Source organism: Esox lucius, chromosome 20 (assembly GCF_011004845.1).
Source record: "Esox lucius isolate fEsoLuc1 chromosome 20, fEsoLuc1.pri, whole genome shotgun sequence".
NCBI lineage: Eukaryota > Metazoa > Chordata > Actinopteri > Esociformes > Esocidae > Esox > Esox lucius.
In genome coordinates this window covers 25,022,842-25,311,199 of record NC_047588.1, presented here as the reverse complement: position 1 = coordinate 25,311,199, position 288,358 = coordinate 25,022,842, and the positions used below count along the sequence as shown (strand labels likewise).

Below are 288,358 nucleotides of genomic sequence, written 5' to 3'. Positions count from 1 at the left end.
GCATTTCTAATGCACAACCATTTACTTCTAAGGCCAATGAATATAACATGGTAAAACATAAGGCAGGAGAAGAAAAAGATGGAAAGGTGGAAGATTCCCTCAATGTTGGTTAATCTATTCCCTCAATGTTGTATGATTTAATATGTGATGAAAACAAAGCAGGACATAGGCCGTAGATCAGCTGGGCCGGACAAAGAGGAGGTGGGGGAGTGTTGGTTAATCTGGGCAAGGCAGTGGGGGGTAGGCTGTGATTAGTGCACAGTTCATGGTGCGGGGTCATCATCGGCCAAAAGTGGTGACTGGTGATTACGTCAGCATGCTGGGCACTGGCTATAAAGAGGGACTGTTGCAGACTCTGAAACACATTGCATTTATTTTCTCTCTGAGACGGGAAAACAGGTAAGATTAAGCTACATTTCACAATTTCTGGAAGACAGTTTTCTTTCCATGTCTGTCTATCAATGTTTTTGCTTTTAACAAATTAAACAAATTGACCAGTTTATCTGCAATGTTTGTGAATCAGTTCAACCCATTAATTTACTAAAAATAAAAGACGATGCAGACAATGAAGTAATTCATTTTCTATCCTAACTTAAACTAGTCTGGCCTTTGAAATCTGTATTTGGTGTTATGGCGACATCTACAGTTGGTTTAGTCCTAAGCAAGAGACATTCAGTCTTTTTCGGTGCCCTACATAAAACCCATTATATATTTTGTAAGACCTGACTAACTTACTACAAAAATGAATTTGTTTGCTTGCAGGGCTCACCTGTAAAAGATAATTTTTCAGCATGACTTCCCTGTTGAAATAAATACTAATGTACAAAATCAGTTTTGTTTACTAACAGAATTTCACTATGTAGAAATTTTAACCAACAGTTTCAAAAACAGCTGTAAGTAGTACATAACAGCATCAGATTTACGATGGCTGGTTCAAATACCTGAGCTAAAAAAACTTTAAAAGTATGTTGTCCTTTGCTTCTCTATGTCAAATTACTTCTGTTGGTCAAATCTACAAAAATTTTGATAATTCATAGAAAGTAGAAAGTATAGTATGTTTGTTCTGCTCTCTCATAACTAGTCGCATAATCTTTTTTTTACTGTAATGATATGAAAGGCACATTGCTAATAATAATTGTAACATGTTCCTTCTGCAGTCAACATTCAAGATGAAACTGTCCATTGCCATTGCCGTGTTAATGCTTGTGTTTGCTGCTCACACAGGTAAGAAGGCACCTCAATGAGGCAGCACATAATATACTAAATCACATTGTGTTGTTCCATTTGCTTCTTCATTTTCCTCCCTGTTACTCCCAGGGATCAGCCGAACCATACACTCTCGTTCTTTGCCATTCTTTTTCTTCATAAAACGTAAACCCTCTTCTCCATTTTCCTGACCCTTTCTGAATAAATCTAACCCACACCTTTTCTCGACAGACGCTCAGGAAGCAGAGAAGTCCATTGAAGACCATTTCACTGAGTTTGGTGCTAAGCTGAAGGAGTTTACTGATGGCATATCCGTTAAAACCAAGGACGTGGTGGACAAGGTTGGGGACAGTGAGTTTGTCACCAAAACCAGGTAAACACACAAACTCACTCGAAAACATAACACAATGATTTACATTGTTTGGAGGTCTAAATGTATACACTGCAATAATCAAAGATTAATGGGATTTAACTGTGGAAACATCCTTTTCTCCAGGACCTGGTTCACTGAGCAGTTTGATAAGTTAAAGACCAAGATGGATGAGACTTTCCAAAAGCAGTAGTAAGCCTGTTCACCTCTGACTGAACCTGCCTTCCCGCCTGCCTGGCCTTGGATCTGACCCAGAGAACTCTCCTGTCACCCTTTTTGCTTCGTCTTGTCTGGTAACATGGTTGCCATTGTGCTGACGGGTGTGTTGTGTCAACAATCAACAGTTACATTCATCCTTTATGAAGAGACTAAAGTCTTATTAATGTGTTTTGCTATAAAAACAATGCCAACGGTCAAATGGAACACAAATGAACAATAAAGATACATTTGTGATAATACAATGATGTGTTTTGTTTATATATGGTGAGAAGTCAACTTATTCATATTTCAATTAATCTATGCACGGGAGAAGTTAAAAGTTCAACTAATATCTAGGATCAGATATGCGCACATAAAATCTGCACACATAATACTAACCGTATGAAAAATCTGTATTAAAAATGATTGCACAAAGACCATACAATTCCTTTTTATTGTTTACAATGCATTGTGGGATGATTGGAGGATTTTAGATGTATCAGCTGACCCTTACATTATATGGGTTAACAATGCAATAATGTGGTGACCATTGAAAGGATCTATGTATTTTAACTGAAATATATTATACATTCTGTCTGAAGACTGAAAAGTACATTCTGTCCAGATAATTCTTTGTCTGAGATTCAGCAGTAGGAGTCACTCCATTTCATTCAGCATTTTGGTTGTATACATTCCTGCGATGAGAGTTTCTTCCCCTAAAACAAGATAGCAACTATAGTGTCAATGTTTAAATTGTTTTTGAGCTCTCCTTAACAATGAACACTATGTTATGCAATACAGTAACTATTACCCGAGATATCATGTACAGTGGATATAAAAAGTCTACACACCCCTGTTAAAATGCCAGGTTTTTGTGATGTAAGAGAAAGATAAATAATGTCAGAACCTTTTCAACTTTTTATGTGACCTATAATGTGAATAATTCAATTCAAACAAACTGAAAACTTCAAGGGGGAAAAATTAAAAATAAAAACCTTACAATAACCTGGTTGCATAAGTGTGCACACCCTCAAATAACTGGGTATGTGGCTGTGTTCAGAAATAACCAATCTCATTCAAACTAATGTTAAATAGTCATTACACACCTGCCATCATATAAAGTGACTCTGATTAATCACAAATAAAGTTCAGCTGTTCTAATAGGATTTTCCTGACATTTTCTTACTTGCATCTCAGAGCAAAGGCCATGGTCTGCAGAGAGCTTCCAAAGCATCAGAGGGATCTCATTGTTGAAAGGTATCAGTCAGGAGAAGGGCACAAAATAATTCCCAAAGCATTAGATATACCATGGAACACAGTGAAGACAGTCATCTTCAAGTGGAGAAAATATGGCACAACAGAGACATAACCAAGAAGTAGACATTCCTCCAATATTGATTAACAGACGTGAAGAAAACTGGTCAGGGAGGCTTCCAAGAGGCGTACAGCAACATTAAAGGAACTGCAAGAATTTCTGGCAAGTACTGGCTGTGTGTTACATGTGACAATAATCTCCCGTATTCTTCCTATGAATGGGCTATGAGGTAGGGGGGCAAAACAGAAGCCTTTTCTTAAAAACCAACAACATCCAAATCCACCTGAAGTTTGCAAAATCAATGCTTTGTTTGGGGCAAAAACAATGCTGTACATCACCAAAAGAACACCATACCCACAGTGAAGCATGGTGGTGGCAGCATCATGCTTTGGGGATTTTTTTCTTCAGCTGGAACCAGGGCCTTAGTCAGGGTGGAGGGAATTATGAACAGTTCCAAATACCAGGCAATTGAGGCACAAAACCTTCAGGCGTCTGTTAGAAAGCTGAAGATGAAGTTTACCTTTCACACACATCCAAATCAACAAAAGCATGGCTTCACCAGAAGAAGATTAACGTTTTGGAATTGCCCAGCCAGAGCACAGACCTGAATCCAATTGAACATCTGTGGGGTGATCTGAACAGGGCTGTGCATAGGAGATGGCCTCGCAATCTGTCAGATTTGGTGCACTTTTTGCAAAGAAGAGTGGGCAAATATTGCCACGTCAAAATGTGCCATGCTAATAGACTCCTACCCAAAAAACTGAGTGCTGTAATAAAATGAAAAGGTGCTTCAACAAAGTAATATTTTAAGGGTGTACACACTTATGCAACCAGGTTATAACCAGAGTTTTTTATTTTGTTTTTTTCCCCCTCATAGATTTCTGTTTGTTTTTCAATTGAATTGTTCACGTTATAGGTCACATTAAAGGTGGAAAAGGTTCTGACATGATTTATCTTTGTCTCATTCTTTTACATCACAAGAACCTGGCATTTTAACAGGGGTGTGTAGACTTTTTATATCCACTGTATCAGTCTGCATACCCATAGCTTTGCTAATAGAAAGACAAATCCCAGTCTATGATCCATCCTGCTGGATTAACTAGTAGGTGTGTTTTATATGAGATTTTGATCTGTCTATCTATGTCAATAGTTGATACCAAAGGGCAACTTCCAGCATAGCATGGCTGCTTGTCCTCCATTTCACAAGGCCCTGGCTAAAGTCACTGTTTATCCTGAGTTAATCATTAACGTGATGTACCTGTTTACTAAAATATGTTGGTGTCTTTCACTAGAGGTCAAAGGTCAGGGGGTAAAGTGGTTTGATGGGGTCTAGGAGACAGAAAAGTGTGTCACAAAAGAGGGGCTTTTTTTACACGACCATTTAAGTAAATCAGCAGAGGGATGTTCATCCAACAGAGCTACATGGCACCTTGAAAGGATGGTGTTTCTCTCGTCTTTTGAAGAACAACCAAGTATTTGGCTGTCTCTTCACAGGAGAGGAGGTTGAGATGTAACACAGGTATCTGTAGAAGATAAACAGTCAGAAAACGTTTGTTTTATCAGCATGTATTACTACATCAGTATATTCCCTGAAACTAAAGAACTGCAGAGCACATCACCCCTAAGAACCAATTGCTCCAAATATATCCAATCACGTAGCCTTAACCATATCAACAAACAGTTTACAATTTGATTTCTGATGGTGTACCAGTTCTATTATTCAATATTCAAAGGAGATTTATTATTCATTTGTAATTCATTTGATGTGGTTAGGGATTCTATTCTGCTGTTCTGAAAACCTAACAGCCAATAGTATCATCTTCATCAAAGTGCCTTTGACAGCTATAGGCAATGCTGAAATTAAAGGTTTTAAGATGAAAATGAAACCTTTTGGCCCAAACAAGGACAAACCAAATCCTTATAAATATATTGCTTGATGTTAATGTTTCTTTTGGTCAAATGTGTGATACTCTAGCTGATAAATAATACGCTCAGGATAAAGAATACTCAGAAATATAGTTTTATTCAACTACTGAACTAGTTATGCCAACCCAGTCAGGCCACCATTTTGCATTCAAAGACAGAGGAGTGGTCAGAGGTCACCAAAAAAATAAATACTGAAACCATAAAACCCAATAACCCATGTAAGAGCTCCGTAATTCAAATATAGTCACTTGATTTCACCAAACGGATCGTCGATACTGTGAACAAACACAAAGGTAAAATTGTATTTTAAAACGGTATTTCAGTTCTTTTAAATGTAGTTTTCAATCTGAAGTCTGTTTTTAAACCAGCTGTTAGGAGTGATACAGTGGATTACAGAAATGCACTACCAAAACACAAGTGATATTATTTGACTGATATGTTTTGAATGTATTAGAATGTATGACATTGAGGGTGTGATGAAAAGTAAAATGTACTGGTCATTGAATAAAATGTAATTGCCTTATCTCTTAAACAGTCGATAAGTGTATTTTCTCATTCGGTTCCTGTGACAGATGCAGAGAAAACAGATTCTTGTTGCCCTTCTCTTGCTCATTCGAGGTTTGAATACGATCATCCTTTTTGCACTTTTGACATGGACTGGTAGTATATGTTACTGCTGTGTCTGAATGTGGGTTCCAACCTACTAATATTGACCCCACACTCCACTCTCCATAGCATGTGTGCCCATAGTGGCCCAGGAGTCAGAGGAGTCAGAGGAGTCAGAGGGCTGGCTGCAGCAGGCAGGTGATATATACAGGTATATACAGCCACAAACCATGTGTCTCAGATATGCTGCCAATAAGACACTTATTAATTCCTGCTTTCAACGGCTGCCTTTCTGTGTGTGTGTCTATTTACCCATCTCGGTTTGTCTAACAGGACTGCCAAAGCTGAAGCCCACAAAATTGAAGTGGTACTGGGCTTGGCAGGTGCATTCTACGAGGAACACGTGAAACTGTTAGCCGGTAACTACACGGATTGGGCCTCAGCCTCAACCAGTTCCTTCTGGAAACAAGTCAAAGCCCAGTTCACTTGAGTACAGACCCAACTAATGGCACATGAAAAAAGCAGACAAAAACAAAACTTAGTGCTAAATACATTATGGAAAGGCTAGAGTAGGATGCATTCTACAGTCATGTGCACTTGGGATTAAAAGGAGGAAATAAGATATAAAGATGATGCATTAGAAATATGTGGTTGTGAACTATTGTAAACTAGTGAAGCAAACCAAATAAATAAATAAAGAGAAACTCCCTTACTGCACTCTGGTGTTGTACCTTCTTATACATTCACATTTGACCATGTCTTTCCAGCTTCCATCCATCAATCAGTGAGTTGAATGAAGTAAAAAGCAGAGACAGAGAGCAGATTGTAGAATGGAGAAAAAGAAAACATGAAAGGTCAGACCGAGGGACAGACACAGACCATGACATCAGCAATGGGAGTAATATCTACAGAGTGTTCTGAAATCCTAGGCTTATCAAGTGGAGAATTGACAGATGAGATACAAGGTTCAGCAGGTCTGGCTGAAGGGGAGATGTGTGGGTTGTGTGACCTGAAGGCTATTTGTCTCTGCTCTCTGTGGACTGCAGACATCGATCCTGGAACACAGTCAAGACACATTCAGGGCAATGTTCTAGTCAAAATCTCTCCTTGAGTAAATGGGATTTAATAAAAATTGTAAATCATACTACATGGAATAAACAGGTTGTTGTGAAATTGTTTTGGTACATTGTGGTTAATTTATTTTTGTGAATTGAGTTTATCAATTATTGATGGGTGAAACATGCATTCAAGCCAAAATCTTTTTCATGCACAAACATTTGTGGGGAAAATCTTGGGTTTTCAAAGTAAAGAGTGCATTTCAGCATAAACATATTTCTGAATGAAAGTAATGTGAATGCATTGCATTATCTGGCATGTGGTATTAGCACACACTGTTTACATTTGCGGAACCACGTTCAGTGGACTTTGTGTAGGTGTACAAATGTGCAGTTGTTTGGTCCCATAGGTGCAGTGGGTTCTGGTGTGGGTGTGTGTGTATTTCTGTGTGTGTGAGTGTGCATATGCACATGTGTATGTACGTGCACGTGTGTGAGATAGATGACGTTTGTTTGCACTCCTCTCTATATCATGGTGTCCACTTGTCCAGACTGCGTTACAGACAACTTAGCCATCAGAGGAGATTCATTTCACTGGGATCTGTACACCCACTTCCACAGCAGGTAATCTTTTCTGCTCTATTTTCTCAATTCAGATACAATTCGTTTCCAATTGTCCATTTTTTTTTTTTAAGTTTTATTAATTTCTAAACTTATTATGGTATTGTTTCAAGTATTTTAAAATGCACCTACTATTGTGTATAATTTTAGAGCACAAATAGTTCATTGCTACTTGATCTTTCCAGCCAAACAAATAGTGGCATTGCCTATAATATATACTAAATAATGACTATAAAATCCTGTCGTTTTTTCTTTTAGAGATGAACGGAAAATTGGCATTAGCATTGGTGCTTGCACTCCAAGGTAAGACCTGCATCTGCGTCATAACCCTGCCAAACTCACATTAGGAGCTCCTCTACCAGAAATTACATCTGTACAATTCTGTAACATCATCAGATCAGAAACCATGCATACAAAATACTACTTGAGAGAACAAATAAATATGTACTTAAAACATGATCATGCTTCAACAATCAGGATTCAATCAGGGAGATGGATAGAGATGTGTTTATTCATGCCGTTATGGGGTCTGTGTCAGGATTGGTAGAACCACTGACATCCACATGTTGACTACATGAAGTGGTCATCAGAACAATTGGCTAATTGTTCTGATGACCTGCATGGGGTGTAGTGATTACATTACTGGGGGATTTGAAAAGCAATGTCCGTGCTGGAATGACTTCTGTACCAGTTACTGTATGTCCTCTATATCTTGCAAAACAAAACCCTCAGCAAAATCCTAGCCTTTCTGCTTTTTCACCATGTTTATTATCTGCACACAACTGAAAAAAACTGCTCCAGGAATTACTGCAACTCACTGCCACATAATTCTGTTTGCCAACTGGAAGCAAAATCTGTCCACAAGAGATTATTTCATCATAAGAACACCGAAACGTGTACACAGCCTGCCTTGAAGTGCTGTGATAATAACTCTCTACCAAAATATCTGTGAACATGTTAGTGACATAGAGTCAACATGACAGTAACATACATGTATGCCCTACCAAGCCAATTAACAATATGTTTTTGGCCAAAACATGTTGTAGACATATATGCTAAATTTAATTAATGCTTTGGCTGCCATGTATAAATAGATGTGTGAAAAAAGTCTGCGTGAAATTAAATTCTTATGGAAACATAGAGTTGGCTTGCAAAGCAAGAAGGCAATATCAACCATCCAAGGTCAAAGGTCATCTCAAATGTCAGTGTTCCTTTGAAGATAGATTGGGCATCCAAATCCACTGCGACAAACAAGTCAAGCAATTGCAATAGATTAACAAATGACATTTCCTTTCTCCCTTCCCCAGTCTCTGTGTGCCTGTGTCAGGTACCAGAGCCCGATAAGGAGCTGGTGGAAAAGTATGAGGGCATGAAGTCTGTGTTCTACAAAAGGCTTATAAACGCCTACAGCAAGATTCAGGCTGCCGTGGGGCCTTTGACTGAGAACCTACAACAGACTCAGGCTGCCAAGGACCACATGGAGAAGATTCAGGAAGACCCCAAATTCCAGAGCGCCGTCAAGATCGGAATGTGAGTCTGTCCCCCAATCTTGCAGACATTTCAGACCCTGATTTGAGTTGGTCGGTCAGTCAGACTTTCTGATCAAAGTCGACATTCGTTTTTATGTCAGTCTGTACGTAACTTTGAAATAGCCCTTCATATGCTTATTACATTTTGGTCCTTCAAACCTGTTAACGTATTACCTCTAAACATCAACCAGTGAAAAGAGTAATGTTTTACATCTCTGACATCCTCTTCTGTGCCTGTGCGTGTTGTCCAGGGGTCTGGTGCAGGAGGCAGGGCCCCTGGTGGACAAGGCCCGTTCGGCCGGCCTGGGTCTGTATGGTGAGTACCTGCGTCCCCACGTTGGCACCTACCTGGACGAGGCCATCAAAGGCATCAAGGTCTACCTTGACCAGATCCTGCCTGCCGAGAACTGATCCCTGGACAGCCTCCATTGCACTGGACCACCCCACATGGTTGTACCTTTCCACGCAGAGCCTGGCTCTCCTATCCCTGATGCATGTATTAAATGGTAAAAAAATTAAAAAAGGGGAAACACCTGATGGTGACTGAGTGGAGCAATGCCCAATGTGAAACATATCCCTTTAAGTTTTCTGATGTCAACACTTCCCTAGATGTTTCTAATCATGGGAAACAATGGTCAAAGCATGTTAGTTAGATAAGCAGACAAGATCTTACAAGAGCTTGCCACTGTGCATGTATTTAACTATATGTCTGATATTCTAACAGAAGTTAATGTGTGTATTTGTTCAATAAAGATCTCAAGTGGAAATTCTCCACTGATGGTTGGGTTTAATTGAAGTGTTTGTTAGACATTATCTAAGCAATCGTTTATATATTTTACATATTTGGACCCATGGGTATCTGAGCTAAAATCCAACCACAATCAAACTAGTGTTCTAGCAGTTTCACTCACGAATGAAGCAAATCAGTAGCAGAGAATACGGAGAACAAAGTGACTTTAAGGATCTCGTCTGGGGGTTGGCAGCACCCTAACACGCCTACATCCAGAGGCCTTGCATTCAGGTGTTCCAGTCCATCCTGCTCTGAGGAATGTCTACATGCTACAGGCTTGGTTTCATTACAGATCACTGGCCAGTACAATGACCCTTGCTCGTTACCCACACAATCTCAAAACACTTTTTTCCTACTGTACAGCATGGGGAGATAATGTCAGGTTCTTGATAAGGCTAACCCAATTGAAAACTTTGAAAACATTTATGAAACTAAAATAAACTGAAATGCTAGTTCCTTGTGCTGATAAAGTTATTACACCCCACCTTAATCACATACAATTGCTGAAATTAGAATCACCTTGACCAAAACAGGTGCAAATTATTCCAAAATCATTACAGAGTTACTTGGGAGGTTCCATAAAGATTAGAAAATTGGTCTGGTTTGAGTCTTAAGTATATGATGTGTGGTAACATATCATGACAAGGTCAAAAGACTTCTTTGAGGTCCTTCTTTCAGGAATCTATTGCCATTAATAATGTTGAAGTGCATGAGAGACTGAACAAACCTAGCTAGCCCATGCAGATAGTTATAAGAAACGGCTTCATGTTTTTTCAGCCAAAAGGGGCAAAAACAGCCATTGAATCAGTTACTGAAGCTAGGGGTGTGCTTTTTCTGCACTATGAAATTGCATTTCTGTAGATTTTTATGAAACAAGTGATTGCAAAGTATAATCTTTTAGTGTCATTTGATAAATTAGATTACATTTATCTGTCAGTAGTTTTGAAGTAAAGATAACAAATCCACTCAAACTTTAATGGGATGTAGGCCTACTTAGTTTTTCTAATAAATGTAGATAGACCATAGATAGAATAAAAATATAGATGCAACAATCAACTGAAAATAATTTAAATAGGAACTAATCTATGGCTTTCATATTAGAGTGGATACAGATATCCATCTGTTGGTCACAGTTTAACAACGGAAGTGGGCGGGTGAAGTCCTGGGCGGATGAAGTCCTGGGCGGGTGAAGTCCTGGGCGGGTGAAGTCCTGGGCGAGTGAAGTCCTGGGCGAGTGAAGTCCTGGGCGGGTGAAGTCCTGGGCGGGTGAAGAAGCCAGTTGCGGAGGTCCTGGGCAGGTACAGTTACATGTGTTCTTTGGTTATGATGAGGCCAGTAAAATGCAATGGCAAATTCTCTAAAACTACACTGAAGGAAGAGAAATTAACATGAAATCTAAAGGAACAGCTCTGGGGGACATTCCTGAAAGCAGTATGCCTATTGCTCAGTCACTTAAATCTGGAGACATCTGTGGCATTATATTATGTGACAAACCAGAAAAGGTCGTGCCACACCTGTCAGCTGGATCGGTGATCTCGGCAAAGAAGAAATTCTCACTAACAGGGATATAAATACAGTTGTGCTCAAAAGTTTGCATACCCTTGGAGAATTGGTAATATATGTACCATTTGTAAAGAAAACATGAGTGAGCAGGCAAAACACGTATTTTATTTATTTTGGGATAACCTTCAACTGTAGGTTATAACAGAATGGAACAAACAATACTCGGCCCTCCTTCAGGGTGGTTGCGGTTGGTGGGTGTCCCTTTGGTTGATGCTTGTCAATGTGGGTGGATTGATTTCCTGCCTGTTGGGCCCTGTCCAGGGCCTCCCCCAGATAGGGTCATAGTGTCGCCGGACCCCACTGTCTCAGTTCCAAGGTCTTATGCTGCTATATTATTATGCTGGGGGAGTAGGGTCAGTTCTCCTTCTTCACTAAGTTCTCCTTCTCCACTGTAAATCCTTGTTGATATGAGGAATGCATTTTCTGAATTTTCCCAGTCTCCTCACGTTTTGAACTTAGGAGGGCATGAGGTCCAGGTCCACATCTGCGGAGTACCTGGCTTGGGGAACCCGTTGCTGTCCCTGTCCAGAGTCATCCAGTTTGTGTAAATGCGCAACAAGAAATATGCAACAGGAAACTTGCTCCCTTGTACACAGACAATACTAGAGCACTTAAGCAAGCCTCCAGAAAATTGGAGCGAAAGTGGCGCTCCACCAAGTTGGAAGTACTCCACCAAGTTGGAAGTATTTAGACTAGCCTGGATAGACAGTACACTACAATACCGAAAATCACTCACGTCTGCTCGATCAGCTTATTTCTCCAACCTGATTGAGGTGAACAAAAACAATCAAAAATGTATCTTTGATACAGTTGCAAAGTTAACAAAAAAGCAAAGCTTAGCAAGTGAAGTGGGTCTTCACTTTAGTTCTAATGAATACATTAACTAATTGATTGAAAAGATCATCACCATTAGAAAACAAATAACTGACTAAAATAGTTATGGTCCTCAAAATCTCAGTTGTCCTAAAAATGTCCTGAACCTCCCTGACCAGGTGACAATGGGGACACTTGAATTTTTTGATACCGTATCGCTCGACACATTTACTAAATTTGTAATGAGTTCTAAACCCACAAACTGTCAGCTAGACCCGATTCCAACAAAATTACTTAAGGAGCTATTTCCTGTGCTAGGTCAGCCAATTCTGAACATAATAAATTGCTCCCTTTCCTCCGGATGTGTAGCCAAACTCACTAAAAATAACGGAAATGAAGCCTCTTCTAAAAAAATCTAATCTGGATCCCGACATATTAAACAATTATAGGCCAATATCGAACCTCCCGTTCCTCTCAAAAATCTTAGAAAAATGTGTTTCCCAACAACTGAATGCCTTCCTAAAGACAAATAACATTTATGAAATGCTCCAGTCCGGTTTCAGATCCCATCATAGTACTGAGACTGCACTTGTGAAGGTAACAAATGACCTTCTAATGGCCTCGGACAAAGGTTCCGCATCTGTCCTGTTGCTTCTTGATCTTAGTGCTGCTTTTGACACTATTGATCACTCCCTTCTCTTAGAGAGACTGGAAACCCATATTGGGCTACGTGCACATGTTCTAGCCTGGTTTAAATCTTATTCATCTGAAAGATATCAGTTTGTTAGTGTGGATGGCATATCCTCTAACAAGTCAAAGGTATGCTTTGGTGTTCCTCAAGGCTCGGTTCTGGGCCCATTATTGTTCTCACTATATATGCTCCCTCTGGTTGATGTAATCCGAAATCACAATGTAAACTTTCACTGTTACGCTGATGACACACAGTTATATATTTCAATGAAGCATGGAGAAGCCCCTAAATTAGCTACTTTGGAAGCATACGTTTCAGATATTAGGAAGTGGATGACAGAGAATTTCTTGCTCTTAAACTCAAGGAAAACAGAAATGCTCGTTTTAGGACCCAAGAAACAAATAGCGTTGTTAGCAGATCTCACTGTGAACCTCGACGGCTGCATGGTCGTATCCCAAAAAACTGTAAAAAACCTTGGCGTTACCCTTGACCCTGACCTCTTCTTTGAAGAACATATAAAATATGTCTCAAGAGTTGCTTATTTTCATCTTCGAAACATTGCAAAAATTAGAAACTTTCTAGCAAAAACTGATGCAGAAAAATTTATCCAAGCTTTCGTTACTTCTAGACTAGATTACTGCAATGCTCTTCTCTCTGGTTATCCAGACAAATTAATAAATAAACTTAAATTAGCGCTGCACACGGCTGCTAGAATCCTAACTAGAACAAAAAGATTTGAACACATTACTCCTGTCCTAGCGTCCTTACACTGGTTGACTGTTAGGGTTAGGGCTCAATACATGGACTTGCTCCTACTTACCTTGCTGAAATGATCCTGCCATACATACCTACATGTAACCTACGATCGCAAGATGCAGGCCTTTTAATTGTACCTAGAATTTCTAAACAAACAGCTGGCGGCAGGGCCTTTTCTCATAGAGCTCCACTACTGTGGAATGATCTGCCAATTAAGGTTAGAAATGCAACTCAGTGCAAACTTTCAAGTGTCTACTAAAAACTAATCTCTACAGCTAATTATAAACAGGTGTGGACCAGGACCTCATCTCCTCCTAAAATTTTAAACTGGAGGAGACTGAGAAAAGTTAGAAAGTGCATTCCTCATATCCCCCAGCACAATAATATAGCAGCGTAACAACTTGGAACTGAGACGGGGGGGTTCCAAGTTGCTGTTTTAAAAAGGGCTTTATAAATACACTTATAAATACACTTGATTGATTGATTGAATCACAAAACAAAATATGTCAACAAAGTAAAAATGTAAAAGTCTGCATACCCTTAGTTCTTAATACTGTGTATTGCCCCCTTTAGCATCAATGACAGCGTGCAGTCTTTTGTAATAGTTGTCTATGAGGCCCCAAATTCTTGCAGGTGGTATAGCTGCCCAATCATCTTGGCAAAATGCCTCCAGGTCATGCAAAGTCTTTGGTCGTCTTGCATGAACCGCACGTTTTGAGATCTCCCCAGAGTGGCTTGATGATATTAAGGTCAGGAGACTGTGATGGCCACTCCAGAACCTTCACCTTTTTCTGCTGTAACCACTGGAGGGTCAACTCGGCCTTGTGCTTAGGGTCATTGTCATGCTGGAAAGTCCCAGAGCGTCCCATGCGCAGCTTTCATGCAGAAGAATAAAAAATTGCCTCCCAGTATTTTCTGAAAACATGCTGCATTCATCTACCCATCAATTTTCACAAGATTTCCTGTGCCTTTAGAACTCACACCCCCCCAAACATCAGTGAGCTACCACCATGCTTCACAGTGGGGTTGGTATTTTGTTCATCCATCTCCAAACGTAAAGCTTATAGTAAAAACTCTATTTTAGTCTTGTCACTCCAGATTACTGTCTGCCAGAGGCTGAGAGGCATGTCAAGGTGTTGTCGGGCATATTGTAACCAGGCTTTTTTGTGGTATTGGCGCAGTAAAGGCTTCTTTCTGGCAACTCGACCATGCAACAGTATAGTTGTATTGTGCTCCTTGAAACAACCACACTGTCTTTTTCCAGAGCAGCCTGTATGTCTCCTCAAGTCACCTTTTCTTTGTCTCCCCAACAATTCTTCTGTCAGTTTTGACTGAAATCTTTCTTGGTCTACCTGACCTTGGCTTGGTATCAAGAGATGCCTGAATTTTCCATTTCTTAATAAGTGATTGAACCATGACTGGCATTTGCAAGGCTTTGGATATGTTTTTATATCTTTTCCATCTTTATAAAGTTCCATGACCTTGTTACACAGGTCTTTTGACAGTTCTTTTCTGCTCCCCATGGCTCAGTATCTAGCCTGCTCTGTCCATCCATGTGAGAGCTGACAAACTCATTGACTATTTATACACAGACACTAATTGCAATTTAAAAAGCCACAGGTGTGGGAAATTCACCTTTAATTGCCATTTTCACCTGTGTGTGTCACCTTGTGTGTCTGTGACAAGGCAAAACATTCAAGGGTATGTTCACTTTTGATCAGGGCCATTTGGGTGATTTATGTTATCATTAGGATTTAAAAAGGAGCCAAACAACTATGTGATAATAAATGGCTTCATATGATCACTATCCTTAAATAAAATACTTTTATTTCAGAAACATGGGACTAACACTTAAAATATTGCAATACAATTTCTGTTAAGTGTAGTTAACATGATGCTGTAGTACTTGAAAATAAAGAGGGATAAACCAAATAGAAGTGACTTCACTTGACTGAAATGAAGAAAGTGAATGAAAATCCTTCGTAGCCTCTCTGTGTCACTTGATAAGTTAGACCATCCAAGCTGTGGGTCACTACTCTGGCTTCCAGTAGTCTCTGATCAGCATCATCAAACTCAACATCTGGGATGTCCGCATACTCTATGTACTCTACACCCATCTAGTCACTATATTTGGACAGTCTTCCAAAGCATTCTACAACACAGACAGCCAGTGCTGAACTCAAAACAAGCAGAACTTTGGAACTTGGAATGCACACAGCACCATACCCAGCAACAAGAAATGCACTCAGTGCATTGGGAATTATAGTGCCACCTAATGGTGCTGGACTGAAATGACTCATACATCAAACTTCAGAAATGTGTAATATTATCAGACAACGTGGTGTAATGTCATGTATTATATGTTTAAATCTATACAGCTATCTTCTAAAGGTCTGGAACATTGTCAGGGTTGCATGTCTAACATATTTTAATGTAAATCACAGCCTCACACAATAACTACTACATCATTATACCACATAACATTTAATAAACTGACTGACCTTTGAATAAAAAGATACTATACAACTGTAGCCTAATACACTGCTTTATGAAAATCCACACACCCCTTTTCTGGTGGTTTTAAGCAGAATCAATACATTTAAAAAAAAATACAAATATTGTGGGGCCATTGCCTGATAGTCTACCAGCACCACTCGTTGAATCTTGTCCCAGTTTATCAGCTCCACTTGGCTGCAGTGATCCCTGCTGACGTGCAGAAGCCAGGCTGACGTGTCGATGCTGATCTAGACTTAGGACTTCTTATGAGGACATGCTGGCTTACGTAAGAAGGTGTGTGTTTTGGAATCCTGGTTGTCTTGACAGGATTGTAATGTGAACACAACGGAAACCAATGCTTTACTGAGGTAAATATAAGGTCAATAAATCAGACACCAGTCAAAACCGATCAGCAAGTTGGAGGACTTTTCCTGTTGCATTTAAACGCACCTTTGGGATTACGCCACACTGAACAAACATTGAACATCTCCATCTTTGACCCTGTTCAACCCCGCACTTTTCTGTCTGTCTCTTTCTCTCTCTTTCGCCGTCTGTCTCTCATTCTCTCTCTATCTCTGTCTTTCTCTTTGTCTCTCTGCTTTTATTTTCCTCTCTCATTCTCTGCCTCACTCTGTCACAGTTTCTTTTACCTCTCTCACTCTCTGTCACATTCCCACTCAATGTTTCTCTCTTTCTCTCTTTGCCTTTGTCTCTTTCTGTCTCTGTCTCTCTTTACCTTTCTCTCCCTCTCTCTCTCCCTCTCTCTCTCTCTCACACACACACACACACACACACACACACACACATACACACAAACACACACTTATACAAACACTTGAACAGTGAGTGTTTATCTCAGAGTGCACTTTGGCTCAGAGAATGACAAGTCAACACATCTCCACTCATATATATACAGGCTAGCACACTGGTGCCTTTCACCTGTTGCTTACTATTTATTCCTGCCACCCAGTAAGAAGAGGAGAAACAGTGAGTACAGATATTTTCATATGGTTCACAGACAGAGAAAAGGCAAACACCTCTTTCTAGAGCAACTACTTCCATTACAGCAAAGGCTCGCAGGAAAGGTTAAAGTAGAGGGAATTGAGAAGGGTTCAAATTGAAAAGAGACACTAGACAAAATATGATTTTGTTCCACAATGATGAGGTCATTATGGAATAGAAACCATGTCAACAAAAACACTGTTAACCTCAAAAAAGCCTTACCATAGTCATTAGAAGCATGTTTAAGACAGGATTAAAGAGATGAGTCAAAGATCTAGATATGACAAAGATTAACATAGAGGCACCTGAAAAATACTAATCTTTTCTTGCCTCCTAGTGGACAAATGTATGCATGGTTTGTCTGTACCTCACCCATTTCTTTGCTTTCCCAGATCTGAGTGACATCATGAATAAGCTTTTGGTCATCACTATGTTCGTAACATTGAGTCTCAGTGAGTATACAACCTGATAATGAGAAGCTGGCTAACTGGTGTAATTTTGAGCCAGCTAAATTATTTTGATGCACACTTTGACCGTCTTAACTTACTCCATTTCCTTGCAGGTGCTCACGGCTTCCGTCTACCCAGGGATGCTGAAGAAGGGGACTTGGAGGTTGCTGAGCAAGGAACATTGGGGAAGCTGAACAGCGTGGTCAAGCAATACTACGAAACCTCTATTAACAAAGCCGCAGGCTGGCTTGAAGTCATTAAGGACCTGAAGCTGGAGGAGAAAGCCAAGTAAGATACACACACACACACACACACACACACATTAACAGCTGGTCAACATAGCAGGCTGACAAGTATGCATTGTTGATGTGTCTGTGTGTCCCTCAGGAATGCCTACGCTGACACCACCACTGTAGTGGGCACCTACGCTGGCATCTTTCAGGACCAGGTCTACCACTTATTTTACCCACAGTAAAGATCCTTCCTAGCTTCTCTTTGGGTCCCCAACTTCCCCATAGTCCCTTGATGAGTTAGATCGTCGCGGATGTGGTCCCTTACTCTGCCATCCTGAAGCCCGGGGTCAGCTCTGACCTCCTACTCACAGTGAAGTCTCTTCCTGATCTGGTCAATCACATCCAGCTGTTCCACAGTTCTTGTATGCACTACTTCATCGTACTCAGTGCCCCTACCCACCCTTTCTGAGTCCTGCTGGGAATTCTAGAAATTTGTATAACAACATTAGTGGACTATAAACTCAACTCAAGTGGAACTTTGGAACTTGAAATGTGGATTTTTGAGTATCCTCAGACAGCTCACAGCACCTTGCCAATAAGAATGGAAGCACCCTGTTTCACCACAGGAAATCAGGACAGATGCACTGAATGCTAAATTATAGTGCCATCTAGTGGTGAAATTACTCAGATTTCATTCTTTAGAAACATAGGGTACTGTGTATTGTGTGTAATTACTATTATTTAATGTCAACACATAATTAAATAAAAACATTCATTTGTAGAAAACGAGCTAACCGTAAATGTTTCTTAACTTATTTATTTCTACATCACATTTACTGGTTAACTGGCAAGCAGCTAGTGAGGCAGGAAACATTTGATATTGGCGCTTGCTGCAAAACTAGTTACTAGCAATATAATGGCTAATGCCTTGTATGTAATTATTCCACCAGCCCATCCTTCCAGGTCATTTCTGTGTTACATAGTTATTTTGATGGCCAGCAGATGGCAATATAGACTACTAATAAAAACAAGTACAAAGTTATACCATTTGATGGTAATATGAACAGAATTTATAAGGGTATGGACCATTCAACTAAATGCGTACTTGCTGTTTCCTTGATTGTGCAACAACAATACAATTAATAAGTTATTAAAAATCACAACTAAAACACTAGTAATAAGAAGACAGTATTGATATAGGTTGTAGTGTGAATAAAGATAAGGATGCAAACAGTGTGAAATGGAGAGTGCAGTATTCATAGCATTAGCTTGCATCAATTTAAATTGTGCAGTAGTAGTAGCAGAGTTTGAGGATTAATGAATGGGCAAGGCGAAAAACGATGAAATTGTATAACATATCATACAAAAATGTTGTGGGGACTCCTATATAGAAGATGCATATTCATATATATAGAAGAACACATTCATAAGCATGCAACGATAAAAAAATTTGCTGCATGATAGACTGATGAACAAAAAAACGAAAATATACTGGTGAAAGTAACCTCAACCTCACATTAATTGAAAATGTAAAGTGCTTGGGTACACAACACACATGGTAGACTATTGGTTGGTAGACCTAAGCTGAACACTATTGAGTCAGTTGTCAGAGTGTTATTGTTACATCCTGTTACCCATAGTTCCCTGTGCGTTTGCGGAAAGCAAAGGCTAAAATATAATTATTAAAATGTATGTAGCGCTTTTCTGGGTACTCAAAGTACTTCACCAGGGGAACACACAGGATGAAATCACTACGGTGCAGACACAGGAACTGATTGAAAGTAAAATTAATGACAAGTACATTATCTGATTGATAATTTCAGTCACATTATCTGAAAGGGAAAATCCTGTGGAATGATCCTTCATCATTTTCTGATTTGGCTTTCAAAGCCAAAGGTACAATATGAATTCCTTCAGCGTCTTTGGTGGAGGGGAAATCGACACATTTCCTGCAAATCATTTCAATTCAATTCTATTATTTAACATAGTACAAATCATATATTATGCAACAAAAAAGGTAATACCAGAGAGAGAAAAAATACACTATGAAACTAAGATCTATTATTTGAGGCTTTGAGAACTGTGAATAAAATAATGGGTAGAAACATCAGTTTCTCGATCTTATGTTGAAGCAGATGGCTCATTCATCACAAAACCTCATGATGTGGCCAATTATTTTAATGACTACTTCACTAATGAAGTGGGCGGACTTAGGCATGACATGCCAACAAAATATAGTGAGCTTTCATATTTATGCAAACCTTACCTTACAAAGCAACAACTTTTCAAATATTGTATCATTAACATCAGAGGTGTTAAAAATTCCAAAAATTCCTATTTCATCAGCGAACATATAGCTCTGACAGACACATACAGCTCCGGAAAAAAATTAAGAGACCACTGCACCTTTTTCTTTCCTTTCCAAAAAAGTTGAAAAGGAATGTTTTGAGTGAGGAACAGAAGCGTTTAATTTGCAGTGGTCTCAAAAAATGTTACTTTTCTGTTGTTAGATACATTACATCTTAAAACTGAAACATAGACTGTGGTTAAAATAAAAAAAAAAGAACTACAGTGAACAGAGCATGATAAAAAATATGCTGTAGTAAACAGAAACAGAAAAAGTGGTTACCAAGCACATGTGATTAGTTTATAAGGATATTTGCATGTCCTCTGTTGTGGTGCGTTTCCCTATAACTGTAATTAACATGTTTGTTCAAGATTGAATCAAATACCAGACTTGAATGTAATGGATAGATCTAGTATCTTTATTTATTACTCTCATATCTGCACATTTATATTTGGTATTTTGTGATGTTCTACCTTTTGAATGGAGCCAAGGCAGAGATGCTGCTGCTTTCCACAGCAGCTAATAAGAATCCTAATAAAATCCCAATGCTTAATTTTGGATGTTAGGCGCCATGCAATCAAAAAAAGACCAGAGAGTATAGAGAGATATTACTATTTGCGATTAGTTATTCAACGAACCCTATACAGAGTACACAGTGGCAGACACCCTGACCAAGAAAAGCTGAACATTGTGATGGTTCAAGTATTTTATTTTTTTGCTTTTCCATTTCCTTTGGCAATGTAAACAGATGTTGCGTTTGCCAATAAAGCCCTACTGTATAGATGTTGTGTTTGCCAATAAAGCCCTACTGTATAGATGTTGTGTTTGCCAATAAAGCCCTACTGTATAGATGTTGTGTTTGCCAATAAAGCCCTAATGTATAGATGTTGTGTTTGCCAATAAAGCCCTACTATATAGATGTTGTATTTGCCAATAAAGCCCTACTATATAGATGTTGTATTTGCCAATAAAGCCCTACTGTATAGATGTTGTATTTGCCAATAAAGCCCTACTGTATAGATGTTGTATTTGCCAATAAAGCCCTACTGTATAGATGTTGTATTTGCCAATAAAGCCCCACTGTATAGATGTTGTGTTTGCCAATAAAGCCCTACTGTATAGATGTTGTGTTTGCCAATAAAGCCCCACTGTATAGATGTTGTGTTTGCCAATAAAGCCCTACTGTATAGATGTTGTGTTTGCCAATAAAGCCCTACTGTATAGATGTTGTGTTTGCCAATAAAGCCCTACTGTATAGATGTTGTGTTTGCCAATAAAGCCCTACTGTATAGATGTTGTGTTTGCCAATAAAACCCTACTGTATATATGTTGTGTTTGCCAATAAAGCCCTACTGTATAGACCTCCAGCAAGAGAGACCCTCACACAGTGTGACTGACAGCTGTGCCCACTGACACTCAGGCTAACACTGGAGTCACATCACCATCTGTTTTTTAACCCTCCTGTTTCCCTTCTCCCCCTGCTCATTTCCCCCTCATTCCCCTTTTCTGAGCCCCCCCTGCTTTGCCCCACCACGCCCTTCCCCTCCTGCCGTCTTTCCACTAGGTCTGCCTTTCACGACTCTCTGACTTTCTGTATTTCTGGTGTCTCTTGGTCCATTTTCTCCACTCTCATAACGCCATGCAGTTCATTATATGCTTAGATAAATCAACAGAAATATGTTCCATTACGTACTTTGCTAGCTGTGCATTGTACTTTGTCCATCTGTTTATGTCCATCTGCCCACTCTTCCTCTCATCCACCCCTCGTTTCCTTCCCTCCCTCCATCATAAATCGTATTTATTCATCTCTGTGCTTACTCATATCATTTACATACAACAACATGAATATGCCTACATTAACTAACCTGAGAGATTTACCGTGACGATAAGGTGGACAATTAATATGAGGAATACATATACATTATTATGTGTTATAATAATGACTTCATTCTTTATATACAGCTGTTTGAGGAAGACATGCGGAGCAAGAATTGTTACTGTTGCCATGATAAAAAGTGAATAAACAACATTGTAAACATAACCAGTGTTATGAACAGGGCCAAACCAGACTAAAAGCAGCTCGACACACTTTGCCAAGCTCCAGACAACCAAAGGGACATCAACCGCCTACAAACCACCCTGAGACAGGGCCGAGTCTCAGAGTGATAAGTAGGAGTAAGTCTGTGTATTATTTTAGAAGCAAAACCTTAAAATCAGCCATAGCCATAACAGGAAGCTAGGTTAGAGAGGCTAATACTGGAGTAATGTAATAATTTGTTGTTGCCAATATTCCAATAGCCATTTGGATTTGTGTTTTCTTTTTTTCAATTCAATGAAAATGAAGAAAAGCTCAGCAAAATATTTGTACAACATTTTCTGTTATCCATCCTTATGTCTAAAACATAAACTTCCAGAGGAAGCAATTGAGGGCCATGTTTCTTTGAAATGTACAGTTGTGTGCCATATTCTTAGCATAGAAAATGTACATTATGTTTCTGGATCACATCACCAAGAGGGAGCCATGAAGAACATAAAAGTGTACATAAGAGGACAGACCATATACAGTTACAAACTGATATATTTTTGTTAGATTAGATCTAAACTAGGCAAGAACTTGTCCACGTGAACCAATATGGGTTGCCAATCTCTTCAAAAGAATGTAGAGATCAATACATTTCAAAAGCAGCACTAGGGTGAAGAAGCATAAGGACAGACAGAGCCTTGGTCTGACAACATTAAAAGTGTATACCAGAGTACAGTCTCAGTACTATGACTGGTTCTAAGACCGCATTTCATAAATATTGCATTTAGATAGGCGGTGAGCTGCTGGGATACAAATTTTTCAAAAGATTTTGAGAGGAATGGAAGATCTGAGATTGGCCAGTAGATATTGCATTTTTCTGGAGAAAAGTTTGGGGTATTTAAGAGAGGCTAAATAACTGCCACTTTTAGCGAGTTTGGTACATGCACGTTGCTAAAAGCAAGCAGCACATTTCTGCACAAACAGGAAGCAAGTAATGTACTTTCCATTTGACCATCGCTTGTCACATGTAAAAAAATTATTCCCATGTCAAAAAGGCATATTGACATTGAATTTAATTGCAAGAGAAATGTAGTTGATTTGGGGGCACGTTAACAATATACAAAAACACTCAAACAGCAATTTGAAAAAACGAACAATATGTCATATTGACTCGGTACACCCAACTATTAACTGAAACCAGTGTGTCTGTGTAAGGCGTGGTAAATGGGTGATAAGGCATGGTAAATGGCAATAAGGGGTGGTAATTGGTGGTAAGGCGTGGTAAATAGGCAATAAGGCATGGTAAATGGCCGATAAGGCATGGTAATCGGCGATAAGGCGTGGTAAATGGGCGATAATGCGTTGTAAATGGGCAATAAGGCGTGGTAAATAGCCAATATACCATGGCTAAGGGCTTTTGTCATCCACCACGTGTCACAAAGTTTTGTTTTAGTTCTATTTAGTTCTCATATAACATGGACCAAATCAGCATTCAGAATTCAAACTACCCGGTATAATGTAATTGTAGAAAAGATAATGTCATTTTGAACGTACACGTCCACTTATTAACTGAATCCTTCTTTCTTTACTTACTGTCTTTGTCAAGCCTTAACTAATGCATGGGAAACAACAAAGATGAACAACTCAATCTGTCCACCTCACCTAGTATAGACATGGGGCTCATCAGGGGAGAAAATTACTATCAAGTGCTCTAATGACACCAGCCTAATAGCTAACAGCAAACAGAGGGGGAGTGTGTTGGAGGGATAATAGCTTACATCTAATGGGGGAATTAACAAAGCAAATGAACTCTGATTAAAAGCCTCTCTATTCTCTCACTCTCTTCATCATGCTTCCAGAGTGCTCCTGGCCCCTCCACCCACTTTTAATCAGAGTGAATGATGGAGAACACTAAGTGGGTGCATCTAGAGAAAAGTGTGTGCATGTGCATGTTTCTGTGTATGCGTGTGATGTAGCACGCGTGAGTGTGTTTGTGTGTGTGTGACAGAGATAGAGAAAGGGAGAGAAATAGACGGCACGTTACTGTTTGTGTTCAGTAATGCTTTTGTATTGATGTGTGTTTGTGTAGTTAGATTCGGGAATTCAGCAGTAATGCATTTGTGTCAACTGATTTGTAGTGTAACCTGTGTGTGTGACTGCGTATGTGTGAGCACAGGTGTCTACGTTCTATCTGCATGCTTGAACGTGTTTGTGTAGAAGAGAAACATCATGTTGCCTGTGATAATGCATTAGCATGGATGCCACCGGTTTGGTAGCCTCAGTAATTCAGGTTTTGTGCCAATTACAGGGAATACAAGCTGTGGAATGTTAGCTACAGACTAGTTGTGAGACAGACATATTTGTGATAATAGAGCTTTCAGGGAGAGAGAGACACAACCAGTACAAAGGCTAAACCCCATGTGGAGACTTTCCCTTCCTGCAGTCCTACAACCATCCCACACTGATATCAACACAAACCCCTCACTGTTGCCTAGGTTACACACTTTACAATATTCCTTTTTTGTTATGTTGTAAAAAGGCCTCCTCCCCTCAGGCTCCTGTTTGGCTATCCAGTCCCACCCGGTCTAGGGGCTACAGACTTCCCCCCATTATTTACTTGTTTGTTTTCCCACCCTCCCCTGAAAGAGTTGGAAGACATTTTAGGCATTCCAGAACATTCAGTACCAGGTTATTCATCATGGTATTTACCAGAACATACCAGGTTATTTATCCTGGTACATACCAAGTTATTCATCATGGTACATACCAGAACATACCAGGTTAGTTATAATGGAACATATCAGAACATACCAAGTTATTCATCATGGTACATACCAGAACATACCAGGTTAGTTATAATGGAACATATCAGAACATACCAGGTTATTTATCCTGGTACATACCAAGTTATTCATCATGGTACATTACAGAACATACCAAGTTAGTTATAATGGAACATATCAGAACATACCAGGTTATTTATCATGGTACATACCAAAACATACCAGGTCCCCAGAGAAGGTAGGGTCTTGAGTGTGTGTGTGTGTGTGTGTGTGTTTGCGTGCCCAAGTCTGCAAATATCACAGATACACCCAAAGGGGATGAGAGAGGGAGAGGTGTAGTGTGATTATGAGGGACAGAGGCGTGTTGTGTGTGTGTATGAGAGGGACAGATGTGTGTAGTGTGTGTATATGAGAGGGACAGATGTGTGTAGTGTTTGTATATGAGAGGGACAGAGGTGTGTAGTGTGTGTGTATGAGAGGGACAGAGGTGTGTAGTGTGTGTATGAGAGGGACAGAGGTGTGTAGTGTGTTCATGAGTTACGTGTGTTGACAGGTCATGAAGGTGCAGGCATGTCCACACACATTCTGCACAAGGTGACGTCTTAATGTGCTGTGGGTCTACAGTCAGTAGTGTCTACAGCTCATAGGAATGCAATGGGGAAGCAATAGGAGGCACACACAGATGGGCACCTATATAACGGAACACAACAACATGAGCTAAACCAACAGGTGCTGCTGCGAGCATCTGAACACAAGCACAACAATGAACCATGGCTCCATGGAGCGGTTGGTAAAACAGACCTGAGCAGACAGCAACTTTACTGCAACACAAACATCACTTCAGCCAACATAAACATCACCCTGACACTACCTCACACTGAAAGCTGCCCGTGTTTAGTATAGAGTGTGTGTGTGTGTATCTGCAGTGCGAACTGATGCATGGCAGGTCAGTACGGGGGGGCGACAGGCTGTGACAGGGGAGAAGACTTAAGAATGTACAGTAGATAAACACTGTGGTTGTGCCCAGACTAACTGCAGTTTTGGTGTGAGGCTCCGCAGAGCCAGAGAGATGAGGCCAGAGACCCTGCATCAGATAACACAGACAGGCCAGATAAGGCAAGTAGCAGGACAGCCACGGAGCCTCACTACTCATACCTGACAAGTAGCAGTACCTAAAATCCACTTGTGTGGGTGTCCGTCGATCTCCCTCGGATTGTTTTACATGGATAGTATAAGGTGAGAGCTAGCAGTTAGGCAACCAAGAGTGATTCCACATCAAACCAGAACAGAAAATGGTTTGGGGGATTTTGACATTATGGCATTGAACAGGCCTTCAACACTTTTTTGTAAATGCTACAAAGCAAACAGCAGTATGTTATAATCATTTTTAACATGATAGGTATTTTGATAATGTGTAATATGTGGTTAATATTAATTTATTGCTATTTAAATACAAACAGGAATGTGGAAAAAAAACTGTTTCAATTCAGCAAATGTTTAAGTGTACTGTTAAACATCATGCTTACACATCATGTAAAGCTATAGTCTTATAGAGGCCTGGATAGTGTAAAGACTTTGTTGACTTGTTTCTCAACTATGCTTTAAGACACGAATGTCAAAAACATCCAAATAATTATTTCTTCAAAGGACCATACTATGGATTCAATTTGAGCCCTTGGCTTCAGCAGAGTGAAGCCAAGGGCTCAGAACCCTCTCCTTACAGCTCAAAGGTGGAACAAGCCTCTCCTTACAGCTCAAAGCTGGAACAAGTCTCTCCTTACAGCTCAAAGCTGGAACAAGCCTCTCCTTACAGCTCAAAGCTGGAACAAGCCTCTCCTAACAGCTCAAAGCTGGAACAAGCCTCTGGGAATGGCAGACATTTGGTTTGCCTACGTACAATATCACTGTCCATGTCTGAACAAATGTATAGTCAACATCCCTCTGGTACCCTCTGGTGTGTGTATATGTGTGTTTGTGTGTGGAATAGCTCTCCAGACACCTGCCGTGTGCTACATTCAGGCAGAGGGGGAGGAGCCTGCAAGATGCCCTGGAGCTCACAGAGGTACACAGCACTGATGGTCCTGTTCCTCCTGGCCTCTACCCCCCCCCCCCACCTCCACTCCTCCTCCATGGTTTTCACAGAGGTACACAGCACTGATGGTCCTGTTCCTCCTGGCCTCTACCCCCCCCCCCCACCTCCACTCCTCCTCCATGGTTTTCACAGAGGTACACAGCACTGATGGTCCTGTTCCTCCTGGCCTCTACCCCCCCCCCCCCACCTCCACTCCTCCTCCATGGTTTTCACAGAGGTACACAGCACTGATGGTCCTGTTCCTCCTGGCCTCTACCCCCCCCCCCCACCTCCACTCCTCCTCCATGGTTTTCACAGAGGTACACAGCACTGATGGTCCTGTTCCTCCTGGCCTCTACCCCCCCCCCCACCTCCACTCCTCCTCCATGGTTTTCACAGAGGTACACAGCACTGATGGTCCTGTTCCTCCTGGCCTCTATCCCCCCCCACCTCCACTCCTCCTCCATGGTTTTCACAGAGGTACACAGCACCTTAGGGCCTCTACCCCCCCCCCCTCTCTCTCTCCTGCCTCCACTCCTCCTCCATGGTCTTGACAGAATAGCTGACACCGACACCCACAGGTCCTTCATCACTCTTTACCTCGTTTATGGAGTCTCCTGTGTGGGAGGAGCTTGGGCTTGGCCTGCGGTAAATATACGTGCTGTATGACTTAATGGTATGGAGCCAATTTTCTTTTCAAAGGGGAGTGCTTCTTGTTTGTCAATACTTGTCAGCGATGAAGTGTTTAGCAGCTCTCACAGCACCAACACACACAGGCTGCTTTCAAATCCGATTGATCTTCAAAGGACACAGCACCAGCTTGGCAGGACGTGAACATGCACAGATGCTCCATCAGCTCCACGTTCACAAACACACAACACTACTGACACACATTCATATGAAGAGAAACACACAAACACTCTGGTCACACAGGATATGAAACCTTTCATCTTCATAACGTGAAGATTTATTATTTTATTCTTTCACCTTTGCCATGTGTCCCTCCCCCTATTTTCAATCACAGCACTCTGATGATTGAAGCAGTTGGCAGCACTTAATGCAAATTTATGACATTATGGATAACTTCTGTATTCAATTGATGGCCAATTACTTGTCTCCTTCATTTCCTGCCCCCCAGACAGCGTCCCAAACTCATCTGTCGATTTATATCACCTTCCTCCATCTCTTTCCCCCGCTTCCATCAATCTCTCCATCCCTCTGGCAGTTCTTCCATCTAGAAGTTCTATCTGTGTCTCTCGTTTGCTCTGGGAGAGGTCACACAGCACTGTGTGTGTGTACCGGCTGTTAGCCAATTGTTACTGAGTGCCCATAATGGATGAGCTAGGTGGCTGTCTTTTCACAATACACTGACACTGACCGCAGATTAGCAGCGCTTGTACTAAACTACAACAGGATTAGAAGTCTTATGACTAGAGCCAGTAATACAGTCTTACGAGGAAAAACATTATTAAAGTCTTATGGCTGGAAACATTATCAAAGTCTTATGGCAAGGGAAGACAATGACGTAGAGGATACAAAATAGCATTGGGGACACGCCCTGCACTGTTAGACACAGGATTTTAGAAAAACATTGATGACACTTTGCCTGTTCTTGCGGGGACCAGAAACCCTAACCCTAAACCTAATGTAAACCAAAATAAACTAATCTCCATGCTTAAACTATCCCTGGCACCTATAATGAACTAATAAAGGCGAAACCTTACACTAAACCCAATTGCAGGTTTTATACAAAACCTTAACCCTAGGCCAGAAATAGCCTTGTTCCTAGTGGGGGCCGGACAAAGAAATGTTGTGGTGACCAATTTGTCAATTTTAACTATCTTTGTGGGAACTCAGACACACACACACACACACACACACACCTTACCATGTCATTTCAAGTCCATCTCTTTTAATTCTTTCTAAATTTTCAGACACCTGTTTGGTCATAAAGGTGTAGGATTGTAATGTCCTAATGAATGCTGGGCAGAAGAAGTAGAGACCGAATCACCAGTGATATAACCAGACAGACAGAAGCACACAGTACACTGGTAGCCTGCCACTTGTGGTTTCCACTTTCACACTAATGATAAACACACACACACACACATACATTGAAAAAGAGATCAGTGAGGTATGGTTGTTTTTTCTTGTTTTTTCAGTTGTTATGAATTCAAAACAGTTCAATAAAAAGATACAACACACCACAGAGCTCACAACAGAACAGCGTACCACAAAATATACAGTATACCACTAAGTGAAAATAGTACTCACATTGTTCCATATGTATAACAGGAATCCTAATTCAACCATTTCTCTGTTCTTTTTCACCACCAGTGGAAAAGCCAGAAAACAATACACGTTGCATGTCAGTAGTTCTGAAGTACAAGACTTAACTTTTAAAAATAAAACACTTTTTATCACAGAAATGTTAAAACAAATAAAACCAAGTGTTCCAAAGTCAAAGGTTTGCACCCGTCAGCCTAACCCGACCATCACAGGAGAGCAGTCATAGAAGAAGAAATATACGTAGTTTTTTTCATCAGTAGACATACCAACACTATTGGAGAAAGAAAATATTCTCCGAAGTAAAAGTGGTTATACAGTGACCTGTTGAGATCACAGCCATCGGTTCCAGTGTATAACACATTTAGAGGACGTAGCTGCTATGGTACATCTGAGTGCACCCCATAGTGGCAGTATCAAAAGGTGAGGAAGGGGAAGACAGATAGCAAATGCGTACTAAAACTTTAGAACACCCCAACTAGGACACGTAATAACTCCTCCACTTATTTTGGTAAAAAAAAAGAACATCATGCCCCCCCTCCCACCCCACCCCACCCACGCCACCTCCCCCCTCCCACCCCACCCCACCCACGCCACCTCCCCCCTCCCACCCCACCCACGCCACCTCCCCCCTCCCACCCCACCCCACCCACGCCACCTCCCCCCCGACCCACCCCACCCCATCAAATTCTGGCTTAACTGTGTCTGTCACGTTCAAAAGGTGAGTCTGTGTTGCCAACCCATTCTTTCGGTAAAGCCAATCTCTGCGGGGAGAAATGGTAGTGCAGCTGGCCGGGATTTCGGATTGTCAGCGTGGAGATGAAAATGATCCAATTTTGCCAGATTACTGCAATTTTCCACAGCAAGGGGATGATAATTGGTTGTGCTGGGCATAACATGGAGCATTAGATTACTGAACATGGCTTTGTTTAGGACAGTAGGCTATGGCTGCTAGGAGAGGAAACAATGGGAGCTATAGCAGGGTCTGGATTCCAACAACACGGTGAACAGATACTAGCCAGTAAGCCTTGATTTGATTGCCAAGCTATACAGTATTACATTTTCAGAGACAAAGCAAAAAAGAAACATTTCCTGATACATAATATACATCCTCATCAAAAACCTCATCTAATTTGTACACCCAATAGCTTTGCTTTCTTGTTGCTTTTTGGTTTTGGAACAAAGTAATGTACATAAAAAGGGATCAGAACGTTATAAATTGTCTTGACTGTCGCTAAGGTAACAGCTGATAGGGGTTTGAATAAATGAATCAACATAGATCTGAAAACATCTAAAAATTAAGTAACTGGGGAATAAATCTCTCTATTACATGTCATCTTGTAAATAGAGGAGTCTGGACAGAACCACAGTAGGCATAAGACAGAGGTAAACTCCATTACAGAGACAGTCCAGAGTGACTTATCAGAGGGCCAGAGTGGATTTAGGTTGGAATAACCTTTGACCTGTAGAAGTGGGCCTGGTTTGTCCTGACTGAACCAGGCACCTGTCATGCTGCTGGTCATGATATTGAGCATAGAACACAATAACAATGGTCTCTATGGATTCAGAGTGTCAGGGATGACTACAGTGGAATGACAGAGTGATATTCCCATTACAATGGGGTCCAGTAAGTGCGGACTCCACACAGAATAGGCAGTTTGACTGAACAACCCAAACGCACGCACGCACGTACACTCACTCACACACACGCATGATCACACGCGCACACGCACACACACGCACACACACGCACACACACAAAGAATTTTAGTAACACACAGTGACTTAATGGCATTTTTTGTTTGGCTTGGGGTAGAAAAGGGTCACTGTTGCTGGGGTCACATTTGCCACACATTTACTGCTCTATTCTGCCCTGGAGTCAACCAAGAGTTGTGACTGGTGGACAGGGTTTATGCTTTGATGATGGCATGATGAAGAAAACTAAAGTCTAGTAATGTATAAGCCCCCCCCCCCCCCCCACCCCCACATTCTCCCCCAGTCCGATTTGTGCCTCTATCAAAAATAAAAGAAGCCCATCTTTCGTTGACACCCATCCCTTGTCTTCTTTTTTCCCATGTTCCTTTGTCGATCACTGTGGAAGACAATACAAAGGAACAGTAAACCATCTGAGTCACGAAAAGATCACATGACATCCTATCAATCATTCCGCAGTTTGTTTTTACAACTGATTCTTATGAAGGATGGTTGACTATGATTTCAGCTGAATCCAAATGCTAGTCTGGGACAATGTTTTGGTGTCCTGATCTGCCCAGTAATCGTTCTTCTGCTGGAAATGAAAATATAAAGGAGCCCCTCCCCTCCCGCCGGACCTGTTGTGTCGCTGGCTTGTTCAGAAGGCCAGCTTCCTCATTGGCCTTCTCCGTCTTCATCTCCACCACAATGTCATTATTCACCTCACCACCCGCACTGCAAGAGAGACCCACGGAGGCAGGGTGAAAACAAGTAGAGGGCGATGGGGGAGATGTGATGGAGAGATGACACAGAAGAAGTTAGGAGATAGACGTACAGTAAAAACAACAAGGCTGGTCGTCCAATGATCACAGTGTCTTGAGTGAGGACCCATCTTCCCCTCGATCCAGGTACTCACACATCCTCCCCTTCATCCATGTACTCACACATCTTCCCCTTTAACCAGGTACTCACACATCCTCCCCTTCATCCAGGTTCTCACACATTTTCCCCTTCATCCAGGTACTCACACATCCTCCCCTCGATCCAGGTACTCACACATCCTCCCCTCGATCCAGGTACTCACACATCCTCCCCTCGATCCAGGTACTCACACATCCTCCCCTCGATCCAGGTACACACACATCCTCCCCTTCATCCAGGTACTCACACATTCTCCCCTCGATCCAGGTACTCACACATCCTCCCCTCGATCCAGGTACACACACATCCTCCCCTTCATCCAGGCACTCACACATCCTCCATTTCATCCAGGCACTCACACATCCTCCATTTCATCCGGGTACTCACACATCCTTCTGGTCCTTGTTCCCACAGGGCAGCTTGCCCTTCTTGTTGAGGAAGTAGATGAGTCCCACCACTAGCAGCAGCAGTAGGACACACACCACCACTGCTACTACCACACTACTGGAACCACCCTGCTGCTGGTCAGCTATTGACATGGATGGGATGGGATGGGGAGGAGGAGAAGAGACGGATGGATTGAGAGGAGTGATGAATGAGAGTGAAGTTAGAGGGATGGACGGAGAAAGGTGGACGGAGAAAATAAGTTCAGGGGAGAGTGGAGGGAGGTGGAAGGTGGAGAGACAGGGTGGGGCGGAGGAGGCGGTAGGAGGGAAAATGGGATCGGCAAGGTCGGGAGGAGAACAATGGACAGGCAAATGGGAGTGGGTTAGTTCAGCTTTGATTGAGATAATAATGGGGTGTGACCAAAAAGAGGCGCCTGCACACACACCCAAACACCACTACATCCTACAGATAAGCACGGTTGTTTTGATCACCCAGTTTCAGGAGAGCTTTATCTCCAACTCAGTAAATGTTTATTTGAACTTTAAAAATCTTGATCCAACCAAAAATATTTTTGTCTCTCTGTTTGACATTAACAAGGAAGTGGTATTAGTACAGACCTGTCTTAAGCATCGTGTTCCCTTTGAGCAGCATTTTGAAAGAAAGACAATTCCTCAGTCTCAGTGCATATTAAAGACAGTCCCTTAGTTCCAGTGCATAGTAAAGACAGTCCCTTAGTCCCAGTGCATAGTAAAGACAGTCCCTTAGTCTCAGTGCATATTAAAGACAGTCCCTTAGTTCCAGTGCATAGTAAAGACAGTCCCTTAGTTCCAGTGCATAGTAAAGACAGTCCCTTAGTTCCAGTGCATAGTAAAGACAGTCCCTTAGTCCCAGTGCATAGTAAAGACAGTCCCTTAGTTCCAGTGCATAGTAAAGACAGTCCCTTAGTCCCAGTGCATAGTAAAGACAGTCCCTTAGTCCCAGTGCATAGTAAAGACAGTCCCTTAGTTCCAGTGCATAGTAAAGACAGTCCCTTAGTCCCAGTGCATAGTAAAGACAGTCCCTTAGTCCCAGTGCATAGTAAAGACAGTCCCTTAGTTCCAGTGCATAGCAACACATAAACAATGTCCACCAACGACACACATTCTATTCTACAAACACACAATGTATGCACACACACGTGTACGCACACACACATGCAAACACACACACTCTACAGTTACTACCAACTCAACAGCACAGCCGATAGTGTATAAATGGGAAAGAGCAGAACATGGTGGGAAAAGAGACAGACACACCAAGAAAAGAAAAGAGCAGAAGAGGATAGATAGAAGATCCTTTATTATCCCCCGAAGGGTCAAAAAAGTTGCAGCATCCACAAAATATAGGACGGACATCATCGAAAGATGACAAACACAATATAATATACAATATCCACAGTGTTTGGCAGCAGTGGGGAAATATACAATGTGCAGCAGTGTGCCAAGAGGAAGGGTTAAGTACACTGTAAAAAAAAAACACATGAAATATCTGGATTCAACGTGCAGTTGTACGGCAACCAGCAGTGACATGATTGGAAGTTGGAGCAAATGCCGAGATACCACACAACCACATCAAAGCTGGTTGCTGTACAATTTTACATTGAGTCAACTTGCCCTGTTGAGCAAGGGCACAATCATATTGCATCTGGTGGCCATACATTGAATCAACTTCCAATGACAATTTTCTTTTGACACATTCACAGTACTATCCCAGGTGTTCGCTCTAGATGACCACGTTCATCAAACCCGAAGCTCGCTTGCAAAGTGATGTGTAATAACAGTCATTTCTCACTTTCCTGAACAAACTTGCTCAAGTGCAGCTTAGTTCAAGCAGAGGTTGCTAATTCACCGTGCAATTGTAAGGCCACCAGCTCCAAAAGGACTGAGAGTTTGCTCAACATTTGAACATATAGGTGACCCAACACAGTGTTGCCTTCCACAGGCAAACATCATTTTGTACTTTTACTCAACAAGCTTTTTTAAATCCAGCCCACTTCGAGCTAAATTTGATGAGTGAACAAACGTTCACACTTCAGCTTAATTTCTTCCACCCAACTAACAGAACATTCCTGATTACGCACCTGGTTAAGTTGCCTTTTTTACAGTGTACTACATGATACAGAAAACACAGAGTCCTGAAAGCAGGAGGGACAGGAGTAGGGAGGAGATGGATAAGTGTCTACCTCGGCCTGCGTTGTTGCCTGAGTCGGGATCCATGGCTGCAGGAAATGAGAACAGAGTTAAGTCAAAGTTTATGTTACTGTAACCACGCAAGATCAAAGGAGAGATCAAAAAACCAAGGGGTAAAAGATGAGGGCATCAAAAGAAAAAGTATGAAAGAGCAATGTGAAGACTGGGAGTTTCAGGGAGTATAGGGAGGGGATTTAAAAAGACCTGTGGCAGCCACGGTGGAAAACAGAGTTGAGATGAAAGAGCTGGAGGGGGTCAAGCTGACCTTTTTTGATGGTGACCTTGAAGGCCTGTAGTGCTTCTCCGTGGGGGTTGCTGGCCTTGCAGGTGACCCCGTTGGTCAGGACGGCTGCATTGGCCTCCAACATGACTTTACCAATCACCTTGTCCCCATCCAAATCCACCGACTGGGAGAAGGGTGAGACAGGACAGGGAACGGGGAGGGAATGGGGAGGAATTAGAGGGATTGCATTCGAGGAAATTGCTTCCTAAACATGAACAACGCACACACCCATACGCTCACCTCCTTCCCTGATGGTGTCCAGGTGAACTGTGGGGTGGGGTGTCCACGAACTGAGCAGGACAGAGTCACCATTTCCCCCTCCTTCCCCACGGTCCCATCAACAGCTGCATCAATCTCAGGTTTACCTGAAACACAGGGGGGGGGGGGGGCTTCAGAGATCTGTGTATTCATTCAGAAGAGCGGGAGGGGAAGATGGACTCTACTATATCTCCCCCAGTAACAGGGACACAGGCTGATACACTGGACAAGGTGGATTATTCAACACACCAGCAGCATGCAGTGTTTATACAGGATGTCAATACAAGCGTTAGAGCCAGGATTATTTTTTTATCAGGTGTATGTGTGTGTGTGTGTTTGTCGGTACATATACCTGAGACGATGATATTGACGCTGGCCATGGTAGTGAGCCCAGGCACAGAGGGGACAGCGCCCACGCAGGAGTATTCACCAGCCTGCAAGAATGTCACGGACCTCAGAGACAACACACCAGTCTGAGAGAGCACCTGGGAGCCCTGTGGAACACGTAGGAGAAACAGTTCAGACACACACAGACACACACACATTTTCTTTATCCCTTGTTTCTCTTAATCTCTCTGGCTTCTCATAGGAATTTAGTATATCACATCCAGCAAAATAACACAATAGCAAACAGAAAATTGCTATAACAATATAACCCTATATAACACGATAACTACCGACCAAACAATGGCCAGATCAGAGATGGACTGGTGCTAACCCGTGGAGGAACAAAGAGAGAGAGAGAGAGAGAAAGAGGTAGAGAGGAGAGGAGATTGGACTTGCCTTCTTCCACTGGACAGTGTGTTTATCTGAGGCCTTGGTCTTACACTGCAGCTCCACCATGTCTCCCAGCATGGCTGATACAGGACCAGCTGGGGTCACACTCAATGGGTCAATGTCTGAGAGAATAAGGAGGAAAGATGGATAGAAAGAACAAGGGGGAGAAGGGAGAGAGAACGTGGTTAGTGAAGAGAGAGGCGTGTTTGTCTGAGCCAAGCATAAACACATTAATAAATGGATGGATGAATCAAATGAGCAGGGGTATGAATTTATCCATGAATGGATAAATAAATGGACTGATCAATGGATGAATTGACAGATGGATGAATGAATGGCTGAATGAATAGATTAATTAATGAATGGATGGCTGGCTGGATGAATAGATGAATTAATGAATGGATGGCTAGATGAATTAATGAATGGATGGCTGGATGAATAGATTAATTAATGAATGGATGGATGAATGGATGGCTGGATGAATAGATGGATGAATGGATGGATGAATGGATAGATGAATTCATGAATGGATGGGTGGATGAATTAATAAATGGCTGGATAAAAGATGGATGGATACTTACAGTGGACAGATAAACTGACATTTCCACTAAGATCAGCATCCAGGTTGTCATAATCGGTGGCCTTACACTTATACAGCCCAGATTCTGAACGCTTAACAGACATCAGAGTCAAAACACCCCCTGAAACTCCTTCAGTAATGGTTTTCCCCTGTGCATCCGGAGGATCAAGAGGGAGAGACAATGAAACACAGAGAGAAGAATAGGGGGTGTTGAAAGAGAGACATCCTTTAATAACTATTCAAGTACTGTAGGGTTTGTGAATATCGTGTGAAATGCAATAAATGCACTAGTCCTTACATCCTTGAAGAACTCAAACTCGGGTTGAGGATTTCCATCAGTCTCACACATCATCTTTACTTCGTCACCCTCTTTGACTGGCTCAGTATTCATCAAGGCAAAAGTCGCTTTCTCTGAAGGATCTGGATAGCAAAAACTATGAATTATATTTCCAGAGTGCAGTTCCTGACATTTTGTAGGAGAAAAATAGCTAAATACAGAGAGAGATGTAGACAGAGAGAGAGAAATGGAGGTAGACAGGGACAGAGGTAGACAGAAAGGGACAGAGGTAGACATAAAGAAAGGGAGGAAGAAAAGGAGAAGAGGTAGACAGAGAGAGGCAGAGAGAGGCAGAGGCAAAACCCTGACATGCCATACTAGTGGCAAAATATATAATATCCTGCCACACCCAGCTGAAAAATGAATCAGGATTAAATGAATATCTGTACCTGGATTCTTCACACTATTAAATATGTTTGCTTTGGCAATGTATCTAGTAACACATTTCATGCCAATAAAGCCATTTGAATTTAATGGAATTAAATTGAGAGGCAGACAGAGAAAGGTAGACAGAGAGAGGGAGACCGACAAAGGGAAACAGACAGACAGAGAGAGGTAACAAGGAGTGGGGGGGGGGGGCAAGAGTGGGAGCAAGGCAAATAGTAAAGAGGACCAAGGCATAGCCACTTACAGTTGAGGGTGAGGGAGAATGTATCCGAGCTGATCTGTCTGATGAGGTCGTTAGGTACACTGTACTCCACAGTGCAGTGGAACCGAGAGTCCTTGTCAGCCTTCTGGGGCTGCATCATCAGGGTGCTTTTAATGGTGAACAGACCCGATGCCTCCTTCACCACAGACGACACCATGTACATTTCTGGTTGGGGAAACAGACCAACAACGATATGATATGTACGGTGGTTTGCAGAAATAGACTTGACCTGGTGCTTGATTCTTCAGACTGTACCATTATTTTATTAAGTTGCATCCGTAGTAGTATAAATAGTAGGACAGTAGTAGCAGAAGTAGAAGTAGTAGTACAGTAGAAGCAGAAGTAGTAGTACAGTGGTAGTTGCAGCAGTATTAGTAGAAGATGAACTAGTAGTAGTAATAGCAGTAATTGCAGCCATATTATTACTGGTGACTATAAAAGCAGCAGTAGTAGGGTTAGAGGTAGTATTATCTGTAGAGGGCAGCAGTAGTAGGGTTAGAGGTAGTATTATCTGTAGAGGGCAGCAGTAGTAGGGGTAGAGGTAGTATTATCTGTAGAGGGCAGCAGTAGTAGGGTTAGAGGTAGTATTATTTGTAGAGGGCAGTAGTAGTAGGGTTAGAGGTAATATTATCTGTAGAGGGCAGTAGTAGTAGGGTTAGAGGTAGTATTATCTGTAGAGGGCAGCAGTAGTAGGGGTAGAGGTAGTATTATCTGTAGAGGGCAGTAGTAGTAGGGGTAGAGGTAGTATTATTTGTAGAGGGCAGCAGTAGTAGGGTTAGAGGTAGTATTATTTGTAGAGGGCAGTAGTAGTAGGGTTAGAGGTAGTATTATCTGTAGAGGGCAGCAGTAGTAGGGGTAGAGGTAGTATTATCTGTAGAGGGCAGCAGTAGTAGGGTTAGAGGTAGTATTTTTTGTAGAGGGCAGCAGTAGTAGGGGTAGAGGTAATATTATCTGTAGAGGGCAGTAGTAGTAGGGTTAGAGGTAGTATTATCTGTAGAGGGCAGCAGTAGTAGGGTTAGAGGTAGTATTATCTGTAGAGGGCAGCAGTAGTAGGGGTAGAGGTAGTATTATCTGTAGAGGACAGCAGTAGTAGGGGTAGAGGTAGTATTATCTGTAGAGGACAGCAGTAGTAGGGGTAGAGGTAGTATTATCTGTAGAGGGCAGCAGTAGTAGGGGTAGAGGTAGTATTATCTGTAGAGGGCAGCAGTAGTAGGGGTAGAGGTAGTATTATCTGTAGAGGGCAGCAGTAGTAGGGGTAGAGGTAGTATTATCTGTAGAGGACAGTGGTAGTATTATCTGTAGAGGGCAGCAGTAGTAGGGGTAGAGGTAGTATTATCTGTAGAGGACAGTGGTAGTATTATCTGTAGAGGGCAGCAGTAGTAGGGTTAGAGGTAGTATTATCTGTAGAGGGCAGCAGTAGTAGGGGTAGAGGTAGTATTATCTGTAGAGGGCAGCAGTAGTAGGGGTAGAGGTAGTATTATCTGTAGAGGGCAGTAGTAGTAGAGGTAGAGGTAGTATTATCTGTAGAGGGCAGCAGTAGTAGGGTTAGAGGTAGTATTATCTGTAGAGGGCAGTAGTAGTAGGGTTAGAGGTAGTATTATCTGTAGAGGGCAGCAGTAGTAGGGTTAGAGGTAGTATTATCTGTAGAGGGCAGCAGTAGTAGCAGTTGTTTACTCTGGAAGGTTTACAGTAGTAAGTAGTGTCTGCTCACTCTCTTTGTCGTCCTTGACCTCAGGCAAAGGTTTGGAGTCCTTGAACCAGATGATCCTAGGCTTAGGGTGTCCGTTGGGGCTCACACACTGGCCAACCTGAAACACAAGCACACACACAGGTCAAGGGAAAGATACTTAGCAACTGGAGGACAAATTAAAGAACACTGGAGGAAAAAGTTGCCTAGACAAATAGTTTTAACCAACCTGTATTGCGGCATCTCCCACAGAAATGGCATTGTTGGACCCAGTAACCTCAGGCTTCTCTGGAGTGACTGAGGAAGACCGAGAAATCCTCTGCCTTACAAAACATCTCTCATACAGTATATTACTTGATGTCAAATAAGCTTGGATGTTTCCATGAATATATGCATAGCCTATACCATAGATTATTCATCCTTTCCAACACCCATTTTAGGTAAACACTATTATTTGGGTGACTGGGGTTACTTAACGGCAAACCACTTCCTGATGGAAAAAACTCAGAGAAAGAGAGGGACAGAAGAGCCAACAGTGTCAAGCTCACGTCAGCACACTGACAGACAAATTACATTAATTTACTGTAGCTCCAACAACAAACACACAAACAGGCACACACACACACACACAACCTCTCCAATCCGGGCAATGGTAAACCTGTGTGTGTGTGTGTTATTCCATGGTGACCTTGCTTGCGGTGTGCTGATAAGGGTCGCCGCCCAGGGAGAATACTCCATGATCTCTTTCTCAAACGCACTACTGTCTTCTCTGTTTTCCACTTTCTAGGGATCCATCTCTCTCTCACCCCATTCCTCATTCACATGCAAGGTCATGGTATCTCAGCGAGACCCCAGCTGCTGTCTGAAACAGGACATTTAATAACACGGGCGGCCTCTCTCCTTGTCTCCCTGTGTCATCCACACAAGCTTTCCGCGCTAACACAACACTCCCTAATTCCTTCCTGTTCACTCCCTGATTTCGTTTTACCCCCTTACGCTGGATGCACGACCACACACACACACTCACAACACACAAACACACACGCATTCATTTACATTTGAGTCATTTATCAGATGCTCTTATCTAGAGCGACTTACAGTAAGTGTATACATTTTTATGTGAAGCAACAACACAGTTTAATAGTAAATGCATTCCAATCAATGAATAAGTGCTCAGTGCTGGAAAGAAAACCGTATCAATAATAAACATAGTATGCACTGTACTGATACTACTGGTCATAGCGGATTTTGGGCCATTAAAACATATATTTAAATCTGATTATGTATTTAAACACTAGCAACAAGACTGATAAAGTGTTGGAGTTTTCAATGAAGACAAGGACGCAACGAGCTGGAATGGATTCAGAGCATATGGCTACAGAAATAAATCAGGAGGATTTTGAAAAGTCATTAAGTGACATCTATTAGATATGACAGATGGAATATAGCTATTAATCATATGAGTCAAGTGTAATTTTTAAAGGACTAATTGCCCTCTGAGCTTATTAAAAATATAGAATTATGACGAATTGACTTACAGCGAATACCATGGTGAAGTTCAATCTTAAAGGGTAATTTCACCCAAAATCTATTCATACATTTTCTTATTTTGTTTGTTAACATTTACTCAAAGTACACTCTAAACCACAGGTGTCGAACCGGTTCCACAAAGGGCCGAGTGTCTGCAGGTTTTTGGTTTTTCCTATAAATTGGTTCCTAGTTCATACCTACACAACCAGGTGAGGGTAGAAACTAACCAATCAGTGACCTAATTAACCAATCAAGTACAAGGAGAGAGCAAAAACCTGCAGACACTCGGCCCTCCGTGGAACCGGTTTGACACCTCTGCTCTAAACTATCAAATAAGTATCCTATTTTTTGCCATCTTCCATGACACCAAGATGTTGTTTCCTCCCTGCTGACAGACCCTTTCCTCATTGGCACCTGATTCACACAGATTTCAGCTGGAAATATGATTTTCACCAAGTTGAAACTGGAGCATTTTAAAATCCTGAATTGATAGTGCTGTTTAAGCAATTGCATAACTATATAACTGTATATAATTATGTACATTATTCAGCATTGCTGGTTTTGTTGTCCAATTAAGTCTCAACTGATATCTCCAATAAATGTTGCTTGCTAACTTATTACAACTATGAAATGCCGAAACATTTCACCACATATTTTTTCCCCATATTTTTCAATAATTGAATTATGTACAGTACCCAATCGGGAATGTTTTTCCCCATATATTTCAATAATTGAATTATGTACAGTACCCAATCGGGAATGTTTGGTTTTGGTTACACGTTCAAGTCTGTATTGACCATGCAACATTTTGTTTTGAAAGGTCAATGTAAAGGTCATTGTTCTTTAACTCACAGAAGACTTTGAGCTGTGTGACGGCCTCTCCCACGCCGTTAGGACCAGCAGTGACCTGGCAGTAGAAGGGCAGCTCGTCCTCCACCATGACTGGAGAGATGACCAGAGAGAAGTCCTTCCCCATGGTCACCCTACCAAACAAACGTGTGCCCTCGTCACTCGTACCCTCGCCATTGGATACGGACCGGAATGCCACACGCTTCCTGGTGCCACCCTCCTCCTAAGAATCAGTGAGGAAGGAGGGAGAGGTGGAGTAGAGGGTTATCGTTAGAGAGTAAAGGACAGTAATTAAGGTACAGAGAAAAAAAAGGGGTAGAAAAAAAGAGTAGCTTCCATGCATTTTAAAACTAGTTGTGTAGCTCATCTTGATGCATTTCACAACAGGTTAAAGTTATAATTTTGAGATTCTGTTTCCTAGTCCTGCCTGCTTGTTTTTTCTTCACCCCTAGTCACCTCTATGTTCCTGGTCCCACCTTCTGTTTCCCAGTCCTGCCTGTTTGTTTTTTCTTCACCCCTAGTCAACTCTATGTTCCTGGTCCCACCTTCTGTTTCCCAGTCCTGCCTGTTTGTTTTTTCTTCACCCCTAGTCAACTCTATGTTCCTGGTCCCACCTTCTGTTTCCCAGTCCTGCCTGCCTGTTTTTTCTTCACCCCTAGTCACCTCTATGTTCCTGGTCCCACCTTCTGTTTCCTATCTTTGTGTCTTGGATACAGCTTGTGTCCAGTTCCTAATTAGTCACACCTGTTTGTATTAGTCCTGAGTGTTTCCACCTGGTCCTTTTAACGTGTGTCTGCCTTAGTTAGATCCTGTCTGCTGTTTTGTTATTGTGCTCCTTGCTTGGTTTTCTGTGTAGTTATGGGAAGTAGTATTCAATTAAAGAAAATGAAACAAAGAAATGAAGCTATGCACATGAATCCTTCTACTACCATGAATGCTAATCGCTACCATAATATTGCTAAATTACCTATATTATGCAATTTCAATATGAATAGACAAACTTGGTTCTCAGTGCCCACTGTCATTGTAGGTATAATGAAACCTCATTTATTTTTTTGGCTCACTACTCCAAAGGATGGGTTTGGAAATCTAAAGGTTAAAACAGGCACATTATTGAGACATCCATAAACATACACTATAGTAAAAGCACTTCCATAGTAGCAAGCACGCAAGTTTATTTATATAGCACAATTCATACATCGAAGCAATTCAATGTGCTTTACAAAGAAAAATATATGAAAACAATTACATAAAAACAAACACTCAAATGAAAACATCAAAGCAAATTAATACATCAAAATAATAAAAAAATACAATAAGAAAACATATAAAGATTAAAAGTGGGAAGCTATAAGGCTAAACAGTGTGGTTAAGTTTAAGTGCTCAGTCATAGGCACGTGAGAAGAGAAGTGTTTTTAACCTGGATTTAAAAAAAACACGTGGGGCACATCTAACATCTTCTGGTAGTTTATTCCAGTTTTGTACAGCATAAGTGCTAAACGCAGCTTCTCCATGTTTAGTTCGGACTCTGGGCTCTACTAGCTGACCTGTGTTCATGGATCTAAGAGCCCTGCTCGGTTTATATTCTGCAAACCTATCAGAAATGTATTCAGGTCCTCTAACCATTTATAAACTTAAAGCACCACTTTGAAATCTATTCCGTAACTGACTGGAAGCCAATGCAAAGATTTAAGAACCGGAGTGATGTGCTCTGTTCTTTTGGTCCTGATTAACATTCTAGCAGCAGCATTCTGAATGAGCTGCAGTAGTTTTACAGTCTTTTTCGGGAGTCCAGTTAAGAGGCCATTACAGTAGTCAATCCTACTAGAGATAAAAGCATGGTACTGGCAGAAGTAACAACAGGGACTGAAGAACCATCTGATGACAACATTTGGTATCAAATTCAGTTTTCTGGTCTAGGCATTAGTCTAGCTAAAATTCCAGTCCTTGTCAAACCCCTGTCATTTCCATGTTGTAGCACCCTGCATCCCACATTTAATGTGAATGCTCCTAAAGTAGAACCCTTGGAAGAGCCCCAGAAGTGAACCAGAAGTGAACCAGAAGTGAACCGAATAGCATCCATCTTAAGAGGTGGTGTGTGTTCGGTTCACTTGTCCCTGGTTTGGATTCTGGTAAAGGTTTTGCTGACAAACTGGTAGCAGTTGTGGAAAGAAATTGTAGAAGGAAGAGATGAAGAGCTAAAAAATAATGATCATGATGAATCAGATTTATTCATTTATTTCCTCTTAACCCTTACAGTTTACCACTAGGAAAGTATAAAACATATGGTCACATATAATAAAAAATGCTTTTGTAATTTTACTGAAGTATAAATTACCAAAGTCACCACAGATTGCTACCGATAAGTTCAAAAAAATGACAGACAGTTCTGGTAAATTTGGTAAGTTAATAATGGTAGCTTTGCAACCCTAGTTCTGCCCACAACAGGGAGTCAAAGAAGTGAGTGTGAAGTGCGGTAGAAGAGTAGGGTAGTATGAGACTTACAATGAACCACTCAACAATGTTGTTAGGGGACGAAGTGGCCTTGAAGCTGCAGGGCAGAGTGGCTGACTCTCCCTTGACCACCTCCACCTTGGGAGTGACCGTCACTGTCACGGCGGCCCCGCACCCTGTGGGGACATGGAGGGAGGGGCTCATTAGTCATGTGCTTTAACATTCTGTGGAGATTATTGCCCTTTTTTTTATGCTGAACACTTTTTCAGTGGAAACAATACTGACACGGATGCGCCCACCTGAGGATGCTGAAAGACTGGCCATAACATAATAACAATAATCTTTATTTATAGAGCACTTTTCAAGTTACAAAGTGCTACACATTTGCATATCTGACCCCGTTTTACATAGCCTACATTTATGTAATCATCACTTCTAAACAAACACGTTCTGTTCTTATATGTTGCAATGTTGCTTGAAGCAATGATGGTTAATTATTGTAAACAGTTGCTTAATGTATATGGCAACAAGAGTAGAATGTTAACTGTCACTGACATGCATAGCCTGTAGTGAAAGCTAACCAAACCCACTTTTTCGTGGTTGGAGTTGTTTTTAAAGTATAATGCAGTTCATTTGTAACAATGACACAAATATTACCGTAAGCAGAAAATACATATGAGCCTCGTATTTCTATCCAAAAGTTGTGTAAAATGCATTTGAATATCAAACCTTCCAACATGGCACCCATTGCCCTTGTGAAGTAACCTATGCAAAGACAGAAAGGCGTCTGCATAAACTGGCGTCAAATAAAAGTCAGAAGTCAGCAAACAGCGCAAGATGGGGAAGCCAATGTTTGCCACTAGTCCCAGCGCCGATAGGCCAACAAACGGTGTACGCACGACACACACTGTTCCAAGGGCTGTGTGTCATATTACGCAATGAACACGCGCTTTGCATCTCAGTGCCGGGGGGAGCGTGACAAGAGACGTAGGAAAAAAAGATGAAGAGAAGAAAACAACAAGGTGCTTATTGTAGGCGGAGTCCAGATTGTCTATCTCAAGTGAACCCCCCCCCCCCCCGCCACACTGACACGTTTGAGTGCATGTGTGTGTGTGTTGGTCTGTTTACATGAAGCCCTGAGGGACAATTGTTTAAAAATAAAGTTGAAAAAAAAAGTTGACAGCCAAATGGCATCCAGGCAGGTCTTTATCAGTGATGGACCACGCATTTCCTGTGATGCCTCAGGCAGATAACACACACAGACACACAGATGAAGAGACAGGCAGACAACAGAAGGAAGAGGAAGCTATCTGTGACTTACCCCTCGTACACACAATCTAGTCCATAAGTGACGCACAGAAACACACACAGACATGAGTACCCTGACAGTCCCGACATTTCTAAGTGCTTGTAGTGTTGTGTCTGTAGGTGGAGTAATGTGTCTGTCTAATTCATTTTCATTGGTATTGTGCTCTTAAATGGCATATATTCTGGAAAATATAAAACCCTAGTAGTGGCAACATGATAAGATGACAACATGTTTGTGTTTCAGTGAGAAAGAGACAGGGGTTAAGAGTGAGCTTAGTTTTTCTGATCTTAAACCTAACCCTTTCCTTAACCCCAAAACATCTAACCTTTACCCTAAGTCCTAAAACTAAATCTAACCCCTAACCCATATGCACAAACACAACCTGTACTCTGTGTACAGTGTGGGCATGTGTGTGAGAGATTCCTCAAGGGTCAGACACCAAGGCCCACAGTGACCCACAGTGACCCAGTAGAGGTCAGGGGTCAATCCACTTTTGAACTTCTTGGAAAATACTCTCCCCCCCTCCCTCTCTTATCACATCACATTAAAACCTCTCAGCTTCTCCCTTTCCATCTGCCCCTTTCACTTCTCAATCTCTGTCTCCCTGAAGTGGTATGTTGTTGGCTGTGGAGTGTATAAGTGCATAAAAACGTATTTGGTAAGGGTTTAAAGGGGGAAGTAGCCATAGATAAAGCTAGGGTCTGAGCCAACATTAACAATCCTTCTGTGCTCCTGATAAAGCAAGAGACAAAGAAACACATGACTGCAGAAAGGTCAAGAGGTCAAGCTCGGGATATGCTCAACTATAGTTTTCATGTTTAGAGTGGCACTGGGGAAGTGTAACTGTGGGCTTGGGTCAGTCACACTAAGCACTGGGCCAGCTTTTCTTACTCATCTCTCTACCACCATTTCCCAACCCAACTCAAGGGCTTATTTACATTACGAGAGACAGAATAAAATGCTAGACAGACTGATCATAGTTTGCCTAATCATTTCTATAGTGTTTGAATTTACACAGGCATGTTTGAGAGGTACCCCACCGGATTGTGGGCATCAATTCAGGAAAATCCAGCAATATAAGGTAGTGGCTCAAGCTATCAATATCAGTATATTTACGAAACAATGTAGCGTCTTCAGTCTTATTAGATATGTTTTGGAAAATGTATCGTAATGATAATAAACTCTAAGTCTCGCCTTTTCTCTCTCTCTGGTCTGTGCAGTGCCTACTTACCCTTGTTATTTACCCAAAAGCCGGCTAAACACATACAGAAAGGCCAGTTATGGGGTAAAAAGGGATTCCTCCAACCAATTTACCCCACAAGGGCAGCTGTGGGATAACGTGAAGCTTTATCAGACTCGGGGTTAAGTTTAGGGTTAGAATCAGGGTTAAGCTTAAGTTCACAGTTAGATAAAATACTTATATTGTGTTTTTTATTGGTACTAAATTGCCGGTCCTCACTTTAACGCGTATGTGTGTGTATGCATGTGTGTGTGTGTGTGTGTTCGTGTGTGGTGGTGGTGGTGGTGGGGTATGTTAGTGGGAACAGGGGGGTAGCTGTATGGGGGTCCTGATAACTTACGTCAGCTTGAAAATCAGATTTCCACAAAGAAAGAGAATGTGTGTGTGTGGGTTGGGGGATGGGGGGGGAGTGGACATATGGAAAGCAGACGCTCCGACCGTGACCCTCGGACACTCTCACACGAGTGATTACCCCCCACAAACACCTACACGAAAACACCCACCACACAGAAGGCAATGCAAATGAATAACACTAACTACGCAGGTCATTAACGCACCACGACAAAGACTTCTGAAGGTGGAGTCCCCAACACACGGCACGGTTAATGGGAGGAAGACATCACAGACATCACAGACACACAGGCAGCGGGAGACCCTCATTATGAAGAGAACCAGCTGCACCTCCTCCTCAACCCTTTCATTCTTCTTTTTCATCTCTCTATATGGTCTGCTCTCTCCTTCTCTTTTGCTCTCTCTGTTTCTACCTCTCTTTCTCTCTCTCTGTCTCCATACCTACTGTGGTATTCTGGACCTTTAAAGAGGAGCTCTTCAGTGTCCCGTCTCTACCTTTAGACTCTCTGTCCTGCACTCTACAACAGAATGTGGACATCTTGTCTTTGTGTTACCTGATTGTTCCTGAATGTCCCAATAAGCTCTCCCTCTTGATCTCTCCAGATAGATATCTTGCATAATAGATGTTAACCCAGGTTGACAACATGTATTTCTATGTTCTACACAAAAGGCAGTGGGGTGCCCTATACTGGCTGTTTGGTAGGGTGTTGTGAACTGGGACGGTGGATGTGGGGTTTTGCCATCTTTTACCTTTCAGCTTTTACACCGTAAGTCAGGAGTTTGAAACAATAGAGATACTTTGGCTGCAACTACTTGAATGTGGTTCCAACTTAGCTACACATTTCAGTATTATTTCATGCCTTTCCCAAATCTTAACCCTTACCTTAAACATCCAATATTATTAACTCACATTCACCATTATCTTAAAACCTAACCCTAAACATGATACTTAACTCTAACCTTTTGAAGTTTTCACTTAACCAATTAGGGGCCTTTTACACAATAAGAGAACGAATAAAATGATCCATACATTTGTCTTATGTTGGATAATCATTTCCTAGTGTTTTAACCTTGAGCTCAACCATGGCAGGGTTAACTCTGTCTGACTCTGTTATTAGGTAGCCTTATAAATCTTTTTTTTTAAAGTTGAATAATGTAATTTTTTTGAATAATAACAGTAGTTGAATTGATATGTTCTTGTTCCACCTCATCCACCCTCCATAACTAAGCAAGGTAAAAAGCAACCCATTAGAAAGTCTATTTCCCCGTCCATCTTGGGAAGCCACCAAAACTTCAGAGCACCGCACCTGTCAGACTTTTTCTCTTCACGGTGGAAAACCCAAAGGGCTCCTTTGAACAAGTAAGCGTCACAGTACCTCTGAAAGTAACACCTCGGGAGCAGCTTGAGCGCCAGATTTACTCAAGTTTGCACAACAAAATAATCTAGTGTCTTGAGTGTTTTCAGATCATTTAAAGAAAATATATTGTAGTGTAAATAGGCCCTAGACGTTTATCTGCCCTTGGACAAATGTTGAATATGAATGTGAGCTGGGAGATCCCATTGCTCTCTAACAAATCTCTGTCTGTCTCTGTATTAGTCACTATTTAACATAAGGCCTTAACCTCATTGACTCCAATATGATCTCACCTCCCATTTCATGCCAACAGGGACTACATGTATATATAGGAGGATTAATGATGTGTAAAATATGGAGATACAGTGTGTAATATATACCGTGCACTGAAGGGGCAGTGAGACAGAATACTAAGAGTTCCTTCAAGCTGGCATTCCAAGCTGTCATATAGAACCCAGAGAATCACATTAATGGCAACATTCTGACTGTGTGTGTATGTAAAACCATGATTAAGCGGACACAGGTAGACAACCAAGGAGTAATGTGATGTGCATGAGAGAGGAAGGTCAATTATATATATATATATCTGTGTTGTGTGGGTGGGTGCATGTGTACACGTGCTTTGGTGTGTGTGTGTGTGTGTGTGTCAGACAGATACCCTTGGCTCTAACAGGATTAGTTGCCTTGTGCTCTCTTACTCTGTTGGCAAAACAAACCCAGTCAGGACAGGCTACACATCCTCAATGACACAGTCTCTGAGTCACCTCAGTAACACAAACGACCCAGTGGCACACTCATTCTGCCTTTGAACGGAGGAAGTGATTGACTGACATAAATCACAGTGAAATGACAGATTTCAGTCAAAGTGGCGGATTCTCCCTCAGTCAAGCTCATCAATGTCAACTTTATTGAATAACAGGGTGCAGCATTATCAGCTAATTCACCAGGCACCAAGACCATTACAGCAATGACCATCAGGCGTTGTTGTTGCCAGCGTAGCTATGGCCCGTGGGGGTGATCTGTAACTGACCCATGGGGGTGATCATTATGGGATGGCCATGACAGGGCTTGAGGCATTTACACTGACACAAAGACAAGAGGGTCTAGGACTGGGACTCTGAAAACCCACTCGGTCTACAAGGTTCTCTCCACGGATTCAGCAGTGACCGCTAGCAGAAAATGTACCACAGTGCTGGTGTATCAGTGGAAGGAGCCCTGCTGTCAGCTGACATTATGTATCCTGTATGTTATACATCAACCAGCCGGCTCTGTTCAGTGGTCACTCTGATATGTGAGATAGGGTGCCAACAATGCCTAGTGAGCTGTGGGTGTGTGTGGTGGAGTGGGTCAGGCTTCCAGAGTCGGGGTTGGTCCATGTAAGGCCTGGTGTCTGTCAACACAACCATGATGAGACAAGAACAGGTGCAACTCAGGAACCACAGCCGCTGGCACACACACATAAGCACACACATACACAAACACGCATGCACATGCACACGCACACAGACACACACATAAGCACACACATACACAAACACGCATGCACATGCACACGCACACAGACACACACATAAGCACACACATACACAAACACGCATGCACACGCACACAGACACACACATAAGCACACAAATACACAAACACGCATGCACATGCACACGCACACAGACACACAGACTAGCACACACATACACAAACACGCATGCACATGCACACGCACACAGACACACACATAAGCACACACATACACAAACACGCATGCACACGCACACAGACACACACATAAGCACACACATACATAAACACACGCACACAGACACACACATAAGCACACACATACACAAACACGCATGCACATGCACACGCACACAGACACACACATAAGCACACACATACACAAACACGCATGCACACGCACACAGACACACACATAAGCACACACATACATAAACACACGCACACACGCTCACATGCACGAACGAACAAACACACACACACACGCTCGCTTACAAAGGAGCCAAAGACAGAGAAAAACAGAAGGGTTTAGAATAGAGGGAGATGGGGAAAAAAGGTTAATTTGACAGAGACAGGAAACAAGCCCACTGATATGGGCTGAGAGGAGACTAAGTTGGAAAATCTGTTCTATGGGCCAAGTGCATTGTCATTAAAATCTCTTTAATATTAAGCAGATATCCGCTTCTCGGGCTTTAATGCTGTGATGACAAGCTAAGTGGTGCCCTTTGGGGGAACACATTGATATGTATCAGATGCTAATGATGAGCTCTGACATTTACCCCTGAAGTAGTTGGAAACAGAGGAGAGGCAGTGAGACAACGGGATGGAGTTGGAATTGCGATGGAAGAGTTTAGAGGAAAAGAAGGATGAGGGATAAAGGTCACTTTTTGGGTCCAATGGAGAACTTTTTGGGAGACAGGAGGAAGAAGGGGGTTGGCAGGTTATGGTGTCTAAACATACTCTTATTTCACCTGGTTAACTTGACTAAGAACATTCTCCTTTACAGCAAAGACCTCCAACCAGTCTGGTCTGCCTTGCTCAGGGACAGAAGAACATCTCCGGGATTCAATCTAGCAACCTTTAGGTAACTGGTAAGAAGCTTTAATCGCTAGGCAACGTGCTGCCCCATAGTTAAGTTGATGGAGCGTGTGGTACTGACAGTCACTATGAGGGACGTCGCCACAGTGGGCCCACTTCTGCTGAGTTATGGAGGGAAGGGGGGGGGCACCAGGACACCCAACACTCAACTGATGTTTTAAATCAATTGAGGTACCTATCCATTATTGCTGTAGGTTTTCACAAGACAGTACATGCAGAGAAACATCAATTGAAGCTTTAACTTAACAGATTGGGTTTCTCAAGAAAAGACAATACTGTTCTAAATGTATTATAGCGGGCTCTTTAATAGACATTAGTGACATCGTAACAGAAGATGATGCTCTAATAAATGCACTGATACTGGCAGGAACCAATTGACGTATGCTAAGAACCGCACAGCTCCCGTCTCTAGCCTCTCTACAGTCATAACTTGTGGTCCATTCTACTGATCCATTGTTGAAGGATATAATATCAAATATACAAATTGAGACCTGGCGTCCCGACCAGGGAAAATGTGCTTTCCAGTTTGTGTTTTGGTTAGGTTAGGGTTAGAATTAGGGATGTGTGTTTGATTAATAGAAAAACCTTCCCAGTCCCCATTTAAAAAAGGCTGTTTACATGAAGGTCCAACACACATGAAGAGAACATGGACGTCCTACACCCTGAAGAGAACATGAAGGTCCTACACTCTGAAGAGAACATGAAGATCTAGCACACCTGAAGAGAACATGGATGTCCTATACACTGAAAAGAACATGAAGGTCCTACATGGTGAAGAGAACATGAAGGTCCAACACACCTGAAGAGAACATGAAGGTCCTACACATTGAAGAGAACATGAAGGTCCTACACATTGAAGAGAACATGAAGGTCCTACACATGGGCAAACATCTGATATAAATTCTGGAGGGGACAATTACATAACATTTTCTCAAGAGCAATTAATGAAGGGGGCACCCAAGTTAGTGCTGTAATACTGTTTTAGTTTGCACCATTGGTTGTCTCACTACTGTAGCTCTGCAAAATCAGCTATTGAGTGTGAACCCTACCAGAATAAACTTAGTGGATCAGTGGATCAAATCATTGTGAGGCGAAGGGCAGGGGGTCTCAATCTTTTGAAACTATTAAGTGTTGATAATTAGCACAGGTGCTTCCATTGCGTCTTACTAATATTATTGAAATTACATAGTTATGCTTAAAGTGATATTTTGGGTGGGACAAATCATAGTTCTCCCCAGGATTGGGGGTTCATGTCCCCCGTCCCTCCCGGGATTTCCACCTATGGTCCTACACACTCCAGAGATCATGATGGTCCAACACACCTGAAATATACAACTAAACAACTATAAAGAGAACATGATGGTCCTACACACTAAAGAATGGCAGTGCCAGCTAAGACCTGGGCCACTTAACAGCACTCCCCCACAGACAAAAACAACCATTAGCTCAATGGCCCCTGGTATTAATATCATTGTGAAAGTTTGAATCTTTAAGCTACATGTTGACCACAGCTGCTCAAGGTCATTATAAACTTCTGTCCAAGAGGAACCAGACGCCAGTGTTTTTTTGGGGAGTAGATTAGCCATGAGTGAGCAGACATCTTCTATCTGTAAACCATCTATATTAGCAGACATTATCTATCCATAAAGAATCTATATTATCAGACATTATCTATCCGTAAACAATCTATATTAGCAGACATTATCTATCCATAAACAATCTATATTAGCAGACATTATCTATCCGTAAACAATCTATATTAGCATTATATCAAGTCTGTTTTTTCTTTTATACATGTACTCCTACATCCCCTCATACCCCCACCTCACACAGACACACACCCGCAATGAAACCCAAACCTATATAGACAGCAGCGAAACACATCACTCCAATTTGAAGTAGACACGGTGACCCGAACGCGGGACCAATATATTCAGCTGTGAATCAGTGGCATGCCAGACTCAAGGGGCACCATAAGTCTGCATACATAAGCCTGTCATAAGTCATTTGATGCCAGTTCCTCCCATGCATGACCTCCAGTGACCACCACGGGCCACAATGCTACGGCCAGCAACATCCATATTATTACACATACATTACCTAGGCTCACTTATACTTATGCTTACACACACATACATACAGTCCCACATCCAGACCTACATTCACCCACACACAAACACACACACCTCCCCAATACTTCAAACACCTCTATCCTTCCAAATTTCTTCATTTTCCCCTGCAATGTCTCTCAGTTTTGCTGTAATGCTTTCCAGCTGTACCATCTCTTCTGATGTAGCCTTAAAGATTTAAAAACCATGTCTTCCATTGATTGACTGTGATTATTTAAAATCGCCAATCAGTATTGTGTGATTGTTCATCTCAATAGGGATACTATTGATTCCAGAAGTCTGCTGCCACTGGACACTACCAGGGCAGATGGTCCACGCCAATGTTTAATTTTACCGCTCAAGTTATGTACCTTCAAGGGCTTGGTCACAGATCGTTCACACACACAGCTTCTGTTTGACCTGTCTGGACGGGCTGTGTGATGATTCAAAAGATGTAAGCTGATGCTCTCGGGCTGAATCAAACAGCATTGTCTCATATGCATACCGAAGCACTCCTAATCAGCAGGAACTACTTAACCTACTCCTTTAATATCAGTAACACAGCTAACGGTATGATCATCAATAAATCCTTATCTGAAATGCCGCAGAACACTGTTCCCAAAGTCCTGTTTCCCAGGTTGAATGAATCTGCAACAGTTCCGGTTTTGGTCTTTAAGTTGAAGGGTTTAATGTGCACAGCTGTGTTCCGGCTTCTAGATAAATCAGTCTCTGATGCTCTGTGTCTCTCTTTAGGGCTCTGAGACAGAGTTTAAAGGCCTTGGACAAACAGTGTGAAGTGGGATACAAGGTCAGAACAGCTCACACCGTATGTCTCACAAGATATTCTGACTCGCCACTCCAGTTGTCTTGGTGACGGGGTCAGGAGTCAAACCCATTCGAGGGAGGCTTGGTATGGCCTTTCTGGCTATACATTGGCAACAGGGGGTACCTCAACGGCTGCATGGTCGTTACCCTTGACCCTGACCTCTCCTTTGATGAACATATAAAATAAGAGTTGCTTATTTTCATCTTCGAAACATTGCAAAAATCTGAAACTTTCTATCAAAAACTGATGCAGAAAAACGAATCCATGCTTTCGTTACTTCTAGACTAGATTACTGCAATGCTCTTCTCTCTGGTTATCCAGACAAATCAATAAATAAAGCTCAATTAGTGCTAGAATCCTAACTAGAACAAAAAAATGTGAACACATTACTCCAGTACTAGTCTCTTTACTCTGGCTGCCTGTTAGGGTTAGGGCTGTTTTTAGGGTTTTATTGTTAACCATTAAATCAATACATGGACTTGCTCCTACTTACCTCGCTGAAATGATCCAGCCATACATACCTACATGTAACCTTAGATCACAAGATGCAGGCCTTTTAACTGTACCTAGAATTTCTAAAACAATCAGCCGGAGCTCTCATAGAGCTCCACTACTGTGGAATGATTTGCCAATTAAGGTTAGAAATGCAAACTCAGTGAAAACTTTCAAGTGTCTACTAAAGACTCATCTCTACAGCATGGTCTATGATTCAGTGTAGTCTGGCCCAGTGGCGTGAAGGTGACCAGAAAGGCTTGATACTGTCCACCCTTGCTGTCTTGCCAGGTGGGTTCTCGTCGCCACTGGGATGCCCTCCCTCCAATGCCTTTCGGGGGAAGAGTCACTGGCTTGTTGTTGTCTCTCTGTTGCGCACATGTGCAATTGGGCTGTACGCTGCTGGCAATACTCGGGCCTCTTTCAGGGGGGTTGCGGTTGGTGGGTGTCCCTTTGGTTGATGCCTGGCAATGTGGGTGGATTGATTTCCTGCCTGTTGGGCCCTGTCCGGGGCCTCCCCCGGGTAGGGCCACAGTGTCGCCGGACCCCCCCATCTCAGTTCCAAGGTCTTACGCTGCTATACTATTGTGCTGGGGGATTGGGTCAGTTCTCCTTCCCCACAATAAATCGTTGTTGATATGAGGAATGCATTTTCTGAATTTTCCCTTTAGGAGTTTTAAACTTTAGGAGGACATGAGGTCCTGGTCCACACCTGCAGAGTACCTGGTTTGGGGGGCCCGTTGCTGTCCCTGGTCATACTTCTGACCTAGTCTAAATTTAAATAGAATCTGGATTTAGCCCACATGCATTTATTAATTATTCCAATTGGACTCTTAATATCTCACCCGGCACAGCCAGAAGAGGACTGGTCACCCCTCTGAGCCTGGGTCCTCTCTAAGTTTCTTCCTAAAATTCGGCCTTCTTAGGGAGTTTTTCCTAGCCACTGAAATTCAACACTACTGTTGTTTGCTCCTTGGGGTTTAAGGCCGGGTGTCTCTGTAAAGCACTTTGTGACAACTGCTGTTGTAAAAAGCGCTTTATAAATACATTTGATTGATTGATTGATTAAAAGGGAGGGGCAGGGAGAGAATGGTGGAGATGTTGGGAGAGGGTAGAATAGTGGCAGCGGTCTGTTTAGCAGATATATTGAAAAATGTCCAAGGTTTCAAATAGTCTACAACTTTGTGGAACTGATACTTCCAGTTTTGTACAACTTTGTACAACTCAAACTGTAAAACTCTTGTGTACAACTCAAACTGTATAACTCATACGTGCACAACTCAAACTGTATCACCCACACTGTATAACTCATATGTGTACAACTCAAACTGTATAACTCTTGTGTACAACTCAAACTGTATAACTCATATGTGTACAACTCAAACTATATAACTCATATGTGCACAACTCAAACTGTATAACTCATATGTGTACAACTCAAACTGTATAACTTATATGTGTGGAACTCAAACTGTATAACTCATATGTGCATAACTCAAACTAAGAAAATCCTTTGGATAGATGCATATTGTCTGTGATTTATTATCAATATATTTAGATTAGGTAAAATTTAACAAGACAATATCAGCTAGGTTGTTAATAAAGCCACAGTCATTAAAATAATCTGTTTCCTGTTTTCTAAGCCCATTATGAGAGGATGACTGTGCCAATGTCCACCCAGCCGAGATATAAGACTGTCTGTGCTGCCGTGGACTATAACAAAGGAAAACTGTGAGTATGACAACCCAAACAGTAGATGACATTTGGAATTGGAAGAAAATATAAAGTTGAATTTCATTACTGTCCCCATCAAAGGAACACAAAGCAGAGGACAGATGACCAATTACTGGAAGCTCTCAGTCTCCTGATACCCAGAGCCCATTTTTAGAGGAACTCAATTTGAGCGGGTGTGTATGTTTATGTATGTATGTGTGTGTGCGTGTTTATGTATGTGTGTGTGCGTGTGTGTGTGTGTGTGTGTGTGTCTTTTGTGTGTATGTTCTTTAAAAATTGAGTAGAGAGAGTGAGTGAGAGGGGAACCCAATCAGTGGGTGTCACTACAGAGACATGGATGAGAAAAGGTGTTAATATTTAATGTTCAGGGCCCAAATCTGCCCCGCTCTCCCCCTTCCTTCGCCTGCCTCCTCCCACTCCTCCTCTCCTTCCATTACCCCAGGCACTCCAATTAAGAATCCTGTCTTCTTTCCATGCTTTTTTACCATTTCTTTCTTTCCCCATGAAAGGAAGCCAAGGGCAAAAATGAAATTTGGAAGAGGGACCCAGAGAGGAGGAATGGGGTGAGGGGGGTTCATCTGGGGTGCGGGTGTAGCAATAGTTGGTACAGTACAGAGAAAACGCAAACAGATGAGGGTTTAAATTGGGGAAGGAGCAAGGGGCATTAGAAGGAGGTGAGTATAGACAGATGAGGAGAAAGGAGGAGACAGGAAGACCCTGGCAGTGAGGGACCTTACATGGGAGAAGCTGAGAGAGGCAGAGAGGCTGCCTCAGTTCTCCTATTCCTACTCTGGAAAATGAGTTGCCATAATGTGGCGAAATGATATGCATTGCTTAGCAGAAGCAATCTACTTGCATATGCTCTTGCTAATGTCCAGTAATGGGGGCAGAAATAGGGACACAAAATGAATGTAGAGAGAGAAAGAGAGAAAGGCAGGTGGAGGGATTGGTAAAAGACAAAGAGGGGCGGTGGGTGGGATTCAGTAACAAGTCCTCTGCAGAAGTCAAGGCACCTCGCATGGCAAGTCGGGTTGTTTAGCAACAATATTGCAGGGGCAACTCAGGGAGTATGTAGATAGAAAGGGAGAGAGAGAGAGAAGGGCTGAGTCAGAAGATGAATAGTGGATCTGTGAGAGAGACATTAAGACTGAAGCTAATCTCACTAAAAGGGTTACAGCAAAGTGCTTGCTGCCATCTCTCCCTCTGTCATTCCATCTCAATCCCCTCTCACTGGTTCCCCTCCCTCTCCCTCCCTCCCTCCCTCCCACCCCCTCTCCCTCCCTCTCTCCCTCTCCCCCTCCCACCCGCTCTCCCTCCCTCCCCCTCTCCCTCTCTCCCTCCCTTCCTCCCTCCACCATCCCTCCCTCCCTCTCCCTCTCTCCCTCCCTCCCCCTCTCCCTCCCTTCCTCCCTCCACCATCCCTCCCTCTCCCTCTCTCCCTCCCTCCCCCCTCCCTCTCCTTCCCTACCTCCCTCCCCCCATCCCTCCCTCCCCCTCTCTCTCTCCCTCCCTCCCCCCTCTCTCCCTCTCCATCTCTCCCTCCCCATCCCGCTCCCCCCTCTCCCCCTCCCTCTCCCTCCCCCCTCCCACCCCTCACCCCCCTCTTCCTCTTCCTCTATCTCTATCTCTGTCCTTTCCTTTCTGTATGCCTGTTGACTGAATTCTCTTTGCCCTCTATTCATCTGTTTCCCCCCCCCAACATATTTAGCTTTAATAGAGGAGCCTATTTGGCTCACTTTTCAGTATTTTCTAGAATGAGTTGTTTGTCTGTAATGTACTACAGCCCAGTAGCCAGGGAAAGGGGATAACTAGACATAGACAAATGGCTGTGTTCTTGACTAGGGAGTCGACACAGGATGCTTGTGTATGATGTTTCAGAGAGTAAAACTTTAATACAGTGGATGACAGATGGAAAATGCTGCTATAACGCCGATAATGTTGTTATAAGCATGCGTGAGCCTTTAGGACGCACAATCAAGTATAATCCATAATGCATTACATTTGAATGTAATGCATTATGTGCACATTCTGTCTGCCTTGCACTCAGACTCCAGTCGCGCCAAAACCTCTTCCTATCTGTAGTCCTGCCAAGTCACGATCACATCCAACTGATGAGTCAGGGGTGAACTCCTCTATACTAATTAAAGTATGACGACTTGCACACATTCCTTTTCCAATCATACCCTTTCTATTGGATTGACACTTACGTGACCTGTAGACGTTTTTCACTGCTCCCATTCTCCCTTCTCCACTCTGTACCTCCTTTCTCCAGTTCCCTCAGGGTCACACTCAGGTGATTTGTTGGTGGGCCTCCCAAGCCGGTCCCCTTGGGAGGCTCTTTCTACATACTGCGAGTAGCCCAGGGTAAACAGAGAGCCAACTGATGTTGACTGGAGTAAACAACATGGTTGTTGGCCAACTTCCTTGATCTAACAAACCCATCCTGATGTACTCCTGTTAGCTCAGACATGGGTCAAATCTACTGAAATACATGAGTATTTTGATCATACTTTGTTCTGTACAATGGAATAAATGTAAAAGTCCAAATTTCACCCCAGTCTCATTTAGAAAGAATTCCTTCAGTTCTAATGAGGCTCTGGCACTGGATACAGAGAGAGAGAGAGAAAGAGAGAGAGATACTATTCTGGTTGTTGGTTCACTCTAGACTTCAGACCAGCTCTATAAGCCACCTGGGACATGGCTTGGTGAAAAGGCAGAGAAGAGAACACAATAGAAAATGAGAGACGGAGAGAAAATGTTTTATTCCCTGACATCAATTAATAATTGCTTGAACAAAACTGCAGCTGCATGACAGACGCACAAAGGTCCGAGTCTGCAGCCAGCCAATACGCTTGGATGTGACGAGGACAGATATTAATTAGGCTGAATTGTCCACGTTTGTATCGTAGGAGAGACATGAGTGGCCTCTGTACAGAGGTCTTAGAACGGTGGTAGCGAACTCTTTAGGGGGCAAAATCACAGTGCATGAAAAGTCAGCATGACCAACAGAGAACACGTTTATCCATCGCGCCTCTTTAACAGGCCACGCTCAGCCGGCTGGTGAGTCCCTGGTGTGAGAAGGAGATAAGAGGGAGAGAGAGAGAAGAAAAACGTGGAGACAGAGAGACTAACAATAAGGAGGACAGGACCAGGAGAAAAGTGTGTGGTGGCGAATTAGAGGGAAAACAACATGGGTTAGTAAATCACAGAGGAAGCAAGCCAAGACTGCTGTGGACTCAGAAAAGGCCATAGCAGAAATAGAGGGAGAGCACTTACGAGATGGAGGAGAGGATGAGAGGGGGAGAGGGGCCTTCGTCCTGGATGGTCAAGTCACCGTACTGCTACACCATCACAATCACAATCACAATTACTCCGGCACCTGCCTCCGCCCCTTACTCCCCGACCCCCTACTCCCCTACTCCCCCACTCCCCCACCTCCTGGTTCCCCCGCCCCCTCGTTCCCCCGCCCCCTCGTTCCCTAGACTCTGCCTCTTTTTCCTTCTCTTCTCTCTCTTCCCTCAGACGTAACTCCTTCCCTCTGTTAGACAAACCGGCATCAACAGTATTGCCAGTGTCACGCAGAGGAGGGAGGATGGGCCAGACAGATATGGGAACATGATCACCTTGAGATCACCTTGTGTGTGTACCAGGACATAATTCAGCCAATATCAAACGTTTCAATCTGTTGTTTGAAAGAGATTCATGTATTCATTTAAAGTGTCTTACACCTGACCATCAACACTCACATAAACTCTATGAAAAACACCCCTTATTTAGGAATTAAGGCTACTTTGTATCTCTCAGCCCTCTAAATCCATGATTGGTGTCTTATTTAGTGTAGATTTCTGATTGTGACTTAAGGTGGTCCAGGACAAAACTCCACCCAAACAACATGAACTATATGTTGGGGTTATCAGCACCCATGTTCCCAAAACACAGAATAATCCTCTCCCTCTCCTAAAACCCCTACACATTTACCCTCCCCACACACATGCTCTCATGTAAGCATACACTCTCTCTCTCGCACACACACACACACACTCACACACACACACGCACACACACAGAGCACCTTCTCGCTCCCTCATATTTTCCCTTCCTCTGCTCTCTCTCTTCCCTATTATGGCGGATTAACTTATAATGCTTGGATGAACTTTTGTAAGTGGGGGGTAAAAAGTCACACATCGATACACACACAGTCGCTGGCAGACATAAACCCGCACACGGACACAGAGAGACACACACACACACGGACACAGAGAGACACACACACACACACGGACACACAGAAACACACACACACACACGGACACAGAGACACACACACGGACACACAGAGACACACACACACACACGGACACACAGAGACACACACAGAGACACACACACACGGACACACACAGACACACACACGGATACACAGAGACACACACATGGACACACAGAGACACACAGGTCCACAGAGTAGTGTCTGGAGTAGCGTCTGTTGTGCTGTGAGACAGTGGTCCAGTGAGTCTAAACTGGTCAGATCCCAGGCTGGAAGGAAGTCATGTAGATCCCTGGAAAAGATCTACTCATCTAATTATTAACCTGATCCTAGGGAGAAGGGAGGCATAATTTGCCTGGCTCCTGAACTCCTCACACCATACTGCCAAACTCTACACCTAGTCCAGAGACTTAAGTCTTGTTAGCAGTGATAACTTAACCTAATTGAAGGCCCATCTCAGTTGTGAAAATGAATGAACCAACTGCCCGGTTGCACATTATGATAGGGTTTGTATGATTGGTCCCAGAATCCGACATATTGGGACGGATCCGGAACACACATGGGTAAAGCAACATCATTGGCCTTGATGCTATGATTGGTCCAATTGGCTTATTATTTTGGCTTGATATCACCTAATTGACTGGCATGGAAATTATCTTGTGTAGTGAGCAATAGTACTGTAGAAAACCTCAGTTTGAGTTGAAGAATACTTGTAAACATTCCCTGACATTCTACTTGGTCTCCTCTAGCACTCCACCTTTCTGTCTTCCTTTTTCTTGCAGATTCTCTTTTTCAATCAACATCTCAGTCAAGCCCTCAGTCACACAACAACTGAAAAGGACCAGTCTACCACTCAAATAACCTATTGTGTTCTCTCTCTAGCTTCCACTGCCAAGGCCTTCCACAATATGCTTTGACTGAGTTTGGCAGGATATGAAATGAAGGCTGGCAGAGATGTTTTTCTGCCTGGGTTGAGAAGGAACCACACAGACTAATTAGACAGTGCAGCACTGACCACATGGCAGTCTGACAGTAGCACACCCTCAGTAGCACACCCTCTGTAGCTACTCTCAGTAGTCATTCTCAGAAGTACACGCTCTGTAACTACCCTCTGTAGTTTCTCTGTAGTTTTTCAGTAGTTTCTCTCAGTAGCAGACCATCACGACTTGCTCTCTTACTAGTTACTCTCTCAGTAGTTACCGATGGAAACCCTCTGATAACCACACACACTACAGTGTTGAAAATGAGACACACACAAGTGCTGCGCAATGGCATCTAATTTGTCCCCCACGTCACATTCTGTTATCTCTGTGGCGTTGTAATGCTGCAAGGCTGGTATGTCCCAACATGCCTCAATATACAAACCAAGAGTGACATACTCCCAGAAGACATGTCCTCATGCTCTCCTGTGACACTTCAAGACAGGCAGTGTGACAGAGGGCATACATGGAGAGACCCAGCAGATAAAGGCTATGGTATGTGTGTGTGTGTGTGTGTGTGTGCGTCTAACACAAATGTCTGTCATATCTGTCTGCATATGGACAGGGTGGCATGCTGACAATGTATAGCACACATAGCTACATAAAGAAACACACACACTCCTCAGTCTCCTCTGTTACCCTCCCTGGCATTCCTGCCTAATCTGCCCCATGATGGCACACCTGTCCTCCTCTGTCTTTGTCTACCTCTGTCTGGAAGCCAGGGTCCAAGCTTGGGGGGGCGAGGGGTGTCCTGGCCACATATTCACGCATAACCAGTTGACCAAACCCAAGCCCTACCTCTGTCCCTCCGTCTGTTTCCATGGGAGTAGCGGGGAGGGGTTAGAGCGGGGGGGGGGGGGGGGGGTTAGAATGTTACCACGGTGACAGACTGTGGGGTAATTGTCATGGCTGGATAGAAGGATTATTGCAAAACAGAGGGGGAAGGGGGAAGAGGGGGTCCTGGGTGGGGTCAGGTCAGTCAGGGGCAGATTGGAATACCACAGAGGCCACAGATCACACATTATTATTGATTGCACGGCATTATGGGGATGGGGGTCCCACTGGAGACTGAGAACCTCATCAGAGTAGAAGTGGTAACAGTGACCCTGAAGGAAAAATACATTCAGGGTTAATATACACTACAACCAATATATCACAGGACAAACTAGAGATAACAAAGAAACAGCTAATCAAAAAATAAAGGAAAATAAGGACAAAACATTTAATTCTACAGTGAGGGGATTTCTTTTTTGATCCCCTGCTGATTTTGTACTTTTGCCCACTGATAAAGAAATGATCAGTCTATAATTTTAATAGTAGGTTTATTTGAACAGTGACAGACAGAATAAGAACAAAACAATCCAGAAAAACCCATGTCAAAAATGTTATAAAATTATTTGCATTTTAATAAGTGAAATAAGTATTCGACCCCTCTACAAAACATGACTTAGTACATGAGGGCAAAACCCTTGTTGGCAATCACAGAGGTCAGATGTTTCTAGTAGCTGACCATCAGGTTTGCACACATCTCAGGAGGGATTTTGTCCCACTCCTCTTTGCAGATCTTCTCCAAATCATTAAGGTTTCGAGGCTGACGTTTGCCAACTCTAACCTTTAGCTCCCTCCACAGATTTTCTATAGGATTAAGGTCTGGAGACTGGCTAGGCCACTCCAGGACCTTAATGAGCTTCTTCATGAGCCACACCTTTGTTGCCTTGGCTGTTTGGTTTGGGTCATTGTCATGCTGGAATATCCATCCACGACCCATTTTCAATGCCCTGGGTGAGGGAAGGAGGTTCTCACCCAAGATTTGAAGGTACATGGCCCTGTCCAACGTCCCTTTGATGCGGTGAAGTTGTCCTATCCCCTTAGCAGAAAAACACCCCAAAAGCATAATGTTTCCACCTCCATGTTTGACGGTGGGGATGGGGTTCTTGGGGTCATGGGCAGCATTCCTCCTCCTACAAACACGGCGAGTTGAGTTGATGCCAACAAGCTCATCTGACCACAACACTTTCACACGTTTCTCCTGTGAATCATTCAGATGTTCATTGGCAAACTTCAGACGGGCCTGAGCATGTGCTTTCTTGACCAGGGGGACATTGCGGGTGCTGCAGGATTTCAGTCCTTCACAGGGTAGTGTGTTACCAATTGTTTTCTTGGTGATTATTGTCCCAGCTGCCGTGAGATCACTGACAAGATCCTCCAGTGTAGTTCTGGGCTGATTCCTCACCATTCTCATGATCATTGCAACTCCATGAGGTGACATGGAGCCCCAGAGAGGAGATTGACAGTTATTTTGTGTTTCTTCCATTTGCGAATAATTGCACCAACTGTTGTCACCTTCTCACCAAGCTGCTTGGTGATTGTCTTGTAGCCCATTCCAGCCTTGTGTAGGTCTATTATCTTGTCCCTGACATCCTTGGACAGCTCTTTGGTCTTGGCCATGGTGTAGAGTTTGGAATCTGATTGATTGATTGCTTCTGTGGACAGGTGTCTTTTATACAGGTAACAAGCTGAGATTAGGAGCACACCCATTTCTTTGTCAGTGGGCAAACGTACAAAACCAGCAGGGGATCAAATATTTTTTTCCCTCACTGTATATACATTTTTATAATTCTTAACTGTAATCAATAAAGATTTAAAATGAAAGGAGGATAATATTTGGAAATGAATCATGAATTGAGGTAATTAATTCAAATTCATGTAAATTCTCTGAACTTTTCACAGGGACAAAATCTGATCTAAAACTGAAAAAAAAACGTACATTTGTAGGATTGAGAGACCATTTAGAGGAACGTGTAAATTACATGGAAGTGTGACTGTAACCCAGCCCTTCCTGGCTTATCTGTCACTGTCGACTTTCTGTCTGCCTGCCTATCTGTCTGCTGGGATAACCTCAGTCCTGATGTTATCTGGAATATGTAAAAATCCCTCAAAGACAAAACAGCACACGTCTCAACCCGTCCAGACCAGGTTTGCGAGAGATGATGACAGATAGCGGGAGAGGAGAGAGGAGAGGGGTGAGAGGGAAAGAGAGCTGAGGGTGGGGAGCATGTGTTGGATAGTGTGTGGTGGAAAAGTTCACTAATCAAATAAGCAGACAAAGCAGGAGGATAAAAAACCAACTGGGGGGCCAGTATGACAAATGTACAGTCCTCACTAGTGTAAAACATCAACCTACGGCTTGATTACATTACGAGAGAGAGAATAAAACACCAGATAGACAATCGTTTCCATGGCGTTTGAATTTCCACCGGTGTGGTTGAGTTGGACCGCGCAGGATTGTGCCCGTCAATCACAGACTATGAGGCGGCTCAAACTATCCACGTCTGCCAGTTTGCACGCCAAAATAGTCTAGCGTCTTCTTCGATGAAGCATACTGTAAACAAGTCCTTAAAGAGAGTGTTCTAATTGACGTTGTGTATATGTAATTATTACATTGAAATTAGGTGGCAGTGTGATTGTCAGAGAGTGAAAGAGAAATCGGGAACAAGTGAAGGTAAAGGGGACACAGAGGACACCCGCACAAATACGAATGAAAAAGGGTGAATATCTACAAGAGGTTTTTCACAGCAGCCCAGCCAGGCCTGCATTTTACACCTCCACTGACCTCCAGAGCCCATCCAACACATCTGCGTCCATATGACTGGGAGTCTCCCAGCCTGGACAAGAAAAACAATCAAAGTTTTGTCATATTCATCCCGTCTTCATCCACACCCTAAGGTACCACTACCCGTTAGTTGCAAACAGTAAATAACCCCCTAGATGACCGAAAAACTGAGTCCACTTCCTGTTTCTAAAAGAATGCAACAGAGAACCCTTCAAATGTGTTTACTCCCACGCTCCCACATTCTAATTAACACATTATATTTCCCCCCATTATGTTCTCTCTGTCTCAAGAAAAACACATCCCTTTTCTAACATAAATTCACTCAATTTACGACTAGAAGACCGGGACCTTAGAGACACATCATCAAAATGTGTGTGGCTTTATTAGCTGTCCAGATGTCCTCCTCCTCCACTGACCTATCACACACCAGGGCAGAGCCGGATAACAAGCTGAGTTATGAGCGTTTAACTGGACAGCCATAGTCCTCTACCGGCCAGTCGACAAGACGGGCTGTCAGCCAACTGCAGCGCGTGGATTCTTATTGGGTATTGTTACTGATCACACACGCACATTTGTACACACAGACAAACTGATACAGTACACAAGTATTTGAATGACCTTATTCCTACGCAAACACACGACACCTGCTACCTCCTAAAGTCCGAAGACGTGAGACGAGCAGGTCAAGGGTTACTATTCAAAAAACCTTTTTAATATTTTCGGGCCTTTCGTGCCTAGAGAGGGAAGAGTAGAAAGATAAAAGAGGGAGCTTTTGTTGATATAGAGTAGTGGTCCGGTTTGAATCCATGTTGAAGCACCGGAGGCGGCAGCTTAGACTGCTAGACTCCCCTAGGCCACACCCTCCCATGATTGGGGCAATTTCTTCTAGGGCAAAATTGCATTCTGCTGCTACCTCCAGTGCACCTGTATTACTGCAGCATGGGTTCAACCCTGGACCACTGCTCTTTCAGCTCTCTTTTATTTCTACAGTTTTCTGTCCTAGCATCTAGCCTGAGGATCTCTCAGCAAAAACCCTTCCCTCTCAACCTTGCCCTTCTGTCCTATGATATAAATCGAGTGTCGTACACGACTCGTGCTTTTGTTTTAAAGAAAAGAAGGTAAAGAGAGGGCAGACTGACAAAGATTTGTAGTCTGAAGTGAAATACAGAAGGGGAAATACAGATAATACAGATAATGCTACATATCATTATCTGTTGGATAATGGTTTGGAGCAACATACCATTATCCAACAGAAAGAAAGAACTGCTTGTGCTCAAGCACTTACCGGGAGGCAGCCTTTAAAGAGGCTGAGAGAGAAAAGAGGGGTGGAAGGAGGTGGTGTAACTTAAATACATTTCACTCTAGATCCAAAGGCTGCTGTGCATTGTTTGGTCCAAACACTCTGTGCACAGTTAGCACATTCTGAGTGGTCAAACACCAATAGAAATCTATATTTCCTTGTATTTTTTATTTGCCTAATATTTAAATGCCTACTGCTATTTGTCATAACGTTGCCTGAGTTAAACAGCAGGACTTTGAATGGCCTGCCTGTCTCCTTGGTCACAGGCTGTTTATTTTTAGAATGTTGGTCCAAATAGCTGCAGGCTTTTATTTCAGCTGTTTTATCTCAGATGCTCCTAAATATGAATAGTTCTGGATAAGCTACAACCAGCCAACAGTGTGTAGAGAGAGAATTTTTGAATAAGTCACAGAATGTGATCTGCATCTGATTCGTCACACAAAGAAATACTTTTCTGTAAAGTGCCTGAAACAGACGGATCCACTTCCACTTTAGTGAAAGGGGTGTTAAAATAATGGTGTCAGAATGGCTGGAGGCTGGACCTGAGGACTGTCAGCACTGGGAGCAGAGCAGCACAAGATGTGTCTATGGGTGTCAACAAGTTGTACTAAAATGTAGCGATAGGGACTAAAATCTCCCCAAAATGTGGTTGAACCAGGAAAATGTATTTGTGTGAGTGTGTGTGTGTGTGTGTGTGTGTGAAGGTTTGAAAGAGCAAGATGGTGTATGTCAAGGGTTAGGACAAGGTGCTGAGTCTTAACTATCAGCAACACTACCATCCTGGCACCAACACACTCCTCCTCCTTAAGCCTTCTTGCAATGTGAGGAGTTAAAGGAGGAAGGGAGGCCTGGATCATGATCTCAGACCATTTTTATAATACAATATTTTTATTCAAACAAAACTTGTTGCGAGATTTGTGTTGGATATAAAATATATTGTGTAAATGGGTGAAAATGTCAATAGTCGCCCATCACATTCCATGGTCCCTTTCTCCACTGACACTCGTCGCAATGACTAAGGATGTCCTCTCTAAACATGAATGTGTCACTCATGTACATTTTAGACAGGTGAGTGATGTTGAAGGTCAAAGGATGTTTCCCGTCGTTGGCAAGTAGTCAAGAATTTTAGTAAGGGGTGGTTGGTAAAAATAGGATGAATTGCATGGGGAGCTACAGATTAGCAACATACCATTATCCAAAAGAAAGAAAGAGCTTTTCATTTTAATCATGTGAGCACATACCAGGGAGGCAAACTTTGAAGAGGTTAAGAGAGGAGAGGGAGAGGAAAATGGTTTCACTTTAATGTTTGGTCCTTCTATTCTCGGACTTTAGAAAAAAAGACACATTTTGCTATAGTTTCATCTTCTGTGCATAATTCTGTCCACACACTCCGTGCACTGTTAACATAATCTGAGTGGTCAAACACAAACATTGCACCATTTCCTGCGCTTTTCAAAATGCATATGGGTTTTTTACTTACAATGGTTTTATTTCGATGAATTCTCTGTGACACAAATAGACTGCTTCATAAAGTTGTAATCATACTCCCCTAAAATTATAAAAAATCTGTCTGCCTGCCCCTGGCACGTTTTCTTAACAATAGCTCCTTTTGATCAGCTGCGTACATTGCAGCAGCTGGCAGTAGAAGAATTTGTGAATGTTAGGTAACTAAGCAACAGCTAGTTAGCTAGCTAGCTTTCATTTGGTTTAAATATATTCAATGTCATGTGCTGCACAGGAACATGCCACACTGGTTATCTCCAACACTATTCCCGTTCATTTAATTTGAAGATGGACTGGCTGGCTCTGCTATATTGTCAGCATGCTACTATCCGACAGTCAGATTTACGAAATGTAGCCCTTTAGTCCTCAAAACACTGTAGCTATGGAACATTATTTTGTTTCAGTCTTTGTCCAATAACACAATTTGACCTGTCAAATTAGCTTTTAATTTGATGTTTCTAATAACAATAATCGAGTTTAGAATACTGTGTGATGTTACAGATGGGATAGTGAACGTTAGCTTTTGCTTGGTAAAAATGAAATTGCAGTCTTTTTCAATATTCTTTGGATTGATCAGAATCCTTTTTACTTAAGTAATTTGTTCTATTGAGATTAAACTTCAGTTAGTGAAAATAACTAAATATATAATTAACTAAAAAGCAACTAGCCAACTATCTAGCCCTTTTCATCTAAATCCACAAATTATGCTTTGACTGGGCCAGGCACTGGGTGTGCATGTTTTCAACTTATTGCCAAGCCTTGTACGCAAGATGCGTTTTCACTGAAATATTACATCCAAAATGTTATTTACATATTTCTTACATATTTGTAGTCTGACTGGGCCCTAAGTGAAGTGGGAGGTGGTAAGGGAAAGAGCGAATTCCCTAGAAAAATGCAGAGGATAGCATGTCCCTCTCCCTCCTTCATTTCCTCCTGTAAAAGAGAAGTTAGAGAAAGGTACAGAAAGAAGAAGAGAACCCCCATCAAATAACTGCAACAGTTTAGATGCTAATGAAGTAAAGATGTGTACGGCTGCAAATGAAGAGAGACAGGGTTTCAAAGAGAACTCCTTGACACGTCAGATATCTGACTTCACGAGGGTTCAAGATCAGAAGGGCCAGTCATCTGATGATATTACTAGCAGAGTGTTAAAGGAGATAAAAGCAGACAGAACACCACTGGACTTGTTTCAATTAGGCCAGTCAAAGGCAGACAGCCATGCCTCCCGTTGAGTGAATACATTCATTATTCAGAGGCACAGGCCCCATTCATAAATGAACCTAGTACAGAAAGACCCAGCAGGCGTCAGACACTGGGGGAGGGAAGGGGTAGAGGGAGGGGCAAATGGGGTACACTTGTCCAGACAGGTACGAGGCATGAGAGGTCTGAGGTAAGAGGGGAGGAGGACCCTGAGGGGAGACCATCTGTTCAAATCTGTGAGGAAAAGAGAGAAAGATAGGGAGTATAGTGTAGGTGACCGAAGGGCAGAAGCTTTCAGTCCATCCCGGTGCCTGAATATCTTTCCATGACTAAACTTTGAGATTCCTGAAGAAGTAGTGTTTTCCCTCTGGCCCATGAAGATGTGAAGCACCTAGCAAGACACTCTGGCTTAGTTTACAGCAGTGATCACATTAAGGGGGCGAATAAAGAGGTCACATCTGAGGTTTATTGAAGGAATATTCTGGTTTAATTCATGGTTGCAGTTTTTCTTTTTCAATGTACACAGTATCTCTGTTTTTGCCAGTAAACGGTCCGAACTTGTGTCACAAACCCGAGGTGTGTACGGAGCTAGCTAGCTCTGGTGCCAAGGGAGAGAAGAGTCCGACAGGAGAGAGGAGACACAGACAATCATCAGGTTATTGTTTGAAGTCCTTTGCCTCGGTTGCCCACCACAAGTCAACTAACTGATGATCCACTGCTGCAACACGTTGAAATGTGAGAGAGGGTTGGGAGAAGGCAGAGAGAGAAGGGGGTGTCAGAGCCAGAGGGAAGAAAATAGAGAATACCAGAGAGGTGGAGTATGAGAAGAGTAGCTAGGAGCGGGGAGAGACAGAGACAGGGACAGAAACCGAGTGAAAGCAACGGGAGGGGGAGAGAAACAAAGTGGTGCAGGCGGCCTTGAATGTCACTGAATGTGTGAAACCTGATCTACAGCACTCGTCTGTCCAGCTGTCTCCCTCGTTCACTCTATTCCGGCCACCTACCCCAGGCCTCACTCCACCACTAGCGTTTTTGCCGTTATTTTACCAGGTAAGTATTCTAAGAAACATATTCTTATTTACAGCAACAACCTGGGACAAATTGTGGTACACTGTGTTGCTCAGGGACAGAACAACCTTGCCGGCTTGAGGATTACAGTCAGCGAACTCTCGTTTTCCTGGCTCTAAGCACTTGACTAGTAGGCTACTCTACAAACGCTGCCCGAACAAGAGAGGGAGCATGACAAAAAGAAAAAAGAGGGAGCAAGCAAAAGAGAAGAGAGGAAAGGAAAGGGGAGAAAGACAGTAGAATGGAGAGAATAGGGAAAGAAGGAGGGAGGGAGTAGGCCAGGAAAAGAGAGATGGATGGATGGGGGGGCGCTGGTAGATAGGCGTGTCATGTAGTTCTGGCTGCAGATATGAAGCCTCAAGGCCAGATCCTTTTCCCTGAGAACACACCGGCTCGTATGGCATATCTTCTGCTGCCTACAGAGTTAGTGATGGTGTTTTTGGTAGATGCCACTGGTAATCAGTTGGTACCGGTAGCAGTGGCACCCAGTATTTGGCTGGCTTGGTGGGTCGTGTTGTGTGGATGGAGTGCATGGGTCTCTCCTGAACCGTTGGGCCAACTGTCTGCATATTTACCCAGTGCCAAGCGGACTTGCACACCAGATGGAAGGAACCAGTTGGGGTGGGAGTGGGCGAGAGCAACCTCCTGTAGGAGGAGGTGGGGGGGGGGGGGGGGGGTGAGGCTCGTATTTGACTCTGCTTGCCAAAGACACCAGGGTTTGACTTTGACAGGGATCCCAGCTGAGTAAAGGAGAGGATAGATACAACATATATTTACTATATATGGTGAAGAATATGACATGATGGATTGATGGATGTAGCGAAATATAGCAACTGGAGACACAAAAAGAGACTAAATGCATGGTTGGATTGTTGTAATGACAGAATCACCATGGCTCTAGTCAACTGAATATCAAGTATATTTTGCATAACATCTTGAATTCCAAGTTGGGTTTAATATGTCCCAACTTAGATGAAGGGGGTTTGACAGAGAGAGGGCAGTTGTATCCATAGAGGCACTGCCTCATGTCATTATTGGTTCTCAGTGATTCCCCTGTTGGGCCCCAAACCCAGCTGGTACCGCTGTCGCAGTGGGACCCACCCGACCCCCCCCGGCACACACAGCCTCTTGTTTCTAACCCTGTTAAACCCGTATTCTAGGCCAGGTTGTACTGAATCAGTGTTCACATGCTCTTAAGACCACCGACTGAGTGATGAACACACACACTGGGGGCCCCTGGGGTCACCGCCACCCACACAATACCACTAACACAAACACACTCCCACTAAAACACACTCATATCCACATACAAACAGGCTCACAGCACCTTGAGCACTTCCTGGTTAAAAATCAACAACTCCTCTTGCCGCTTTCCCTCTTTCATTGCACTTCTACCGCTGTCTTCCTTCCTTCCCACTTTCCACTTTCTCTCTTCTCTCTGGCTGTGTGTGTAATCAGCCTGCATTAATACCTGCATTCCAACAGCCTGAGGAATGTCTTAACAATGTGGCCCTGTTCCCCTTCCATTAATCACACAGGTACTGAGACGGAGAGGAATGGAGGGAGGGAGGGTAGCTTTGCAGTATAGTGCCCTTTGGCAGAAAGCACTAGAACATCAGATACAGTGTATCATAGAACACTCCTCTACCAGAAACAGTCATGCTCCATTAGCCCCAAACAAAAGCACCAGTAAGTATTTCTCTTATAGTATCCCACACACCGCAATAACATGCAGCCCCGCAACTCAACTATGGCAGCTACACCAGGAGGCCAGATTTTTTTGGAAACCAGTGGTGCAAAAACAATAACCTAATCTCCCTCCAACACTCCATGGTCCTCCTTTGTGAAGCCTTATTAATGAGTATGGGTCCTCTGCAATTAATCAGACCCACCCTGGCCACTCTGTCCACCACACACACACACACACGCGCACGCACACACACACACACACTGCACACCCCACTGCCCCGTGCACATGCTCAGTGACGCTTAATTGAAGAGGCAGCGCTGCATAGTTTAGTCAACTTTGTTTAAAAGCGGGGTGGGCCTTGAAGGGGGGTGAAGGGGGTGATGGGATATCTGTTCAAAAGTTACCTGGCGTTCCCCCTCTTGTCCTCTATAAATCTCTCTGTCTGTCTTGTTCTCCTTTTATCTAACCAGACGCAGAACCAGATGACCACCTGACACAGAACCAGATGACCACCTGACACAGAACCAGATGACCACCTGAGACAGAACCAGATGACCACCTGACACAGAACCAGATGACCACCAGACACAGGGGCCTTTCCAGATGCTCACCAGATCTCAGCTTCATATCCAGGTTGTTATTCTCCTCCTCTGATTGAATCAACTTTAAGATGATCACTGTTATCCATCCGCCAAGGGAAGCAAGACAGACGCCCACAAGGTGCATTACAATTACTTTAATCCCCCATAACAACAGGCAGGAATCAATTTAGAGTCTGTAAGTACAACTTTGACGGTAGAATCACCATCAATCGCACACATCAGATGGAATAGTAATTGTGAATCATTCGGCATTAAGGAGTCATAACCAAGTGAATGCTATTGATTCAACATTAAATATTAATTGGGATGTAAGGCACTACTTCTACTGGTTTAGATTAATTCAAATCAACTATGAAATGTGATACTTTGTGTAGCATCAAGGTAATAGAAACAAATAAAAAAGAATGATAGGTATTACATGTAGGTCTGTACTTTGAAGGCCATTCGCAAATGAAAATAATAGCCAATCCATTGAAGAAGAGCCCTAAGGGCTGAAATAGATCTCTCCAAGAACAACAAAACAAGGCTTCTGTGGGAGACAGGACAGAGAGAGACAGAGAGACAGAGAGAGACAGAGAGACAGACAGAGAGACAGAGAGACAGACAGAGAGACAGAGAGACAGAGAGACAGACAGAGAGACAGAGAGACAGTGAGACAGAGAGACAGAGAGACAGTGAGACAGAGAGACAGAGAGACAGTGAGACAGAGAAACAGAGAGACAGTGAGACAGAGAGACAGAGAGACAGAGAGACAGAGAGAGAGAGAGACAGAGAAACAGAGAGACAGAGAGACAGAGAGACAGACAGAGAGACAGAGAGACAGAGATACAGTGAGACAGTGAGACAGAGAGACAGTGAGACAGAGAGACAGAGAGACAGAGAAACAGAGAGACAGTGAGACAGAGAGACAGAGAGACAGAGAGAGAGAGAGACAGAGAAACAGAGAGACAGAGAGACAGAGAGACAGAGAGAGAGAGACAGAGAGACAGTTAGACAGAGAGACAGAGAGACAGAGAGACAGAGAGACAGAGAGAGAGAGAGACAGACAGACAGAGAGACAGTGAGAGAGAGAGACAGTGAGACAGAGAGACAGAGAAACAGAGATGGATAGTGGATAGAGAGAAGGATGTGGTGCCGGAAGGATGATAGAAAGAGGTAGATATGGAAAAAGAGACGGACAGAGACAGAATTCCAAAGACTGAGAGTTCTCTCTGCCAACTTATATTAAAAAGTGACATGCCAGCTAACGGTGGTATCTGTGGGGATCGCCTCTGTTTCAAACCCTCCCGGCCTGATTAGAGTTATTAGTGGAAATGTCAATCAAAACAAGAATGAAATCAGGATCTGAGACCTCCCACTGTCATCCTGCTGCTGAGCCTATTGTGATGGTGATTAGAAACAGACGCTGCAGACACTCCTCTCACATCTATCTGTGGCATAGAGAGAGACTGAGAGGGACAGAGGACAGGATAAGTGGATGGAGGAGAACCTGAAGAGAACTGTAACACAAACAGACAGACAGGCAGACAGGTAGAACAGTGTGTTAGACAGGGATACAGGAGTATTAGACAGACAGGTAGAACAGTGTGTTAGACAGGGATGCAGGAGTGTAAGACAGACAGGTAGAACAGTGTGTTAGACAGGGATACAGGAGTATAAGACAGACAGGTAGAACAGTGTGTTAGACAGGGATGCAGGAGTATAAGACAGACAGGTAGAACAGTGTGTTAGACAGGGATACAGGAGTATAAGACAGACAGGTAGAACAGTGTGTTAGACAGGGATACAGGAGTATAAGACAGACAGGTAGAACAGTGTGTTAGACAGGGATGCAGGAGTATAAGACAGACAGGTAGAACAGTGTGTTAGACAGGGATGCAGGAGTATTAGACAGACAGGTAGAACAGTGTGTTAGACAGGGATACAGGAGTATTAGACAGACAGGTAGAACAGTGTGTTAGACGGATACAGGAGTATAAGACAGACAGGTAGAACAGTGTGTTAGACAGGGATACAGGAGTGTAAGACAGACAGGTAGAACAGTGTGTTAGACAGGGATGCAGGAGTGTAAGACAGATAGGTAGAACAGTGTGTTAGACAGGGATACAGGAGTGTAAGATGGTGAAAGAGAAAAAGAGGGAAATATGTGGCAATGATGTAAAGAAAATGAATGAACGTGAGTGAGTTGAGAGAGAGAGAGAAAGAAGAGTGATTGAAACAAATGTAAATGAAAAAGATGGCAAGACAATCGTGAGGGAGTAGTAAATGAATGTTATTAAGAGACAGGGTGGGGGTCAAGGATGTGAGAGAAACACAAACAGGTTGGAAGCCGGAGAATACACTTCGATTTGAGGACCATATTAACTGTCTTTCCTCTGTAACTTCTGTAACTCTAACCCACTACGCTGCCTCTGTAAAAGTAAAGTTCACACAGGCGTTATTGGCTAAGTTGGAGAGACAGAGTCCTTTGGGCCTGTTGTATTCCTAGAAGAGGATGTGAGCTACTCCTCTGACAAACAAAGAGACTTTCCTGAGGCAGTCACCTGACGAGTCTAGCCCTGCAGACGACATACGATCAGTTGCTTGATGTTACTCGGGCTTCCCTCTCACCTAACACACCAGGAAGCCCCTTTCCTCACAGATAGAGAGAGACATTAACCCAGCTTGATCAAATATCAACACAAAAACACACACCCTTTGGCTTCTTTCTCTCACACCCCCAATTCTACCTTACCTCTGCTCCTCTTTCATCTTTCTTCTCCTTCTTTTCTTCTCCTCTTCCTCCACCTCTCTGTGATTTTTTTTTTCTTCAAACACACCCCTCAAGGGTCAGGCCTCAGTTAAAGCAATAACACAGTTTGTCTAACAGTCAGCAGGCCTACTGAAGAGCTTTACCACTGCCAGTTAACCATTAACCAGATTAAAAACTAGGAGAAATGTGTTTAGTGAGGAATGTCAATGTTCCCCTTTGACAGAATGAGACACCATTGTGAAAGATAGATTGGACTGGAGATTGGAGATGAAAGGAGGGGCAAGAAAAAATAATCATCACTGCCTCAGTCTTTCCTGGACGGACACACAGACAGTGCATTTTAGCTTGGTGAACACAAGACGTGGACCAACACTTGGTAAGAGCTGCCTCCAAAACACTCAGAGCCCAGTGGTATCAGTCCCATCCGCTTGTACTGAGCTTCTTGGTGTGAAAAGAGACAACATGGTAATAGGAGCTGAGCAGGAGGGAGGGAGGAGGTGGGTTCTACAACTGTGGTCAAGGCAACTGTTGTCGTATGAGAAGCAACAGCTTGAGGAGCTCCCACAGGACCTGGATTCAGGCTCTGCCTGGCAGAACAGACGGACAGACAGACAGACAGGGCGGGGAGACATGGGAGATTCATGGGGTTTGGGTTTCTAGGCTGCTGGTAAAATTACTCAGCCTGCAAATCCTGGGGTATTCCTAAGAATGCTTAATTGGTATTCCAGAATTCTGACTCTCTGTGTGGGTGTGTGTGTGTATGTGGTGGGGGAGGGGTGTATATGGTTGTGTGTTCATACATGTGTCGGTGTATCTTTCATTCTGGACAAATGGAGAACAACTGTTGGCTAACAGGAGTGGTTTACATTTAGCATGCCATAGGTAGAACATGTGGGCCACAATTTTTCTTATCTCTCCTAGCTAGGCCTGACACTGATTAATACTTAAACTACAACACCCATGGATGTATACGTAGTCCTAACAGCAAAACTACAACACCCATGGATTTATATGTAGTCCTAACCGCAAAACTACAACACCCATGGATTTATACGTAGTCCTACAGCAAAACTACAACACCCATGGATTTATACGTAGTCCTAAAAGCAAAACTACAACACCCATGGATTAACATGTAGTCCTAATAGCCAAAGTACAACAGCCATGGGTTTATACATAGTCCTAATAGCCAAAGTACAACACCTATGGATTTATACTTAGTCTTAACAGCAAAACTACAACACCCATGGATTAACATGTAGTCCTAATAGCCAAAGTACAACACCCATGGATTTATACATAGTCCTAATAGCCAAAGTACAACACCCATGGATTTATACATAGTCCTAATAGCCAAAGTACAACACCCATGGTTTCATCTGTAGTTCTTGTAGGCAAAGCTTCCTCTGAGAGTTTTCTCAACCCTTCATCCCCATGGGCTCTGAATGGAGGCTCTCCAGCACAGCATAATTTCTGCTGCGTTGCTCTTAAATGCATTGAAAGCACTTAACCTCATCTTCCCATCAAGCATTGTAATTTTCAATTTCCCCTACAACAATAAAGGCCTCCAAGTCCCAACCCTCATCCCATCCCTTGTTCTTTGAAGGGTGCACATGACATGACCTACAACCTGTCTGTCGCTGCTCCTCGCTATTTACCATCATCATCATCTTCTTCTTCCTGTGAGGCAACAACACAATCAGAACTGCGCTGCCACATTATTTAGCTTTATAATCAGACCCCATCCCAATCCTTGACCTGTCCTTCTCATCACTCCACCCTCTCTGTTTCCTTACCTCCCTCACAAAGCCACTAATGACAGGGCAGCCTTGAAGCAGAAACCTTGGAGAAATCAAAGGCACCAGTAGCCAGCTTCCTCCCCTATATCGCTCACTATCTATCCACAATCTCTCTCTCCTCCCCTTTGAACCTTTCAGTGTATGTTCAACACTGGGGGGGGGAAAGGGAGAGAGAAGGAAGAGAGAAAGAGGTGAAGCGGGAGAGGTGAGGAAATACTGGGATGTTTGATCAGAGAGTTGAAGGGGACTCTGGGATGTTCACCCAAGCAAACCAACCATATTTTGAAAAAACAAAATTAAAAATCATTAACCGGGGTGACTAATCTGGAAGGGACATTCAGATCAGCCGTCCAAACAACCACCACTCAGCAGGAACTTCCTTCCGGTATGCCGTTCAGACCACAAACAAAAGCAGCAGCTCCAGACAGGGTAGAGACAATATTATACACAAACATCAATACACAGCAACAGTAAGTGGGGGGGGGGGGGGTGCAGCCAGAGGAACAGACACAGACAGCAGGGAGGATCACAGAGAGATGAGACGAGAGACAAAGTTAATCCAGAGTATTAAACCCCCTGTTTGTGTATGAGTACATATGTGTGTGTGTGTGTGTGTGTGTGTCCGTGTGTGTGTGTGGGTGTGAGAGAGAGAGACAGATAGATATAGTTAGTCTGCATCTCGGCATTCTAATCACGGCTTTGGCTGCTCTTCTGAAGACGTTTGAGGATATTAGGATGTTACGCTCCAGATGAGGGCTGTTTCTGTGAACCACATCATCTGTTAGCTGACTTCAAACTAGGATTAACCACGTGAAACCTGCCATTTCATACCCAGATGCCCAGCGATGCATGTCTGCCGTGGCTGCCAACCGCGGACAGGTGGAGTTCTTCTCACCACGGGGTTCCATAGAGAAGGAGCCACAAGGAGATAAGAAGCATTCATTTGGATATGAAAAGGTTAGGATTACTCCAACCAATCCACAGTGGTGTTCCCTAACTAGGACGGATATAACATGTGGAAAGCTTAACTGCCTTCACTGCTTTTTGGTCTAGAAGAACTGAGCGGAGTGTGGAATGTGTGACCACGACTACTTTGCACTCATACACACCAGATATCACATGAACGGAAGGTCGGCTAGCCACTGAAATGAGGTGGCTCGGTGGACCAGAACCCATGTGTTTCGGGCCCGTCGCTGCTGAATGGGACACTGCAAGTCGTGTTTGTTTTGGGATTCGCACCCCGCGTGTTGTGGTGAGGGGTGTCGGAAAGAGTGACGAGGACGAGCAGACGTTCAGGGCCGGGGCGGGCTCCAACCTGTCCAAAGGAATAGCACTCATTCCTCCCCCCTAACCTAAACCCGGTGGTGCAGGCAGGAGTCACCCAAAGCAATAGCTGGACCCGCGCCTCTGCGCCCCCAGCCTACGTGACAGAGAGGAAACCCCAAGTCACTCTCAGAAAACAGCTCTAATCAACCTGTCAGTCAGGATGGTGTCAGCACCGTTCAGGGGTTTACACAATGACAAAAATCTATAGGGAGTGTGTGTGTGTGTGTGTGTGTGTGTGTGTGTGAGAGAGATCAGAATACCAGCAGCATCCCTGTTTAAGAAACGTTAAGAACCCCACCACCCTCTCTTTTATCTCCTCTGGTTAAATGGCAGGCTTTTAATTTCTTTGCTCTCTAATACCATAATGATTACACATGACCACATGGGGTGGGCTGGGGGGTGCATCAAACAGTATAACTGGGCAAGGAAATGACTTGGGGTATTAAGCAGCTGGTAGACAAAGGCTGGAGGCTCAGTTTCCTACAGCACGCTGAACTCAGCTGTCGGGCCTGTCTTAACAATTCTCTCTGCCATCCCATTCTCTGTGCGGACCCCCCCCCCCCCTCGCGATTCCTCACCTGACCCCACACCGTCTCTCACCTCAAGAGAAAGACTGAGACTGAACAGACAGAAAAGAAGCATAGGCACCTCTATACTAACACAAACTGACCAATTTTCAAACAAATGACAGTAAAACAGACAGCTGCCGAACACATTGAATGTTTTTGTACTGTGGCTTCAAAGTATCCCTGAGCGACATACAGAGACACCCGCCATTAGACAAGTAAGGCCGGGAAGAGAAGGTCAGAAGAGAGAGGAAAGCTGGGGGTTGGCTACAGTCAAAGCACGGTACATGTATCTAGCATATTACGTGAGGTACCAGGCCTTCAATTAACTGGCATTGGCTTCTACCTGTTTAGTCTCAGCCACACACAGACAACACAGTGCCACCATGAAAGACTTGGCTCATATAAGAGACAGCCGGGAGATCTGAGGAAGGTGCAGTAATGCAGAGGTTGTCCGAAAGGAGGGGGTTGGAGAGAGGGAGGGCTAGAACTGGAGAGAGGGAGGGATAGAACTGGAGATAGAACTGGGCTTCCATCGCTCCGACCGGGTCTTTTTGAAGTAGACCGGGTTGTTTCGATCTCATTTAAAAAATATATTTGGTTTTTGTTCAAACTTCTTCTTCGGGTGAAGTTTGCGTGCGTGTTTTGGAGCTGATATTCAGGAGCTGGGATGGCCTTAAGAAACGCGCGCAACGACAGCCAACGAGTGCTTCTGGTTCACAGAGCGCACTTCGTTTTAATCGCGCAGGGTTGTAAGACAACACCCACACTCCCCGCCCCCCGAACGGCTCGTGATCATCTGCCCCAGCCTGGAGGCTTGTGCTAGCCGGCTGACGTCCCTGAATGAGTGAGAGGCAGTGCTGGGTTTGAAAGGAGGAGGCAAGCAGACTGTGATAAAGTAGCTTGGCCAAATGACCACACCACGCCCTACAAGGCCAAGTAGAATTCATAATTACACATTATGTATGCCCTCAACTTTCCAGCCTAGACTTTATTCAACGAAATCGTAACGCTCGTAAACATCGGACTTTGCAGAAATATGGATCGGAGAATGCCAAATATAAGGAAAATAAGTTTATGTAATCCAACGGGAAGCTTAAATCCATTTAATTCGTGAAGGTCCATACATCAGCCTAAAACACCGCACCCATCTGCGGCATTCTGAACTCCCAGCTCCTAGATAAAAGACAGTGACTATTCCGACCGCAGCAGACTGGGTCACTACCAGTAGCTACCGCAGCCCGCTGTGCTTCAAGAAGTGCACTCAAATGCAGAGCAGGGGGTTCCCGCACGATTAACAAGGGTACACTCTAGGTCAACCCCTAAAACATTCTACACTTTCAAAATTAAAAGTCTGATAATTTCTTCCAAAACGTTGCGATCCGCAAAGAGTACGCCTATATGTTAAGCATTTTTCAATTATTTTAAGAACAGCCTACTGGTGGATTCAGCATTTCCAGTATTTCATGGGGAAAAGCGGAGATTTTTTTCCACCTGTTATGGGGGTACCGACTGGCAATCAATAAACCGTTATTTTCACATAAGAACAATAAACAAAGCAACTATTAAAATGTGCACACAGTTAGCTAGATATATGTTCTCTAGCCTTACCCACGAATGCATTTTAAAACCCTTCGTAACATGATATGCAATTCCTATGATAGCATATAACGCACTGCGATAGTTGGACAACGGTTCAGGCAATGAAGAGATTCATAGCCTGCGGGCAAGTAAAAAGAGTAGAAAAGGTCTAAAATGAGTTACTTCACCATACAAACTGGACAGGGACGAAAGAAATCAGTGTCTTACCATGCAATGAAAGCCAAAGCAGCAAGGTGCACAAGATCGCAGTGCGTCCAAATGTTACCATCCCGTCCATTGGCTCGATCTCTAACTTTTTAAAGATTTATTTAACTGTTTTTCTTTTAGCGTTTCGTTATGTGTGTTTATGTGTGGGCTATTTGTGGCAGCATAAATTTTTCTTCAGTTGTCCAGGTCGAGTTGTTTCTCCTTTGCTTTCGTTCTCGTTCTCTCTTCTCTTCTCTCCGTCTCTAACGCGCTGTCCCCCTCTCTCACACACAGCGAGAAATCTGATGCTGGTGGCAGTCTTGGTTGATATATTTGCACAAAAGGTGACCCCCGCCCCCCTTGCCTCTCTCCCTGGCCCGATCCACCTCAGTTGCCGTGAAAAGACTTGCTTGACTAATCACATGCCTGCAGGGATGGCGGGTGTTTTTGAAACGAAAAAAAATTGTTAGATAGTTAACATTCAAACTCCATGCATTAGTTCTTGTTCAACAAGTCGACATCTTTGCCAAGTTAATGTTAATACACATGTCCTCTATATTACCTAATGATACTTAATCATATTACCACACTATAAAAAATATCAATACACATTTTATTGCTAATATTATTATTGCCTACCACATCATACACGTCAGCTGTGAATAAAATATAATTCAGAATGTAGTAAATCCATTTAAATCATACTTTTCTATTTTGCCTATTGCCTAACAACAACAGCCTCTATAATTGTCCTAACAGACAATAACAGTCCAGTGGACCAGCATATGTACGTAATACATCAATATTATGGGTTATACTGTATGGAACCCTCTGTGCAATTAACAGAACGGAATAAGTGTCTTTTAACAATATCATTCCAGCTTGAAATTACTGATTGGGGATTCTGTGACCTCGAAATGGTTTAGGTCAAATCCGCTGTAAGCCGGGAAGTTAGGAAGTATAAACACAATGGGTGAGCTATGAGGGAGGGTAATCTCTGTAGAGAATGGTAGCTGCTACACAACCTGGGGTTTCTACTGGTAATAATAGTTCCTCCTGAGCAGTTGTCTTTCTATGCACACATCACTTAAACCAACAGGGAGGGGTCTGCATTCTGCACATTAATGGTTCCACAAACACAGAGACACACACACACACACACACACACACACACACACACAGACACAGACACACACACACACACACACACACAGACAGACACACACAGACACATACACACACAGACACATACACACACAGACAGACACACACACACACACACAGACAGACACACACACAGACACACACAGACACACACAGACACATATACACACACAGTTACCAGTTACTCCACTGATCCACTGAGGCACTAGCAGAGGGTTAAACGTGTAGTATAGGGAGATAAGACCGCTCTGTCAATAATATAGTTACACAGACACTCAGGCTATTCTCAGCCATGATGCCAGAGGGAAAGCACCTTCCCAAACTCTCCACTCGGTTATATCAATAACACCAGTCATCTCAGATGTTGAATATTCTGAGCAAGCTGTGGTATGTTTAAGACGTACATGAGCTGAACTGCTCTTATGTCAGAGCTGAAGTTTAGCTAAGCTGCTCCGATGTCGGGGCTGGAGTACAGCTGAGCTGCTTTTATGTCAGAGCTGAAGTTTAGCTAAGTTGCTCTGATGTCGGGGCTATAGTTTAGCTGAGTTGCTCTTTCGTCAGAGCTGAATTTGAGCTGAGCTGCTCTGATGTCGGGGCTGGAGTATAGCTGAGCTGCTTTTATGTCAGAGCTGAAGTTTAGCTGAACTGCTCTGATGTCGGGGCTGTAGTTTAGCTGAGCTGCTTTCATGACAGAGATGTAGTTTAGCTGAACTGCTTTGATGTCAGGGCTGTAGTTTAGCTGAGCTGCTTTTATGTCAGAGCTGAAGTTTAGCTACGCTGCTCTGATGTCTGGGCTATAGTTTAGCTGAGTTGCTCTTACGTCAGAGCTGAATTTGAGCTGCTCTGATGTCGGGGCTGGAGTATAGCTGAGCTGCTTTTATGTCAGAGCTGAAGTTTAGCTGAACTGCTCTGATGTCGGGGCTGTAGTTTAGCTGAGCTGCTTTCATGACAGAGATGTAGTTTAGCTGAACTGCTCTGATGTCAGGGCTGTAGTTTAGCTGAGCTGCTCTGATGTCAGAGCTGTAGTTTAGCTAAGCTGTTCTGATTTCAGGGTGGGTGGAGGGGACAAGTATGCCATTATGTGATTAGTTTGGACAAGGCACCATATGTCATTAGTTAGGACAAGACAGGCCTGCATTCTGGCCTACATCCTCTCTCTGACCCCTCTCAAAGCGCAGCTCTATTTAGTTCAGCTTAGTCACTTGGTAACTCACTGACACACTGATGTGGTTTACCTTTGGTTGTAGCATGCTACCGATCTATCTAACATGGGGAACAGGGGAAAGTGAACTACAAGGATACAGAGAGAATATAAGGAGATGAAACTTGAGGTTAAAGCTTAGGGATGAAGACAAGAATACAGAGGGAGATCGTACAAGGGGAAGGAGAGATTAAATGAAAGAATGAACTGAGGAGATAAAAGGTGGGGAGTTTCTTTAATTCCAAAGTCATGTATATAGCCCCAGGAATGACAAGAATATATGGGCTGAGAAAAATGAGGAAATGAGAGAGTGGGTGAAAGAGAGCAGACTGTGATCAGAAGAATGAGTGTTCTATAACTTTCTTTCATCCATCTTTCTTATTCATATGAGAGCCCTCCACCACTCCTCTCTCTCCTCCTCTCTCTCTGTCTTCTTTGCCTTGCTAGACAAAATTATTTCTCTGGCCAGATGCTACCGCGCGCATACAGATGCTTGTTTAATTTGTGGCTAACGATATTGAACTAAATGGTTTTAGTTGGAGTGGTCAGGGAACTCTCTTTTCTCTGGCTTTGGCACAGAACAAATAGTGGATAACTCATCTCTGTTCCAGGTAGTGATACCATCAACTATGACTCACATTATTGACATGCCTTCTACAGTTAATGTGTTCCACATTTAAACAAGAGCCCTGACATGACCACCTGTACTTCCAATGAGGTACATTCATTCCTACAATTTAATCAGAAAGATATTTATTTTACATTCATATTTACACTTTTTGTCAGTTTTAGGGTTAAGATTTTCTTTAAGCATTCCACTAATATATGCTACAACCAAGTATAAAAAAGTATGACTTTTAAAGTATTACCACCTTTACTGTTACCATAGTATGTTGTGTTGAACACAATTATAATTCATGACATTTATTTTTTGCCATCAATCGACACATTTTTAGAAACATTTTCCAATATATGGAAAAAAGAAAAGGAAGTAAATATCTAAGTATTCAGATAAGTTATTACGTACTTTGTAACAGTGCCTTTGGCAACAATTACAGATTTGAGGCTTACAGAGTCCAGTTTTGCACAACTGGATTTGGGCAGTTATTCCTATTCTTTCTTGCAGATTATTTCAAACCCTATATGGAAAGCATTGGTGAACTGCAATCTTCAGGTCTCCCCCCACAATCAGGTTAAATCTGGATCACTGAAGGATGTTTACAGGCTTGGGTCAAAGCATTGTCTTGGCGGTGTAATTCAGGTTGTTGTTGTGCTGAAATATGAATTTTTGCCAGTGAGCTCTGGATCAAGTTTCCTTCAAAGACCTCTATGTATTTTCAGGCCTAATAGTTGAATGTTGTTCTCATGGCAGCAAGTCATATGCCTTTTACTCAACTGTGGCTTCCATCCAGTCATTCTACCATAAAGGCTTGATTGATGGCGTGCTGTTTGTTTGGATTGGAGGATCATTCTCCTTCCGGCAGGTTCTCCCATCTCTGCAGATTAACTCTAAAGCTCTGTTAGAGTAGCCAATGGGTTCTTGGTCACCTGCAAGACCAAGGCCCTTCTGTCCCAGTTATATAGTTTGAGAGGATGGTCAGCTCTAGGATGAGATTGGTGGTTACAAATTCTTCCAAATAAAAACAAACATAGAGCCCACTTTGGTAACATTGAATGTTTTTTATAACCTTCTCCAAATCTATGCCTTGACACAGGTTTTATTGTGAGGTCTACACAGAATTCTTGGCTTGGTTGTTGCTCTGACATGCACTGTGATGTTTGGGACCTCATACAGACAGTTTGTGCCTTTCTAAATCATGGCCAATCAATTTGAACCCTTGGACTCTACTGTCAGCAAATTACATCAGCCCTGCAATGACTCACTCTAGCCCCTCCACTAAACTTGCCATCTCTTTTTTGTAGCTTTTTAAAGATAAAATAACAACAATAAACTCCTCACTATCTAATAAATTGACCACACCCCCGTCCAACTGTTAACCTCCAAATCTGTCCACCTGCTGCCCAGGACTCTCACCTCTCCTCATTCAGTCCAGCTGGTTCTCCTTACATCACAAAACTCATAACGACATCCAAGAATATTACATGCTCCCTGGTTCCTCTTACCACAGTCCTGATTAAAGCCTCCATACCTGCTCTCTGTCCACACATAGTCAGCCTCTCCCTCTCCAACAGTATTGTCCCCTCCTGCTACAAAGCTGCTGCTGTCACCCCCATAGTAAAGAAACCTGGACTAGACAACATCACCCTTAACAATTTCCACCCCACCTCCATCTTCCCGTTCCTGGCCAAAACTCTTGAAAGAATTGTTGCCTCACAGTTCCAAACCTAACTCCTCAAAAATAATCTGTATGAGTCTTTTCAATATTGTTTCCTGGGCCAATCCATAGCACAGAAATGTAACTCTTCAAAGTTGTCAATGACGTTCTCTTCTTATGCCGGTTCCCTCAACATCTTGATTCTCTTCAATCTGAGTGCTGCCTTTGACTCCATTAACCAGCAGATTCTGCTCACTAGGCTCTAGGGATGGGCGTTGAGGGAAATGCACTCTCCCGGCGGAACTCTTAGCTCACTAACCGAGACAGGAGTTACATTTCACTCAAAGTCCTAAACTCAGACTCAGTCTCAGTTACTCAAGGTGTCCCCCAGGGCTCAGTACTTGGTCCCCTACTCTTCATCATCTACATCCTTCCCCTTGGTCAAATCCTCTGTCACTTCAACCTTAATTTCCACTGCTATGCTGATGATACACAAATATATCTAGCCACCAAGTCTCTCACCAACCCACCTCTGACCTTATTGAATCCTACCTGACTGCAATAAAAGCATGGATGAAGCAAAACTTACGCCAACTAAACAGCGACAAAACAGAACTCATACTCATTGGAACCAAATCCACTCTCAACAAAACTGGCACTTTCACTCTCAGCATCGATGACACCGCTGTTTCTCCATCCCCCCACGCACGGAACCTTGGCTTCATTCAGGACTCTACACTTTCCTTTGATCAACACATTAAACAGACTGTAAAATCTTAATTCTTCCACCTCTCCAACAATGCCAAACTCAGACCTTCCCCCTCCCGTCCTGCTGCTGAAACCCTAAAACATGCGTTCGTAACCTCCCGTCTTGACTACTGCAACTCCCTTAATCACTGGCATCAAATCTACATCCCTCCATAAGCTCCAAATGGTTCAAAACTCTACAGCCAGACTACTCACCTACACCAAGTCCCGGCAGCGTCACCCCTATCCTCTGAGTTACACTGGCTTCCTATCTCCCAATATATTGACTACAAATCCTGCTACTGACATTTAAAGCCCTAAACAATATAGCCCATGCCTACCTCTCAGACCTTCTTCCATATCAACCTCCAGTACTGCGGGTTACCTCATAATCCCCAGGTCCAAGCTCAAAGGCTTAGGTGACAGGGCATTCTCAAGAGTTGCTCCTAGGCTCTGTGACTCTCTCCATCTACCCCTAGCCATGTCTAATCTCATTCTCTCAATATACTTTGTTTTCTAATGGTATTTTTTTTGTTGTTGTATAGTTTTGTCTGCTTTGGTTCCATGTTCATTTTTGTATAGGTCCTTGAAAAGCGCCATATAAATACAATGCATTGTTATTTTAATTATTTATAATCAATTTAATTTCTCAAGGATGATCAAAGAGTACCGGACACTGGCGTAGCGTTTAGACGCCGGGCCGGGGTGCAAGCTGGTGTAAAGGCAACGGAATTCATGGTTCTATTTATCACAGCAAGTCTTCCAAGTCTTGAAGCAGCAAAACAGGCCCAGACCATCACACTACCACCACCATATTTTACTGTTGGTATGATGTTCTTTTTCTGAAATGCGGTGTAACTTTTATGCCAGATGTAATGGGACACACACCTTTCAAAAAGTTTGACTATTGTCTCGTCAGTCCACAGAGTATTTTCCCAAGAGTCTTGGGGATCATCAAGATGTTTTTTGGCAAAAATGAGACAAGCCTTAATGTTCTTTTTGCTCAGCAGTGGTTTTTGTCTTGGAACTCTGCCATGCAGGCCATTTTTGCCCAGTCTCTTTCTTATGGTGGAGTCATGAACATGAGGGCTGCAGCTCTTTGGATGTTGTTGTGGGGTCTTTTGTGACCTCTTGGATGTGTCGTTGCAGCGCTCTTAAGGTAACTCCTGCGAAGGTTCAACACTGTTCCATGTTTTCTCCATTTGTAGATAATGGCTCTCACTGTGGTTCGCTGGAGTCCCAAAGCTTTAGAAATAGCGTTATAACCTTTTCCAAACTGAAAGATCTCATTTGTTTTCTTTCTCATTTGTTCCTGAATTTTTTTGGATCTCGGCATGATGTCTAGCTTTTGAGGATCTTTTGGTCTACTTCACTTTGACAGGCAGGTCCTATTTCAGTGATTTCTTGATTGAGGACAGGTGTGGCAGTAATCAGGCCTGAGTGTGGCATGGGAAATTGAACTCAGGGGTGATAAACCACAGTTGATTTATGTTAGCGGGGGCAAACACTTTTTTCACACAAGGCCATGTAGGTTTGGATTTAGTTTTCCCTTAATAATAACAACCTTCATTTCAAAACTGAATTTTGTGTTAACTTGTGTTATCTTTGACAATTATTAAAATGTGTTTGATGATCTGACATTTAAGTGTGACAAACATGTAAAAAAACAAGGAGTCAGGAAGGGGGCAAACACTTTTTCACACCACTGTCAATTTTTTACAACGTTCTGGCGATCCTGCCATACATTAACAGCACAGCTGACGTCGCATTGCGATCGTCCCACTGAAACACATTATAAAAGTTAAAATATAAACAATTACTAATGACGGAGGCAGGGCCCACTCGTCACCAAACACGGGCCACCCTCTCACCGCGGGCCCTGGTGCAACCGCACCCCCTGCACACCTGCACACCCCATCTACCCCAGCTACGCCAGTGGCACAGGATGCATTTAAGCTAAACTTTTGTGTGTCCTGGGCAATGGTCTGAATACCTATTTTTTCATTTTTTGTAAATTGTTACAAATGTAAAAAGAAAAAGAAAGTATTTTCACTTGGTCATTATTGTGTGTAGATTGATGGCAAAAAATTATCAATAATAACTGAGTTCTGGAAAACCACTAAATATGTAGAAATTGAAGGACTGAATACAATTTCCATAGGCAATGTAGCATTTAAATGCTATTATTGCTCACATTTGTAGTGGAATAATCAAGTTCCAGTTCATACTATTAATGCAAATGGCAGGTTGGTATGAAGTGTGGGAGTCAATGATGGTAGTTAACAATTTTTTGTCCTTTGTCCCAGCTTCAGTCTGCCTTTCTCTGATATAAGAGTCATCAGAGGAGAGTGGTCAGATGCCTGCCATAATGCTGCCTACTCTGACAGTGGGTCAGTAGGAGGGAATTTGACATTTCTATAGCGGCCTACTGGGCTGCCAACAGGATGTGTAACCAGACAAGGGGGCTATTTACTAGTTCCAAGACGTAGATAGACAGTCAGATAATGGTCCAATGAGGTGTCATAGGTCATCCTGTGTGGTCATGTTGTGGTAAAGCCTGCAACAGTCAGGAAAAACCTGGCATCAGTAAAGTGTGTGGGCATGATTTTGCAGTAGTTCCCACAGAGATATAGAAACCTGGTGGTCATAAGCTCTGGATGTTTTTAAATACTGGGCTTTCGGTCACGATCACTAGATTCTGCCTCACACTAATCTGAGATTAGAAGTGTGAAGGCGAGCTGAGGTGCTGTCCATTTGATTCAGCATTCACAATTCACACTAACAATACACTCTGCTTTTGATGTACTATATTAATAGTAATCTGAATTATAAAAGTAATTTCCTACCACACTTTTCTCAGGGCGGTAAAAAAATACAGGGTGAAAAGTTTAAATGAGTGGAGTTCAAGATCTTAAAACATGCAGCATAAGATGGAAATTTTTCTCTTCTCATGGTGTTTCTGTTATACTGAGAGATCTGTTGTGCCCTTTCAACTAGCAGGATAAATAACTTGGCCTCAACCGAGATAGCCTACTATTCCTAAAATATTTTTCAAGGATTATTAATTGGAATATTTTCTTGCTCCCAAACCTTATCGTCTCTCGACATGTGTTTGCCTTTCTGCCTACATATAGAATCTTACAGGCCTGGAGGAGTGTTGGGACCTTTATCATAAGCGCACCAATCCAAACCCTACTTCCCGTCGCTACTCTATCCTCGAGCTAAATACTTGAAATACATAAATCATTTTGAAGAATAATAATAAAAAGCCAACTCTGCATGAAACACAGGAGTTAAATATGGACTTGCGTTTGTCGTTTATACACTGTCTCTCCAGGAGAAACATCAGTATGTGAAAATGAAATAGGACATGTATTGTAAAATGTTATTTAAACATATATTCATGTTTACCTGATGTAACCTTAAGCAAATGGTTCCCCTTCACAATCCATTGAACAACATTAAACATAAGGAACTGTATACAGTCAAGATAGTAGTTTGATAGTAATTTACAAGATAACAAGAACAATGTTTATAGATGCAATCCAAACCCCGCTTGTGTCATTCAGAATATTTCTTGGAATGGAGAACTGTCTGTAGTCCCTGGGTAATGTAGTCCAAGTCAGTTACACAATCCCTGGGGAATGTAGTCCTGGTCAGTTACACAGTCCCTGGGTAATGTAGTTACACAGGGTGGTAGTCTTGGTCTGTTATATCCCTTTACTGCTTATAGCAATTCAGTTCTATCAAATAAGTCCATCTTCAGTTTATTCCTTGCTTCCCTAATGACCAGTCATTCCAGTGTTTGTGCACCTGTGTGTGTGTGAGTGTATGTGTGTATTTGTGCATACTATATCTTGAGTGGGGTCCATCTGTGTGTGTGTAGTTAAGCCTGCTCTGTCACATCTCTATTGAAGTGACCCCCCATGAGAGGGACCAGACTGGCCCTCCCCTGGGACGGACTGGCACAGACACACACACAAACCCAGGGACATACACAAAGAACACACACACTCCCAGACGCAGGCTTTCGTCCAATTCTTTGCCTCTTATCGATCTTCTGATCAGCAGGCTAATCCTCAAACACCCTCTCCTTTTCTTCGTCCTTATTTTTACGCGCTCCATTTCACCCTCCTTTCTGTCCTCCCCAGAAAACAGAATGCCCCCATCTGTACATCCATCGCTGTCTCCCTGATCACCCTTCTCATGTCTGTCACGCCCCTTTCATCCACTCTTTCTTTAGGTCTTTTTAAAGCTTTCTTTATTTGTCGTCTCTCGAGCCACTACTCATAACGGGTGGTGATTGTGGTCTTATAGCTGCAGTGACTTCACAGTGATTGGGGCAGTGAGCGATCACGGGCCGTGACACGCAAACTCACGCACAACGACGTCAGTGTTGCCATAACACAGCTGTCCGCGGAAGGGGCTCATGGGTAGGCGGGAGGTGTCGGGGGGGGGGGGGGGGGGGGGGGGGTTGTGGTTGTCGGCTGTAAGTGAAAGCCCAGCTCAAAACATGGCAGGGCAGTGTTCAGGTGGAGAGGACACAGTGAATCGCTGTAATTGAGACCGCCTGGCTGGCTGATTTAATACAGCCAATGAGCCCGTTCATCACCCCTCTGGGTAAGACTGAGGACGTGAAGAGAAGCAGCTCATATTCAGACTAGCTGAATCAGACTAATCTGTTTAATACATGTATACATTGTCCTTTTTTAAATTTATATTCCTTGTCTTTAAAATAGAAATAAGAACTGCAGTAGGGAAGGGTTAGGCTAAACATACAGCTCCGGAAGAAATCTAGAGACCACTGCACCTTTTTCTTTCCTTTCCAAAAAAGTTGAAAAGGAAGGATTTGACGGGTTCAAATTAAGAGGTGCAGTGGCCTCATCATTTTTTCCGGAGCATGAGGTGTCAGTCAGACTTATTATCATAAATGACAGCTGCCAGTGAGGCACAGGCCTGGACACACACAGAGAAGAGTTCCTCCTCACAGTCAGATGCGCTACATGTTTGATAGCAGTTCTGTTAGGTCAAGTACAGTCAACTGTCAGTTCAAAACGAGGACAAATGCTGCTTGCCCCTTTGCTTTTCAATAAGTCATTGACCTATACATCGCAGAAAGAACCACAATAGCAATATTTAGTCTAAAAATCGCTATTGGCTACTCATGTGTCAGCAACCTCCACTTCCTTCTCCCGGCGCTAGCTCCCTGATGTCATCAACAGGGGCATGGAGGTGATGTCATGCTCCAAAACTGGGCATTTCCAGAAAGAGAATAATATAATGTGCTCTCAGCGAAGTCTCATAGTCATGAATCATCTCAGTATCGGTAACCACGGGGCGCCACTAACCGCAGCCTCATTGTATAGACCTTACAGAGGAGTGTGCCGGGAACCATGGGACCAAAGCCTCTGTGTAGCCCATGACACAGTGTATTTAGACCACTGAGTAAATGTACACCCTGATATCATCTTTGGCGTTTATTGGGCCCGTCTCTCAGCCTCACCTACTCTTTTTTTCTCCTCTTCTTCCTCAGCCCCCCCCCCCCCCCCACAACACACACACACACACGTCTGCTTCTGCTTTCTAAGAGAGTCAACTCCTCAGCTAATCTGCATGCAAACCGACTTGCTTCCAGCTGTGAACGAGTAATAGAAATGGAAATGGAGGAGAGAAAGAGCAGATTACACTCTTCTAACACACACTCTGCCTCCTGGCTGGCCCACCAGCTGAGTAGAGAGAAGGAGAGAAAGGAAGAGAGAGTGGGGCCGAGCAAGAAAAGAGAGAGAGTGGAAAGAGTTGAGGGACAAAGACATTAGAGTGGAGAGATTCTTCATATGAATGCCAGAATTGAAGTGGTACATCCTTCCTCAATCAATGTAAGGTGCTTAGTAGTCAAAACATGGAAACAAACATTGATAGATATCTAATATGGTCATGGGTAAAAGTCATATCAGGAATGGGAATATTTCAGGGAATCATTTTGGGATAAAATGGAAATATTGCCCTCACAGACAGGTACTGCTGGAATATACGATTTGGTATGGATATGCAGTGGGTTTAGAAAGTCACCACCCACTTTCAAAATGTGCACCTTTAGTTGCCTTAAAGCCTCAAATGAAAACACATAAAATCTGACTTTTTCCAGATTGATTTACAAACAGTAACCTAAAATATCCATGATTAAACTCTTAAAACAATGAAATACCCTATGTTCACAGCCCGCATTTTGGGAAGTGCCTTTCATGAGTTTTGATTTGATAAGGCTATCAACATTTTCCATTATGAACCAACACATTGACAGACAGGTTAGCATGCGATAGAGTGATATGAAGACATACCTAAAGATTAAAAGACATAGGAATTAGGCCACTATTATTTGTGTGAGACGTTTCCTATTTCCAGGAATCCTTAGTAGTTGGAGTAATAGGTGGACAAGTGTGTGAGATATGTATCAAAGTAATCGGAAGACCTATATTGACATATGCCATTATAATTCGTTTGAACCCTCCCCTACTACTGGGAGTTCTTACTAGTTCACAGGTGTGTGAAGGATACTTTGTTCAAGTAGAAGAGACAACAATGGCATCTTCAAGTGAAAAGACAACACTTGACAAAGGGAAACAGCAGCCCCTGATGCTACCACGGAAACAGTGGCATAATCATTGGCTGACGATAGAAAGAAGAATGTGAAACTGGACAAATGTGACCAAGAGATCATTTAAATGTATGACATTGCCTCAGGATAATAAGACATCGCCTGAGGAAAGGAGATTTTTGTACATCAGAGTGTATCAAATCTAGCAAGGGTCTGACTCGCTGGTCAAGACACGCTCGTCGTTTACTATATTATTAAAATTACAGAAGAGGGATGACAAGATTCTCAGAGAGAATTAGGAAAGTGTTGTAAAACAGGAGACATCTTTCTGGTACACACATCGGACAGCAACCCCAAGACGATTATTTGAATGCTCCAAGGGTCGGAAAATATCCTCACGATGTGGGGAATAAAACATGGGATCAAATAAAACAATACAAATACTCAACTATTTGCACCCCGAAGATGGAGTGCAACTACAAAGTTTTGTCCTGAATAATCAAGGACATTCCTTATTAGAATTATCCATAACTCTTACTCTTACCTATAATTAACCTAACACCACAATAATAATTTGGGTGAGATAACCAAATGCGCCAATCAAAGAGCCTTTCCTGGATTTTGAAGACAGATTTAGAGTGATAGTTTAGAGTCATAGCGGAATCCTTAAAGGCAATGAAGGACTAAATAACACTAACAATGGAAATATCTGTCATCAATTGATGAAGTCAATTTATGCAGCACTATGCAAAACTTCCATCTCTACTACTGCCAACAAGGAAAAAAACATATGGAGATACAGTACTCTCAGTCAGTGCTCTCTCAATAGTTGACAGATACTCAGTCAAAATGAATAAAAATAAGACCAGACAATCACAACCTGTTGTCAGACTGGTTCAATCAGAAGGCCCGTCTAGAACGTCCCAGAACTCGTCCGAGTGGTGCCAGGGCAGTGGATGAGGATAAAGAAACACCTCAAAGACACACTAGGAGAAAAGTGCAAGGATCCTTACCAAGGTCGACTTGTCACTATGACAGCAGTGAAAGTCAAGGATCCTTACCAAGGTCGACTTGTCATTATGACAGCAGTGAAAGTCAAGGATCCTTACCAAGGTTGACTTGTGACTATGTCAGCAGTGAAAGTCAAGGATCCTTACCAAGGTTGACTTGTCACTATGTCAGCAGTGAAAGTCAAGGATCCTTACCAAGGTCGACTTGTCACTATGTCAGCAGTGAAAGTCAAGGATCCTTACCAAGGTTGACTTGTCACTATGTCAGCAGTGAAAGTCAAGGATCCTTACCAAGGTCGACTTGTCACTATGTCAGCAGTGAAAGTCAAGGATCCTTACCAAGGTCGACTTGTCACTATGTCAGCAGTGAAAGTCAAGGATCCTTACCAAGGTCGACTTGTCACTATGTCAGCAGTGAAAGTCAAGGATCCTTACCAAGGTCGACTTGCAACATGACGAGGAGCAGAGACGTACATATACAACCACAAACAGCGGTCATTCAAATGAACAAGTCTTTTGATAAATGTAACAACTGCATAATGGAGCAACTGTTTGATAAAAAAAACCTGTAGATAAAGCATGGAGTACAGTTGTCCTAGAATGGAACCCTGTGGAATCTCTTTGTGCACCTTCAGTCACAATAGCCTGAGTTCCATCATGAAGATAGGCCTAAAACCACAAGCAGGCATTAGCACTTAGGTCTAATGAAATCAACTTGCTAATTAAAAGGGAATGATTGAGTGAAATATTCTGCAGCATGGACAACAAATCATGGACAACAGAGGGAAGCAATGTATTTTTTTTTTTTGTGGTATGGAAAACAGCAAGCCATTATCGCTGCACAATTTGCTTTTTGAGAGAACATGTTCCAGATCTAGCACAATCCCACAGGAACAGGGAGCAGAAACAGATATTCTTTAAAAAAGATAACCAGTCAAAATAAAGTAGCAATTAGATGCATTAATAATGGCAACTTTATCAGTAATGGAGCCAATGGTTTAATACATTTGATGTCACAGAGAGGAAGTACAATTCTTCAAGGATTTAACATTTTTCTAAAGGTTTGCAGGATTCCCTTTACAACATCACCTTTTTATCCTAGAAAGGGTGATATTGTAACTAGACAGTTTTATTTTTCTATTGTCATGTAGTGACTGTGTTAGTGCATTTAATCCCCATTGATATATCAACTTTGATAAACACAAGGCTGAAATCTTCTTTTTTTTCAATGTATGATTTCTAACTATATTCCAGTCTTCTGAGACATTGTTGAACAGGTCAGTGATAGTACCGTTCAGGAGAAAAAGTGATTTGAATGGGTAATTAATAGCTATAGGTATTTATATTGTCTGTTTCTATTTTTGAAATGATATGTAAATGAGCAGTTAGTTGACAGATGACCCACTTGTGAACTTTAGCCAAAGGTAATGAAAAGTATATTTTCAGGTGGGTTCATCTGGTCTTGTTTTACAACCCTTTTTCTAAAAATAAAGTTGTGATGCTGGGTAAAATACAAATAAATATACAATGCAATGATGTGCAAATAATGTATCCCTGTATTTAATTGAAATTAGCACAAAGATAACACATCAAATGTTGAAACTGAGAAATGTTATTGTTTTTGGAATAATACATACATGCCCATTTTGGATTTGATGCCAGCAACACATTTTAAATATGTTTTGACAGGGGCATGTTTACCATTGTGTTGCATCACCTCTTCGTTTAACAATACTCTGTAAGCGTTTGGGAACTGAAGAGATAAATTGCTGTAGTTTTGAATGTGAAATGTATCCCCATTCTTACTTTATATAGGATTTCAGCTGCCTGCAGTATATATTGACTGCAGGCAGGCCAGTTTAGTACCCAGACTCTTTTACTACTGAGCTATGCTGTTGTAATATGGGCAGAATGTAACCACACTGTCTTGCTGAAGTAAGCAAGGCCTTCCCTGAAAAATAAGTTATCTGGATGGTTTTCGGGAGTGAAAATTCAAAGTGGGCATATATTTTTCAAGAAACAATAAGATTTTTCATTTTCAACAATTGATATGTTGTCTTTGTACTGTTTTATATTGAATGTAGGGTTTGTACATTGCATTCTGTTTGTCTTTACTTGTTACACAGCGTCCCAACCTTTTTGGAAACAGGGTTGTACACCATTGTTACAATTAGACTTTAACTGTGGGATTCTAATGAGGATTAATGCTCCGGGACGGAACCTGGCTGTCTCCAGGACTGAAACTTGCTGCCTCCAGGGCTGAAGCTTGTTGTCTCTGGGGCTGAACTTTTCTGGCTCAGGGATTCGATCTAGCAACTTTTTGGTCAGTGATAGTAATGGTTTCCCTGGCTAACAGCTCTACAACACAATCAATGGATTGTTGTTTGTAGGGTACCCGAGTGCTAAAATGTACATTGTTGATATAACCTGTAACCTTAAAAGGGAAGGTGACGATGACCTCAACAATTCACCAATCATTCAGATTTGTCTGATACCACAGAGTGTTGTACTCAATGTAGGAAGAGATGATCCATCACGGGTGATAGAAGCAACCACAACCACAGAGTGGTCTGCCACAACTGCATCAGTTGCACTGGTCACTGAGGTCTGGCCACAGTCCCTCCCACACAAACACACACACACACACCTTCTGTCTCTTTCGCTACACACAAGTCACCGCTGACACATTCACACAGTGTACCCCTAATTGCCCCGACACGTCTCACGTGATTAAACCCTAGCCGCAGGCCTCTGACCAGGGGAAGAGAGATACAAGGCTGCAAGCAGACAATGACAGCTCCTAGAGTGTCATACACCAGAGAGTTAACGAGAGAGCAGGCGTCTAATTTTACATAATCATTTACACGATGATTCAGTTTACATTGACATCTACTGTCGGATAAGCTCACAAAAAAAAGGTGAATTCTGCAATTTCACACACAAATGAACCAATCGGTTACTGAGAATCTGTGTCTTAGTGTAAAAAGTCCCATAGTGGCTGACAGTCACTAGGCCTAAAAGGATGCTCTCACAAGAGGAAAATAATTACATTGATAAGCAGATCATTCTGCATCTAGTCAACCAGGTCTGTACAAAATACTTTTGTTAATTACAATTTTCTTGTTTAGTGATTGCCTTTTTATTTGTAATTTTTTTCAGTGATTGGCAATCAGTCAATCCAACTCCTTTTTTTAAGGCTACACCACTGGCCTAGTTGCAATGAGGCAAAACATGTATTGAGGGATTACAAAACCCCCTACATGTACAGTACAAACATACACAGAAAGACACACATGCTAGTAATATCTAGCAGGCTGCTCTTTAACCGCATTGATATTCATGAGATTCCACAGTCCTAGCGAGGCTAATGAGAACAGCAGAAGCAGGGAACCCTGGTCCCAGCTGTAATAGTCAGATTGAAGAGAAAGAGACGCTGGGCCCATGAACAATTCCTACATCAACCATGACCCACTCTGCATTTCTTCACTGGCCCTGGGAACACTAGCGTAATGTTGTTATACCAACCGCTGTGTCAGACGGACCAGGGACGTTCCACTGTAAGATCTAAGATGGATGCCTGCTGTTCGCCTGACTTGTGATCTGGGGAACAGTAAGGGGCTTGTGATTGGTGTCAAAGGTCAAACTTGGTGTTAAATGTTGAGCAAACTCAGAATCCTATTGCAGCTGGTTGCCTTGTGCTCGTATATTAAATCAACAAACTGTCCTCCAAGTCAGATGAATTTGTACAAACCTGTTGAGTAAACTGGCTCAAAAGCACAAAAAACCCTGCCCTCAATGTTTATATTTCCCAGCATGCTCTCGATATATTTTGAATTGCTTGGTCCAATAACTGTACGCGAATTGATTAATTCTATGCCAACAAACAGAGCACCGGTTCTGTGAGGAACTGATGGTTGAACCTCTCATTTGGCACAACGTCCCGGAGTCTCAAAGACAACAGAAGTGGGCTGTCGGCCGAGGTTGCGGTGTCACGGTACTTTGTTTAAGGGAGTAATCTGGCATCAAGCAGAAATGAGTCAATTGTGGTGTAAACATTAAGTACATGAAAGTGACAGGAACATCCTCTGCTTGTGGGGTAGACTCTCCACACATTACTCAGGAATTAAGATTTGACTTAGTTGTCCAGAGATATTCATGCATTTCTCAATTGACTGCCAATCCTACATACAATCAGCCAACCAAGCCAACTAAGGCTTAGCTGAATCTAAATGTATTTCCAATAATTTCTCTGGCGACTCATGCGTGTACCATGAGTTAGATCTGTCTCTAGTTGTTTATACAGAGCAGGCTTACCAAAACCGCATTGAAAAAGGAAGTAAAACAATTAAAGGCCTGATCCTCAACACAAAGAACTAAACACAAAGACATCTCACCAACGCAGACCATTCCAGTGTTATCAAATTGTTACACCCCTTCAGTCATACATACTAATTCTCTATGATAAGCCATTATCTTTCATTTCTAGTTGTTAGAGATTATGCTCATTAATTCAAGCCATTGTAATCATAATGACTTTTATAGTAATTTGGCAATGGTGTATCTGAAAGTCCTAAATATGTATATAAATCTGCATGTCAAGAAATGTGATTAAAAACGATTAATATAATAAATAATACATGTATTAAGGACATTAAATTTGTAGAGCAGCATGAAGCTGGAACATGGTAGCAGGAGGATTGAATGGCCATGGGTGAGGAATGGTTAGGGTAGAAGGGAGACAGTTCAGACAGGGAATGGAAGGGGGGCAGGGGCGTTAGTAATGGAGGGACAAAAGCGCGGAGAGAATGGGGAAGCTGCCAAGATGGTGAAGTGGAGAGAGACCTGAAGAGAAAGAAAATAGGATGTTTGCTTTAGGAGAGAAGTATATTCCTTTACTTTAATCCCAGCGCATCTCCCCAACTCACACTAACCCCTAATATTATTGAGAAAAGACAGTAAGGGTTTAGAACCAACTCAGTGCGTCTTTGAAACACTGACTGAAAGATAAAAAAGAGGGTAACTAAATGACCATGTGCCAAGTCACTCCCTCTGTCTGTCTGTCTGTCTGAGAAAAGCATCTGTTCTATGCCCCCTTTCGTGGTCACCCCCCCACCTCCCCCTAAACCCACCCTTGGTGACAGGTGGGCGGATTGAGGCAGCCCTCCACCAGTCCAGCAGAGAAAACACACACCTGCTGGGGGCTGTGCCACACACACACACACATGGTGCCGGTCTGGCTGGCCAACACACTGCGAGTTAACACCACCTGCCCCAAACGCAAACACCAGATGAAAGATCAGTAGTGACGGCACAAAGAAATGAGAGGTGTATACTACAATGTAAGACAGAAGTGGGTGGCTTTTGTCTACTCTGAGTTCAAACCCTAAATAAACGGTCATACAAATGTGACCCACCTTACTCCCAGATACAGTTCTATGAAAATACATCTTCTAGAACTGAGCTTCTCCGGGTTGGTTAAATCATGGTTAACTCCACTTGGCCAGAATTGGCTGACTGAGGGGTGAGTTGTGAACTGATGAAATGTGACGTCCTAACTCTTTCAAAGACTGCGTCATCATCCTACACAGACCCATTTTGGTTAAAGTGAAAAAGATGACAGAATTAATGTGGTCTTTTTATGGATTACTTTTTTTTTTTGGGGTAGGATCCAGTTCCTGCAGTCCAAAAAAGGTGGACATTTTAGTTCATCATCAAAGCTTTTGAACCAGTTGTGTAGTACAAGGAAAACATCTCAAATGTTCACTGCACTGGATCCCCCAAGACCAGGGTTGAGAAACTACATCACACAATGGATCAAAACTGTAGACACTCCTGTTGGCTCAGCTTGACATACTTACAGTTAAGACTTACAAATCACAGGACTGGAACGTTGAAACCCACATTTTTTAGAAACTCACTCCAGCTCAAAAGATTTAACGTCAGCTCTTTTCTAATAAACTACTAATACACACACACATCCAGAGATGCCTTACACCAGGTTCACAGCTCTGTAGCTAATGTGGTGTACCCCGTTATCCATTTAATAGCAAGCTTGAACCTTGCCAATCTGACTAAATTACTATATGCAGACTTAGTTACTATATGAAAGATATCCAAAGGACATGGTAGAAACTAACCCAATACATTTGTTTTTGGCAAAGGAACTGAATGTTTCTGTGCAAGGTTTATGTGAAGTTCTGTCTCAGGCTTTGTAGAACAATGTTGTTGTGGCATTTTTCTGTGCAGCAGTCCTGATCAAAAAACTACAATGACCTTATATGAAGAAGCAGAATTCAAATTATTCCTCATTCTTTGGTTTGGGTAATTTCATGGCCCCAACATCGGGGTAAACATTTGTGTGTAAAAAAGTGGACAATATAAACATAACATAAGAATCCCGCCATTTTAATCTGAAAAGGTATGGACTTCTGTTCCTGTTGACCTTACTTTTCTCATGAAATCAAGTAATGCTATAGTAACGTGTTGTTGAAAAATGAATAGATTTATTGTTTAGTGATAAACATTCAAGTTCCATTCTTTTTGTTGGGTCCCTAGAATGTTTGTGTGCATGGTATACACAACTTTTCAATCTGGTGAAAGTTCAAATAACATTCACTCAAATACAGTATTGTTAATGGAAAACCATTGTGATTTTGAAAAGCATATCTTATCTACAGCTGGATAAGCAATGCATTTTTGTAGAGAAGGATTCTGAGGAAATTCTCAGCCGTCTTGACATGACCACGTTAGGAATTCTTGATATTTACTCTTACCTCTGAAAAAGACTGCCCAAGGGTATAAGGTACAGTTGCATTTTTTGGTTCATTGTTGCTATTTTTTGGCATTCAGAGCCTCAGTTGGTGGCAGCCTAAGGATAAAATCCTAGACTACATCAATTTTATTGGCATATTCTTGCCAGGCCAAAAGTGGTTGTGGCCAGCACCTACCTAGAGCACTGACTGGGTTAACATTATCAGTTAATTTGATAATTGTTGTTGGGCCACAACGGTAATTACCACTCCCCCCCCCCACCACACACACACATAAATAAAAACACAGAATAAATGGCTACCATCAAAAGCAAGCTCTCACTCCATTCTGTGAACGACGGGAGTTGCGAATTAAAGCCCAGCAGGGTACCTCTCTAACAGTAGCAAGTGAACAAACAGCACTCTGGTGCATTCCACACATTTCTATCACCCAAGAACATGTTTATCCTTCTCTCTCTCTCACTCCTCCAAATTACAGGGCAGAGAAAGAGAGGGAGCCGGGGAAGGGAGGAGTTCAGGTGTTCCATAACAGCTGTTCTTTAAAAACAGGGAGCAAGATAAAGAGGGATGCAGGACGTAGGTGGGTATATATTCTACTGATTAAAATCTCCTGAGAGATGGGCAAGTAATTGATGGAATGGCATTATGATGATTGACACTGAAAAGGATGAGAAAGCCCATAGACATTTGACCAGGCAGGAAATACACTGACACTGAGCTGCATGAACACACAAATAGGCACTGTAGCCAGTAGATGAAAGATTGGCAAACACAGCAGGTTTAGCGTCTAGAAATCAACCCTACACACATGGTATCATGCAAACACTGGAAAAAACACACAGTCTAAACAAACACAAAAACAACACACACGGTCAATCTACACAAACACACAGGCCACCACAAACAGAACCAGATAATAGCAGGCTCAGAGCAAATATGGCATTGTGTTCATTTCAGCTGTATTACTGTTTTGGACCAAAGAAAGGATAAGCCAATTTGCTGAAAGATTTGACTTGACAATGATCCCAACTTTCAATCCTTAAAAGGTAATTAACAAAACAAAATAATCATCATATGGCTCTTTAAACTTCTACAGCAGAGGCAATCATTTATGTTTGAAATGAAACCCTAAAATACATTACCATTACAGACTATATTTTCAATCTGCGCTGGAATAGTCAACACGCTAAAATCCCTACAATACCTAGCAGCAATTCTTTCATATGAGATTTTGAGGTCAACTTCAAATAAGGTCAGTGTTTCGTTTAAGTTGATCCTATAGCCTCTTAAACCAGGCCTGGCATGTCGCTAGGCCTGTGGAATGCTTAACATTTTTGTTGCGAAGAGGTGGGGAAAAAGATATTTCCAGCAATGTTTCAAAACACATTAACCCAATCAAATTAATTGCTTGGGAAGTGCTTATTCAGGTGCTCGCGAGAATAATGCCTTAAGCGCAACAATACCTATATAATTGAAGATTGTAGCAAAATCGCAAAATAAAACCCCATCGAAAACTGTAGATGTATGTCACATTTGTGGTGAACCACATCAGTCTTGGAGAAACAATCTTTTCCCGGGTAAATTGTTTTAATTGCGATCGAACTACACCCTAGCTTTAGAAGATATTACCATTAACGCAGAATCGTGAGTTTACTAAAGTGGTACGTGGCTCCTGTCACAATCTTCTGATAAAATATAAACATGTGAATGAGGCAGAAAGAACTAGCGATTTTGTGAGGGAATATGCTAATTCTAAACTCTGATCGAAAAGAGGTGGCGCGGCAGTCTCAATTTCCAGATGTAGCCAACCAAAAGATTTTCGCCTAACAAACGATAGCCACAAGAAAACATCATTTTTTTCAGAACAGCGTTTAAGCAGAGATGTTGTAATGGCTTTATTGACTCAACGTTATGAATAGAGCACATTTCTTCCAAAACAGAATTCAAATTGTCCCTTCTTTTGTGATACGTTGCAACCTAGGTAGGAACTAAAAACTTTCAGGAAATGTGCTCTGTCAGGTTTGATAACGATATCTATTCAACACCAGGAGACGTTTGTCAATATTATTTGTATTAATTCACTCCCCAAAAAAATCGCTAAATATCAGTGTAGACAATTGTCCAATATATATTTACTTATTAAAACCCCGAGATGTTGTAAGCCTACACGAAACACATACTTTTTATTATTGTAATTGTGACTAGTCTGTACTTTTTCAGTATATGCCTATTTCCCAAATTAACGTGAATATCGTTCATGCTACACTATCTTTATAAATGCTTAGTTTTCCAAATAACCATCATCTAAAAGCGTGTATTTAGTTTTCCCAATGGGGCTACGGATTTTGAGGCCAATGTGTGTGGGCTTACTGGCAATGACTAATATTGGTGTGTAACATGATGGTGGAGTTTCTAAGATGATCAATTGAACAACAATTAACAACCGGTTAATTCGAAGACAGGGTACATCGTGGTTCCCCACCGGTATAGACAAAACGATCGCATCGTAGTTCCCTACCACCAATGCGACTGGTCTTTATCTGTATCGATGGAGGCACTTTTAATGGATGAACATGTGCCTTGTACAATGTTGCTTTCTGGTGGATGTCTGAGGTACTACAGGGTACTTTTTATGTTTACATATATTTGTTTTTATGTTTTGCCTACATCCCAGCAAACACGTTACGTAACCACAAACAACCGTAACGTAGTGGATTGGTCATGTAGTGACATTACCTTCTAATAACGTTGTGGCAACGTTGTCCGAAGGTAATTGCATGACCACATCTTCCTCACCTTCTCAGGACGTCACAGAAACGTCATTAAATGACGCACTGACAATGTAAAAATATTACGTAATTTCGTTACCAAACTGGTAAGTAACTACAACTGGAAAAGTTAAACTCCTATTTTCGTTGGAAACCATAGAAGTTTACCTCAGCAATTACATTATCGCGGTGGCTGTATACTTCTGATGTGTTGAAATATATATGTTTTTTACTAGTTTAAGATAATTGTGGTTTAGTCGTGTCTGTGTGTATTTATCAATTCCAAGTACGCTAACAACGTACTTGTGTCCTTGAGAAGAACGTTTTTGCCAAGCGTCCTTGCGAGAACAGTCTTGCAAGATTGCAAGGACAGAGAACGCGCCTATCTGGATTTATATGCATGTGTACTTGGCTATTGCGCATTACCCCTCCACATTATGAGGGCTGTAACCTTGTATTGTAGTCCCTGAATTGAATAAAATATGAATATGAACGGCAGAAGGTTGTATGAAGACTATAGCCATGATCTGAAATTTGTATGACATTTTTTTGAAAGTGAAAATCAACTACAATTCTAAAAAAGATACCCCTCTCTACCGGTACTGAAATTACTTAACTACAATGCCCATTTCTCAGCTCTTTTTTTTAAGATGCTGATTTACAGGTACCGTTTACCTGAAATAAGAAAAGTTTAAACTTATTACAGTTGTGGAGTTTTTACTGCTCTCCTGACATCTTGCAATGACTTCTGGGATTTCAGATGCGTTCTCGCTGAAGAACTCACAAACCCACGCATCCTCTTTAAAAGAGGCGGATCAAGTACACATCCAGGGATTTTAGGCGTTTTTAGTAATTTGCGTTCTTTGGATTAGAACCGTACTTGGGCCATGAAAGATGACGTCAAACGAGTTCACAAGAACGGACAAAATCGAGGATTGATAAACGGCCAGGAACGTCACTTTTCCAGTTGCTGTAACGTCAGATAGTTACCTAACCGGTACGAAAATGGACTGTCTCGCTACGTCGTGACAACATAATATTGTTTGCTGGGATATAGCCTAGCCCCGTCACTGCAATCTGTGTATAAATGTCAGGTGAAACGACGCCATCGGAACCAGTTACGGGACACCTAGAGATGTAACACTTTTAATGACGTGGAGGGGATTTTCGCCGTCTGATTTTGTGCATTGTTGCAAATTTTTTTTAAATACTTTGTTCGGATCTTTAATAATGTATAGATTGAGTCTGAAAGAAACCAATGGCACCAAAGTGAGCTTTCATGTGTTTGGTGTGCTTGATAATTAGACATGCAACACTCAGATGTGAAAACATTATTGCAGCCATAGTTAATTTAACCAAATGAAAGGGAAGATTAGACTCAGGTGTTTGAATATCTTGGTAATCAATCAAGCATGATTTAGGCCAGCCCTGCCCAATAAAATTTTAACTAATTGCCACGAGGTTCCAGTTGTGACTGACAACTATATAGGTTCCAAAGCTACATGTCTATGAGCAAAAGAAACTCAAGTTATATAATGTCTTGAAATGGTTTTTAAAAGTGCCTTTTAACAAATGTTAGGTTTTGATTGAAGATCTGATTAACATTGTGCCTGACAAAGGTGTTAAATACTTTACCAAACCTTCACAACATTTATACTTCCTTCATAAATCTGGTGAGCTGTGTTCACATTGCATTTTTAGGTCATCATTTAGTTAGATCTGAAATCCTTTACAGCAGTGGGATAGAACTCTGGCCCTCAGAGCCAGTTCCACTCAATGTTTTCTCACAAATCCCGTAGCAGAAAATGATTTAGACCTGGGACACCAGGTGGGTGCAATTAATGAGGAAGAGAAACCAGCAGGCTCCAGCCCTCTTGGGGTAAGAGTTGAGTACCTGTTTTAGAGCATTGCCAATATACCAAAACTTTAAGTGAAAAGCAGTTTCCAAAAGAAATGTTGAAAGGGACTTAAATACTCAAGCCCTCACTATATTGTATCACCACCTTTGACTATATATTGCAGAACTGGACCTGGCCTGATGAGTTGTGTCCAACATAAAAACCCAAGCCTGAAATCTGAAGCATTTAAATGTACAGGGGCTGGTCATAAAATTAGAATATCATCAGAAAGTTGATTTATTTCCGTAATTCCATTCAAAAGGTGAAAGTTTTATTATGTATAGATTCATTCCACACAGACTGATATATTTCAAGTGTTTATTTATTTTAATTTTGATGATTATAACTGACGACTATTGAAAAACCCAAATTCAGTATCTGAGAAAATAAGAATATTGTGAATAGGTTCAATATTGAAGACATCTGGTGCCACACTCTAATCAGATAATTAACCCAGAACACCTGCAAAGTCCTTTAAATGGTCTCTCAGTCTAGTTCTGTAGGCAACACAATCATGGGGAACACTGCTGACTTGACACCTTGCACAAGGAGGGCAAGACACAAAAGGTCATAGCTAAAGAGGCTGGCTGTTTACAGAGCTCTGTGTCCAAGCACATTAATAGAGAGGCGAAGGGAAGGAAAAGATGTGGTAGAAAGAAAGTGTACAAGCAATAGGGATAACCGCACCCTGGAGAGGATTGTGAAACAAAACACATTCAAAAATGTGGGGGAGATTCACAAAGAGTGGACTGCAGCTGGAGTCTTGCATACATCTGTGCGTGGTGCATCAAGAACCACCACGCACAGACGTATGCAAGACATGGGTTTCAGCTGTTGAATTCCTTGTGTCAAGCCACTCTTGAACAAGACACACAAGATAAGCGTCTTGCCTGGGCTAAAGACAAAAAGCACTGGACTGCTGCTGAGTTATGTTCTGATGAAAGTAAATTTAGCATTTCCTTTGGAAATCAAGGTCCCAGAGTCTGGAGGAAGAGAGGAGAGGCACAGAATCCACGTTGCTTTAAGTCCAGTGTAAAGTTTCCACAGTCAGTGATGGTTTGGGGTGCCATGTCATCTTCTGGTGTTGGTCCACTGTGTTTTCTGAGGTCCACGGTCAACGCATCCGTCTACCAAGAAGTTTTAGAGCACTTCATGCTTCCTGCTGCTGACCAACTTAATGGAGATGCAGATTTCATTTTCCAACAGGACTTGGCACCTGCACAGTGCCAAAGCTACCAGTACCTAGTTTAAGGACCATGGCATCCCTGTTCTTAACCCTATAGGAAATCTATGAGGTATTGTGAAGAGGAAGATGCAACAGACCCAACAATGCAGAAGAGCTGAAGGCCACTATCAGAGCAACCTGGGCTCTCATAACACCTGAGCAGTGCCACAGACTAATCAAATCCATGGCATGCCACATTACTGCAGTAATTCAGGCAAAAGGAGCCCCAACTAAGTATTGAGTGCTGTACATGCTCATACTTTTCAGTTGGCCAACATTTCTAAAAATACTTTTTTGTATTTGTCTTAATATTCTAATTTTCTGAGATACTGAATTTGGGATTTTCATTAGTTGTCAGTTATAATCACAATAAAAAGAAATATTTGAAGTAGTCTGTGTGTAATGAATGGCTATAATATGCAAGTTTCACTTTTTGAATGGAACTACTGAAATAAAAATCAACATTTTGATGATATTCTACTTTTATGACCAGCACCTGTAAGGTTCAACATAATGTAAGGGGGAAAGTATTGTAGGAACAGTAGCATTACATATGCAGTTTGTCCTGTTAAATTCCACTAAGTGTGTGTGGAAGATAGTCAGACATTACATGTCTATTGTTTTCTTCCTATGAAAAACAAGTTTTATTTACCTGAATGAATAGATTTACTTCACAACTGCTGACAAGTCACATTAAGAACTTTCTGAAACAGAAAAATATGGTCTGTAGAGCATGTGAATTGTCAGGCCAGTGTCAAGACAATCAGTAATCCATAGTTCAAAATACAATGTTTAATTTGTCATACCTTCAAAATGCCTACACTAAGCAGCAACCAGTAACAATTTGGTAGATTGAGATTTTACATTCTACATGGAATTACTCAATTGAAATTGACAGGCCACCCCCATTCCCAGCTGCAATTTCTTGGTACCACATTTTATTAACTTAAATTCCAGAAACTTTCTAAAAGTGACATTTCTATTCTTACGAAAACAGTCTTAATTTCAACTCTGATATTGTATTGCAAAAACTGATTGTTTCACAAATTCTGTTCAAAACCAACTGCAGAGGTCCCATATTTCCCTTCATCAAGATTCAAAGAGTCACTGACAACATTTCACTTGTTCCAAAAAATATTTATTAAACTGTTGCGGCCTTGGGGGGTAACTTTGCAGCTGCAACCTGGGAAAACAAACAGATGTTTAAACATTTTACCAATGTCAGTAAGTCCACATCACAGCTTGAAGATAGATGTGATGAAAAACCCAGTCATGCATAGTCAAGCCAGACAGCCACTACCACAATAATTTGAATGGCTCCAGTTAAAACATCAGTACAATTTTGCAGGAAAATTCACACAGGGAATGAAACACTAAGTCAAATTTCCCATTGAAATTGAGCCCAACATATTCCAATTCATGTTTGAGCTGTTACACAAGTTGACAGACAGACACTTTCCTGAAAATGGTCCACAGCAAAAGAGAAACAATTCCAAGGTTCATTTCGTTAAACAGCAATTAAACTTCAGCTAAGTTCAATTACCTACAAGAGGTCAGACTCCCAGTTTCATAAACTTTAGTCAGTGTTTGAAGTTAAGCCTATATAACAGATGTTTGAAGTGAACCTTAGTTTGTGGGTGACGACAAACTATGTACAGGATGAAAAACCAACTAAAAACCCTGTAAAAGTGAAACTCCTTTAAAGCAATCAGAAACAGGGAATGCCAAGCAACCTGATCAAAAGTGTCAACATTGTGTAGCGGCAAGGGAGGACCAGGGTAACGGATCAAACTGCAGCTCATTAGAGAGGATGAACAGGGAGAAGTTGCACCAGACAGTAGATATACGCAGCAAGACATTTCCTGTTTACCACTGGATTGTCACACCTTTGTTCCTAATAGACAGACTCAGACTGCTTGACAGGCTGATCTACAGTTCAGGTTGCCACAGTAAAAATACGATTTTTTTAAGTGCATGGTGTGACAAGTGTCAACTGACATGTCACTCGTTGATTCTCCATCAGAGAGCAGACTAACATTACAGACAGCAAGGTTCTGTTGCAAAGTATTGGAGTGAATCTAGTTTAAGTGCACAGCTGGTAGAACTCAGGCAGGAGGCTAGGGAATCATTTTCCCGGACGCTCATTACACACTGTCAGGAACAGCCACCATTAAACACCAGGAGACAGAGTCAAGCAGTGAAACACCACTCCAGGAAGAGGGCTTACATGCATTATACTGGAAAATTGGTAAACCAACAATAAAGCACCAATACCAGCTAAGCACCAAAACAGATTTAATATGTTACTGTTCCTGGAAGAAGTGTCCGTAAAAATCATTAGCCCAGAGAGCTAACCAAACGGATGTGGGGTAAAGCAGGGGCTCACCTGGCCAGCAATCCGGTCCAGATCTCTTGTTCCCTGGGCAGTTAGCCGGCGACCACTGTGAGACAGAGGAGGTTCAATAAGCAACACGCTCCTACAACTGTCCCCGTTTAACAAGACGTCTGCTTTTTTTAAGCACCACCAGCAACAGATTTCAGTAGATACTTTTCCAGAAGTGGTAGACTATTACCAAAATAAGTGAGTTGGTAAAGTTTAACCGATCAGAAAAACCTCATCAGCAGAACATAGTTAACTAGCATGACTACTCACCCGTTGGGGTCCTTCTCCACCATCTTGAGAAGCTCAAGGGCTTGCAGCACCTTGCGAGCCACATTTTTGGAGCCAACACTGAAGTGAGCAGGACACACACCGTTCCTCTGGCGGCCACCATAGATTTTAGTCATTGAACCCACGCCAGCACCTCCACGCAGGTAAAGGTGACGCACTGTGGAAGCTGGGAGTGAAAAACAGGGATTAATACCAATGAGCATCACAATTACCTTGTCTGTTACAATCCACAACAGTAACAAGACTACCTATCAAAATAAACTAGCTAAACTGCCAGAAAACAGGTGGCGTTAAAGGAATGAATGTCATGGTTGTTGAGTATCCAAATCATACCAGCCCTGGTGTAGAACCAGTTCTCATCGCTGGGGGCCAGCTCTTTGTGTTTGGCCAGCTTGACAATGTCCACCCAGTCTGGGACCTTCAGCTTTCCTGACCTGGAACAGAAGAGTATACATTAGCCATTCAGAAACAGTCAATGTATTCCTAAAGCAAGAAGTTTGTGAACATAGATGTATATATTAAACTGAGTGGAGAACTAACTTCTTCAGGAAAGCCGACAGTGCACGGACAAACTCCTGCTGGTTGACGTCTTTCACTGTGACACCAGGCATCTTTTGGACGGGTGGGGGGTGCCAGTATGAAATAGAGAACAGGAATCAAGGCTATGCATAGAGCAAAATGTCTTAGGTGAGTGCTTCTGAACTCTGGTCCTCCAGTACACCAACAAATTTTTTGTAGCCCCAGCCAAATACCTGATTTAACCTTAGTGAATTGGGTATGCTTGCCTGGGGCAACAACAAACGTTCTTTTGGGGGTACACAGACTAGAGTCGTGATCCACTATCCTAGATAGAGGTCTTAATCATTCAGTGTAGCCTATGCACAACTAGTTACATTGGCAGACAATGCCTATGGGGAGGGCAGTACTGCACTTACTAAAATGCTTGCAAGAACGCATCGTATTTTCTACAGTAGATTACATGGAACATAATACGAAACAGTTAACTTGTTTCGGTGATCTAGCTGTGTTTACGGTATAATTGAGGTCTAACCGCCTACCTAGCCGGCTACAGTAGACATTTTTAAACAGGTACTGTAAGCAGCAAAAATCCATTGACTACCAGAGATTATATATCGTACAAAACGCCAACTCTACAGAATCTTTAACAATTTCAACAGAACAGAAAAACGCCTACCAACATAGTAGTTGGTCTAGTTAACAATCACGCCAAAAACCGGCTAACAGCATGTGTGATGCTAATCCAACATCGTTAGCTAAATTACCAAAGCCGGCTAAAAATCTAAACGTTTTATAACAGTAGCAGGTAACTACCTCCAAGTCGCGGCAAAACATTTCATAAGTGGACGAACAACAGTCTACCATCTAACTGACGAGTGACCATATAGACAAAACGATCGTTTCAACAACAGTATTTTATAAAGGGGAAATGTTGAGGCCTTAATGCTAATGCATGGGGGCAGCCATCACTGGCAGATCGTAGTGCAAGTGCCACATGCAATTTTCACTGGATTATAAATAATCTACACGACTCTATAGACACTACGAAACACACTGCATTTGTTAATCAATTGTTTAGTTCACATGCGGTCAGTTCTGTGGGAAGAACTACCAGCAAAATGTAATACATTTACTGAAATTATACTAGACAGCAGACGTCCATTTACCTTGCTTGTGGACAGCGAGAGGAAGAGGGTAAAACGGGGTTTCCAGCCCGTGTTAAAACGAGCAGATCGCGTTAATTCTCGCGAGATATGACATCACCCAGTCGGTTGTTAATTTCATCATATCATCGCAAATATGCCCCAGTGATGACATTCTAAACCATTCATAGAATAACCCGATACATTTCAAAGCAGGCTACGGGTACCTAACAATCAAAAGCCATGAATTATTAATTAATTATAGCGTTACAATATGATATTGAAATTATATGATATTGAAATTATATTCAATAGGATAAAAAACAATGTGTTACTGTAATCTGCTCAGGGGATGGGAAAACAAGGATGATGTGTAATATTGATTGACAACGGTCAACCAAACTCTCCAAAATCTTCTGCTTTTAAGTTAACCCATCTGTATATGTGAAGAGTGCAGCTGCTTACATTAGGTGTCCAGGAAGTCATCTGAAAAACAGATCATCTGATTTTCTTTCACCTTGTTGACTCTGGGATTCGATCTAGCAACATTTCTATAGCCCCTAGATCATGCTCAAATTCCTTTCACTTAAATGTTCTGCTGCATGAAGACATTACTCTTTATTTCCATGGTACATTGCTCCAAATGAAAGAACCGCCATATCACTTCATCTGTTTCGGTGTTTTGCAAGAAATAGTCTGTGAAAAATAAATGTACTGCTGCCTGAAACACTGCACAGTGAACATGGTGTTTTTTCACGGAACAATACCCAAACCCGATCAGTAGATAAAACATTGGATTTTCCCTCTCTCCATTGTTTTTCTACGTTGATCATGTCCTTTATCTGTACCACAATGTTTACACATTATTATATGTATGGGCTACATCGTTGTGTGTCTGTGTGTTTACACATTATTATATGTACGGGCTACATCGTTGTGTGTCTGTGTGTTTACACATTATTATATGTATGGGCTACATCGTTGTGTGTCTGTGTGTTTACACATTATTATATGTACGGGCTACATCGTTGTGTGTCTGTGTGTTTACACATTATTATATGTACGGGCTACATCTTTGTGTGTCTGTGTGTTTACACATTATTATATGTACGGGCTAAATCTTTGTGTGTCTGTGTGTTTATACATTATTATATGTACAGGCTACATCTTTGTGTGTCTGTGTGTTTACACATTATTATATGTACAGGCTACCACTTTGTGTGTCTGTGTGTTTACACATTATTATATGTACGGGCTACATCTTTGTGTGTCTGTGTGTTTACACATTATTATATGTACGGGCTAAATCTTTGTGTGTCTGTGTGTTTACACATTATTATATGTACAGGCTACATCTTTGTGTGTCTGTGTGTTTATACATTATTATATGTACAGGCTACATCTTTGTGTGTCTGTGTGTTTACACATTATTATATGTACGGGCTACATCTTTGTGTGTCTGTGTGTTTATACATTATTATATGTACAGGCTACATCTTTGTGTGTCTGTGTGTTTACACATTATTATATGTACGGGCTACATCTTTGTGTGTCTGTGTGTTTACACATTATTATATGTACGGGCTACATCTTTGTGTGTCTGTGTGTTTACACATTATTATATGTACGGGCTACATCTTTGTGTGTCTGTGTGTTTATACATTATTATATGTACAGGCTACATCTTTGTGTGTCTGTGTGTTTACACATTATTATATGTACGGGCTACATCTTTGTGTGTCTGTGTGTTTACACATTATTATATGTACGGGCTACATCTTTGTGTGTCTGTGTGTTTACACATTATTATATGTACGGGCTAAATCTTTGTGTGTCTCTGTGTTTACACATTATTATATGTACAGGCTACATCTTTGTGTGTCTGTGTGTTTATACATTATTATATGTACGGGCTACATCTTTGTGTGTCTGTGTGTTTACACATTATTATATGTACGGGCTACATCTTTGTGTGTCTGTGTGTTTATACATTATTATATGTACGGGCTACATCTTTGTGTGTCTGTGTGTTTATACATTATTATATGTACAGGCTACATCTTTGTGTGTCTGTGTGTGTGCACATTATTATTTCAATGTGCATGTTTGATTTAGGCGTGTGTGCCCTGTGTCTGCTTGTGTGTGTGTGTGTGTGTGTGTGTGGTTTGGCCATATTTACGAACATGTAATGTTTGTGGTGCCCTCTATACAGCTTGAATAAGAAGGTTAGTGCTGCTCCAACATTGACACAATTGACATGTTTACACAGACAAGATGGGCAGTGGGGGTAATGACAGTTTATGAATGTGTGTTTATTCTGTCGGTCAGTGCAGAAGAACAGGGTGTGAGGAAGAGATAGGGGGATATAGGTGGAAGGTTTACAGAATACAGATTAGAACTATATCGTCAAATTATATAAACTGCTATCAAGACCTCATCCGCATCCATTCTCATAATTTCAGGTAATTATGTATTTTCCAATTTACCTCAAACTGTTATGGATAGGTTAATATCAACCGTCCGTTCTTTGTCCTCTCTGTCATCAATGAATATGATCTGAATTTAAGTGTGTTCTCTGTATGTAGAGTCCGACAGGTGTTGTTTCAGTGCTTTATTGATTAACAAAGGTAAATGAATCACATTGAAAGCAACCAGTCTCCAACTCAAACCGAAGACACTCACGTAAGGTGAAATAATGTCCATTACTTTTTTGAGAAAATCGATTTGACTGAGGCGCTTCAAGGACCAGTACAGGAGACAACTGTATCAAGTGATTATGTTAGCTAGTATATTATATTGACACTTGTATATTATATACAACTGTGTCAAGTATATTCTATCATCTGTCACAAGCGCTTATGTTAGCTCTTGAAAAGGCTTGAAAACTGTCCGTGATGACATTCAAAGCAGTCCAACCTACAAAATAAACCCAAAAACAGCTTAGTATTCAGACCACTTCACTGTCTCCACATTTTGTTCTCTTGGACTTAGTTTAAAATAGTTACATTGATTTTGGAAAATCACACTATCTGATAATGACCCAAGCAAATACACATTTTTAGAAATGTTTTGACAATATATTGAAAATGAAAAAGATGTTTACATCTCATGCACATGAGTATTCAGACCCTTTATTCAATACTTTATAGAAGTGCCTCAGGCAGTGAACAATGCTTTAAGTCTTCTTGGATATTCCTCTACCAGCATTGCACACCAGGTATGGGCAATGTCTCCCATTCTTTCTTGCAGACTCTTCAAGCTCTGTATGATCAGATGGGAAGTATTTGGTGAACTGCGATTCTTCAGGTCGCCACACAGCTTTTTCATGTCCGGGCTTTGACTGGTCCATCCAAGGACATCCACAGACTTGTCCCAAAGCCAGTCTTGAATGTCTGCTTCAAGTTGTTGTCATGTTCAAAGATAAATCTTGGTCTGAGATGTTGTGCACTTTGCGTCAGGTTTTCTTTAAGGAGCTCTCCGTATTTTGCTCCATTCAGCAGTTCTTCTAGTTCCTGCTGTTTAGATACATCCTCATAGTATGATGCTCCCACCACCATGCTTCACTATAGGAATGGTATTAGCCAGGTGATGAGCGGTACCTTGTTTTGCCAGTAATAATTGGCATCAGGCCTAACAATTAAATAGTGGTCTCATCAGACCAGAGAATCTTTTGCCTCATGCTCTCCACAGAGAGTTCTTTGGACATCATAGTTTGGTTTTTGCTCTGACATGGATTGTAAAGTGTGGGACTTTATAAAGACAGGTGTGCGCTTTTATTAGTTTGCCACAGGAGGAATCCAATCAGGTTCTAGAGAAATCAAGGATGATGAAAGGACATATTTGAGCTCAATTTAGAGTGTTATGGCAAACGGTCTGAATATTTATTAACATGAGATTAGATATTTATTAACATGTTTTTAATTTGTCATTTAAGGGTGTTTTGTGTATATTGATGACAAAAAATATATAGTTAATCAATTACAAATGAAATCTATACAAAACAAAATCTGGTGCAAGTAGAGGGGACTAAATACTTTCTCAAGGGCACTGTAAACAGAACAGCAACATGAATTTGGTTTTGTATAGATACAATTTTGAAAATGCATATTTCTCTCATATAATATCTGTTGATGAGCACCTAATAATTTAATTTCAATTTACTGACCTAGTTGTAGGACCTGTGACTCATCTCTGACATTTTTATGTGTTGCTTTTCTATTTTTACTCAGTGTCCAAAAACATCCTCAATAACAATATTGTCAGTAATTTTTATTATTTTATTGCTGTAACTGTGATATATTGTTGTTTATTTGATCCATGCACATGTGTGGTTGGAGTATTTCTGGTAGAGAAATGGTCAACTTATGGTAACGTGATTATACTTAAACGAAGAACACCCAGAAGCTGTCTTTTTTAATCAGGGGCTTGTGAAGCCAAGTGGGCAGAACCTAAAAGAAGATGGGGGCAGAGCCAAATAAGCAGAGCCAGGCATGAGATGGCCAGAAATGTCTAGCATGTTTTTGTTAGGAAATGCCTACTCTACGAATCACTTAATGTCCATCTGTGGTAATTTCCTGCACGTTCCACTTACATTCACAAGGGGGCAATAGCAGAGTTTGGCAGTTTTTGTCTGCTTATTTGTTGTGAAAGCAAGGAATAGTTGTCTTCTCTGGCAAAACATATCAAGCTAATGTGCTTCACACATCTTCATGTGAAATAATGACATTTATTACAATTTTGTTTGTTTAGTTTTTATATGCAACATAAATGTATTCCCTCCCAGCATAAACTAGAACGTAATCCCTTGGTCACACAAAGAATACCCATAACATAGTGAGCTGGAAGATCTACTAGTATACAAAAGCCTTGTTAATTGGCTTACTCCTAAATGAAATACGTTTTAGGATGTATTAAAATGAGGCTACAACATATGTTTGACCAGTTGCTAAGATTATATTGGGTTATAAATGCATATCAACAGTGTTGGGTAGACTAGCCGGGGAAAAATGACACAATGCAATGCTTTGTTGGATCCATTTGCCTTTAGTTGAATGCACTGTCTGTAAGTAACCATGGCCAGCGTCAGCAGTATTTCCAAAATGTAAATGTACTGAAAAAACAATAACATGCAAGACATTTTAAAAAGCTCTGCCCCCTAATGTTTATTAATTTCATCTGACCAGACATCTGTGGATATTGAAATCAAGGCTGGACAGGACCTAATCTGAACCAAACATACTGTAGAGCTTTATAATTAAAGATTGAGTCTGGTCTGGGTGTCTTTCTGTACTGAAAACAAAAGACGTCCAAAGACAGTGTCAGATGGTGCTCTCCGGGTAGTTATGAAAACTGACGACTTGTCATCTGCATGTCTTTAAAAGGTCAGGCTAATTATTCTGAGGAGACAGGTGGCATATTGCAGTGGAATCTCTGCTGTTTCATAATTCATCCACTTTGCATTATTTGAGGTCATTGTTTGAAATGCTCTGAAATTACCTGTCAATCATGCCTGATTAAGTTCACCCCAGCATCTCCTGCTCTATCTGCTGCAGCGTGTGTCTGTGTGTGGGTTTATATATCAGTTTGTTGAAAAAATATTTGCCTCTCTACAATGGGTTTGCATTGTGCTCACAACCTCAGCGTCTGTGCCCTGTCAGGTCCAGTTTATGCTGACCTTTTCTCTCTCTGTAAGCATACTCTCTCTGTAGATTTTCTCTCCAAAATCTAACAAAATATCCAACGCTCTCAACCTCAAATTCCTGCCTCTACTTCTACCATTTTATTTCTTTATGCTTTTTTTTTTATGCTTTTCACTGCCCCTCCCCACTAGCTTCTCGCATATGAACTATATCTATTTGAGCCCCACTCACTCCAACTCACTCCAACTCACTCCAGCTCACTCCAGCTCACTCCAGCTCATTTCTTACTTCTCCATCAGTCTTCAAATTACTCTACGGAACTTGACCACTGAAGGTTCTGTGGGAAAGTTCCATAGCATCACCTCCGCGGGAGGTTTCCAGAGATCCCCGTATTCTTTCAGTCTCTCCTCCGCCCTCACCCTACTGCCTGTGCCCCCTTCTCAGGCTCAGCCATGGAACACATGTGGCTGTTGTCAGTGTGTCAGTGTATGGCGTCTGTGCTGGTAATGGTGGTGAGTGTAAGGATGTCTCTGAGCGGTAGAGGGACTGAGGCGGACGGTGGTGGCCAAGGAGGGAGTGGTCACGCGGAGACCCGGAGTGGCAGCGTCTCTGCCTGCTTGAAGCTGTGCCTCGGCTGGGTGGGGGCTGTGGGGGGTGCCCTGGGGGTCCCTGTCTCCGTGCTGCTGAACCTGAGGAGCAACCAGTGCCTGTACACCTGCCTCACCCTGGTGTGCTGCCCTCTGCTGGTCAGGCAGTTCACCGTCTTCCTGCTGCTACTCCTGAGCCTTGACTCCCACCTGATGCAGCGTCTGGGGAGCAGGTGAGTCCCGGGGACGGCGTACAAACGCGAGCTAAAGAAGTGTCCACTTCAGATGGACGTTTTTAGACCCTGTTGGCTCTGCTTGAAACCCACAGAGTTCTTCGGTTCTACCCCCACGCTCTCTCTCTCTCTGTCTCTCTATGTGTGTGTGTACCAGGTACAGTGCCGTGGTGACCCATCGTCGGGCCCTGTTCGTGGTCCTGCTGTGTTGGGTGGCATCTGTCATTTCCTCCTTCGCCCAGTTCATTGGATGGAACGTCTTGGATACCTGGGGAGGAGCTGAAGGAGGCCTGGATGGCCTGGGGCTGGAAGGCATCGCCCCGGGTAACCGGACCTCTGTTCATTCTCCTCCACGTCCCGCTCCTCCCAAGTACAACCAGGACCGCTCCGTGATCGGGAAGTACCTGCCTTATGGGGGCTTCCTGTCCAGGTTCTACGTAGAGGATCTCCATAACTTCACCTACGCAGAGATCCATGGAAGTCACTGGGGTGTGTGTTCCCCCGACACTGTCCTCAGCCCCCATTTCCTGGTCTATGTGTACGGAGTGACCGTCTTCCTACTCCCCCTGATGGGGCTGCTGGCTATCTACCTGGACCTGGTCTGTCTGATGCCTAGACTGGACAGCGATGGCCCCGGCTCTGGCCCTCAAAAACACCGCTCTTCACGCGCCCGCTCCCTGGGCTTCTCTCTTTGCCTTCTTATCATCCTGTGTCTACCCCTCCATATCACCCACTCCCTCCTGCTCTACTCCCCGGGGACGCTGCCTCCCACCTGGGCCTCCTCACTGGTCTTGCTCCTGTTTCAGCTGTATGGTCTGGTGCCCCCTCTCCTGTTTACCACCCGGCCTCCGCCTCACCAGGCACCCCGTGGGAGTAAGGCGGCGGGCAGAGCCCTGTGTTCAGCTCTCCGGGGTGTGTTCCCGTCACTCAAACGGAGGGTATGCCCAGAGGTGTGTGTGTAACATGGAACAGGAAAACAGGAAGTGGTTGATTGTAAGAGTGAAAGGTACACACCGCTTCTAAGCTCTCACAACATCAGCGTTTCCATCTCATATGCTATTACCTTCTCCCTCCTTTAGGTCCATTCGTCAATATGGCAATATGCTGCAATTGTTTAACATCCCATTTCCTTCATGGTTTGTCCACAGAAGTGAGATTGAATTCTGTGAGTAAATTGGGTCGTGTATCATTGTGTAATTCCACATGGAGGCCCCTTGTGTACGTACTCTGATATGTACCTACATTCATCAAGCTGCCAGTAGTACATACTAGACACATTGTTCATACACATGCTGTTAATTATTTAGTCTCATATCAAATAACGTGATGAGTCACACAGCAGACCTCTATCCTCACACCGATGCAGAACTTGGCATTAGTAGATCCCGGGGCTGCCTGTACAATAACATGCCACCAGCTGCTATTGCTGCTATAGATCTGGGTTTGATCATGTCTAATTAAACACACTGTAATGGCTGGTCCGTCAGACCTCATACGGCACGGAAACATAATTAAGCAGAGTGCAACACGGTCGGTTGTTGTGATTAACTGTGTAAATCTAATCCTCTCCTTAAATAAAAGTCTCTAACTAATTGGATTGTTCATCTTTTGGCTATGTTGGTGTGCAGCATTACTCAAGGGGTGGTCAAGTGCATCTGCCTCTCTCCCTTTCTTTCTTTTGTCTCTCTTTCTCTAGTATTATTTAACGGTAATGAAAGATGAATGAAAACAGCACCTCTGGTTCAACACCTTGGATGGAGTTGAACAAACGGCCTGAAAAAAAAGGCAGCTCGGAACGTTCGACACATCTGCACCCCACACAAAGACCAACAGCAGTGATCATCAATTGCTCCACTCTGAGCCAGGAGAGGCTGACACAGGTATTATTGACATTTGTCCTCCGTGTTCCCATAAGTGCCCACACAGAGCTGCCACTCAGATCTTCAAAACCTCTCCCCCGGGCCTGGAACACTGGAATCACTGATGGAGGTCACTTCTGGCTTGGCTGCCCATTCAACTGACTGAGAGCAGTTACACTACCCAACTCACTGCCCTCAACCTAGAGGCTCCCCCGCTCCAATCGATGCCTGGCAAAGCTCTAGCCCTGCATGGCTCGATGTCAAAGTCCTCAGCAGATGAGGGACAACACCAGCCAACTTACTTGTCAGAACTATTAACTTACATATAAGCGGGGCTATTGATTCTGCCAGGATGTCATGTTACCCAGTGCTTGTATGTACTGGAAATGGCCGATCCAATCTCTATGCAAACTTACTTGTCAGAACTATTAACTTAAATATAAGCGGGGCTATTGATTGTGCCAGGATGTCATATAACACAGTGCTCTTACGGACTGGAAATGGCCGATCCAATCTCTATGGTAATCATTTAGACCCGCTTAGTCAAAAATGGGCCAGTGGTGACTGATATATCACGTGTGACACGTGTACGAACAGGGACAGATCCAGTCACCACAACGATTTCATTGAGCCATTCGATTGTTAGATCAGTACTGTATGAAGTGCAAACTGGCGGCCATTCCAAGCAATGTGGCAGCCATGTATTGAAACAGTGGGATTTTTGTGTGTGCGGTTCGGGTCATTTTTTTCAGCTAACTGGACATGCTGTCTCTATTGTTCCTGTGTTGCCCTACAGCTCCCGGTGAGTCCATTACTTTGATTGCCGTTTGACAATCTGTCTTTATGACAGCCTACTGGAGCTTTGTCGTCGATAGAAGACAAACACATCGATCCGTCACACAGCGACCTCCAGCTGCTTCGAAACCAGCTGCACACACAAATGGACATGTATCGAGTACTGACTGCATAGGAATAATGGGGGGGGGGGCAGATCTCTGCATATTACCTGATTGGCCCTTTGCCGCCTTCTGTTTCTGTGTTCGAACCCAAACCCTCTCTTTTACTGTCTCTTTTCCCAGGATGCATTAGCACAGTCATGGAGCGTTCTCTTTCTGTGTTCTAACCCAAACCCTCTCTTCCACTCTCTTTTCCCAGGATGCATTAGCAGTCATGGAGCGTTCTCTTTCTGTGTTCTAACCCAAACCCTCTCTTCCACTGTCTCTTTTCCCAGGATGCATTAGCACAGTCATGGAGCGTTCTCTTTCTGTGTTCTAACCCAAACCCTCTCTTCCACTCTCTTTTCCCAGGATGCATTAGCACAGTCACGAAGCCTTCTGTTTGTTGTTTATCATCTCTTTCAAACTCTTGCCTGTTACTGCTCTTTCTAGGTTCTGTCTTTGCCATGTTTTTCTATCTTCCTACCTTCAACGCTCTATTCCCTGTTGACGTCTAGGGCCGTGTCTCCCCTCCAACCATGTTTCATAGCATCTCCAGCTAATTAAAGAGGACACATCTAAGAAAAGAGACTAGCCTCCAGGGGTGTTTTTGAAGTATGTTTTATTTTGTCGTGCTTTGTATCTTTCTCCTATAAAGAAATGGTTAGCTATATCAACAGCAACACATGGACTATAAAATCAACAGTAGTGAAAGACACGAGAAGAAGAGACAAATAGGCACAGGAGACCAACATGGAAAGGAGAAAGACAGACAGAGGAAGAGAGAAGTGAATAGACAGCAGTTTCTATAGAATAACTCAAAACAAACACGTTTTATAACATTTACAATCATAATAACAGTAATAATAATAACAATAACAACAATAACAACGATCATAATAGTCCAAATAAAAACTGTAATGAATAAAAAAAAAACAATAAGACCTCAGGTTTTTGATGAAGACAAATGAAACATTTTTTTCTTGTTTTCTTTTTTTTTATAGATCACTGGACAGTAGTTTGTTCGGTTTTTAACCTCTAGGCTAATCATTTTTGTTAGTATAGTAGCTTCATAATGCGTTTAATAGTAAACTTTTTTTTCAGTTCTTAAAAGATTCATTGAAGTTATCTTTCCGTTGACTCTTTTATACAAATAAAGATTTCAGAGATATGTATACTTGTACTTCTGTATATGTGTGTTTGTGTGTGTTTGTCTGTTGTGTGAATGGCATTCAAAAAAATATCCATCCCTTTAATGGCATTTTAAAATAATTACGCTTCTCTTTTATGTGTGAATTTGTCGACCCATGTCATTTCTTCTTACTCACGAAAGGAGTCTGGCACTAATCCTTTCATTATTGGCCAACAACAGAGGAGAGATAAAGACAGACAGACAGGAAGGAAGAGGGGAACAAGGGAAGAGAAGACAACCAGATACAGGTGAGTAGCGAGGGAGGAGGGTGACTGAGACATAATTCAAGGAAGAGATCTAACAGCTTTGTTGTGGGAGGAAAGTCTTCTTTCATAATAGGACACATTCTAAATTACCCAGAAAAACACTGACAGCTTATCCATTACTAACAGCAAAAACAATACCTGGGTCGCCTAGAGAATTGCCTAGGTAGTTCAGAAAGCACTACTACTTTAAGAGACTTTTCGTGGTAACGATCTGAATTGTTTTAGAATAATTACAGGTGAGTTTTTCCCTGTGGGCTGAGATGCTTTAGCAAATGCAAGTATTTACACTGAGCACTCAACAGCTCCTGGGAAACCAGGTCCACTCCACCTATACGTTTGTCTGTGCCAGTTATGGGTCTACAGTTTTGGAAATGAATGTTTTTATTTATTTTTTACAAAATCTCTATCTCACTAATTACCACAGCGAAGGAGAGTGATGAGGCTATCTGTTGTTACAGCTTCACTTCATCATCGTTTTGTCTCACGCCTTCATCCCCCTTCCTCCTTCCTCCAGTACACCTACAACATCCTGCCGTTGTATTGGCAGGATGGAGTCGCCGTCAGTGTCTCTGTTCTGGTCTGTGTGTGTTGGACTGGGTGAAGGGCTGTGTTTGTGGTCTGTGTGCGGTTGTAGTACAGTCGTTTCAGAAGGCCGCCGGTTATGGCGTGTTGAAGGGAATTGAGGGTGGGTTTATGGAGATGGAGCTACAGTAGGTACTCCTTCTTGCCCTGGGCGACGTCATTCCCGTTGAGGAAAGCCTCTTGGACCTCCCCGTGCTCATCCAACCCACTGGCCTCATGGGTAAGATACGAACCTGGGAGATTGACAGACGGGGGAAGTGAACGAGAGAAGGCAGGTGGGTGGGAGAGGGGGAGGGAAGGCAGAGCAGGTGGGAGAGGGGAAGGGAAGGCAGAGAGAGATGTTTGTTCAGCAGAGATTAGGGGGCGTTGGGGTTAGTTAGGGCGACATAATCCGTGTGTCATTCAGAGAACCCGGCAAATCAATCTTTAACACATTGTTCACCAATTGTTGTCCTACCTGTGATTAATTGTTAGTTTAGTTAGAATTACGTCAGTACCAATTAAGTATCGGCTCATGGGTACGATATGAGCCTGACAGAGGAAGAGGAGCAAAGAAGAGAGAGATGGAGAGCATGGTGCAGACAGAGGTGGGACGAAAGAGGGACGGGTGGAGACAAGAGGTACAAAGATGAGGGCAGCCAGAGGAATAGGAAGATAGTGGGAAAGTTAGCTACACAGAGCCATATAATCCTAGTGTCACTGAGGTTAACCTATCCAAATAAACTCTTTAATTTCTCTCTGATCTACACAATCAGTTCAGTACTTCATGAGTCAGACATACATTAAGCCTAGTGAGGGATTAAACACAGGGATTTAATGGGAGATGCTCCTTTGGTAATTCTTTATATTTCTAGACTAGGTTGAATTTGCATCCAGGAAACTGGTCCAAAAGACCCAATCATGTTCAAGCTCACGAATCCCTGCAGGAGCCGATGACACTCACTTTACTGTTGCTCTGTCTGGTTAAGGCTTTGATTGGCAGTCACAGCAGGGCAGAGATGGGGCCCTAACAGAGATGTCTCTGCCCACTGACTGGTTCTGTCAATTTGCTGATTGGTTTTCTGGTTGCATGAAACCTTGACTGACAGTTTGTCCACCTCAGGATAAGGGTTATGGCCTCTCCCCTAGGTCCCCTAGTTCTCCAAGGTTCCATTCTCGGGTAACTTTATTGGCACTTAGAGAGAAAGTAGAGGAATGCCAGAGCCTTTTAAAATGATGGGGGAGCGTAGGTAATAGAGTCTTTTTTTTATGGATGGGCCCTGATACAGTAAACCATAGGGGCCATAAAACAACATGGACACACCCACATTTCCCACCCACCCGTCTGACCAAGACAGGAGGTCGTTTGTCATGTTCTGTAGAGAGAGGAAGAGAGTGTGCCCTTATCCTCAGCGCTCCTTCATATTTCATGCATTCACCTTCATATTTTATTTACTATTTTCTCATTCTCAGATATTCTTTCTACCTATTTGCCATGTGATATAGCGAGATGAGGTGTGACCATTGAGAATTCAGGGTAGTCTCACTTTTAATGGAATTCATATTATTTTCCAATATGGTGAATGCCAATCGTGTGTGTGTGTGTGTGTGTGTGCGCGCATGTGCCTGTGCACGCGTGTTTGTTACCTTTCTGTCGGACAGAGCACCAGATAGTGATGATCAGAACACAAATGACAGTGAAGACCAGCAGGGCCAGGATACCCCCTATCACCGCATATGGCATGGCGCTGTGGGTCTCAACCACTGCCCCAGGGTCTGAAACACAGAGAGGGAAGGAGGAAGAGAGAGGGGGGGTGAGGAAGAGAGAGAGGGAGCGAATTCATTTTAAATCAACATGTACATCTTTGAATGGAGAGAACATATAGTCGTCTCCACTGCTGCATCATCTTCCACAGAGAACTAGAAAAAGGAGGAAAACAAGTGAAAGATGCCCTCAAACCAACAGAGCCACAGAGACAGAGACAAGGCTCTGTTTACACCACAGACACGCCCAGGCTGCAGAGATGAAAAGATGAAATGACACCTGAGGAGGGGGGGGGTGTGCGCCCATGTGCATGCGTGTATCTCAGGCGTGTGTGCTTGTGTGCTTGAATGTGCAAGTGTGTGTGAACATTTCTGTGTGCATGTGGATATTTAGTGACAACCCTGCACAGGAGACAAGGACACAGTGGAATGGACATGGTCTAGAAGACTGGAATTTAAACATGAATTATTAACTCAGTGCTAACAAGACCACAGCCACCAACAAACTGATAGGAAAAGCAAAGACAACTGACAAATGAGAAAATGAGTGAGTGTCTGTGTGTGTTGTGTGTCTGTGTGTGTGTGTGTAGTTTGACACTAATGACAATGTGTTTTGTCGCATGCTAAATTAGCCAGATCTTATTGTGAGGGAGGTGCTAATTTCGCGAGCAGACCTTGCTGCTGACAACCTGCTTCACTATCAGCCTCTTGTTGTATTACACCTAAACGGCCTTGGTTATCCGTTAGGCTTGTATTACACCTAAACAGCCTTGGTTATCAAGCTTGAATTACACCTAAACAGCCTTTGTTATCAGGCTTGTATTACACCTAAACAGCCTTGGTTATCAGGCTTGTATTACACTTAAAACAGCCTTGGTTATCAGGCTTGTATTACACCTAAACAGCCTTGGTTTTCTTGGCTTGTATTACACCTAAACAGCCTTGGTTATCAAGCTTGAATTACACCTAAACAGCCTTTGTTATCAGGCTTGTATTACACCTAAACAGCCTTGGTTATCATGCTTGTATTACACTTAAAACAGCCTTGGTTATCAGGCTTGTATTACACCTAAACAGCCTTGGTTTTCAGGCTTGTATTACACCTAAACAGCCTTGGTTATCAAGCTTGTATTACACCTAAACAGCCTTTGTTATCAGGCTTGTATTAAACTTAAAACAGCCTTGGTTATCAGGCTTGTATTACACCTAAACAGCCTTGGTTATCAGGCTTGTATTACACCTAAACAGCCTTGGTTTTCAGGCTTGTATTACACCTAAACAGCCTTGGTTTTCAGGCATGTATTACACCTAAACAGCCTTGGTTATCAGGCTTGTATTATGGCTGACTGGGACCAGGTTCACAGGCTGACAGTATGTTGCCTTCAGATTGCTGAACCACGTCAAAGGTGAAGCAGCTACTATGGTCCTGCCATGTATCAGTGGTCATATTTCCAAACCTCCTCGCATACAGAACGTAACAATATTAGAGTCCGGCTTGAGTGTCAATTGTACTCACCTAAAGTATTTACAAGGTGTCAGTCTGTCAGTCAGTGAGAACAAAGCAGAAGACAGTAATAGAGAATGGGGTGAGAATAGAAGACAGTAATAGAGAATGGGGTGAGAATAGAAGACAGTAATAGAGAATGAGGTGAGAATAGAAAAAGAAATAGAGAATGGGGTGAGAATAGAAGACAGCAATAGAGAATGGGCTGAGAATAGAAGACAGCAATAGATAATAGTATGATGTGATCCTGTCACTGTGTGTGGTGTGTGTGTGTGTGTGTGTAGCTTTCTAACAGGAGTCCTACGGCCTTCCCTTCAGGTGTGCTGCATTAACACACTAATGCATCTACCATGCAATCTGACGCTGAGTGGACCAACCATGAGGCAGCCATTAATGAGAGTGGGGGCATGTGAGTGTGAGCCAGACATGTGGAGGTCACCGCGGACGCCGGGAGAGCGTGTCAGTGACGTGAGGAGCACAGCAGAGGAAGACGGGGAGGGGAGCTGCGGACGGAGGGGGAGATGCTGATCACCAGGGAAGGGGAAGGACAGAGAGGAGAGAGGAGAGGGGTGTGTAAAGTTCCTTACCTCGGGGATCCAGGGCGTTGTCAGGGGTGAGGAGGGCGGTTGGGTGGGAGGTGGTGGGGTGGGAGGTGGTGGGATGGGAGATGAGGAACACCATGGATGTGACAGACATAGTCTCTACAACAGACAAGGTAACACACTGTTCTCTACAAGACAAACATGGTTTCTATGAAAGACAGGTTTTACATGGTCACACTGTGAATACTACATTTCTACCGAGTGGTGGAATGGGAAAAATACATTGACATTAGCAAGGGGAACATAACAACATTGGCTAGGGAGAAAGATGTTGACGAAATGCCATTGACACATTCACTGTAAGTTAATGATTGGGACGCAGACATATTGTCTACTGACTCAGTAGCAAGGTAGACAGAACACATTGTTGTTGATGAATCATTCTCTGTTGAACAATGTTAAGGGGACATACACGGTCAATGGTTTGAACATTGATACAATGGTGAGGTAATAGGCCAGCTGAGAGAGACTGTGAGGTCCAGTTAAGGGGTGTCAAGAGACAAGACAGATGCACTAACTGAGACTCGTTGAGACTCTTTGTTAAATTGTCCCTTTGAAACAGCAGGGTGCATTAGAGAGCTGTTTAATCTCCCTCCCACACAGACAAACAGACGGACACACACCAATCTCTTATTACGGTACTTGTTAACTACTCTTCTGACTACTCTCCCTCTCTCTCCCATTGGCCCCAGAAATAACAGCATTACCCTCATCCCCTTGTCCTCTTCTTGTCAGCATTACCCTCATCCCTCTGTCCTCTTCTGTCAGCATTACCCTCATCCATCTGTCCTCTTTCATCAGCAATACCCTCATCCCTCTGTCCTCTTTTGTCAGCACTACCCTCATCCATCAATCCTCTTTCATCAGCAATACCCTCATCCCTCTGTCCTCTTCTGTCAGCACTACCCTCATCCATCAATCCTCTTACATCAGCAATACCCTCATCCCTCTCTCCTCTTCTGTCAGCATTACCCTCATCCATCTGTCCTCTTTCAACAGCAATACCTGCTGCACTCACCTCCTGTTATCTCAGCCTTACCCCTCAGCACTCTCCTCTCATGTGAACATTACCATCATAACCCTGTCCTCCTATGGCAGCATTATGCTCATCATTCTCTCCTCCTCTTTCATTCATCCTGACATTCTTTATTTCTCTACTTCCTCCCTTTATCTCAGGTTTGTGTGTATGTGTGTGTATATGCGTGCGTGCGCGTGTTTATATGAACGTGTGCGCGTGTTTGCCTGCTTACATGCATGCGTGTGTGAAAGACTGCATATGTGTGTGGGCCCACAGAAAGGTAGCAAGAGAAAGAGAGACAGAGAAAGAGAGAATAACTCACCTGAGGCAAGGGGATTAATGGGCAGGGTCAGTCTGCTAATTAATTGGACAGTGATTAATATCTCTTGACCATTAAAACTTAATTCTGGGAAGACTTATATATAATGACTTCTCCCAATCTCTCCCTTCCTTTCTGTCATCTTTCCTCCAACATCCTCTACACTCAAATTCCCCTTCTTTTCCTTACAGGCGCTCCTCCACACCCTCAATCACTCTCCCTTTCCTCTTTTATTCTGGTTCCACATTCATTTGTTCCATTCCTTATTTTATTCCTTTATGATCACATTCTCTGACGTTTAATTACCATGTTACTGATGTCCAGCCTGTCAGCTCCACCACCAGATATACTGTTGTTACAGTCTGTCAGCTTCTCCACCACCAGATATTCAGTTTTTACTGCCTGTCAGCTCCTCCACTATCAGATATTAGTTTTTTACTGCCTGTCAGCTTCTCCACCACCAGATATTCTGTGTTCTTACAGTCTGTCAGCTTCTCCACTACCAGACATTCTGTGTTCTTACAGTCTGTCAGCTTCTCCACCACCAGATATTCTGTGTTCTTACAGTCTGTCAGCTTCTCCACTACCAGACATTCTGTGTTCGTACAGTCTGTCAGCTTCTCCACCACCAGATATTCTGTGTTCTTACAGCCTGTCAGCTCCTCCACCAGCAGGTATTCTCATTTTATTCTGTTCAGCATCTATATTAGCAGCAGTTCTCTCATTTGCATACAAAAGTATTTGCTAATGACATTGCGCACAGAGAAGTCTTTAAAGCTGGGATGCTTAATTTGACATCCCCAAAAAACAGAAACCCACCTGCGTTTTGCTAAAATCCTGAAAGGAATTGGAGAAATGTAACTACTTTCAAATGTATAGACACAGCTATGAAAGCAGAACCCAACTATCCATGATATTATTGTACACAATTAACATTGTAACCATGTTTTGAAGCTGTTCTGATTTTCATTTCATTACATACACTCACCTAAAGGATTATTAAGAACACCATACTAATACTGTGTTTGACCCCCTTTCGCCTTCAGAACTGCCTTAATTCTACGTGGCATTGATTCAACAAGGTGCTGAAAGCATTCTTTAGCAATGTTGGCCCATATTGATAGGATAGCATCTTGCAGTTGATGGAGATTTGTGGGATGCACATCCAGGGCACGAAGCTCCCGTTCCACACCATCCCAAATATGCTCTATTGGGTTGAGATCTGGTGACTGTGGGGTCCATTTCAGTACAGTGAACTCATTGTCATGTTTAAGAAACCAATTTGAAATTATTCGAGCATTGTGACATGGTGCATTATCCTGCTGGAAGTAGCCATCAGAGGATGGGTACATGGTGGTCATAAAGGGATGGACATGGTCAGAAACAATGCTCAGGTAGGCCGTGGCATTTAAGCAATGCCCAATTGGCACTAAGGGGCCTAAAGTGTGCCAAGAAAACAACCCCCACACCATTACACCACCACTACCAGCCTGCACAGTGGTAACAAGGCATGATGGATCCATGTTCTCATTCTGTTTACACCAAATTCTGACTCTACCATCTGAATGTCTCAACAGAAATCGAGACTCATCAGACCAGGCAACATCCTTCCAGTCTTCAACTGTCCAATTTTGGTGAGCTCGTGCAAATTGTAGCCTCTTTTTCCTATTTGTAGTGGAGATGAGTGGTACCCGGTGGGGTCTTCTGCTGTTGTAGCCCATCCGCCTCAAGGTTGTGCGTGTTGTGGCTTCACAAATGCTTTGCTGCACACCTCTGTTGTAACGAGTGGTTCTTTCAGTCAAAGTTGCTCTTCTATCAGCTTGAATCAGTCGGCCCATTCTCCTCTGACCTCTAGCATCAAAAAGCATTTTCGCCCACAGGACTGCCGCATACTGGATGTTTTTCCCTTTTCACACCATTCTTTGTAAACCCTAGAAATGGTTGTGCGTGAAAATCCCAGTAACTGAGCAGATTGTGAAATACTCAGCCCGGCCCCTCTGGCACCAACAACCATGCCACGCTCAAAATTGCTTAAATCACCTTTCTTTCCCATTCTGACATTCAGTTTGGAGTTCAGGAGATTGTCTTGACCAGGACCACACCCCTAAATGCATTGAAGCAACTGCCATGTGATTGGTTGATTAGATAATTGCATTAATGAGAAATTGAACAGGTGTTCCTAATAATCCTTTAGGTGAGTGTAGTTTACAAATGTTTGATTAAAACAAACATATATTTTGGGTCCTGATCGGGGTAGAATAAGCTCATTATCTATATATAAAAGTTATGTTCTACAGGAATCAGTGGGTATGAAAGCTTCTACATAGTTTTATTAATATTGTAATTTAAAAAAAATATATTTAAAAATTACAATATTAATAAAATTATGTAGAAGCTAAGGATCCAGCAGATAAAGAGATTTACAGAGATACAGAGAAGTTACAGAGATGAACAATGTGTTTGTGTGTTTGTGTATTGGGGCTGTTTTCTTTGCCTAAAACACGGTAAACCCACATGGGTCACTGACCAATGAGAATACAAGGTTGTATGTCATCCAGTGTGTTGGTCAGAAGGTCGTGCCCCTAACCGCTGCTCCCCATTACCTCCACTAAACTCACTTTCTCACAGTCAATAGAAGACAATCAAGTGCCACTAGGGGAAAAACACAACCTTTGATTAGGCTTCCTCCCACTCACAATATGTTGGCCTCTCTCTTACTCTCATACTCTTTCAGTCACTCTATCTCTTCCTCACCTCATATTCCCTGCCTCTCTCCTCCCCCTCTCTCATTCCCTCTTGCTCTCCTCATCACCCTCTCTCATTCCATCCCTATCACTCTCTCCTACCGGCCCTGTCTCATGGCCTCTCTCAATCTCACCCCTCATCAACCTCTCAACCTCCCCCTCCCTCTTCCTCTCCCTGCCATTCTCTTTCTACTTCTTTCCCGCTCTCTTTCGTACTTCCTTTCCATCTCCCACTCTCTCATGCAATTCAATTCTAATAGGCTTTATTAGCTTGGCAATCCATCTGAGCACAGCAGCTCAGTTCAATTACATAAGCAGGCCCTCAGGGCTTTGCCGAGACAATCAGTAACATTCTCCTCCAAGCCCAGCCACCGTCACCCCACCGCCTCTCCTCCACCCTCCTAAACAATGGTGGCGACTGCAACCACTCAGCAATCACAGCAATCAGATGAGTACAGCAGCTCAACCAAAACAGAGCCTCATGTCTTTTATATATGTAGGAGGGAGACACATGCAGGTAACACAACCCAATCTCATACACAGTCACACACACACACACCCATAGCAATTTTTGGGAAAATGTATTATTCAGAATATTTCTTGATTTTGCCCATTCTTTTTTCTTTCAGTATGGGTACACACACACACACACAGCACATATTCAAACCTGCAAAAAAATGTAATCTCCCCTCGACATCAGGCTGTGTATGCTCAGCCTCTTTGGACTCTGTCTATTTATCAAAGAGTAATCCAGACATATTGAAAAAATGGACACAGCAATATCAATCTGCAAAATATTGTTCTCCCTTTTCTCCTGATTTTGTGCTTCACGGCCACTTCAGACACCAGATAACTCTGGAAGCAGGTTGACAGTGTGAGGGGGGAGTCCTGTCATAGTGAACAGTTTCAGCTGACTCATCATGGCCCCACAATAACACCGTGTCAGGGCCCACCCCAATACACCTCGGAATGGTCAAAGGCAAAGGCAAGCAGGGCTGACGGGTCTTTGACGTGTCCCTTGCTGAACACTAACCTAGCCTCGATCTTCGCTCTCTTGGTCTCTCTTCCTCTACCTGTGCCCTCTCCCGCTCTCTATGTCCCCCTTAGACCCAGCAAAACACAACCCCCTGGAAGGAGAGCTGAACTTCACTACAGCCAAGAAACAGAGGGCAGAAGAAATGTAAGAGGGAAGAACAGAGAGAGGGACAAAGAGACAGAAAGAGGAGAGACAGAGTAAGACAGACAGACACAGCAACAGATAAAGAAACACACACACAGAGGATGAAGAGAGAACAGAGAGGACAGCAGAGAGACCTTCAGAGTGAATGAGTAGGAGAAAAAAACTGGCAGAAACAGGGGGGGGGGGGTAAAAAGTAGGCTGGCTTGACTGCGATAAAAACGGAAACAACAAGAAAGAATGAAGACCCGGAAAGAAGAAAAAGAAGAACCATTCTAGGTGATAGACAATAGAAAAGAAACAAATTAGACAGTTTCTTTTAGCGTAGAGGTACTTCAAAGCCAGGCATCCCTAACCTAGTTGCTACCGAGAGAGGGGGAGGCAGAGAGAGTGTGGCTTTAACTCTGGCTGACGACGGCGGCGGTGGTAAGATGAAAGGTGACATTCCCACCCACCTCCTCTCTCAACAGAGGATGGTTAGAGCCTGTTTGATGCCTGTTGTCCCCCGGCACCCCCCCCCCCCCGCCCCCCTGCTCGGGAGAGGGAGGGGACGGGTACATAGGGAGGGGAGGGACGAGGGGAGTATGAGGGAAGATGTGGGCGCAGCCTAAGGTGGGCCAAAATGTTACGCAACAACCACCTTCTTTTTCCATCTCCCAACACCTCCTCCTCCGCTCTCTCTCATCTTCAGCAGGCAAAAGTAAAGGGTGCAGGGAAATAACACGACTACTGGTTGGTCCACAGCCGGGACACTCTATACTGACTATATATTTCTGGAGCGTATAAAAAGAAATCAACGCATTTCTGTGTCTGAGGTAATGCCGAGGGTTTGAGTCAGGAAGCTACGCAGGGGTGGAAGTGGAATGGATGTGCTGGATATGGAGGCTGAGATGATTCTAGATCTGTGCCTTGGGGTTGTTTCCTTCCGGTCCGTCGGTCGCTTCGGTGCGACAGCAAAGGATCACACATACGCAGGCACATGGGTCAAATACAATCACGCCTGTTAAGACACGGCTGGTGTAAAACGAGCCAGGGGTTCCTATCTTCCAGGCTATAAAAACCCCAGAGCGTAACTACCCACTTTGACTTTTCGCTCTTGACCTGCTCTTCACCTGCGCAGTTCGTGGACGACAAATCTCACAGCCTGCTGGCATCTTTTTACTTACCTTTTTGTTGTGCCTTTGCTCTCCACTGCTCTCTGCAATTTAACTATCCATCTCGGGTTACATTCCCAGAGGGTGTTCTTGTGTTGTAGTTTGTTACTAAAAGGTTGTGTTCAGCATTCTTTGTTTTCTGACAGACTAGCTGGTTGCCCCTGCTGCTCGATATGAGAGGAAGCCTGAAAGAGTGGGAAATGAGGTCTCGCCTCGCCCTCTAGTGTGGTTGCTGTGCCACTCTAACTGCCCCCCACAACGCCCAGCTTGGCGTGCACTACTGCTGCTTCTGACCGTCTCGGCTCACGTAACCAGTTTCACCTGGACTTTCTGGATATACAGGTTTTGGTTCTTGGGGCATTTGATGTCTGACTTGAGCTTCTTGATGGTGCCTGGTTGTCGGCTCCATCTGCTTATATAGCCGCGAGCAGTGGGAACGAGGTCCGGCTCACATCTCAGTATTCCCTCACTTCAAAGGGTTTGCTCCACCGTGAGCTCACCGTTCTCTCCACCAGTTCTGCCTGACCTCGTAACCCCCCCCCCCCATAGTTTACCCAGGGAGGGAATAAGGACGCCATTCGAGTCATGGTAAAGAGTGGACCTCAAATCAAAGTGAACAGTGGCACCCTGGGATTTTATGGCCTGGGAGGTGGCAGGCTAGTTTTGCACCTGTCTAGCCTAAACGGGCATGATAGCATTTGTGATCAGATGATATGCTTGCAAATGCGTTAACCTCTAGTGCTGCCCTCAGGGAATGACATTCACATAATTGACAAAAATCAAAGGTTTTCATGGTGACAACGGTTTCCATGGTGACAGGGGTTTCCATGGCGACTGAGACTCACCATACACCAGCAGAGTGTAGTGGTCGGCCGCACGGCCATAGTTGTTCTGCGCCTGACACAGGTAGGTTCCGTTATGTGTCTGACTGAGGCGGGACATCTGGAGCGTAGGGCCAGAGAACTCCGCCCTCTCGGGTATGGTGTCATTGATCCTGGACCACAAGACATTCCGAGGCCTGGAGAGAGTGGGAAATGGAGAGTGGGGGATGAGGGAGAGAGGGAGAGAGGAGGGACCGGAAAGAGATAGTTACAGCAGGAAGGGAGCCAACAAGATCAAAATCAGAGAGTTGTGAAGGAAGAGGGAAAATACATAGTTTACAGGCGGGAGTGAGTAAGGGGGGGGGTGAGGTAGTGAGTGAGGAGTGACTGAGGGCGGGGGGCTAGAGGAGGGAGTGAAAAGGGAGTGAGTAGGGGGTGAGGGGGAGTGAGAGATATTTTGAGTCAGACCTAAAGAGAGTAACTCAGCATGTCAGAAAGGAATGAGGAGATTTATAGACAGGCAGAGAAAATAGAAAAAGAAAATAAAGATTTAGTGTCAGATGGAGAAAGGGGAAGTAGGAAACATGGTTTGAAAGAGCCAGGGAAAGATACCAAGAGACATATTTATGGGGGGAGGTTTTTAAAACCTTGGGACAGACAGGAGGACAAAGAAGGACTTACAGAAAGAGGATGATAGAGGAGAGAGACACAAGATCAAGACAGAAGGTGTCTCAGACTAAGAAGGACTGTCATACATACACTCGTACCACACAAGCACAGACACACACATCTGATGGATGTTTTTGTGTTTGTTTGTGTGTGAGAATATGTTTGAATGTGTGTGTGTGTGTGGGTGTTTATGTGTCAGTGTGTGGGTGTGCGCAACCTATGCTGTGCTGGCTGGCCCTCTAATCCCTTATTCAACCATGGCCAGATTACAATCTACACCCTAATCCCCTAGGAAGCCTCTAATTAAAAACATCCTGCTCATCCTCTCTCTCTCACACACACACACTCACACACACACACACACACACAAACACACTTTAATAAACATAGCGCTCCAACAAAAACAGACAGTGTAATTAATTAGTGATTAACGATGAGGGGAATCTTGGCCGGTGCCTGGAAGTGGGAGGGGGGCATGGGGAAGGGGATGTGGTCACTCCAGCATGAGATGAGGCTGGGTCCGTCCAGTGGATCGGCCAGCACATCCCCGTCTCTCATATCACTGGCCCCGTTCAGGCATTACTGAGCTTTACGCTGGCTCACTTTACTGCGGGGCTTTACCACACACACACACACACACACACACACATACACACAAACACACGCACTCACACAAACACACACAAACACACCCACACACCAACACACGCACACACACAAACACACCCACGCACACACACACAAACACACACACAAAACCAGTTTTTATCAAGCTTAATGAAGAGGAAGTCGATTAAACTGCCATCATTGTAAAGCAAATGTAATTACAACATCATAACCTATCAGGCAAGAAATATATAAGTATAGAAATATAGTTAGAGATTCTGGTATTTTCGGCCATTAGGTGTAAAGGTTTTCCCGGCTGCCTCAGGCTCGTCCACTGATACCACAGAGTGTTGTCCTCAGTGTAGGAAGAGGCGGTTCATCATGGGTGACAGGAGACCAGGGGTCAGTGATAATTGCTTCAGATACAGTCACCGGCTCAATCTGTGTCCATCTGAGCTCCACTCCTGTTGTACATGTCATGAAAGTCAGCCCAGTCTCAGATCCCAGATCAGATGCCAGAGGCCCTTGGTAATTGTCCAGTTGTCCACTGGCCTTCCTCCTCAACTCCCATTGAATCATTTGTGGAAACGTTGAGGGTTTATCAGTTTTCGACTTGCACAGAGAACTGAATATTTGGTGAATTCCACGTCTTGTTTTAGATTATGTGCACCTTGCCCCTCCCCTGCCGACCTGTTCTGGTGCAAACTGGCATGCAAGCAGCTGTTCCAACCACAATAAGCTAGAATGAAGTTACCAGTCCTCTGTGGGCAGATAAGGCTGAGCTATTTGTTTCTTCTCAAGTGTACTACTGATCATTACACTATGTGATGAAGTACCAAAGGCATCTCGAAAACTTTGTGGATTCATGCTTAAAGTCATCAATAACATATTTTAGGCAGAAAACATGCTGCAGAGAAGATAAGACGTTTTCTACCCCTTCAAGGGTGAAATTACATGTCTCCGGGAAATAGCCTGGTTTCACACCATGAGGCCGTAGTTAGTGGTAAACTATCAGACAGGGCTTGACATTTGTTGTTATAGAAATGCTATTCTCTATTGCTGGACAGGGGCCTGGATATGAAAAATTGTTTAGAATTATGTAAAATGTTTTAGATTTGCGTAGGTATATTCCCCTTTGGTACCTGCTCTGTCCTCTTTGGCGTTGAGTCCCACTGCCACGAGTCATGGCTGAATGGTGTCTCAAACGAAGCGTGTCTGTGCTTTGATCTTGTTGGCCATTAAGGTAGCTGTCACTCCTGTCAGGTAATCCTGCCGAACTTTCTAAGTATCCGTATAGAATATTTCAAGAGAGGGGTTCAGAAAACATCTCCCATCACTATGTTTCGGAGAAAAGATTGTTGTAGAAAAGCCTAATCAGAATAGCCTCCATTCTGTTCCATCGCCCAAATCCCCGGAGGACATTCATTTAGTTTTCCCCGGGAGGCTTTTTCTCAAGGTTCTCTTGTGAATCTGGAATTGTTTCCATTCATGTTGTGACAGCTGCGACAAGGCACATACGTATCAAATGCATCCAAAACATAATTGGATCTTTACTCCAGTAGCCACGGGTGTGCTTAAGTTATGTTAGTAAATAGCCATGTTTTGCATGCGGGAGTGCACACACACACACACACACACACACACACACACACACACACACACAGACACACACACACACACACACACACACACAAACAGATACACACACACAGACACACACACAGACACAGACACACAGACACAGACACACAGACACACACACAGACACACACACACACACACACACAGACACACACACACACACACAGACACACTTACAGTGGGTTGCCAGTGACGGAGCAGGTGAGGCTGAGGGAGTCTCCCTCTCTGAGAATGCCCGGGGGAGGGATGATCCTGACTGTCGGGGCAACTGGGTAGAAGAGGAACAGTAACCCACGTTACCATGGCAATCAATCAGAGTGACAGCTGGAACACCTGTTATCGTAACGGGCCTGCGGGTCAAACAGCCGCTGCATTGTAATTGGCTCTGTCGAAACAGGCACACGCGAGTCACTGCCATAGCCCCGCCCTGAAGCAGCGTCAGGCCGGCAGCCGCACTGTTTGTGTCTAAGGCGGACCAAAGTGTTCATTACACGGCGCGCGCAATCGCCTCCTCTGCAACACGCAGAGACGGTGGCTGTCCAAAACAACGGCGAAACAGCGGGAGTATGTTGCCGCGGCAACCGCAGGCGGCCTGACCGGTCACTCACAGTGGACGTCGAGGCGGTAGTGGCGGATCCTCTTCTGTCCTCCCAAGGCGGGGTGGGAGGCCTCGCAGCTGATCGCTGCCCCGTTGTCTTTCCTCTCCACCGGTAGACGTATGGTGTTGGACACACTCACTGTCTTTCCATTGTCCTGCTGGGACACCACACCTAGAGGACGAGAGCGGGGGGGGGGGGGGGTATCAGCATGTGACTGAGTTCGACAAACAATGGAGAGAGGAAGGAGCAAAGAAGATGAGGTATGGGAGAGGATGAGGGACACTTGGAGAGAGTGAGATGGGCGTGATTGATGACGAGGGGGGAGGGAAGGGGGCCCGAGAGGCTCAAACATAAAAGGCAGATAAAGAAGAGCTTGAGATGCAATTAAAGAAGAAAAACCGAGTAGAAAAGCAGCAGAGTCAGATCCTGAGAGGGCCGGGAAGGGAAGCTGCTGGTGGCAAACTAGAACATTCCAGTCACGTAGTGTGAGTTTGGGAAAATATCACAATAACTTACACCACGCTGAATTTTCAATTATTTCAGTTGAGTGAATAGAAGCAGGCCCAGTTGAAGCGTGAGATGAGGGGAGATACTGTCTTAATTACCTAGCCTTTCTATCTCCTAGGATCTGTAGCCTAACCTTTAATGTCACAGTGCATTTCACTCAGGGTATGGCCCCCTCCAACCCACAGCAGGACGGAACACAGAGCTGTCTGGCAACACCCCACCACCCCTGTAACATCCACCCTATCACATCGGGGGACAGACAGATTTGGGACAGGAGGATAGATAAAAGAACAAACAGGGCTCTCGCTGGATGGAAAGTTATCAGATTGAGAGTAAAGAGGAAGATTGAAGCCCAGACAGAAAAGGAGAGAGAATGATGGAGTCAGATGGATAGATTGACATGGGGACATAAAGGCAGGCAGGCGGATTGATGTGAACAGAGGCAGAGCAGTATGACTGGACCAAGAGACAGACAGGCAGGGAGACCGATCAGACACTGATCTGGTCAGAGGGACGGTTACTGGTCACCAAACGGTTGGACGGTCAGACCTGGGATCTCTCGGCGGTCCCGGATCCAGCGCAGTGTGGCGGGGGGCTTGCTCCGTGGCGACAGGCAGGTGAGCTCCACCTCGGCCCCCTCCACGGCTTCCTGCTTCACCTCTATGGTGGGGGTCTCTGGGGGGACGGACACGGACAGCGTGGCCACTTGGTGGTGGGTGGCGTCGGTGTAGAGCTGACAGAAGTAGCCGCCCTCGTCCGAGACGCTCACATTGGTGAGGGTGATGCGCACCAGACGGGGAGTGAAGAGGACCATCTGGAAACGGTCATCCTTCAACGCTGGAGCAATGGAGCAAGGAAGAGAGGAAGAGTGTGGCAACGAGACAAGACTCAGCTGGAGAGCCACAATCGGACACAGTCAATATATGGATAGAACAATCTGGACAAAAGAAAAACTGTAAGGACAGAAGGGGTTATGGTCAAGAGAAGAGCAGCACAAAGAACCATGAGTAATCCAACATGAATCCACTGTAACCTCCTACAAAAGGCCACATAAAAACAACGCTGAGATAAACGCAGTGAAAAAGAGGGAACGAAGGAGGGGGACATGGGGAAAGCACAAACAATAATTCTGTCAGAGAACAGGCAAAATCAATTGTAAGAAAATGATACTAATAACAAATAATGCTTATAACTGTCAGTTTGTGACAGGAACAGGGATGGCCATTGTCTCATAAACCTCTTCAAAACCACTTTGTATCGACTGACTCGCTAACTGGCTGACTGCCTGACTGACTGATTGACTGACTGACTGGTTGACTGACTGCACAGCCCCTCCCTCCTCTCTACTTGCTCTTTTGGGTTTGCTTCAGCTGAGGGAGACTCTCCTCCCTGATGAAATATACAATTTCACATCATCATTAATTATATCAGGTTTAGTGGTTTAGTGTGTGTAGTGAGGTCTGTGTGTGTCCTTGTCCTACTACACTATTAGAGAACACGATTTCCCACCAGGACTGTAAAACACAGACAATTAAACGTTCTTGAGGAGATTTTCCCAGCCCCCCTGAGGAACAATCCTGTTAGGGTCTAGGTGTTAGACTTAGGGGTTACGTTTACAGTCACACAAGGACAGTTAAACCTAAAACGTGTGTGTCAGTTGAGTGGCCGGGATGGAACAGATGTGATCAGTAAAATCCCCTATATCCTCATGGACATGCCACTGGGCTGTTAATGTTCATATAGCCCGTTTCTATACTAGAAAGCATAACAAAAGGGGTGTGTCCAAAATGGCACCATATCACTGATGGTCCCTATTAACAAAGGAATGTGCTATGACACATTCCACCTTCTTGAGCCTATTTGCTCAGTGCTGTAGCTGGACAACTCATTGCTTGACCTATCTACACTAAAGGCATTGGGCAGCAACAGAGCAAGAATTGTTGGTGTTAAGGTTAGGTTTAGAGTAAGGGATAGGACTTTGGAGTTTAGGTTTAGAGTAAGGGTTAGGGCTTTGGTGATAAGGTTAGGTTTACAGTCAGGGTTAGGACTTTGGAGTTTAGGTTTAGAGTTAGGGTCACGGCTTTGGTGTTAAGGTTAGCTTTAGAGTAAGGGATAGGACTTTGGAGTTTAGGTTTAGAGTAAGGGTTAGGGCTTTGGAGATAAGGTTAGGTTTACAGTCAGGGTTAGGACTTTGGAGTTTAGGTTTAGAGTTAGGGTCACGGCTTTGGTGTTAAGGTTAGCTTTCGAGTTAGGGTTAGGACTTTGGACTTAAGGTTAGGGATGGTTTTAGGGTTAGGGGTTAGGGAAAGTTAAAAAAGATATAATCGTTGGTCCTTACAAGGATACCAAGCATCTATGAAAGTGAAGGTGAGAGAGAGTGAGAGAACGAGAGAGAGAAGGGGGTAAAAATGCTATTACATAATAAGATTGCTAGTCTCTCTTTGTCTCTCCCCTCTCTTCTCTCTCGGCTCTCCTTCTCCTTGTTCTCTTTCCTTACTCTTTGTCCTTACACTCCATAGACTTGTTTACATGGAAAGCCAGGTTACTCACATTGTCAAAGTGTACATTAAATAACAGTGGTCAGACCAGTGGCAGCCAGGCAATAAGAACGCTATGAAACCATTTCCACAACCAACAGCAACAACAGTAATGAGAATAGTAGTCCAATAAATAGAAATATAACAGAAACACAGTGGAATGCTAGTGTTGAAATGACTGAAAAACCTTCATGGTTTGACATGAAAAACAAACGGTATCATTGACTATCATACTCTCTTCTCTGGCTCTCCGTCTCTGTCCTTATTATCTCTCCTTAAACTCTCTCCTCATGCTCCCTCTCTGACTCTGTCCTATTAGGGACCATCATGCATTCAGAAAGAGAAAGGTTTTCCTTTCCAGGAAGCAAGCAGCGCTGCTTAAATACTGAAGTCCTGATCTGACAGACTGGGGTAGTTGAAAGCCTAGCTTAAATATACAGCTTTCACCTGGCTACTGAGTTTCGAACTGTGCTCACGTTGAGTAATGAGCCAGGGAATTCATTTTTTTTTTTTGGACAGAATGTGCGACAAAGTCCACATCCATAATGAACTATCCTCTCCCAACCGCATTAATCTGATGGTTTCCTGTAGCTGACTGCATTTGACTAGTTAAAAAAAATAATCCCCACCTGCAACACTGGCTAAGGTCTGGTTTGAACGACGGACTCGTTTGAAATAAAGGAACTGCTGCTCTATCTTATACAGCTGAATAAAATACAAAATAGGAGCTAACAAGCAGGAGATCACAGAGGTTATTTTTAATGAGAGCGTTTCACCAGTGACTATTTTGCATATACTACCGTCACAAAAACCACGGCAAAAGTTTTGGCTGCAGAAGTGGTTTGGGAATGGCAAACGTCTGGCATGTCAGCCTGGAGTCTGTCAGAAGAGGACCCTCCAAACCAATCAGCTTTCACAGTGGACAAGAGTCTGTGACATCACAACCTCAATGTTGCACAGAATGTAAAACTAGGGTTTCGCTGAATATTGAACGAGGATGTGACCTCTGTGAACCTGTCTCTTTCTCACATAAATAAAACCAGTCTGGTAAAAGAGGTGTTCTTATGTTAGTTCTGTATAATGCGTCTAAAAGTGGGTAAACCGTATGACTGTAAAATGTCTCAGGGGGACAGTGAACCTTTCAGATAGTGGGGCCATGATGACCTTGGGTAAATGAACCAGTCAAACCACAAAGCCAAAACCAAATCAACACACACATACACACAAACACACAAACACACGCATGCACATACACACGACTGCGCACGCACACGCACGCACACACATACCTCGTGTGCCGTTGAAGAAGAGAGTCTGTCTGCGAGGGTTCTGAATGACCACAATGGAGCCGTCATAGTTCTGCAGACGACAGGAGATCTCGGCTGTGCCTCCCTCCAACACCGTCACATTCTCAGCCTGCACCGCCTGGCAACGCGCTGTAGGGGGACAAAACCACACAGTTGGAAAGATATGAGTTTCAAACTCGCTTCGGTACCAGCCGTAACATTCACCGCAAGTAGAACCCCTGATTGAGGCAGAATGGTCCGGGTGTGTTCAAATACACACAACCAGGGCAGCCAACAACCGAGAGGATAGGACGCTATATAACATTCCATGTCCCTGAATAGTAACAGAGGGGAGACAGTAAGAAAGACAGAGGGAGAAAGTCAGAGAGGGATTGAGCGAGAAAGACGAAGAGAAAGACAGACAGAGAAGGATGGAGAGACAATGAGAGAGAGACAGAAACAAGTGTTGTTATTGATTGACATGAACACAGGGAGAGAGCAGTAAATGAGCTTGGTGCTTGGACTTTTCTCATGATTATCATTAGCAGCCATTAGCCTAACACACTCCTAATACAGCCTGTCTGGGCTGACATAGTGCAAGCAACACAACACACACACTGGAATGAGGTTTCTCATTACAGGCAGATGGGAGCAATACCAGCTAAGTAGCCAACAGGAGTAGTACACACACATAGGCAATAACACACATATGCATATTCTCAAGCACGCACACGCGCACACACAACACACACACACCTACACAGTTACGATCATGCGTTTGGAGTTCAACCTCCTCAACACCTGTTATTGAACTGATTTCATGATAATGCAGTGGAGGCTGGTGAAAAAACTTGTGTATTTAACACTAGCAGCCCAAAAAGACAGTTTAAGATAAAGAACAACATTAATATGAAAACTAGATGATGGAGCAGTCATTAAGACGGCATCTGAAAACCAAAGAAGCCGGAGAAAAGCGATTATTGTTATAGAGAACCGGGTTATGGTAAGTCATTTCAGTTTTGCAGCGATGTAATAGTATTAAAGAGAGCGGAATCTGTATTTCCTGCAAAAGTGAATCTATTTAATGATTTAGGCTAAAAAGTATGATGACTGCATTTCTGATAGGTGAGGCTCAAGAACACGTCTTACGTTTCTTTCAGAACCTCTTAGAACAGAGTGGATAGGATCGGTAGTATATTAGACTGGGGGTAAAAGAACATCATCAATAATAAAGTGATATTCTACATTATAGAAATGCCACACTTACTGGCTGATCTTCCTTGATGGATTTCAAACCTTACTTTCTTTATATTTATATTAGTATTACAAACTGTTCCAAAACTGTTCCATAGAGACTGCTAAAAAATGTATTAGGAAAGAAAACATTAAATTTACATGATTTTAACATGGTGGGGTCACAAATACAGTATCTCACAAAAGTGAGTACAACCCTCACATTTTTGTAAATATTTGAGTATATCTTTTCATGTGACAGCACTGAATAAATGACACTTTGCTACAATGTCAAGTAGTGTGTGGACAGCTTGTATAACAGTGTAAATCTGCTGTCCCCTCAAAATAACTCAACACACAGCCATTAATGTCTAAACCACTGGCAACAAAAGTGAGTACACCCCTTAGTGAACATTTCCAAATTGGGCCCAATTAGCCATTTTCCCTCCCCAGTGTCATGTGACTCGTTAGTGTTACAAGGTCTCAGGTGTGAATGGGGAGCAGGTGTGTTAAATGTGGTTTCATTGGTCTCACACTCCCTCATAATGGTCACTGGAAGTTCAACATGGCACCTCATGGCAAAGAACTCTCTGAGGATCTGAAAAAAAAAATGTTGTTGCTCTACATAAAGATGGCCTAGGCTATAAGAAGATTGCCAAGACCCTGAAACTGAGATGCAGCACGGTGGCCAAGAGCATACAGCGGTTTAACAGGACAGGCCTCGCCATGGTCGACCAAAGAAGTTGAGTGCACATGCTCAGCGTCAAATCCTGAGGTTGTGCTGCCAGCATTGCTGCAGAGGTTGAAGGGGTGGGGGTTCAGCCTGTCAGTGCTCAGAACATACGCCACACACTGCACCAAATTGGTCTGCATGGCTGTCGTCCCAGAAGGAAGCCTCTTCTAAAGATGATGCACAAGAAAGCCCACAAACAGTTTGCTGATGTCCTGTGGTCTGATGAGACCAAGATAAACTTATTTGGTTCAGATGGTGTCAAGCATGTGTGGCGGCAACCAGGTGAGGAGTATAAAAACATGAGTGCTGCCGGCACTGGGGATCTAAAGTTCATTGAGGGAACCATGAATGCCAACATGTGCTGTGACATACTGAAGCAGAGCATGATCCCCTTTCTTCTGAGACTGGGCCGCAGGGCAGTATTTCAACATGATAATGACCCCAAACACACCTCGAAGACGACCACTGCCTTGCTAAAGAAGCTGAGGGTAAAGGTGATGGACTGGCCAAGGATGTTTTCAGACCTAAACCCTATTGTGCACCTGTGGGGCATTCTTAAACGGAAGGTGGAGGAGCGCAAGTTCTCTAACATCCACCAGCTCTGTGATGTCATCATGGAGGAGTGGAAGAGAACTCCAGTGGCAACCTGTGAAGCTCTGGTAAACTCCATGCCCAAGAGGGTTAAGGCAGTGCTGGAAAATGATGGTGGCCACACAAAATATTGACACTGTGCCCAATTTGGACATTACTTAGGGTGTACTCATTTGTTTTGCCAGCGGTTTAGAAACATTAATGGCTGTGTGTTGAGTTATTTTGAAGGGACAACAAATGTACACTATTATACAAGCTGTACACTCACTACTCTACAATTTTAACAAAATGTAATTTATTCAGTGTTGTCACATGAACAGGTGTAATCAAATATTTACAGAAATGTGAGGGGTGTACTCACTTTTGTGAGATACTGTGTGTTTATGTAGCTAAAATTGGGTCCAAATGGGGTTCACTATGACAAGGAAAGCATATGGAAGATCTGTGTTTATTGCAACTGTGTGAAAACTGTTCTAGATGGCTGGGAAATAGTGTCAGCCTCATGGGAGCTGAGGACATGACGTGTTGACTATCACAACGATAATGTAAGTCTGTATCTGCACTCCAATGGACCTATGAGTGTGTGTGTTTGTGCACGAGGGAAGGGCAATATGTAGAAAATATTATCTTTAAGCTAAACCTTATTGCGGAACACTGCATTAGATAGGGAGGTGGGTGACAGAAACAGACTAAAATAGCCTTCCTTCTATGTTTTGTTCAACATCGATCATGTATGCATTGACAAGGAAACAAGTAGAGCCATTAAGTGAGAGAGGGGGAAAGGAAAAGGGAGACAGGTAGAGAGAGGGGTAGAGAGGGAGAAAGTGATAAAGACAGGACAGAGAGGACAGAAAGGACATCCCAAAGTCCAGGACAATTATAACTAATTGTTGTTATTATTATTCCCCATTCTCTACATCAATATTGTGACTCATATCACAGCCATCAGCATTTGCCACCGCCATCCCAATTATTCACCTAATTACAGGTATTAGTCATCACCCTGGCAATCAGCAACTTGGCCACCATTGTTTTAATGGCACTAACTGTAATAACAGCACCATATATCAAGCAAATGCCCAACCCAGGGAGTCATTCTGACTAATTAGTATCAAAACCCACAGATATTGTACAAAAGAACAGCATACAACTCCAGTCAGACAAAGGTGGCCGGATGTTTGAGGCTGGGAGCTTAGAAAATGGGACTAATTAGAGTCCGTTACTTCCACTTCCTCAGCCAGCTGTCACCTCCTCAATACTGCTGGTGGCTGGTAGAGTACAGACAGAGTTGGCAGGCAGCCCTGTGCATCATATGACGCATCTACCAGTACACACCTGGCTGCCAAGTCAATAGGACGTGGTCAGGGTGGCGGAAGACGGCAACCAGGAAGAGAACAGATCAGCTCAGTTCAGGAGAGGGGCAGAGGTCCAACACAACACCACAGCTGAGAACAGATATGGGATAGAACGGGACACTTTAAGAACAGTCTGGAGGATATCAAGAGACCTGTACTAAAACAGTGTTATGAATAGACCTGTACTACTACAGCAGAATGATATCAATAGACCTAGAGTGCTACAAGTGTTTCCCCTACTTTTTTCCAAACAGTGGAATATGGTGGTGACATGCCGGCATCATCGACACCAAAGACTTGATGTGTGAAATGCAATAACGTCCTCCCTGTACACCTCTTTTGATTGTCACCTATATTTTCTAAACATTATTTTTCAGTGTGCACCATAATATTCGTTACCTTATTTAAACAGCACTTTTGCTTCGTAATTTTTTATTTTGAAAATTTACATAATAGACAGTTACACACTATATACACACACCGGATACTTTTATTTTGAAGGTAATATACGAAAAACGGAAGTCGTATTCTTGCTGCCAAATGTATATAACGTTTTACCGCAGACATCTATTTTGAAGGCAAAATAAACACTGGAGGTGTTGTGGTTGCTGCCGAATCTCTAATGTTGCCTGAATGACACTAATCTATTGTAGACCTCTGTAAGCTACCTAGTTGTGATAGTTAGCTAGCTTGTGTCTTACCTTTGGTTGTAGCTCATAAGATGGCTACCTTCTTTATATCAAAGTGACAGCCACTTACTTACAGTTCAACGCAAACGTGCGCCACTTAGGTTTATCTGACCTCACTCACTAGCTTGATATTCTGAACATCAGGTGCAGGACGTTGTTGCTGCTCTGATGTTCGTGCGATAGTAAACAGCGTCAAAGTTGTTCAGCTTATTTAAAAAAAATATTCTGTTTTTCTGTGGCGGCGCGTCACAATTTAGCAGCGGCAATAAGAGGCCTATACTACTATTAATAGACCTATACTACTACAACAGAATGATATGAATAGACCTATACTACTACAACAGAATTATATTAATAAACCTATACTACTACAACAGAATTATATTAATAGACCTATACTACTGCAACAGAATTATATTAATAGACCTATACTACTGCAACAGAATTATATTAATAAACCTATACTACTACAACAGAATTATATTAATAGACCTATACTACTGCAACAGAATTATATTAATAGGCCTATACTACTACAACAGAATTATATTAATAGACCTATACTACTGCAACAGAATTATATTAATAGGCCTATACTACTACAACAGAACGATATCAATAGACCGATACTACTATATACTATGAAATAATTATTCTTATTATTATCTCCTTTTGTCAATATTTGGTAGAGGCACCTTTCGCAGGAATTACAGTCATGAGTCCCATGCTCTGTCAAGTTGGATGGGGACCTTTGGTGAACAGCAATTTTCAACTCTCCACATATTCTCACGTGAATTTAGGTCTGATTTGGACTGGGCTACTCAAGGATATTCACCAACTTATACAGAAGCCATTCCAGCATTATCTTGGCTGTGTGCTATGGGTTGTTGTCTTGCTGAAAGATGAACCTTCAGCCCAGTCTGAGGTCCTGAGCGCAATGGATCAGGTTTTCATTCAGGACTTTGCTGGATTTTGCTCCCTCCATCCTACCCTCAATCCTGACCAGTCTCCCAGTCCCTACCAGTCTCCCAGTCCCAGCATCCATAGCCTAACCGTGATTGGTGCTTTTGAAGAATCTTATTCCGGATATGCTTTGAATGTTCCTTCATCTTCAGGATGTCATTTTGTTCGGAATAGTACTAACCAACTGTGGGATCCATGAATTAAAGTGAAACACAGGTGGAAATTGCACACAGGTGGACTCCATTCAACTAATTACATGACTTCTAAAGACAACTGGTTGCACCACAGCTTCTTCAGGTTTCATAGCAAAAGGGATAAACACTTTTGCAATCAATTCATTTTCATTTAAAATGTTTAAATAATTTAGAATAACTTGCAGATTTTGCAATGGCGCCCACCATTTTTCAGGATTTTTTTGTTGTTATTCTGTCTCTCACTGATAAAATAAAGCTAACATTAAAATTATAGACTGATCATTTCTTTGTCAGTGAGCAAATGTACAAAATCAGCAGGGGATCAAATACTTTTTGATCATATAGTAAGACAGAAAGCAGAGTGATATTAATAGACCTATACTGCTATATAGAACAGAGTGGTATTAATAAACATATACTACTATATAAAACAGAGTGGTAATAATAAACATATACTACTATGTAAAACAAAGTGGTATTAATAAACATATACTACTACAGAAAGCAGAGTGGTATTAATAAACATATACTACTATGTAAAACAAAGTCGTATTAATAAACATATACTACTATATAAAACAGAGTGGTATTAATAGACCTATACTACTATATAAAACAGAGTGGTATTAATCAACATGTACTACTACAGAAAGCAGAGTGGTTTTAATAGACCTATACTACTATATAAAACAGTGGTATTATTAGACATATACGACTATATAAAACAGTGGTATTATTAGACATATACGACTATATAAAACAGTGGTATTATTAGACATGTACGACTATATAAAACAGTGGTATTATTAGACATGTACGACTATATAAAACAGTGGTATTATTAGACATATACGACTATATAAAACAGTGGTATTATTAGACATATACGACCATATACCACAGTGTAGTGAGTGAAGGAGAGAAAAGACACACAATTGCAGCAAGTATAAATCTTGCCCCCCAATAAAAGCCCGGCTATAATAAAATACTCCACAAGCACAGAATTAGTTTAAGCGAGAATGCCAGGCAATCGATACCGAAACAGCGCACCGATGGTGAAAAGCAGATACATAAAACAGAGATGATTGTTTATTCTGCTTTTGGCCGAGTGGTGTCAGTGTTTCATCAATGTGTAGGCCCTACCAGAGACGCAGCAGCAACCAGAATGCTCCACAACATCCCGTTCACTGATGAGGTCCCTTATTTAGAACAGCCACAAAGCACCCATACAGACCTTTATTTCAGAATGCATGAACAAATAAATAATAATCCAACCAAGTTTCCAAAAGAGTTGGGAAAAAGTGAAATAAAAACAGAATGTAAAGATCATCATTTAAAACCTAGTAAAAGGACAACACATCAAATGTTGAAACTGAAAAGTATATTCCCACTTTGAATTTGATGCCAGCAACATGTTTCAAAAAAGCTGGGACAGGGGCAACAAAAGACTGGAAATGTTTGTGTATTACAACCAGAAAAGGAACCAGGCAAGCCTAGTTCAGCCGGGCCACAATTAAAAGTGAAAAATGCTGTAAATCCCCCACTGGATTCACAGCATTTTCACAGCAACCCAGGTCTCCCACGTGAGAGGCTATGTCTTTAACCACTACACCACAAAGTTAAAAATGTGTCCAGTGTCGCTATAGCATCATGACATTACATCATGTTGTCGCGCATTAACATCACGCTAAGTCTGAATATTTCACTAGACACCATTAAGCATTGTTTTAAACAGACTAACGTTTCTTATTAAGATTACCTCCAACACAAATAGCATCTATGAACTGTATGGCTTTTGCCACTGGCCGTTTTAACAATTTATAAGCCAGTAATAGGCTAACTAATATCTACTAACTACTTCATAAGAATTGAGCAATTTCTAGCAGGACTGAAGATAAATGCCAAAGCTATTTCATTTCATGGCACAAAACCATTTGTTTTTCTTTCATTCCTGAATGACATTGATACAATAACTATCAATTTAGGTAAAAATAACTGACTATTTTGTCAAGTGAAAAGACGAGAGAATCGTTGAAACCCCTACTCTTTTACTGCCCAAGGGGTTTCCACAAGGGGCATATTACTCCAAAAAGCATGCACAGACGCGTACTTCGAAAAACCACCAGAAATAGTCACAATACTGTATAACCGTAAATAGTTTTAGTTTAGGCTTACTATAACGTAGCCGCTGAAGGTTGTATCCAGCTAAGTTTTTGTCTATCCTGATCCAAAAATCACACTTCGAAAATCCACCAGAAATAGTTGCAATATAACCGTAAACAGTTTTTTTTTAAGGCTTACTATAACATAGCTACTGAAGGTTGTAGCAAGCCACATTTTTGTGTATCCGTAAAAAATCCTACTCTTCTTGGCTGGCTCTGCTTACGCGGCCCGGCAAAAAAACAAACTGGTGGAATAATCTCACCACTAATTAGGTTCATTGGCAACAGGTCAAAAACATGATTGGGTATACAAGATTATCCCAAAGAGGATGAGTTTGTCAGAAATAAAGAAGGGGAGGGGTTCACCGCTTCATGAAAAACTGCTTGGGCAAATAGTGCAACAATTTAAGAGTATCGTTTCTCACTTCTCCTTCCGCAAACCATTGTCTATGAACACAGTTTGTCACAGCATCTACAAATGCAAGTTACAACTCTACCATGCAAAGAAGAAACCAGATATTAACAAGATCCAGAAATGCCATCGCCTTCTCTGGGCTTGAGCTCATTTAAGGCTAAGTGACAAACTGTCTTGTGGTCTGACAAATCAAAATGTGAAATAATTTTTGGGAATCATGGACGCTGCGCACTCCGGGCTAAAAAGGAAAAGGACAATCCGGCTTCTTATCAGTGCACAGTTCAAAAGCCAACAACTGTGATGGTATTGGGGTGCATTAGAGCACGTGGTATTAGTCACATCTGTGAAGGCACCATTAATGCTGTACAATATATACAGGTTTTGGAGCAACCTATGCTGCCATCCAGACAACGTCTTTTTCAGGGAAGGTCTTGCTTATCCTATATCAAGCAAGAATGAGAAAACATGTCACTTTCAAAACTACAGCAATCGGTCTCATCAGTTGCCAAACGCTTACAGATTGTTGTTAAAAGAAGAGGAGATGCAAGACAGTAATAAACATGTCCTTGTCCCAACTTTTTTTGGAACATGTTGCTGGCATCAAATTCAAAATGGGCATTTATTTTTCCAAAAACAATAACATTTCAACATTTGATATGTTGTCTCTACTATTTTCAATTTGCACATCATTGCATTCTGTTTTTATTTGCAATTCACGCAGCGTCCCAGATATTTTGGAAAAGGGGTTGTACATACACGTATGAACAAAAAGAGACGTATCCCAGGCATCCTAATTGCCTGCAGAGGTGATATTGAGTTAACAAGGAGAGATAGAGGACCACGGGAAGGAGAATCAACATGCAGGGACCCAGTAGATCCCTGACTTGCTCAGCGTGTAGCTTACTGTAGGATTAGTGGACCCACACACACACACCCACACACACACACACACACACACAGTGCCTCCAATAAGACAATAAGGAGACAGGAAAGATGAGCTAGCAGTAAGAGAGCCAGAGGATATGATCCTCCAAATCACACAAGAAAACCTGACAGGGCCGTTTTCACGTCTGAGTTTGGGTAGTACACTCCACAACAGGTCAACACAACTCTTTCCCAAGGAAACTCAGTGTTTTTACAGGTTAACTAGGTGGGAAACACCTGTGATTTAATAACAAGCACAGAGGGATGAGTTGTGTTGGGGAAAAGAGGAGGGTAATGTATGAGGTAAGGTGTGCTGATTGAGTTTGTATGAAGATAAGGCTACACCCACCCACACACACACACACACACTCACACACATACACACAGGCACTGCTGCAGTCCCACATGTAATTTTCTCTACTGTAATTAAAATAAAGCATGCTCCCTAGTCTAAGCTCTGTTGGCCCATAACCAACCATCTACAACTTTTCTTTAATTCTCTCACCATCTGTCTGAAACATCCCCACCTTCCCCATGGTGTAAGGGTAGGTGTGTGTGTTAGGGTAGGTGTGTGTGTAGGTGTATGTGTGTGTGGATAGCTACAATATGATTAGTCGCAACCGCAAATTAATTTCTCTGCGTATTCTACCTTGTCAGGGAGTGTTTGCTTCAGGTAAATCAGTGTGTTGTCTCTACTCCAGTAAAAAAAAAAGACATATTAAGATTCTTCTCCCCCTTTCCTTTTCCCTCTGCTCTCTCTCTCTCTCTCTCTCTCCCGCTCTAGTCTAAAATTATCATGCCATCTCTCCCGGGATTCTACCACTATGCCAATCAAATCCTGCAAAAAACCCCAGGAACTATAAATAATACATAATCCTTTACCAATTTCACTTCGTCTTTTTCTCATCACCTTGTTCTTTGCCCCCCCCCCCCCCCGTTTCTGTCTCTCTCCGTCTCTGGATGCCTTGTCCCATTGTACACTTGTTCTCCTGCTGTTTTTGTCTCTCTCCTTCGTTCCGTTTCCCAGTTGTCATCTGTTTTCCTGTAATCTCCTTCACTCCCTGGCTCTTCTTCCATTCCTCCCTCACCTTCTCCCAGCGCTAATCCCCCATGCTACTTCTTTACCTTCATCTCTCCTTCCCCCTCTCCTCCTAAGGCTCTGCACCTCAGGCTCTCCTCTTCTCCGTGCATATTCACTCTTACTAGACCCTCTCCATCTATCAATCTTTCTCTCTTCCTTCCTCTAGCTTCTTCTCTTGCAATACCCTTGCAACACTTTTCTTCCATTCTGCAATCCTCTCTGCCTGCTTCTGTCTGGCTATGGCTCACTTGCTATCTCTTCTTCCTGCGTGGATCTCCACACACTTCTTTAATAAATGTGATTTGTTCTGCAGCTCAAGCCTGCAGTATAATCATCCCATTCTGTCCAGCAGAGGATCAAAAAGAAAGAGACAGAGTAAGATGGGGAGAGTGGAGACGGAGGACATGAGGACAGATTAGACAGGAAGAAAGAAGAATTCAACGTCTCATTTTAGTCTCTGATCTTATTTTACTTTTTAATTGCCTCCTTCCTCCTTTTTTCTCCCACTCTTTCCATCTCTCCCTTTGCTTCATTCTATATCGTTCATCACCAAATCACCATAATAATCAGTATTAATACTAATAGTATTTTCACCACTCTCATTATAGAAACAGTATTTTATTCACCTCCACTCTCCCTTCCTTCTCCAGGCTTTCGACCTTCAGGTTCTTATGTCTATCCATCCCATCACAATATATCAACCACACCATTCCCTCTTCACCATTCCCTCTTCACCATTCCCTCTTTCTCTGTACCGCTCTGCTCATCAAATTCCCTCTTTCTAAACACATTTGCTCCCCGCCAAAAAAAACTCTCCTTCACCACTTCTCCTTCCCATATAAAACCCCTCTCCTTCACCACTTCTCCTTCCCATATAAAACCCCTCTCCTTCACCACTTCTCCTTCCCATATGAAACCCCTCTCCTTTCTTTTCCAGTGTGTATCCCGTCCTATTTCACAACTGAAGCAGGTTAGCCGTGGTGTTATTACTAGGCGGCACAGCCAAACACAGCTTTGACAACGATTGCCATAAATAAGAGTGACACCTTAAGGAAAACGTACAGGCCCATTACACGTTGATACCACACTGGAGATTAACTGCAGCCAAAAGGAGAGAGTATTAACCTCTCTACCAATCCTTCCACCTGGCCAGGCTCCCTCCTGCCCACTGCACGCCCACCGTCTAAAACTGTGTTTCTGTGGCAGGAATGACACAGCCTCCCTGCCCAGCCTAAAATCTAACTCTCTTCCCATCCCTCTCTCATTTTCTCTACTTTTAATTGTCATCCATTTCCTCCCCTCCCGCCATCCCACGCCACGAAATGTCACTGTTTGGATTCAATATGTAAATTGTCTTCAATTCAGATTTGTACTGGCACGGAGGAAGCCATTGCTGCCATTGCTATTTATTCAGGAATAATAGGGAGAGAACATCTGTGCATATTAAAAGGCTTCTGCCGGCCAAACAGAGTAATGACAGGACGAATTAACAGCATCAGTGGTGCTACCAGGAATCCTGACCATAGATCAGAGACAGGCACAATAATGTCTGTCTTGTCTACACTTCCTGGGCTCGTGCCATCTCACTCCCCTTCCCTTTCTCTCCTGTCTTTATATTTCCTGGACCCTCTTGCTTTTCTCAGTCTTCCTCCCTCTCCCAATATCTATCTCTCTCCTCTGGTCAAAGTTTATTTGCGAGGTACTTCAGAAGCCTCTCTGAAATGCAGTACAGAACCTAATCTCTTCATGTTGGCCCTTATCCCTTATCTCCATTCCTCCATCCTTTCCCTGTTTTCCTCTCATCTCTGTTTTTCCACTTATAAAGCTCCTCAGATGTGTCCCACCATCTCTCTACAGGTCTTCTCATATATACTACTAACGGCTGGTGTAGTGTGGTGACGCCAGGCCGGGTTTCAAGCACGGGCCCCCCCCCCCCCACCAAACCGCGGGCCCTGGCGAACCACACCTCCTGCACCCCCGATAGTTGCGCCTGTGCTACTAATGCACAGATGTTTCAGAACTCACACACGCTCTGCTTTACTCTCAGTCAATTCAAACCTTCCTTCCGGACACCGGCATTGTCTTCAGTTTTCCATAGGCAATATTTTTCTCTATTTCACTTCTGATTAGTCTCTGATCTTCCGAGTTCTCTTCACCTCTCTTATCCATTATCATGCATTTGCCACACCCGTTAAATATGCGAAAATGTGAGAGACAAAAGATGGAGAAAGTCGATATGACCAGATAAGTTCCTTGTGTATTTCATGTCTGCACTGATTGGTGTTTGGGGTTTAGGCTGGGTATCTGTACAACTACTGTCCACATGCGTGTGTGTGTGTGACTTACGAGCAAGGCAGAGCAGGAGCAGGGCGTGGGAGGCAAGGAGGAGGAGGAGAGGTCTTGGTTCAGGCCTCATTGTGTATTGAGCCTCTCAGTAGCTGTCTGATGAATGCGTCCTCTGTAACAGGGCTACCACAGTACAGCTATCACACTGAGCTCGGACTGGACTGCCACACAACAAAGCAGGGGCTCGGGCTTTATCAGTACAAAACACACACTCTTCTTCAGAGCTGTAGCCTTTCGCCACAATACCACCAAGCTAACGCCACTGCCGCACACAACCGGAATGTCTTTCAAGCCTACCACTCACCATCAGTGACTGTTTGGCTAACCACACAATTAGCCGAATGACTGGCACTGCTGTGTCAAACTAGACAACTAAACGTAACCACAATAAAAAAATAAATCAATATCCAAACCAATAGGCTAGAACAAGTTAAATGGCAGACCGCAGGCCAGAAAACGCAAACAAACGAGTATCAACAACCCCAACCGATAGTTCCAAACCCCCACAGATGAGACTTTAATAATCCAAACATGTCATCAGCCAAACTGTCTCCTACTGCTCGCTATCACACTTCAACGTCTCCTGTGATGGCAACTGCTTTCCAGATGTATAAAAACCTCTTACACTGTCACGCACAGAGCATCACTGTGAGCCTACGGACACGTACAAATCACACATGCGCCTGTACGCCTGTGTGGTGTCACACTGTGCCTAGCTGTGCCTCACGCAGCTGCGTTCTGTCACCATGTTCACCATGTGCTGAGTCGCGTGTTCGGTATCCGCTCTGCCCCTGAACTCAGATCAGCTGCTGAGGTCTGCGCCGACTCGGATGTTGGTTCTGACTGGCAGCTCCTAATACAGTGGCGGGCAGGGGCCAGGCCCGCAGAGTGCGAAGCTTACGGACTGCGACCGGGCTACAGCAGCGCACACCTCGCTGAACACCATCTGATTGAGGAGAACAGCAGTGTCATTCCCTGACTGCCACAAAACCCCTTTACTTCTCCCTGCTGTTACCCAGGCAATGCTACCGCTAGCGCACCGCGTGCCCTGGTACTGCCAATACTACTGAAGCTTGTCATGGGACTTCCCAGTCCCTAACTGGAGACTACCCCACACAAGACACAGGAAATAGCCTGGTCATTCCGTGGTTGTAGCTGGGAAATGTCAGAACCAAGTCTACTCAGTATTCCATGTTGAAAAGTAGTGTCCCTCGTATCAAAGCCTCGTCTGTTCCGTATTCCGTGTTTTGACTTCCCGTCTCATCTTCCCCTCTCCCTCTCTCACTCTTTCTCGTTTTCTGTTATACTCTTTCTTTTTCCTCCGTTAGGTCAATATAGTGGAATGGACTTTTAGTTCCTTTATGTTTCTTCCTTTTCCTCTCTGCTGCTTTCTATATACCAGAGTGATATCAGTGTCAACTGTCTGTCTGCATCTAGTTTATATAACCCCTGCTCCCCTCCCACAACCTCTGTGCCTCTTGTTGCTGTCCGGAGTGTGTCTCAAAGTGTGTTTGTGTGCATCCACAGATGCATATTTAGCATATTTGTTATTTTGTGAAGGTTTCGGGTGTGGATGTGACAATGACTGTCTGTCAGGGAACAGTGAGTGAGTGTGTGAGCGGACAGTCCATTCAAACTGGATATATAGTTGGGTCTGTTGAGGAGGACTCTTTTGTGACCTTCTTCCCCAACAAGCCCTCAGTTCAAATCAGGAGACAGAGTGGGAGAGTCCTCATACAGCTCCTTTATGTTCAATGCTGGGTCAAATGGCCACAGTACTACGACTGACCGAAATGGCTGCTTGTGTTTTTGCATGTGTGTTTACATGCACATTGTATCTGTCTTCATGCCTGTATGAGTCTGTCCATCTGTTTCAACAGCAGTTTAACTTTGGCTCAGCCTGCTATTCAGGGGTTAATTGCCTTGCTCTAAGGCATGACGGCAGATGGTAGCTGATTTGGAAATCTACAGGTACAGTAGTCAGTTAATACCACCCATTTTAGACAAGGCTGTGATCTGAACCAGCTTTATGGATACAGTTACTAATAAAGTCCATGAACAAGTCAAAATCCAACACGGCAAAGCCATAGGGAGGGCCAACTTTACATAATGTAATGCTGTGTTGTACTCACTAATTATGTGTTCTACCTTAGTGTCTCACTCCAGTCCCTGATCACTTCAGATTAATCAACAGCGGTAATCTAAAACAAACTATTCATATTATACACAACCCTAACGCCTTCAAATTGGGCCAAGTTCTCCCAGAATGACATGGACCTCTGTGTGTGTGTGTGTGTGTGTGCGCGTGCGCACGTGTGTTAGTTCATATGCTAGTATGATATTACGTATTGGCCCCGGTGCAGAATGCCAAAGGTTTCCCCTTGCCTGTTCCTTCCTTCCCATCAGTTCCTTGTCCAATCATATTTGTTATGTGCTTCATTGGCACCACAATGAAATAAATGTTGCCAAAGCACTTAAGGGGCTTAATTCAGTGGCGTGATGAAAATATCAAGCACTTCAACTTCCTTACATGGATCCCTGGCTGCTTAAGTATGCCAGGGAGGTCACCCCAGCATTTAATACCATAGATATTAAAAGACTAAGTGCTCCGACTACCATAGATACTGTGGACAGTCAGAGCCTGTGGCAAAGTAAGCAGCATGAGGTGTGTGTGTGTGGGTGGTGGGGTTGTGGGATAGCTTTGATTCAGCAGAGGAGGCCTGGGCCAGGCTCAGCAGCTGATGCACCAGATCCTATCAAGGGCTTATCTGAGATTAAATTTCTCTTTTGTCCTTAAGGCTGTTCTTGTTAAAAGGGGAAGTGGTGAATTTATTTCTTATTTCTCTCAGAACATGGTGGTGTGTGTGTGTGTGTGTGTGTTCCTATGCAAAGACACACATCACATGACAGTCACCACTCTGTGCTGTGAGTCTCTGTTGACCTAGCTCTAGCTAACCTTAATACCCCGCCTGCAGACATGATTTAATCCAACACTTTCTTTGTCAGCTCCCCTAATTAAAAGAGTCTATCCACCAAAACCCATGTTTCCAGGTCTACTGATTCCAAATAGCAATGCAGAGCTTCTACACCTTTGAACTAGGCATCCACCGATACATCGCCCACCAATCAGTATTGGACAGTTATAGGCAAAACATGTAATAATTGGTGTCCGCCATTTGCTTTAAAATGGCGGATTATTTCTGACCAAGTGCGCTTTCATCAAAAGTAGCTTCCAATCTTTATTATATATATTATTTTTGATTAAGTCATATTTAATATTGTTTATTTTTTTGTTATTATTATTATAAATAATTGTTATTATTTATTCCAATTAGAAACATTTATAATAATGCCTGACACCTGATTTAGATTAGATTCAACTTTTTTGTCATTGAACAGTACAATGAAATGCAGTTAGCATCTAAACAGAAGTGCAAATAGAGGGCAGAAAAATGTATTGTTATTTAATACATTTATATACTAAATAAGGCATTAGTCATTGTAAAAGGTACACAAGTGTGAAAGAAAACGTGTATTTATTCTATTTGTAAAACTATTCTATTTGTAACGCTGCACACAAAAACAGAAACAATGCTATAATGGAAAGAGAACCAAACAAATAACTTAGATTTATACATTTCTATCCCAACTCTGTCAACTAGACCTAGCAAATATTTTGTTATTATTATTAGCATGTTTCATGTAGACATTCAACCATCATTTTTAAAACTTCTCATGTTGAATCATCACCAAAAGCTTGTTTTCCAGAGCACATCGTTAGTGTTTTGTGTTGAACGATGCATCATCCTTATTTCTGGAAAGTACATTCTAATAATCTTTATCGGTCATTTTCTCAAAATGACATGTTTTCTATGTGCCAATCCATTTTTCTCAGTCTTCAATGGTGATACATTCACAATATTCCACACACATTTTTTTAGGTCTTATAGCCAGACCTTACAGATGTTTTTTTGAATATCTTTTGTCATTTAGATTTTAAGTGTCATTTTATCTGTAAATATAGGCAAAATATGCATCTGTCATACATATGAATATTGTTTTTTAAACAATTTAATTAAATAACAATATTTTGATAAATTGTTCTGTAAAAGTCTGACCATTGGGTGTCTTCTCACAATAGAAAAACAAGTAATGTGTTGAAAAACATTTCTCATGATTTGCAAATTAGTGAATATTTAAGAACGTTTAGCCTCATTTGCATATTGTAATAGTTAAATAAATAAAACATCTTGCACTTCTGAATACCTGCAACTGGTAAAGTTTCAGGCTGGTAAAGAGTAAAGGAAGAAAAAAATAAACATATTAGAGGGTGGTGCCATTAAGAAAGATAAATGTTGTATGATTGAATAAGCATTGTGTAGAAATTAGAAACAACATCATAGTGATTGTATTAAGCTTGTGTGACTTCATGCCTTAGTAAATGATAGGAAATGATAGCCCCACATCTAGTCTGTTCCTCTCCTCCCAGCAATCGTTTAGGTGTGTGTGTGTTTGTGTGTCCTTAACCTAACCTTTTGGTCTACCAACCTCTGTTGCAGGTAGATACTAACAATAATCTACCTGGCACTTACTTATTTTTATCAGCCAAAAAGGTTTTCCCCCAATTACACTATAAAACACATAATGAATATGTTGTGTAATGTTTTATCAAATAAGACATGTATTACCAGGTAGTAAGAAGTAATTAGGACTATTGCTTAATTGAGACATAAATGTTCCGCTGCCACTTTAGGGACAGAAGGTTACCGTGGCAATGGAGCTTCAGATCTACTTGTACTGATCTCAGAGAAAATACCACTCGCTAGCCACAATCTTAAGTGATCACCCACTTGCAGCATACAATCCAAATAATACTGAAAAACCATGCAGGATGTGATTAATACAATATAAATAACCAAAAAAACATGAAAACTAAGTCTCAGTAAAGGATATTTTTGGGCACAAATTATCTCCCACTGGGCTTCTAAAAATAAAGTTTCACATATCTGCGTGCCACAGTGCACAGCCTGTGACCTGCACTGCACTGAGTACAATTAAAAGGGATCCGGAGTGAAGCTGAAACTAAACTACAGAAATACTTTACTGATTGTAGTCAAACTTGACTTCAGAAAACTTTGCATTACAAACTATTTAATGAAACGCTTCCAATGAAAAGAGCCCTGCACCCAGGAGGATGATGATTTTTACATCAAGTCCAAGGGCACAACAGCCACCATGGCGGATAGGAATAGATTTTTTGGGAGCATTACAGCCTCAAGGCCATGGCGGCCATGAAATTCGGTCCCTGCCGTTAACCCGGAGCTCTAACAAACCAGTGCTCCAACATTTTATCCTAGAACTCTAACATCTTTCATCTAGAGCTGTAACATCTTTAACTTGGAGCTCTAAGACTTTTAAACCAGAGTATACTATGCTCTATTAACATTGCAATATTATGAATTACTAAAGTGTAAGCTGTAGTACTTTAGTGATTTTGTGCTTATTTCTGCAATGTTTACTTGTGTTGAATCATTGACATAAAAGTAAGGGGTTTTGTATTTAGGGAACCTGCTGGGAAAACACCAAGATTATGGATTGTAGTTCAGAATTGTTCTTTTGCATAACTGTGGGTAAAATAAATATTTGGTCTATACTTTTTTGGTCTAGGTTTTGGAATGGACAGAAAACAGTGATTTTGCTGTTTAGTGTAGTGCCTTACATAGCAGTACAAATCAAGGGATACTATAATATGTATTATAAACTGGCTGGTTGAGTCCTGAATTCTGATTGGCTTATATCTGTGATGTATGGGACCGTATACCATGGCAATGAAATCGCACCACTTTTTACTGCTGTAATTGCGTTGGTAACCCGTTTATAATCACAATAAGGCTGTGATTAATGGGTTACTGTGCGATGCATCATGCCTATTAATAGCTCTAAGCTGTGGTATATTGATCATATACCACACGCCCAAACCCTAACCCCTCAAGCTTTATTGCTTAAGTATAGAATTATTTACTGCAACATTTTAAAATAAGCACTAAAAGATGAAGAGATGCCATTTTGTGGAGTATTCTACACATTTCTATAACATTTCTATAAGATTTCTCAGCCAGCAACACTGATCTAGGATCATATTGATCACATGAACATTCCAAATGCTCTCATGTCTTTCTATGTACATTCAATGCACATTAGAATATTTTAATGCACCATTTATAGGCATTTTACACTTACATTATATTTATAATATTCAATACTCCTACCTATATTGTTCATATTCCCCATTCTACACCCTATACAATTGCTGCCAGTTTACATTATGTATTTGTTTGCTAAATCTTTGCTTTATATACTTCTTAATTCTAACTGCATATATGTGTGTGCCATGTTGCAATCATTTTATTGTTCAGAATGACTCTGTGTTATTCAGTGCATTTGATAAATAAAAAGAAATACTTAAAAAATACTATAAAAAATATAAAATAAAAAAGACTAAAAACACCCCACATGACTGAGGGAGATTAACAGCGTGCATTGTAGTATTCTTCAGTTAACTACAGTTCATTGTAATAGTACTATAAAGTTTATTTTGAGGTACAAACTGTACCTCTCTACCCTGGGCAGGCATGCATGATGAAGGTACATACTGCAGAGAAAATACTGGCATTTCGGTGCAGGCAGGGTAAGTAGCAGAAAATATATATTGTAAAGTTGTCAAAATGATACAACATGATATATCATCAAATATATTTAATATGTAACTGTATAGACTTTTTAACAATCATGCTGACTAAGATATGGATGACAAAGGCAGAAGCCTCTTTTCACTGGAGTTTGGCGTACCACCTCTGCAGGATACACAAGCAAATGCTTTGACCCCATTCTGCCAATTCAGAGGCAAGCTTACAATGGGATAATTTCTCCGGTAGATTATATAATCTTTCCTTTCTCTGATTGCCTCAATGAAACCCTTTATGGCTCTTTATCACCATCTCTCCCTCTCCCAGTCGCTTTCCCCTTACTTTCACTCTATTTATCTATTTCTTCATCCTTCCTTCCTGCTTTCGGTTATTCTGTCTCTGTATTTTGTTCTCCTTTGCTGACCTTTTAGCAGGTCCATGTACCATACTTCCTTCCTTTCTCTTTCTATTCCCTTCTTTTTTTCTCTGGAAGAAAATCACACACTCATCAGTTTCCCAGCTCTGTTCCTGACCAGCGAACTCGCAAGGAGAATATTAACCAACCTCCTCGGCCAATTAACACTTAACTCACATAACAACCCTTTATACCGGCACACATGCACGCATACACACAAACTCTGTGCCGAAGATTGAAGAAACAGAGAAAGAAGGACACTTATAGATTGTGGATAGAAAAAGACACAGAGAGGATCCATTAACCCAGTGTGGAGTTTTCAGAGAGAGAGAGAGACTGAACTAGAGGAGCTATATGCAGTGAAAAGAGAGAAGAAGGGAATCTGTATGCAGTGAGAAGAGAGAGAGGAAAAGAGAGAGAGGGAGAGAGGGGGAGTCCGAACTAGGGTAGCTGTATGCAGTTAGAAGAGAGAAAGAGAGATAAAGGAAGTCTGAGCTAGAGAAGATGTAGGCAGTGAGAAAGGGAGTCTGATCTGGAGATGTATGCAATGTGAGAGAGAGGGAGTCTGAACTAGAGATGTATGCAGTGAGAGAGACAGAGTCTGAACTAGAGATGTATGCAGTGAGAGAGACGGAGTCTGAGCTAGAGATGTATGCAGTGTGAGCGATAGAGAGGGAGTCTGAACTAGAGATGTATGCAGTGAGAGCGAGAAAGAGGGAGTCTGATCTAGAGATGTATGCAGTGAGAGTGAGAAGAGTGAGAGAGAGAAAGCCTACATGCAGAACTCTGTTTAAGCATCCTGAGAGTCCAGAGAAAAACTCCAAACAACGCATGCAGAGCAGAACTAGGCCAATTTCCTCTTCTGATAAATATACAAAAAAGAGCCCCCAAATGTCATAATCATTTAAAAACAAGCTACCCCCATCCCCATCACTACAAAGCCCTCCAATGCCAGAAGGAAGCCATCGAGAAGAGACCCCTTAGCCAGCTGAAAACATTCTGAAACTAAGTTCTCAAACCAATACCAACCCAATAAAACATCAGGACAGCACTCAGACAATCTAGACTAATCAAAGTATTACCAAACAAATGGAAAATGATATCACCTACTATAACACCACAAAGAATCTAAGCAAACTTCAATGCTATTTGGCCATAAACAGACAGTATCAGATTATCTAACCACTGTGACTGATAGAAAACTTACAACCACGTACAGACTCAGTGAGCCAAACCTGACCATAGAAACAGGTCATATCTGGCCAGAGAGCACAGGTTGTGCTCCCTCTGCCCAGAGAGAGAGAGGTAGAGAAAGGTAGAGACAGATCAACATTTTCTCACACACTGCAAAAACGATGCAGATATACGAGAAATATTTTTCCCAAATTTCCAAAATTGAATACAGAAACTGACAACAGACAACATAAACTGTGAAAATGCAGCTTATTCTTGGATAAAAACCCAGCAGAATATGTAGCTTCCTGCCACATCCGAAGGGAAAAGCATCTTAATAATGTATCAGGATAATGATCCTTCCCCCTCCTTACTGGTAACTTTGATTGTTGTTGTTGTTCACTGTTCTGATTTCCTTTATTTATTTTGTTTGTTTGTTTGTTTTGCCTATAATTTTAAAATATAGTTATGTTTGCTTTGGCAATGTATGTAGTAACACATTCCATGCCAATAAAGCCATTTGAATGGAAATTGAATTGAATTGAGAGAAAGGAAGCCTGAACGAGAGATATATGCAGTGAGAGAGAGAGAGAGTCAGTCTCAACTAGAGACATTTGCAATTAGAAGAGAGAGTAATGAACTGGGTGAGGTGGAGAAGTTAACTTGGCCTTACTGCTCACAACAGAGTCCTAATAGTCCTAATACTATCCTTGTGGGGATTTTCAGCCATCACTAGTATAATAACAGATACAGACATCAGACAAACACACACATCCATACACACACAGTGGACACATTGGCAGGACGGAGTAATACATAAAACATCTCCAAAGAAAGGGGCAGTGTGAGACGATGTTAGATAAGGGTCTAAACAGTGAGAGAGAGAGCATGAGAGAGAGAGCATGAGAGAGAGAGATAGAGAAAGCATGAGAGAGAGAGAGAGCGCATGAGAGAGAGAGCATGAGAGAGAGAGAGAGATAGAGAAAGCATGAGAGAGAGAGAGAGAGCGCATGAGAGAGAGAGAGAGCGCATGAGAGAGAGAGAGAGAGAGAGAGCATGAGAGAGAGAGAGAGAGAGCATGAGAGAGAGAGAGAGAGAGCATGAGAGAGAGAGAGAGAGAGCATGAGAGAGAGAGAGAGGCGGGAGTGAGACCAGGTTAGATGATGGTCAGAACATTTAGTGAGAAAGAGAGAGGAGGATGAAACAAAGTTAGGAAATGGAGGGAGAGAGAGTGAAGGGTGAGACCAGGTTAGATGATGGTCAGAACAGAGAGAGAGAGTAAGGGAAGGGTGAGACCAGGTTAGAGGATGGTCAGAACAGAGAGAGAGAGTAAGGGAAGGGTGAGACCAGGTTAGAGGATGGTCAGAACAGAGAGAGAGAGTAAGGGAAGGGTGAGACCAGGTTAGAGGATGGTCAGAACAGAGAGAGAGAGTAGGGGAAGGGTGAGACCAGGTTAGAGGATGGTCAGAACAGAGAGAGGGAGTAAGGGAAGGGTGAGACCAGGTTAGATGATGGTCAGAACAGAGTCAGGTGTGTGTAATAATGTGACTGGAGAATAATAAGTAATGACAAACGGAACAGAGGCATGTCAAGCGGTGAAACAGAAACTAGACTGGAACATGTTAGAGGGAAATAGAAGGAACGTCTCCTAAGGCTCACACACAGAAGTGAGGCATGTTGAGAAGAGGAAATGGAGAGAAGGCTGAAAAGGCTGTGATTGAGATGAAATAATTAGAAAGGCCTAGAAATATGCAAATCTACCTAATTATGCTTTGATTTGCTCTGCTGCTTTCATATCACACTATCCTTCCCGCTCTCTCTCTCTCCCGCTCTCTCTCTCAATCCCTTTCTCAATCACACATTCTCTCCCGCTCTCTCTTTCTGCCGCTCTCCTTATTAAAGCAGTGTTCATTTTAATACACTGAATGTATGTCAGCTCAATTACTCACTAGTGGCAATGGGTAAGTGTGTGTGTGTGCGCGCGCGCGTGCGTGCGTGTATACGTGTACGTGGATTATGGATTATAAGATTCACCACACAGAAAGACAGCTGTCCTTCCTAATGACAATCTGTCATCGCTCTCTTGGTCGCATCTCTCTCCTCATCCCATCCGTCTCTCGTCTTTTCATGGATATCCATCTCTATCATCAGCTCCCTCTGTTGTCTTTTCATGGAAATCCATCTCCCTCCTTGTATCGCTCCAAGCCCGTCTCCCACCAAGGTGACCCAGCCTCCCATACAAGCACTCCAAGATGCAGGCCTTCCCTTTCCCTGAGCAGGGCACGGTGCCGCTGTGGAGTTTGCGCGTCGGCCGTGTCGGTGCACTTGGATGTAGAGAAACACACCGAAAAACACACGTTCACCGACACTAAATCTTCCACGTACATACACACATGTTTCATAAACACAGACCTGCAAGCGTTGCCATTCGAAATGTGAGTTGTGGATGTGTATGACCGTGCGGTGGAGCAGTCCCTATCATTTCCATACAGTTGGAGCTTCATCTGATTGGAATGTAATCGCAGTGATTATAAGCCCTGACTTGTGGGAGCTGAACATACACAAACATACACACACACACGTACATGCACTTACTGTACACACGGCACAGCTGACACTCACCAACAGGGTTTCTGACTTTCCCTGCAGTAACAGACATTTAAAGGGCGAGATATAAGTGTTTGCAGTGAAGTGGTTGAGTTGTTGTTGACCCGTCTGTGAAACCTAGGGTGTGCTCTTTTCCATCCTATCTAGTGAAGCCAGGTTATATTTGAATGTTAAGGGCAAAACATAAGGGCTTAGTATTTATGGGTTCGGATTTTTTAACGTTTTGGTTAAGTGGTACATAAAAGATAGATATAATGATTAGGTTTAGGTTCAAGGTTAGGTATTCATTCTGAATGGTTAACTTTAGATTGAATTTGGGGAAAGGCTTAACAAGGGTAAACCGCCCAATCACCATCTCCATCCACAACGGCCCATCAAACTGCCAGTATATTTAACTCCATGTCCCTACTTGACAGTTTGGATGACATGATATGGATGGAATCAGGTGTGATCTGGCTGCACACAAATGCAAATGGACGCTCCCCACAGGTTATGTCACACACACACACACACACACACACTAACCCAGACACACACCTATAAAACACACTGACACAGACACACACTAACCCAGACACACAAACACACTAACCCAGACACACACCTACAAAACACACTGACAGATACACACTAACCCAAACACACACACACACACTAACCCAGACACACACACTGACACACACTAACCCAGACACACACACACACACACACACACACACACACTAACCCAGACACACACACAGACACACACTAACCCAGACACACACCTAGAAAACACACTGACACAGACACACACTAACCCAAACACACACACACACACTAACCCAGACACACACACTGACACACACTAACCCAGACACACACACACACACACTCACCCAGACACACACACAGACACACACTAACCCAGACACACACACAGACACACACTAACCCAGACACACAGCTAGAACACCCACTAACCCAGACACACACCTAGAAAACACACTGACACAGACACACACTAACCCAAACACACACACACACACTAACCCAGACACACACACTGACACACACTAACCCAGACACACACACACACACACTCACCCAGACACACACACAGACACACACTAACCCAGACACACACACAGACACACACTAACCCAGACACACAGCTAGAACACCCACTAACCCAGACACACACCTAGAAAACACACTGACACAGACACACACTAACCCAAACACACACACACACACACTAACCCAGACACACACACTGACACACACTAACCCAGACACACACACACACACACACACTCACCCAGACACACACACAGACACACACTAACCCAGACACACACACAGACACACACTAACCCAGACACACAGCTAGAACACCCACTAACCCAGACACACACCTAGAAAACACACGGACACAGACACACACTTAAATTCACGCGCTAACACAAGCACCAGCACACAGACACATTAACACATTAACATACGGAAATAACCACCAACCCTTTCTCCCCAGACAACCCCACACTCACATTCGTCACCTAGCAACCACCAATCAGCTGACACTCACACCACTTGACCCCTGCATTGCATCCTGAATGGCATCCAATCAGGTGAGCCTCTCCCCTGGGGGATACCACTGTGATCAAATAGCAGGGGTGGGGGTGCTACAGATACGCTCAAGCGGCTATCGTCTTTCTCTTTCACCTTGTTTCTATCAGCTTTTCTCTATCCCTCTTTCTCCTGGTTATTCTTACCAGCCTTTCTTGCTCTCAACTCTACATCCATTTTATTCTTTCCTTCTTTTCTCTCCCTCTCTCTCCCTTCAGTCTCAGCTGTCTCATCCATCATGTATATATGTCTAACTGGTGAACTTTGCTTTACAGCCTCCTCACATTGTCCCCTGTTGTTCTCCTTGACTCTCCCACATCTCTCTCTCCGTCTCTCAGACTCGTTTTCCTCTCGACGTCTTTCTGACTCTCCTTCACCTTCCTCCCACTCCCTTTTATATCTTCCTATTCCACGGATGTCGCGTCACTATCACACACAAACATACAAATGAGGCAAGTGCACATCTATCCCTGTCTCAGTGTCAGCCGTTTACAATTGGTCCCTCTGCTTTCCTCACTCCCACACACGCATCTACCGGGAGAGACCATGTGTTCTCCTTCAGGCTTAAACAGACCCACATGAGCTGACCCTCTGTACTTTCCTCTGCTCCCGATCTAACACTGACACATAGACACGAGCCTTGGGCCTGCGGTGTGTGTATATATACACACACACACACACACACACACATATACACACACGTGTGTGCGTTTGTGCGTCTGTGAGAGTGGCGTTTGCAACTTGGACTGCATGTGTTTGGGTGAGAAAGTGTGTATGGGGCCCTTTTAACCCCTCAGTGACTAAATGTCACACATTGATACTGACAGGCCGCACTATAACACCCCAAACACCCCCAGAGTCACACAGAGTGAGAGAAGGAAAGGAAGGTGAGGCAGAGAGAGGCAGGTGGAGAAGGTGATGGAGCTAGAAGCAGGAAGAGAGAACCATCAACAGAGAGAAGGACAATGAGAGAGAGGGAATGAGGGATATAGAAATCAAGAGATAATAGAAAAGGAATAGAGCATCAATCACCAATCTGGTCTCCTCCCATAGAGAGTCATTGAGAAATCACCTATCAGGAGTCCTCCTGGACAGAGTCACAGATATATCACCTATCAGAAGTCCTCCTGGACAGAGTCACAGATATATCACCTATCAGAAGTCCTCCTGGACAGAGTCACAGATATATCACCTATCAGAAGTCCTCCTGGACAGAGTCACAGATATATCACCTATCAGAAGTCCTCCTGGACAGAGTCACAGATATATCACCTATCAGGAGTCCTCCTGGACAGAGTCACAGATATATCACCTATTAGAAGTCCTCCTGGACAGAGTCACAGATATATCACCTATCAGGAGTCCTCCTGGACAGAGTCACAGATATATCACCTATCAGGAGTCCTCCTGGACAGAGTCACAGATATATCACCTATCAGGAGTCCTCCTGGAGAGAGTCATAGAGATAACACTTCCTGGAGAGAGCTGGAGACCGTGTAAGATGAGGAGGGTAGGAGGACTAGTCTACTGAAAGCTTTTTGCCTGTGAGTTGTCATTAATTCATGTTGCTTTTAGCTCTGTGAGAAGTGCTTTGGCAACAATAGATTCATCAGACACTCAGCAACATCTGAACGTGACCCTGGGAACTGAGATGGATGTTGAGAGAGGGGTGGAGAGGCAGATGGAGAAGGACAGAGAGGTTGTGTAGTGACACAGACTGACGTGAAGGAGGGGGGCGTGGGACCAGAGGAGGGAAGGACACACTGGGGGACAGAAGGTGCCATCCATTCTGGGGGGAATCCCATGGGGAGAGGATTGTGGGTTCACAGAGAGGAGCTTCCTGAACAGGCAACAAACACAGCAACATTTTGTGCTATTAATTCCAAATGTAACGCTCTGGCCGGAGGACACCAGTGTCAGTACGGAGTGGGAGTATTGTTCAAGCACAATGCAGAACACAGACGGCACGCAGAGCCTCCTGCGATCCACACATTCCTCACATGCCCCAGCCACTGCATTATTACTGCCCACTCACCATCCTCTGTCTCTGTTCAACTGCCATTTAAGCAGAAGGCACGTCAGTCTTCCATGACCTGTCCAGACATCAGAACCCGCCCGCCCCCATCTCTCTCCCCTCCACACTTCTCATCCAACAATACAACCATTGTACAGCATGAATGGCATCAGACAATAGAGGTGGTTTTCTTCCTCTATTGTCTCCTCCTCTTTCCCCATTATTGTCTCTCTGCGGTGTTGGGAATGGTGCAGGACAATAGAGGCCTAATGAGTTGAGTGCCCCCTGACCCCCTCAGGCAGGAAGGTGTAATTGCAGTTAACTCTGCTAATGGCTGCTTGGCTATTAATATTGCCGGCTTCAACAGTACTATAGCATTCGGTACACACATCGCCCGTCTCCCATGGCCTAGACCATTAGCACATGGCCTTCACGCGCTGTTTTGTGGCTTTTAGCAGGCTAAAATAGGAAGCAACAAAAAGCCTAGTCACCGGCTCCAAACCAACAGCCAATAAGTACCTAGTGAGAAAGAAAATTGCTTTTGGTGACAATGGGTTGTTCCTTTGTAAATATAAAAGGCATTGACCATAATAACTGTCATTCCTATAATAACTGTAAGAGAAAGGCAGCATGGCAGCCGGCAGTATTCCTCAGAGTGTTATGTGAGCATGAGGCAGGTATAGAGAATGACTGTGATTTAAGTGGTCATGCTTGAAAAGAGTAGGTTTGCGTTCCGTTATCCATGGTGGCTTGTTCTGGGGGGGGGCAGAGATGGGGTTTCATTGATTTCAGCTGTAGCGTGAGGTTGGAGCGTGTGGGGGTGCTGTAATGGCATTCTAATGTTTGGTTGAGGGCTGCGTGAAGGTGAGGCTTTAAAGATGTCTTTTTCACGACGCTTTCTCCCACATGTTTAGACTGGAACCTAGATAACAGACCAGCGGGCATGTGTGACAGCAGGACGTCCACTTGGATGAACTCACATTCATGTGTGTGTTTCTGATAGTTTTGAAGTGGCAAACGTGTTTGACGCTGCGTTTGGAGTGGTTAGAGAACATTTCTCGCTGTGAGCAATCTGGAGCCGGCCACAATCCTCCTCTCATCCTCCTCTCCTCTCATTCTCCTCTCATCCTCCTCTCCTCTCATTCTCCTCTCATCCTCCTCCCCTCTCAAATGGCAATTTGTTAAACACGGTCCTCCTCTACCCTGTCCCCCGCTTTCTAAAGCCCATCCCTAACTTTCCTGCTATAATTTCAGTGCCTCCTCTCGCTCTGTCTCTCTCACTTTGTCGCACTCACTCTCACTCTGTCTTTCTCTCATTACCTTTGCTCTCTGTTCTCACATCTCTGCCCCGCATGTTCGGTTTCCTCCTCTCGGCCTGCCTCTCTGAGTTTATCTCTCCTAGTCTGTTTCTCCAGTCTTCCCCTGTCCACTATTTCCTTCCTTATCTTCATACCTCTTCTCCTTCTGTCCTTCACCCCCCCCCCCCCCCCCCCCCCCCCATTGATTCAGTATTCTCTTCATTGTATCTCGTTCAGCCTGCTCATTCACTTTTTCTCTTCTTCGGTTAGACCCAACCCTCCCCCTACACACTCACAAAATGAAAAAGGGAATAAAGTGGGAGTGAAAGATGAAGAAAGGGATTATGGGAGTGACATGGCGTTTCCGAGTGAAGGATAGGTGCTTAATGTAGAAGAGGGGGGAGAACAGAAGAGAGCAAAAATAAAAGATGTGATGATGCAGGCAGATCTACATCCAAGTACCACAACAAACATCACACTCTATTATCCATCCTCCCTCAAACCTTCCCTCTTGTTTTAAATCTATGATCTCCCTGTCCCATTTAAATTATAACCCTCACTTCCCCTGTTCCATTATGTTGTTTGTTGCCACCACCTGCTCAATTCTCCCGTTCCAGTTCTCATCAACCAACACACTCTTTTTCTTTGTCAAAACCTATGGTCCATTACATTATTCACCATCTACGCTATTCATCCTCTCCTCCTCCATCTCTTTTCTAATATCACTCTCTCCGCCTCCCTTCCTCCCTCACTCACTCTCTGCCCCTCCCCTGCACTTGCGTTCCTCCGTTGCGCATCACTAGGGGTCGCCATGACAACATCACCCTGACAACCAGCCCCCCTCCCAAGGTTCCGCTCGTTTGCATCTCATTTGCATGTTGTCAGAGCGACCAGTAGCATTTGACTTTGACAACAGAGGGACTGGTGTGACCCTGTCCAGCCATGCTTTCTCCTCGCTCCTCATCCATCCTCAACCATCCTCACTCGCCAGCTAGACTCCCTATCGCTCCTCAAGAGTCACCCCTCCTTCTCTCACTCTATGGCAGTCCATTTCCAGACCTCATTCTGCTGCTCACTCCATCATTATCCGCCTCTCAGCCCCATCTGATTTAAGAAACACTCTCCTCCATCCCTTCATTACCCAATTATATCAGTGTTTCCCTTCACTTCCCTTCACTTCCCCCAAACTTCATGTGACTGAACCTTGTTCAGTCAGTTTCAATGCTAGCCTTGTGGAAGCCACCCTAATCTCACATGCTCAGGTATTCTAACTAACCCTCTCTTAAGACAAAGAGCTGTAGCCCCACAAACACAGCTGCCATCCTTGTCCTTGCTTAGCAGAAGATACAGTCAATACCTTGACATCCATCCTCCACTGAAACACTGCAGACTTGGGAAGATGTCCTCAAGTAGCTGTGAAATGAATTTCTTTACATTTTACGTTTGGGAAAATGTTTTAACTGGTTAATGAAACACAAAGGTGAGGGGATTTTAGATTTCAATTAACTGAATTCTGCCACAAACACAATTAGCATTCCTCATTTGTTTCACCACTCCTTCAAATGACATGCCAGAATAAACAATATCATCAAGTCACTTACCATCTTCACATCTTCCAACAGCAAAGTGGAATAAAAAAAACAAACAATGAGACACAGAACTATAAAGAAATGTCTATTACATTCAGATTTCATCCCAAATTGTTTAAGAGCAATGCACAGCAGGGATGACATCACTGTGCAGGCAAACTGTTCCGTGCTTTATTAACATAGAGGACACATGTGGCATGTCAAACAGCCAAATATTTGATGGCTTTCCCGTTATTTCACACAGAGTGTGTGTGTATGTCTGTGTGTGAAACAAGTGTGTCACTAACTCTCTCTCTCTCTCTCTCTATGGCTCCCAGTTGACATTTAAAAATGCGAACAGAGTAAGACAGAGCAGGCTTTATGAAAACAGACAAACCCCGGGCACTGAGGACGAGGAGGCTGGGACAGAGACCAAGAGAAAGAGAGAAGGATAAAAAGAGGAAGGGGCTGTGTCTGGGAGAGAACAGAGACAGACTGGCTACTGTATAGTATGTTTTCCTTACATAACACAATTATCCAGAGAGAAGACAGAGAATGACATAAGGTACAGAAGACTAGAAAATGAATCATTAAACAAACCTTTAAAGAAATGCCCTTGAATGACCTTACTGTGACACAGCCATTACATGACAAATAATGTAGGTTATAGGACAAAACAGAACAGTACAATTCAACATTATAACTGTGGGTTACAGAACAACACAGAACAGTACAACTCTGTATTATAACAGTGGGTTACAGAACAACACAGAACAGTACAACTCTGTATTATAACAGTGGGTTACAGAACAACACAGAACAGTACAACTCTGTATTATAACTGTGGGTTACAGAACAACACAGAACAGTACAACTCTGTATTATAACTGTGGGTTACAGAACAACACAGAACAGTACAACTCTGTATTATAACTGTGGGTTACAGAACAACACAGAACAGTACAACTCTGTATTATAACTGTGGGTTACAGAACAACACAGAACAGTACAACTCTACTTTATAACTGTAGGTTACAAAATAACACAGAACAGTACAACTCTGTATTATGACTGTGGGTTACAGAACAACACCGAACAGTACAAATCTACTTTATAACTGTAGGTTACAAAAAAACACAGAACACAGCTCCACATAACAGCCACTCTAGCCAAAGGTTGGCTGAGTTAATAAAAAACAAACAATCGTATCGGCCCACTCCAGATTTGCGAGTGGGCAATTCCATGGTAACAGAATGAGACACTGATTTTAAATGCATGCCAAACTACTGATTGCAAAGTTAAACAAACCATAAAATTCTATGCACAAGGACTACTCTAAATAATTTCCATAAACTAGAACAGAATTACTATAAAATCTTCACCCATTTTTAAAGGTTACTACATCTCTCAAAATGATTTACAGAAAGATATTTAGGTGTATGATAAATAAACAAGGTTACACATCTTAGCAAAACAGCCAGGGACCACTTTGGTGCTAGAACATAAATCAGGGACCACCCCATAATCAGAACCCACCTCAACTGAGATCAGAAATAAAATAGGTGTTTTTTTTACAGACTAATCAAGTAATAAGGCCTGAGAAATAGCATTAGGAGTTTTACATTTTACAGTTGAGTAATTTATTCAGAGCAACTGACAGAAGCAATTACAGCAAGAGCCTTGCTCAAGTGCAACATCGAAAGGTCTTCAAAATGTTTGGTGTTAGACTTATTTCAAATACCTTTCACGGTTTTTCCTGATGAATGTGTTTTATAAGACACCATTTGATCCTTTCTAGTCAGACATCAATTGCTTATTCCCGATTTGAGAATGAAAAATAGTTGAATGTCAACATGCAATAATGCCTGAAAAATGTAGACTCTCAGCTTTCATTTGACATGAAGTCGACATGCTCCTCTGAACTTCACATTTAAAAGCCACAGACCATAGACATGTACAAGTGCAACTACTTGGGACAAAAGTTAACAAATACTGATCAAAAAACGAGTTACCAATGAGTGCAGCTGAGCATATGCCTGCCTTAATATGGACCAGCTTCTCTGCTAACATGGCAATTTATAACATTAGATCGCTCATTGACAAAGCTCCCAGTTTGGCTGATTTAGTTGTACAGTATATAGAAATATTGATTTCCTGTTCTTGACAGAGACTTGGCCACACCACTTGGCTTTCAGAACATTGCCTCACAACACCAGCCACAGAAGGAGGGTGTAAAGGACATTGGGAGAGATTTACAGTGGATAGAATATTAATTATAAATATTCAACCACTTAGACTTCCTTACATTTTATCCATTACAAAGCAGAATTGAAATAGATTTAATTATTGTTTGTTTCCCTTAAATGTGATTGAGCTAAACTAAATTGAATACAATTTCAAAGGGAAAAATCTTCACAAGTTAATAACAAATGACAATTTCAATCACATTGACTTTGTAACAAAGTGTAAAAAATGACAATGGGGTGAATAGCTATTACATCTGTACTTGACATAATAAAATAATAAAAACATACGAATAACGCATTTCTAGAAAATCTGTCTTTCTGCATGTTCTTTAACCACTGACATCATTTTGGAAAGCGTGGTTATGATAAGCCAACTGACATTTATATTTACTCCTGAGGAGTAGATATTTTTACCCTCTGGTCATCTAGACATTTGAATATATTGATGAACGTTGCGGCCTTAAAAGGTCATGTACTCCTATAATCTCCACCAGGCAGAGCCAAAAGAGTACTGCTTACTCCGTATAGCTGGGCCCCTCTCTATGTCACACAGTAGAGCTACCTCCCTGGAATACTCAGGCTCTACATAACACAGTAAAACTACTATGACGACGCTGTCTGTGTCATAGAGCAGACTCCCAATGATTGTGTTCCTAAACAACGAAAGATAGAATCGACAGACCAATAGTACTAGATGATGAAATATAGAATCGGTACACCAACAGCACAATAGTAGGACAAAAAAACATTTTGGAATGCCCATTACAACTAGTTACGGCTTCCGTCACAGTGGACAGGCTGTATAGAGGCAGCTCCACGAAACATGTCGCGTAGCCTCGCCGTTCTACCTGTTCCACCAGCTACCCACTGAAATCAACTTTTGGTGTAATTATTGCCATTCACAAGAAGAATGAACACTAAAATTGTACTTTAACTCGTGATTTTGGACTCTGCCACTGGACGTGACACAACAGGAGCTGTAGAGCAGCTGTCATTTATTTGAAAGGAGGCATTTGTTAGAGGCTGACGGCTGTGGTGTAGCAGGGATTTTAGATGACATGCACTCAGCTGGGGTGCTCACTGTAACACCTAGATCTGCACACCTCATTTCTTACTGAGGTAACGATTCTATTTTAAAGGGATGATTTAAATGCACATTTTGGCTTTTTCTTGCCTTTTTCTCACTGAGCAGGACCAAAAAATACAATTTAGGTGGCCCCCTAAGGGGCCAGACAGGCAAGAGAAAGGCAAGAAAAACCCTGTACATGATGAAAATCAATCATTGGAAATGCCAATACCGCAAAGTATATGGAGATGGAGAAGAAGTAAAGAAAAGGATTCGTAACAGATGAGGTGGAGAGATAGAAGTGGGTTGAAAAGAAGAGGAGAGAAGAGGGGGGTTTTGGGTAATACATTAATAGAAAAGATGAGGAAATGATTGAGATTGATAGAATAAATGATTCATTACTGTATCATGAATCCTTCCCGTAAGAGTATTTTTTGTGTTTTTACTTTTTACTCATTCAATAACATCTCTCCTATTTCAACCTATGCATACTTTGCCAATACCCTCACGTCTCTTTCCATATTTGTCTGTCTTTTCAATTCTTCCCATCTCTCTCCATTTTTCTCGTCTCTCTCTCTCTCTCTCATCTCTCTCCCCCATTTCTCTCTGTCATACACCACTCCCTTGCTGATTTCTCTCACATACTGTACATTATTCAGCCTACAATATTGTCTGTATTACTTACGCATTATGTCTGCATTGTCTCACCAACTCAACAAACATCTATCTAAAGACAGTCAAGGTGACAACTCTCAAGACAAACATTACTTCACAGTCAAAAGTCCCGTGTCCATCTATTTAGAACAAACAGCATGTTCTACATTTCTAAATCCTCCACTCTTCTTTGTACCTTGTCCTCTTTATATTCAATGCCTAGTCCCAAAATCCTCTTTCTCTCAAAGTCCATACAGACCTCTCTCTCCTTTTCTCCCTTGACATCCTCTTTTCCCCCAGGACACAATTACTATTTTCCCATGGACACAAATAATTAGCTTGAAACTCCACAAATAAATAATGAAAATTGAGTGACTGAATAACGGAAGAAAAAATAGGTAAATATATATACTGTATGCTAATCCATGCTGGTAGGCATCTCTTTCCCTTGCTCTTTCACAGAGAATCACACACACACACACACACACACACACACAAAATACCTTTTTGACTCCGCAAATCAAATGTACAATAAAAAAAAATGACAGATATATACAGTACCAAAGGTTTGTACACACCTACTCATTCAAGGGTATTTCTTTATTTTTACTATTTTCCACATTGTAGAAAAACAGTGAAGACATCAAAACTACAAAACATATGTGTTAAACAAATCAAAATACATTTCATACTGCAGATTCTTCAGAGTAGACACCTTTTGCCTTGATTGCACACTCCTGGCATCCTCTGAACTAGCTACATGAGGTAGTCACCTGGAATGTATTTCAATTAACAGGTGTGCCTGTTAAAGTCTGTTTCAATAATACAAATTTTGTTCTCAGTTTACGTTTGCAGACATCCTGTTTATTTTGTTTTCAAGCCATTAATGGCTAAACAGGTTTGGGATAGTTACAATCAGGGACTTCACTAGAAATTCATAGATAGGTGGACTAAGCCTCATTTTGGAGGGTCTGGGCACACTCTCCAAAACGTCTTTTCATCATTTGTTTTTAGAGTACCAACGGGTCAAAAAAAGGTTATTCTTGGTTAAGTTTGATCTAATATGATCTAATATGACTTAACTACCAGTCCATTCCATCCTCATCCATCCAACACCAACAAAAGGCACAAAAACGACTGTACTACCCAAACAAAATATTTTTGTCTACTATAGTTTGTAGTAAATGAATCTACATACATATTCGGTTTCAAAGCGCAATTTCTCTGAATCTTTTCAAAACCGATTGTCATTAAGAAAATTTATCATAATTAAAATGTTTATGAAGATTATTAGTGACATGAAAATGCTAGCTAGCATGTCATTATTAATATTCTTTTACATTTCAGGGGAAATATTAATATTGTCATGTAGTTGGTTAGTAATACGACTCCCCTATTATTGGCCACTTTACTAATTTGTGGAATTACATTATAATTGCTTTTTATTTGTATTCCAAATGAGAGATCGCAATCTTCTCTGAAGTGTCTACTAGAACGTTAGTTTGCTTTCTTGTCTTCCGATAAAGAAAAAAAAGAATGATCACTTTTATATTACATGACGTCTGGTCTGTCGTACAGGTCTGATATGTGAGATTTGTTTATATTTAACTTAATTATGTTAGAATATAACGTAGTCACAGCCTCTTACTAAGCTAGACTACAATTGGCTGGCGCGTTGCATAATGCTGTTAGTAGTTGTGTGATTACCAACAGTGAATTTAAACAACAGAAAAACTACAACCACAGGAGCGTTAGTTTTTCAGGGTGGAGACTGGTAATTGCGAATGCAAAAACCTTACATTTATGAACCTACATTTTAATACGCGATTGAAATTGTCTTGCTGTAGAGCCCTGTGTCAGCCTGTGAGCATGGCACAGACTCCTGCAGATGACAGTTGGAAACTGACAAGCAAGGCTGTTCATTAGGACCATGAGGCCCACTGACAACCAAGGCTGTTCAGGAGGAACATGAGGGCCACTGACAACCAAGGCTGTTCAGGAGGAACATGAGGGCCACTGACAACCAAGGCTGTTCAGGAGGAACATGAGGGCCACTGACAACCAAGGCTGTTCAGGAGGAACATGAGGGCCACTGACAACCAAGGCTGTTCAGGAGGAACATGAGGGCCTGATCAACGATCTCCTGCTCAACGTAGGGGTCAAAAGAGCAGCACACTTTTGGAATGAGCACCTCCTTGTGGCCTCTCCCCAGTTCTCCCACGTTAAACCAACTTCCGCTTACAAAGAAATGTCTGCTGCTGGTCAGACCTGGGACATCTGTGGCATTCAGATCCATTGGCTGATCAGTTGTAACAACTGTACTGGTCCTTGTAAGAACAGCCATCACTGACACATAATGACTGATTGACTAAGTAAGGGCATCAGACTTTTACTTTGATTCCTACATGATATTATTTGCAGAGTAACAGAATGATTATTGGTAGAACCTGCAACCTCACATTAACAGTAATGTTGAGGGTGTACTGAATTCCATCATCCTCCTGAAGCCCAGGGAGTTGCTCTCAGTGTCCATCATCCCCCTGAAACCCAGGGAGTTGTTCTCAGTGTCCATTATACCTCCTGAAGCCCAAGGAGTTGTTCTCAGTGTCCATCATCCTCCTGAAGCCCAAGGACTTGTTCTCAGTGTCCATCATCCTCCTGAAGTCCAAGGAGTTGTTCTCAGTGTCCATCATCCTCCTGAAGCCCAAGGAGTTGTTCTCAGTGTCCATTATACTTCCTGAAGAGTGCCCATCATCCTCCTGAAGCCCAAGGAGTTGTTCTCAGTGTCCATTATACTTCCTGAAGCCCAATGAGTTGTTCTCATTGTCCATCATTCTCCTGAAGCCCAAGGAATTATTCTCAGTGTCCATCATCCTCCTGAAGCCCAAGGAGTTCTTCTCAGTGTCCATCATCCTCCTGAAGCCCAAGGAGTTCTTCTCAGTGTCCATCATCCTCCTGAAGCCCAAGGACTTGTTCTCAGTGTCCATCATCCTCCTGAAGCCCAAGGACTTGTTCTCAGTGTCCATCATCCTCCTGAAGCCCAAGGAGTTGTTCTCAGTGTCCATTATACCTCCTGAAGAGTGCCCATCACCCTCCTGAAGCCCAAGGAGTTGTTCTCAGTGTCCATTATACCTCCTGAAGCCCAAGGAGTTGTTCTCAGTGTCCATCATCCTCCTGAAGCCCAAGGAATTGTTCTCAGTGTCCATTATACCTCCTGAAGCCCAAGGAGTTTTTCTCAGTGTCCATCATCCTCCTGAAGCCCAAGGACTTGTTCTCAGTGTCCATCATCCTCCTGAAGTCCAAGGAGTTGTTCTCAGTGTCCATCATCCTCCTGAAGCCCAAGGAGTTGTTCTCAGTGTCCATTATACCTCCTGAAGAGTGCCCATCATCCTCCTGAAGTCCAAGGAGTTGTTCTCAGTGTCCATCATCCTCCTGAAGCCCAAGGAGTTGTTCTCAGTGTCCATTATACCTCCTGAAGAGTGCCCATCATCCTCCTGAAGCCCAAGGAGTTCTTCTCAGTGTCCATTATACCTCCTGAAGCCCAAGGAGTTGTTCTCAGTGTCCATCATCCTCCTGAAGCCCAAGGAGTTGTTCTCAGTGTCCATTATACCTCCTGAAGCCCAAGGAGTTGTTCTCAGTGTCCATCATCCTCCTGAAGCCCAAGGAGTTGTTCTCAGTGTCTATCATCCTCCTGAAGCCCAAGGAGTTGTTCTCAGTGTCCATCATCCTCCTGAAGTCCAAGGAGTTGTTCTCAGTGTCCATCATCCTCCTGAAGCCCAAGGAGTTGTTCTCAGTGTCCATTATACCTCCTGAAGCCCAAGGAGTTGTTCTCAGTGCCCATCATCCTCCTGAAGCCCAAGGAGTTGTTCTCAGTGCCCATCATCCTCCTGAAGCCCAAGGAGTTGTTCTCAGTGTCCATCATCCTCCTGAAGCCCGAGGAGTTGTTGTCAGTGTCCATCATCCTCCTGAAGTCCAAGGACTTGTTCTCAGTGTCCATCATCCTCCTGAAGCCCAAGGCGTTGTTTTGTAAGACCCATAAGTCACTCCAAACACACAGAAAGTCTGTGGCTCGAGAATACAAGTTCTTACGTCTAAACACACTGTGACCTACCATTTAAAGCACAAACTAAGCAATATTTCTATATCTGTTTTGATATTTGTAGCATTTTAGTTCACACACTGCCAGCATTTCCCAGAGACCCTCACACATACACACTCTGACAAAACACACAGACACTCTCTCACACGCACACGCACACCGGGTGTCATTCCTAGGGGAGAATTACTGCATGTTAGAACGCTGATTCTGTGCAGCATTTCAAACTGAATAAGAGCCAAGTACACACACACACACACCTACACACTCACACGCACTCACAAAAACACCCTGAGGGACGGGAGCGTCCCGGTTTTAATAAGAGAAAAGCATTGGGGAGAGGAGTGTAGACAGCTAAATGACACGTACAGGTTGATGTGCTGCATTGAGTAAGGTAAAACCAGAAGCCTCAAAGGCTTTGATGAAAATAGAGTCTGGATAGGGAGTTGATAGTCTCCTCATTGAGCTCTAAAGACTAGAACAACTACAGGGAGTTAACTAGGCTTTGTCTGTGTGGTATTCAGGTTGAAATATAAGAAAGAACATCTGGTCTGGTTACTATAACCATACAACACTGAGACAATAATAAACCGTGTTAAATTACCAGGAGACATGTGAGGAGAATGTCAGTAACAGAACAATATTTTTGTTACTAGTATTTCTAGCTGTATGGAGGGATCCAGGTAAGAAATCGATTGGGGAGATAGATGAGAGGAATGACGCTGAGGAAAAAACGGGGGATGGGGAGAAAACCACTGGCTCCACAGGCGTACTGCATGTGGTCCTACCCCTGGACGAGCATGCGGTACCATTTACCCATTTGTTCAGGTTGTGTGTGTGTGTGTGTGTGTGTGTGCTATGGTATATGGCAAAGAGATTCTCCTCTAAGATAATGTACTATAGGTTTAGTATCCAGTACTGAAGAAGAGTTACGATAGAAGCATAGCAGGCTTACAGCCCATAGCAGAGGGATATGTTCATGTGGGGGGAATGGAATACTAGAGGAATGGAGAGTTGGAGGAACGAAAGGGCTGAATGACTGGAAGGCTCAAGGACTAGAGCACTGAAGGACTAGAGGACTAGTTGGCTGAAGACTGGAGGGCTGAAGCAATGAAAGACTAGAATACTGAAGGACTAGAGCGGGACAATGTCTGGTGACTGCCTGTATAACGGCTCAGTACTGACATCCTCCTTAGATGTAGGGGCAAATCATTAGACATTTTGGACAGAGACCTCAATCTCCAAAATTTGTATTTCTCTCTCTCTGTCACACACACATGCACGCACACAAAGACACACAGACATACACACACACACACACACACACACACACACACACACACAAACAGCAAACCATTCCCCTTCTCTCACACATGCACACAAAGGGGGTCAAGCTGATCACTTTACCATCACAACCGCCAGTCTAACCACTCAGCTTTTTCGAATCTTCATCAGAATGACAAGGATACATGATTAAATCATCACACACACTGTCACACCACACAGAGCTAAACAGTCAGAATCCAACTCCAACCCCCTCTTCAACCCCTCACACTTAACCTCCACCTGCATCCATCTCCATGGAGACTGGCGCCTGGCAACAGCTGGAGGAGAGCAGTAGCTGCAGCGACGCATACCCACTCCCTCTCTCTGACTCTTTCCCTCTCTCTCTCTCTCTTTCCCTCTCTCTCTCTCTCTCCCCTGCCTCTGAGGGGTGATGTCATCGTGTCCTGGATAGCGACAGCAGAGAAACATTAGGGTACATTATATTATGGGGTCTTATGACGCAGTTGAAATCAAATGATGATCAATGATCATCTGTTATGAATGTGTAATAAATGTAAAACGTTGAATCTTTTTGTGTTTTATCTCACAACGATCCAGCACCTACGATGATGCCACACCACCATTTTGGTAGAATAACTTTAGAAGGAGAAGGAAGCATGTTGTTAATCATTTGATATCCTCATGCTGGTTGGGCATTAAACACTCCCTCTTCTTATCACTTCCATCCATCCTTTTCAACAAGGGACACTCTGTCGTTCATCTTAATTTAACAACCCACCCCTGTTGGCTTGGTCCACTCCTCCATGCACCTCTCTCCCTCTTTCACATCTGTCCTCAACCCCCTCCCTCTTTCACCTGTCCTCACCTCTCTCCCACTTTCATATCGGTCCTCACCTCTCTCCCACTATCACATCTGTCCTCACCTCTCTCCCACTTTCACATCTGTCCTCACCTCTCTCCCTCTTTCACATCTGTCCTCACCTCTCTCCCACTATCACATCTGTCCTCACCTGTCTCCCTCTTTCACATCTGTCCTCACCTCTCTCCCTCTTTCACATCTGTCCTCACCTCTCTCCCTCTTTCACATCGGTCCTCACCTCTCTCCCTCTTTCACATCTGTCCTCACCTCTCTCCCACTATCACATCTGTCCTCACCTGTCTCCCTCTTTCACATCTGTCCTCACCTGTCTCCCTCTTTCACATCTGTCCTCACCTCTCTCCCTCTTTCACATCTGTCCTCACCTCTCTCCCTCTTTCACATCTGTCCTCACCTCTCTCCCACTATCACATCTGTCCTCACCTCTCTCCCTCTTTCACATCTGTCCTCACCTCTCTCCCACTATCACATCTGTCCTCACCTCTCACTCAGCTCCCATTCACCCATCTACTTTATCTTTGCGTCATCCCCCTCCCCCCTCCTCTCTGGTCAAATCATCCCTGAGTAATGCTGACTGCCACTGGAATGACCGACCAATAACCCCCGCCGCAGGGACACACAAACACACACGCTGACACTCCAAGAGCACCCTCAGACACCACTACCATACAAAGACCACATACACCAAGTCCCATGTGGTTAGAGGATGTGACCAGCAACCCAAAGGTCGGGATTCCTATTGTCCCTGAGCGAGACAGTTAACTCAGAACGCTCTCTGGCGGTGGAATGCACCTTGTTTTGCAGGGTTACCAGCGAAGTTCGATTTCAGTTGGGCCTTGTAATTGACAACTACAATAATGTAATCCTTTAAACCTATTGGGTGAACACGATCCAACATGGGCACACACACACGCACGCACCCCCTGCCCTCCCCAACGCATGCACTCACAGGCCATAGATTACATCTTGTGAAGTATTAACACTGTGGGTACATTGTGACCCTCCGTTCCAGTGGGGGTAGAGAACAGACAATGACAGAGATATCTACAGTGGTACCATACAGCTCAGCACATTAACACATACATTACAGACAGACAGAGCTCAGTTCAGTGTAGCATAAATACATTTATATGGCCGACTCTTTGCCTCTGTCAGACTCAAACCAAACACACACAACACACACAGAGACACACACATTCTGTGTTTGGCTAGTGACAAAGAGGCAAGAGGGAAAAAAAGGGAGAGATAGGAGTGGAAAGAAAAGGAGGCAAAGAGAAGCAGTAAGGTTAATCAGTGAGTTCACGTCTGTCCTGTGTTAGCCATACTGCCCGACAGACAGAGCTAATGCTAACCCAGCCTCACTACTGCCCTATCCCAGCCTTGCTACTGTTGTAGAAGATTGGAGACTTAAATGGGCTGTAAAGGCCCCCTAAAACTCAATGTCACAGTAAGCTATGTCATTGCAAGACCAGGGTTTGAATCCTGCTCACATATTGGCTCAGGGGTCCCATGGAGGGCATTGCAAATGGAAAGCACCAGATTTGGGGGTTAGTAATTGAACATGGTTGACTTGTTACAGGCCTCTAGAAACTCCTTGTGTCTGCATGGGTGCCTGAGACTTGATTCAAGGTAGAAGGCAGTAGAGTGTGTTAATTCCATTAGACTTCCTGGTTAAGCAAGAAGCGTGATGAGATGAAAAATGTCACTGAATGCACTTCAGGAGACATAACAGGGCTCAACTTTAAACTTTTTTGCGTGAAACATACTGATCCCAAGACAACTTACTGGCCCTCCAAAATGTTTACTGTCTCCCTCCAAAAGTTGTAATTTATCAGTGTTACAACAAAACCAAAGACTCTTAAGTTATGTTATTCTGTTAACATGTTTTATTGTTTATTACATACATCCTGGATATAAAAAAAACGACAAAATGTAATCACATTTCAAATGATAAAAAAATGTAAAGTTAATTGTCAACAAAACCTTTTAAAACAAAACAAACAGACCTCAAACATGACATGCTCTCTCTCCTGTTGACAGCCATCTCTGCACAACTCTATCTGGCTGAAGCTGTACAACATCTGGTCCTTCAATGCTAATATATAATAGTTTCCATAGCATTTCTAAAGACAGGCTGCTCCTCCAATCGATTTTGATTCTCTTCAATGGGCCGAATCCTCGCTCAATAAAAAATATAATACTTTCCGTCAAAATTAATTCAGCCTTAATGATCCACCTCCATTATAAAAACGCAAAATAAAATATTCATAGAATATGAAAAAAAAAAACGGTAAAACGGCATAGGCTAATCATTAAAAAAAAAATTATAACATTGACTATCAAAACACAACGCGGTGAAGATATCTTTTTATTAAAGATTGGGACCAAACTAGCTAAATGTTTTCAACCATTATCTGACCGTCCTAAAATATTATCAATAGACGTAGCTGCCTAATTGCCTGCGACACGCCACATCAGTATGATAGTAATGACTACCCAGGTCGACACCATTCTTCTGCTGAAGTTCTACGGCCCGGGTCGAGGCAACTGGCGGGTCCATCTTAGTTACGCGATATGCCGTGGTTATAAGTCGCGCAATGGCACAATGGGCATCTGCAATTAAATTTCTGATCAGCGCGGTCAAGGACCCTGAAGATGGATCATAAGCCACCCGCTTGGCTGTCATGTAGACAAGGTGCTGTGCAGAGGCGTCGCTAGGATCACTATACATTCGGGGCTTAGCCCATCCCCCGCCCCGCCCGAAAGTACAGGGTTTTGAATACACATGCGGAAAATGTGGATGTACACGCTAGCGGCCTACAAGTCTACATTCTCATAATGCACGATAGGAATTATAGATTAATTAAAGGGGGAAAAAATGTTTTGGTCCGTTTGAGATCCGGGGCTATTCATAAAAGAACCGAGGCTATAGCCGCGGACGCCCAGGGCTAACGACGCCACTGGTGCTGTCTGTTATTAGCATGTTTGGTCAGGGATTGTTTTCGAAAGTTGTCGCTGCCTGTATAATAAGACCCACTTTTGTCTGCTTTAGCCGGGAACTTACGACAGAGGACACAGTCCATCTGAGTTCTATAGTTGACCCAGGTAAATTATTTTTTCCACTGATGTAAAAAGTTGCGCTTCCGTTTGAGCTCATTATCCTTTGCTGCTCTCTTCACTTTTGGTGTCTCCTGCCAGTTGTTTAAAAGAATGTATAGAGATTAGAGAAATAACATTTGACAACAACTCGTCACATCACTACACAACTCTTTGGTGTGCGCTGCAAAACAGCTGCAGGATGTTGAGTTTATAGCGCGATTTTTAAAACTTTCAAAAAACATTTTGCACTGGCCCAATCGGGACAGTGAGTTGCTAGTTCAACTGTCCCAAAGTAACTTTTTACTGTCCCAGGCCATCGTTATTGTCGAGCCCTGCATAATCTCTACATTGACTCTCCTGGGTCCGCTGGGAGTTACTGCGATTACTTATTGGATATCACAGCATCGAAGAGAAAAACAAAGTAAAAATGTATATATATATGAATTAACACATTTTCCTGAGTGACAAATGGACACATAGGGTAGGGTAAAGGTTAGGACATTGTTCGGAAGGTTAGTGTTAAGGATAGGGTAAAGGTTAGGTTTTATATATTTATATTAAAATGTGCATATGTGTTTCTGTGTTTGTCAGCAGGTTTAAGCCCTGCCAGAAGACTGTTCAGGGTTATATGTGGAGTTCTACATCCCCTTGTCTTTCTCTATACAGTCTACTTCCCCTTAGTCTGTCCCTAAACAGTCTACTTCCCTTTAGTCTGTCTCTATACAGTCTACTTCCCTTTAGTCTTTCTCTACACAGTCTTCTTCCCCTTAATCAGTCTCTATACAGTGTTCTCTTAGTCTGCCTCTACTTATTGCATAAGTCTCTATTGCATCCCTCTATATCAGTTTTTGCTGTCTCCTCTTCTTCTTACTTCTCTCATTCTATCAGCACAGTGGTCAAAAATAAAATAGCAAGGCACAAATTATAAAGATATTTTTATACCTTTTATCGTAGTGCTTCCCTTCCTCTTTTCTCTCATGTACAATAATTGATTCTTTCCTATCCTTGAAGTCATGCGGTACACAAATAAATAAACACACGCACATGCACACACACACACACACACACACAACACACTACAGATAGATAAACACTACACACGGTGCATTCTAATAAGTAATAGACTGGGGAGAATTTGATGGTTTGTTTTCCTGTCTGGGCCCTGTGAGAGAGGTGCTGGGGGACCTATGGACTGAGCTGGTCCATTCATCTAATGTGTCTGAGCACATCCTACAACACTGAGCCTCTTTTCATTACATACACACACAGACTGAGAGAGAGGCCTAGTGAAGCAACCATCCAGACAGGAAACACGCCCACACACAGACAAACATTTTCAGAAAACAAATTACAAAGAAGTACTTCTATTGAATTTTCTTAATCAATTGTTTTCCAAATGTTAGCAATGAGCATGGCAAGTGAGTTGTTTTTTTCCTAAATGCATCATTACATTTAAGATGCAAGCTAACTTGCTGCTAAATTAGCTAGCTACTTTTTATTCAAAGTAAGGGAAAAATGTTTTATTTTAGTTCTCTTTTGCAGGCGTGCTCTGTTTACACAACATATGTTTTGCAAAGAAGGAAGCAAAATATCACACACCAAAACAAACCGACATTTCATCAAGCAAGCACACAACCAATCCTCCAAAACGGTCACATTTTGTCCTCAAGTGAAACTTCCAGTCTGAGTGGATTTTGTATCATGTTCTAAAGGTATACAAATAAAAAATTAGCTTCAAGGACAGAGTAGTCTTGACTGATTTGCCGTGTGCCGTTCGACGGTGTTCGCAGCTGCGGTGGCTGGCTTCTAGGGGTGTAACGGTACACGTATCTCCACTGTGCTGTTCGGTACCGGACATTCGGTTCGGTACATGCTGTGATCCAAATGAATACAGACTAATTTTAACTACGCATGTTACTTTTCTGTGTGCCCCATGTCATTAAGGTTTCAAGGCTGACGTTTGGCAACTAGAACCATCAGCTCCCTCCACAGATTTTCTATGGGATTAATGTCTGGAGTCTGGCTAGGCCACTCCAGGCCCTTAATGTGCATCTTCTTGAGCCACTCCTTTGTTGCCTTGGCTGTGTGTTTTGGGTCATTGTCATGCTGGAATACCCATCCATGACCCATTTTAAATGCCCTGGCTGAGGGAAGGAGGTTCTCACCCAAGATTTGACAGCACATGGCCCTGTCCATCGTCCCTTTGATGCCGTGAAGTTTTTGTCCTTGGCAGACAAACACCCCCAAAGCATGTTTGACGGTGGGGATGGTGTACTTGGGGTCAAAGGCAGCATTCCTCATTCTCCAAACACGGCGAGTTGAGTTGATGCCAATAAGCAAAATTTTGGTCTCATCTGACCACAACACTTTCACCCAGTTCTCCTCTGAATCATTCAGATGTTCATTGGCAAACTTCAAACAGGTCTGTACATGTGCTTTCTTGAGCAGGGGGACCTTGCGGGTGCTACAGGATTTCAGTCCTTCACGGCGTATTGTGTTACCAATTGTTTTATTGGTGACTATGGTCCCAGCTGCCTTGAGATCATTTTGTCCCTCCCGTGTAGTTCTGGGCTGATTCCTTACCGTTTTCTCATGATCATTGCAACTCCATGAGGTGAGATCTTGCATGGAGCCCCAGACCGAGGGAGATTGACAGTTCTTTTGTGTTTCTTCCATTTGTGAACAATCGCACCAACTGTTGTCACCTTCTCACCAAGCTTCTTGGTCTACAATCTTGTCCCTGACATCCTTGGACAGCTCTTTGTCCTTGACCTTGGTGGAGAGTTTGGAATCTGATTGATTGATTGCTTCTGTGGACAGATGTCTTTTCTACAGGTAACAAGCTGAGATTAGGAGCACTCCCTTTAAAATCTTGCATGGATCAGGCAAAAAAAGTCAATTTCCACCTAAAATGGTGTACCCAAATCTTAATGCTTGTAGCTCATGACCTAAATATAGTAGAAACATATTTTTGGTTCCATTTGAAAGGAGACACTCTGTCGTTTGTAGGAATTATAATGCCTGAAAGTATAACACAATAGATTTGACAGAAGATAAAACAAACCAAAAACATGTTTGAATTGCAGTGGGGAAGGCCAAACATAGATTATGAACCTGGAGGAATTTTCCACTTGATTCAATAGATGTCAGCAGGATCTTGGTAAAGTTTCATGGCCATTTGATATAAAATTCTCTGATCTACTTACTCATTTGTAAAGGCCTTTTTTGTCCTTTCCAGATTGGCCACTTTGTGCCAAATTGGACACTTTGGACATATTATGAATTTTCTAATTCATACCTACCCAGAACAAACAACAGTGCAAAGGTGATATGCCTCCTTACACACATAGATAGGTCAGCCAGATGATGGCGTCACAGTGGGGTGGGGGTCAAGAGCCAGAGAGACCTCCTGAATCACTGTTGGGTATTCAGGGATACATATGGAGATGAATAGGCCATAAGAAACAGCCACAAAATGGCAAATCACATAGACAACTGGTTACATGTAAGGACATTATGAACTGAAATCTACTATAATGATGTGAACCAATTGTTAATAAGACGCTCAGAAACTATATGACATAGCCTAACATAGCCTAATATGCTAATGCTAATATACTGTATGTCTTGGGTAATCTGTCTTATTGTACTCACCAAGTTGCTTGACTCACAGTCCATGATTTCTTGAGAAAATCAAGGCCAAATCGGTCTCCTATGTTGCTTTTCCACCTAAGATTTGTGGGGGTGTTGCACACTCTTGGTGTGTCCTGTGTGTGCGTCTGAAGGTGATCGTAAAGTGTGGCTCATGTGCTCTCAACCTTGCAAGTTTCAAATCAATCGGTCGTCGTTTGAGGAAGATACATGCTACAAAACACAAAAGCCTGTGTGTAAATGGTGCCAGACTGCATGTCTTTGTTGATGTCGTGTGAAGCATAGAGGCCACGTAGAAGGATAAACGATGGCTGGTTAAATGCTAGAGACTCTCTTCTTTTCAGAAATACCAATTATGCTGTGTTTAAACCTAGTAAGGGTTTTGAATATAATGAATAGTTTTGCGCAGAGTTGATCGAGTTGGATTTCGCTGTGAAGAACATGAATCGTTGTCAATTTAAAAACGGATTTTATCAAACAAAACGATGCTTGGCTATATCTCTGGGACCATCAAGATAAGAAATCAGAAGAAGACAGCTCTTTGTAATTACACAATTTACCATCAGACATCAAACTAGCGACTCTGGTGCCATTTTTGTGGATGATGACTATACTCAAACACTTGCATAGGAGTTAGTTGCCATAATAGCTACGTTAAATTGTATACTGCAGTTAGATTAATGAGATTCTAAGCTTTCTGCACATATATAACATGCCTATAACAAAAAATCAACACTTCGCACACTTTGTGGCATAAAGGTTTTGGTGTCCCGGCTGCGGTACGCCTATTGAGAACAGGTTTTAAGAGTGTGCTCCTAATCTCAGCTCATTACCTGTACATAAGACACCTGGGAGCCAGAAATCTTTCTGATTGAGAGGGGATGAAATACTTATTTCACTCATTAAAATGTAAATCAATTTATAATATTTTTACATGCGTTTTTCTGGTTTTGTTTATTGTTATTCTGTCTCTCACTGTTCAAATAAACCTACCATTAAAATTGTAGACTGAATTTCTTTGTCAGTGGGCAAACATACAAAATCAGCAGGGGATAAAAAATAATAATCCCTCACTATGTATAGTATGCAAGTATATGATTTGAGATATAACACATTATGCTGCCTCGTTAATAAATATGGCGATTGCAAACAACAAGCCAGATCTTGAGGGCCGTCTCGTATAATTCAGGTCTCCCCTTTGGGAACATTTCTTAATAAATAAAAATAAAAGTTATGTTTTGCATGTCTTTTTCTCACTGTACCGAAAGGTGACTTAAAATCTGAGGCACGTACCGAACCGTGACTTCTACGTACCGTTACACCCCTACTGGCTTCCCCCAGCCAGGTGCTGCACATTGGAGAACTCTACCAATAGAATAGGTCTTCAAAGACTACTACCAATAAGATATTTTTTTGGAGAGGGGGGAGGTATAAGGGGCACTGATTGAGGACCCTGGTCCAACCTGACTACACCCTGCATGTGAAGCCCCTCTGCTTCATCTCCAAAAGGTCTCTGAATCCAGTGTTCTTCCTGAAGCTGGCTGGCCGAGCCATGAATGAAATTCCTCGATCAACTACCAGACTTGTTTTTTGTTGTGTTTTCATCCTTCTTCAATTGAAGCACTTGAGTGTGCATGTGTGTGTGTGTCTCTGAATGACTCATTATGGTGTTTGTGAGTGGGAGTAGGCCAGTAAACCAGGGAGCTACACCAGAGACAGCCTGTGTGTGGGTTTGGTGTTATAGACTATAGTCTGTGAGCTGCCTTGTTCGAAACCATGGGAGAAAAACAGCTAAATAGATGTGCAAACTGTCTGTATATCAGTCACGCCTCACAACCCATCAAACCAATCTAAAGCGTTTTTGGGCATAGCCCCAAAGGCGCTTACTAAATTAGTGTAGTCGGTGAAACAGTGTGTAAAGATGGCCAGGAACTTGCTGATTCAAATCTTCACAAATTATTTTGATATATTCCGATTTTATATAAATGCAGACATAATTCAGTTTTTCCTCAAGGTTTTCTAAATTTTTATGCAATGTTGCAAACTAGCATACGGATCAACTCTGCAGAATGTGTCTTCCCCTTAAAACACTGATAAACCCATAACACCACCAGCATGGAAGGGGGGACAATATCAATAAAAGTCTTGATGCTGGAAGCCAGCGATCTGTTCAAAGCGCTTAAGCTAATACTATTTTCTCCAGACCTCCTAGAGAGGCATAACCACAACATAAAGAACTCCGGCTACACATGACCAGTCTGTGTGGTCTTCGGACGAAAGGACAGATTCTCTGAACGTTTATACTGACAGTTTTTGGGGGTTGAACCCATTTCACGCTAAAAACAAAACATCATAATACTACACATGCATTAACCATGCAGAATATAGTGCTATTGCAAAATGTATTACACATTAATTAATTACAATTAAAATGCTCCTGTCGGGCCCACTACCACCAGGGCTGTACCTTCATTTCACATGCATTTCACCACCTACTCATTTGACTTCTCAAAGATACCAAGGGATAAGCAATAATATTCTACGTGCAAGAGACACAAGGCTGAACATACACTTGCATCAGTAGCCAAGAGAAAGTGCAGACGAGGGTAAGCCAGCATGAGAGAGGGAGGAAAGCCCAGAACATGGCGCACATGTCTTAGTAATATGCAATTGGCCTGTTCCTCTCTGGTTTCACTAAAATTACACCACTTTCCCCAGGCCTTTATAACCTTTATAACCTATGGTCCAGTTATTTTGGTAATAACTGTTCTTTGATTTGAATTTTATGATGATAACAAGCCCTCTGAGGGGTTAAATATCCCAATCTAGTTTAAACATTGTTTGTTTGTGTGTGTGTGTGTGTGTCTGTCTGTGTCTGTGTGTGTGTGTGTGTTCCAGTTCTCTGTGTTCCTGTGAGATAGTAAAACAATAATAAAACAGAGTAATAAAATAAAAGCAAAAGTGGTAAAATTGGGTTTACTTGTAGAGTTAAGGTTTCAGTCCGTGACCTCTCCATTCTCCTCAGTCTGACATTGTCATTGTCCTAACATGTTAACCAGACACAGACAGTTCAGTGTGAGAGACTGAGACACTGCCAAGTGTTTACCACCAGAGACATGATGACACCACCCACATCCATTTATGACCAAGGACCCCTCCAACAATGCCCTGATTCACCTCCCGCTCTGATTCATCTCCTTCCCTGGATCACCTCCCTCCCTGGATCACCTCCCTCCCTGATTCACCTCCCTCCCTGATTCACCTCCCTCCCTGATTCACCTCCCTCCCTGATTCACCTCCCTCCCTGATTCACCTTCTTGTCTCTCCACCCTCTTAGTGTTTCCCACTGACAGAAGAACAACCAGCAAACGACAACTAACTGTAATCTATAACTGACCTTAAGCCATAACTAACCCTAATCCACACTTTCAACAGTCAAACTTCCACAGTCCACACACTAACCCTCACTTTAGACAGTGACACTTCTACAGTACACACACTAACCCTCACTTTAGACAGTGACACTTCTACAGTACACACACTAACCCTCACTTTAGACAGTGACACTTCTACAGTACACACACTAACCATCACTTTAGACAGTGACACTTCTACAGTACACACACTAACCCTCACTTTAGACAGTGACACTTCTACAGTACACACACTAACCATCACTTTAGACAGTGACACTTCCACAGTCCACACACTAACCCTCACTTTAGACAGTGACACTTCTACAGTACACACACTAACCCTCACTTTAGACAGTGACACTTCTACAGTACACACACTAACCCTCACTTTAGACAGTGACACTTCTACAGTACACACACTAACCCTCACTTTAGACAGTGACACTTCTACAGTACACACACTAACCCTCACTTTAGACAGTGACACTTCTACAGTACACACACTAACCCTCACTTTAGACAGTGACACTTCTACAGTACACACACTAACCCTCACTTTAGACAGTGACACTTCTACAGTACACACACTAACCCTCACTTTAGACAGTGACACTTCTACAGTACACACACTAACCCTCACTTTAGACAGTGACACTTCTACAGTACACACACTAACCCTCACTTTAGACAGTGACACTTCTACAGTACACACACTAACCCTCACTTTAGACAGTGACACTTCTACAGTACACACACTAACCCTCACTTAAGACAGTGACACTTCTACAGTCCACACACTAACCCTCACTTTAGACAGTGACACTTCTACAGTCCACACACTAACCCTCACTTTAGACAGTGACACTTCTACAGTCCACACACTAACCCTCACTTTAGACAGTGACACTTCTACAGTACACACACTAACCCTCACTTTAGACAGTGACACTTCTACAGTACACACACTAACCCTCACTTTAGACAGTGACACTTCTACAGTACACACACTAACCATCACTTTAGACAGTGACACTTCTACAGTCCACACACTTCCTTAACATGAAAGTGACATCCTGCTTCAAAGCCTCAATGCCCTTCCTTTAACAAAACAACACAAAATACCCCTGAGATTCTTACACACACACACACACACACTCTCACTCAGTAAATTTTCCCACCATGAAATAGGACTAGAAAAACACTCAGAACCACCGGCAGACAGAAACCCCACACCATTCCCCCACACCATGCCCAGTCGCCCTCCATCCCTATTGTTCTATCTGACATAGTAACGCTCCATTGGCCTCATATTCCATTTTCTGAGCCAACTCTCTCCTACTTCACTCTCTCTCTTTCCCTTTATCTTTCCATCCATCTCTCTGTCTCCATATCGTCCTCCATCTCCAACTTCATCCCTCTATCCTACCATCCATCCCTCCTCTCTGCCCACCTTTCATCTCCAGGGGGGCACATAACCTATTTCTCACCCCCCACCCCCCCTTCCTCTTTTCCACTTCTATCTTTATCGTTCCTCCATCTCTCCATCCGTGTGTTTCCTGGTTGTGGTGTACGCATCGGTGGAGCCACTGACCAGAGCGCAGCAGGCTTCCATTCATCTTTAAATCATATGCTTAGGCCCACGGGCCCTTCGGTGTGTGTGTGTGTGTGTGTGTGTGTGACAGGAGGCAAACTTTGAGGGGTATAATACATTCATGGTTACAACCAGAGTTAGGGTTATTGCTCAGAAACAGAAAATTAAGAGGCCACTGCATCTTTTTCTTTCCTTTCCAAAAAAGTCCTAAAGGAAGGATTTGAGTGGGGAACAGAAGGGTTAGAATTAAGAGACCACTGCAAATTGAACACTTCTGTTCCTCACTCAAAACCTTCCTTTTCAACTTTTTTGGAAAGGAAAGAAAAAGGTGCAGTGGTCTCTTCATTTGCTGTATTACATATTACTGATTATCATCATCCTCATCTTCTGCTTATCCGGGGCCGGGTCGCGGGGGCAGCAGTCTAAGCAGAGATGCCCAGACTTCCCTCTCCCTAGACACTTCCTCCAGCTCTTCCGGGGGGACACTGAGGCGTTCCCAGGCCAGCCGGGAGACATAGTCCCTCCAGCGTGTCCTAGGTTTTCCCCGGCATCTCCTCCCGGTGGGACGGGCAAGGAACACCTTCCCAGGAAGGCGTTCCGGAGGCATCCGAAACAGATGCCCAAGCCACCTCAGCTGACCCCTCTCGATGTGGAGGAGCAGCGGCTCTACTCTGAGCTCCCCCCGGGTGACCGAGCTTCTCACCCTATCTCTAAGGGATATTACGGATTACTTATTTAAAAAGCAACAAATTTCACATTTGTCCCTGGGAAAAGACATTTCATACATTTTAAACTCTGTTGTGTTGCAGGCCTATTCACACCTAACACACAGCCCCCTGAGAGAGAGGGAAGACATCAGGGGAGAAATGGAGGAATGGAGCATCGTGTAGAAAAAGGAGCAAATCCCAAACCAGACCAGGGAACAGAGAGCAGAGAAAATGTGATTAATACAGAGGAGGCAACAAGAGGGAGATACAGGGGAGGAAGGTGGCATAGAGGAGGAGAGGATGGAGGCGAGACGAAGGTGAAGAGAGAGAAAGAGAAGGGGGAGGAGGGAGATACGGAGAAAGATGGGGCAGGAGAGGGTAGAGAGAAGAACAGAGAGAGAGAGGATGGAATAGAATGGGAGGAGGCAAAGAGGGAGGTTTAGAGGGGGAGATATATGAGGAGTAGGAGAGAGGATGGAGAGGAAGGTGCAGAGGGAGAAAGAGGAAGGGAAGGAGGTGGGAGGACTGAGAGGGAGAAAGATAAGGGTAGGAGAGGGGACAGAGGAGAGAGACAAGGGGGAAGGAGGAGTAGAGAAGAGGGGAGAGAGGAGGTTTGAGACAGGAGGTGTGCCGAGTGGGGTCATCCTCAGTATTGTCTGAAGCAGATAAACACGGCTGTGTAATGAGCCAACATCTGGGACTGAGAATGGGCTTGATCTCACTAGAAATAGAAGGCCTAATGATGGTAGAGGGAAGGGAAAAAAAGAAAAAGGCCACCAAGGCAGGGCTGAGAGATATAGAGGGAGAGAGAGAGTGGGAGAGAGAGGGAGACAGTGATGGATAGAGAGAGGGGAGAGAGGAGAGAGAGGGAGATAGAGAGGGGAGAGAGGGTGAGAGAGAGAGGGAGATAGAGAGGGATAGAGAGAGGGGAGAGAGGGAGAGAGTGAGGGATAGAGAGGGGGAGAGAGAATCTATCTGTGCTATTAAATGGATTGATTAATGAGTGCTGTTTACCAGTACAGACCGAGGAATGGAGAGACAAAGAGATGAAGAGATGGCGTGTGAAGAGATAGATATAGGAATGGACAAATGAAGAAACAGAGAGAAACATGGCCACAGTCCGCTGTGTGTTTTTATTCAGTGTACATGATGCAGAGACAGGATTGAGAAGGCAAAAAGCAGGACAGCTGTCATTAGTGGGGGGATGGAGGGGTGGGAGCGAACAGGCACTGTGGTAATCATCCATTCTCTAGAAAACATGATGAGGACAGAGAAAACCAAAGAGGTGCTAATGTCATTCCCTGTAACTAAATGGAATCTCTGGGTTTCTCGATTCCTCTCACTGTCGTCCATTACCCATCTCTCCCTGTGGCTCTTTAATCCCCCCACTGCCCTGTTGGCCCACCTAGCTGCTGGGAAGGTGCCAGGTCTCATTAAGAAGTGTTGGCCAACAACACTCTTGCACAGAGTTCACCTACTGTCAGAGTGTATAATCAGCTAACCTCTCCCCCAACCCACACACAAACACAAACTCACACACACACACAAACAAACCTTAAGCCACAGAAAAAGTCAATCTGACACCAAAGACTGCCTACAAAGAGGAAGGGAGAGAGAGAGCGGAAGAGACAGAGAGAGGCTCTTTAACTACTGATCCAAGACCAGCTCCCTAAACAACTTAATCACTGTGAACCGTGGAGCCAAGCTGACTTTAGGTACTCTTCCTCTCTCCATCCACGTGACTGAAAGTGTGTGTGGGGGTGTCTGCGTGTGTGTGTGTGTGTGAACAGAGTTGAACAGGGTCAGGTCAGGTGTGGCCAGAGGTCCTGTCCAGAACATGAATAAACCATGTTGCCCGCTATAATCGGGGGGGACTGATGACCTCTGGCCTTCATCACCGTGGCGGTTAACGTCTGTATGGAGAGAATGATGGTCGACTCAAAGGCTTCTGGGACTCCGTTTAAAGAGATGAAAAGTCTTTCATTCTGATCCAGCCATCATCGCTGGCACTTCACGAGGCTTCCCAATTAAACCAGCGTGAAGCCTCGTGCCTCCATGATTCCCGGCTGATGCTGACTCTGTTTCATCTCTCGCTCTGCGCGTGTGTGTGTGTGATGACGACGCGTTTGGGCTAGGCTGGCGTATTTGAATTTGGTGTGTCCTCAGATCAAAGGGAACCAGAACAGAACAGCGGGAGAGGAAGAAAGAGGGAAAGAGAAGGATGGCGAGAAGAAAAGGAGCATGAATGGGAGAGGTAGAGGTAAAAACAGAAGACAGTCAGATGGAGAGATTGAAAAAGTAGAGCGAGAGAGAAGGGGGAGGAGTGGTGAGACACTATCCCATAACAGAAGCCCAAGAGGGATGATATAGCTCCCCTATTTCTCCTTCACTGTCAATTTCTCTAAAACTCCTCCTTTCCTCTCTTCTTTTCATTTTTCTTGTCATCATCCTGTTCCTCATACACTGTAATGATCTCCCATATCTTTCTTCCCCTCTGTTCCACCATCCCTGTAACGTCACCAATCCGGTCCACTACAGAGCCTCCCCTCAAGTACTCCGCCTCTCCACTGTACTAACCACCACTGTACTAACCACCAGTGTACCAACCACCAGTGTACTAACCACCAGTGTACCAACCACCAGTGTACCAACCACCACTGTACCAACCACCACTGTACTAACCACCACTGTACTAACCACCAGTCTACCAACCACCAGTCTACCAACCACCAGTCTACCAACCACCAGTCTACCAACCACCACTGTACTAACCACCACTGTACTAACCACCAGTGTACCAACCACCACTGTACTAACTACCAGTGTACCAACCACCATTGTACTAACCACCACTGTACTAACCACCAGTGTACCAACCACCACTGTACTAACCACCAGTCTACCAACCACCACTGTACAAACTACCAGTGTACCAACCACCACTGTACTAACTACCAGTGTACCAACCACCACTGTACTAACCACCACTGTACTAACCACCAGTGTACCAACCACCAGTGTACCAACCACCAGTCTACCAACCACTGGTCTAACTACAAGTGTACCAACCACCAGTCTAACCACCAGTGTACCAACCACTGGTCTAACTACAAGTGTACCAACCACCGGTCTAACCACCAGTGTACCAACCACCGGTCTAACCACCAGTGTACCAACCACCAGTCTAACCACCAGTGTACCAACCACCGGTCTAACTACAAGTGTACCAACCACCGGTCTAACTACAAGTGTACCAACCACTGGTCTAACTACAAGTGTACCAACAACCAGTCTAACCACCAGTGTACCAACCACCGGTCTAACCACCAGTGTACCAACCACCGGTCTAACCACCAGTTTACCAACCACCGGTCTAACTACAAGTGTACCAACCACCGGTCTAACCACCAGAATACTAACCAGGGTCTGCACAACCAGAGTACTAACCGGGGTCTAACTAGTGGTCTGCACCACCGGTCTAACCACCTGTCTAACCACTGGCAGTCGTTCGCAACACATCCCAGACCTGTGCACCAATCGCCAAGGACACTGTTTAAGTTGCTCACTTGTTTATTCCCACTGTCGAATATTGTTTGCATCCGCTACGTGTTTCCTGCGTTTGTTTGCCTTTTAAATATAAAGATTCTACCAATTTTTTCTAATATTTTTGTGTTTGCCCTTTTCATCTTTTGTGTTCAGTCCCCTTTGCACGTTACAATCCCTCTCTCTTTGAGTAGAACAAATGTAGGTGAGTTGAGTTAGTCCCCTCGCTGCTCCAGTTGAGGTTACTCAACTCACTCCTTGTTCTGATCCAAAGATGTACAAAGAGCCCAGTGTGTCGACGCACACAAACACACAAACACACATAAACATCATGCTGTATTCCATTCACATTTCAGCCTTTCCTTTGGGAGATGAATACAGAACATTTATTTCCCAAGTAAAAGGGGAAAACACTGGAAAAGACTGTAGAGCACAATCCCCAACAGAGTTTCAGACTGGTTGGTTATACCCACCAATACACACACACACACCCAGGCAACGCATGCACAGACACACATGCACAGACACACACGCACAAACAAACACACACAATGTATGCCACAATACAGAATATCAACAAGTCAAGAACCTTGCTATTTAGATTCATTCACATAGAAAATCTCCTGAACACCTTGGGACTTTCAGTAACACTGTCTTACAAGACAACGGTCTCCTTTCCATGACCTCAGAAACATCCCCACATCCATCCTACAGCACCACATTCATCCTACAGCCCCACATCCATCCTACAGCCCCACATCCATCCTACAGCACCACATCCATCCTACAGCAACACATCCATCCTACAGCACCACATCCATCCTACAGCCCCACAAACATCCAACAGCATCACATCCACCTTACAGCACCACATCCATCCAACAGCATCACATCCACCCTACAGCACCACATCCATCCTACAGCGTCACATCCACCCTACAATGCCACATCCATCCTACAGCACCACATCCATCCTACAGCACCACATCCATCCTACAGCACCACATCCATCCTACAGCGTCACATCCATCCAACAGCATCACATCCACCCTACAGCACCACATCCATCCTACAGCGTCACATCCACCCTACAGTGCCACATCCATCCTATAGCACCACATCCATCCTATAGCACCACATCCACCCAACATTGCCACATCCATCCTATAGCACCGCATCCATCCTACAGCATCACATCCACCCTACAGCACCACATCCATCCTACAGCGCCCCATCCATCCTTCAGCGCCACATCCATCCTTCAGTGCCACATCCATCCTTCAGCGCCACATCCATACTACAGCGCCACATCCATACTACAGCGCCACATCCATACTACAGCGCCACATCCATCCTGCAGCGTCACATCCACCCTACAATGCCACATCCATCCTACAGCCCCACATCCATCTTACAGCCCCACATCCATCCTACAGCACCACATCCATCCTACAGCTCCACAAACATCCAACAGCATCACAAACATCCAACAGCATCACATCCACCTTACAGCACCACATCCATCCTACAGCACCACATCCATCCTACAGCGTCACATCCATCCAACAGCATCACATCCACCCTACAGCACCACATCCATCCTACAGCGTCACATCCACCCTACAGTGCCACATCCATCCTATAGCACCACATCCATCCTATAGCACCACATCCACCCAACATTGCCACATCCATCCTATAGCACCGCATCCATCCTACAGCATCACATCCACCCTACAGCAACACATCCACCCTACAGCAACACATCCATCCTACAGCGCCCCATCCATCCTTCAGCGCCACATCCATCCTTCAGTGCCACATCCATCCTTCAGCGCCACATCCATCCTGCAGCGCCACATCCATCCTGCAGCGCCACATCCATCCTGCAGCGCCACATCCATCCTGCAGCGCCACATCCATCCTGCAGTGCCACATCCATCCTGCAGCGCCACATACATCCTACAGCAACACATCCATCCTACAGCTCCACAAACATCCAAAAGCATCACATCTACTCTACAGCACCACATCCATCCTACAGCACCACATCCATCCTACAGAACCACATATATCCTACAGCACCAAATCCATCCTACAGCACTACATCCAAATGATTATGCAAACAAAGTTTATCTAGCTTTTATTCTCTCTCTCTTAATGCAAACAAGCCCATAGAGTGAATATAGAAGCTTTCAGTGAATATACATGTCACTGCTGCATACACAGGCACACACACTTACCCTGCAAAACCACTTACTTCCTCACAAACAAAGTGAAAATATTCTTGAAAGAGAGCACTTCAGTTTTTAAATGTCAAGAAGAAAAGCAGTGAAAGAAAAAAGGTGAGAGAATAGATGAGAGGAGATGACCCTGTATATTTCATGAGGAAAGTAATGCAAAAGAAGCAGGGCAAGAGGAGCAGGGAGTAGAGGGAATAGAGGGAGTAGAGGGAGTAGGAATGATGGAGAGAGTTCCAGTACATTGGTGAAACACACTTACAGACAACATTCTTGGGGGCATGGAGGGGGGGGGGGGGGGGGGGGGGGGGGTTGAGAGAGTGCGAGGGGATTTGATGAAAGACAGGAGCGAGGAAGTCAGGGATGAGTGCAAAGTCAAGTATGGATTGTTAGTCTGTAAATGACTGTCACTTTGTTTACAGAGAAGTGGATGTGACACTCTGGCATCATCCTTCTTCCACTATGGTTCCTCTTTTCTTTCTCGGTTCCAACACAGTCTGACAACTACTCAAATCTCCCTCTCACTGCCTCTCACTCAAACACGCTTTTTCTCTTTCTTCATATCAGAAATGCGACACATTTGCCCTTCCAGCTACAAGTGGTCTAAAAAAGGATTTATAACCAAATTCCCTTTCTCCCTGTCTCTCCTTTTTCTCTTTTTCCCATCTCAAACTCCCTTCCCAAGGCATTACAGGAGGAGACAAGACAGGAGACAAAATAAGAGATTTCTCAGAAATAGGGAGGGGACAGGAATAGAGGACGGGGAAGAGATAGATATTGTAAATTCTACTAAGGAAGATCATCACAGAGTATGCACAGAGTATGCACAGAGTATGCACAGAGTATGCACAGAAAGGGAGAAAGAGAAGAGGGAGAGAGAGGGGGAGAGAGAGAGACACAGACAGACAGAAGAAAGAGAGAAAACAATTTCTGAAAAAAAAGCCATTTGAATTCACATTTTTTTTTTCATTTTTATAAACCAAAAACATGTATGATTTGGGGGGCAAGAGACAGTGAAGGTGAGGGAGGGAGATAGAGGGAAAGAGAGAGTGAGAGAGAAAAAGGGAGTTACAGATTAATTGAAGAAAGAGAAGGACTTAAAGGGAGACAAGCAGAAGCATGAAAGGATCCTGATCAACTGTCAGTGTTCTTTAAATACTTACACAGCCACAGTGCCAGGTAGGTGCTTCACATTCATATTGTGCACAGTGTCTTGGCAGGCTACCGTATTGTGGATTGGCAAGGACAAAAAAAAACAAAGAAACACTGAAATAGACGGGTGACAAAAACAAGCTTCTTTACGAGACAAGGATGAAAGCGCGAGGGAGAGTGAAGGGGACAAGATGGAGCGGGAGGGAAGGAGACATAACCAAAACCCTGGGAGTTAAGCAGAATGAAAAGAACACCAAGGTTTGCTTGATTATCAAAGGTGTTATTTTCCTTCCTTCTCTCTGTCATCTCTCTCTACCTGAAGTCTTCTTCCTTTCCTCTCTCTTTATCTATCTCTTTCTCTCTCTCTCACTTATGAATCTGTGATCAGATGTGATTCTGAACCTCTAGAGGAAAGACCAGAAACAGAATGTTATAAACAACATAAAATGAGGCCATGCCACCACACATGAATTCTGCTTGTGTAACACTCACACACAAACACTCACACACTCATAGGGACATGAAGAAGCAGGAAGCCTGTCTGTACAACTAATCTCCTTCTCTCACACAGACACACACACAGACACACACAGACTGTTTACACGCACAAACACGGACGCTAGAGCAAATAAATAAAAACAGAGAAAAACATCTAACAAATAAAATGAAATTTTAATCAATGGTCTTTGAATTAGCGCTGTCATTAAACAAACAGAAACAAGGCAGTGTGTGAAATATTAATGGGGCCCCTGAATTCATTACAATCCTGTCCCCCCAAGGGCCCCATTCAAAACTGGAACATATGAAGATATACTGAGGGGGTGGCTGTACCACTGTGAGACAGAGACGGAGAGAGGGACAGAGAGATATAAGGAGATAATAAAGGCTTGTGGAAGGAATGTGATGTACAGCAGGAACAGGGAGAGTTGGCGGGAGAAAGAGACAGAAAAAGATTGGTGTATTGGGTTGACTTTAATGAAAGAGTGGAATCCCCACTGGACACCTCCATTACAACTCATGGGATGAGTGACAAAGAGGCAGGGGATGAAGATAGGAGGTGGAAGGAGAAGCTAGGGGAGACACCTACAAAAGGAAAGCAAGCAGGCAGATATACCAAGATCAAAGAAAGCCAGCACAAAGAATATTGTAGTCTTTTTAGAATAATACATGAATCTGTGATACCAGAAAAACAAGAAGATTGCTAAACAGCAGAGATCTTTTAGAATCCTAATAAAGGGGCTCTGGGGTGCCATGTGACTAACAAACAAGCGTTCTTCTCTTCTATCGGCCCAGTTCATCAACTGTCTTCAAATATTCATAGCATGTATACCAGCCATTCCTCCCTTTCACCTCAGGTTGTTGTTTTGCGTTTCCAGCTAAGCTTTTCCATTCCGCTCCAACATACACACACATACGAACACACACCATAAACATTATTTCCATTCAAAATCCCATTTTACTGTGGCCTAGGGTGGAACCCCATTGAGCTTGATTTTTCTAGTCTTAGACTACGCTTAATCCGCGTCAGCAAAAAAAAGCCCTAAGTGCCTATTCACATTAAAGACAGTTATTGGGACAACATTTACATTCAAATAGACACACTTCTCTATTCACATTGAAATCGGGAAGGTATCAGGCAAAAATAGCTCTGCAACACAGGCAAGAATGGCCTTGAGGTTGCCAAAATCTGTTCTGAACATTACTAGGTAGCTGGTTAACCTCAGCTCATAGTACAGTAGCTAAGACAGCTAATCAAAAACTTCATGTGAAATTAAAGGAAAAGGGGATGCTGCCATGCAGTATAGAACACTTAAAATGTCCGGTTTCACGAAAAGCTGGTGAAATGGCTACTGTTGCTGAGTTTCATAACTAGCTCAAAAAGCAACTGCATCCCACCTGATTTCCACTTTCAGTCACTAATATATTTGGGCGGTACATTAAAACTTGAGACAAGCTAAACTAGCTGGTTATGTCACAAGAGGTAGAGTTAGCCTGCAGAACTAGCATCAAACGTCCTGCCCACATAGGGTTGTTTACTTTATGTTGCATACAAAGAAGACATAGAGACAAACTGGCCTGCCCACCCTTTAAACACTTGGCTCATAATGAAACAAACAATATGACAAAGGAGACCACAAACTGTTGAGCAGCTTAAAACCTATATCAAGCAAGGATATATAGCAAGGTTTTCAAGACGAGGTGATGCAACACAGTGCTGAACATAGCCCTGTCCCAACATTTTTAAACGTGCTGCTGGCATCAAATTCAAAATGGGCATCCATTTTTCCAAAAATCACAACATTACTCTGTTTCAACATTTGAAATGTTGTCTTTGTACTGTTGTCTATTCAATATAGGGATGAAAGGTTTGCACATCATTGCATTTTGTTTTTATTTGCATTTTACACAGCAACCCAACCTTTTTGGGAAACAGGGTTGTACATTACATGCGCCTTTAGCCATAACTAGAGGTTAGATAGAGGTTCATTTAGCTTTTTAAATTGAATGGAGTATTAGATGACCAGTTCTAGGAGACAGACTGGGATAAGGAATGAAGGACACACCTACAGGCAGACAGAGAGCCCCTATTCACATCAACAGGCAGATCACACACTATCCGGTTGGGGGGGGGGGGGGGGCTTTGTAGCAAGGCCTCCAAAAATCTCCTAAATAAATATGGTCTGATTTGACTAGAAAGAAAGGCTAGAATCATTTAAAAAACAATGTACCAAAGAACAGAACATAAGAGAGGGGAGATGAAAGAAGACTGCTGAGGATGGAGAGACTGATTGATTTTCCCCAGTTCTAAAGCGCTTTACTCTGGAGGATGGATGAAGGGAAGAATAGCGAAAAGGAGAAGGACAGAGGGAATGGGGTAATAAAGAAGGCAAACACTTCACTGGGCTCCTGTTACTGTGGCCTCTTTCGTTCTCTTGTTCTTTTCTTTTCTCCCTTCTTTACCTAAACACAGGCTCTTTTTATTTATCGTGAAGTCCTAAGCAACCTGAGCCCTCACTGAAATAGTGAGAAAGGTCAATGGCTTGTTTACATTATGTGAGAGAGAACAAAACATGAGAAAGACTTAACTAGGTTTGCATAATGATTTCCATAGCAATTGAATTTTTACCGCCATGTTTGAGACGTACCACGCAGAAGCGTGGCTGTTGACCGCAGGATAATCAAGCGATGCGCGTGTGCAGTGCACAGAAACTTGATAGAGTTTGGACACAATTGTCTTCAAACTCCAGGGGGGATCTAATAAAAATCTGGTGCACACTACCTCAGAAAATAATCTACCTCGGGAAAAAAATCTAGCATCACCAGTTTTGATATGTCTTGGACAATGTAGCGTGATGTAAACAACCCCCAAGATACAGGGTAACGTAAGGGTCAATGCAAAGATGGAGATGAAAGAGGAGAGGAGAAAGGAGGTCAGGAGGAAAGGACTGAAAGGGTGTTAGATAAATCACAGAACACAAGGTCTTGGGAGCAAAGCGCAGAGCTCCGAAGAGGACAAGCATTTCTGATAGAGAGAAGGAGAGAAAGGAGAGAGGGAGAAAGAGATGGACCCAGAGACGAAGGGGAAGAGAGAATTAATGAATGAATGGTGAGCCAGAGGATAATGGGCTTTGCTCGAATGAATGCCATGCCAATAAAACTCATCGCATATTGAATCTCAGCTCGTGAGGTGAGGATAGAAATAGAGAAAAATAAAGTGAAAGAACGAATAGAGAGTGACGACAGACAGTCACAGTTCCAGTTGACACACTTACTGCTACTAAAACTCTTTGGAGGCAAGAAGTAGCTCACTCGCCTTCGACAAAAAGAACGGGGAAAAAAAAGAGATGGAAAAACCCAGAAAAGGGGAGTGTTTGATGTTACATATTCTAAATAAGGAACTGAACGAGTGGTAGAAAAAGGAAGAGAGATGGAAGAAAAGGAGACAGAAAAAGAGAGAGGAAAGAGTTAAGCAAGTTAACATGGAAGAGAAAGTCAGAAAGCAGAAGAGAGTAAGCCGTTTGTGGCCAGGAGATCATCATCAATGCAATCTAAAAATAACATTGGCACTTCACTTTGGCCGGCCTGAGTAATTGTCTAGATGGAAAGAAGGTAATTACAGCAGGCTATTAGAATACGCGGCAGGCGACATTAAATATTGGTACAGGAAGCGTTGGCGAGGCAGAGTGGCGGGCTAATGCCGCTGGGCATACGTCATGCCAGACGCAGCCTGGTGACCGCCAACCATGAGGCTAAGGCACTGCATGACTCAACGCCACCGCGTTGGTACAAATGTCTCCACAGGGAGTCAGAGGTTAACACTTCTCAAGCATGACAACAGGGAGAGTCCAACACACAAAGAAAAGGACACAAATGGACCGCTTTCTATACAATAAAATGACTTATATTTCTGTGACTTTCAAACTTAGTTTGATGAAGATACGAACGCTCATAGACATTTTGACATGCAATTAAACTAACAGAAACACACGTAAGACTTCGGTAATATTGTTCAGATAGTAATACAGTAACACAGTTGAAAAAAAAAATGCATTCAGACTGATCTGATCCCACACACAAATGAACAAGCCCGCATACACACACATACACACAAAAACACAGACACACACACACACACACACACACACTCTTTTATTGAAGTATGAATAAACTAATTGCTACACATCAACAACAGTCTTTTGGCAGCAGTAACGCCATCACAGCCACAGTCGGTGTCCTGCTACTACAAGCCACAACATGACCTGTCACTGTACCTGGAAATAAAACCACAGTGGCATGCTGCCATGGAATCACACACTCCCACTCATACAGCCGCCCAATGGGGGGGACATGGAAACAGGCTACGAGCTGCTTGGCGGAGCATAGCCAGAACATGAAGCATAGCCAAAACATGAAGCTCATACATTTAAATAAACATATTGAATAAATTAGAAGTATACACAAATGCACATTCGCTCTATATGTAATTTAAGCAAATTCAATGTTCTTCAATTATTAGTGAACTAACATGAAAAATTGAAACATGTGAAATATACTTTTTGAAGTGGTATGTTTTTGATATATGACAAAATACTCTCAGGAAGCGTGTTCCTTTGCTGTGCTGTGTCTGTACGTGGAATAAATTGTTATTATCAATAGGTGTGCTTACACTGGCAGCCCAAGATTTTCTGCACTAAGGGCCTTTTTAGACTATGAGAGAGAGAATGAACTATAGACTTGTCTTAGTTGGCATAATAATTTTGACAGAGTTTGAATTTACACCGGTATGTGCTGTCAGAAACCTTTGAGAGGGTTTCACTCTGGAGTCAAGGGATCAGTGCGCAAAACAGCTTGATCAGCCCATTATTACATTTCCACTATTCAGATGTATTTTCATGGGCTCCATTTGGTATCCGATATTTGGCTCCACAAAGCCTAATAACAGTAGTCTATTTGTCATTTGTTCCACCAATCACACTCATTAAGTAGGTAATGGTCCATTGGAATTAGTGATATGCAGTTTGGGAACAATTCGTTCTTTTTGAACGAATCTCTTTAGTGACTCTTGGTGACATTTTTCTCGTGACTCGTTCAATTGTTTCATTCATTTGAACGTTGGGCAGCAGATTTCTACAACATAATCACATACTTCATACCCAGTCCTCCAGCTCAGTTCTCCGATCAACGTCTGTGTACATTCGCATGAGAAAAAAACAATCAAGCCAGGAACATTATAAAGACATCTTCATAACAGAACTAGGGGCTACAATAATGAATATAGTCTGTTGATTACTGATTTCATGATAAACACAGATGAAAACAAGCACTGAGCATTTGCTTGAGTAAAATAAGACTTGTGAATGACTGACTCGTTCAGTTTTATCGCTCAACTGAATGATCGTTTTGTTCAAAAATTATTTCTGGCTTTGCGATTCAGACTTCTCTTGAGGGGGTGGGTTTTTGAAGAGGGCATCAACGTTTGTAATATTTTGTCTGGCTTTGTGACACAAATGTTGCGAACTTGGTGGGGGGGTGAGGGGCGGGGTATAGGACGGCATATCTGGTAATAAGGTTGTCACTACATCCAGCAGAGCAAAAGTCTGACCAATATCCCCTTCATTACCCGCCACTCACCCCTAGCCAAGTTTGCAACATTTGTGTCACAACCCTAACGCCTTAATTTACTCATGTACTATTGCTTTCTTGCTCAAACCGCGAATACCTCCTGTTGATCTCAGAGACTTCTCAAAGAACACAAGGATCTCACTTCAGACGGGACTACAGAGAATCTTAATCCCGCGTCAATATAAATTACGGACATGACAGTTATGGATGAGATTATGGCCGATGTGGTGATGTGTTTTTGTGCAAACTTCAACAGGAATATAATGACATTCCCAGATCCCCAGTAAAACTGTATGACTAGGATCTATTCAGAAATTGGCTGTAAAATGTTGTACAGGCCTGTAATAAACTTGCCTACATCCTGCAGTCATTTTATGGCCAAGTTGATCCTTGATGTATTAGGCCAACATTTATTTCATGATTCCAGGTCATTTTTTAAGCTATTTGAATGAAGAGCCTTTTTTGGAATCAAATGATCCACCTCTTTTAGGTGAATGTAGCCCTGGAAACTTCATATTCTTTTAATGCAATTGCATTTGAGATTCGTTTCAGCTCATCAAAACTTTATAGCCTATCCTTTATATTTCAGCGCAGTTGCATTTGAGATTCGTTTCAGTGGAAGCAATATTCTTAATGGCACATTTTAGTATGTTCTATTAATTGTCACAATTCACTTATAATAGCTTTTTTGCTCAAACCGCGAGCAGCACCTGTCATACTTCTGCACCGCCAAGTTGGATCTGTGATGTAAACCCATGGCAAAGTAACCTGTCCCCAAGCTTGAATTAGTCTTCATTAGTCTTAGGCTACGCATTTAGCTATTAAACATCAACTTCCCTCAGTTTTCACTAAAAATCTATTTTTGATCTAATATTTAACAGCAAGGGTGCATGGTTCTGTTTCATTCAAGCATTTGTTGAGGTTCTATTAAATTGGCAGAAAATGTCAGCTAAAGAAAAAAAACATTAACTTCACATCCACTTTCTTAAACCATACATTTTTGGTATGAGTTTGTTTTCTCTCCTAAACACAGTTCCTGTTCAACTATGACCCCAGGGGAGCTCCTTAGATTGTCACACGTCTTCGGGAAGGTAGCGCAGCTAGAGTGGCTCCAGTGGGTGATTCATGCAAGTTTACAAAACATATTTATCTGAATCTATATTCCTCTGGGACACTTTTGTGAAAATATATTGTTGTTTAAATAGGCCATTACTGGTCACTGACTGATCCAATCAGCTCTGGAATATATCTGATGTGAATGGTCAATGGTTTGCCAGTCATGTACCCATTGTCCCTTTGGTGTATTATTTGCATTTGTAGTATATATAAAATAAGTATACTTTATCATAAGATATCTCCCTCTCTCTCTCACACACACACTTCACTGTACATGCTCATCATACTACCAGTGTGAACACTTCACTGTACATGCTCATCATACTACCAGTGTGAACACTTCACTGTACATGCTCATCATACTACCAGTGTGAACACTTCACTGTAGATGCTCATCATATTTCCAGTGTGAACACTTCACTGTACATGCTCATTATCCTACCAGTGTGAACACTTCACTGTACATGCTCATCATACTACCAATGTGAACTCTTCACTGTACATGCTCATCATCCTACCAGTGTGAACACTTCACTGTACATGCTCATCATCCTACCAGTGAACACTTCACTGTACATGCTCATCATCCTACCAGTGTGAACACTTCACTGTACATGCTCATCATCCTACCAGTGTGAACACTTCACTGTACATGCTCATCATACTACCAGTGTGAACACTTCACTGTACATGCTCATCATATTACCAGTGTGAACACTTCACTGTACATGCTCATCATATTACCAGTGTGAACACTTCACTGTACATGCTCATCATACTACCAGTGTGACAGACATCAGCACTGACATCTCAAGCTCCCAGCTGACATTGGTTACATAACCGTATGTAAGAACAGAGCAGAACAGTGAAGTGAGGAGCCATACAGAGCAGAGAGGAGCCGAACAGAGCAAAGAGGAGCCGAACACGGCGGAGAGGAGCCAATCAGGGTGAAGACGAGCACAATAGAGCGTAGAGGAGCATAACAGAGGAGCAGAACAGAAGAAAGAGGAGCAAAACAGAACATACAGGCCTAGAACAAAACAGAGAGGACCAGAGCAGTGAATGAGTGAGAATCCTTTCGAATTGTCTCAGATGTTGAGCCAACAATGCTTGCGTTGGTGCCAGGAGAAAACCTTGTATCAAATCTGAATATATTTACAAGGATTTCTTCTGATAAATGAGGATTAATAGAAAAAGCACTGGCATCTTTGTGACAGCTTTGTGGGAGTTATTCAGTGACACAAATTATGAATGAAGTGATGTTTAATAATAATGATATAAGGTCACGGTAAGAACAAGATTAAATCAGGTGGGCCAACAAAAATCACTCACTGCTCTATTCCTGTATGCGCCTCAGAATAAAGTTAATATTTTTCAGTGTTCTTTTATTCAGCTAAAACATTTTATTGTATCATCTGCACTTTCCCTTAAATTAAAGCCACAAATTCACATCACGCTTCGCTGGTATACTGGAAGGACATTGACATAATCCCTTTTGGAATCAACTCGGCCAAACTGTGCGCTTCCAACAGAACAATGTTTTGTCTGTCATCTGTAACACACTGATGATTTCTCAGAAGTATGATTAATACGTTGGGCAGTTACCCAAGTAAATGCTGAGATATGAAAGGAGAGCCCTAAGGGTCACTTTCGTGTCCGTCTGATGGAAAAGGTTAAGATTTATACTGTTGGTGTAATAGCCCTCCGCTCCAGTTATCATTACAAGTCATACATCCCCAATACGTTGTTTATTAGTAGCCTACTATTTAGATAAACTCAGAGGGTTGGAAATGGGCAGTGCACTAGGCAAAAAGAGAAAGCTGCAGAGAGAGAAGTAGCCTAGAGAGAGAGACAGAGAGAAGCCCAGAGATAGTGAGAGGAGTGTGTGTTTATATGAGATAAGGAGAATAAGCTAAATCATGGACTAGAGCGAGGAGGCATACTATTAAGCAGGACAAATATGCTTATTCAAACAGCAACTTTCACACCCCGAAAATGAAAATAGGTCCGGGAGAGACGAAGAGGTGGTAGAGAGAGAAAGAGAGGGATGGGAATGGAAGGGCAAAAGGTGAGAGAAAATGAGAGGGGAGCAAGAGATGGATTAGTCAGAACAGAGTGGGAGGGCGCGAGGAGATAAAGGGAACGGTGCAATTTCATTTGTCTAATTATATTTATCTCTCGCTTTCGCAAACAAACAGCGGAGACAAATGGTGCTCACTTCACACACACACACACACACATATAGGCACTTGCACACACAGGCACACACAGACACACACAGACACACACACACACAGGTTTTACACAGACAAAAGCACAGAGACACAAATATAATCAGAAGCTAGAGGAAAAAGTACTAGAAAACCGGAAAAGGCAATAAGATCAGAAGAATGAGAGTAGATGGGACAAGGGAAAAGGCAGTGGGAGGAGGGAAAGAGGAGGATAAAGGGGAATGGGGAGGAGGATAGAGGGCAATAGGTAGGAGGATAGAGGAGGAGGTGGTAGAGGAGGAGGTAGAGGAGGAGGTGGGATATAAGACGAGGAGAAAGGGGGAGGGCTAGACCAGGAGGAGGAGGAAGAGGAGGGGTAGAAGGGATAGATGAGGAAAATAGAGGAGGAAGAGGAAAGCTAAGGGCACATGCCAGATTGATACTGAAAAATGTATGCGTGACTGCAAAGAGAAAATGGTGGAAGAAGGAAAAGACCGAAGACATTTTATCATCACAGAGACTTGAAGACGAGAAGGTCCAAACACAGACAGGTTGAAGGCTTTAGCCTTTGCATCCCTGATTATCTTTCTCTCTACCTTAGATTTGGTTATTTGTTTCCAGTGATGGGGTGTGTGTGTGTCTTTGTGTCACACACCACGCCTGTCCATCTCTCAGTATCTGATTGTGTCAATTTGTCTTAGTGTCACCGGGCTCTCCAATTTGTCATCTGTCTGACAGGGCCGTGCTTTGGGCCCTTATTGATTGGCCCGCACAGCTGTCATTCTTCCAATCTGTCACAAAACCAGCCCAGGCGCATTCTCCGGCATTTCCATATAAGGGCATGTTTCTGTCTTTTATGTCTTACTTATCCACCACGCAACCTCCAAACATCTCCATCTCTCTCTCTGACTGCGGTTGTTAATTCTCGCTCAGCATCTCTGCAATGTTTAGCTCCTATATTTTTAATTGAAGACACAAATGATGGGTAAAGGTGTTTTTTATGTGGAAATAATTAGTGATCCCTTAATAGATATCCAGAGTGTAATAGTGATTAACTTTCATAGCGTCTATGGCCTGAAATACCCTGCATTAACCATCTATGTGGTGAGGCTCATGTTTATTGAGGTGTTGTTGGCCAATGGACCCATTCATTTCTGTCTGCTGTACAACAGGACATGTGATAACCATGTGGCTGAACTGGTAAAAGAATGTTCTAGCCCATTACTAAAACGTTTGATCCTAACGTATAGTACAAATATAGCACAGCGAATGGAGCGATCTGAAGCCTACAATTATTGACCCGGTTATTCAAACCGGACCCTAAAGGGACCAAACTACCGTTGGTTTTCTATTCCACGTGATAATGACTTGCACACAGCTGCTGTCCCCGGTTGAAATCAGTCCCTGATTAGAATGGAAGAAATAGAAATGGCAGTGAAACTGACTTTGAGGTCCATATTTCAGGGTTTCATGTAATGGTGGGCAAATAAACCCCTCTTAAAGCCTCTGTAGAGAATCCAACAGCATGGTTGAACATTCTTACAGTGTGTCTGTGATCTTGGCGGTCAGTCATGGCCATTGTGTCTGTGATCTTGGCGGTCAGTCATGGGCATTGTGTCTGTGATCTTGGCGGTCAGTCATGGGCATTGTGACTGTGATCTTGGCGGTCAGTCATGGCCATTGTGACTGTGATCTTGGCGGTCAGTCATGGCCATTGTGACTGTGATCTTGGCGGTCAGTCATGGGCATGGAGTCTGTGATCTTGGCGGTCAGTCATGGGCATTGTGTCTGTGATCTTGGCGGTCAGTCATGGCCATTGTGACTGTGATCTTGGCGGTCAGTCATGGGCATTGTGTCTGTGATCTTGGCGGTCAGTCATGGGCATGGAGTCTGTGATCTTGGCGGTCAGTCATGGGCATTGAGTCTGTGATCTTTGCGGTCAGTCATGGGCATTGAGTCTGTGATCTTGTTGGTCAGTCATGGGCATGGGCATTGGCGGTCAGTCATGGGCATTGAGTCTGTGATCTTGGCGATCAGTCATGGGCATTGAGTCTGTGATCTTGGCGGTCAGTCATGGGCATTGACCTGCACTCAGTGTGTAGCTAATATGTCAGATGGGCTCCTTCAAGATGGAACCAGCACTTGATGATAGACTCATTCTTAAACGGCTGGGCACCTTCAATACCTCTTTAGTCATTATCCTTCCATCTTATCCCCCTCACCTCCCTCAGTAAAACTAAGGCCTTTTTTAGGCAAGCCTTACTTGTGTGTGTGTGTGTGTGTGTGTGTGTGAGTGTCAGTGTGTGTGTCTGCCAGCATGCAGGATTTAGAGTTTGGTTCATTTCCGCCTCATCTACCTCCAGCTCATCCTTCCCGCTGAGCCAATCAGAGTCCTCGGAGACAGCCTGGGTCTCCAGCAGAGCCAGGAGAACCAGGCACATCGCTCAACAGAACTCACACAAACACACTGAGATAAAGAGATGCACACACTATATTGACAGATAAAAATGTCAGACACACGCACATATACCCCCTATGAAAACAGACGGACCACTGCCTTATATTGTGACGCTTCAGAAGACCACCCAGCTATTAGATGGCTGCCTAGTTGTCGGCTTGGCGCTGCCGCGTGTCAATGCACATGACTGACACCAGGCCTAAGGCTGAGATTACCAAACCAATCCTCTGCCTGTATCTCGATCTACCCCATTACCTCAGCCAACCACTAATACTGTTCCCAGATATACAGGACAGGACCTGGGGGAGGAGCACAAGCAGGTGAACAGACCAGCGGCCAGGGAATCCGACCAATAACAGAAAGGTGGTCTGATTGAGGTTTCGGTTGTTGAGCAAAACCGTTAACACTAAACGCTCCAGTGAAGTCGCTCTGGATAACATGAAACGAATATGAGGAGATGAGTGACCACAATTAAAATACGAGGGTGAGACAAAAGTTGGAGGGAGGGAGGGAGTGGGATGAGAAACAGAAGGAGAAAAAGGTTTGATGGCGCTTGATCTAAGGAAGGGAAGAGAGGGGAAAGGAGAGCAACATGAGTGAGTGACATGATGGGAGGATGGGGAGTCAAAATGGAGTGAGGGAGCAGAGCAGAGGTGTGTTCCAGGGGTCTGAGCAAAGAACAAGCTGCAGAACAATTAGATTTATCTAGTCATTAACAGCCAGGGTAATTGACTACATGGGTCTACACTGATAAACTGAGAGAGAGAGGGACAGAGAGGTAGAGAATGAGAGGAGAAGGGAGGTAGAGCAGGGGGATATGGACAAAGAGCACTGCTGAGGGAACACAGAGGGAACACTGTCCTCTGCTGTAAGACAGAGGACAGAAAGGGACAAAACGGCAAGGAAGGAAAGAAGGGGCAGAGGAGAGGAAAAATAACTAAGTGTGAGGCAGAGTACAGAGTAAATAGGTGGACGAGAGTGGGGTGTGTCCCCCAGTGTACAGGATGGGGAGTAACAGGTGAGTGATTGATGGTACAGGTTCTGCAGGGTTAGCTTGAACCAAGGTGATACTTAGAGACAAAATACCCATACACACAAACACCCATACACACAAACACCCATACACACAAACACCCATACACACCAACACCCATACACACAAACACCCTTACACATGCACACATCCACACACACATACCAATACACACACACACTCAGCTACCAGCAACCTCCTCTGACTCATCCCACAAAGGTGGGTGTCACTACATTTATGAATGTCACCACATTTCAAATCACGCAACAACAAAGAAGATTGTTTTTCGCTTACATTTACATTGGACATTTTAGTCAATTAGTAGGCCCTCTTCTCCAGAGCGACTTACAGTTAGTGCATTCATCTAAAGATAAGGGGGACAACCACACAACCCACTAATTCTATGTAGATTTTACTTAATGAGGCAACTTTCAGCAAAGCCAGTGCTAGGAGGAAGAAAAATGGAAAAAGTACTTGCTTTATTTGATGAAAGAAAACAGTGTCGGGTTATTAGGTTTCAAGCGTTTTCGAAAAACTGGGAAGGAACTTTGCTGTCCTAGCTTGAAGTGGCAGCTGATTCCACCATTGGATTGCGAAGACAAAGACAAACGTTGACCGGTCTGTGCAGGAGCTTTGCATCTACGGGAGCAGTGTGTCTGAAGAATGGATCTAGAACTCAATTTCCACAATAAAAAAATGACAGATAGCAAAAAAACTGAATCTAATTCAAAGTCAAACATAATTTAGCCGACGCAAAACACATACTCAATCTGCCCCGAGCCCCAATGGTTTTTGGCTGACACAAACTGCCTTGTCCCTCTTGTACAAGGACTGTTTCCAGCCATTAGCATTAGTTCTCCACATGGGCAGTGGGCCCTTCCTCAAAAAGAATGGCAGAATGCAAAACAATGGACAACTGCTATGTACTCAACAGCACTATATAAAGACATTAGTAAGCAGTGAGTCAGTTGTCATCGGTCATCTCCGCCCTCCATCACACCCATTCATACCACAAATGTTGCTAGTCAGTCAGTGTTCCCGCTATTTTTTAAATGAACAATTCCGACTAATCTTTTTGAGTCCATCAGTCAAAAGAACCAAAATTGCGACAAATTTCATTAATTTGATTCCAAAGACCCCGGACTCCGAACCCAAATAATGACATATAATTCGGCATATATTTTCCACAATGTCTAAATGTGGCCACAGTCAAATTACTGGGCACTTGACTGCTGCCAGGGTGATAAGCACATAACGTTTCCAAACTGCAACAGCTCCACAAACAATTTGTTCTCAAACTGTGAATTATAACATTCAATATTCAATTTATTGCATTAATTCTCGCAAAACAAATAATGATCAGTTTTTTCTTCTGTATTACTGCCTGCAGCATGATCTTTTTTTTATCTTACCAGGGAAACAAACAGTTGTTAATCAGAGCACTCTTGTTATTCAACTCATTGCTGCCAGCCATTCAAATGAACAATTCAATTGAACGAGTCACAAAAACATTAATCATGACCTTTGATTCAGTAAAAGGATCATATAAAAATGAGTGAGTCATTCATAATGAATGAGTCATTCACAAACTGCACATCACTAATTTTTGCAATCCTTTCAGCGTCCCTGGGAGAAAAAAGAGATTGTGTGCCTTAGCCTCCCAATCCTTGGGATACCGTCTTTCTTTTAGTGTTTTTTTTTTTACTTGTGCATTTGCGTCACTCTGAATGAGGGGATATTATGGACACATTGGCAAATGGTTTGTGTCCGGATGATTGTGTCCTCAAGCCCCAAAATAAGTACACCCAGACTGCCCACGTAGGGAACAGAGCCCAGTCTCCACTTCCTGGCTAATTATCCCCCAACAAGAGTTTTTTAACCATTGTCTTATCGCATACGCATGCTAGGAATACATTCTTATTTACCGCAATGACCTGGGAGCATTCAGGGCCGATCTTCGGGATATAACCGCGTTATGGTCGTCTGTGTGGAAAAGTACACCGTAACTCATGATGTTTTCCCCCCAGTCCGATGCTATCGGCCTTTCTGTTGAAAGGAGTATGTGTTTCTAACAGTCGTATCTCTCTAGAATGGCTTCATAATATTTTGTACCCTAAACAGTTTAAAATGATATACATCCGTAGGGCCAAAACAGAAGCATCTCACAATATTACAACAAATAACCACATTGAACGGCGAAAGGAGGAACCTCTTCCGACCACAGTGCAGTGACATGGAACTGACTTTAGTGCAGTCCTGTTAAACAGCCATGGTAGGTTCTCCTAATTAATCACCAGGAGTCACATTTTGGAAATAAATAAGTCTAGCTTTTGATCTACAGAACACACTTGAAAGCTGTTTTCAGAATGTGGACAACTGGCCAATGAAAAGCTAAATGACATTTACCTTTTTCTCCCGGAGACCTGACTTACCTCACCCTTTATAACCACTGGGAATATTTCTGAATGCTTGGTTATGAAAAGGCGACTGACATTCACATTTACTCTTGAGGAGTAAATATTGTTGTTGAGTCATCTGAACGTTTGAATATCTTGATAAACAATTTCGCCTTGAAAGGCCAATGTACTCCTACAATCTCCCCCGGCACTGCCAAAGAGAGGACTGGCCAAACCCCAGGTACCACTTCCTCTCTAGGTTTCTTCCTGGGTTTCAGTCTTTCTAAGTAGTTTAAAAACTACTGTAGAGTGCATTTAGGGCAGGGCTGAAGTATAGAATACACACGCCGAAGTAAAGTGCACGTCAAAAGCATAACTATAGAGCAAGCCCTTGATTAGTTGAACAAGGTGTGCTTGTGTGGGAACAGAGTTGATATGGTCTATGTCCAATCTGATCTGTCCTATCTATGATCTATGTCCTATCTATGGTCTATGAAATAAGGTGAAAGGATTTTAAAGTGTCAAGCCAGTGAATCATTTCTTTGTCTGAACACAGCTGGAGACACCTTCAGTATCAGGAGCCCGTTCTTCTCTGTTCCTCCCTGTGCTCCTGTGACGGCTGTCATGGCTCCTGTGATGTAAGGGGGAGCACCCTCCTTAGCCCGACATGATACCTCAACATCACTCCTCTGATCCAACACAAGGCTGGTCTCAGCTTGACTTGCTACGTGGGTGGCAGCAAATCTCAAGCAGCAATGGAGAAAGGGAAAGAGACTGAGAGCAAGCAAGGGGTCCTCTTCTACTGGGGTGAATGGTTGAATTTCCCCTACAGAAATATGTTACCCACCATTGCATCATGAGCAAACCAAGGGCATGAGAGACAAGAGAGACAAGAGAGACAAGAGAGACAAGAGAGACAAGAGGAGACAGAAGAGAAGAGAGAAAGCTATCGGGCCCTATTGCTCTTACAATTAACAACTCAGTCCCTCCAAAGCGTACTTTCTCCCTCCCACTGCCTTTTCCCTTCTTTTCCCTTCTTTACATAGCTCCATCATAGCTGGCCTGGTAGTGTTGGGGGATTTACGTGGTCATCCTGAAAGTGAAAGTGGTTCTTTTGTTTCAACAGCTACCAGTTGAAAGTTTTGAAGAATTTCTCTTGAAATTACCTTAGAAACCCCCTGAACACACAAAAACACACACTCGCACATGCACACATGACTGCACAAACACAGGACTACACGCAAGAAAGGAACAGGAAATGGCTTTTCTCCATTTGATGTGCCACAAACAACTGCATGCTGCAGGCCCATTTCAGATAGCTCTCCCCCAGTACTCTGCAGGAGTGAGTCCACATGAATAGGCCCATTTCAGATAGCTCTCCCCCAGTACTCTGCAGGAGTGAGTCCCCATGAATAGGCCCATTTCAGATAGCTCTCCCCCAGTACTCTGCAGGAGTGAGTCCCCATGAATAGGCCCATTTCAGATAGCTCTCCCCCAGTACTCTGCAGGAGTGAGTCCCCATGAATAGGCCCATTTCAGATAGCTCTCCCCCAGTAGTCTGCAGGAGTGAGTCCCCATGAATAGGCCCATTTCAGATAGCTCTCCCCCAGTACTCTGCAGGAGTGAGTCCCCATGAATAGGCCCATTTCAGATAGCTCTCCCCCAGTACTCTGCATGAGTGAGTCCCCATGAATAGGCCCATTTCAGATAGCTCTCCCCCAGTACTCTGCAGGAGTGAGTCCCCATGAATAGGCCCATTTCAGATAACTCTCCCCCAGTACTCTGCAGGAGTGAGTCCCCATGAATAGGCCCATTTCAGATAGCTCTCCCCCAGTACTCTGCAGGAGTGAGTCCCCATGAATAGGCCCATTTCAGATAGCTCTCCCCCAGTACTCTGCAGGAGTGAGTCCCCATGAATAGGCCCATTTCAGATAGCTCTCCCCCAGTACTCTGCAGGAGTGAGTCCCCATGAATAGGCCCATTTCAGATAGCTCTCCCCCAGTACTCAGCAGGAGTGAGTCCCCATGAATAGGCCCATTTCAGATAGCTCTCCCCCAGTACTCAGCAGGAGTGAGTGCCCATGAATAGGCCCATTTCAGATAGCTCTCCCCCAGTACTCAGCAGGAGTGAGTCGCCATGAATATGGCGATGAGGATTTGAAGATGTGAGAAAGACAGAGAAAGAGACAGAAAGACAGAAAAAAGTAGACAGAGGGACAGAATAAAGAGAAAGACAGAAAAATAGAGACAGAAAATGGGGGGGGGGGGCAGAAATACACAGAAATAAGAAAGGGAGAAAACAGGAAAACAAAAACAGATAGAGCAGCTGTGTTCCAGAATACTTTTTACCCTCTGGGACCTGGCAGGATTTACACATTGGGTTTAAACTACCATGTGTGTGTGTGTGTGTGTGTGTGTGTGTGTGGCAGCATCAGCACTGATGAGCCAGTCAAGGGTTCAGTCTAGACATAGGCATTTTTACATTACGAGAGAGAGAATAAAACACTAGATAGACATTTCACCGTTTGCAAAATCATTTACGTAATGTTGGGATTTACACTGGCCTGTTTGAGACGTACCACGCAGGTTTGTGGCCGTCAAACCTGGGGGAATAAAAATTGTGTTGCAAGCGCGCACTGCACAGAAACTAAATACAGTTCCAACACAATCGTCTTCAGACTTGCAAAACTCCAGAGGGGCAGGTTGGAAAATGTGGCGCACGCTACCTCAGAAGGTGGAGTCTGGATCGAGCTGCAGATCGATCTGCAAGTTTATACAACAAAAATATCCAGCTAGTCTTCTTTGATATGTCCCGGAAAATGTACCATAATGTAAACAAACCCATAGAGCATGTGTCGTGGTATCAGTAATATTTAAAAATATAACAATTGCCTCCAAAGGTTCTTCCTTCAGTGTCTTCTGATGAAGGCCATAACCATAATATCCAGCGATATTTACTACATGAGACCAAGTCCATTACCTTATTCCCATTCTAATTACAGTGTTTGTTTAGCCTGTTGAGTCAGGCCTGATCGCCTTTCATGGTGAGAGAGCCATCATTAAAATGATTTACAGATGTAATCCTTCTTCCTTACCATCTCTCCCCACCAAAATAACTCTCAGTAATATCACCACCAGGATTAAATCTGATTTAATTAATCCTTCTCAGTCTTATTCTAGCTTTCTCTCTCTCTCTTTGCTCTTTCACTTTCATCCGCTCTCTCGCTCATTTCCACTTCAACCTCACCTCAGGTTAAATCTAGTTTTCTCCCAGTACACAATCTCATAACCTCTGACATGCGATCATTCCTCCCTCTCCCTCTCCCTCATTCTCAGTAATTATGGGGATATGGTAGGTAATTTTAATCATTTCTTGTTTCTGGCTCTTTTCTCCCACACTCTCACACCTTCCATTCTATCATTCTCCATCCTTTCCTCTTCCCCCTCCATCCCCAGTCCTCTGGTGTCTGCCATGTGCCATGGTTTGTTTCCCTCCTCAAAACTCATTACACTCACCATTCCCTTCCATCCCCACTCCCCTACACACACTAATCATAAATACGCAGCTAACACACACACACACACACACACACACACACAAACAAACACACACACACACACACACACACACACACACACACACACCTGTGAGTAAAACAATCACACACACATTGATCCCCCTGGCCTTCAGTTTTCACCAGTTTTTCTCTAGAGCATGCGACTGTGAATGTGTGCATGTGTATCCACATTCATTTTTGCAGGAGGAGAGGATTTTTATCACTAAGCTACAGAAAACATGAGGAAGAAATTGACAACAACAGCCATACAAATTTCTAATGGGAATAATACTAGTCAGCAAGGAAATGATATCAGTACAGTTAACCCTTATGTTATGTTAGGGTCATACCGTTTGAAGACTTTGATATGTCTGAAATATCATCTAGGCTTTTTTGATCTGCATGAACCTTGATGATATCATCAACATTGTGTTTATGAACATATGAAAAGAAAGGCGACCAAATTGAACCATTTTAACTGTCTCATTACACCTCAAAACACACAAACTCACAAGCACACAGACACGTATGGTCAGTTTTTCTGAACTTCTTTATCAGGTCATATGAGGTGAAACATTGTCACATTAAAGACGTTTCACCCACCGAGGCCCTTTGTTATGTCTAACATCACACATTAAAAGTATAATCAAACCTCATCTTTCACAAACACAAGCTATTATTATCTTTATTATTGGAAATGAACGTTATCTCTGGGCTTTGTTGTGTACTGTGTGGGAGGGGCCAGGATGTCCTGTTCATAATTATCCAGGCTTGATAAAAGGACCCTGTCCATTTTTTACTTTGCAAACTACAAGTCCAAAAACAAATCAGCGGCTAGTTTGTAGGATACAGAGACAAGGTGAGATGTATTCCGTGCAACCATGTCACTTGAGCGATTTCATATGTTCTCCAGAGTAGTTTGCTTTGATAACCGTGACACAAGCTCAGCAGGTTGCGTGAGAGACAAACTTGCTGCCGTTGGAGATGTTTGGGACAAGTGGGTGGAGCGCTTGCCATTTCTCTACAATCCTGGACCTGAAGTCACTGCTGACGAATGGCTAGACCCTTTCAGGGGTCCTTGTCCTTTTTGCCAATATATCTAAATAAGGAATAAAAATATGGGTGGCATGCGATGCAAAAAGCAGTTAAGATTGGAATATGCAGGTCTACACTGGTGTGTTAGCCCTGAGAAGAACCAGGGCATGAAGGTGGTGCTAGACATGACCGAAGTTCGGCCTTTAGTCCGGTTCAACAATATGCTGGACAAGTCTGCATACAATGCATTTGCGCTCTGGTCTGAGATCAACACCAGATGGGAGACGGGAAAATGTTACAGGAGAAGGTTATATGAGCTAGGAAATACTGTTGTAACACCCATATTCACGGGAGACCCTCTGCAAACTTTGTGGTGGCTTATCGTGCAGAGATGACCAGCCCTGCGATTGGCGTGTAACATGTTGACCCAAAATATAGAAGTTGTCACAATTATCATTTATACACAATATTAAGCAGAACAATGTCTAGATACTGTACATTCAAAAGTATTGGTTAATTTTGTCCATCATAGCAAATATAGATAAATTTTGGTTTTGGGTCAAAACAAAAAACTGATGTTTTTCATAAGGTGAATGTGGTTTTTATGGACTATATAATAAAATAAAACAAGTAAATGTTATAATTGATATGCTTATGAGTTGGTTATGAATGTCAAACCTATTTGTTGGGGGTTAAGATATCAATAGCGAGTACTATGTTGTGAATAAACATTCAATTTGACCTGCTAACATAATGTGTGACCAAAATGTTAGCTTAACTCAAGGGTTAAAATAATGTGTGTTGGTGATCTTTACAGTCCTCATTGTTCCACTAGTTGTTGTATTATCTGTTATTTTAAAAGATAATGGCTCTACTGTACATAAAACTGTGGGTTTCTTTGAAATCAGTTTTTTATTAATTCTCCTGATGCATGCCATGTGGAATATTTATGGGCGTCTGACAGAGATGAAACAGTATGAAAATGTAATATCACGGTTATAGTGACCAAAATGATCTTGGTTCTCAGTATCAGTGCTGTATTGTTAAAATGTTAAAACATTAAGGATGGCACCGTGTGGCTATGTCTGGAACAAGTTTCCCTAATGCATGTTTAAACAAAACCAACCTTAAGTAAGCAAATTAAAATGTGCATGTGTTGACATTAAAATAACAAAACTAAATATTTCAACAAATCAAACGAGTCAAACACAGTCTTAAAGAAAATAAAAATACAAAATGGTAATACTAACCATTGGGAGTCTTAAAAAGTGATGCAGTCCACATTTATTTTACATTAAGCCACACTGGCGTGTTCATTTTGATATTTGCCCTCCGGGTAAGGAAGTAACACATACATTTTTTTCATTAACAAATGATTGTCAATAATAGGACAGGCTGCCCTAAAATTAAACAATATAGTTCCCACAATAGTATTACCACACGTGTCAGTACTGTACATGTTTAGTTCCCTTCTCTATAAGAGTGCTGAAAGTATGTGTGTGTGTGGGTGTGCGGGTCTGCGTCCTGGGGGCTGGATGGCAGTGTGTGTGTTTAATAGCAAATAGAGCCATGAGACAGACAGCCAAGGCCTAATGGTGATCTATTCTGATATTAATGGATGCCTCTCCACTTCAGTGTGTAATGTCTACACAGGACAGACAAATCTCCAACAGATCCATACTCATAATCTTTGCTGTTTAACTAATCACGGGACAAGTCTGAAAGTCTACATTAGTATGTGTGTGTGTGTGTGTGTCAGTGAGTGAGTGAAAGAAAGAAAGATTGTGTGCTTTCCTCAAAACTTGAATTCATGCCAGCCATTACATTAAGTCATTGTCAGTACAGACATCTTCATCATCATTGTTGAAGCTGTCCATTTGATAGAAGAGAAATTGGGAAAGGCTGGACAGATAAACCAGAGGTACAGTATGTAGCTAGTGGCAGGTTAACTAGGGGTAGTTAGCTAAGGCAGATAAACCAGAGGTACAATAGGTAGCTAGCAGCAAGGTTAACTAGGGGTAGTTAGCTAAAGGCAGATAAACCAGAGGTACAGTAGGTAGCTAGCAGCAAGGTTAACTAGGGGTAGTTAGCTAAAGGCAGATAAACCAGAGGTACAGTAGGTAGCTAGTGGTAAGGTTAACTAGGGGTAGTTAGCTAAAGGCAGATAAACCAGAGGTACAGTAGGTAGCTAGCGGCAAGGTTAACTAGGGGTATTTAGCTAAAGGCAGATAAACCAGAAGTAGGTAGCTAGTGGCAGGTTAACTAGAGGTAGGTAAAACATTTCACTTAAAAATGGTCTTGTTTTCCATAAAAATATCCAAGGAAATTAGTTTGAATAAGAAATACCGCACTAATTTATAGGAAATATAGTAATTGACATGGTTAGAAATTGCCATTTGCAGTTTGTAAGTAATCTCTATTTGCAGAAATTACAGCCTGGCAGGCCATTGGAATTCTAGTTGTCAATTTGCTAAAATGGTAATCTGAAAAGATTTCACCCCATGCTTCCTGAAGCACTTCCCACAAGTTGGATTGGCTGGACGGGCACTTATGTACCATACGGTCAAGCCGCTCCCACAACAGCTCAATAGGGTTGATATCTGGTGACTGTGCTGGCCACTCCATTACAGACAGAATACCAGCTGACTGCTTCTTCCCTAAATAGTTCTTGCATAATTAGGAGTTGTGCTCCGGGTGACTGTCCTGTTGTAGGAGGAAATTGGCTCAAGTCAAGCACCGTCTAAACAGGGTATGACATGGTGTTGCAAAATTGAGTGAGATAGGCTTCCTTCTTCAAGATCCATTTTACCCTTTACAAATCTCCCCAATTTAACAACACCAAAGCACCCCCAGACCATCACATTGCCTCCACCATACTTGACAGATGGCATCAACAGCCAATCAGTGTTACCCTAAAACCTACAGCCAATCAGAATGATACCCTAACACAAACAGCCAATCAGAGTGATACCCTAACACCAAGGTCAACATAACGTTGTTAAAGCTGCACTATGTAGGATTTCTTCAGTAAAAAAAACAAAAGTACAGTGCCAGTGGAATGACCATTTATATTTTATGGTGCATGCCGCTACTTCCCAAACAACTCTGTTGTAAAATGCACATTTTACCTGGATGATATACAGCTCCGGAAAAAATGTACAGATCGCTGCAACTTTTTCTTTCCTTTCCAAAAAATTTGAAAAGAAAGGTTTTGAGTGAAGAACAGAAGGGTTAAAATTAAGAGACTGCCTTTAAGATAAAACATTATATGGAATTTATCACAACATTTAAGAAGAAAAGGTGTGTTGAGAAGCACTCTGCTTAAGGATGATGATTGGTATTTGGCCACATCAACTCCGTCCATACAGGTAGGTCAAGTGATTCTGCTTGCTTTGCATCTCAGAATATTTCATCCATTGGTGATCATTGGTTGCTGACAACATTGTCTTTAAACTAAGAGTGAGGTGTATAATCACAGTTGGTTTCTATCATTTGTGTTTTGAAAATCCATCGCTGGTGGCCCTAATAATCACAGGTTACATTTGCCCAGGTGAAACATATTTTTGTGCGGATGTTCACGATTGCAAAGGTGCTTTCACGTGCCTGGGGTTTCTGCAACGTTTTGCTAATGCTCCAGATACTCAACTAGTCTAAAGAAGCCCACTTTTAATCAGCAGAACAGTTTTCAGCTGTGCTAACATAATTGCAAAAGGGTTTTCAAATTTTTAATTAATCTTCTAAAATGATAAACTTGGATTAGCAAACACAATATGCCATTCAAACACAAGAGTGAGGGTTGCTGATAATGGGCCTCAGTACGCCTATGTAGATATTCCATTAAAGAATCTGCTGTTTACAGCTACAATAGTGACCCAAAAGTGAAATAGTGAAAAGTACTGTATTTAGCGATAAGCAAACCAATGGTAGCTAGCCAGCCACAGTAAGATCAGTAAGGTAGCTAGCCAGCCACTTTAAGATCAGTAAGGTAGCTAGCCAGCCACAGTAAGATCAGTAAAGCCTCTATCTGACACGGCTCTTGTCAATCCTCCTCCTGTCTCACTCTCCATTGTTGTCATCCAGACCAGAGATGTAACTGAACAAAAGCCACTGCCAGACACATTGCTCATTAAATAGAAATATTGAATCTTGAAAGCAATAACAGCCTGAATTCATGTAAAGCAAGAGAATCTATGAATAGAAGATGCTGTAGAGCAGTTGAAAGTGACATGTTATGGAATAAAGCATTTTTATGAAACTATGCTCAAGTTTTTACTCCTCTCTTGAGCTAATAGAGAAACATTGTTTCATCCAACGATTAATGTTCTGATGCAATGAGGCAACATTAATTACTTTTGGTAATATCATTCTGTAGGGTTCATAACAGCCCAGCTACACTGGGCTGACACCATTCTGGATGCAACAAATCATTCCACATGAATGACGTAGCCATCAATTGTGCACAATGTACAAGACCCATTCGGCTCATAAAAGCTAATTTCAAAGGTATATAAAAAAAGTATATAAAAAACATTTCTTTACTCCCTTCATATTTCATGAATTGTTTTCAGTTGAAAAACAGCTTTTGTTTTTCTAAAATCAGCTACTATAGCAACAATCACATAACAGGGCATTATGTCTTGTGGTGTTATTTATTTAGTATTCTTTAAAATAACCATGCTTAACCCAGCCTGCTACTACTAATGCTACCCCCAACCGGTACGCCTGTCCCAGTCTTTCCTCTCACCACTTTTAATTTCCTTCCTAAGCCAGCGTATTGATTCTATCCCCCCATCCCTCACTCCCTCCTCCCCATCCCTCTCCCTGAATCCCCCCATCCCTCTCCTTCCTCCTCCCCATCCCTGTCCCTGAATCCCTCCTTCCCTCTCTCTTTTATTAATAATACAAGGCAATAACAAGTGTGTCACAACCCGAAAATTCACAAGAGCAATTAATGAGATTAATCTAAAGCCAGCCGATGTGTGTTTCCGACTCTCTTTACAGCTTTTCACCTCAGCCCCCGGGACCCCCTCCCCCCTCCCCGGATTTTTCTCACACCCTCTGCCAAGTCCAACTTCTGAAACAGGCAAGAGGGAGACATATAGAGAGACAGAGAGACAGAGGTTTTAGTGGAAGACAAAAGGATGGGATATGTTGCATAAGAGAAGGAGCAAGGGGAGAGGGCTTTGAGGTATTGCCAAATGAAAAGCTGTGGTTGGAAATTTAGAAGAAGAGCGGAGGAAATAAATATAGATGGGCTGAGAGATGAAGAGAGGAATAAAAGAGAGGAATAGATGCAATTGAAAGGTAGTTATGGGAGGCGGAAGTAATTATCTTCCTAGCTTTCAGGCTCAACTCAATTCAAAGATGTTTAGCTATAAATCCGATGCATAAGTGCCCAGGTGTGTGTATGTACACGAATTTGGTGAGGATGTGCAGTGCATGCATAACTGCATCAGTGTAAAGTTGTCTAAGTGGGTGTGGCTGTGCAGTGCACGCATAACTGCATCAGTGTAAAGTTGTCTAAGTGGGTGTGGATGTGCAGTGCACGCATAACTGCATCAGTGTAAAGTTGTCTAAGTGGGTGTGGCTGTGCAGTGCACGCATAACTGCATCAGTGTAAAGTTGTCTAAGTGGGTGTGGATGTGCAGTGCACGCATAACTGCATCAGTGTAAAGTTGTCTAAGTGGGTGTGGCTGTGCAGTGCACGCATAACTGCATCAGTGTAAAGTTGTCTAAGTGGGTGTGGCTGTGCAGTGCACGCATAACTGCATCAGTGTAAAGTTGTCTAAGTGGGTGTGGATGTGCAGTGCATGCATAACTGCATCAGTGTAAAGTTGTCTAAGTGGGTGTGGCTGTGTTGCGAACGGAATGCGTACGTCTGTGTGTGTGTGGGGGTGGTTGGGGGGGTGGTTGGGTTGAAGGCCTGGGTAGCTGAATGGCAGGGTCAGAGTTACAGCTGAGTAATTGTCAGGATGGCTTCAAGGCAGCGCTCCACCAGCAGCCATTCATAGTATTTCATGAGTGGTTGAGCACACCGTTAGCTGGGGCCCTCTGTGATTGACTGGAGTGTTGAGCGCAATAGCGTCCTGTTTATTGCCTCTTTCACCCCTTTCTTAATTGAGCCTCTCCTAAAAGAATCTGCCTTGCCAGACCACAGTGGTGCCTGCATGTGTTTGACATCTGACAGCGGATTATATTACCCAGTATATCAAATTGTAACATAAAAAATGTCTCTGCATTAAAAAGGTGGACTGCACAAAACACCTACAGGAATACAATAAACTACAAAATCACTGACTTGAAAAGTAAAAAAGACTGTAGCTCAAATACTGAGCTATTGTATGTTACAGTCTTATTACATCAAAAGATATCTGGAAATGATAGCCCCCCCTAAAAAGTCTTAGAATACAATTACTGTAGTTCTGCATTAGTTCATGTTGAGTCAATTTCATTTAAACTGTTTGTGGCGTTCCATGGTTTCCTGTATCAGTTGGGGTATAAAATTAGGTAACACTTAAAATCCATGTGCCATCAAATCTCCCTGGGGAAAGGACTGATAAATGAAGAGACAAAATAGTGTTTGACCTTCATAAATCATGCAAAGGGTACAAAAAACAATTACAAAACTAATTACGAACCTAAGGGTTCTAATCTTGATTTCTGATTCTTTGTGTTTACAAACATGGCTTCAAGAAGTCGATTCATGCACATTATTGAGGCAGAACACCACCAAGCTAGCACGGTAACCAATAGTGATTGATATAACTATGAAATCTGATTGGAGCAAGTCAGCAATACAGTGAGAAAAACTTTTTAGCACAACTGCATATCGTCAGTGGTTTTTCATATTGTTAATTATTTCTCAAATATTGCTGTGGTATATGGTGGGGGTTTGCGTGGCCAGTATAACAGAGTTAAGTGCTGTTATTAGGCTCTACACATGGTCTGGATACAGACGTGTTTTTGGCCACATAGCTCTGGAAACAATTAAGAGAACACTGCACCTTTTTCTTTCCTTTCCAAAAAGGTAGAAAAGGAAGATTTTGAGTGAGGAAAAGAAGGATTAAAATTACGAGACCACTGCAAATTTTTCTTTCTTTTCCAAAGGAGATTCAAAGGAAGGTTTTGAGTGAGGAACAGAACGGTTAAAATTTAAAGACCACTGCATATTGAACGCTTCTGTTCCTCACTCAAAACTTTTCAACTTTTTTGGAAAAGAAAGAAAAACGTGCAGTGGTCTCTTAATTTTTTCCGGAGCTGTATTGGTTGCAGGTCCGCTTCTCTAATCATCAAGCTATTTAACAAGGGGAAGTCAATCACTCACTCAGTCAGTAAAAGACAGTAAGAGACATAAGAGACATTTTGGAAGTGACGGTGTATGTGTTTGTGTATGTCATTTTGGAAGTGACGGTGTATGTGTTTGTGTATGTCATTTTGGAAGTGATGGTATCTGTATCTGTATATGTCATTTTGGAAGTGATGGTATCTGTGTCTGTATATGTAATTCTGGAAGTGACCGTATGTGTGTTTGTGTGTGTCATTTTAGAAGTGACAGTATATGTGTTCTTACATGTCATTTTGGAAGTGACGGTATAAGTGTTTGTGTGTGTAATTTTGGGGGTGACGGTATATGTGTTTGTGTGTGTCATTTTGGAGGTGACAGTATAAGTGTTTGTGTGTGTAATTTTGGGGGTGACGGTATATGTGTTTGTGTGTGTCATTTTGGAGGTGACGGTATACGTGTTTGTGTGTGTAATTTTGGGGGTGACGGTATATGTGTTTGTGTGTGTCATTTTGGAGGTGACAGTATACGTGTTTGTAAATGTCATTTTGGAGGTGACGGTATATGTGTTTGTGTGTGTAATTTTGGGGGTGACGGTATACGTGTTTGTGTGTGTCATTTTGGGGGTGACGGTATACGTGTTTGTAAATGTAATTTTGGAGGTGACGGTATATGTGTTTGTGTGTGTAATTTTGGGGGTGACGGTATACGTGTTTGTGTATGTCATTCTGGAAGTGACAGAATATGTGTATGTCATTTAGAAGGAGACCAATGTTCCCTCTAAGCTCTGTGTCGACGCGACCGCACAGCTCTTCAAGGTCTGTGGCGCAGTAGAAATGCAAACCAGTGCGGACCAACAAATTAAATTGCTTTGTTAGTTTGCACTATAGAAAAGATAAACATAAGAATCTGTAAGTACTTAAAAATGTAGTGACAGTGGTTTATTTTACAGACAGGATTGATTATATATTATAAATAGGTCAATAAACAGAAGATAGCCCACATAGTTTCATTCTCTGTATGTTAATTATAATGCATTTTAGTGTTTTTATAAAGTGGTGGGCCACTGAATTAGAGACAAAGTACAAAATATTGAATGTCAGGCTCTAATGTAAAAAGGTTGAATTGAATGTAGGCCTGCATTGAAAACCAGATAAATGCTACTTTAGGCTACATTATTTAAATCAAAAGCTATTTGTATATGAAAATGCTACAGGATTTGCAGCAGCGTTTGTTTTTAGGACACACTCACAGGCCTAAATGATGCTCAAATAGCCACAAAAGCCTATTTGCTATTTTCTGTAACTTTAAGATGATACAACCTGTATGTTCACTGTAACTGCATGCCAGATTTTCACAACTTTAACATTTCTTCTCAAGACATCAGACATTTTCTCAGTAACACAAATAATGTGAGGGAACATAGAAGGAGACTATATTTGTGTCATTATGAAGGAGGCTATATATGTGATTGAAAATGCCATTTTGGAGTTGACTGTATATGTGTTTGTGGATGTTAGAGTAGGCGTGCTTCAATGTGGTAAGATGTGTGTAGGGTACATGTCTTCATCCATGGCGCCGGTCATGGTGGAGTGTGTTTGACATGACAATGACATAGCAACAATGTTATGTGTGTGTGTGTGTGTGTGCCTGGACCTGTGAATACTACTGACCTGATGACCACTAGATGGCATGGACACATGACAGAGAATGTGGCAGGGACTTCAGACAGTAATTAATTGAAAGGGGAAAACCAGCCACGTCTCAGACAGACGCCTCAATCCCACACATATTCAAGGGAAACAACACCAAGCCTCAGGCAGGAGGCACACTGCCAGTGTGGACAGAGGGTTCATGTTCTCTGGGGACGTGAGCAGCACCTTGAAGCAGGTTAACCCTCGCAAGGCTTCTGTCATGTTCTCAGTGCGGACAGAGGGTTCATGTTCTCTGGGGACAACGTGAGCAGCACCTTGAAGCAGGTTAACCCTCGCAAGGCTTCTTTCATGTTCTCAGTGTGGACAGAGGGTTCATGTTCTCTGGGGACAACGTGAGCAGCACCTTGAAGCAGGTTAACCCTCACAAGGCTTCTGTCATGTTCTCAGTGTGGACAGAGGGTTCATGTTCTCTGGGGACAACGTGAGCAGCACCTTGAAGCAGGTTAACCCTGGCAAGGCTTCTGTCAGGTTAACTAGTGGGGATGTCTCCAGTCACATGCAACCTCTCCTTTTTCCCAGTCCGAGCTACTTCAACATGTCCAGTATTGTTCCAGTACCCATAGCAAACTCCAACTTCCCCATCGCGCCTGGATAAGATGAAGCTGGACCCTTGTCTTCCTGATGGGCCAATCCCAGGTTCCGCACAGGCACTCAAAACACGAGAGGTGTAGCAGGCGTTCAGCTGTTTGATGGCCTGCTGCACCCACGCCACCCAACCTTTGAAACTAAATGGACATCTTCATGCACACTCACTTTGCACACACTACCACCCAACACAAACACACCGACACAATCGGAAGGGAAGACTGCCATGCACAGCGTCAGGCTGCGTTCGGTCCATGCAACCAAACCAACACACAATAAGTCTATCTTGTGTTTATATTTCTAATAACATTCTGATATAAATTATTGTGTTCAACTCAATGCACTGCTTTTTAGATTATAATCATTTTAAAAAAAACTTTTGACTTATTTGTGCACATCAATCTAACAGACATGATGTCCCTTGATGTCTCTTAAAGGAGGAGATGCACCCTGAGGTCCTGAGAGACTTGAGCATCGTTTGATCAGATCTTGGCCTGAATGGGACAACCTGTCCTATGTAGATCGCAAGTAGTCTGGAATCCATTTGTCGCTGATCCCTTGGAAAGTGGAATGAGGTATTTGAAATGGCTTGGAAATGACTTTGTAAGCCCTCCCAGACTCATGGTCATCAGTAATCTTTTTTCCTTGGATAGGCCTTCTGATCTGGGCATAAAGTGTTACCACAAACTCACATGATTAAGACCAAACCCCAAACCCAAACAGGTTTTTAATCCTTATGGAAGATTGGACCCCCCATAACTTACACACTTAGCCACTTTATGATGGTGAATTTTGCATAAAGAAATTGCATTTCTGTTTAAAAGCATATATGGTTTCAAATATTACTTCTGCCTCCCTCTATTTGTTTGTGTGATTTGTTAAACTGGGTTGACTTGATCAATAAATGTGGTTAAGCTTTAGCTCAAATATACACATCTCCAATTATGTAAAGCACACTACTTTCCAGGGGGTGTACTAACGTTTTCACATGACATCATATAGGCAAGAAAAGTAAAGAAAACCAAGCAGTTGATGAATAGGGACAGAGGAATGGCTAGAAGAAATAATGAGAGAAAGAGATGGAGGGGATCACAGAGACTGCCTGGTTTCGACATCATCTTAGTTTGTGCTTTGGAGAAAGATGAGCAAATTAAAAATGAATGCCTATAAACGAAGCTAAACTTCCTCTCCACTGTAAATAGGAACTTCCATCCACTTCCATGCAGACAAAGGGGAAAGACCGAGATCAGGAGATGTAGCGAGAGACGGATAGGCTGAGTGATAGAGCCAGATAGGGAGAGAGAGGAGGGACAAGAGAGGGAGGAGAGGGGGAGGGAGGAGAGAGAGAGGGAGGAGAGAGAGAGGGGGTGAATGGAGAGAGGAAGGGAGTGTAGACAAAAAAGGATAGGAGGAGAGAAGGGGGGGTGGACAGCGGGAGAGGATGGAAGAGAGAGAGAGGGACCGAGCCAGGCAGTTGCTTGAAGAAAATAAGCTAGCGAGCATGGAAGAATACAGAAGATGTGGATGAAGGCAGGGATGTTTGGAGGTATAGGCCTATAGGTTCTCAAAGGGGATGTTGATGGGGGAAAACATCTACTTTTTGCAGCACAGCACATAGGAAAAATGCACAGTTCAGCAAGCCTAGAGCGAAAGAGATAAAATGAGGAAGGTAAGCTACTGCAAAAATAGATGAGGGTAAACATGTACAAAAAAATAAGAGGGGAATGAGAGACAGGGAAAAGAGAGAGATGGTTAGGAGACAGCAACAGAGAGAGAGACAGACTAAAAGAAAGCTGGATAACAAATACAGAGGAGACAGAAAGACAGATAGGATACAAACAGAGAAAAGGCAGGGAAAGAAAAGAGAGAGAAAGTATTATTATTCTATGCAAATAAGAAAAGGAGCACTACACGACAGGTGTTGATGCAGGTTACCTGGACCAGCGAAACCTCCCCCACACACCTGGCCATCACAGCGGAGGAACAGGGAGGGGAGGCGCAGCATGGGGGGGAGAGATGGGGGAGGATAACAGCCAAGAGATCCATCAGCAAGCAGCACGCCACAAAGCCAGAAAACGTCGCCTCCTGCGAAAATCTGTCTGTCCCTCTCTCGCTCCCTTTCTCCCCCCTCATTACCTTATCATTTCGGAGTTTCCTGCCGACCGTGCCCGGCTCTGATTCGACCATTGTGTATCTGCTGAATGCACACCACACCCTGAGGACAGAGCACGCGGTCGTGTGCGTGTGAGCACGGCCACTGTTACTGAAGTGCACGAATCGGGTGGAAAACATTCCATCCTGAGATGGGGGGGGGGGGGGGGGCTATTTCGGGACCATAGTGAGTATACACATAATGCCACTTAATCACTTCTGGGCCGTCACCCTGCTTTCACTCTGGGGTGGGAGCTGCGTGTTCCAGGCAGATGGAGACGGAACGGGCGGGACCATAAGGACAGTGATATAATCTAGGAGACAAAAAAAGGGACGACGTCAATAGAGGGAAACAGGTTGTGAGCAGAGAGAGGCCAAGGTATGCTGTGGTGAAAGGAGAACAAAGCGAATGAAGGGTTTGTGTGCACAGTGGGGCTGCATGCCCCTCCACCTGTTAGATTACCCTCAGAGGATCATCAGAAAAGGCCAGTGACATTTGAAATGTGCAAAGAAAATACAGCCCAAACGCATTCAAGTAAATAACTTGGCAAAAGGTCTCCCGAGTGTGTGTCTAGCTGCAACATGCTTTAAAGTATATTAACCGGTTTTGGGATCAGCTCGTTTTTTTAAATTTACTAACCTCTATGTTTATTTTACATGAACTGTGTAAGCTCATTCAATCTTTTCTCAACGCATCTCATATCCATCTCCCACCTTCCAAATGAACCAGCCTATAGGTGTTCACATGGGCTAGACTTGATGACCTACCGTGTACATTATAACTCATGGCGGCAGACGGTGGGGACCATTGACACAAAACAGGTCCAAACTCAGCGCTAGGCTATTGTGGAGGGAATACAGTGTGATCCTCCCAACGTAACAGCTCGGTCTTCACTGTGAACCTAAACAGAAATAATCACTATACAAATAAAAGACGGAGGTACTTCACTACATTGTTCTGTTTGCTTGTTTGAACAAAAAAACATTTAGCAATAAACCACTTTGTTTGGCGCGGTGAATACACCAGAGATATGCATCTGTGTGACTCATAACAAGTAGGTGACAGAGAGGTTCGTAAAGGCTCTCAGGCGTACGGTATCCGGGCTAGAAATGGATGAGTTCAGCCTGTAATGTTTTCAGTTGTTTATATCAGTGTTTCCCAATCCTGGTCCTCGGGACCCAAAGCCATGAACATTTTTGTTTTTGCCCAAGCACTCACAGACCTGATCCAAATGGAAGACATGATCATAGGTTGATTATGTCAGTCAGTCAGTGGTAGAGTAACATTTGAATCAGGTGTGTGAGTGCTAAGGCAAAAAGAAAAACATGCACCCCTTTGGGTCCCGAGGACCAGGATTGGGAAACACTGGCTTATATTAACATGTATCGAGCTCTCCCGTACCCGATATGTTAGGAACACCTGACATTACAGGCCTACGAATGCCAATGTCTTTTTTGGTTGCACTTCTATCCAAACCCACTAAACCCCACTTGCCAGGCCCGGCTCGTGTTCCCAGCAGGCCATAGGAGACAGATGTTCCACTGGCTGTGCAGACTACAGTCCACGTCTGGGTCCTCTCGGTCCGATTCCCTCAACATTCACCAGCCGTCCGCCTGGCTGAGTGTGCGACTGTCCGTCCCGGTCCTGTTCCACCAGGGAGGGGAATATGATGGGGGAGGGAACACTGCTCAGGCCAGCCCCGTCTGCAGGCTCCCATAACATTCTGACTCTCAGATGGAGTCCTTGCCTTATTGCAGCAACTACTTAGTTGATTAAAATTAGTCAAAGATTAACAGATGTGACCTCTGAGCATCTTGTCAAACCACTCTGCTTCTAATGCTGCTTGCTCACTCAGGAAGTATTCGCCAGTACATACAGCATGTTTGGAGGAGAGCGCATTCCCTGCCCAAAAACTATGATTGTTCTCCGACCTATCACAAGGTGTTGCAAGAGAAAGGCAATACAATGTACTGTACTGTCAGACATTCTACCCATCCAATCACGGAAGGTGCGGAGCCCCCCCTCTGCAGGCCTAGGGGCTTTGTCAGTAGGCCGCAATGGGCCTTTCAATAATCAAACTATAATAAACAGCAGTGCAGGTGTCATAAACGTATCATACTATTATATATATTGCATCAATTTAGGCAATTTATCACAAGATGGATATTTGTTCACATTGACCAGTTCCAGTCTGTAGTGACTGAGCTGTGTGACGTTTGGCTGAGGTAGCCTCACCTGGGCTAATCTTAGTCTCTGTCATTGTTGCGCCTTAATTACATTGTACCCTAATCAGCCTCTGTACCCAGGCTGTACTCATTTTCATCACATCCCAGTTAGTCTCTGTACACTTACGCCGCCACTCTTCAGCCCCATTACATTGTGATGTCAACACACCCATTTAAGATGGCTAACCTATCACAGGTGATATGGAGGGTGCGTGTGTCTGTCCCTCTTTTCATCTTAATCTATGCTCCAGCATCACCCAGGTTACAACACTCCAATTTCAGACGGGTGGCCTTTTAGTTTAATCAGCTCCTATCCTCCAATCAAGGCTGGCGAGGGCACTGACGGCGTCGGAGTGTGTATAATCACCGTGGTTACAGCGTTACCGGGGGCCCTTTGTCCCAATGTGTTAGTGTTATTGCCAGGCCAGACAGGAGCCACAGAGACAGGTCTCACCGGGGTGAAACGGGGTGTTAAACAAGCATGGGGAGGTGATAGCGTTTACCCAGGGTGATGGCAACAGTGTCACCAATAGAAAGGAATGTTCACCTCCATGACTTCCCCTTCATCAGGCTCTAGGTTTTCTTTCCTCTTTAGCCATGTTTTTCTCTCTCACTATTCTTTCTCCCTTTATTCTCTCTTTATTTCTCCCACTCCCTGTCGTTGTCCCTTTTTCCTGCTATTGTTGAATTCAATTTCGAGGTGCTTCACATAAGAGGGTGTGTGGAACAAAGAATACACAGCTGCAAAGCCCCTGCAGAGTAGCCGAGCTGAGGGAATCCATGCTCCGCTTTCACAGTCTCAACAGTTAAGACAGCCACAGACAGCGTTGAGAAACAGGTAGCCCAAGGGACAAGAGGTCGGAACTTATGAGAAGCTGAGGAGTAAAGAAGGGCAGACACTCAGCCCATTAGAGAATAGATTGACTGACAGTCTACAGGAGCCAGAAAACAAGTCACATGTCACCATTCAAACATCAGTTTAGGTAAATCCCCATTTATAACGGGCAGCATGTGTATAACTCTCTAAGGAGAGACAAATTACAGTAAATGAACAGCAGCTCGGATCAATAGTTACTATATACAGTATTTTTATAATCCCTGAACAGACCTTAGTTCAACAGACCTGGAAGTAATGACAGAGATGGTTTATCTCAAAAAATCAATAACATCATTGTTGTCAGACTTTGCAATGCCCTTCCACAGCTGGATTCTATCATGTGAACTTCTCCATTAAGAAAGATCAGCTTATGTTTGAAGTAAACAGGAAGTTAACCATGATGTGACTGTTGGAAAAATCTGATAGTGGCCAAATTATCTTAATTATCTCAAAATTGCTTCATCATTGCCCCTTTTCTGCACTCCTGGTGGACTTTAATACATTCTCATATTTCTAATCTTACTTTGTACAAATAAGCACTGTGCATGCACTCTCTAAAAGTTACAGATTGTCATATGAAAACAATAATTGACTTATAATGATCAGACCTACCCTACAATAAATGAGTAATCCTTATAAATGAGTAATGAGGCCTAGTAATTTAAGTCGAAAATACTCTATTTTGGTATTTTAGCTACAACAAATGTTATTGTTGATGTAACTTAAATCATACTAGTTTAAAGGACATAATGCAATTTAGTGTCATAAGTTAATGAAACATAAAAAAAGTTAGGTATTTAATCTGCCAACTAGTCGTCGAGCCAAAACATGTCCCCAAAAAGGGCGTCCTGGGACGTGTGTCAATATGCACGCCATGTCATCAAAATCACAGGCTTTTGGAATATCATGGCAAAATAAGTTATGATAGTGATTATACTTATAGATAACCCACATTTAAACATCATATTACACACCCGCCTAAAATGTGCAGTTTTCAAAAAATAAAATTGTATTCCCAGACTGCATATAAATAAATAAAGCCACTCTAATACTTTAACTAGGGTTAATCAAATTAGTTGAGATAACTGGCTCCCACAAACAAAGCAGAGGTATGTTGGTTACTTTTTACAGTGGACTGTTTTCAGATCCGTGTGTAAAGGAAAGTAGAAGAGACTATTGAGGAACTGGACATATTTTCACAGTCCAACCATCTGAAACATGAGAGTTATGGATGTGACGATGTGCTTGTTCCAGATGATAATTACAGCGGAATCACCTGCACTAAGCAATCAGCTAGGATCTCTTCTGGCCATGAGTAATGGAACAATAAAACCAAGGTGGGCGAATAAAAAATGGACCCATGTTACAGTCTGTAATTCGCTTTCATTCACCGCTGTGACTTTATGAAAAGCGACATTAGAATTTGGTTATGGGTTGATCCCTTCAGTGGAGCAGGAGATAGAGCCCCTGTTTTGACAGCAGCTAGCCTTTAAGCTAAATCAGTTGATAGAAGTGCTATGATACCACAGAGCCAGGCTGAATACAAACAAGGTTGAGCATGGCCCCACTCCAGTTGACATGATGGGCACACCAGAACCAATCATGTAGGCATACTACAAAGAGAATCATGGAATAAGTATGTAATACAGCTAAATTCCAATGTTGGTGTCGCTCAAGGACTTTTTTACGGCACGCTTGAGAAGAGGAGGAGGTCCCGCTATTTTAATTAAATTGTAGACAACTATTTTATTTGGAGTGGAATTATCCTCCAAGGTTTGGATCAAAGGATAAAACCTTGGCTTATAGTGAAGCGCATTAAAGAACAAAGTGATGAGCTGAACTAGTGATTCCAGCGTAATGTAGAAGAAAGCACAAGTCAATGCTACTGTGGAATGATGTAAACTGAGCCTGACAAGCATCAAAAACGGATCAGGCTGACTGAGCGCCTGCGTAAGCGTTAGAAAGAAACTGAAGCAATGTTTGTGTGAGTATACTTCCCGATTTGTTTTAACAGCTTCCCTGAATGTGAGGTAGAATATGCCAAAAACTCACAATGACATTGGTTGGTAGTCATCAAATGCACACGTGTGTGTGCATACCAACAATAACTGGTATTTAAATATTCCAGCCCGCCCAGTTGTTGCCGTGCTTTAACCACCAGTGTCTTTACCTGAGCTATGACACAAACAAAAGTAGAAGGGGCTTCAATGGATGGCAGTTACAGAAACAAACAAAGAAGATCGAAAAGATAACAGGAGGCTGGGTGGAGTGCAGGGTCATGGAGGTGGTGGTGGCAGTAGGAGCGGTTATAGGAGGCTGGGTGGAGTGCAGGGTCATGGAGGTGGTGGTGGCAGTAGGAGCGGTGACAGCGGTCTAAGGAGCTCTGGCATTTTTTCTTGCAGCTGTAGCGGATCAGCCATCCCCCACCCCCCTACAAACACACACACACACCAGAATCGCCATAAAGAGCTCTCAGTGTGTGTCCCTGAGGCTGGCCCAGCAGATACACACTGTGAAGTCCTCCTCGCATCTGCTTTTCTTCTTCCCTTTTTCCCTCTATCCAATACACTCTCTCCCTCCATCTCTGCCCTGCTCCCTCTCTCCCTCAATCACTCCAACTCTCTATCACTTTCTCTTTTCCTCTTGTTGCCATCTCTACCTGCTTCCATGTCTTTATATCACTCTGTCAATTCATCCATCCATCAATCTCTCTCCTTGCCAGAGTAATAGGGCCTATCCTTTTCTCCATTCCCCTCCTCTCATTCCTCAAATCCTCCCCCTCTTGCTTTCTAAATTAGTTTTTCCTGGGTGCCTCTGCAGAGAATGGAGCAGAGGCATGTAGATTTGTTCCAAAAGTCTGACCAGCTTTTGGTAATGAAGGGGCGTTAAAAAACTAGCCATCTATCTCCATCTACAAACAGCAGCATCGATCTACCTCCATCTACTAACAGCTGCATCTCTCAACTTCCATCTACTACAGCAGCATCGATCTACCTCTACCTCCAGCTACTAACAGCTGCCGCCCCTCTAACTCCATCTACAAACAGCAGCATCCATCTACAAATCTCCCATCCTACATCTACGAACAGCATCATATATCTGCCCACATAAAAGCAGCCATCTCTCAACCTCCAACAGCTAACAGCAGCATCCATCTACTTCCATCTACCAACAGCAGCATCCATCTACTTCCATCTACCAACAGCAGCATCCATCTACTTCCATCTACCAACAGCAGCATCCATCTACCTCCATCTACTAAAAGCAGTTTTGCCTCTCCTGTCTTTCCATTGCTTTCCTCCCTCTCCCCATCACATATTCCAGCCCCCCCCTCTCCTTGTTGGTCCCCTTGGCTGAATCCCCACCCCCCACTACCTCAGCCCTGTCACTGGCTAGATTAATGACAGTGATCACCAGCCAGCCCCCAGCCAAGACAGCCTGCAGCTCTAGCAAAACCCTGCACTGTAAGCAGCACCAACACCAACACAGGCAAACACACACACACCGTTCTCACTCGAATAATGGATACATGCACATGCATGACATACCCATGCATATAAAATCACTATCCTTCCTGAAAGACACGTGCACACCCACAGAGTATTACAAGGACCGGTAATGTTGGCTACAGTGCAGCAGCTGAGGGATTCACACACAGGGGTATGCAGAGATCACTTTAACGTTCCTCCAATAGTAGACGTCATCAGCACAGCACCGCTCTGTGACAATACACTACAGCAAGGAGGCAAGATCTTAACCCGTTGACTGCCCTGCTAGAGGCATAATCGACTTAAATGAAGATGACATCAGCCTACATGACTCCATAATTAATAACTGGAGTACCACGTGGAGACCATTAAACCAAAACCATAGATTTGGTGGTGGTGCTAGTGGTCAAAGCTAATGCTTCCAGTGCACAGCTACCACTGTAGCATTAGTTCGCATCTGAGTCACTGCAATTACAAAACACTCTGTCCCGTCTTTCCCACTGTCAAATGCCTTTACAAAATAATGACAACTGTAACTAATTCTAATAAACATTACTATAGGCTAAGCTTTAGCAATTACTCTCAGACACAAACAGATGGCTACGCAAAGCCATGCAATAAAAAGAGCAAGTTCACTTGGAGACGTCATATTAATCCAAATCCTCTGAGTGCAGCAGATGCACTTATCATGGGATAGTGGGCATGAAATAGACGGTCCCTATGGGAACAAACCGAAACAGGACGGGACTATCCCGGGCACCGAACAAGCGAGCTAAACTGCAATACCGCACCGCCTCCGGGTGCAGGCTGGGGTTAATTATGACTGCAATACATAGATACAACCAGACAAAACGTAGAGACATGAAAAATTCCAGAACACAGAATGTAGAGGATTGGGAGAATGTCATTTCAGTGACAGTCGGGCAGTTAGTAGGCCTATAATTATCAAATGGCCACATAGTCTAGGCTATAGATGGTGGGCAGGCACAGTGCGGCTGTCTGCTCGCTGGAACCCAAGCCAGGAGAATGACTGGCCGAAGGATGCTGTCAGCAGTGACTGACTGGACTGAGAATGTGAAGCAGTAGCCCGCTGCTCCGCTGCGGTATTTATGAGAAGGCATGTGGCTTATTCGATATTCACATTGGAGCCTACGAGCGAATGAGCATATGACGCGTGGTCGTATTTCTACAGACCGTTATGTAGGCTATCCCAACCATGGTCTAACAATAAAAACGATTGAAGTGAAAGAGTATAGTTTCTATGGTGATGTAATGTAGCATACAAGTTAAAATTCAAAATACATTCTATATCACTGTCCAGAAGATACGAATGTGGCAATTGCATATATTGATTTTAATAGCAAACAGAGGTCAGGAAACGAAGTTGGCAAATGCTTTTACTTTTGTTTTCATTAAGCGGTCGAACGCATGTTCTGAACGCATGTTTACTGTAGCCTACATTACATAATTACCATAAATTCTAACCCAGCAAATAAACTACACTATCATAAAGCATCAATATAGGCCTGAGTGGAGATTATGTGTAATGAGATGCAGCCCACATTAGACAAACTGACAGTGGACCTTAGCAGGCGCGTAATCGCACGCGCACAAACACCACTGTCCCAGGCAGACAGCATGCAGTCCAGTACACTGACAAAATATCCCACTGACAGGACCGAAAAGCCTGTGGTGCTTATTTAGTGTTAAGGTAATTGTCCCTTCCCGTCTGAATAGTCAATACACGTTAGGGCAAGTTCCTACACACCGGAAAAGTATGCTTTAGTTAATGCCTCTCTTTCCCCAACAGCGGATAGCTCATTCTTTCAATAATTCCCGAATTGATGTTCTTACCTGTTCCCACAAGGGACAGCAAAGTAAAAAAGGACAAGGGGACGCAGTAGTTCCATACGGTCATAAATGCCATCGTTGATAGTCCCGCAGATCTCTTCTTTGATATTCCTCTTCCTTGGAGAAATCAAAGTGACGTGAACCCGCAGGTTCACCCGCGACTAAAGCCTGTGTGTTTGGTTATGACTACTAACGTTCGTGTGGTCTTTTTACATACTCAAATATAGCTTAGCCTACTACTCACACACATCCACCCACTTTTTTTCTCGCTGAAGTGACTGAAAACCCCCGTGGTTCAGCCAGTTTTTCTTGGTTACTTGAAGATGTAAATATATTTAAAAGCTGTCGGAGAGGGCGGAACCTCTCTGTCCTTTGACCAATAACAAGAAATAAGAAACAAGCGAGGGTGGGACTCGGAGCTTTTTTCTGACCAATAACAAGCAAAGGAGCAGGTGGAGGAGTAGAACAAAACGAGGCGGGGGTTAGAAACCATCGGGGGAAATCGCTGCAACTAATTGGTAGGGCTTCAATATAAGTGTAGGGTAATAGCCTGACGGTAAATACCGCAAAGGTAGATTTGGAAAATAGTGGGATGCAAAACATGTGGACATTGTAATAGAATTTACATTTCTGTTTAAATTCATTAATGAATACACTCATTAATTTGCTTATGCAGGCATTCATTAATCCTAACATAATGTTTTAAAAATAGCTCAATGGTACTATAGTAGCTTAGGCATAAATAATGTTACTCTCTAAAATTACTACGAAGCGGACTCAGTCTCCAGTCATGGGTAGCTTCAAATTATTGCAGACTACTGATCTAGGCTACCCTTCTGTTCGTCTCCCGCTCAACCACAAGTCCGTTGCTTCTGCCGTTTGATTTTACTTGTCACACGCGGAGATATGTTTTCTTTCATCGTGTTGTTTTGGTTGGAATAATATCCGCCCCCCCGCATATCACAACCCGTTTCATTTTCCCCTGTCAGTTTCTCACCGAGTGTTTGTTCCCGGGTTGGCGGGGAGTCAGCGGCGTCTCCCCCGCACCATATGGGGCATTGTCGGAGAGTAATGAGGGGAGAACATCTGCCTCTCCCGCCAAACCCCTCCTTTCAGCCCATACAAGAATATTATGCGAGAGAACATACAAAACTAAGTGACCGTGACGTGAACAACTCGGCGCACCATTATGGCCCTCAGTGGTCCATAATTGTAACTCAAAGGAATAAAAGCCACGTGCTCCAAACAATGTGTCTTTGTGGGTCCTAGGTGGGCAACAATCAAAGGGAAGAGCACAACATGCTCTAAGCCATTCCCATTACAATGGAGATGTCAGTTCAAACATGTTTGCCCCCAGTAAACTTATAGCACCGTCTTGCCCCCCAGTTCCCAACACATCCCTTATTGCAGGTACGGTAGGCAAAACGCAAGTCGAACGCTACTCGGGACCCACTCACCACGCCCTTTATAAATAGTCCATTATGCTTTTTATGTTACTATTAGCCTACTTGAATGGTATTTCTTTCCCAAATGCCACATAATCATGATTTTATAATTGTATGCATTTATAATTGTATGTGTGTCATATTAAAATAAAATAACAAAGGGCCTTTGTTGAACTTCACAATACATTTAAAATGGTTCAGGATAATTTCAATATGATGTGCATATTTTGCCACAATTTCTGCCAGAATTTTTTAAATGCTAGAAGTTACAAAAAATGCCACGGCATTTTATATCAGTCATAATTGGTCCTTCTACTGCTTACAGGTTAAGGCAACGATGACCATTTTGTAACTTGGGTGAACTATCCCTTTAGTAGCAGCATGGGTCATAGTGTCCTGAATTCCCAATTTGGCCATAACCATTCATCAAAATTAACCCCTGCTAACTCTTTCTACGGAAGTTGCTGTTAAACAGAATATGTTCTCTGTCAAATTACATGGTAAAATAAGGATGGGCGTAAATAAGATTTTATTTTATATCTAACATAACATATGTGTAGTGCTGCTGGTGTTCATTCTGTAAACCTTTTCCAGTCCTACAGTTTGGTGAATGACATGAGGTCAGAAGCCAAACAGACTCTATATCAAAGCTGAATTCCTAAACAACCATGGAGACAGCCAACCTTACATTCTGGGAAAGGACAAGTGTAACGCCTTGATTTTGCAGGATTAATAATAATTATAATAATAATGATAACAATAACTTATTCAGCTTCTATGGTACTTTTCTTCTCAACTTGCTTCTATTAAAATACAAACACAAGAACACGCAGCTAGCCACTGTACATGAGATTATGTCTTAAATACTGTATAACTAGGCTCATTTAGGTGGGAAAGTTTTGATTGTTTTAAGACTCAAACAGATGGTGCAACAGTCCAGAAGAATCCAAACAGCTTTAGCATCAACAAGGGAAGATTACCAGGGCGTTTCATTGCAGACAGGTGCACACTTCACTCTCCAATTAATAAAGTGTCTTAAAAGACCTGAGTTTTGATAATGTATGCATTTTTTAATTCTCTTAGCTATTTGGGATTAGTAGGACCTGATAAGTATAATATCTCAGCATGGCGCAGACAACTGTCCTCTAATAAGGACAATAGGTTAATGTTAAGCAGAATGAAGTACACAGTGCATGAAGCCTAAAACAGTGTCCTCATAGGTGGACACAGGGTCTCAGGAGGTAACCATGCTTCGCCATTTCCGCCATCTGACTGAAACCTCTCTGTGGTGGTTGTCACGGTCTTGTATGAAGTTTGGTGTTACATTCCCACTCAAGGATGACAGTCCGCAAAGCTTTGGCGGAATCCTCAGACTGAATGATGACTTAATTAGGCCACAAACAGCATGCAATTCATTGTCGTCTTTCTCAAGGGGTAGGAGACCATGGGAAAAACAACTAAATAAATAAGGTGGTATAACTAGGCTGGTCAAATCAAAACACACTAACAGTTAGTTTAAATTTCCTATCATCGTTTGCAGTGTTTAAGACTGGTGAGTTAATGGTGCTCCCATACCGAAATCTAAATACTTCACATATATTTTAAAATACATGATCATATATGTTAATTAAATATTTTAATCTGACATATATAAAAACAGCCAACTCTTGTATATTTTGACATATATGCACATACACTCACCTAAAGCATTATTAGGAACACCTGTTCAATTTCTCATTAATGCAGTTATCTAATCAACCAATCACATGGCAGTTGCTTCAATGCATTTAGGGGTGTGGTCCTGGTCAAGACAATCTCCTGAACTCCAAACTGAATGTCAGAATGGGAAAGAAAGGTGATTTAAGCAATTTTGAGCATGGCATGGTTGTTGGTGCCAGACGGGCCGGTCTGAGTATTTCACAATCTGCTCAGTTACTGGGATTTTCACGCACAACCATTTCTAGGGTTTACAAAGAATGGTGTGAAAAGGGAAAAACATCCTGTATGCGGCAGTCCTGTGGGCGAAAATGCCTTGTTGATGCTAGAGATCAGAGGAGAATGGGCCGATTGATTCAAGCTGATAGAAGAGTAACTTTGACTGAAAGAACCACTTGTTACAACCGAGGTGTGCAGCAAAGCATTTGCGAAGCCACAACACGCACAACCTTGAGGCGGATGGGCTACAACAGCAGAAGACCCCACCGGGTACCACTCATCTCCACTACAAATAGGAAAAGAGGCTACAATTTGCACGAGCTCACCAAAATTGGACAGTTGAAGACTGGAAGTCTCGATTTCTGTTGAGACATTCAGATGGTAGAGTCAGAATTTGGCGTAAACAGAATGAGAACATGGATCCAGCATGCCTTGTTACCACTGTGCAGGCTGGTGGTAGTGGTGTAATGGTGTGGGGGATGTTTTCTTGGCACACTTTAGGCCCCTTAGTGCCAATTGGGCATCGTTTAAATGCCACGGCCTACCTGAGCATTGTTTCTGACCATGTCCATCCCTTTATGACCACCATGTACCCATCCTCTGATGGCTACTTCCAGCAGGATAATGCACCATGTCACAATGCTTGAATAATTTCAAATTGGTTTCTTAAACATGACAATGAGTTCACTGTACTGAAATGGCCCCCACAGTCACCAGATCTCAACCCAATAGAGCATCTTTGGGATGTGGTGGAACGGGAGCTTCGTGCCCTGGATGAGCATCCCACAAATCTCCATCAATTGCAAGATGCTATCCTATCAATATGGGCCAACATTTCTAAAGAATGCTTTCAGCACCTTGTTGAATCAATGCCACGTAGAATTAAGGCAGTTCTGAAGGCGAAAGGGGGTCAAACACAGTATTAGTATGGTGTTCCTAATAATCCTTTAGGTGAGTGTATATGTACATATGAGTAGATCAAACCAAATATATGTTTAAAACATATATGCTCATATAAGACATATAAGCTTCATACATATATTGTGATGTTTTACATTTCTGTATGGGCTGCAGGATGGGATGGTGAACAGCAGATAGAGGCTCACTTGATGGTAGAGGTTTCAAGGTTGAAAACTGCAGCTCATTCAGAAGGCTGCTGCTCGAGTTCTAGCAAAAATGCTGAAAACATTACACCAATGCTTAGGTCTTTCACTGGTTTCCTGCATCTTATAGAACTGAACTGTAAGATATTCCTACTCATCCATAAATCACTCAATGTTTCAGGGCCAAGTTACATCTCAGAACTATTCACTCAGTATGAACCCTCTAGACCCCACAGGTCACCAGGGTCTGGTCTGCTACCAGTTCCCAGATTAACATCAAAGGTTGGTGAGGCAGCGTTTAGTCAACTGACAGAAAATCTTAGATTAGAAAAACTTTTTATGCCTTTTATTTATCTATAAATAATCCAAATAATCTTAAATGTAATATATTATTGCAATGCATTGTTTCTTAAATGTGCAGGTTTTTTGCTTTGTCTTTTATGATACATTTATTTCTATTGTGCCTGAGATAATTTTTTTTATTGTTAGGCCTAATAATGTAAAGCATTTTGAATTGACCCTGTCTATGAAATGTGCAATACAAACAAAACCGCCTTGCTTTGCCTAGCCTTCTCTGTCCACCAATTCCTGGTTAGTGTCTGGTTTAATGCATTTGGCCACTCAACTTTTGTTTTACCTTTAACACCATAAAAATGCTTTTTGTTCTAATGTAGAGCTTTTAAAATACTTCATTGTGTGGCTTAGCAGTTAGCGCTTGCTACATTGTCAATTAAAGCTCTTTCTACATTTGGTTTTCTTCCCACGACTGACCTGGCCTGGTTTCAAGTGAAGAGCAATTAACAACAGGTGTAATCAATTGTTCTCTGCCTGTACTCACAAGCCAGGCTGGGGTTGTCCACAGAGTCCCGGAGTTGCTATGCCTCCCCAACGCTCACTGATCTTTTACCTGCTATTTAGAAAAGACACCAATTGGAAATCTGGCACTGTTAAGCCAAAAGGCATATGTCATGTATGTGCTGAATTGTGCCCTGTGCCTTTAAAACTTGGAATTTAATGGCTACTATTCTATGATAGCTATTCTAGTTTTGCACATATAAACAACATATTACACATCTTACCAAGATGGGAGGTTAAAAATATATTTTGGATTTATTTTGTTCCCAGACTGCATCTTTCAGGTTTTGGCCCGGCATACTGCCACACACACACACGCACAGTTTGTTAAAAGCCAGACAGTGGCTTGAGAGAGAGCTTATAATGAGGACTTGAATAATCAGTTTAATAACATTATCCTGGCTGTGCTCCGTAGCGTGTACACGGCCTGTTAATGGAGTGTCATTGTTAAACCGCTGCATCTCCATCCCACTGTTATTAACGGCAGGCTACAGTCAACCACTCTTTCTCTCTCCCACATACTCACACAACAAACGCACAATGAAATCACATAAAATCAAACATTGTTTCAAAAGACACTCCATCATAATTGACTTAATTGTTTTGAGAAGAGCTGTCATAGTGGTAAGCTGTTTTAGTGATGCAAGCATGTTAAGGATACAAGGCATCAGAGGAGAAAATGAAAGAATGTAGTTGTAGCCTGGCTGGGGAAAGGAATGGTGCTGTAGAGAGTTAATGGAGCTGTTGGATGGGGTGGTGAACCACAGATTGAGGCTCACTTGAAGGTTATGTTCTCAAGGTAGTTTGTCCACTTCTTCCTGGTTATTGTCTTGTCAAATATGTATGGCCACTTTCACCTTTCTTAGCCTGTTAGCCTCTACCTAGACAACCTCTTTCTCCTGTTTCCATCTCTTTTCTCTCTCCCTCTGTGTCCATGGGCAAACGATGAGAGTAAACGAGAAAGAAATGTTTATGTATTTATTGTGGGTTTATTATTGTAATTATTATTATTGATGAAAATTCTTATTTCATGTATACTTTGACAATGCAAGTAACCTATCTTTCACTGTCAATAGTGTCTATTTTATCAAAAATAAATTGAGAGAGAGGGAGAGTGGGAGAAAGAAAGAAAGAACAGGAAGTACAGGAAGATATGGTAAGCCCCACGGGAAGGCGGTGTAGAATGGAGATCACTGGATGGTTACTGAGAGGTTAGAGAAGACCTGAAGGTTGCTGAGAGGTTAGAGAAAACCTGAAGGTTGCTGAGAGGTTAGAGAGAAGATTGGGAAATCACTGAAAGGTAAGAGAGAAATCTGGGAAGTTACTGAGAGGTTAGAGAGAAGATTGGAAAGTCACTGAGAGGTTAGAGAGAAGACTGGGAAGTCTCTGAGAGGTTAGAGAGAAGACTGGGAAGTTACTGAGAGGTTAGAGAGAAGACTGGGAAGTTACTGAGAGGTTAGAGAGAAGATTGGGAAGTCACTGAGAGGTTAGAGAGAAGATTGGGAAGTCACTGAGAGGTTAGAGAGAAGATTGGGAAGTCTCTGAGAGGTTAGAGAGAAGACTGGGAAGTTACTGAGAGGTTAGAGGGAAGATTGGGAAGTCACTGAGAGGTTAGAGAGAAGATAGGGAAGTTACTGCGAGGTTAGAGAAAAGATTGGGAAGTCACAGAGGTTAGAGAGAAGATTGGGAAGTTACTGAGAGGTTAGAAAGAAGATAGAGAAGTTGCTCAGAGGTTAGAGAGAAGACTGGGAAGTTACTGAGACGTTAGCGAGAAGATAGGGAAGTTACTGCAAGGTTAGAGAGAAGATTGGGAAGTCACTGAGAGGTTAGAGAGAAGATTGGGAAGTCACTGAGAGGTTAGAGAGAAGATTGGGAAGTCACTGAGAGGTTAGAGAGAAGATTGGGAAGTCACTGAGAGGTTAGAGAGAAGATTGGGAAGTTGCTCAGAGGTTAGAGAGAAGACTGGGAAGTTACTGAGAGGTTAGCGAGAAGATAGGGAAGTCACTGAGAGGTTATAGAGAGGTTAGAGAGAATACTGGGAAGTTACCAAGAGGTTAAAGAGAAGATTGGGAGGTTAGAGAGAAAGGTTTTAAGAGAAGATTAGGAGGTTTGCGAGAGGTTACAGAGAAGAGAAGGAAGGTACTGAGAGGTTAGAGAGAAGACTGGGATATTATAGAGAAGATTAGGCGGTTACTCTGAGGTTATAGAAAGAAGACTGAGGTCAGTGTGAGGTTAGAGAGAAGATTAGGAGGTAACTGAGTTTAAAGAGAAGACTGGGAGTTTACAGTGAATTTATATGCTATTAGATTTACTGTATGTGTGGCCAAGCGTGTACACGGCTCTTGCTTTCACATTATTGATATTAATCTTTCCCCTCTCAATATTTCCTAAATGTAAATAAAACAATGAGAAAAATACTGGAGAATGCATGTTAGAACTTAAGGATCTTTATATAACAAATATTCAAAGTACAGAAAATGCAGCAAATAGTTAGCTCTGAGTGCAAAGATGCAGTTGTCATTGGAATATAGATATATCATAATTTTTCAGTGATTCAGCACTGATATGCTACATAAAGTTATACATTTCTATTTTCCACGTCCTTTTTTAAAAACAGGTAAAATTTTAAAACAACAAGAAAAAAGGCACACCAGTGATACAACAGTTTAGTTAACTCAGGTTAACTCAAGGTTACCACTCGAGGACAAACGTCTGCAGCTGCGTGCTGCTAATAAAGTACTCCCATTGCCCTACATAAGAACGAAAATCTAAATTTTACTGGTTGCGAGATCAATAGAGAAAATTGCACACCTTTTGTTCAAGAACACTTAGCCAGCCCTAGTGAAAGCATAACACCCCAGTAAAGCAATTGTTGGTCCGCCTCCTTTTACACCCAGCCAGCCTTAGATAATAGCTCTGATGTTACTCCGCATCCATAACCCAGACATCTGTCCTCCTTCCTATTCTTCACTCTCTTGCCCCCTTCACCATCTTTCTCCAGTGAGTCCCCTTCTGCTCCTCCTCTCCTCCTTCCATCTCTTGGCACGGTCACACCAGTGGCTGGGTGTCTCCACTGGTAGAGGGCAGAGACTCCACACTGGCTTTGTAGATGGGTTTCTTCTGGGAGTGGTCATCACTGGAGGTGTGTGTGTGTGTGTGTGTGTGTGTGTGTGTGTGTGTGTGTGTGTGTGTGTGTGTGTGTGTGTGTGTGTGTGTGTGTGTGTGTGTGTGTGTGTGAGAGAGAGAGAGAGAGAGAGAGAGAGAAAGCAAGAGAGAAAGCGAGAGCGTGTGAGAGGGTTGCACCATCATTTGCATGTTGACTGACCACAGAACCATGAGTTTGAGAAAAGAGATAACTAATACTGAATTGCCAACCAGTGATCTATAGACTATACTGTAACATACACAGACAAAATAATATGGAAGGAGCTTTAATAAACACATTCTGCACTTTTGATTATTAATGTATTAATCACTTGGATAAGTGGCTAAAACATTTTCATATGACTATAGGCAACCATTAAAACTAAGGGGAGAGGTCAGACAAGTATACTTATTACATAGACAGTTTTGCCAAACCTTAAACCTAACCCGTAATACCTACACCTAAAAGGAACCCCAATTCTAACACTAACCCGCTTGATTTACCCTAAACATAACCCCTGAGATGGGCGTGTCCCTAGTGCGGAAAGAATAACAACATTGCGGGGACCAATTTGTCAGGATTTCTGACCTGGATTTGACAGACACTGGCCGGCATACAGACACAATGGGAAAGGCATTGGGCCACATTGCTCAGCACTCACATGGGTCCCTTGGTGCTCTTGGTGCTCTTGGTCTGCTTGGCTCTGCGAACCAGGAAGGCAGTCATAGACAGGATCAGCACCAGCAGGACCAACCCCACCGCTAAGGACATCAACATCACGTTCGTGGAGTTAAACCAAGCTTGCTGGAAACTGTTTACGCTGGCTGTGGGCAAGAGCGTCAAACAACATTTTTAGGATATAATATTAGATTATTCCCCAACAGTAGTGTCCACAGGTTTTCAACTGGATTCAAGTCCAGAGACAACGATAGCCAGAACAAAATATTTAAAATATTAAGTATTTATGTGTACTTGGGGTCACTGTCTTTGTGGAATAAACACTTATAGCCCATTTTCTCCTGGAAGAGGTAACCAGGTTATTGGTTAAAATCTCCAGATACTTGGTAGTTTATGATACCAGTGACCTTTTCTAAGGCCCCACACCCAGTGGGGCATAGGAAAGCAAAACAGTCTTAAAATCGAACACACACCACCATATGTTACATATGTTTCCTATACGTAATTTTACAGTAATTACAGTTGTCAGGATTACAGTAAGAATGATTTTAAATACTATATAGGCCTATATCTATATTAACCTTCGGTAAAGGGAAAGTGTCCATAACCCAGCATATTTTATAATTCATAATAACGTAGCCAGGTCTAAAGTTCCCATTTATCAATATTGCAAATAAACTTTTCTAAATTGGTACTTACAATGACAATTCAGAGAAAGCGTGACTTATTAACCAATAGTGCAACTGTTTACGCACACCGGTAGGAGAACATCATTGATAAATATCACTTTTTCTTAGCGTCAGTACCCCAATGCATTTCGACACACCACTAATTGGGGTCGTAAAGAAACAATGCTGCACGTGAAACATAAGCAACAAATCAAAAATGGAAGAAAAGCCATTTTCTGAGATTGGCAGAGATATGGGTAAGTGTAACATGCAGAGTATAGTCCAGGTACAAATGCCATCATTGTGGCACGTGTTCCATCTGCAGATTTGCCTCCACATTCTGCAGCATCTTTTCCACATCACTTATCACCTGCAAATGAAGTGTGTGGAAGGCTGTTCGGTGTTGGGATAGTACTTATACAGGATAAAAGTAGAAGAAACGCACACCCTAGTTGACGAGGTGCTGGCTAAAGGGTACGGAATGGAAACAAAATGAATGAAAAGCACCCTGATGAAGACTGTCGAAACGTTGGTCTTATTAAAAAAATGATATGCATTTGAGGGATAGTACTTATGTCAATTTGTGTGCTGACTATTTCTGTAACCCATAAAGGTAAAACAAACACATCTCTCATGACTCCGACCTGTTGAGCGATAGGGTATGGAACGTGGATGAAACTGTTTCGCGGGCATTTATCTGCTCGAAATGCCAGATCATTACGGTCCCTTTGAAAAGTGCCCACAGCACTAACCAGAGGGGGGGGGTGGCACTTGGATGTGCAACGGAATGGCATTTATTATCTTTGTTTACCCCTAAAAAGCCTTTGTTTTTTAAAATGGCAAAATGATGTCTGAGAGCCACTCTACTTTTCTGCAAAAAGGTCTCATCAGTCTCTAAAAATGCTTTCTCTAAATGATGGCTTCCATTAGGGAATCTGCCTCCCATCCTGTAATAATAATTCACCAACAGTTTTACATGTCTATAATTTAACAAGTGACTGTACTTAATATGAATTATCTTCATTAAAAATGAACTGATGGAGTCAAATTACATGAAATACTGTAGCCTGCTAAGAAATGTGTCACGAAAGACAAAATGTGTCATGAAAGACAAAAATCCCCAAAACATTGTTTCTTTATTTTATGTAATTCAAACATTTTAAAAATATATTTCCCACATTGACTATTCTATGTTTCAGAAGAAGTTCCCTTATTCCACCTCTTAGAAGCATAAGCATGGTCATGGCTTTGCACAAAAGTATGAACATTCTCAAACAAACGTTCATATTGATAAATCCCACACTGGGTAGGAATGTTCCTAATGAGAATGTATAGATTTATTTTACATTTCCTTAAAGTACACAGTGTGCCATCAGACTGATTGCTTTTCCTCTTCCAACTACCATGAAGCAAAGCAATTTGTGTGTCTCCCTTACAGTCCACCTGCTTGCTGGCTTGTAATGTGCGTTGCCACAGTAACCTGAGCAAGAAACAATCATTTAAATGCTGCTTGCTAACTAGTAATAACAAGGAACTGCAGCAAAAATATATTGACACAATCTATTGTTGTCATATAATTGCAGTACTTAACAATGTATATCAAAATAATTTGTGGTTTTGGGTTGATTACCCTTCAAGACTGAGATTTACTTAAAAAGTAGAGTGCAGATTTACATTTATAAGATTATAGCTATAAGAATAATTAGGGATAGGTTGACATCTATCTTTTTTAGAAAAATACATTGCCTTGCAATAGTAAGACCTCTCTTCTTATTACTTAATTACAAATGGTACATTGAAATTTAGTTATGTTTGATATTTCATTTTAATACCAATTATTGTAACTTTACAGTTACCATTGACACCAATTTCAAGAACAATGGGGCTTTACATTCAAACGTGATCAAAATTTCAGTGTCAGCATAAGCCAAATAAAACTCTTGGCACAGTGTCAGATGATAGAAAGCTACATTGTAGTGAAATAGGTGAAAGGTTGTGCTTTTAGGGGGACCAAATCCCTCGTTCATTTCCAGGCTGCTAAAATTCTACACAAGTTCACTACATTTTTGTTCAAATTAGAAAACAAGTAGTGAATATTGTAGGGGGTCAAATGCCAATGGTTATTGGATACAAAATATGAAGCTCTTTGATAGGCTGATGAGGAATTTGTTACAGAAAACAAAGGTCTAACAGAATGAGACCAACCACGCCACTAACACCTGATTTTCTGTATGAAAAAAGGAAGAAAATGTCCACCCCCACTAATGTAAAGCCACTCTATACACCATGACAAGAATTTAAATTTAAATTGCAAGGTTTTGTCATAGGTACTGGTCAGCAGTATGGGGGACACAGGATTATCCTTGTACGAAATGTGTTCTTCTATTGTTTGCCTACAGTAATGAGGTCTCTTGTGCTTTATTTATGCATTGTTGGCCAAGTAGATCTATGCGTTCTTTTATTATTTTCACTCCACAAATGTCATGCAGGTCAGTGACACACTGGGGTAACAGACAACCCAACTGCTCTGGGGTCCGTGCACTCGACATGTCTATTTTGATGATTTTTCTAATTGTAAGGTGTTTGTGTAATTAATATGGGTTTGTCAGACAACATTTTTTTGTTTTTATGCATTTCAGGACTATTTCTCTGCCTTTTCACTTGGAAGAGGAGAAAAGAGAATTTGTTTTGCTTTGGATTGACGATGGTAATAATGTTTACTACATAATTTCGGGCACTCCCCTTGAACTGAGAAAGCTAACAACAGCTAGTGAGCAAAATACTGCAATTCAGTATTATGTAAGAAATAATGCACTTTCACCACTTGAATGTGCATTCTTTTCAGTATGGCTCCACATACATAGGAAGCTGTTTGAAGTAGATGGAGGGACTGTCCATGGGGCTGACAGGCTAGACAACACAGCAGTAGAGAGATACCTGGAACCTGCAGGGAGACCTGACAAACACTATGCCAGTGAAGTGACAGGTATGTACCTCGGAAAGCAGTAGGCCGCCGTTATAGTTGCATTTCATGTTTTCTGTAACGTGCCTTTTTGCAGCGCTGATGTAGCCACAAAGACCCGGCCCGGAGGACTAAACTCGGCCCATGTACAGTAGCCCTGGAATACTTTGATCACAGTTGTTCAGAGAGCTTTCAGGTGATTTACACATCAATGCCCCGTTTTCAGGGTATTGATGTGAGATGTCCGTTTCATGTTATGTTGATGTTTCACAACCAGGAATTTAGCAGATCTGTCAACTGTTAGGTGTTGCCCACTGTGTTACATAACTTGGGTAACTTGGGCATTGGCTAAATCTTCTCTACTATCCCATAGCCCTATGCCTTTACTATGGCTTTTCACATGAGTAAATCAGGAAATGACTGTAAATGAAAGCGTAGCATATACTCTTACTGCTCATATCCTATCATATTTATCAAATTCACTCACCAGTTGTATTGTACATAAACCAACGTAGACTCAAGCAGATGTAGTGTACTTTTCCCCCATATTTTTGGACCATTAGCAACACTTTTATACCAAGTGAAAATTTGGGTACGCATAAAGTCCTATAAGTCCTATTGAATAAAGATGATTCTTAACCCTTCAGTCCCATCCTCCCTGAAGCCCTACCTACCAGGCAGCACAGTGATGGAGATGTTGAGCCTCTTTTTCAGGCTGGACTCGGTGGGGTGCGTGGCAACGCAGGCGTAGACTCCACTATCCTCCATTCTCACCTTCTTCAGCTTCAGCTTGGAGGAGGACTGAATCCAGTCCTCTCCCTGAGAGATGGAGGTTTGGAGGGAAATAGATGGGGGGGGGCGGGGGGGGGGGGTAGAACGAGAGAGTTTATTCGTCGTGGAGTCACAGTGAGTGTACCTGTGAGAAAAGCGATAAACTCGCGGACAAGGTGTATTTACCTGAACAGTAATCCCACTGAATATATGTACATAAACATTCATTCACTGACCTAGATAAGGCCATCAGTAGAACACTGTTGTTAACAAAACACTAGTGGAAAGCACTATTGACACAATAATAGCTCCTGCGCTATTATCAAGAGAGGGAGCTAGACACAGGAATAATAGGAGAAACACAGAAAAGAAGAAGGAAAAAAGACATTAGACTATGTAAATGATTTGGCTCCTGGGATCTCACGTTTTCCTGCCAAGAAAGTCCATTTCAATTTGAATGGGGGCTGAATTAAGAGGATTTCCAGGAAAGGCCAGGTTTGTCCAAAACAGCATTCTGTATGCAAATCCACTGGCTTGGATGCATCCAGCCCACTGCCTCCCTCCCATGGACATTACTAGAGGTCAGTACTGTGCACAGAGTCAGCTGTTGCCGATCGAATTAACCATACTGTTTGCTTCTCTGCTTCCACAGCCGAGTCCAATACTTTCTCCCCAAATCAGAATGTATAAACACTAATACAAACTTATGCAAGTAGTAATAAATGTGTAGACAGAAAGGTCCATCATAAGCCTTGAGGCTATTTAAAATGATTAAGTGGAAGTATTCTTTCTGCGAAAATTCTAAATACATTTGAATTTAATAATGTAACTGTAACGTAATATCTAATATGTTGAGGACTAACATTATTTTAAAGAGCCACAAACACAAGTTGAAACATAAACAGTGATTTCCAAGCTGAGGGAGAGCAAAATGTAACCACTCTTATATTCAAAGGTATATCTATGACCATGTTTCAAGGCAATATCATATTTTTTACAATTACTTTATATACAAATATTGGAGTATAAAAGCAGTTTTTGAGGGGGTTCTTATTGATTGGTTTCTATGGTTGAACTAAACTCATTAGCAATATCTTTAATTTAGATTTTTCAGAAATCACTTTTTAATTCAGAAAACCAAAAATGGCTGAAGCAACTGCAGCATGCCCCTTTAAAGATTTAAATGTTATATTGCAAATTGAATTCTATCAGGTCTAAAAGCCATGATGCGCAGAAGGAGCAATACCGTATTTCACCACTGGAGAGCAGCAAATCAATTGACCCGTGTCTTACTGTTGCCTGCCTTGCCGTTCACTTTGACATTTAGCATTGAGAGTTCTTAATTCCCCAGGGTAATAGGTTTTGTGGCTCTGTTACCAGCAAGTTGTATAATTCAACAATGGTTAACAGAACATTGAATCGAACCACACAATAGCTTTCAGGTTGACTGCCGCTTGTCTATAGCGCAATTAAACTATTAATCCTCTAGAATTGAGCAAGTTGCTCTCCAGAAAAAGTACCCAAATCTAGGAGGTCCAATAAAAACAAAGCATCTCTTATAGTGCAGAGATACAAATAGAAGAGGAACAGAGTAAAACGCTGTAGTCCAGCAGTTAATACTCCCAACTTGATGTAGTCACGTGAAAAAGTAAGTACACACCCTGGAAAGTTATTTGAGCTAAATCCCACATTCATTGATAAAGCTGACCCAATTTACAAAATCACACAAAATAACTTTGAAACAGTTCATGCAATTAAAATAAACAGAAATGCTATTTACATAGGCAGATAAAGTTATTGCACCCTTTACCAAAAATGTATTAAGGTATACTTACTACTTCTAGGTTGTGGGTAGTTGTCCCACCAAGCTATGTTAAGATTAATGTACTAACTGTGAGACGTTTCCGAATAAAAGCATTGGCTAAACGACTGAATGTAAATGCAAAAGAGAGGACAGATTCAGACAGACCAAAACTTACAACTTTCTGCCAAAGGTACTGTGGTTTCTCTGAGGCCGTGGTGGAGCACTCAACCTCCACATTCTCCCCCGCGGTCACATGCAGGTTCTCCTTGATGAAATTCCGGCTGGAGGAGGACACATCATACACGGAGAGCTCACGCATGTCTGAACAGGGAATCACAGAAGATTGCACACACAGTAATAAAAACGAACACACACAACATTTTTCTAGGAGCTTGAGTGTGTATGTGCGCGCACAGTTTACATGGTGGCATGGACAGTATGTCAACAGAGACGTTTTCAAGCATATAATGTAATTTTGCCTCAGATTTTCTACAAATTGCCCACGAGGAGGGAACAATCGATGGTAATGATAATTGGCTTCATCTTCCAATGTCTGTACAGTGGTGCAGAGTGGAGTATGATAGTTCATTTTCTCCCCATCTCTATGTCAATGGAACCATCTCCATCTTCCTTGGGCACGCTCTTTCTGTCCATACCAATAGTTCTCCGCTATTGATTGCGCCACAGGAGGACAATATCAAACAACATTACAGTCGATGTGATCACCCCTGTAGGGCTTTCATGAGACTTGTATTTTATATCTTTTCTACTGGTTGCTTTGTATACTATCCATCCCTTGTGAATTACTGTTCTTGGAACATTGTTTTGGTAAAGAATGGGGGGAATGGATGCGCTGCAGAGTGGATAGAAAATTATCTGCCTAGAGAGTAACTGGGTAAGCAGGCTTTTGTTCCAGTCCTACGCGTACACTCCAAATTCAGCTATTCAACAAAAGCCTGCATAACTTACAGCTCTCCAGGAGAATATCCATGCTCGTATGATTTGTAAGTTCACACTTTCATCGCTATGAAAAAAGAAAGTGTTCCAGGAATGTGTTTGGCTATATTGCCCACACTATACTCACAGCTGACCGTGATAGCCAGGGGCTGGGAGGCGTTTTCATTTGTCGTGGTGTTGTCTGCGACACAGCGGTAGAGTCCCTGGTGGAAATAGCTGTAGACACGGCTGATAGACAGGAGCAGACTGTCGCCCTCTCGCTTCAAGGTAAACTCAGGAAAACACCGACGGTACATGTACCCCTCCCCCAATCGGTACCACTGCATCAAGTACTGATCAGGACAGAAAAGAGCCAGACAGACAGGGGGATAAAGTCACAGAGATATCCACCTTATCTCCACTGGTGTAGTCATAAGAATAGAGAAAAGTATCCCATGCTTGTTCTGACCATATTGAATACACGAAGAACTGAGCACATAACCAAACACACAGCACCAACTGATGTTAAGGTTTGCAAGTGCTGTGCAGTGCCTCAACACATACTTCATAGCCCTGCAGAATTTGTATTTGAATTACTCTATTTGAAGTAAGGTCAGAGGGTGGATGTAGTCTGCATTCAAACCTTGGAGAACTTCTCGAAATGGACCTGGCTGGTGTTGAGCTCTGAGCTGGAGACCAGACATCGCAGGGTGATATTACCGTTCTCCAGAACAGGCTTGTCTGGGCCCTGTATGAGCAGGGTTGCTAGACAGGACAGAAGACAGAGATCACGAACCTTACAGTCTAGTTTTCAATGCTGCATCATTGTTCCACTGGTCCCGACATTGGCAGGAGGGCTGACCAAACACATTCGCCTGTTAGTCGGTGGTTCTGGTCAGGCCCTGAATCAGGGCATGAGTTTTACTGAGGTCTGACTTTTTTCAGTTCATTTACTGCACACTTCAATAACTATAAAATGTGATTTGAAGAATGGTAACACCAAGCATAAATGACCTAAGCCATTATCACTTAAATATATGAACCTACAATTCACCTTAAGTTAGCTGCTGCTATACAGTACACACAAAGTCAGTGTTCCCCTGTCCATTCCTCTTTACCCGGCCTCTCTGCAATAGCATGTTTCGTCCCAGTAGGTTCCTCTTGCTTCAGGCCCTCTAAAAACAGTTTGTGTGCTCCCTGTCTGTTCCTCCTGCTTCAGCCTCAATGCAACAGTCTGTGTTCTATCTGTCTGTTACTCTTGCTTCAGCCTGTCTGTGAGAGTCGGCATTCTCCCTATTTCCCACCCCTTGTTCCTGAACATCTTTCTTTCAATATAAAACTCCAACTTCATTTGTATTGGTCTTTTAGACATTGGTTGGTTGGTTTCCTCTCATATTTCCTTCCATAAATTAACAACATTAGCCTAATAGTTTGCATTTATTCATATATTTATTTACACTCCTAACAATTAGTCTATGTTGATATCTATGTTATAAACAAAAAGTGAGTTATTTAAAATATTGCAATATTAATTTGAGTGGAATCATTGCTGCCTTGTCTGTTTGATTTTGCAGAATGGAAAACAGATTTTAAGAAAAACTGTTGGCTACATTACAACTATATATGCATTAAAAGAAAACGAAGCCAACTAGTTTAAAAATAAATAGACTAAATAGATGAAAATACACAAAAAAAAATTCTTTTCACACGGCTCAGATCTATTGTATACCTTTTTTAAGAGGTGTCTATTATACTAACATTAAAAGTAATAGTCAACAAACTTGGGTTGACTGATTGACTCCTTTTTTTTAATAAAGCCAGGCAGCTAGCTGACTAAAAATATATGCTGTGTTTGAAAGATCGTAGGCAAGCCAGTTATTGGTAAATAAACGAAGACCAATGTCGCACAGTAAATCTGAATCGACAAGTTCAAAATTATGTGCAAAATTATGCAGTTAAAGCTACATTAGGTAGGTTTTCTTCAGTAAAAAAATAATTACAGCATTTTGCAATTACTCACTGGTCAGAAAGTGGTACCACCCCAATGCCCGATAAAGAATGAAGTTCCTTATAACAATATGAAAAATAGAATTAAAGCGTCAACTCAGAATTCAATGTTATTCTTAGCCTTGCTGGTTAGCCTTGCTGGTTAGCCTTGCTGGTTAGCCTTGCTGGTTAGCCTTGCTGGTTAGCCTTGCTGGTTAGCCTTGCTGGTTAAGCCTTGTTGGTTGCTAGCTATAGAGAGCTAGTCTAAGTCCTCTTTCGCTTCTTTGCAGTTTTCTTAGTGTATGCTTTAGTAAACTAGGGAGGAATTGGCAGTTTGTCATCCTGGTCTCTAGCTGTCATTATAGTTTCTTACAGCAAGAGAACTTTGCCCCCTATGGCGTACTTATGTTATATACATCATCCAGGTAAAATGTGCATTCACAAAACAAGCCCAGGAGGAAGGCCTGCCTCGCCAAAGGCAATTGGCTGGAACGGGATTGCTGGAACAGAATTGGCTGGAAAGTAGCGGGACACTCCAAAAATTATAAATATATTATCTAGGCTGACGTGAAAAACAGAAACACAGCATGGGGAACCTCCAGGGCATGCTCCAGGCATAAGCTACATAAACGGGCATTTAAGGCCCCTGACCGCTAGGGAGCCCACGACTGATAGGGGGCCCCAAATGAAATGTTGCTTAGGACCCCCAAAAGGCTAGAGCCGGGACTGGGAACCTCAATTGATTCTGGTACATACCATATACATTTTATGAGATAAATGTCAGTTGCATGTTTTACAGTTTAATGTAATATAAGACAGTTTTGTTGGTTTGAACAGTAGGCTTAAGCCCATGAGGGGTCTATGGAGATGTTGGAAAATGTGTCACTGCCTATGTTTCTGAAATTATAGGCTAGCATGAAGCATATAATTTCAGAAAAGCTGGCAGCGACAATTTTTTTAATTGACGCATGCTGGTTTGCTGGTTAAACACCATTGTTCATTTGTACTATAATTTCACTTCTCATTTAGTTACAACAATGCACTTGTTGTCCTTCGGCATTTGACAATATGAGGACAAACAGTAGAAGTAACATTAGCCTATATCAACTGAAACTGGCAATGCCAGCAGCGGCAATTTATCTCTGGTTGTCTTACTTCCCCTAAATAATTTAAGTAGACATACGTGTTAAGCATCAAAGCGTGAAATAACACGAGCCGGAAAAACTGGTCAGTCTAATTTCAGTTGTCAAAAAATCTTTGTCGGGGACAGCCCTAAATTATTGTAACGCCCACTTATGGATATTCCTCTAATCTATATTGAAAAGTATTGCCTTCAGTGGATCCAGGCTGATTGGCCTAAAAGTAAGGACACATACAGTCATAGGCCATTACAGCTTAGTTTTTGAGTCGCTGAAATAAAATAAAAAGCTTCTATTTGACTGAAAATAACTTTAAGCAAATACAACAGGTTTGTGAACTTCAGAGCGGCAGGTGATAACAGCCAAGATTGGTATGACCCTACTGGAGAAAACGGGTTAGACACTGGGATAACACGATAATTGAATAGCTTTATTGATCCACATCAAAAGAAAATGATAAAGAAAAACAAGTGTATGTTTTATAATAGTTAGTGTTCAGTCGCTTCAATTGCTTTTTCTCTACTGGCTTCAACCTCCAAGGTAAGTAAAGTGTGTTTTGTCTCACTTTCAATTTCGAATCCAAATTACTGGATTTGAAGGGGAGTTCCCCTCTAAGTAGTTAATTGAATCTCTTTAACGTATGAAAATCCGGTAATTTCCGGTAAAAAATCCGTATTTTTACAAAATATTGTAAAAATACTATAAGTAAACTACTTTATAAGAAGAAATCCTACAAGATAATACAATATTAGTGGTTGTGTTGAGATAATATAGACTGCGCAAGAGCATAGGCCTAAGCTGTAAGCGCTTGTCTCTTAAGAAAACAATAACCAGCCCGCCGCACTCTCCGCTCAACTCAGTCGTAGTCTGGAAATTGTGTTTAGCTATAAGCCATACACAATCTTCTAAAGTAGCCTATAATGACAATGCTGGCTTTAGTTGAAGTTGTAACTAAATGAAATACGCATTCTTAAAATGTCAGTGAATAAAGAAAGTAACAGCAAAGGAAATAAATGCACAATTAAATTAATAAAAGTATATTTACCATGACTGCTGTAAGCATATGCAACAATAATCGCAAGGAGTGTAAAACCTTTCATCTTTGTTGATGGATTTTATATTCTGTTGTCCTTTTCCACGCTGCCTGTTATTACCTAAATAGTAGAAGTCAACAAGGATACTTGTACTTATTGGTAGGGGGAGAGGTGTGGCTTCCAGGTCTTCCTTATAAAAAGTGCTAACAACCCTGCTCTACCACTTGATAAATGTTAGATTGTTTGCATTATTTCTGAATGGTTAATTTCTGAATAATTGTTCTCCACCTTTTTAAAACATTTACGTACAAAATAAACGGTAACAGTAGCCTATATTCACAACATACGGTGTAGCCTATACGCACCAATCACCATGAGCGTCACTTGTCTCCGTGCTCTCGGAATAGTGACTATCATTGCTAGTTTGAAACACTGTAACCTCGTAATGTAGAGATCAATGACCTACCATGAACCAAACCAGTGTAAACGTATTACATATCATGAGAAGCGGAAAAAACGAATTTTTTGTTCAGCGTCGCATGACCTTGCGCAGCACTTAAGATCGTTTCAGCGCGACCAAATACGCTTCCAAAACCGATAACACAATGCTTTCATTTATGCATACTAGGGAAATCAACCTGACTTTCTCTTGTAGAGATTTGAGGAAGCTCTAAACACTTGAAACAGGAGCCCTTTCTTTAAGGGAGAAGTCCAAGAAAGCAGTCTCACATGCATGTAAATGTTTCCAGTTCTACTAATTCTGAAGTGTCATCACTTTGCTAGTCATATTATTAGAGCTACCTTATAATCTTACACGCATTGCCAATTTGGGATTCCAGCTTCCTGACTGTGCTGTGGTTTTAGGAGCCTATTAGAGGAAACCATCAGAAGAGGACATCTTGGGTCAAAGGGACTGTCATTAAATTATAATTAAAAAGGGATTTAGTAGCTATAGATGTTGCTGTTGCTGTTGTTGCAGAACAATGAGTTATACTTTGTGTGATGAAACCATTTAATGAAAATCAGGGCTGTTTGTGTTTCAAATAAGGGAGGTGTTGTTGGCTATAAAATGTACTTCACCAGCTTGCTGCAAGCATGAGGAACACTGAGTTGTGCTGGTGCATGGTCTGTCTATATGACTAACCTTTAACATTACATTAGCTTACAGCCTCGTTTCTAGCTAGATGCCAGCTAATGTTAGTTGGCAAGACAAAGGATGTGTAGTTCTGGACTTGATCTGTATGCATATATTGTTACATACACTCACCTAAAGGATTATTAGGAACACCAAACTAATACTGTGTTTAACCCCCTTTCGCCTTCAGAACTGCCTTAATTCTACGTGGCATTGATTCAACAAGGTGCTGAAAGCATTCTTTAGAAATGTTGGCCCATATTGATAGGATAGCATCTTGCAGTTGATGGAGATTTGTGGGATGCACATCCAGGGCACGAAGCTCCCGTTCCACCACATCCCAAAGATGCTCTATTGGGTTGAGATCTGGTGACTGTGGGGGCCATTTCAGTACAGTGAACTCATTGTCATGTTCAAGAAACCAATTTGAAATGATTCAAGCTTTGTGACATGGTGCATTATCCTGCTGGAAGTAGCCATCAGAGGATGGGTACATGGTGGTCATAAAGGGATGGATATGGTCAGAAACAATGCTCAGGTAGGCCGTGGCATTTAAACAATGCCCAATTGGCACTAAGGGGCCTAAAGTGTGCCAAGAAAACATCCCTCACACCATTACACCACCACCACCAGCCTGCACAGTGGTAACAAGGCATGATGGATCCATGTTCTCATTCTGTTTACACCAAATTTTGACTCTACCATCTGAATGTCTCAACAGAAATCGAGACTCATCAGAGCAACATTCTTCCAGTCTTCAACTGTCCAATTTTGGTGAGCTCGTGCAAATTGTAGCCTCTTTTCCTATTTGTAGTGGAGATGAGTGGTACCCGGTGGGGTTTTCTGCTGTTGTAGACCATCCGCCTCAAGGTTGTGCGTGTTGTGGCTTCACAAATGCTTTGCTGCATACCTCGGTTGTAACGAGTGGTTCTTTCAGTCAAAGTTGCTCTTCTATCAGCTTGAATCAGTCGGCCCATTCTCCTCTGACCTCTAGCATCAACAAGGCATTTTCGCCCACAGGACTGCCGCATACTGGATGTTTTTCCCTTTTCACACCATTCTTTGTAAACCCCAGAAATGGTTGTGCGTGAAAATCCCAGTTACTGAGTAGATTGTGAAATACTCAGACCGGCCCATCTGGCACCAACAACCATGCCACGCTCAAAATTGCTTAAATCACCTTTCTTTCCCATTCTGACATTCAGTTTGGAGTTCAGGAGATTGTCTTGACCAGGACCACACCCCTAAATGCATTGAAGCAACTGCCATGTGAATGGTTGATTAGATAATTGCATTAATGAGAAATTGAACAGGTGTTCCTAATAATCCTTTAGGTGAGTGTAGTATGCTATTAAATACTAACTGAAATAGCTAGCCAAGGATACTTTGTCAAATTTGAGACATGCCTTCTCTTCTTCGACCTAATCCTCAAGGTTGAATACTTATTTGACTTACCTGGTTAAAGGGAGGAAAACAGTTATGCTGGTGCACCGGGTGTATACAGTTGACGTTAACAGCTATTTGGCATTTAGTTTAACGCCATGCATCAAAGTCCCAAAGTCACATTGCTTGGGAGTGTAATGGGTGAAAATGCCGTCATTATGATTTATACTATTCCAGAGGCTAACCTTAACCAAAATCATCACTAGGTTGGTTGGCCAAAAAAATATGTATTGTATAATACAAACCTTGTTTCCAAAAAATGCTGGGTAAAATGTAAAGAAAAACAGAATGCAATGATATGCAAATCATTTAAATCCTATATTCAATAGAAAAAAAGTACAAAGACAACATATCAAATGTTGAAACTGAGAAATGTTTTTGTTTTTTGAAAAATATATGCCCACTTTGAATTTGATGCAAGCTACACGTTTCAAAAAAGCAGGGACAGGGGCAACAAAAGACTGGAAAAGTTGTGTCATGCAAAATAAAATCTCATAGCTAATTAGGTTTATTCAGAACTAAAGATGGGTAGGAGTTCACCAATCTGAAGGACTGCTTAGGCCAGTAGTGCAACAATTTAAGAATACATTTTTTTAACGGGAAATTGCAAAGAGTTTGGGGACGTGATAATCTACGGTACACAATATCATTAAAAGATTCCAGAGAAATCTCTGCACGGAAAGGACAAGGCCGAAAACCAATATTGGATGGCTGTGATCTTTGCGCCCTCAGGCGGCAATGCATTAAAAACAGACACGATTCGGAAGTGGAAATCACTGCATGGGTTCAGGAACACTTTTGAAAACTATTGCCTGTAAACACAGTATGTCACTGCAACCACAAACGCAAGTTAAAACTCTACCATGCAAAGAAGAAACCAGATATAAACCAGAACCGGTGACGCATTCTTTGGGCCCAAGCTCATTTAAGATGGACTGAGGCAAAGTGGAAAACTGTCTTGTGGGCTGACAAATTATTTGGGAATCATGGAAGCCACATCCTCTGGACTAAAGAGGAGAGAGACCATACGACTTCTGATCAGCGCACAGTTCAAAAGCCAGCATATGTGATGGTATGGGGGTGCATTAGTGTACATCTGTGAAGGCACCATTAATGCTGAACAATATATACTGGTTTTAGAGCAACATATGCTGCCATCCAGACAACTTATTTTTCAGGGAAGGCCTTGCTTATTTCAGAAAGTCAATGCCAAACAACATTCTGCACGTATTACATTTCACTTGAACTGGCCTGCCTGCAGTCCAGACCTGTCACCCATTGAAAACTTTTGGTGCATTATGAAACAAAATTCATGACAAAGGAGACGCTGAACTGTTGAGCAGCTGAAATCCTATATCAAGCAAGAATGGGAAAACAATTCACTTTCAAAACTACAGCAATTGGTCTCCTCAGTTCCCAAACGCTTACAGGGTATTGTTAAAAGAGGTGATGCAACACAGTTGTAAACATGCCCCTGTCCCAACTTTTTTGAAACGTGTTGCTGGCATCAAATTCAAAATGTGCATGTTTTTCCAAAAAAATGACATTCCTCAGTTTCAACATTTCATGAGTTGTCTTTGTGCTATTTTCAATATAGAGATAAACGATTTGCACATCATTGCATTCTGTTTTTATTAGCATTTTATGCTGTGTCCCAACTTTTTTGGAAATGGTGTTGTAATAAGTAATAAAGTATGTTGCTGACATGCTGGAAGTATCCATACGACAAAGGGAGAACTTTAGGGATGAAGGGATGGACCTAGTCAGAAAAAAAAAATCTGATGTGCTGTGGTGTTTAAACATTGCTCAGTTGGTAAAGGGACCTACAGTATCTCACAAAAGGGAGACCACCCCTCACATTTTTGTAAATATTTGATTATATCTTTTCATGTAACAACACTGAAGACATTTTTGACACTTAGCTACATGTAAAGTTGTGAGTGTACAGCTTGTATAACTTTATAACTTGTATAAATTTGATGTCCCCTCATAATAACACAACACAGCCATTCATGTCTAAACAAGTGAAAATGTCCAAATTGGGCCCAAAGTGGCAATATTTTGTGTGGCCACCAATATTTTCCAGCCATGTCTTAACCCTCTTGGGCATGGAGTTCACCAGAGCTTCACAGGTTGCCACTGGAGTCCCCTTTCACTCCTCCATGACAACATCACAGAGCTGGTGGATGTTAGAGACCTTGTACTCCTCCGCCTTCCGTTTGAGGATGCCCTACAGATGCTCAACAGGGTTTAGGTCTGGAGACATGCTTGGCCAGTCCATCACTTTACCCTCAGCTTCTTTAGCCAGGCAGTGGTCGTCTTGGAGGTGTGTTTGAAGTCTTTATCATGTTGTAATACTGCCCTGCAGCCCAGTCTCCAAAGGGAGAGGATCATGCTCTGCTTCAATATGTCACAGTACATGTTGGCATTCATGGTTCCCTCAATGAACTGTAGCTCCCACCAACATGCTTGGCAGCACTCATGTAGCATTCATGCAGCCCCAGACCATGACACTCCCAACAACATGCTTGACTGTAGACAAGACACACTTGTCTTGGAACTCCTCACCTGGTTGCCACCACACACGCTTGACAGCACCTGAACCAAATAAGTTTATCTTGGTCTCATCAGACTACAGGACTTGGTTCCAGTAATCAATGTCCTTAGTCTGCTTCTCTTCCGCAAACTGTTTGCGGCCTTTCTTGTGCATCATCTTTAGAAGAGGCTTCCTTCTGGGATGACAGCCATGCAGACCAATTTGATGCAGTGTGCGGCGTATGGTCTGAGCACTGACAGGCTGACCCCCGACCCCTTCAACCTCTGCAGCAATGCTGGCAGCACTCATACGTCTGTTTCCCAAAAACAACCTCTGGATATGACGCTGAGCATGTGCACTCAATTTCTTTCGTCGACCATGGCGATGCCTGTTCTGAGTGGAACCTGTCCTGTTGATCAGCTGTATGGTCTTGGCCACCGTGCTGCAGCTCAGTTTCAGGGTCTTGGCAATCTTCTTATAGCCTAGGCCATCTTTATGTAGAGCAACAATTCTTTGCCATGAGGTGCCATGTTGAACTTCCAGTGACCAGTATGAAGGAGTGTGAGAGCGATAACACCAAATTTAACACACCTGCTCCCCATTCACACCTGAGACCTTGTAAAACTAACGAGTCACATGACACCGGGGAGGGAAAATGGCTAACTGGGACCAATTTGGACATTTTCACTTATGGGTGTACTTACTTTTGTTGCCAGCGGTTTAGACATTAATGGCTGTGTGTTGAGGTTTTTTGAGGGGACAGCAAATTTACACTGTCATACAAGCTGTACACTCACTACTTTACATTGTAGCAAAGTTTCATTTCTTCAGTGTTGTCACATGAAAACATATAATCAAATATTTGCAAGAATGTGAGGGGTATACTCACTTTTGTGAGATACTGTATGTTCTACCAGAAAAACATTCTGCACACCATACCACCTCCGCTATAGGCATGTATTTATGGCTCATGCTGCTTACACTAAATACAGGAAATTAGATTTGTCAGATGAGGCTTTTTACTGAACTGTCAACAACATTGTTGCTGATCATTGCCCACTTGTTCTTAACTGACAGCTCCTGCAAATAGCTCAATATGTCAAAAACCAATGAGCTGTGTCCAAAAAAAGCAATTTTTCACATTTGTATTGTACTGCACCATTGTTACAATGTTCCTGTCTGTTGTTACAATGTACACTGTGCCTGTCTGTTGCACCATCCTCTACAAATCTGTGACATAGTTGAGAAAAATGGGTGGGCATTTCTGAGACAGTGGAACTGGCACTGAAGTTTCAATATTTTCAGTGTTTTTGCTGTGCTTGTAAATATCCACTAGATGGCGATTTCAAGCCATTGACAATAGGGTCGATTAACAAAATATTAACAAACTACCTTGTAGAAAAGTGAATAACCTAAATGTGAAGATATTTATCTTAAATAAAATCCCTAAACCAACTTTAATGTATCTGTTATTATGAAAGTAACATATGGTATATGAACATTTTACATTGAAATAATCTACATCATTTATCTGCGATCAAAGTCACAATGCCCCAGATAGTGATATACAGGCCAAAAGAGATACAAAAGCATCCAATTATAACAAGGTATTTAGTAAATCAGAGCCATGTATGAACCTTTTGTCCACTTAATGTTACATGGTTCCTAATCCTGAAAGAAGTATAACGCCAAGAGAAATTGTAATTTATGGTTGCAAAACTTTGCATTTCTAACAGCTGTATTTTTTGTATGGCCTAATCAAGCCTTAAGTCATGTGGCAGTGTAGTCAACAAACTTCATATTGTCTGGATTTTGAAAACTATATGGAAAAAAACAGCACCTTGAATCGTGAATAATCACTTGTGTCACTCGGAATACTCAGCCACATTGGATCAACTGTCTATAGATTTAATTTACAAATGGCGGATAATGAGTTGCTTCCTCACCCACTTAGTGCACAGCATATCGTCTTTTAACGCTTTACCTGTAATGCACAATTTCACACAATCAAAATGACATTATCTGGTGTGTTTTGTGTATATTACTAAACCAGATTTGATGGATTTCAAACAATTAAGGCTCTGAATAAGATGGTAAAGAAAACATGTACTTCCAGTAACCGAGAACTGCAGCAAAAGGATGCCCAAAGCCTGGATTATATTTGAAGTGCAAATACACAATCATTTCTAAAATATTATTGAAATATCATACCGATGGAGACACTTCCATTGTATTTTCCCTTTCTATTCTCTGATCTTCCTTTACTACACCTTTGAGGATGGTCTAGAGGTTGGAGCTTCGAACAAGTAACTGAAAGGTTGCTGAATTAAATCCCCAAGCTAGTAAAGTGAAAAGTCTTTCATTCTGTCCTTGAGCAGGACAGTTACCTTTAATTGCTGTAAGTTGCTCTTGATAAGACCCTCTGCTAAATTACTACATGGTGAATGGCAAGGAAAGAAAAAAGGTAATGTAAGAGTCTGTCACTCTTTTCTCCATTCCATTTTCCCAAATCTCTGTCTGCCCTTTATCCAACAATGGAGTGCGTCAAGCTACCATCATCCATCTCTCCTTCACCCATCTCTTTGTGTCTCCTCACCAGAGTCCCCCGCCTCCCCCCCCACCTCTGTAGAGTAGTGCATCAGAGACTGGTGTCTGTTTCTGGAAGGAGCATCTCCAAAACGCTGCCCACAGTCCTCACAGATGTACAGCAGAGCCCTTTTCTCCCTGCTACTCCCTGGCTCTGGTCTCCTGGAGGGGGTCTGGAGTCTGCTGGACTGGGACTGGGGCTCCGTGTCTGGGCTTACAGTCAGACCTTGTTCTGAAGGCGCAAACAGCGACCCAAGGGGGAGGACTTTGACAGGGGCAGAGGTGCTGGAGCTCACATGAGTGTGGCGGTTACGGCTCATCCCGGTTGGAACAGCACCGGCGTGTCCCATGGGACCAGTGGAGGTGCTGAGACCCGGTCTTCCCTTATGGGCCCCACCGGCTCCACCAACTCCGCGCATCTCCGACATCGTCCCATGGACCGTGCGCTGGTGGAAGCGAATGCCGGAGCGGTTTGAGAAACCCTTCCCACAGAGGCTGCACAGGAAAGGTCGCTCCCCGGTGTGGATCCTGGTGTGGATCTTCAGCGCCCCCGACTGCGTGAAGCACTTCCCACACTGGGTGCAACAGAAGGGTTTCTCCCCTGTGTGGGTCCTCTGATGGGCCCGGACCCCTGCCAGGTGAGGGAAGCCCCTCCCACAGTAGGGGCAGGCATAAGGCCTCTCGCCGGTGTGGATGCGGCGGTGGATCTTCAACGCTCCCGACTGGCTGAAGCTTTTGCCGCAGTCGGGACAGGCGTAGGGCCGCGCACCCGTGTGCACGTTGAGATGGATGCGGAGGTTGGAGTGGGAGTTGAAGACACGACCGCACTCGGTGCACAGGAAGCCGCCGGCCTTGTGGGCGTGCTGGGCGCGCTGGTGCTGCAGGAGCTGTGAGGGCCGGGGGAAGGAGGCGGAGCAGTGCATGCACGGGTGTTGCGCCGGGGACACAGTGGTCACCCCTCCGTCCTGGGACTGGGGGTTGGCGTGGCTCTGCTGGTGACGGAGTAACTGGGAGCAGGAGGGAAAGGAACACTGGCAGGGAAGGCAAGGCAGGGTGGCAGGGGATTGGCCAGCGTGGGAGTGGTGGTGATGGTGGGGCAGGCAGGAGGTCAGGGGGCAGCGGTGGTGGTAGGCGTGAGTGTGTGCGTGCGAAAAGGGGAAGTCGGCAGCCCCCTGTTTGTGGTGCAGGAGCTGGGCACAGGCCTGGAGCCCCCGGTGGCAGCAGAGACAAGGAAAGGTGGGAATGTGCGGCAGGGGGTTTGTTGATGAAGGACCCTGGCTCGTTTGACTAGTTGGAGCGGGGCTGGGGCTATGGGTACTAGTCTCTTTGTCTTGTCTCTGGGGCTGGCTGGCCTGGAGCTGTGAGGACACAGTCTCTCTGGGCTTTAAGGTCTGGACAAAGGTAGGAGAAAACGAGTAAGGGCAGCCAGGGCAAGTGCAGGTGGAGTGCTGGGCTGTGTACAAGAGGGGGAAATATAGTATTACACCAACTTAGCAGTATGTACAAAAACAAAGGGAACCATCTCCCTAGCAGTTCTTGTCCTTTTTTATTACATCACAATGTCCTCCACTCACCCTGTGGTCCACAGCTGTCTCCGTCTCGGGCTTCTCTGCAGCTCTCTTCGTGGGCATGGGTCTGTCTGGGCTGTGCTGAGGCTGCTGGTGGGGCATCTTTCAGTCCTACAGGCTCCCCAGAAACCATCAGGTCTCCAATGAACTGGTGCATCTCCAACCAGGAGCATGGGCCATGCTGGGGGGGTGGGGGGGGTTAGTGATTGCTTAAACTACAACACACAATTTAAACGTGACTTACAGTACATTCTTTAATATGAGGCTAACATTTGACATTGTTTCTACAGTTTAAACAATATGTAAAGTAGTTATTTTAAAACTCGACTGTAATCCAAGAAGGTGCTTTAATGTAACTTTATTACGGTTACACACAGTCATCACAAAATATTACAAAACGTTCATTTTATTGACAGGCCTACTTACGCTCACAGCAAACTTGTCTTTGTCCATTTAGAACAATAACGGGTGACGATCTGCCCAGCTATTCCCGTCTGTTTGGTTTTCATCAGCCTACCACGAAGCAAAAAGAATGTAGGATATTTAACCGAACGGGAGAACGATCGAAAAAGAAATCTACTAGAAAGGTCTGTGTGGTCGGCACGCGACCGCCACATCTCCCTGGTTATGTTTTTATAAGCTTCGACAAATTATTTCCGGGCCTTCTTACCATGTGACACTATTTGTAGTCTTTTTCTTCCAGAGCTCTACAGACGTTGGTGGAGTATTCAAACGGAGTGTTTATACATTTACTGCGGTTGCCAAGTCTTTATGTAAAGCATTGATGTATGATTACCAGACCTACGTTTGCGTTTGATCTACATTAACACGTTTTGAATTAATAGAAATAAACAAAAAATATTTAATCTATATAGTATGGATTGCCATAAAACATCAAACTAAATGCAAGATATCGATAAGCTCTTGCCTGTGTTTTTAGTTATTACCATGGCTCTTGTCAATTTCATAAAGACGATAAAATCATATATATTCCATAAACTTCTCATGAATTGTCGTAAACATTAAAGTTCCATATGGAACACTGGAATCTTTAGGGCCGGTTTCGCACACAGGTTTAGGCTAGCCTATGATTAAACAAACAAGCTCAATGGAGTTTTCTATTAAACTTTTTGTCCTAGAGTGTGTTTAATCCGTGTCAGCGATAAACAGAGTTTTAAAGTTGATGTAAGTAGTATCTAACTTCAACTGCAAGTAGCTAGATATTAACGAATCTTTAGTTTCAGAACGTTACGTATTTTTGCAGATAAGTTATATTATTACTTCAGGTCTAGGCAATAACACTTTTCTGATCAACAAAGACACCATTATAATATTTTATAAAAATATTGGGGTTTGAATGTGTTCCTCGCTAAAAGTAATTAAAAATGTTTTATTATGAATCAGGTCAGTGCAAAAGGGCACCTCCGTCCAGGTTTTGGGGATGGTAATCAAATATGGTTTCCTTGCCTCAAAGCGACTCCATTGGGCAGCTTGGTCGTATGCAAGCTCAGTACAGCTACAACAGAGAATGCATTCCATCCGGTGCACAAGGATTCTGGTGTCTTCCAGCTTAAGCAATGCAAAATTATCCAACAGCATTGGATGTCCTTCAGAAGACACATCTTGTCATCAACTTTTCAGAGTTGGCTGGCAGTTGCTACAACAAAGTCAGGGCTTAATTATAAATTGGATTTCACAAAATTCAAGAGGAAAATCACATACTGTATGTACTAGTGAAGATACATTTATGTTTATTTGGATCCTTTAAGAAGTCAGGCCAGAAAGTTAAAAAAATCAACAACAAAAAAACAGCATCTGTTCAGTTTGACTTTGGGGTAACATTCAATGTGATAAAATATATACATACAAACTTATTCAACAGTATATAATGGGACAACACATCGACTTTTTTGCATATAATACCCAGCATGGAACAGAAATCTAAAAACAGAAAGGACAAGTATGAAAATGTAAACACTTTCTGCTGCAAGTCACTCTAAGAGCTAATGCTAAATAACTGAATTGAACAGAAGTGTCAAGAAACATTTCTCAATGTTGACAGCAAATAATAAAATCGTGGTTCCTTAACAATCCCCATGTACAGTACCTGAATAAAAACCTTGTGCCCAAAGTCCATTACAGCAGCTTACAAAATCAACAAAAATGTATTGACATTCAAGTGAAGACTAGACAACATACACAAAATTACAAATAAGTTATTAGCTGGTAAAAAAAATTACATGAAACCTACATTTACAGTAGTGAAATAATTTGTTGTTACTGTATAATTACTTAACTGTTGTCATCACGGCCAATATAGGCCCTTATTACTGGTGAATACCTGTTTTTCTGCTCAAGAATGAAGTATGCAAATGGAAGTAAAATAGTGATGGAATGTTGGGAAAGGTGTGTGGTAACACTGGGATCCTACAGCCAACTTACAGCCAACCACTGTAAAATAGAAATAACTACTAGAGAAAACAGTTGCCTCTCTAACCTAATCTCAATATCATCACACCAACTATGACTGACATGTAGCTCACTAAGCTCTAACTGGTAGATACCTAAAACAATACTATGCATTATAAAAATGTAAAATAAATCATTTGGGAGTGTAGGTTCAGGCGTTTTACTGGCGTTCAGCAAATGGAAATCCTCTGAAATGGATGTTAATAAAGAAACAAAATCCATAGAGTGCAAAACAATAATGTAGAGGCACCCAAGTAATTCACAAAATGTATTGCTATTATAATTTAATAAACTGTTAACGTAGGTCCCGTGGTTGTTTTATTCTGTTCCCCAATACAATAAGGCAGACTAATTAACAATTGTCATCAGCAATCTTAGTTGTCTAAATTAAACAATATTATAATAAACAGTTATTAAGGGCTTTAGGCTTTTCCCTTGACCTCAGTGACCTTCTTCTTTTACATGGTGGTGAGGAAGGAGCAGAGCGAATAGGAGAGGGGAGCTGTGTTTCCGGATTACGGCCGGGCTCCACAACAGAGCCATCAGATTCTTCTGCATGCAGCCGACAGTTCTGTGCTACATCCTCTCCTAAAGGGAGAACATTACCACGGGTCAGACACAAATTAACCTGAGCTATCCTTTCCTCCGATTTGCCCTCTTCTTCCTCCTCCTTCTCCTCCTCTTTTCCGTTATCCACCACTTCTTTCTCCTGCAATCCATAATTATTTGCGCTGCTCTCCTGCACTCCACCCTGAACAGCCACCTCCGCGCTGTCCCGACCCACAGCCATGTCTACTGCCATATCACTCTCCTCAGCTTTCTCTGCAACACTGACACTGGCTGTGTGCCCCACATTCAATCTCAAGTCAAGCACCAAGCCAGGGGTGCCCCCGTCCCACCTCAAGTCCAGACCCACATCTGGCTCAGTCTCCCTCTTCAATGCACCAGTCAGGAAGAGGTCTGAGCTCTGTGTTCCACTATAAGCATCAGGAGACACTGGTTCCTGCTTTATCTGCACTAAGCCCAGAGACAATTCAGAGTGTAAAGAGCTGACTGCCTCAACTTTCAGCCGATTCACTGAATCCATTACGGCAGTATCCTTCTGAGATTTTGTCTGCGTGACATCATTCTGGATCTGCAGTGCTGATGGGACACCTGGCCTTGATGCCTTCAGAGTCTTTGCCTGTACTGTTTCCTTATCTATGCAGTCATTCTGCCTGGCTTTATCTCCACTCTCTTCTCTATTTCCCCCCTTCTGAGCCATAGTTTCCATTTTACAAACTTCCCCTTTCTTGCTCTGAAAGACTTTGTCCTTACTATCAACTCTATAACCTGTGAATACATCTCTGTTCTCCTCTGAAAACCCAGGATCTATGGGTTCAGCCTTGACTGAAAGACTAGCAGGAGTCAATTTCTTAGACAGATCAAGAGGTAGTATATTAGCAGGCTCTTGTTTGTAGCCACCGGTCTTAATAACTAGATCAAGGGGGGAATTTGAAGAGTAGGACTGGTTTTCCCTTGCTATTGGGCTTAGGACTGGCTCAGAGGTGAGACTGGACTGGCCCAGCACCAGAGGTGGTCCTGGATTTGGTGCTGGGTTGAGTATCTTCCACAGGGGCTGGGTTCCTTGAAGCTGAGGAAAGGGAGAAGATGGGCCAGAAAGGCCAGAGGCCAGTGGGGTATTGGCAGGAACAAACATGACCAGGGACACCCCAGGAGGAGGTTGTTTGTCCAGGCTGAGCTTCCACACCCCCTTAGTAGGTTCGACAGGGCTCACCACACGGACAGCAGTGGGGTTAGAGACTTCAACGGGGACTTCTATAGGAGCACTGAGAGGAGCCACGGCTGATATTCTCACTGGGGTAGGAGCAGGGACTGCCATAGGCGCTCCAGTAAGGACAGAGCCTGGCATTCTCACCGGGGTAGGAAATGGCACTGATACATTTCTCTCAGATTTCTTCACAAGAGGAGGGATGGGGAGACGCCTTGGAGTGAGCTGGGGTATACTGGAAGGAGCGGCAGGTACCTCCTTTCGTGGTTTCTTCTGAGCCATCTACACAAAGAAAGATTTACAGTGAACACTGTCATTAAAGATGATTCTGTCATTAAAGATGTTACACACTTCCCTAGAGTCAGATGACATTTTCACGTGTTTGTCCAATATAAAGGTAGACATTTATTTTGCGAGCTAATACAAATTCTTCTCATTGTAGTTTCTCGAATGCAAGCTGGCAACAACGCAAACTTAAGACGGCAACTTGCGTCAAACTGCACGAGCAGGTAAAACTTATCCACAGCATCAGGAAGTATATAAATGACCTCACTGCCAAAATCCCCAACAATCTCTTTCAAACCAAATACAAATTTCAAAGAGCCACACACAAATGTGGTACTTCCAAATCACACTCACCACAGGATGGAGTTTAAGTCCACAGTCCTTGAGGTGGCTCTCATAACCCTGCTGGTGAGGAAAGCCCAGGCCACAGTTCTTACACAGACAAGGCCTTGACCCCGCGTGACCCCCCATGTGTGACATCAGCATCAGGGCCGAGCGGAAGCCCTTGCCACACTCAGAGCACGTCATCACCCTCTGGTGGGCCCCGGCGTGCCTTTTCAGCTCTTCCGCGGTGGAGAAGGCCTGGCCACACTCCATACACCTGATCTCATCGCCCCTGGTCCCCTGTTGGCCCCAGCAGCCCGTCTCCTTCTTGTGCCTCTGGAAGTCGCTGCGGCTGTGGAAGACGCCCAGACAGGCCACGCAGTGGATCCGCTCCGGGTCGCACACATGCTTACGGTAGAGCCTGGCTAAGCGGAAGTGTCGGCGGCACTGCACGCAGGTGTAGGGCAGCAAGCCCAGGTGAGAAAAACTGTGCCTCAGGAGAGTGTTCTTGCGGCTGAAGCTCAGCGGGCAGTCGGTACAGCGGTAGCTACGAACGCAGCCCCGCTCCTCGTGGCGGCGGAGTGAACGGCGCAGGCGGAAGCGACGGTCGCACTGCCGGCACACGTTGCCGGCCAGTTTGCGCTTGTGCTCCTCCATGTGCTCCTCACACTTGGTCCGGCAGGTGAAGATGCGCTTGCAGATGTCGCACTCGTAGAACTCCTTCTCAAAGTGGGACTTGGTCAGGTGCTCCTGGAGACCCTCCTGAGAGTCGAAGCCCTTAAGGCAGATACGGCAGCGGTGTTCGACGGCAGGGACGGCGGTCTGGGGCTGGGCGTGGGTCCGTAGATGGGAGCGGTAGTTGGCCAGCTGACAGAAGCGCTTGCCACACTCAGCGCAGCAGTAGGGGCGTGCCCCTGTGTGCAGGTTCATGTGCTCCTGGAGCTGGAAGCTGGAGAATAGTACCAGGTCACAAACACTACAATGGTGTTCGCCTGAACCTCCAGACGCTTCTGATAGGCAAGGGAAGAAGGATGGCACAAACAAATATGAAGAGTAAAGAAACAAAGTGAACTTGAACTTTTAATTATAATTGCAACATTTTAAACACAACACATTTTTAAAGATGTTATGATGTTAACTAGTCTACCTGGACCCAGTTCCTCATCATCGTCGTCATCATCCTCTTCCTCCTCCTCATCATCTTCATTCTCAGAAACTTCACTGTCATCAGTTTCGTCAGAATCTTCCAGTACAGTATTCACAATTTCTTTCTCCTCTTTCGTTCTTGGCGCTTTTCCATTATCAGCATCATCAGCGCAAACACCTTTCTCTTCAATTCCAATCCTCCCTCCTTTACTTTCTGCTCCTCCCTTTTCTTTTTCCTCAGCTTCATAAGAAACCACCTTTATTGTGTCAACAGGTTTTGTAATCTGAATCTTATCAGTCTTGTCTCCCAGTGACAGCTTGGAATCATTCTTAATGGTTGCTAATTGTTCAACAGGGGAGGAGATGACAGGAGCAAATAAACTAGTAAGTGGTTGTACGTTAGTCGAAGAAGGAGTTACAGTAGTAAAAACAGTTCCTGTTCCAACACGAGAGACCGAAATCAGGACTTTTTTTGTTATTTTAGGGTTTTGGAGAAGACCTTTGCTTTCACTCTTAGGGAGCATGGGAGTCCCAGGGGGCGAAGTGTGGGCCACGGCCACATGTTGGTCCGTAGAAGGATGAGGTGGGCTGAGTCCTGTCAGCGTCTGAGAAGGTCCAGAAGGGCTTGGAGTTACTGTAACGTGAGGGTCAGACTGTGAAATTACCAGCTGTGTTGGACAAGCAGTCTCTGAGGCTACAGAAACCTGCTGATCCACTACGCTGACCAGTCCTGTGTCGAGAACAGCAGGGGTGGCCGCAGGAGACGAACTGAGAGTTTGGCGGTTGGTCAAGGGTGCAGAGGAGATGCAAGTATTAACAGCAGCTGAAGGCAGTGGTGTCTCCTTTACGCAGGTGGATTCTCTGGGCTGCAAGATGTCAGGGAATCCTAGCTCGGTCAGCTGGATATCAATAGTGAAGTCTGACATGGTGGCTGGAAAAGATTAACATAATAATAAACGCAAGCCATTATATAAAACCACTATTTTATATAACGAGGTACAATACATTGTAATACTAATGACTATGAAAGTTACTTATTAAAAACTAAATGTGGAATGCTTTATGGTAATGAAAGTAGAAACGTATGAATACAGGGCCTGACAATAAAAGATATGAAAGTAAGAGAGCGCATAAATGACTGTGACAACATTCACCATTTTGCTTTAAAGGTAGCTGGCAAGCTAGCTGCTTAGCTACACAGACTAATTACAAAATCACAACAGCAAAAATGTCTTAGGTCAATCGAAACTAACTACTATAACTATTGACAGAAATGTTGACAAAATAACAGTAAATAAATCATGACGTTAAGGACATCGGCAGCTTACCTCAGTTCTGATTGCAACGGTGAGTATGGCTAATTTTCACAAGCTCCACCTGGCCAGAAACACCTTGTGGCCATCGGGATGAAGGCATGCCCTTTTCAATATCCGAAAAATAGTCAAAGATCTATCTTGTTGATTGCTGTGTAAAACTGTATAACGCTTCCTCTAGTAAGTATTTGACAACCTAAATCCCGATTAAAACCTAAGATGTTCAATTTGTTTGTAACACATTTTCTTGTAATTGATTCACTCACCGATCTCCTTCCGTCTTTTACAACAACAATGGTCCGACAATCTCCTGTCCTTTCCCTACCAATGACCCCTATAGAAATGGAGGAGTATTACAACAACACATTGACAGTGGCACAAACCCTGGTATTAGGACCTAATGACCCCTACTGTCGTGGAGGGGTATTACAAAATGTTCTGAAGCGAGACTGCAAACTAGGGTGAACTCCGCATCCATTGTTTCCCTGGTAAGCAGTCAAATTTTATTTTTATCGTGTGGTCGGTCAATAAAAGTGTCGAATTAGTTCAATAATTAATTGCATTGCTATTTTTACATATAAGGGTTATTTCATCTTTTAAAGCAGGTGATTTAAATCCTGAAAGCAGATTGTCTGATAGCCGTGATATATGTAAGCAATAAGGAAAAAGGGGGTGTGGTATAGTGGTATGGCCAATATACCCAAATATACCATGTCTAACCAGTATGGTATATTTGCAGAGCGCAAGTCTGGGGCGTTACTTAATATGGGGGTTCCTGAAAATTAAGTTACGCCCACTGAATATTATGTTACGCCCACTGATGTTCACCATTGGTCAGTTAGTATGATGTTTCCTGAATATAAAGTTACGCACACTGATGTTCGCTGTGGAACTGTTTGGATTTGCTCTCTATGTCCTTGCATTTCCAAATGAATAATTGGGTTATCTAGCAGGCCGATGTGTTAGTGATTCTCTTTTTCATTACTTCTTCATCTCAATTTTATTCTTGGCGATAGTCACTAAAAGAACAAAGTAAATCATTTTTCAATGTGTGAAACTCTAGGACTATATTTTAACACATTCATTCTTTGACAGTAGTATTTATCCCCTTGCCAGCTGAAATTGGAGGGATTACTCCCTCTCGCTTTTCATGAAGATATGTTTTGCTGTGACCTGGTACTATTCTCTTGCTGTGGTGTGTAACGCAGTCCCTCTTAGCCACTTTGGTGGGTAACATTCTATATATCTAAATATATTTTTTTTTCTTGCATTCAAAACTCAAAGGCAACCACCTTCCCCAAATCACGCACTGCCTCTGTGTGTCGGCATGGTAAAATATGATTTTGCACTCATAAATAAAAGACAAGCGAAACACTGCGGCTAATGTGACGGTAGAAGGAAACTTTATCCGCATCGGCAGTGTTGCCAGGTGGGTATGGGGGACCAAGCTCGTCAAAATATGAAATAAATAAGTTAATAAATAAATGTATCAATAAATATATTAATAAATAAAAATATAATAATATATGTATTCATCAATATTATTTCCCTATTTATTTACTTCCTTGATCATTCATTTCTGTATTTTTTTATTTTATTTTATATTTCCATAATCTTATATTTCTGTATATATTTATTTATGTATTTGTTTATTTCAGTATTATTTCTTTCTTTATTTCCTTATTATTTTCTTTCTATATAGTCAAATTTAATCAAATAAAATGTAATTTCCCAACAACAAAATTGTGGCTAGTGAAAGTTGAGTGGCTAGTAACTTAGAAAACCTGTAGCCACACTGGCTGGTGAGCAATAAAGTAAATGACAAGTGCTGGTTTCGCCACTAAACTCATGTTGCTAACTACAATGTGTGACTTTGTCTGTAATACTGTAGCAGAGTAGATGGGCAGTGCTGACTTTTTATGGGCTGTTCCCCCAGAGCGCAGAGTGAGCAGGGTGGGAAATAATATTGCTCTGTGCTCAATGACTGGGCGAACAATGACATGGATTGGTAGAAGAAAATCAACAATAATGAAATAAACCCTACCAAAAGAAAGGAAACTTTTAACTGCTTTTAATTTGATTAGATCATTTATTTTAATTCCCAAATATGGTGTGTGGCTAACAAGTGCCAAAAAACCTGAGTAACAACCTCTGGCGAGAGCATTACAGCCTTCTCAGTTTAAAGTAAATGTGTTTACATGTTTTCTATGTTCCTGGCAAATAAATATTTTGTTGTGTATAGTTTGGTTGTAGTTCTTTAATCATGACCAATTGCTACTTTTCTGTATGTATGATGTCCATTGTTTGGGCACTGCATACTCCATTCATATAAAAAAAAATCTGGGACATCAATTGGAAGACTTTTGATATCACTTCATTAAGGGGTTTGACTTATTGAATACTGTGAGTTTGATTGTTAATGGGTTAAATCATGAAATAAAGGAATACAATCCAATCCTATCTCAATACCTTTAATTGAGAGAGCTGTATATATCTGTTCTTCCAAACATGGTATGTGACACAGATTAGTTGTGGTGAGAGGAATGTTGATAGAGGTCCTTGGCATTTTATGGAAACTTTAGGCTAAGTGCAGACTCACCACAGTTTTTCTGGACGGCAGAACAGTGTGAGAGAGAACGATCCGGTACAATCCCGTTCTGAGACAAATAAGTCAAACACAGGAATAACAGTCACTGCGATAAGGGCAAGACAGACCGTAGTCAGGAAAGTAACCAAGGCCACTCTAACAAAGCTAAGAGATTCTCCGCAGAGATGGGAGAACCTGCCAGAAGGACAACCATCTCTGCAGCACTTCAACAATCAGGTCTTAATGGTAGGCTAGACCGAAGTCCTGTCTGCCTGCAAAAAGATTCTCTAGTTTGTTGAGACCAGAATTGAACAATTAGTCCTGAATGCCAAGCACTATGTCGGGCAAAAACCAGGTATGTTCTTTACCTGAGTAATAGTATTTCTATGGTGAAGCATCGGGTGGGAGTGTCATGTAGTGCAGATGCTTCCCAGTGGCAGGGACTGGAAGACTGGTCAGAATATGCAACATGGAGGAGAATACAAAGAGGTCCTTCAATAAAACCTGCTCCATGCTCGCCACTGCCAATACTATTTATTATTGACCTGCATGTTAACAGAGCAAAAGGTAACTAGCTATAAATCTTATTTATTGAAAGAATAATTGCATTGAACAGCTGACCAAAATATTATGAGTCATAAACCCATAAAACATCGCGGCACAAATGGAAAACCGTCTCTTTCGGTTCTTACACCATTAATTTCTTCCATAGGGGATTAGATCCACTTCACATTAAGTTTCTTGTTGGCTTACACCACCTAGCCATTAAAACGTTTATTAATATTGATTAAATAAGCAAATATATTTTTTTGTCAAGCTGATTGAAGTAAATATGTTTATAAAAGGCATCTTGCCCGGTTTTACACTGAGATTTTACACTGTCAAAACACCAAAACGTTAAAGTTATGCATGAAAGTCTATTAACTGTGTGTTCATCACAAACTAAAAACAAGTAGTAACCTCATTTGAAATTGATTGTCATCTTCACAGTCTGCCAATGTGAAGACCCACAACAGGCCTGTAAGTACATTACATTTCTTATTGATATATTGATAAATCATTTAAACTGCATTTGAAAGAAGTTATTTAACTATGAGCCAATCTATGACAAATATGTTCATGTTTTGTTCACAGCCCATCGTCACAATGTATGACAAAAACCAGACATCTGGGGACAGATTTTTGCAACTAAACCAGTGTATCTCTGCCATTATACCAGAAACTCCCTGCCAGGTCAGACTTCTCTATTGTACCATACTGAGACACGCCAAATAGATCCATCTTTCCATTTAACCAAACCATCCCCTAATGTTATGGGCGCTTCAATACAAATGAACACTCACTATCCACATCCTGGCCAATGGCTGTACATTATGGTCGCCCTGGGCACTTGTCTCTGTCTATGTACTCAGTCTGGGTGGTCAACTTGGGTGATGGGGACATCACATGAGGAGAGGTGCTCCTCAGCGAGATCTAACAACATCTCCCTAAATACTTTCATTGTCTGTGAACGTGAGGTAAGAGAGGTTTACGATCTTCTATATCTTTCTGGCGTTATGCCACTGTAAGGAAACTTCTCTACAACTGAGTAGCTGGCTCCTCTGATCCACAGAGCAATGATGAGGATTATGAAAGCAGGACAGTATCAGAGAACGTGACGAATGAGCACGAAATAGAAGTGGCTCGGAACCAGAAAAACAATATGTTAATCTGTTCCTTCAATGAACCAGACTTTTTTGTAAGTTCGGTAGCATGTATTTAAGTAACTCTCTGAGTGTGGAGATTGGATGGTGACCAATGCCTTCTGACCTACAGAGTGATGATGACTATAATGTCGATGAGGACGGTTCAGATACTCAAGGGGAGTCAGATTCAGCTTCTTTAACCGTTTGGTGTGTGTAGATATGTGGCCCAAATCATACCATATCATACCTCAACAGCGCAATGTGTTTGATTACATTTTTTAAACAGATTCATGTGGCAGCAGTACATCAGCCCTCAGTACAATGCTTTGCCTGTCTCGGTGTGCACCCTGAAAGCATTGTCACTCCAGTGGATGTGGTCCCTGCTTTCCAGGCCTTGGGGGAACACCTGGACAAGGAGCAAAAGTGGATTGACACCCAGGAGGAGAGCCTGACGAGGGTAAAGGAAAACCTGGTCTCCGTGCAGCACATCCCGGACGAAAGCCTGAAGAAGTGCAGCGAATGTGGAGACATCAAACCGTACCAGGGAAATAGGCAGAAGAAGCAAATGCCAGAACATACTTAGTACCAAGAATAAGAAATTGGTCGGAGCTTTGTAAGTTACTTCCTTGTGTATTTTGATTAAATTGTAGATATTTAGTTGTATATGAATATGGTTTGCTCCCTCCCCACAGGATATCCCCTGCCCTTTGACCCCTCCCAGCCGCACCCTTGCTTCCTGGCCCACTGTTGAGTACATCCCTCATCCAAATAAAGCACGCCTAGCTCCCATCACCAATGTGAGTGAAAAGGGCAGGAAGCTTCTTCGGGAAATTGTTTACCAACAGGTGAGGTACAGGAAGGAGAGACGGGTTGTCATGAAGTTTTGTCATGACACATGAAGACCAAGTCCTCTCACTGCCATTGAGGTCACAGGAGTTTGTCATTGGGGAAATCTGGATTTTATCAGGAAGGAGAATGACAATGTTTTCCAGGTGTGTGGAGTATGCAGAGAGTACCCTGTATCCACAGCCATCAACCATAAAGTGCCCCCAAAGTTCTTCCAAGCTCAGGCAGTACCTTTCCTCTTTCAGAATGATCTATGAGGTTTTGAAAAACAGGTGGCTCAGGGATTCTTCAAGACAGTAAAGTATCCAAAATGGGCTTCACCCTGTGTGCCTGGGACCAAGGGAGGCAGCCTGAGGATTTCGGAGGCACAGGGAACACTGCACTGATCTCGGATGCTTACCCGTTGCGTTGGTGTGTCACACGTCCATGGGCCCATAGAATCACTCTTGGCTTTTGTGTGGCAAAATAAAAAAAATTAACTGTCTAATTTTAATTGCTGAGGCACCTTGGGTCCTCTAACTGCGGTAAGGTGATCCTGAACATGTTGAAGTAGTCTTCTAACACTGCAGTATTTCTTAATGTACACTGAACAATATTATAAACGCACAGGTGTGCCTTAGGCTGGCCATAATAAAAGGCCACTCATCACACAGCACAATGCCTCAGATGTCGCAAGTTTTGAGGGAGCGTGCAATTGGCATGCTGACTGCAAGAATGTCCACCAGAGCTGTTGCCCGTGAATTGAATGTTCATTTCTCTACCATAAGCCGTCTCCAAAGGCATTTCAGAGAATTTGGCAGTACATCCAACCGGCCTCACAACCACAGACCACGTGTAACCACACCAGCACTGGACCCCCACATCCAGCATCTTCACCTCCAAGATCGTCTGAGACCAGTCACCCGGACAGCTGCTGCAACAATCGATTTGCATAACCAAAGAATTTCTGCACAAACTGTCAGAAACCAGCTCAGGGAAGCTCATCTGCATGCCCGTCGTCCTCATCGGGGTCTCGACCTGACTGCAGTTCGTCGTTGTAACCGACTTGAGTGGGCAAATGATCACATTCGATGGCGTCTGGCACTTTGGAGAGGTGTTCTCTTCACGGATGAATCCTGGTTTTCAATGTACAGGGCAAATGGCAGACAGCGTGTCAACATTGTGGATCGAGTGGCCCATGGTGGTGGTGGGGTTATGGTATGGGCAGGCAAGTGTAATGGACAACCAACACAGGTGCATTTTATTGATGGCATTTTGAATGAACAGAGATAACGTGACGAGATCCTGAGGCCCATTGTTGTGCCATTCATCCACGACCATCACCTCATGTTGTAGCATGATAATGCACGGCCCCATGGTGCAAGGATCTGTACACAATTCCTGAAAGCAGAAAACATCCCAGTTCTTGCATGGCCAGCATACTGACCGGACATGTCACCCATTGAGCATGTTTGGGATGCTCTGGATCGCTGTATACGACAGCGTGTTCCAGGTCCTGCCAATATCCAGCAACTTCACACAGCCATTGAAGAGGAGGGGACCAACATTCCACAGGCCACAATCAACAACCAGATAAATTCTATGTGAAGGAGATGTGTTGCACTGTGTGGCCAGCCTAAGGCACACCTGTGCAATAATCATGCTGTTTAATCAGCATCTTGATATATTTTGGGAAAGGAAAAGTGCTCAGTAACACAGATATGTGAAAAGAATTTGAGAGAAATAGGCCTTTTGTGTACATAGAAAAAGTTTTAGATCTTTGAGTTCAGCTCATGATAAATGGGGGCAAAAACGAAAGTGTTGCGTTTAAAAGTGTAGTAAAGATGCACTCAATTTCTTTATTCATGTGGCAACAATAGATAATTCAAAGGAATGGTTATGATTTACAACTAATTTACTTTCTTCAAATGTGTTTCTCAATAAAGTGTAATGAACAACAGATGTGCTTTTGTTTATCATTTTCTTTCTTATATATTCATGGTGTTGTAGTGTATTGAGAATGAAATTTGGAGACCGCAAGTCCTGAATGTTATGTTACACCCACTGATGTTCACCATTGGTTAGTTAATATGGGGGTTCCTGAATATTAAGTTACACCCACTGATGTTCGCCATTGGTTAGTTAATATGGGGGTTCCTGAATATTAAGTCACACCCACTGATGTTCGCCATTGGTCAGTTTGGGCACATACTGGTTCAACGCTAGGTGTCATGTATGGGTATGAAATCATTACATTGAGTGTACTAATAAAGGAAGAAGAGTAACTAGCGTTCAAACATTATTTCAGAGTCCGTGGGATTTCATTCAATATCTTTTGTCAAAAGATAACACTAGGTTCAATCACAGATATAGAAAACAAAAGTGTATTTGCTTCTGTTGAAAAAGCGCTGTAGTCATGTACCCATTATGTAAAAGTATTTTTTTCCAAAACTACATGCAGAGACTGAAATACCATTTAATTGTATTTTGTTTGAGGATTACAATTTTTGAGAACATACAACTGAAATATAATAATTTGAAAAATGAAGTACCTCTAAAAAATGTTTCATTGTTTTGGTTACATGTTAAAAAGCTGCTTGTTTAGAGTGCAGTTATAATACACATGCATACATACTTACAAGTTTGCATACCCTGGCAGAAATGTTGGCATTGATTTGGAAAATATGACTGATCATGCAAAAGAACTGTCTGTTATTTAAGGATAGTGATCATATGAAAACATTAATCATCACATAGTTGTTTGGATTCTTTTCAAATCAAATCAATTAATCATTGCAGCCAAAACTGCCAGAAGAATTTTTTGGGATACAAAGAAAAACCCACAGGTAACCTCAGTTAATATAGGCTGCTTTGGAAAAAGACAGTGTGGTTGTTTCAAGGAGAACAATATGACGATACTTGGTCAAGTTGCCAGAAAGAAGCCTTTACTGTGTGAATGCCACAAAAAAGCCTGGTTACAATATACCTGACAACAACTTGACACGCCTCATAGGTTCTAGCACACTGTAATTTGGAGTGACGAGAACAATAAGGTCACAACCATAAGCGCTATGTTTAGAGAGGGGTCAACAAGGCCTATAGTGAACAGAATACCATTCCCACCGTGAAGCATGGTGGTGTCTCACTGATGTTTTGGGGGTGTCTGAGCTTTAAAGGCCAGGGGAAACTTGTGAAAATTGATGGCAAGATGAATGCATCATCATCATCATTTTCTTCTGCTTATCCGGGGCCGGGTCGCGGGGGCAGCAGTCTTAGCAGAATGCAGCATGTTATCAGAAAATATTGCATGGGACACTCTTGGACTATCCAGCATGACAGTGACCTTAAGCACAAGGCCAGGTTGACCCTCCAGTGGTTACAGCAGAAAAAGGTGAAGATTCTGGAGTGGCCATCAGAGTCACCAGAACTTAATATCAACGAGCCACTCTAGGGAGATCTCAAACGTACGATTCATGCAAGACGACCAAAGACTTTGCATGACCTGGAGGCATTTTGCCAAGACAAATGGGCAGCTATACCACCTGCAAGAATGCAGGGTCTCATAGACAACTATTACAAAAGACTGCATGCTGTCATTGATGCTAAAGGGGGCAATACACAGTATTAAGAACTATGGGTAAGTTGACTTTTAAACAGGGATCTGTTAATTCTTTTCTTTGTTGCCATGTTTTGTTTTATGATTGTGCCTTTATGTTATAACCTACAGTTGAATATGAATCCTATAAGAAATAAAAGATGTGTTTGCCTGCTCACTCTTGTTTTCTTTACAAATGGTACAAATATGACCAATTCTCCAAGGGTATGCAAACTTTCAAGCACAACTGCATGCATACATGCACATTCATACCCACAATGTCTGCCATTGTATTGTCAGTTTTTGTTCGAGTAGCCATTGCTTGGTTATATGTGATACAGTAGAGGGCCATCATTAGGAGGTTGATGGTTGAGAATGCTGCTTATTGCAGTTACAAAATATATAACCTGAGCTCTACATGGTACAAAGTGAATACAGGATAAAAAAAAAAAGCATTTTCCATAGATTCAACATATTACACAAATGTGAACATGCTGTGAAAGGTACATTGTGCAGTGGACCTGTAAGCAACAATTTCAATGTCAACTAAACTGTTCTGAAGGTCCTTTGCCAATGCCAGTGGGTTCTGCTGTGTAGATCTGACCAGTTTTCATACAAATCATTGTAATGGTTTCCTTTGACGTGCACTGTTCAATTTAACAGCAATGTTCTAGAAAGTTGAAATTGGTAACTGGAAGTATTTAATGTTCTATAGCCTGTTGCAGAAAGGTAGCAAGTTTCACTTTGCACCATGTAGAGGTCAGGTCTGTTTACAGAAATATTAATTTATCCAGGGGTGACTTGAACAGGTACATTTTATAGTTGTAGAGTTATGGACTTAAAGTGTTACTTCTCTTGGGATTGAAAATCTGAGGTCTAATTTAACCCTTATTCTAAAAATGTATTCAATAGCAGGTATGAAAGAGCACAAAATACATTACTGAAAGTCAATGTTGTCCAAAAGTTTAAAGTTAAAAATTATTTGCCAGTTAGACAATTATTCATTTACTCACTCCATCAAATATTCAAAACATTGTACTACAACGACAAAACTAAATAGTTTATTTATGTACTGTGTATTCAGCTTTGCCCAGATTCTGTAGACCTTGGTTTCATCCTATCATGTTGTATGGCCCGGCGAAGACTCCCAAAACACTTCGAAAAAATTTCCTCATGATTATAACAGAAAACGTGATGGACATCATGGAACCAAAAGATAGCGAAAAATATTATTGTTACCGCCTACAATATCATGTAGATGTTTTATCCAAAATAATTCTATGACGTTTTGCTCCCTTGGTTCTTGGTTTACAACTATGGAATAGCTACCTGTAGCGAATTTTATTCATGAACTGAATACAATTCCATTCCTATATTGGCTATGCAATGGGACTACCATAGAAATTGTGACGTAGAGTGTAGGTCATTATAATTTAAGGCTTGACAGAATATCATTGGAGTTGCAAGAAGTTCTCTGTAAATAAATAAACATTATTATTAATAATCACCCATTTGTAGACCTATGTGATCATTAACTTAAATAACGCTACGTCACTTAACGAATTTACTCACTCAGTTATTTTCTGCCGGGCTTCAGTCGTACGTGATCTTACTTAAATTATTACTTGGAAAATCTCAAAGCAAATATTTAAAGCGAAACTGCGTTGGCTTGCATTGGACGCATTCTTGTTGAGTAATACATTGGTATGACTGACTGTGTGGGAAAATTGAAATGTTCTAGAATAAATTATTTCCAATGTTCTAAAAAATTTGGTATTTGAGGTCTAACAATTTGCCCACAACGCAGATACCGATGTCAATTCGAATTTCGACCGAGTATTATCTGATTGAATAAACTCCGCGTTTTATTCACTTGGACAGGGTAAGATCCCCTTAACCTAGCGAGTAGCAGGTTTGAGTCAGAACATTTGTTCTATTCTCAGGTGGTGTAACACTTATGCAGTAACTGTTGAAGTTTAAGTGTTGAGCGCAATCAAACGATTCATAAAAGATTCAAACATGTATAATAATCACTCATTTGAAATTCTTAATAATTAATTTGATTTATTATAGGCATTGAGCAACAATGTAATGAAAACTTGAGGCTAATAATAGTCACACTGAAAATCAAACGGATAAAAATTTTAATTCTGTAGCAGCCTTTGGGCTATGCTTTTATTATGTATTGGCCATGTCTAGGGGTTACAACAAGGAGGAAAAATTAAAATAAGAACACTTCCACCAAGGCCTCTATAGTCATTATGTTAAACTGACTATGACAATCAGTCAAGTTCATAAAACAAATTTGAGACGTTTCAAAAAACATCTAACAAATCAAAAATACAGGTGACATGATGTAGCTGGTGGCAGGATTATCCATTGTGAAAATATTTAAATT

The 288,358-nt window shown here is 42.7% G+C and overlaps 11 protein-coding genes across 18 annotated transcripts; 5 read left to right on the top strand and 6 right to left on the bottom strand.

The window, feature by feature from the left end:
- Positions 1–331: 331 nt before the first annotated feature.
- Positions 332–2,037, top strand: apoc1 (apolipoprotein C-I). Its single transcript, XM_010894141.5, has 4 exons — positions 332–399; positions 1,158–1,224; positions 1,438–1,579; positions 1,703–2,037. Exons 2-4 carry the CDS (start codon positions 1,170–1,172, stop codon positions 1,767–1,769), a joined length of 264 nt encoding a protein of 87 aa, XP_010892443.1. The 5' UTR covers positions 332–399; positions 1,158–1,169; the 3' UTR covers positions 1,770–2,037.
- Positions 2,038–5,220: 3,183 nt separating this feature from the next.
- apoc4 (apolipoprotein C-IV) lies at positions 5,221–6,338 on the top strand. The gene is made up of 4 exons (XM_034289128.1): positions 5,221–5,308; positions 5,588–5,633; positions 5,751–5,832; positions 5,955–6,338. The coding sequence occupies exons 2-4, from the start codon at positions 5,588–5,590 to the stop codon at positions 6,109–6,111; spliced, it is 285 nt and encodes a 94-aa protein (XP_034145019.1). The 5' UTR covers positions 5,221–5,308; the 3' UTR covers positions 6,112–6,338.
- Positions 6,339–7,192: 854 nt separating this feature from the next.
- Positions 7,193–9,604, top strand: apoa2 (apolipoprotein A-II). The gene is made up of 4 exons (XM_034288718.1): positions 7,193–7,300; positions 7,556–7,600; positions 8,605–8,827; positions 9,078–9,604. The coding sequence occupies exons 2-4, from the start codon at positions 7,558–7,560 to the stop codon at positions 9,235–9,237; spliced, it is 426 nt and encodes a 141-aa protein (XP_034144609.1). The 5' UTR covers positions 7,193–7,300; positions 7,556–7,557; the 3' UTR covers positions 9,238–9,604.
- A 7,197-nt stretch (positions 9,605–16,801) lies between these two features.
- apoc2 (apolipoprotein C-II) lies at positions 16,802–18,413 on the top strand. The gene is made up of 4 exons (XM_010894142.5): positions 16,802–16,922; positions 17,330–17,389; positions 17,500–17,674; positions 17,774–18,413. Exons 2-4 carry the CDS (start codon positions 17,344–17,346, stop codon positions 17,859–17,861), a joined length of 309 nt encoding a protein of 102 aa, XP_010892444.1. The 5' UTR covers positions 16,802–16,922; positions 17,330–17,343; the 3' UTR covers positions 17,862–18,413.
- An 11,388-nt stretch (positions 18,414–29,801) lies between these two features.
- On the bottom strand, positions 29,802–80,565 carry bcam (basal cell adhesion molecule (Lutheran blood group)). Of its 4 annotated transcripts, XM_029116029.2 has the most exons (17): positions 80,265–80,563; positions 43,813–43,937; positions 41,311–41,530; positions 39,158–39,225; positions 38,953–39,049; positions 37,224–37,406; positions 36,554–36,675; positions 36,257–36,404; positions 35,682–35,797; positions 35,251–35,392; positions 34,881–35,005; positions 34,623–34,764; positions 34,351–34,386; positions 32,747–32,767; positions 32,130–32,271; positions 31,460–31,556; positions 29,802–31,221 (listed from the first exon to the last, which is right to left on the bottom strand). In XM_029116029.2, exons 1-17 carry the CDS (start codon positions 80,332–80,334, stop codon positions 31,219–31,221), a joined length of 1,857 nt encoding a protein of 618 aa, XP_028971862.1. In that variant the 5' UTR covers positions 80,335–80,563; the 3' UTR covers positions 29,802–31,218. The 4 variants fall into 4 exon arrangements, with proteins under 4 accessions (XP_028971862.1, XP_028971863.1, XP_019896225.1 ...); XM_029116030.2 differs by lacking the exon at positions 32,747–32,767; XM_020040665.3 differs by lacking the exons at positions 29,802–31,221; positions 31,460–31,556 and having other exon boundaries at positions 32,186–32,271; positions 34,351–34,388; positions 34,624–34,764; positions 80,265–80,565.
- A 26,448-nt stretch (positions 80,566–107,013) lies between these two features.
- Positions 107,014–110,289, bottom strand: rps19 (ribosomal protein S19). Its single transcript, XM_010894148.3, has 6 exons — positions 110,254–110,289; positions 109,109–109,179; positions 108,902–109,002; positions 108,551–108,734; positions 108,284–108,338; positions 107,014–107,080 (listed from the first exon to the last, which is right to left on the bottom strand). Exons 2-6 carry the CDS (start codon positions 109,177–109,179, stop codon positions 107,039–107,041), a joined length of 453 nt encoding a protein of 150 aa, XP_010892450.1. The 5' UTR covers positions 110,254–110,289; the 3' UTR covers positions 107,014–107,038.
- A 6,052-nt stretch (positions 110,290–116,341) lies between these two features.
- Positions 116,342–118,213, top strand: LOC109614794 (adenosine receptor A1-like). Its single transcript, XM_020041047.2, has 2 exons — positions 116,342–116,688; positions 116,846–118,213. Exons 1-2 carry the CDS (start codon positions 116,357–116,359, stop codon positions 117,648–117,650), a joined length of 1,137 nt encoding a protein of 378 aa, XP_019896606.2. The 5' UTR covers positions 116,342–116,356; the 3' UTR covers positions 117,651–118,213.
- A 1,874-nt stretch (positions 118,214–120,087) lies between these two features.
- Positions 120,088–240,557, bottom strand: cadm4 (cell adhesion molecule 4). Of its 4 annotated transcripts, XM_029115647.2 has the most exons (10): positions 240,235–240,557; positions 140,453–140,599; positions 137,176–137,463; positions 136,129–136,290; positions 135,698–135,788; positions 132,629–132,801; positions 125,357–125,470; positions 123,149–123,277; positions 121,980–122,053; positions 121,668–121,755 (listed from the first exon to the last, which is right to left on the bottom strand). In XM_029115647.2, exons 1-9 carry the CDS (start codon positions 240,305–240,307, stop codon positions 122,013–122,015), a joined length of 1,218 nt encoding a protein of 405 aa, XP_028971480.1. In that variant the 5' UTR covers positions 240,308–240,557; the 3' UTR covers positions 121,668–121,755; positions 121,980–122,012. The 4 variants fall into 4 exon arrangements, with proteins under 4 accessions (XP_028971478.1, XP_028971479.1, XP_019896842.2 ...); XM_029115645.2 differs by lacking the exon at positions 121,980–122,053 and having other exon boundaries at positions 120,088–121,755; positions 240,235–240,553; XM_029115646.2 differs by lacking the exons at positions 121,980–122,053; positions 240,235–240,557 and adding an exon at positions 153,136–154,560 and having other exon boundaries at positions 120,088–121,755.
- A 7,443-nt stretch (positions 240,558–248,000) lies between these two features.
- si:ch211-79k12.1 (immunoglobulin domain-containing protein) lies at positions 248,001–260,905 on the bottom strand. Its single transcript, XM_013139265.4, has 7 exons — positions 260,704–260,905; positions 257,177–257,298; positions 256,682–256,886; positions 255,773–255,918; positions 253,697–253,841; positions 249,376–249,538; positions 248,001–248,705 (listed from the first exon to the last, which is right to left on the bottom strand). Exons 1-7 carry the CDS (start codon positions 260,756–260,758, stop codon positions 248,618–248,620), a joined length of 924 nt encoding a protein of 307 aa, XP_012994719.1. The 5' UTR covers positions 260,759–260,905; the 3' UTR covers positions 248,001–248,617.
- Positions 260,906–267,398: 6,493 nt separating this feature from the next.
- si:ch211-79k12.2 (uncharacterized protein LOC568844 homolog) lies at positions 267,399–270,614 on the bottom strand. The gene is made up of 3 exons (XM_010894151.5): positions 270,387–270,614; positions 269,967–270,141; positions 267,399–269,845 (listed from the first exon to the last, which is right to left on the bottom strand). Exons 1-3 carry the CDS (start codon positions 270,411–270,413, stop codon positions 268,377–268,379), a joined length of 1,671 nt encoding a protein of 556 aa, XP_010892453.2. The 5' UTR covers positions 270,414–270,614; the 3' UTR covers positions 267,399–268,376.
- Positions 270,615–271,691: 1,077 nt separating this feature from the next.
- On the bottom strand, positions 271,692–277,667 carry wu:fe05a04. Of its 2 annotated transcripts, XM_010894153.5 has the most exons (5): positions 277,535–277,667; positions 277,284–277,374; positions 275,957–276,886; positions 274,840–275,819; positions 271,692–274,482 (listed from the first exon to the last, which is right to left on the bottom strand). In XM_010894153.5, exons 3-5 carry the CDS (start codon positions 276,879–276,881, stop codon positions 272,827–272,829), a joined length of 3,561 nt encoding a protein of 1,186 aa, XP_010892455.2. In that variant the 5' UTR covers positions 276,882–276,886; positions 277,284–277,374; positions 277,535–277,667; the 3' UTR covers positions 271,692–272,826. The 2 variants fall into 2 exon arrangements, with proteins under 2 accessions (XP_010892455.2, XP_010892454.2); XM_010894152.5 differs by having other exon boundaries at positions 277,284–277,667.
- Positions 277,668–288,358: the final 10,691 nt, after the last annotated feature.

What these genes read in the sequence shown, in the direction of transcription:
- cadm4 (XM_029115645.2), bottom strand. Translation starts at nt 240,307, where the DNA reads ATGGCATTTATGACCGTATGGAACTACTGCGTCCCCTTGTCCTTTTTT. An exon ending in CTTCTTCAACGGCACACGAG is followed by an intron (nt 137,464 to 140,452) that starts GTATGTGTGTGC and finishes CCATTGCTCCAG; the next exon opens with CGTTGAAGGATGACCGTTTC. An exon ending in CTACACTCTGCTGGTGTATG is followed by an intron (nt 125,471 to 132,628) that starts GTGAGTCTCAGT and finishes TGTCTGTTGTAG; the next exon opens with AGACTATGTCTGTCACATCC.
- si:ch211-79k12.1 (XM_013139265.4), bottom strand. Translation starts at nt 260,758, where the DNA reads ATGAAAGGTTTTACACTCCTTGCGATTATTGTTGCATATGCTTACAGC. An exon ending in CTCCATCACTGTGCTGCCTG is followed by an intron (nt 249,539 to 253,696) that starts GTAGGTAGGGCT and finishes TCTTGCCCACAG; the next exon opens with CCAGCGTAAACAGTTTCCAG. An exon ending in AAGAGCACCAAGGGACCCAT is followed by an intron (nt 248,706 to 249,375) that starts GTGAGTGCTGAG and finishes ACACACCTCCAG; the next exon opens with TGATGACCACTCCCAGAAGA.
- wu:fe05a04 (XM_010894152.5), bottom strand. Translation starts at nt 276,881, where the DNA reads ATGTCAGACTTCACTATTGATATCCAGCTGACCGAGCTAGGATTCCCT. An exon ending in TGATGAGGAACTGGGTCCAG is followed by an intron (nt 275,820 to 275,956) that starts GTAGACTAGTTA and finishes CTTGCCTATCAG; the next exon opens with AAGCGTCTGGAGGTTCAGGC. An exon ending in GACTTAAACTCCATCCTGTG is followed by an intron (nt 274,483 to 274,839) that starts GTGAGTGTGATT and finishes TTCTTTGTGTAG; the next exon opens with ATGGCTCAGAAGAAACCACG.
- bcam (XM_029116029.2), bottom strand. Translation starts at nt 80,334, where the DNA reads ATGGACGGGATGGTAACATTTGGACGCACTGCGATCTTGTGCACCTTG. An exon ending in GGTCAAGGACGACAAAGAGA is followed by an intron (nt 37,407 to 38,952) that starts GTGAGCAGACAC and finishes TTCCCCAACCAG; the next exon opens with AAATGTACATGGTGTCGTCT. An exon ending in CGTCAATATCATCGTCTCAG is followed by an intron (nt 35,006 to 35,250) that starts GTATATGTACCG and finishes CCTGTGTTTCAG; the next exon opens with GTAAACCTGAGATTGATGCA.
- LOC109614794 (XM_020041047.2), top strand. Translation starts at nt 116,357, where the DNA reads ATGGCGTCTGTGCTGGTAATGGTGGTGAGTGTAAGGATGTCTCTGAGC. An exon ending in ATGCAGCGTCTGGGGAGCAG is followed by an intron (nt 116,689 to 116,845) that starts GTGAGTCCCGGG and finishes TGTGTGTACCAG; the next exon opens with GTACAGTGCCGTGGTGACCC.
- apoc1 (XM_010894141.5), top strand. Translation starts at nt 1,170, where the DNA reads ATGAAACTGTCCATTGCCATTGCCGTGTTAATGCTTGTGTTTGCTGCT. An exon ending in TGTGTTTGCTGCTCACACAG is followed by an intron (nt 1,225 to 1,437) that starts GTAAGAAGGCAC and finishes TTTTCTCGACAG; the next exon opens with ACGCTCAGGAAGCAGAGAAG. An exon ending in GAGTTTGTCACCAAAACCAG is followed by an intron (nt 1,580 to 1,702) that starts GTAAACACACAA and finishes CCTTTTCTCCAG; the next exon opens with GACCTGGTTCACTGAGCAGT.
- apoc4 (XM_034289128.1), top strand. Translation starts at nt 5,588, where the DNA reads ATGCAGAGAAAACAGATTCTTGTTGCCCTTCTCTTGCTCATTCGAG. An exon ending in CCTTCTCTTGCTCATTCGAG is followed by an intron (nt 5,634 to 5,750) that starts GTTTGAATACGA and finishes CACTCTCCATAG; the next exon opens with CATGTGTGCCCATAGTGGCC. An exon ending in CAGGCAGGTGATATATACAG is followed by an intron (nt 5,833 to 5,954) that starts GTATATACAGCC and finishes TTTGTCTAACAG; the next exon opens with GACTGCCAAAGCTGAAGCCC.
- si:ch211-79k12.2 (XM_010894151.5), bottom strand. Translation starts at nt 270,413, where the DNA reads ATGGACAAAGACAAGTTTGCTGTGAGC. An exon ending in AAGACAAGTTTGCTGTGAGC is followed by an intron (nt 270,142 to 270,386) that starts GTAAGTAGGCCT and finishes CCACCCCCCCAG; the next exon opens with CATGGCCCATGCTCCTGGTT. An exon ending in AGACAGCTGTGGACCACAGG is followed by an intron (nt 269,846 to 269,966) that starts GTGAGTGGAGGA and finishes TCTTGTACACAG; the next exon opens with CCCAGCACTCCACCTGCACT.
- apoc2 (XM_010894142.5), top strand. Translation starts at nt 17,344, where the DNA reads ATGAATAAGCTTTTGGTCATCACTATGTTCGTAACATTGAGTCTCA. An exon ending in GTTCGTAACATTGAGTCTCA is followed by an intron (nt 17,390 to 17,499) that starts GTGAGTATACAA and finishes ATTTCCTTGCAG; the next exon opens with GTGCTCACGGCTTCCGTCTA. An exon ending in AAGCTGGAGGAGAAAGCCAA is followed by an intron (nt 17,675 to 17,773) that starts GTAAGATACACA and finishes TGTGTCCCTCAG; the next exon opens with GAATGCCTACGCTGACACCA.
- apoa2 (XM_034288718.1), top strand. Translation starts at nt 7,558, where the DNA reads ATGAACGGAAAATTGGCATTAGCATTGGTGCTTGCACTCCAAG. An exon ending in ATTGGTGCTTGCACTCCAAG is followed by an intron (nt 7,601 to 8,604) that starts GTAAGACCTGCA and finishes TCCCTTCCCCAG; the next exon opens with TCTCTGTGTGCCTGTGTCAG. An exon ending in AGCGCCGTCAAGATCGGAAT is followed by an intron (nt 8,828 to 9,077) that starts GTGAGTCTGTCC and finishes CGTGTTGTCCAG; the next exon opens with GGGTCTGGTGCAGGAGGCAG.
- rps19 (XM_010894148.3), bottom strand. Translation starts at nt 109,179, where the DNA reads ATGCCTGGTGTCACAGTGAAAGACGTCAACCAGCAGGAGTTTGTCCGT. An exon ending in CTGTCGGCTTTCCTGAAGAA is followed by an intron (nt 109,003 to 109,108) that starts GTTAGTTCTCCA and finishes CTTCTGTTCCAG; the next exon opens with GTCAGGAAAGCTGAAGGTCC. An exon ending in TGGACCGGATTGCTGGCCAG is followed by an intron (nt 107,081 to 108,283) that starts GTGAGCCCCTGC and finishes TTGTTTTCCCAG; the next exon opens with GTTGCAGCTGCAAAGTTACC.